This window comes from Schistocerca piceifrons, chromosome 2, assembly GCF_021461385.2.
Source record: "Schistocerca piceifrons isolate TAMUIC-IGC-003096 chromosome 2, iqSchPice1.1, whole genome shotgun sequence".
In the NCBI taxonomy this organism is placed as follows: Eukaryota; Metazoa; Arthropoda; class Insecta; order Orthoptera; family Acrididae; genus Schistocerca; species Schistocerca piceifrons.
Genome location: NC_060139.1, coordinates 259,862,852 through 260,124,298, shown reverse-complemented (window position 1 = coordinate 260,124,298; position 261,447 = coordinate 259,862,852). Strand labels below are relative to the sequence as shown.

Genomic DNA, 261,447 nt, shown 5'->3' with positions numbered 1-261,447 from the left:
CAAGTAAAGGAAAAAATCCAAAATTGGCAATTTGAAATTTTATATATACATAGGTTGATTTTTCCACACACACACACACACATATATATATATATATATATATATATATATGGGTTGAAATTCGGGGAGTTTGGTTACCAGAGGACCACAGTAAACTCATCCTGGTGTTCTTCGAACCGTTCTGCGAGCTGTGTGGTACATTGCACTGTTCTGCTGGTAGGTATCAACGTGCCGAGGAAAAAGCAGACTGCATGTAGGGGTGGACATGGTCCCCCAAGGACAGATGCGTAATTGTGTTGTGTCTTCCAGAACGACGAGATCACCCAGGAAACGCCACAAAAACATTCCCCAGTCCGCAAAGCTCGCCCCTGCGGCGTTGACCCTTTCGACGATTGTTTCAGGGCCGTACACGCCAGTGGAACATAAACCATGATTCATCTTAAAACGCCACCTGTCGCCACTCAGTGGACGTCCAGCTGCGACATTGTCGTGCAAATTCCAGCCTTGGTCGCTGATGGTCAGCAGTCAGCAAGGGTGCATGAACCAGGTGCCTACTGCGAAGGCCCATACACATCAACGTTCGCTGAACGGTCGTCGGGGAGACACTGGCAAGAAACAATCAATACCTTCCCGGCGCTATAACAATGGAGATACTATCGAACCAGCTCTGCCAAAGCAGAGTTACTAAATACAGCCTTCCGAAATGCCTTCACAAAAGAAGACGAAGTAAATATTCTAGAATTCGAATCGTGAACAGCTGTCAACATGAGTAACGTAGAAGTAAATATCCTCGGAATAGTGAAACAACTTAAATCACTCAATAAAAGCAAGTCTTCTGATCCAGACGGTGTACCAGTTAGGTTCCTTTCGGAGTATGCTGGTGCAATAACTCCATACTTAACAATCATATACAATCGTTAGCTCGACGAAAGATCCGTGCCCAAATACTAGAAAGTTTCACAGGTCACATCAATATTCAAGAAGGGTATTAAGAATAATCCACTAAATTACAGGCCCATATCTTTAACGTAGATATGCAGCAGGATTTTAGAACACATATTGCGGTCGAACATTATGAATTACCTCGAAGGAAACGGTCTATTGACACACAGTCAACATTGGTTTAGAAAACATCGTTCCTGTGAAACACAACTAGCTCTTTATTCACATGAAGTGTTGAGTGCTATTGACAAGGGATTTCCGATCGATTTCGTATTTATAGATTTCCGGAAGGCTTTTGACACTGTACCACACAAGTGGCTTGTAGTGAAATTGCGTGCTTATGGAATATCGTCTCAGTTATGAGACTGGATTTGTGATTTCCTGTCAAAGACGTCACAGTTCGTAGTAACTGACGGAAAGTCATCGAGTAGAACAGAAGTGATTTCTGGCGTTCCTCAAGGTAGTGTTATAGGCCCTTTGCTGTTCCTTATCTATTTAAATGCTTTTGGAGACAATCTGAGCAGCCATCTTTGGTTGTTTGCAGATGACACTGTCGTTTATCGACTAATAAACGCCGGCCGAAGTGGCCGTGCGGTTAAAGGCGCTGCAGTCTGGAACCGCAGGACCGCTACGGTCGCAGGTTCGAATCCTCCCTCGGATGTTTGTGATGTCCTTAGGTTAGTTAGGTTTAACTAGTTCTAAGTTCTAGGGGACTAATGACCTCAGCAGTTGAGTCCCATAGTGCTCAGAGCCATTTGAACCATTTGACTAATAAAGTCATCAGAAGATCAAAACAAACTGCAAAACAATTTAGAAAAGATATATGAATGGTGCGAAAAGTGACAGTTGACCCTAAATAACGAAAAGTGTGAGGTCATCCACATCAGTGCTAAAAGGCACTCGTTAAACTTCGGTTACAGTCTAATCTAAAAGCCGTAAATTCGACTAAATAGCTAGGTATTACAATTACGAACAACTTAAATTGGAAGGAACACACAGAAAATGTTGTGGGGAAGGCTAACCAAGGACTGCGTTTTATTGGCAGGACACTTAGAAAATGTAACAGATCCACTAAGGAGACTACCTACACTACTCTTGTCCGTCCTCTTTTAGAATACTGCTGGGATCCTTACCAGATAGGACAGAGGGAGTACATCGAAAAAGTTCAAAGAAAGGCAGCACGTTTTGTATTATCGCGAAATATGGGAGAGAGTGCCACAGAAATGGTACAGGAGTTGGGCTGGAAATCATTAAAAGAAAGGCGTTTTTCGTTGCAACGGAATCTTCTCACGAAATTCCAATAATCAAGTTTCTCCTCCGAATGCGATAATATGTTGTTGACACCGACCTTCATAGGGAGGAACGATCACCACGATAAAATAAGGGAAATCAGAGCTCGTACGGAAAGATATAGGTGTTCGTTCTTTCCGCGTGCTATACGAGATTGGAACAATAGGAAATTGTGAAGGTGGTTCCATGAACCCTCTGCCAGGCACTTGAATGTGATTTGCAGAGTATCCACGTAGATGTAGATGTAGATGTAGATCTGGATGGTAAGTTGCTCAACAGCTGCACGCCTGTTCGCCATACACACATCCTCAGTCGTGCTTCACCTCTGTCACTATGGGCTGTGGCGCACCACAGTTGCTTCGGATACAGTTGTGGATAGTGCCATTTTGCCACGAGCGGTATACACTGAAGAGGCTAAGAAGTAGGTGTAGACATAAATACAGAGATATGTAAACAGACAGAATACGGCGCTGCGGTCGACGACGCCTGTATAAGACAACAAGTTCAAAAAATGGTTCAAATGGCTCAGAGCACTATGGTACTTAACTTCTGAGGTCATCAGTCCCCTAGAACTTAGAACTACTTAAACCTAACTAACCTAAGGACAACATACACATCCATGCCCGAGGCAGGATTCGAACTGCTGTTACAGTGGCAGGTTACCAAGATTTAAGTGAGTCTGAACGTGGTGTTATAGTTGGCGCACGAGCGATGGGACACGGCAGTCAGAGGCAGCAATGAAATGGGGATTTTCTTGTGCGACAATTTCACGGGCGTAACGTGGATGTAAGGAATTCTGTAAAACATCAAATCTCTGACATCGCTGCGGCCGGTAAAAGATGCTGCAAGAACGGTACCAACGACGACTGAAGAGAATAATTCGACAAACTGCTGCAGATTTCAGCGCTGGGCCATCAACAAGTGTCAACGTGCGAGCCATTCAATGAAGCTTCATCGATATGGCCTTTCGGAACCGAAGGCCCACTCCTGTACCATGGAAGACTGCACGACACAAAGCTTTACGCCTCGCCTAGGCCGGTCAATACCGACATCGGACTGTTGATGAATGGAAACGTACTGCCTCGTCGGACGAGTCTCGTTCCAAATTGCATCGGAGGCTGTTATGGTGTGGGGCTTATGCAGCTGGAGTGATATGGGACCCCTGATACGTCTAGATACGACTCTGAGAGGTGACACGTACGTAAGCATCCTGTTTGATCACCTGCATCCATTCATGTCCATTATGCGTTCCGACGGACTTCGGGAATTCCAGCAGAACGATGCGACACCACACACGTCCAGAAGTGGCTCCAGGAACACTCTTCTCAGTTAAATACTTCCTCTGACCACCAAACCCTCCAGACACGAACATTATTGAGTATATCTGAGATGCCTTGCAACGTGCTTTTCAGAAGAGATCTCCATACCCTCGTACTCTTACGGATTTATAGACAGCCCTGCATGATTTATGGAGTCAGTTTCCTCCATGCCACGCCGTGCTGCGGCACTTCTCCGTGCTCGTCGGGGCCCTACACGATATTAGGCAGGTGTACCAGTTTCTTTGGCTCTTCAGTGTACGTTAGCCACATTGGCACGCAAACAGTTTACAAACTTAGCCTTTTGGGAAATGCTTCCACCCATGGCTGGAAAGGCATGGATCATGCCCTTTTGGACGCCAGATAAATCGCTCCGTTTCCGCATTACGACAACTGCTGCACTGTTTTCGGCATTTCTAAGGCATGCTTTATGTATCCTCCACTGCTAGTGCTCCTAGCTGCCGTCTGTGAGTGGTTATTGCACTTTGACAGTGAACATAGCCAGTGGTCGCATTAATACGACTGGACCGTGTAATATCCACTTTGTTCTATAGTCTTGAGTTACGTCTTTCCTTCAGTCCTCGTAATTTGGTAGCTTCGTTGTTCTACAAATGTTTATTCAAAATATCTAAGTGAGTAGGCAGTGAAATGCCGGACCATCCCAGTGCTACGTCCTTGGAAACGAAATTCCCCGCGCACCCTTATGAGCCGGCCGCATGCCTACACTGACAAAATGCCGGGCCCAGCAGGGATGCCCAGTGGCTAAACTAGGGCCAGATTTGGCTCTGCCAACTCCATCCTCTGTGTTAGCCTGCAGCGAGGCTCCCCGCTGTTTAATTTATTCCTTCCGTAAATAAACAGCGGCGGGGGCCTGTGTGAACAGAAACGTCACACCGTCTCTGCACTGCCGTGCGGGGAGCAGACAACAAAGAGCTACTGTGTTAAGCCTCTGGTATAAGATTTGTAGGGAAAGTTTAACTCTTTAAGTAGCTGTGGTCTCTGCCAGCAGCTCTCTTGCAAACATCGTCTCATCTACTTCTAGATCTACAATGAGCGAACCACTGTGAAGTGCGTGCCATTGAGTACTTCTCATTTTACCACTTACTAGACCTTTCTCCCGTATGACTTTTGAAAAGCACCTACGATGGCTGTAATTAATATTGCCCTCGCAATTGTTACGGGAGAGGCACGTAGCGGATATATTCCTATATTCTGCACTGAAGGCTGATCCTTGCAACTTTATATGTAAGCTTCCACGGGGTAGTTGCGTTTTCAGCATCCCCGTAACATTGTCCCCTGGGTTAGGCAAACCTATGACTGTTCTTGCTGCCCCTCTTCGTATCCCCTGATAGTCGTATCTGGTACGGTCCGCATACACTTGAGAAATATTCCATAACACAGGATGGGCCGCACGAGTATTTTGTAAGCAGTCTTCTCTGCCACCTGCAACTGAGCCTATTACTACATTATCGAGTTTTGTGCAGAAGCCAGCTGTATGTATTTTTGAAGATATCAAGGAAGTTGCCAATTATGTTGCCCAGGAGATTGGTTCTGTTCACAGCATTGTTTCAGGTGCATGGGGAGCGTTCCGAACCATAGACACAGCTTCCCGAAGGAGAATAGTTGTGCGACAGGCAAGAAGCGATCTTTCTTTGAAATCTTATCGAGGTCTAACTACATATTTTTGTTACTTTTGCAGACAGTATTTCATTACCGGTAAGTCCATCATCTACGTAAACTCTGGTTCATTTGAGGTAAAATGCCACGTCCTTCCTACTAAGACATCCTCAGTCCAGTCACAAATGTCACTTGAGACCCTATACGATCGCACTTTCGATTACAAGCGTAAGTGTGGTATTGAGTGTAACGCTTTCCAGAAGCCAAGACATACTACGTCTACACTGATCTGCAAAACTTGTGAACGAGGTAGACCAAGTAACATAACATATCAATGAATGAATGGGCGGGAGCATGTTGCCAGAGATCTCCTAGCCGCGCGTAGAAACTTGGACCTCACATGGGGTGAGGTCAGCGTGACTGTAGATCCAAGTGGGTCTGAGGCGGTTGAAGGAACTGTTACATTAAACTGTGGTAGTGCTCTTCATTACAACATGTCTGGATGACTTCACACTGGAAAGAATCATTAGGAAACTGAACGAAGGACGAATTGTGACAAGTCTATCCCAGGAGTTTGGTTCTGTTCACAGCATTGTTTCAGGTGCATGTGGAGCGTTCCGAACCATATGCGCAGCTTCCCGAAGAAGAGGAGTTGGTCGATCACGATCAACTATAGCAGCAAATGGCCGTTGTATTGCGCGACAGGCAAGAAGCGATCCGCGTCAAACAGTGGGAGCAATTGCAACCACATTTAACAGGACTGCAACGCACGCAATCTCACTTTTCACAATGGCACGGCGACGGCATCAGTATGGCCTCTTTGCCCGGCGACCAGTACGTTGTGTTCCATTGACATGCATGCATCGGCAGTACCATCTACGACAGTGCCGAGAGTATAGAAATTGGACAATTCAAAAGTGGGGTCGCGTGCTCTTTTCGGACGAGAGCTAACTCAGTCTGAGTAGCGATTCTGGACGTACCCTCATTTGGGGAGAGGTGGTAACAAGTAAAGCATCGAGGAATCCTGTCAAACATGATCGTTTTAGTACTCCAGGTGTTTTGTTGTGGGGAGCCATAATGGTGCGTGGGTATACTGAGCGCCAAATGTCTGGAACGGTACACTCACCGGTCAGAGTGCGGCGGCGCGGTTCTTTCCGTCCCTTTACGATGAACCTGCACCTACCTGTGAACATTGTCTCAGTAGATCATCAGTAGGAAAGCCGAGTGAAACCTACTGTACTTGACGTGAACCAGGCTGCAATTTAAGTCACTAATCTACGTTTCGGGAGAAAGTTTTCACACAAATGAAAGGTTGGAAATTTTGTCCGCAATTAATATATTCTGAAACATAGGTGAACAAGTATCACTGCCAAGCGCATGCTAGTCTTAACAAGTCACTCATAATCCCTTTCACTCACGTTAGCAAGTTTATGGTGTTGCATTTCCCGAAAACGTAATAGCTACAAAAATACTGATTGTTTTTGATTGAGAATGCTCGCCAAATATTAAGTCTGTTGGTACCTAATGCAGTCACAGTTTTTAGCAACCGACCTGCTCAATACGCCACGCGGAATATACGTCTTTGTTCATCACAAAATTCACTTAAAAATTCCGAAATTTATACCCGCCCATCGGAATAATTGTGCCGTCACTTTACCACACTTTTGATGTATGAAACACTACTAGATCCGACAACTTACCGTTTCCATCGGAACTACTACTACACACATCCGAACTGTTTCATGGCTAGGCTCCCACTCTTTTTTAGAATACTCTAAGTCTTCTCTGCCAGCAGAGAAAGGCGCGCGGAGAATATTGCTTTACCATTGGTCAGTTTACTCAACAGCCAATAGCAAAACAACATTCTCCCGCGTTAGTCCGCGCTTTTCATTAATAACCAATCGCAAAATAAGAAACCTAACGACTGCACTTTTTACCGACGTGATTATCTAATATGCTGAAGTTGTTTATGCATAAAGTTATTTACTATTGTTATGTATACCTGAATTAACTTTCCCTTTACCATAAACTTACTTTACAAATCTATTCTACAAAAATCCCCCTTGTCCATATCCATACTTCTTCGAAATGTTTCCACGCTAAATCCTACTACATAACTCGTTAAACAATTATCTTCATATTAACCTTAAACCACACTCACCCATCATTCATACTGCTACAACACATTTTTAACTTTTTACATACACAAAAAGAAATAATAACACTTTATGAAAATACTAGAACAGTTTATGGAAAACATTCTATTACTTTGGTGCACTCTAGTGGACACAATCGAAACTAAAATCACAGTCCCCCTATCCAATATTGTCTTCTATCGGCTGAGACATAAACTAAGTGCGCGTCCAGTCTCGCGTCACCATCTGTAACTATCCAGCTCTGAGACACATCTCCCACTTAACCGCCTCCAAGGCAGGATCGGTATACGGCGCTACGCCTCAAGAGTCATTGTGACACTGTTCTCCTTCCCCATCCTTCCCCATGTGCGTCTTTCCAGGATACATTCGACCCTGACTTCATTTTAATGGATGACAATGAGAGACCGCATCAAGCAACGCAGGTGGAGGACCTAAAGCAGGAGCGGATATTCCGCGAATTCACTGTCCTACTCGTTCCCCCAACTTGAATCCCACCAGCATGTTTGAGATGTGTTGGGAAGAAATACTGCAGCACGTCCACGTGCACCAAACACCATCCAGTAGTTGTTAATCGCACTGGTGGAGGAATCGAACGCTCCACCACAAGAACTCCTTATCAACTATGTCAGTTACCTTCCGTGCTATACTGTAGCAGTTCTTTCCATGTATGGTACAAGTTTCATCGAGCTGCGTTACTTGGCAGTGACACATCAATCGAAACTTACTTTCGTCCTTAGGTCAAGTGTACTTGACTACCATCATCTAGGATGTCATGTGAGAAAACCATAACTCAGATTTCGCATGACCGAGATACCTAAATAGGTTTGAGCTCAGAATATGTCCTTGACGCTGCTCTGGCCTGTGCTACCCTCCAACTACTGGGAACTTTTTTTTGTTTGAGGTATCTACTGTATATTATGGTTGCAAGAGGGATTAGCTCAGATGAAAATTTTGTATTAGATCTGATAGGAATTACATCTGGCCCTGGAGCTATCTACAATTTCAGAGATCTCATCTGTTTCTCACCGCCGCTGTCACTAATGTGTTTGTTGTTCTGGTCTTCACTTCGCAGACTGGTTTGATGCATCTTTCCACTCTTCTGTATCCTGTTCAAGCTTCTTCATCTCCGAAGAACTACTGCAACTCAGATCCCTCTGGATCTGCATATTGTATTCATCTTTTGGTCTCCCTCTACGATTTTTACCCCCCAAACCTCCCTCCAATACTAAGTTGGTGATCCCTTGATGTCTCTGAATGTGTCCTATCAACCGTTCCCTTCCTCTTGTTTGTGCCAAAGATTACTTTTCTCCCCAATTCTATTCAATATTAATTACGTGATCTACCCTTCCAGCCTTCAGCATTCTTCTGCAGCACCACATTTCAAACTTTCTATTTTACTCTTGCATAAACTGTTTATCGTCCATGTTTCACTTCCATTATAGTTACACCCCACACAAATACTTTCAAAAAAAGACTTCGTAACACTTAAATGTATATTCGATATTAACAAATTTCTCTTCTTCACAAACGCTTTTCTTGACATTGTCAGTCTACATTTTATATCCTCTCTACTTCGGCCATCATCTGTTATTTTACTCCCCAAATGCCAAAACTCATCTACTGCTTTCAGTGTCTCATTTTCTAATTTAATTCTGTCAGCTTCACCTGATGTAATTCGACTAAATTCCATTTTTTTGATGTTCAGTGGGATACAATGGATTTTATTTATGAAGGATTTGATGGTGAAAGACTATTAGTGAAGGTGCATTTGATAGTAATTTAATCTATTTAATTTAACTGATATTGGCCTATATCCGCCTTTCAAGACACTATCCATTCCGTTCAGCTGCTCTTCCAAGTACTTTGCTGTCTCTGAAAGAATTGCGATGTTATCAGCAAACCACAAAGTTTTTGTTTCTTCTCCCTGAAGTTTAATTCCAACTCCAAATTTTTCTTTTGTTTCCTTCATTGCTTGCTCAATGTACAGATGAATAACATTGGGGATAGACTACGACGCTATCTCACTCCCTTCTCAATCATTGCTTCCTTTTCATGCCCCTCGACTGTTATAACTGCCGGCTGATTTCTGTACAAGTTGTAAATAGCGCTTTGCTCCTTGTATTTTACTCCGGCTACTTTCATAATTTCAAGGAGAATATTCCGTTCATCACTGTCAAAAAGCTTTCGCTAAGTCTACAAATGATCTAAACGTAAGTTTGCCTTTCCTTAATCTATGTTCTAATATAAGTGCTAGTGTCAGTACTGTCCCGTGTGTGCCCACATTTCTCCGGAATCCAAACTGTTGTTCTCCAAGATCAGCTTCTACCATTTTTTCCATTCTTCTGTAAAGAATTCATTTGGTATTTTTCAACCATGACTTATTAAACTGATAGTTTGGTAATTTCCACAACCGTCAACACCTGCTTTCTTTGTAATTGCAATTATTACATTCTCCTTCTTGTCTGAGGGTATGTCGGCTGACTCATATACAAGCACACCAGATGGAAGAGTTTTGTCATGGCTGCTCCCCCAAGGCTATCATTACCTCTGACGGAATGTCTTCTTCTCCTGCAGCCTTGTTTCGACTTAGGTCTTTCAGCGCTCTGTCAAATCCTTCTCGCAATGTCTCCCATCTCATATTCATCTATGTCTTCTTCCATTTCTATACTATTGCCTTCGAGTACATCTCCTTTGTATAGACCATCTTCTACCTTTCAGCTTTCCCTTCTTTGCTTGGAGTTGGTTTTCCATCTGAACTAATACCGTTACTTTTATTTTCTCCAAAGGCCTCTTTAATTTTCCTGTAGGTAGTATCTGTCTCTCCCCTAGTGAAATATGCTTCTAAATTCTTATATTTGTCCTCTAACCATTCGTGCTTAGATATTTTGCACTTCCTGTCAGTCTCATTTTTTAGACGTTTTCGCCTGCTTCATTTGCTGCATTTATATATTTCCTCCTTTTGTCAATTAATTTCATTATCTGCTGCGTCATCCAAAAAAAACAAAAATTCTATTAGGCCTACTCTTTTTACTTATCTGATCCTGTGCTGCCTTCACTATTTCATCTCTCAAAGCTACCCATTCGTCTTCTACTGTATTTCTTTTTCCTGTTCGAGTCAATCGTTCCGTAATGCTAAACTCTCTACACCCTCTGGTTCTTTCAGTGTATCCTGGTTCCATCTCCTTAAATTCCTACCTTTTTGCAGTTTTTTCAGTTTTAATCTGCAGTTCACAACCAATAATTTATTATCAGAGTCGCCATCTGTCCCTGGAAATGTCTTACAATTTAAAATCACTCTCCGGAATCCTTGTTTTACCATTACATAACCAACCTGAAACCTCCTCATGTCTCTAGGTCTCTTCCACATATACAGCCCTCTTTCATGATTCGTGAACCACGTATCAGCGATGATTAAATTACGTTCCGTGCAAAACTCTACCAGGCGACTTCCCCTTACATTCCTTTCTCCCAGTCCATATTCACCAACTATTTTTCCCCCTCTTCCTACTATCGAATTCCAGTCCCCTATCAGAATTAAATTTCGTCTCCCTTACGATCTGAATAATTTCTTTTATGTCGTCATACATTTCTTCACTCTCTTCATCATCTACAGAACTAATTGGCATATGAACTTGTACTACTGTGGTAGGCGTGGGCTTCGTGTCTATCTTTGCTACAATAATGCGTTCACTACGCTGTTCGTAGTAGCTTACCCGCATTCCTATTTTTTTATTCATTATTAAATCTACTCCTGCATCACCCCTATTTGATTTTGTATTTGTAACCCTGTGTTCAGCTGACCAGAAGTCTTGTTCCTCCTGTCACCTAACTTCACTAATTCTCACTATATCTGGTTTTAACCTATCCATTTGCCTTTTTAAATTTTCTAACCTACCCACCCGATTAAGGGATCTAACATTCCATGCTCCGATCCGTAGAATGCCAGTTTTGTTTCTCCTGATGAACAAATCCTCCTGAGTTGTTCCTGCCCGAAGAACTGAAAGAAGGGACTATTTTACCTTCGAAATATTTTACCCAAGAGGATGCCATCATTATTGAACCATACAGTAGAGCTGCATGCCCTCTGGAAAAATTACGGCTGTATCTTTACCCTGCTTTCAGTTTAATTCCTTTGTCATCCATGAGTGTCTGGACATTCACTCCGATGCCACTAAAGGCCGTTACACATTACGATAATTTATTTGAGTTTTGAGTGAGATATTTTGATAATATTCTGATGCGGCAGTCGTTGGAGGCTTTGCGCGGTGCCCTTTTGGCGGTCAAACGTATTTTCTTTAGCACATCTTTATGTATACCGTTACGACTTTTTAAAACAATTTTTACACCAATTGTGCAGTAGTGGCGGTTTCTTTATAAATTTCTTTAGAGGGATTTTGTACCAAGTACGGTCCCTCCCACCATGAACTGTTCTCACTAGGTTCACAATTGATTATTGTCACAATTGATTATTGTGATCGTTTCTCAGTTTTGGTTACTGATAATAACTTGATACCAGTGCCTATGAGTTTAATTTGAACACCACAGCACTAAAGATGATCACTATGTGATTGAAAATCGATTTTGCTATCAATAAACCATCAATATTACGGCCAACGCTGACATTCCTTTTAATTCAACATATATGGTCATTGTGCACTCAACACTCCATGGAGTCGCCAATCAATCGACCAGTAGATTGGTAGCATGCAGCCGAACAGGACCTCCCAGTAAAGTGGCGCATGGCTGTCGCATTGAACGGAGATTACGTTGAAAAATGGGGTTTTGTAGTCAAAGTTTGGGGAATAATAAGGTGTATTGTAATCCAGAATAAAACCAGCCTAGTTTCAGAAAAAAATTATATTACTTACTGAACGCCCCTCGTAGTTTACATCTTATGCACGATATTTGGACGACAGTCTGGTCGGAATGCGGGCAGCGAATATGCCTTAACAGCAAAACTCGCAGCACCTGAAGGAGACGACTGGATCGGTCGTCGAAATATTGTGCAGAAAACGGAAAAGACAACTCGGCAGAACACCCGGAAGCACACTGTTAATCAGTCGCGCCGAGAAAACCTGAGAGAATACGTAGCTTCAATATTGTCTGGCGGACGTACGGCACGCACGCGGCTTGGAGGTTTCCTTTTCATAGCTGAACCCGTTTTCTCGAAGTTAAGTATCCACGTGTTAATTGCAGGTGTTGACGAGAAGTGATCTTGGGGCCTTACATAAAAGCGATGGAGAATTTCTCTACGCACAGCCTGCAGATTGTCATTATATTCTCGAAAGCTTTGATAATAAAAGTACGTTGACCACCACACCAAGTATCCATGTTAACTAAACGCCATGATAGCGTGAGCTGCTTTCTATATGTTACTCAGCGTTGACAATCGCCCGGGGCTACCGCATAAATTTCAAAGTGTCCCGTTTCTCTGAATCATCATGTACATTCCTGGCTGTCCTCCTGTGTTAACCTCCCTCCTTTTTTTTCTTTTTTTGGAAACTGGCAGAAGATGCGATTACTCAGACTTGCAGGACTCATATGAGCAATGAGGCTGTAGACATCTCACTGGGGTCTGCAGCTGTGACGCAGATGACAGCCCAGCCGTGGCGTCCCTCCTTACCAAAGGAAGAGATGGTGCACCATCTGGGGAAAAGAAGCTATCCCAAAGGGAGCAAGGTGTGGATCGCAGAATGGCTGCCGGCAGTGACACAGCCCGGACCTTGGAAACTGTGGTAAGGGCTAGTTGGTAAGTGACCACAAAGAGAGAGAGAGACCGGCCCGGCCAAGACTAGTCTGGAGTGAACCTAGAAAACAGGAGCCCTCTCAGGACATCCTCAAGAAAGGCCGACTATGCTGCTGAAGGTGGTATGACCTCCAAGACTGAAGAACAGGAATGTCGGGGAAGTCCAAGTGAAGTCCCACGAAGGATGCCACTAAGAGAAGAGGCAGGTGTTCTGCGGGGAGTAGGAGGCCCTGGAGATCGCGAGAAACAACTAGAACTGGAGATGTCCAGTGGCGGCAATCAAGGGGGAGCGTCACAGAACAGGGTCTGTGAGACGGCGCAAAGCGCACTTCGACGTTTCCTGTTAGAAGACAGCAAGTGTAAGAGATGAGCGTGACCCACACTCAGAATGGAAGAAGAACGGGAGAGGAAGCTGAGCTCTGAGAAGGTGGGCTGAGCGTTGGAAACAGGCAGTGAGCGAGATGAAACCAAGGGCAACTTGTCTAGAGATGATAAGCTGTGGCCAGTGGAGTCGATAGTACAAGGTTCCTGTAGTGGATCAGGATTCTGATATGACTCATATTCTCAACTGAAATGAGACATGTGTTGTTTTTATTTTTTGTTTGACATGAGTTTATTGAACTATCCTGCCAACAGCTTGATACATACTATGGAAAAACTACAATATAAATAGTTTGAACGTTGATTTAAGATTATTTTCCAGTGTCCACAAAGGCACAACATTTATAGCTAACGAATCTTGACATGATATTGACTGTAGAGAGAATAGAACATGAATAGAATATAATAAAGGTTCAGCAGAGTTTGAGGAGCCTACAACGACATAAACACAAATCATCTCCTTTGGTGAGATTTAGAATTACTGTCAAAATAAAGCAGTGCATCTGCAGCTAAGAGCATTTCGAACGTGAAGATACGAAAAATCGGAGAATGATGCTAAAAATCTGTAATAGAATTAGTTTTATTTAGTCGTTCCTCTTTAAATCGCTCCGTATATTTAATGGATGGTGACTGTTTCCACTGATTTTTCAGCAATCGTGCAATGATACAAAGACGGAAATTTCAGCCTATTCACATCGAAGACGACACATTTGTTTAAGTTATGGGTCAACCGCCAATCCCTTCTTCAAGCGCTGAATCTCTGGCAGTCTTCATGCATTTCGGTACAATTTTCTAGCGCTGTGACTTCTCTGTCTGTAATAGCATCATCTCCAAACAGCAAACAGCTTCACAGAACTCCTGGCGTTATCCTTTAAGTTATTTATATACATACTGAACCGCAATGCCCATGTGCTGTTGCCCTGGAGAACGACCGAAGTTGGTTTTACGTCACAAGATTTCTCTCCCTTAATAAAGAAGCGCTGTGATTTATTTGGTAAGACTCCTTCAGCACAATCACAAAGCTGGTCTGATATTCTTTGCCCTCTTATTTTGGCACCTGCACACACGTCCATCATGTGGCCAATACCATGTAGTCAGATCTACTGGCACGATAATCAACGCCCGCAGAATGGAATATTATTCGAACACGAAGCGGTAGCCGATGGTAGTAATTCAATCGACGGAGATCAAATGACATCGACCGGTTTTGACTGTTTACAGAGCGTTGCCACCGGCAGACAAAACATTACTTAGGGCGTATACAACTAGGAAAGCAAAAGCGACACGCATTGTCAACGATCACTGTTATGTGGAGTGAACTTGATTTTGAAAACTTTTATTTATTGACACGTTAAATACCTAGAACACTGTGTGGTCTACTACTTAAAAGAAATGACAGCAAGTCAATGTATTTAGATTTCTATCGATTCAACAGCTCCCTCAGCCAATATGCAACCAAGCGAGTAGCCAAATCACGTATTAAGCAAAATGGAAAGATATACGCAGTCACTAGACACATTAGGAAATCTAACAAGCATTCCACTGCAGGCTTCTTCAATGTTTCAACATGGAATCATTAAATGATTCCCCTCTATTTTCGGAAGTGCTTACATACGTTTCGCGTTGCGTTTACATGCTACAGACGTCACACAGACATCCTCACCAGTGTCAACATGCACTATGTGATCTTCGTGTGAAAGTTTATGCACATATATTGTGAACCAAATAACTGCCTGCCAAACATCAATTGCTTTCTTGGAAGAAATTTCTTTTCTAAATGTGTGAGGAAATATTTATTTACAGCTGCTACTAATATCAGCGGATTAAAGTTTCTGTGAGTCAACTTCAAACAAGCAAACCGACAAATCATTTTACTCAGCATATAACAGACACAAGCATTTTACAATAGCAGCTTCATTTCACTGACTGTTTGTGTGATGTGGTCGACATCCCTAAAGGTGTTCTTTCATTGTGGGCTATTGCCTGACGTGTGTGTGTATGTGTGTGTGTTGGCGTGCGACGCGCCACGAATAATTGGCACACACACCAGACTGTAGCTCGGAACAGAGCCGCCAAACTTCATTGTCTTTAAATAACACGAGAGGTCAAACTCGTGTCGACCGCCAAGTTCGCGTCTTTGTGCCTGTTTCCGAAGAGGAAAGCCAGTTACCGTTCGAATTTTACGGATAGGATATACTGCGTTACCAAAGTCATCCTCCCTCTCCCCCCACCCTCCTTTTACTTTGTAAATAAAGATCTGTGTGATGAAGATATCAGCGGTAATGGAATTTCAGAAGCGTTTTACAAAATGAAAATCGGCAACATGAGCAACGAATACTTTGTGATGTGTTCGACACTGCCGCAGACACACATTTGAAAATTTAGTTGTTACATTTGTAATCCAACTGCACCCACCCACCCTACACACACAGGTGTCAAATATAAACCTAACCGAATAAAAACATCAATAGTATCCCAGTAATTTCGCCTCCTGTCTTAGCTCTATCGTCCTCAGTCGTAGATAAACAGGAATTAACACGCGCAAACGAAAGGAAGAACCCATTAGTGTCGTACTAAACCGACAATGTTAGATTTATGGAGCTGAAGTAGCACTACGAAGCAGACTGGGATACAAGCAGCAGCCGAATGACGTTGTAGGAAATACGAAATGAATACACTAGCGTACCAAAGTTAAACATGATCGGAATAAGAGGGAAATAGAAAAGTGAAGACGAGCGTTGACCATCAAGTTTTCCTAACAACCTGGATTTGTGGTGCTTAGGAGCTGCCAGTTCTTTCAGAAATATTTGAGAGAGTAGTGTACTACAGACTGTATGAACACCTAACACAAAATGGCAGCGGAAACTTTGTGATGTGCTCGACAGTAGCGTACATATACATTTCAAAGAAATCTGCACAGAGTGGGCAATATTCAGTCTCATAAAAGAAATTCTAAGTGAACTGAGCTGTAGAAGATATCCTGTAGGTATTTTCCGTGCTCTCACTAAAGCTTTCGACTGCGTAGAGCATAATACATATGTGATCAAAAGTATCCGGACACCTGGCTGAAAAGTTCGTGGCGCCCTCCACCGGTAATGCTGGAATTCAGTATGGTGTTGGCCCACCATTAGCCTTGATGACAGCTTCCACTCTGGCAGCCATACAGGTGCTGGGAGGTTTCTTGGGGAATGGCGGACCATTCTTCACGGAGTGCTGCACTGAGGAGAGGTATCGATGTCGGTCAGTGAAGCCTGGCACGAAGTTCGCGTTCCAAAACATCTCAAAAGTGTTCTATACGATTCAGGTAGGGCTTTGCGCAGAACAGTCCACTACAGGGATGTTATTGTCGTGTAACCACTCCGCCACAGGCCGTGCATTATGAACAGATGCTCGATCGTATTGAAAGACGCCACCACCATCTCCGAATTGCTCTTCAACAGTGGGAAGCAAGAAGGTGCTTAAAACATCAATGTAAGTCTGTGCTGTGATAGTGCCACGCAAAACAACAAGGGGTGCAAACCCCCTCCATGAAAAACACGACCACAGCATAACACCACCGCCTCCGAATTTTACTGTTGGCACTACACACGCTAGCAGACGCCGTTCACCGGACATTCGCCATACCCACACCCTGCCATCGGATCGCCACATTGTGTACAGTGATTTGTCACTCCACTCAACGTTTTTCCATTGTCCAATCGTCCAATGTTTACACTCCTTACACCAAGCGAGGCGTCGTTCGGCATCTACCGGTGTGATGTGTGGCTTATGAGCAGCCACTCGACCATGAAATCCAAGTTTTCTCACTTCCCGCCTAACTGTCCTAGTACTTGCAGTGGATCCTGATGCATATTGGAATTCCTGTGTGATGGTCTGGATAGATGTCTGCCCATTACACATTACGACCCTCTTCAACTGTTGGCGGTCTCTGTCAGTCAACAGACGAGGTCAGCCTGTTCGCTTTTATGCTGTACGTGTCCCTTCACGTTTTCACTTCACTACAACATCGCATACAGTGGATCTGGGGATGTTTAGGAGTGGAAATCTCGCGTACAGACGTATGACACAAGTGACACGCCATCACCTGACCACGTTCGAAGTCTGTGAGTTCCGCGGAGCTCCCCAGTCTACTCTCTCACGATGTCTGACTACTGAGGTCGCTGATATGGAGTACCTGGCAGTAGGTGGCAGCGCAATGCACCTAATATGAAAAATGTATGTTTTTTTTGGTATCCGGATACTTTCGATCACTTAGTGTATGTATCACCAGTCATAGTCGTATCTAGACATATCAGGGGTCCCATATCACTCCAACTGCACACGCCCCACACCATTACAGAGCCTCCACCAGTTTGAACAGTCTCCTGCTGACATGCAGGATTCTTGGAGTCATGAGGTTGTCCATCCGCTCGATATAATTTGAAACAAGACTCGTCCGACCAGGCAAAATGTTTCCAGTAATCAGCAGTCCAGTGGCGGTGTTGACCTGCCAAGGCAGGGCGTAAAGCTTTGTATCATGCAGTTATCAAGCGTGCACGAATGGGCCTTCGGCTCTGCAAGCCCATATCGACGAAGTTTCGTTAAATGGTTCGAATGCTTACACTTGTTGACGGCCCAGCACTGAAATCTGCAGCAATTTGCGGAAGGGTCGCACTTCTGTTACGTTGAACGATTCTCTTCATTCTTCGTTGGTCCCGTTCTTCCAGGGTCTTTTTCCGACCGCAGCGATCTCGGAGATTTGATGTTTTACCGGATTCCTGATATTCACGGTGCACTCGTGAAATGGTCGCACGGGAAAATTTCCACTTCATCGCTAACTCGGAGTTGCTGTGTCCCATCGCTCGTGCGCCGACTATAACACCGCGTTGAAACTCACTTCAATCTTGATAACCTGCAATTTTAGCAGCAGTAACCGATCTAACAACTGCGTCAGACACTTGTCTTATACAGGCGTTGCCGACCGCAGCGCCGTATTCTGCCTGACAACTTATCTCTGTATTTGAATAAGCATGCCTTTACCAGTTTCTTTGGCGCTACAGTGAAGGCCGGTGGCCGAGCGGTTCTAGGCACTTCAGTCCTGAACCGCGCGACCTCTAGGGTCGCAGGTTCGAATCCTGCCTCGGGCATGGATGTGTGTGTAATGTCCTTAGGTTAGTTAGGTTTAAGTAGTTCTAAGTCTAGGGGACTGATGACCTCAGAAGTCCCATAGTGCTCAGAGCCATTTGAACCATTTGAGCTACAGTGTAGAACATCTACAGCAAGTGCTTACAGGCAACAGGTACTCAAGCATGGACATCCGCAAAGCGCTACATCCCACCAGTCGATCTGATATAATGGGAGAAGAACAAGAAGAAGAGCCCAGGAGGGTAGCCCTTCTACCGTATGTAGGGCCTATCTGCTAAGATCAGCAGGATCCTGAAAAAACACAAAATCAGATGTGTCTTCTGAGCGCGAACATGATCAGTACGCCGGTCGCAGTGGCCGAGCGGTTCAAGGCGCTTTAGTCCGGAACCGCGCTGCTGGTGCGGTCACAGGTTCGAATCCTACCTCAGGCATGGATGTTTGTGATGTCCTTAGGTTAGTTAGGTTTAAGTAGTTCTACCAAAAGACATACTTGCAAGGACATAACATCTATGGCCCAAGCATACGCAAACATAACGGCACAGGCGAACCCCTGTTAATCAGACGCGTTTACTGGATATCCAGCTGAAATACACTGCCGAATAACTGGCACCACACAGGGAAGCCGTACCGTACACTGCATGCAAACAAGCTCCACACATCCCCCACACAGTGAGATGATCTATGGCCGATCTCCCACTACTGTATAACGATCTTGATTGTTCCAGGAATACAGCAGCTGCAGCAACTGGGACAAATCGCCATCGCTTGTCACGGTAATGATGCATGATACCTATACTAACAAATCCAACCTTGCATGAGCTATCGCAGCTAGTAAGCCACTACTGCTCTTACTACCCATCCCACTGTCGCAGAGGTTTTTTCCCCACGGCACGAGCCATGGCACTTTTTTCCCTCTGCTCTTCAAATCGCTACCCTCACTCGCGTTTCGTCCACTATCTATCACCTGATGGACCGTGTTAATGCGTAGCCTTACCCAGACGCACGGACAACATCACAGCCCAGCATCCTGTGATCCACCTAATAGATAACTAACATGTTTACGGAGGTGACAGTAGAACTTTTGGTTTGGTCACCACGTTGGTGCGGGCGTGGAGGGGCCCAATCTCTATTACAAAGTAGTTCTAAGTCTAGGGGACTGAAGACTTCAGGTGTTAAGTTCCATAGTTCTTGGAGCCATTTGAACCATTTTGAACATGATCAGTACGCTGCTTGGAACGGTTAAGGGGTTAAGGAAGTCTGGTATCTGTCATATACCATATGAACGTGGTATGTCTTAGATCGGTCAAACCACCAGAACAGTTGACATAAAATGCAAAGAACACGAATAACATACCAGGCTACGACAAGTCACTAAATCAGCAGTAGCAGAAGATTACGTCGAATTTGCACTCCATGCATTATGATAAAACTAGGATCCTTGCTGAGACCCCCACATTTTGGGACAGTGATTACTGAATGTATCGAAAGCAAGATGCCAGAAGCTGATCAACCGGGATGCAGTATATTAGCCCAATACGGCGTTGATGTTAAAGGTTTCGCTAACGACACGCTCGTGAAGGTGCAAATGCAGAATGTGGATAAGGTAGCCAAGTCGTATCTTGAAGCCTAAAATGTGTCGTCCCAGCACCAGAAAGGCAGAGGCTGACACAGCAGCAGACCAAGAGGAAGAAGACGTTATCCACAGCACTCCTTCGTCGGTATCCCTGGCTGTGCTCGGAGGATGCAGTCCGGAGGGAACTACTCTGGCATGTCCTCCGTAGAGGAGAGGGATACTGTAGCCTAGGCTCGCACCTACAATCAAGCTGCCGACCACACAGCAGTGTGCCGCAGGTTGCCGCCCCTCCAAGGCGCCTGCAATTCAAATGAAGCACGTCGTACCTGAAGCAACCGCTGTGATACCTGATGGCGCTACACTCGCTGGCTATAGTGCCGTCATCAGCGGCACTAGTTCCCCTCCATGCGTCCCATGCTACCACCCTGATTTTCGGGTGTTCTTCCGCCAGACGACCCTACAGGACGCCGCCTGGCCCCTGTTGATGGAGCTTAGAACGTGCAGCATGCATCAGTCGGAGCTTCTTACAAAAGGTGTCTGTGATTTTTGACACATATGTATAGAGTTCTGAAGTATTTTAGTTTTTCGGGTCCAAATGCTGTACTACGTGCCCCGTGTGTGCAGTTAACACATGCAACTGAAGGCAATTTGCTTTTCCAACTAGATAATGTTACATGTCTGTCGGTATACAAATATATTAGTTTTCCTAACAGCATTTAACTATATTCGCTAAACAGATTAGCTTGCTAACATGGTGGTTAACAAATTGATTTGATTAATTGTCTGATTCCTTTTATTTTGATCCTGTAAAATTACATTTTGTACAAAAATTGGACTCTGATACAGGACAAGTCAATGTATACAATATTATATGGACAAAAATACTGTAAACAATACAAATACAAGATGTTCAGTGTAACGTACATTGGTATCAAATAACAGCATTTATAATATAATAAATCTTTTAAAAATCTTATAGCTCTAAAAATTCATTTACATTGCATACAGTATGGTTTATGAGGAACTGTTTCAGTTCCTTCCTGAATACATGACGGCTGCCAGTGTCATGTTTTATATTCAGTGGGAGCTTATTGTAAGTTCTTATTCCATCCTGGATAACTCCTTTTTGAGCTGTACTGGGTGTAGCTGAGCCTTTGTGAAGGCTTTGCTTCTGCCTTGTGTTAAGTCTGTGAATATCACAGTTATTTTGGAAAAGTTGTTAGTTGTTGATTACTAGTATCATCAAGGAGTACATGTACTGACTTGTTAGTGTCAGTATCTAAAATGTCGTGGATAAGTGCCTAAAGGCTGTCCGATTTGAAACACCACAGATCAACATCACAGCTCGTTTTGGTGTTTTAACAACTTTTTCCACTTTTGCAGCATTTCCCCAGAATATCATACGATACGAGATCAGAGAATTGAAATACGCGAATTATGACAAAAGTATTGTTTCCCCTGTCAAGACAGGACAAAATACCTCTTAGTGCAAAATATACTGAGCTTAATTTCTAGAGCGGGTAATCAATATGTTCATTCCATCCTAACTGATGATCCTTTTTTTGCCTAAAAATCTTATATGTAAGGTTTCATTTATTTTCTGACTATTAACATCTATTTCAAGAGCTTGAAGCTTTTCATCTGCTGTCTAAAACAGCATTACAATTGTTTGTGAGACGTTTAATTAGAGACTAATTGTATTGGACTATTTGTGTATTTGTTGCTTTATTGTTTCTGCAGTAATCTGCAGTGAGGATTTCACGTCCTTGATGAAAATATTACTGTCATCAGCAAACATTATTATGTTTGCATTGTTATACATGATACTGGTGGGTCATTAATCAACACTAAGAAGATCAGGGGTCCAAGGAGCAAACCTTGGGGAACACCGTACTTAATAGTTCCCCACTCTTGATTTTATTGCATCACCTGAAGCTGTTAGGACAAATCTTTGCTTCTAGTTATGTAAGTAGGATTCTAGCCATGCTAATGGTTGGTTTCTGATGCCACAGCGTGGAACTTTTTGTACTAATACCTATGTGATTAAAAGTATCGAGACACCCCCAAAAACATACGCTTTTCACATTAGGTACATTTTGCTGCCATCTGCTGCCAGGTACTCCATATCAGCGACCACGGTCATCATTAGACATTGTGAGAAAGCAGAATGGGGTGCTCCGCGGGACTCACAGACTTCGAACGTGGTTAGGTGATTGGGTGTCACTTGCGTCATGCGTCTGCACCCGAGAATTCCACACACGTAAACATCCATATGTTCACTGTATGCGATGTGATAGTGAAGTGGAAACGTGAAGGGACACGTACAGCATAAAAGCGTACAGGCCGATCTCGTCTGTTGACTGATTGAGACAGCCGACAATTGAAAAGGCTCGTAATGTGTAATAGGCAGACATCTCTCCAGACTATCACACAGGAATTCCAAACTGCATCAGGTTCCACTGCAAGTACTAGGACAGTTAGGCGTGAGCTGAGAAAACTTGGATCTCATGGTCGAGCAGCTGCTCATAAGCCACACATCACACCGGTAAATGCCAAACGACGCCTCGCTTGGTGTAAGGAGCTTAAACATTGGACGATTGAACAGTGGAAAAATGTTGTGTTTAGTGACAAATCACGGTACACAATGTGGCGATCCGATGTCAGGGTGTGCATATGGCGAATGTCCGGTGAACGTCATCTGTGTAGTGCCAACAGTAAAATTCGGAGGTGGTGGTGTGATCGTGTGGTCGTGTTCTTCGTGGAGGGGGCTTGCGCCCTTGTTGTTTCGGGTGGCACTATCACAGCATAGGCATACGCTGATGTTTTAAGCACATTGTTGCTTCCCACTGTTGAAGAGCAATTCGGGGATGGTGGTTGCATCTTCCAACACCATCGAGCTCCTGTTCATAATGCATTGCCTGTGGCGGAGTGGTTACAGGATGGTAACATCCCTGTAATGGACTGGCCTGCACAGAGTGCTGACCTGAATCCTATAGAACACCTTTGGGATGTTTTGGAACGCGGACTTCGTGCCAGGCTTCACTGACCGACATCGATACCTCTCCTCAGTGCAGCACTCCGTGAAGAATGGTCTGCCATTCCCCAAGAAACCTCCCAGCACCTGTATGCCTGCCAGATTGGAAGCTGTCATCGACGTTAAGGGTGGGCCAAACCATATTGAATTCCAGCATTACCGAAGGATTGCGCCACGAACTTGTGAGTCATTTTCAGCCAGGTGTCCGGATACTTTTGATCACGTATTGTACGTAAGCATCCTGTTTGATCACCTGCATCCATTCATGTGCATTCCGACTGACTTGGGAAATTCCAGCAGGACTATATGACGCTCCGCACGTCCAGAATTGCTACAGAGTGGCTCCAGGAGCAATCGTCTGAGTTTAAACACTTTCGCTGGCCGCCAAACTCCCCAGACACGAACATTATTGTGCATATCTGGGACGCCTTGCATCGTGCTGTTCAGAAGAGATCTCCACCCGCTTGTTCTCTTACGGATATATGGACAGACCTGCAGGATTCATGGTGCCAATTCCCTCCAGCACTACTTCAGACATTAGTCGAGAGCAAACCACGTCGTGTTCCGGCACTTCTGCGTGCTCGCAGGGGCCCTATACGATATTAGGCAGGTGTACAAGTTTCTTTTGGCTCTTCAATGTAATTCTGCTGCCGGACTGTCTGAGTCCGACAGTGTCTTGGCTCGGGGTACAAGTGTTCTCAGTCTTCTGCACCGGATGATGGCAGCTGACAGCCAATAGATATAAGTCGCTGTGTGTAGGTTTCCTATACACACTGTCTTTGTTTTCACCAGGAAGTCCAGGAATGGAAGTTGACCATCGTTCTCTAGTTCCACTGTCAACTTGAAGTTGGGGTGTGTCGAGTTCAGATGGCCAAGGAACTCGTCCAGTCTTTCCCGGCCATGTGGCCAAATGACGAATGTGTTGTCAACATACCTGAAGGAACAGGTCGGCTGATAAGCAGGCAGATCCTCGGATTTCTCCATAAACAGATCTGCCACAACCGGAGATATGGGGTTACCACCGCCAGCCTTTCAGTCTATTCATAAAATTGGTCTTCACATAGAAAGGAAGTCGATGTTATAATATGCTTGAAAACGTCCAGCAGAGCTCCATCAAATCCCTCACTGATTAAACTGATCGTGTCCTGAAGTGGTACCTTTGTGAACAGAGGCACAACTTAAAAGCTGACGATGATATCTGTGTTCGAGATTCGAAGGTTTTTGATACGTTCCGCTAAGTCCGAGACGTTGTGGATGTGGTGGGCGCACTTTCGCACATACGGTGCTAACATCTTCTTAAGTGGGATGGCTGCAGGTTAGGTGTCTGCACGAATATTGCTTACGATTGGGCGATGCGGTATATATCCCCTTTAAGGGGTGCTCCCTGCCGCCGTTGGATAAGCAGCTGAGCAGCAAGTCGTATACTCCTAGCTCACTCATTTGTTACATAGTTTAATTCTTAATTTCTTTGCGTGTTTTTGGTACTTGCATTGTTTAATTCATAAATTTCGGGCGTATTATAGTATTTGAGAGTTGTAACATCGCGTTTTAGTACCTGAATAGTGTAAATTCGCGTAGTCGTTTGTCTTCTGTTTTTGTTTTGAACGGCCAGTGTCGGTTGGTCACAGTCAGTGTGCTCCCTGCCGCCGTTGGATAAGCAGCTGAGCAGCAAGTCGTATACTCCTAGCTCACTCATTTGTTACATAGTTTAATTCTTAATTTCTTTGCGTGTTTTTGGTACTTGCATTGTTTAATTCATAAATTTCGGGCGTATTATAGTATTTGAGAGTGTAGCATCGCGTTTTAGTACCTGAATAGTGTAAATTCGCGTAGTCTCCTTCCGCCGCCGAGCAGTGTCAGCAGTGCGCAAGTAGCAGCATTACTGCATTTACTAGGCAATCTTGTATTTTAATAACCGTTTAAATTTTGTTGATTTGTTTGCGCTCTCTGTAGATTAGTTCAGACGTTCTTTGCAAAACAGTTTTTAGCATGGACAGGGACTGCAACTGCTGTGTTCGGATGCAGACTGAGTTGGCATCCCTTCGCTCCCAGCTTCAGGCAGTGTTGGCTTCGGTCACACAGCTTGAGGCTGTTGCCAATGGACATCACTGTGGGGGTCCGGATGGGGGTTTGTCGGGGACGGCCAGCTCGTCCCACGCATCCCCTGATCGGACTACGACTGTGGTTGCCCGGGATACTGCCCGCATTGAGGCTGATCCCTCACCTGTGGTAGAGTGGGAGGTCGTCTCAAGGTGTGGCAGGGGGCGAAAGACATTCCGGAGGGCTGAACGGAAAGCCTCTCCAGTTTGTCTGATGAACCGGTTTCAGGCTCTGTCTCAGGCTGATACTGATCGTCGGCGCGTAATGGGGCCCCTTAGGGAAATGGCAGCAAGAGAGGGGAAGAAAACCAATGTGCACTCCGTGTGCATACCGGGGGGAGTCATTCCAGATGTGGAAAGGGTCCTTCCGGATGCAATGAAGGGTACAGGGTGCACCCATCTGCAGGTGGTCGCTCATGTCGGCACCAATGATGTGTGTCGCTATGGATCGGAGGAAATCCTCTCTGGCTTCCGGCGGCTATCTGATTTGGTGAAGACTGCCAGTCTCGCTAGCGGGATGAAAGCAGAGCTCACCATCTGCAGCATCGTCGACAGGACTGACTGCGGACCTTTGGTACAGAGCCGAGTGGAGGGTCTGAATCAGAGGCTGAGACGGTTCTGCGACCGTGTGGGCTGCAGATTCCTCGACTTGTGCTATAGGGTGGTGGGGTTTCGGGTTCCGCTGGATAGGTCAGGAGTCCACCACACGCAACAAGCGGCTACACGGGTAGCAGGGGTTGTGTGGCGTGGGCTGGGCGGTTTTTTTAGGTTAGATGGCCTTGGGCAAGTACAGAAAGGGCAACAGCCTCAACGGGTGCGGGGCAAAGTCAGGACATGCGGGGACCAAGCAGCAATCGGTATTGTAATTGTCAACTGTCGAAGCTGCGTTGGTAAAGTACCAGAACTTCAAGCGCTGATAGAAAGCACCGAAGCTGAAATCGTTATAGGCACAGAAAGCTGGCTTAAGCCAGAGATAAATTCTGCCGAAATTTTTACAAAGGTACAGACGGTGTTTAGAAAGGATAGATTGCATGCAACCGGTGGTGGAGTGTTCGTCGCTGTTAGTAGTAGTTTATCCTGTAGTGAAGTAGAAGTGGATAGTTCCTGTGAATTATTGTGGGTGGAGGTTACACTCAACAACCGAACTAGGTTAATAATTGGCTCCTCCCGACTCAGCAGCATTAGTGGCAGAACAACTGAGAGAAAATTTGGAATACATTTCACATAAATTTTCTCAGCATGTTATAGTCTTAGGTGGAAATTTCAATTTACCAGATATAGACTGGGACACTCAGATGTTTAGGACGGGTGGTAGGGACAGAGCATCGAGTGACATTATACTGGGTGCACTATCCGAAAATTACCTCGAGCAATTAAACAGAGAACCGACTCGTGGAAATAACATCTTGGACCTACTGATAACAAACAGACCCGAACTTTTCGACTCTGTATGTACAGAACAGGGAATCAGTGATCATAAGGCCGTTGCAGCATCCCTGAATATGGAAGTTAATAGGAATATAAAAAAAGGGAGGAAGGTTTATCTGTTTAGCAAGAGTAATAGAAGGCAGATTTCAGACTACCTAACAGATCAAAACGAAAATTTCTGTTCCGACACTGACAATGTTGAGTGTTTATGGAAAAAGTTCAAGGCAATCGTAAAATGCGTTTTAGACAGGTACGTGCCGAGTAAAACTGTGAGGGACGGGAAAAACCCACCGTGGTACAACAACAAAGTTAGGAAACTACTGCGAAAGCAAAGAGAGCTCCACTCCAAGTTTAAACGCAGCCAAACCCCTCAGACAAACAGAAGCTAAACGATGTCAAAGTTAGCGTAAGGAGGGCTATGCGTGAAGCGTTCAGTGAATTCGAAAGTAAAATTCTATGTACCGACTTGACAGAAAATCCTAGGAAGTTCTGGTCTTACGTTAAATCAGTAAGTGGCTCGAAACAGCATATCCAGACACTACGGGATGATGATGGCATTGAAACAGAGGATGACACGCGTAAAGCTGAAATACTAAACACCTTTTTCCAAAGCTGTTTCACAGAGGAAGACCGCACTGCAGTTCCTTCTCTAAATCCTCGCACAAACGAAAAAATGGCTGACATCGAAATAAGTGTCCAAGGAATAGAAAAGCAACTGGAATCACTCAATAGAGGAAAGTCCACTGGACCTGACGGGATACCAATTCGATTCTACACAGAGTACGCGAAAGAACTTGCCCCCCTTCTAACAGCCGTGTACCGCAAGTCTCTAGAGGAACGGAGGATTCCAAATGATTGGAAAAGAGCACAGATAGTCCCAGTCTTCAAGAAGGGTCGTCGAGCAGATGCGCAAAACTATAGACCTATATCTCTGACGTCGATCTGTTGTAGAATTTTAGAACATGTTTTTTGCTCGAGCATCATGTCGATTTTGGAAACCCAGAATCTACTATGTAGGAATCAACATGGATTCCGGAAACAGCGATCGTGTGAGACCCAACTCGCTTTATTTGTTCATCAGACCCAGAAAATATTAGATACAGGCTCCCAGGTAGATGCTATTTTTCTTGACTTCCGGAAGGCGTTCGATACAGTTCCGCACTGTCGCCTGATAAACAAAGTAAGAGCCTACGGAATATCAGACCAGCTGTGTGGCTGGATTGAAGAGTTTTTAGCAAACAGAACACAGCATGTTGTTATCAATGGAGAGACGTCTACAGACGTTAAAGTAACCTCTGGCGTGCCACAGGGGAGTGTTATGGGACCATTGCTTTTCACAATATATATAAATGACCTAGTAGATAGTGTCGGAAGTTCCATGCGGCTTTTCGCGGATGATGCTGTAGTATACAGAGAAGTTGCAGCATTAGAAAATTGTAGCGAAATGCAGGAAGATCTGCAGCGGATAGGCACTTGGTACAGGGAGTGGCAACTGACCCTTAACATAGACAAATGTAATGTATTGCGAATACATAGAAAGAAGGATCCTTTATTGTATGATTATATGATAGCGGAACAAACACTGGTAGCAGTTACTTCTGTAAAATATCTGGGAGTATGCGTGCGGAACGATTTGAAGTGGAATGATCATATAAAATTAATTGTTGGTAAGGCGGGTACCAGGTTGAGATTCATTGGGAGAGTGCTTAGAAAATGTAGTCCATCAACAAAGGAGGTGGCTTACAAAACACTCGTTCGACCTATACTTGAGTATTGCTCATCAGTGTGGGATCCGTACCAGATTGGGTTGACGGAGGAGATAGAGAAGATCCAAAGAAGAGCGGCGTGTTTCGTCACAGGGTTATTTGGTAACCGTGATAGTGTTACGGAGATGTTTAATAAACTCAAGTGGCAGACTCTGCAAGAGAGGCGCTCTGCATCGCGGTGTAGCTTGCTCGCCAGGTTTCGAGAGGATGCGTTTCTGGATGAGGTATCGAATATATTGCTTCCCCCTACTTATACCTCCCGAGGAGATCACGAATGTAAAATTAGAGAGATTAGAGCGCGCACGGAGGCTTTCAGACAGTCGTTCTTCCCGCGAACCATACGCGACTGGAACAGGAAAGGGAGGTAATGACAGTGGCACGTAAAGTGCCCTCCGCCACACACCGTTGGGTGGCTTGCGGAGTATAAATGTAGATGTAGATGTAGAAAGACCTTTGGTAATCCATACAGTCTGGGTGGTACTGGTGCCTTAGCTATCAGTTGCTTGACCATCTTCTCAGGCCACCCAGCTTCCTTAAGAAGAGCACTGGTTTTCCTGTCCATTCTATCGGTCGGGTCGTTCTCTAGTTGATTGTAAGCAGGGCTCTCTAAAAGATGACGGATCTTCTGGCCATAGACGGACTTCAGGAGTACAACAATTGAGTTCCCCTTGTCCGTCGGTAACACCACTAAGTTTTCTTCTTCCCGTATTCTCTTGAGAGCCATCCTCTTGTCTCTTGAGATGTTTGCTTTGGATGACCTGGTTCTGGGGAGTGCCCTGCACGTCTCTCTCCGAATCTGTTCTGCAACATTTGATGGTAGAGTGTGACCACTTGCTCCACAGAGCTGACGAAACTGGAAACGGGTAGGTCTCTATTAGTGACTGCAAAGCTGAGGGTCCTTGCGAGTATTTTTAAAGTGGCATCACTCAGATTTACCACCTTGCGGGTATCAAGTGTCTGTTGCACTCTTTTACCCAAAATTTCGCCAGTTGTCGAGCTGTAGCGTTGTGTTTGATGCATACCGTCCATTCTGCCCCCGTCCTCTGATGGTAAGTTGTTTGCCAAGTCCACATGCAGGCGTAGTAGCTCCCTGGAGGTGACGTCCACTCTATGCCCACAATACGCAATTCCCACAGCAGCCTGAATCGGCAGGAAGCGCACCTTGTAGGGGCGTGCCGAACCCACAAGGCGAGGAGAATGACAGGGGCACGACAGGGAATCGGAGCGGTCGCCAACAGCATGGGAAACCAGAATGATATTCAGATATGAAACGTACTGCCAGGACGTTTCAACATGGGAAACGCCTGCAGCGTGCCGATAGTCTTGGGAAACCGTTTGGCGGGCGCGGGCATCTCAGGGGAAAACGGCGGAAACGGGCGCGGACTGAAGACGGAACGTCTGGAGGGGAATAGCACCGCCAGAAACGGCCGTAGCGTGCACGGACGCCGTAGGGAACACCAGACTTCGACCAGGCATAAGTATGGAACACCGTCAGCTTGTCAACCAGCCACAGGAAGGCGCCGAGTTACGACGTCCGAAATATTGTGTAGGGATGACGCAGACAACGAGCAGTACACTCCGATCCCACGAGATGACAATAATTCAATTATTTAAAGAGATGGTTACTTGATACTTGTGAATTTTATACATTTGTTCTTCTGATTAATTGCTTGTAAAGAGTTAATTTGTGACTGTTGCAGTGTAAGGACGCGGGATTACGCAGTTTGTTACTGACATTGCGTTGGCTAAGATCTGTATCAGCGAATCAGAGGACAGCAGGACAGTACGTTCGTACATATTTTGTGGGCTAAAGAAATGCCTTGTAAAGCCTAGAGAAGTTCAGAACTCAGCCTTCATCACGTTTAGAGGTAAATATAAGAAGCTCTGAATTTTATGTGATAATTTTGCGGGATTATGAGTTACATTTGACCGTGGAGTTCCGCAAAATGAACCCACGCGAGTGTGAAAGGAGAACGTTCGAAATGTCGATTTTTCTCTATAAACTTTGAGTAAATTAAAATCCACGTGGCATATTGTGCAAGTCAGGACTAAGAACTGAAATTTCAGAAGGGTCGAGTTGTGGAGTATTTGAGCGAGCATTGTGTCACAGAGAATCCGTTTTGTGATCTTTTACGTAACAGGGTCAGTTAAATACCGTAAGCTGGCTGTTACGAGTGGCTGTGATTGCATATGTGCGTGTACCTGAAACTAGCACGAGATTGTCGGTGTTTTTGTATCAAACAAGTAACAATACATTGAAATTGAAGTCTTCACTCAGAAACTAAGTATCATTAAAAGCTCTGTTAACCTGAAACCAAAAATTTTTCATGCAGCCTGCAGATACAAATAGTGGGGCTGGTTCTAATATAGCTTGTAGAGTCGAGCAACAATGCTTCGTTTCCAACAGAGAAGGCCTATGATGGAGCTGCAGAAGACGAGAAGTTCACCGCAAGGGGAGAGGACGTTTCTGTAAGAAGAACAACAGAACCGCGCCATTACAAAGAGATAAAAATATGACCTACAGTGTTGGCTAGAGTGTACACATGAAAGTGTAATATGAATCTATATCACGGATGTGGCCTACAACTGCGAAAATTGTTAGAGAATTGGAGAAAGATCCCCAGAACAGCAACAATAAACACCAAAGTACATATGTGTGTAACTAGCTGGCTGTGGATGTTAAATCTTCACGTTTCCCTCACGTCCGTCGCTGCATTAACAACACATACCACTCTTAAATGATGCGAGTGCGGAAGGTGGCTTCAGTAGTCACTAGACCTCCGTTGTTTGTCGGAGTCATCTCTCTCTGCGGATACCTTCTCTGGCGGCCTAAAATGAAGAGCATTCTCGACGGCATCCCTGAAGTATGAGTGCTGTTCGTTGTTTCTGCAGCAATTGCTTTCTTCGGCGTCCCTGCTGCAAGTCTACTCTTTGAGGTTGCTGCAGTAAGTGTTGCCCCTGCAGTAGGTGTTTTCTGGCCGAGCGGTTCTAGGCGCTTCAGTCCGGAACCGCGCGACTGCTACTGTCGCAGGTTCGAATCCTGCCTCGGGCATGGATGTGTGTGATGTCCTTAGATTAGTTAGGTTTAAGTAGTTCTAAGTTCTAGGGGACTGATGGCCTCAGATGTTAAGTCCCGTAGTGTTCACAGTCATTCTTCGACGTCTCCGATGGAAGTCTACTAAAAATGTACTCTCCAAAACTTAGCGTCGGAATTTCGCTGGCCAGCTGTAGCAGGCCTTGCGAGTTCTGACGAACAATATTTTTATAAACAATTTTTTGTTAACAATCTCCCACTCACGAATTTATCATGCTTAACCAGTGATGGTATGGTCGGGAAAGAAAGGAGGTACTATATCCTACTACAGGACAGATTTCCAGCCACGGTCAGCCAAAAACCTTGCACGTAGGCACATGTGGGGAATCGCGCCTTCTACTCAAATAATTACTGTGATCTAACGACAAAACGTCTGACTCATACTTGAATGAACATTTCTGCACGTCGCGGCGGCATCCAACGGCTGGTCCCACAGTACGAAGCTCTGTGTTTTCTTCTGGTCTTCAGATCTTGTCTAGCCAAGAAGGATTCCGTTTAGCATCTCACACAATGCTATTTTCATGGAACGCAATCCCCCCTCTCGTACGCTCCTGCTGTGTGGACACAGGACACTGCCGTTTCCCTGTTCCATATCTGGGTGGAGACAGCTCTCAGTGCGAAACAAGTTTACAATTCTACGGTCCTCCTAAGTTAACTTTCCTGTCACGAGCCAACTAAATAAACTTCCCAAAGTTGCAGAAATAACACATTTAAAAGGAAAGGTGGAAAATAAGTAATCATCAGTGCAATCATTGGCATTATTCAATATTGTCTGCAGTTTTGATGCAATGTTAAAGAAATGACTATGCAGATCACTGGGATCCTCATATTACATTTAAAAAATAGGTTATGTCATACTTTGAGCATAAACTCTGCACATGATTATAGGAAAATGGTAATGCCAGGTAAATGTAGCGAAATGTAGGAAAACGTGCAAGGTATAGAGGCCCATGGTGTAGTGACTGGCAGCTGACATTAAGAAAAGTATAGAGTTGTGAGAAAAAGGCTAATTGGCCGACTATTGTACTATTAAACTGTTGGCAATCAATCAATTAGTAATAAGCGTAAAATATCGAAGAATATGCACATGGAACAATCCTGAAGTGGAACGACAGGTTGGACCTATCGGTACCAGAGGCCAGGTTTGTCCTGTTGCGTAAAGATGTTACAGAATGTAAGATGGTAAGTGCGCAAACAGAGATAAAATAGAGCAATGATAATATTTATTTCGCTTCTATATTATTTTCTGGGGTGCAGGTTTCGGCGACAGACTGAGCTGTAGCGTAGCCTGACGTCTAGATTATGTTGAAATATGAAAGTCTGGATGTTAGCGAAACTAAGGATTGTGATAACTTGAGAATAATATAGTTCCTGTTATGTAGCGTATTTTAGTTACATTAGATTTCGACGAGTAATTTATGTACTCCAATTTGACGTCGCGTGAAAGCAGATATGCTGTCAGGTTCAATGTTTTCGGAACGACAACATAAATCTAGTTGTAGGTAAACGAGATGCATTGGAAGAACACTAAGGAAATATAATTCACCCACGAAAAAGGTAGCTCACACAACCTTTCTTTGGTTGTTACTTGAATGTAGCTTGACAGTCTATATCTCTTGCCAGATAAAGTTAACAGAAGAGATAGAGAAGACTGAAAGAAGAGCAGTACGTTACGCCACGTTTAGTAACCGTAAGTGTCAAAAGTGTCTCGGAGATAATCATCAAATTCCAGTGCAAGACGTTACAAGGATGTGTTGTGTATCACAGAGTCGTATAGAATAAAGTTCCGAAAGTGTACGTTCGCAGAAGAGCCAGACAACGTATTACTTGCTCCCACAAACATCTCACTAAGTGGTAATAGTCTGAATGTACAGCGAATTTTCTTCCCATGCACCATTCTCGAATGGATACAGGAAGAAGAGAATTGAGTCCAGTGGCTCAAAACAGCGAATTTTCGGATGTTGCAGTGGCTTTTAGTGGGCGAGGTTCAGGCACAAGAAAGGTGCAGTGATCTTACGCGGGTCTCACAAGCAAGGCATGAAACAAGAACAATTTTATTTTAACAAAAACAATGGTATTTATTTACATACGATCCATTCATGGAGCTGACTGACAATGGAAGAAAATGGCCTCTTAATCGAATCAAAATCTGATAATTATCTCTCGAGTTTAAGACAGAAAGACAAGTCGGGAAGTAATACATGTCCAGTATCACTCACAATCAGTGTTAATAGAACAATTCAAATTCCACACGGTCCACAAGAGGATAGCTGTCTGCAATCACAACTACCAAAGTCAATAAACCGGCGGCTAAGAAGTTCTGGTGCCAGAATCCTCAGAAACCAACGTCGTTGAAGCTGAAGCTTCTTGCTGACACCTGGCTGCTTGTTGTAGATGCGAAGGAGTGATGTACAGGTTAGCACGGCGGCTGGAACTTCTTATCTGCTTGCAGACTGCGATATGTAGATCCTTGACAGTCTCAGCAAACTGAAATGGCTGCAGGGCAGCCGGCCGGCATCCTAAATACCCGCCCACCCACATGGTGAAACGATATTCACTCGGTGCTGGTGGGAATATGAATCGCAGATGCAAAGTAGTGCCAGAGTTGCAGCGCAGTTGACGGCGATAATCGCGCCGCTGGTAGCGAGACTAGCGGCTATCATGCCAAATCTAGAACCTCACGTTTTCGTGGCGGTTGCTCCTTGACAACAGACCGTTTTATTGACGTTGCCCGGAGAGTTTAGTTTCGATCTTCCTGAAGCGGGGTCGCCAGTGGGCCGGAGCTTCGGCAACCCGCCGGACACACCTGTATTGCTAATAGCTGTCGACGCAAGGCATAGCCTGGGTGTATAGCAACAGGCGGCGCAAGACAACGGCGGCCTTTGAAAATGTAAATTTGTGTAACCTGTCACAGTTATTGCTCTTCAAACTACGCATTTTGAAGGACTATGCTCCATCATCAAGCGCATTTATGTCAGTTAATACTGCACACACTTTCCTAGACAAAATTTCTGTATGTAGTGAGAAGTTTGATTTTGGAGCCGGATTTACATGACATATCCTTCCTATTATACGCTGTGGCGGCAAGAAGGGCATCCGGCCACCCCTTAAACTTACCATGCCACATCCGATTAACCATGGCCGACCCGGCGTAACTGCGGGACAAGGCTCAGGCAAAGAAGAAGAAGAAGAAGATCCTTCCTATTATACGCTATAAGGCAGAAAAGACGCACTGCGAAGGAATTATCCGAATGGGAGAGAAGTCGGACCGAACGAGGTGGCGCAGTGGTTAGACACTGGACTCGCATTCGGGAGGACGACGGTTCAATCCCGCGTCCGGCCATCCTGATTTAGGTTTTGCGTGATTTCCCTAAATCGTTCCAGGCAAATGCCGGGATGGTTCCTTTGAAAGGGCACGGCCGACTTCCTTCCCCGTCCTTCCCTAACCCAATGAGACCGATGACCTCGCTGTCTGGTCTCCTTCCCCAAAGAACCCAACCCCTTGTATGACATAAATCGGTAGATGTGAAATACGTGTACAGACAACCAATAATTAAAGTTTTAAAAACTTGGATGATTTATTCAAGAGAATGAACATCATAAGATGAGCGAATTAGTAACGCGTTGATCCACCTCTTGGCCTTATGCTACACAGTTATTCGGCTTGGCATTCATTGATGGTGAAGTTGGATTTTTTCCTGAGGTATGACGTGTCAGATTCTGTGCAATCGGCGCGTTAGATCGTCTTAAATCCGAGCTCGTTGGAGGGTCCTGCCCTCAATACTTAAAACGTTCTCAGTTGGGAAGAAATCCAGTGACCTTGTTGGCCAAGGTAGGATTTGTCAATCACGAAGACAAGCAGTAGAAACTCTCTCCGTGTGTGGACGGACATTATCTTGCTGAAATGTAAGCCCAGGATGGCTTGCCATGAAGGGCAACAAAACGGGGCGTAGAATATCGTCGACGTACCGCTGTGTTGTTAGCGTGCCGCGAATGACAACCAAGGCGGTTCTGCTATGAAATGAAACGGCACAGCAGGCGATCATTCCCCGTTGTCGGGCCACATGCAGGATGAGAGTCGCTATTCCACCGCTGTCCGGGGCGTCTCCAGATACGTCATCGATAGTCATCGAGGCTCAGTTTCAAGCGAGACAGTTCACGGAAGACAATTTTATTACATTAGTGGAAAAATATCCGCTACCAGTCACAATAAAAGGTTGTTTATTCGTCACACGATCGGTTTCGGGCTGGCGCCCATCTTCAGGTGTTTATACAATCATGTACATGTTTGTACTGTTGGAGATCAAAAAAGATGAAGCACCATTATTACAGTTATGCTGTGGTGATAGTTTTGCCACTTAGTTACATACACACTTATACCAAATATAGCTCCAAATTACACTATTATGATGTGCACTCGTGAAATACACTATGTTTACATACAAACATGCCGGCACATGTTTGTATGTAAACATAGTGTATTTCACGAGTGCACATCATAGTAGTGTAATATGGAGCCATAATTGGTAAAACTGATATATGGACGTGAAAATGACCATAAGTGTGTATGTAACTAAGTGGCAAAACTATCACCACAGCATAATTGTAATAATGGTGCTTCATCTTTTTTGATCTCCAACGGTACAAACATGTACATGAATGTATAAACACCTAAAGATGGGCCCAAGCCCGAAACCGGTCGTGTGACAAATAAACAACCTTTTATTGTGACTGGTAGCGGATATTTTTCTACAACCCCATAAAGGAACAGTCACGGAGTTTGACAGCATCCACTATGGGTAAAATTCATTTCATTTTATTCCAGTCAGTGAGATTCCAGGCCCCGATGTTCAGCGGGGGGATACTAACCTATCGCCCGCCGTACGCCTCGACGACCAGAATTGATAGTCTGTAGCACCATTTCACTTCATAGCAGGCCCTTTAGTTGTTACCCGTGACACATTTACAGCACAGCGGTACGTCGACGATACTCTACCCCCCATTTTGTTGCCCTTCATGAAAAGCCATCCGGGGCTTACGTTTCAGCAAGATAATGTCAGTCTTCACACGGAGAGGGTTTCTACTTCTTGTCTTCGTGCATGTCAAACCCATCCTTGACTAGCAAGGTCGCCGGATCTCTCCCAAGTTGAGAACGTTTGGAGCAGGGCCCTCCAACCAGTCCGATGTTTTGAGTATCTAACGCACAAGTTGCACAGAATCTGGCACGGTATCCAACAGGAGGGCATCCAACAACTCTGTCAACAAATGCCAGCCCGAATAACTGCTTGCATAAAGATCAAAGATGGACTAACGCGTTATTGACTTGCTCAATTTGAGAAGCTTTTTCTCTTAAATAAATCATGCCGTTTTTCTGAAACTGTAGTCATTTGTTTGTCTGTGCATTTACGTCGCATCTACGAACTTCTGGCCCACTCGGATAATTTCTTCGAGGTGCGTCTTTTTTTTCTATTAGAGTGATTTTAAAACCTCCTGAACTTCCAGTTTGTAGAAATTTTATGTAATGTAAGTAAATACAACTTGAAAAGCAACCTCTAACTCCAGAAAAACAGGGCCGCAGGTTGCCTAGAAAGCCGTTCTGCGCCTTATTGATTGAACTGAATCCACCTCACTGTGGGTGTGTCGTAAATACACTCATGCTCATAGATTAAGGATAATCGCAGAATCTGGTGCCACACAACGTGGCCCTACACAAAACTGGAGCTAATAGCATAGACACATAGGGAACACACACGACACAGATCTGTAAGTCCACGGTATTGGTGATAAGTTGAGAAAACCGTCCCGAAACACATGTGCTACAAAACGCCACTGTTTCCTGAACATGCACCCCGACATCAGTATGGGATATGATCACCATGCAGACGTACACAGGCCGCAGAACTGGTTGACACACCCTGGATCAGGTGGTCGAGCAGCTGCTGGGGTATAGCCTCCCATTCTTGCACCAGTGCCTGTCGGAGAGCCTGAAGTGTGCTAGGGGTGTGAAGACGTGCAGAGATATGTCGACTGAGAGCATCCCAGACGTGCTCGATGGGGTTTAGGTCTGGAGAACAGGCAGGCCACTCCATTCGCTTGATATCTTCTGTTTCAAGGTATTCCTCCACGATGGCATCTTGGTGGGGCCGTGCGTTATCATCCATCAGAAGGAAGGTAGGATCCACTGCACCCCTGAAAAGGCGGACATACTGCTGAAAAATGACGTCCCGATACACCTGACCTCTCACAGTTCCTCTGTCAAAGACATGCACAGATGTACGTGCACATAATCATAATCCCACCCCACACCATCAAACCTTTCAAGGAAATTTTAAGGGATTGGTATCTGGTTCCTGATTCACGCCAGACGAAAACCCGGCGAGAATCACTGTTCAGACTATATTTGGACTCGTTCATTAACATAACCTGGGACCACTGTTCCAATGACCATGTACTGTGTTCTGGACATCAGGTTTTACGGGCTCTCCTGTGACCAGGGGTCAGTGGAATGCACCTTGCAGGTCTCTGGGCGATTAAACCCTGTCTGTTCAGTCTGTGTGTCTGGAGACAACTGTTCCAGTGGCTGCAGTAAGGTCCCGAGCAAGGCTACCTGCAGTATTCCGTGGCCGCCTGCGGGCACTGATGGTGAGATGTCGGACTTCTTGTGGTGTTGTACACTGTGGACGTCCCGTACTGTAGCGCCTGGACACGTTTCCTGTCTGCTGGAATCGTTTCCATAATCTTGAGATCACACTTTGTGGCACACAGAGGGCCCGTACCAGCCTCCAGTCGCCCTAGTATTCTACCCCTCAACATAAATATCTGTTCTTTGAGTCATTTTCAACACACATTGACCATTAGCACGTCTGAAAACGTCTGCACACTTACTCGCTGCACCGTACTCTGACATGCACCAACACACCTCTGCGTATGTCGACTGCTGCCAGATCCACCGTGCGACGACCGCAGGTCAAATGCACCGCACGGTCATACCCCGAAATGATTTAAACCCGTAAACCGCCCACCAGAGCGTTGTTTCACCATGTATCAGCATTATCCTTAATTTATGAGCATGAGTGTATATTGATGAGGATCACGGTTACGACTGACCTAACTGACCCAAACCTTTCTTAGTCAAGATAATAACCAGGTCATCTCAACTGCACCCAGTTGTCCTAAGCAGACAGACAACTAGAATAACAGCCACGCAGGGTGCACTGAGAGAATGGTTTGAAATGCGTAGTAGTGGTGGCAAAGTTCCCTCCACCATGCACTACATTGTGACTTACGGAGCATCTATGTAGAAGCAGAAGAATGCTGGAGATTAGATGGTTACATCGAGTAACAAATGACGCGGTAGTGGGCGAAAAAGACATTTATGGCACAACTTGATTACAAAAAATGCAACGGCCTTGACCCAGTGGATACACCGGTTCCCGTCAGATCACCGAAATTAAGCGCTGTTGGGCGTGGCCGGCACTTGTATGGGTGACCGTCCGGGCTGCCATGCGCTGTTGCCATTTTCCGGGGTGCACTCAGCCTCGTGATGCTAATTGAGGAGCTACTCGACCGAATAGTAGTGGCTCCGGCCACAGGAAACCATCATATCGACCGGGAGAACGGTGTGCTGACCACACGCCCCTGCTATCTGCATCCTCAACTGAGGATGACACGGCAGTCGGATGGCCCCGGCGGGCCACTTGTGGCCTGAAGACGGAGTGCTTTTATTACAAGGAGGGGTTGAGTGACAGGACACACCCTGAGACGGGAAGGAATCGGCAATTTGGTAGTAGGACGAAGTGCGTGTGTGGGCGGGGTTGCTGTAGTTATTCACTTATGAAGATCGCTACGCAGGATAGAGCAGTGTGGAGAGAAGCATCAAAGCAGTTTTTGGGTTGAAGGCCACAGCAACAACAACCGTAAAACTTGGCAGATGTAGGGCAAATGCTGTTAGCAGATGATACTAGCATTTTTATTTGCACATTCACAGCCACGAGGGCACCGGTGGCCGCAGCAGAGCTTCGTCCGTAATGGCGCGTGCTTTGCCTGGCCAGGCGGTGCACCATCCTGCATGCGGCAGTCAACCCGTTAAAGAACAAAATGAAGCTGATTTATAGTGAGGTGACAATCATCGGATAGCGATAAGCACATATACAGATGGCGGAGGTATCTCGTACACAAGATATAAAAGGGCAGTGCATTGGCCAAGCTCTCATTTTTACTCGCGTGATTCAAGTGAAAAGGTTTCCGACGTCATTATGGTCTCAAGAAGGGAATTAACGGACTTTAAAAGCGGAATAGCAGCTGGAGCTAGACGCTTAGGACATTCTATTTTGGAAATCGTTAGGGAATTCAATATTCCGAGATACACAGCTTCACGAGTATGCCGAGGATATCAAATTTAGGCATTGCCTCTCACCACGGACGACGGAGAAATCAATGTTGGACGTACCACGCACATATCCATTAGGACAGTGCTGCGAAAATTGGCGTTAATGGGCTATGGTAGCAGAGTGCCTTTGCAAACAGCGCTACATCGCCTCCAGCGCCTCTACTGGACTCGTGACCATATCAGTTGGACACTAGACGACTACAAGACCGTGACCTGGTGAGTTAGGTCCCGATTTCAGTTGGTAAGAGGTGATGGCAGGGTTCGAGTGTGGTGCAGTCCCCACAAAGCCATGGTCCCAAGTTCTCTACAAGGCACTGTGGGTCCATAACGGTGTGAGCCGTGTTTACATGGAATGGACTGGGTCTTCTGGTCCAACTGAACCGATCATTGATCGGAAATAGTTATGTTCGGTTACTTCTTGGAGACCACTTGTAGCTATTCATGGATTTTATGTTCCCAAACGACGATGGAATTTTTATGAATGACAATGAAGCATGTCAACGGGCCACATTTGTTCGCTATTCGTTTGAAAAACGTTCTGCACAGTTAGAGCGATTATTTCGCCAACTAGATCGTCCTGCGACACGAATCCCATCGAACATTCACAAGACATAATCGGGAGGTCACTTCGTGCACAAAATCCTGCACGGGCAATACTTTCGTAATTATGGGCGCCTCTGGAGGCAGCATGACTCAATATTTCTGCAGGGGGCTTTCAGTGACCTTTTTGAGTGCATACCACGTCAAGCCGCTAAACTACGCTGGGCAAAAGCAGGTCTGACACGATATTAGGAGGCGTCTTATGACTTTTATCACCTCGGTGCATAGTAGTAGGTATTTTTCACAACAGAAGAACCAGAAACATGATTTAGAGACGGTCTGAGGATGGTAGAAAGATACGGTGTGGGTGAGCTTTAGAGGTATTAGCACAAACGCAAGGAGCATTTAATCTTAGAATTAAGGGGCTTCAGCATTGCACAAACATCTTTCACAATGTTTCTAGGAGTTTACGACGATAAAAATGTGCTGAGCTACTGAACGAAAGACTAAGTAACCACTTATGTCTTAAGAATGCTTAAGGATCGCTGTAACTGTGAAGACATACTATGTACTTACGTAAATGTGTTCCAGGAAACTACAAAATTTTCAAAAATAATTATTCAAAATTCAGAGACAAGCTAAATGAAAGGGAATTTTCACAGTTATGAAACTACAAGTAGGAATAATTTTGATAAAGAAGTAGACTTCAAGATCTTATAACGAAAAAAAGGCTATATAAACCTAAAATAATCTTCACTGTTAGGTTTGCAGTGTCTTTCAAATCCCTTAAGACGATTGCTGGGATGGTTCCCTTGAAAGGTCATGTCCGTTTTCCTTCCCCATCTTCGAAATCCGCCTGCAATAACGTCGTCCTCGCCGCTGGGACGCTAAACAATAATCTTTCTCCGTTGCATGCACGAAGAAATAACCATAAAAATATCAGCTATATTTAAAAATGAGTTGTAAGAGATTCTATTGTCTAATAGCTTTTACAGCGTTGAGGGATGGATAAATTTGCAGGATGCGTCTTCCCCACTGCAGCAGAGTGTGTGCTGGTGGCAGTGAAGCTGTGAGGGCGGGTGGTGAGGCGTTCTTCGATAGCTCACGAGGTAAGAGCAGCGAGAAGCGGGGCTCATGGTTCGAATCGCGATATGGCATAAAGGTCCCATCTGCCTGAAAGTTTCGGTGCATAACTTATCGACATAGGCCTGCCACTTTGTTCAAGAAATCATATGACGTTGTTTATTACGTGTTTCACGTAAAGAATATTTTTGCCGCTGCCGTTCATTCAGGAACCCAGCAAGCTCTTGAAGTGAGCTTGTTGATGAGCAATAGTAATTGTGTCATTGAAACTATATGCGAAATGCTGCCTGTGAAACGGCGCCAGTTCTGTGTGTCAATGTCGCGTGTGCGTTGCGTGGCCAGAAACAGTCTGCAAAACTTGTAAGTGTGATACAGGGTAGGTTGTGCAGTTAAGAAAAAAGTTCGATACGTTTTCGAGTTAATTAGCATTGAAGTTAGCCAGCGAGGCCGTTGCGGGCGCAAGTTCAAGCGGCCCGCCACATACAATTATTGTTAATTGTTCTTATCTCGTAGATGACAGCACTCGAGACTGCTCAGCCTTGGGCTCGGGTTCGATCCTTACTACCGTCCCTCTTCCAATTTTTGTATCGCTCTCTTGTTCGTTTTTAGGAAACCAAACGAAGAGCACGTTTGGTGACACCGTCCCTGGCGGGGCGCTGGAACTTGCGCTCGCAACGTCCTGACTGTCTAACTTCAGTGCTAATTAACACGGCGCAACGAATCGAATTTTTTCTTAATAATCATTTCACAGCCCAAGCTACTCTGCAACACCATTACAAGCCATTCAGAGTGTATCCGAACATCCTGCACATGAATTTAGAATGGATGAAATGTGAACTGTAAGATTTTAATTATTTTTGCACGTAATTAAGACAGTGATTTGTTTCCACGTTTAGCATCTGCGTTGTGTTCGTTGTATAGACGTTTCTCACTTGTCCATAGCGTTGTACAAAATTAAAAAAGGGTGAATGAATATAGCTACAGGAAGGAAATCAGCTGCAGAGAGATACTGTCGTAACAGAATGCCACACTAAGCCGCTTTTACATTGGTGATGCCTTATACTGTCCGATTGTGGAGTGGCCTTGAATACGCGCCTTATCGAACGTGAAAGTTATTCTTAGCAAATCGATTGGCTGGAATTAAAGCACAATGTGGCCGGTCGAACAGTAATGCCCGTCCGTTACAGGAATAGACTTCCAGAGACCTGTCGGGTAGTCAAGCGGCTCTTGAATAGTTTGGTCGTGCTTAATATCCGTTAAACGGAGAAAGGCAGATGGCTGCAGAGAGTGTTCGGTACAGTGGACTCGCAGGCGTGAGAACTGCGCTTCAGATCCCCGTCGGGTCATCCAACTTGTTAGCTTTGCACTGCCTTCCTTTAAATTTAAGGAAAATGTCGGGGTGGTTCCATTGAACGGCCACTGCTGATTTCTACCCCCATCCTTTACACATCCAAGCTGGCGCTGCTTCTATAATGACGTCGCCGTCCACAGGACATTAAATTTTAATTTGCTTCCTTTGTTTTTCAGATGTTCGTTGACACTGATGGCGCCGGCGGGTGTGGCCGAGCGGTTCTAGGTGCTTCAGTCTGGAACCGCGTGACCGCTACTGTCGCAGGTTCGAATCCTGCCTGGGGCATGGATGCGTGTGATGTGCTTAGGTTAGTTAGGTTTAAGTAGTTCTAAGTTCTAGGGGACTGATGACCTCAGATGTTAAGTCCCACAGTGCTCCGAGCCATTTGAACCATTTGATACTGATGACATAAAAACTGGAGATAACAGAATGAATATGAGTTCGATGTTTGGAAACTACTTCACCGAAAAATGATCGCAACATAATTGCTTCTTTCTGTCGTCACACGGATGCAAAAATAATAAACAAATACGTGAGCACGGAAGTGAAAATCAGCTCACGGTAATCGATGGACGAAAGGCACCTAGTCAGGCCGCTGTAACAATGAGGTGTGTCATTGAATTGGAAAGAGAGGCACTGTGTTCAAGTCAACAAGAATCTTCACAGGACGTACGTACCGAAATATGTCATTTCTGTCACTCTTACATAATTAGTAAACGTACAGGGGGAGGTTTCGTAGCTCCTGAATTATGACACCGGCGTTATAGTTTTGATGGAAGTGTATACTTTTTTCTGTGACAAAGAAAAGAACCTTCGAGGAAGACTCCAACAACATAACGTATGTAGAAGCTGATCACATACAAATCACTGTCTCGACATAAGGAGTCGAGGTCTCACAAACGTCTCCCATCGAATAAAAGCAAGCACGTAACTGAGCAAGGGGTCGTGTGATTATTGTGACTGTCGTGTCGAGTGCTCGAAATGTTGTCCGCCACAAAGCGATGCTGGGCAGGCAGTACTCCACGTTGAACGTCGTCTGTATTTAACGCAACACAAGCCTGTGTTCTACGGTCTTTCACGTCGTCGGGTGTCGTAACTGTTTGCTTGCAGATTCCTATTTTAATTTTTCCCTTCGGTCAGTGAGGCCAGCTCTAGGCGCTTCAGTCTTAAACCGCGCGACCGCTACCGTCGCAGGTTCGAATCCTGTCTCGGGCATGGATGTGTGTGATGTTCTTACGTTAGTTAGGCTTAAGTAATTCTAAGTTCTAGGGGACTGTTGACCTCAGAAGTTCAGTTCCATAGAGATCAGAGCCATATGAACCATTTTTTGAATTTTTCCCGCAAATAAAAGCCCAGAAGTATTAAGTATGGTGAAGTTGCAAGATATTCTCTGTTTCCTGAATGATCGATTCAAGGGCCTGCAAGTGTTAAAAAGGCCAGATATTATAAGAGGCAGTCAACTGTGAGGCAAGGCGGTCCGTGCCTTCATGGAAAAAAGTTTGCGGTTGCCTACGTAACTATGGTCGTTCACAGGCGTGCACCTCTTCGTCCGAAGCAAATAGACGACCACGAATGTCTTTCTTCAGGGCTCCAAAAAAAAATGAAATCCCTTGTGGAAAGATCGGGACTGTATGGAGGGCGTGTGAGGGTTTACCAGTGAAATTTCTGCAGCGTAACTGCCACATGTGGGCCCGCCTTTTTCCGCGAAGGCAATGACCGTCTTGTGTCACAGTGGCATAAATGTATTATGAAGTATGGCGTTTACTTTTGAAATAATGAGCAGTTTACTTATTTTTTTCCATCAGTCTCGTTTTCATTCGACTGTCCCTTATACCTGAGCGGAATGGGCGAGACATCATCACGTTGTTGTGACGTGGACTGCCTATGTCCAGTGCTATTTTTCCAATAACTGCGGCAGCATGTCTGTTAGCAACTGTAGATACGTGTGGCTGTTTACAGTCCCATCAACAAAGCAGGGATCAGTATTGCAAGCTTTTGAAAAGCTCTCACAACACGTTGGCAGACCAAGGCCTTTGTCTATCCACTCCTCGCAGCAAACATGAATATTCGACTGACCAGTAGTGAATATTACTAAGTTGATTTGCCCAAAGTTTAGAATCAACTAGCTGAGTACCCAGCGTTGCCCGGGTATGTATTTACTCCAGTTTCCAGTTGGCCCATTTTCTCCTTCTCCCAATCTCCGTTCATCTCGACCACCCTCTCTCTCTGTCTCTCTGTATCTCTCTCTGTCTCTCTCTCTCTCTCTCTGTCAATCTCTTCCACCCCTCTCACTGTCCATCTCCCTCTCTCTCTCTTCCTGTCCATCTGCTCGTCCCCCATATCTCTGTCTATCTGCTTCTTCCCTCTCGGTCTATCTCCTGCCCCCTCTAATTCATCTCCTCCTCCGCCTTTCCCTGTCCATCTCCTCCTCACCCTCTCGCTACTCATCTCCTCCTCCCTTCTCTCCCTATCCATCTATTAATCTTTCCATTCTTTGTCCACCTCGTTCCCTCCCCTCTCTCTGTCCATCACCTCTTCCCCTCCTCCCTCCTACCTGTCCTCATCTTCTCCTTCCCCCTCGCTGTCTGTCCATGGCCTCCTCCGCCCTTCTCTCTCCACGTTATCACCCTCACCCCAATAGGAGGCTGGTGTTTCTTACCGCCACAGAATTTCTTTCCAGAATGTAACTAATATGTGCATAAAATCTGGTTGAATCGTTCCAGGGGTTTAGGATGAGCTTTTTAACCGTGCCTTCACCCACGTACTCCAATGCCAAATGTATTTCAGGTACATTTAACACATATCACACCTATTTGTACACATATCTCACCCTATCTCCGGCACATTTCGCCTTGAAATTTCATATTCAAGCAGCTTAGTGTTTATGACTTCCTGAACTATGTGCTGTACAATAATATAATTTTGCAGGTACATCCAATGATAAATGTGGTTACTGTGTGCATAATGTGTTGTGAATATACTTAACAGAAGTCATAAATTAAAACGTCAAGCGTGATTCGACAGTTTTTCACTCATCGCAGCCCTTATGACATCATGTCTCGAACGTTGAGTGGTATATGTGAACATTGCCTGCAAAATTTAATGCGAATACAATTAGCAATAGAGCAGTAAAATTTAAAACGTCATGCTTCATGCGGCTATTTTATCGCACGAACAGCGAAAAAGTTGTAACCGATAAACTTGCTTTCTTTCATCGCTTTGTAAGGATCGGCACCGAGAAAAGTTTCGGGTTGAAATTATGTGTAAAGCTTGTTGCAAGTCTCTGAAAGTTCTCGTTCCCAAATACTGGATGACTAACGTCGTCGGCTACACTGATTTCTCACCCCCACCACATCCGTTTGATATGTAAGGGTTGTTACCCCCACAGCGATTCTTTTCAGACAGTAAGTGACATGTGTATCAGGTTTGGTTGATATCGATCCAGTAATATAGGAGAAGATGTATAACATACATACATACATGTTTATTATATGTGTGGGTGCGTCTTTCGTAAACGAAATTTTGCGTAGAATTTTCGCATCGCTTTGCATTATCGTAGACATTCGGAGGACTGCAACCGATTATTGGGAATCATTGTTCGCAGAACTCTCCTTCGATCGACCCTATTCACACATTCAGGCTCCATCGTAATGATGTAGGAATTCTGTTTCATTGCTGCATTTTTTCCTTACTTGCAGCTCTTTTTCGTTTTAGTATTTTATTCTTGGTTCTTACTGGTTCTTGATATAGTTTTATAGTGCTTACGCAGACAGGGTACGAGGACTTGGCACGCTCAGGATACCTTTCAGCAGCTCTTCTTCAACGTTTCGGCGACGTTTGCCATAAAGGAAGTCCATATCCACAGACTGACAGACTTTAAGAGCACGGGAAAAAACACAAACTGTACCTGTTACGTGCTAGTGCACACTTGGTACTATTAGGAAAACGTTTGTGCGGTTTCTTCTGCTGACGGTGGAACAGTGGTTGTGCCGCTGCTATCATGTTCTTGGTGATCGAGTGCCACAAACGTTACCCGCTGAAGATTTCTTCGAAGGTTGCTCCTAGTCGAGTATATAGGTCTATTTAAAAACAGTCGTTGTGACTATTCCGCCGCTACAAACGTTAAAAATTACTTGGGTACGTCAGACAATTCGCCACATTGTCCGTTATATCTTGACGAAAACCACACCCTGGTACAATGCCTGACAAAAAGAGCGAAGCACCCCAGTCGAAGGAAGAAACGAAATGAAACTTCACTATTTGATTGGATATGGGATGTTATTGCAGTATTTACAGACTCGGTTCAAATTTACAAAGAACTTTGCAGTATGAGCTCACTCGTCGGTATGACTCTCTCTGGCCTGGATGCACGCATTGATTCGCTTAGGAAGGGTGGCATAAACACGTTGTATGCTCTCCTCGACAAGCTGGTGCGAACCGTTGGAACCTGCGAGCTGGCCCCACAGTTGTTCCACTGGAAATCTTAGTGGCCACGGGAGTACATCAACATCACTCAAACACTTCATAGACACATGTGCTATGTGTCGACGAGCATTAATCTGCTGAAATATTACATCATGACACTGTCGCGTGGGAGGTGAGGCATAAGAACGCAAGATGTCGGTGACATAGCGTTGTACTGTCAGATTTCCCTTTGTCACTACCACCGTACCATGATACTGGGAGTAACACCACTGTCACTGCAAAACATTGTAAGAATGGGACAATGGGACAATGAGACATGGGACCCCCCCCCCCCCCCCCCCCCCAAACAGCGATACGCCACTGAGTACATTCATCATTCGTCAGCAGTCTATGCTTCCCGGTCACAGCACCAGCAAAGACGCAGCCATTTCTGTTGTAGTCTTAACTGCGGCCTACCCATGGAACGGTAATTCCCTAGTCCGGCTAGTCTCTGAGCAATGACGATGGATGACGCAAAATTTTGAAGAACGTCTATAACTTGTTCTCGCATGGCAGGCACACATATGACGGACTTGCAATGTGTTTGGTGCACACTACTGAGATCCTCCATTGTACACTACTGGCCATTAAAATTGCTACACCACGAAGATGACGTGCTACAGACGCGAAATTTAAACGACAGGAAGAAGATGCTGTGATATGCAAATGATTAGCTTTTCAGAGCACTCACACAAGGTTGGCGCCGATGGCGACACCTACAACGTGCTAACATGAGCAAAGTTTCCAACCGACTTTTCAAACACAAACAGCAGTTGACCGGCGTTGCCTGGTGAAGCGTTGTTGTGATGCCTCGTGTAAGGAGGAGAAATGCGTACCATCACGTTTCCGACTTTGATAAAGGACGGATTGTAGCCCCTCGCGATTGCGGTTTATCCTATCGCGACATTGCTGCTCGCGTTGGTCGAGATCCAATGAATATGGAATCGGTGGCTTCAGGAGGGTAATACGGAACGCCGTGCTGGGTCCCAACGGCCTCGTATCACTAGCAGTCGAGATGACGGCATCTTATCCGCATGGCTGCAACGGATCGTGCAGCCACGTCTCGATCCCTGAGTCAACAGATGGGAACGTTTGCAAGACAACCACCATCTGCACGAACAGTTCGACGACGTTTGCAGCAGCATGGACTATCAGCTCGGAGACCATGCCTGCGTTTACCCTTGACGCTGCATCACAGACAGGAGCGCCTGCGATGGTGCACTCAACGACGAACCTGGGTGCAAGAATGGCAAAACGTCATTTTTTCGGATGAATCCAGGTTCTGTTTACAGCATCATGATGGTCGCATCCGTGTTTGGCGACATGGTGGTGAACGCACATTGGAAGCGTGTATTCGTCATCGCCATACTGGCGTATCACCCGGCGTGTTGGTATGGGGTGCCATTGGTTACACGTCTCCGTCACCTCTTGTTCGCATTGACGGTACTTTGAACAGTGGACGTTACATTTGAGATGTGTTACGACCCGTGGCTCTACCCTTCATTCGATCCCTGCGAAACACTACATTCCAGCAGGATAATGCACGACCGCATGTTGCAGGTCCTGTACGGGCCTTTCTGGATACAGAAAATGTTCGACTGCTGCCCTGGCCAGCACATTCTCCAGATCTCTCACCAACTGAAAACGTCTGGTCAATGGTGGCCGAGCAACTAGCTCGTCACAATACGCCAGTCACTACTCTTGATGAACTGTGGTATCGTGTTGAAGCTGCATGGGCAGCTGTACCTGTACATGCATTCCAAGCTCTGTGTGACTCAATGCCCAGGCGTATCAAGGCCGTTATTACGGCCGGAGGTGGTTGTTCGGGGTACTGATTTCTCAGGATCTGTGCACCCAAATCGCGTGAAAATGTAATCACATGTCAGTTCTAGTATAATATATTTGTCCAATGAATACCCGTTTATCATCTGCATTTCTTCTTGGTGTAGCAATTTTAATGGCCAGTTGTGTAGTAGTCTGGTCGACGGGAATCTTGAAGACGAGCATGCCGTCCCTCACGCTACCTTGCCCTCAAACATCGGGCCACTGTCACATCCAAATGCCCCACAAATCTGAATGTTGCACAATTTGACCAGCCGGCCGAATGGAGAACCACAAAGAGGGCCATTTCAAACTCTGTCACATCTGTATATTCACACGAATACGCGGCATCTACGTGTCCTTCACGTGATCACTTAATACTGACGCTGTTCATGCCCCTTATACGCCCTACCAGGCCTGAAAACAATACTAAATACGAACGACGTTAATGCACTCTAGTTGTCATATTACCCATAATAGAGAGTTGAAACTCAAGTCATTTACATACTGGCCGTTGGTTTGTACGTGCACGAAGTTACACTGACGTCCAACAATGTCTTCTGCGTTCTTACATTGGCTAGAACAGTTACAAAGTCGAAGAGGAAGAAGAAGGTTCTGCTGTTAGGTAGTTCTCATGGCAGAGGTGTAGGCCAGCAGTTGCAGGAAGTGCTGGGGAGTGAGTACCAGGTCACCAGCATTATGAAGCCTAATGCAGGATTGGCTCAGGTGACTGTTAACATAGGGGGGGTTATGTAGGGATTTTACTAAAGAGGATCAGGTAGTGATTGTGGGTGGGGCTGGTAATAGTATTGATAGGGATAGGGAGTATGACATAGATGGTGACCTGGAAAAGATAGCCACTCAGACTGGCAACACGAATGTGCATTTCGTGGAACTGTTTCAGCGTCACGATCGGCCTCATCTTAATACAGCCGTCAGGCGTAATAACATGAGACTTGTGGGTGCACTGATGACATAAAGCATGGGTCACGTTTCAGTGGTGTCGGTGGAGTCTATCAGCAGGACGGGTTTCACTAGACATGGCCTGCACCTCAACAGGTATGGGAAGGGGAGGTTGGCAAAGCTTATAGGTGACAGCATAGGTGGGGTTGGTGGGATCACTCATGGGAAAATTCCTGCAGTAGTGGGTGTTAGAGCTGCACCTTTTTTAGATTAAAGTCAGCTGACAGGTATTCCTGCTTAAGGGAAGTCTCTCTAACAAAGGAACCACTTTTGACAAAGCTTAGGTATCCGAGTAATGAGGGAATTAGAATATTTCGTCAAAATATACAAGGTATTAGAGATAAAGTTAGTGAACTGCTTATAGATGTTGACTCTGAAATTATTGGTATATCTGAACACTTCTTAAATAAGGAGATAATTCAGAGGCTTCCTTTACCAGGATACAGGTTGGCTGGCAGCTTTTCGAGGAGCTCTTTGCGGTGTGGGGGAGTAGCCATGTGTGTGAAAAACGGCATCCCATTTGAGTCAATTGATGTTTCAAAGTACTGCGCTGAAAAGGTGTTTGAATGTTATGCAGGTGTGGTTAAATTTAACGGAGTTAAACTTCTAACTGTTGTTATTTATAGATCCCCAGACTACGATTTCACAACATTTTTGCTAAAGCTAGAGGAGGTTCTTGGTTCACTTTATAGGAAATACAAAAAGTTAGTTATATGTGGTGACTTCAATATTAGTTGTATAAGTGATTGTGCTAGGAAGAGGATGCTGGTAGACCTCCTTAATTCATATAATCTTATGCAAACCGTATTCTTTCCAACGAGAGTGCAAGGGAACAGTAGAACAACCATAGACAACATTTTTGTTCATTCCTCATAACTAGAAGGGCATTCTGTTAGCAAAAAGGTGAATGGCCTTTCAGATCACGATGCACATAATTTAACTCTAGAAGATTTTTGTGCTGCAACACGTGTTAAATATAGTCATCAGCTGTTTAGGAAAGCTGATCCAGTTGCTGTAGAGACCTTTGTAAACCTTATCAAGGAACAGGACTGGCAAGATGTTTATAGTGCTGATACAGTAGACGATAAATATAATGCTTTTCTCAAGACTTTACTCGCGCTCTTTGAAAGTTGCTTTCCGTTAGAACGTTTAAAACAGTGTACTAGCACAAACAGGCAGCCTGGGTGGCTGACTAGAGGGATAAGAACATCTTGTAGAACAAAGTGGCAATTATATCAGAACGTTGGAAACGGTCAAAATCTAAATGCAGCAGCCCATTACAAACAGTATTGTAAGGTGCTTAAAATGTTATTAAGAAGGCAAAAAGTATGTGGTATGCAGATAGAATAGCTAAATCCCAGGATAAAATTAAAACCACATGGTCAGTCGTAAAGGAAGTGGCTGGTCTGCAGAGACAGGTCGAGGATATAGAATCAGTGCGTAGTGGGAATGTCCATGTTACTGATAAGTCGCATATATGTACAGTATTTAATAATCACTTTCTGAATATAGCAGGTGAACTAAATAGAAACCTAGTCCCAACAAGGAATCATATAAAGCTCTTAGAAAAAAGTGTTCCGAGACTGTTACCTGAAACGCTCCTCCATGATACTGACAAGAGGGAGATTGAGTTAATAATTAAAACACTAAAGACCAAGAACTCTCATGGATATGACGGGGTATCTAGCAGAATACTGAAGTATTGATCTATGTATGTTAGCCCAGTACTTAGCCATATCTGTAACTTTTCCTTTAGGAGTGGTCGGTTTCCTGACCGATTAAAGTACTCGGTAGTGAAGCCAATTTACAAAAAGGGAGACAGGGATAATGTTGACAATTTTAGACCTATTTCTATACCATCGGTTTTTGCTAAAGTTATAAGGTTGTATATACAAGGTTACTGGAGCATTTAAATTCACATAATTTGCTGTCAAATGTTCAGTTTGGTTTTAGAAATGGTTTAACAACTGAAAATGCTATATTCTCTTTTCTCTATGAGGTTTTGGACGGATTAAATAAAAGGTTGCGAACGCTAGGTGTTTTCTTTGATTTAACGAAGGCTTTTGACTGTGTTGACCACAAAATATTACTGCAGAAGTTGGACCATTATGGTGTAAGGGGTGTAGCTTACAATTGGTTCGCCTCTTACTTTAAGAACAGAAAGCAGAAGGTAATTCTCCGCAATATTGAGAGTGGTAGTGATGTTCAATCCCAATGTGGCAATGTCAAGTGGGGCGTTCCCCAAGGGTTGGTGCTGGGGCCACTGCTGTTTCTTATTTATGTAAATGATATGCCTTCTAGTATTACAGGTGATTCAAAAATATTTCTATTTGCTGATGACACCAGCTTGATAGTGAAGGATCTTGTGCGTAATATTGAAACAGTATCAAATAATGTAGTTCATGAAATAAGCTCATGGCTTGTGGAAAATAATTTGATGATAAATCACAGTAAGACTCAGTTTTTACAGTTTTTACCTCACAATTCAACAAGAACCGATATTTTGATCAGACAGAATGGGCATATTATAAGCGAGACGGAACAGTTCAAGTTCCTAGGCGTTTGGATAGATAGTAAGCTGTTGTGGAAAGCCCATGTCCAGGATCTTGTTCAGAAATTAAATGCTGCTTTATTTACCATTAGAACAGTATCTGAAATAAGTGACACTTCAACACGAAAAGCAGGCTATTCGCATATTTTCATACGCTTATGTCGTATGGTATTATTTTTTGGGGTAATTCTTCAGATTCAAAAAGGGTATTTTTGGCTCAAAAACGGGCTGTTCGAGTTATATGTGGTGTAAATTCGAGAACATCTTGTCGACCCCTATTCAATAGTCTGGGAATTCTGACATTGCCCTCACAGTATATATTTTCTTTAATGTCGTTTGTTGTTAGCAATATTAGCCTATTCCCAAGAGTTAGCAGCTTTCACTCAGTTAATACTAGGCAGAAATCCGATCTGCATGTGGAATGCACTTCCTTGACACTTGTGCAGAAATAAGTGCAGTATTCTGCTGCATCCATTTTCAATAAGCTACCACAAGAACTCAAAAATCTTAGCAGTAGCCCAATCTCTTTTAAGTCCAAACTGAACAGTTTCCTCATGGCTCACTCCTTCTATTCTGTCGAGGAGTTCCTGGAAAAGATAAAATTAAGCAAATTCCAGTGTTACATTGTTGATTTTGTTTTTTAAACTTACGACTTGTCACTTGAATATGTTTTTTTGTATTTCATTTTATCTGTTTCTAATATCGTGTTATAATTTCATGTATTGACTCATTCCATGACCATGGAGACTTCTCCTTAATTTGGTCCCACGGAACAATAAATAAATAAATAAATCACTATGTGTACAATTATACTACATCACATTACATTAATACTTGTTCTTTAGATCCTGAATACAACACGATATGGAACGTGTCAGTTTTCTTTACACAATATAGTTGATTTTATTCAGTTACTACTTCATATCTAAAAGTTCAACTATTGAGTAGATGGAGTTGTCATTCAGAAATTCTTTTAATTTGCTTTTAAATGTTGGTTAGCGATCTGTCAGACTTTCAATGCTATTTGACAAATGATCAAAGATTTTTGTGGCAACATAATTCCCCTCTTTCTGTGCCAAAGTCAGATTTAACCCAGAATAGTGAATATCATCTTTTCTTCCAGTGTTGTAGCTATGCACTTCGCTATTGTTTTTGAATTGGAGTGTGTTACCAATAACAAATTTCGTATGTGAATATATGTATTGCAAAGGTGTTGTGAATATGCCAAGTTGGTTAAATAAGTGTCTGCAAGGTGATCTTGGTTGGGCTCCAGCTATTATTCTGATTACACGATTTTGTGTAATGAATAGTTTCTCTCTTAATGAAGATTTAGTCCAGAACATGAGGCCAAATGAAAGCAGCGAATGAAAATAGGCATAGTAGGCTACTTGCCTGATATATTTATCACCAAAATTTGCAATAACCCTAATAGCATAAGTAGCTGAACCTAATTGTTTCGACAGACCATCAATGTGTTTCTTCCAATTAAATTTCTCATCAATGCACACATCCAGAAATTTTGAATATTCTGTCTTAGCAGGAGACTTCTGTTCAAAGTCTACATTTATCAATGGTGCTATGCTGTTATCTGTACAGAGGTGTATGTACTGTTTTTTCTCAAAATTTATTGAAAGTCGATTTACAGAGAACCACTTGATAATTTTCTGAAAGACATTATTTACAATTTCCTCAGCTGACTCTTGTTTGTTGAGTGTGATTACCATACTTGTATCATCAGCAAAAAAAGTATCTTTGCATCTTCATAAATATCGAGTGGCAAGCCATTGATATATATTACAAGCAATAAGGAACCCAAAACTGAACCCTGTGGGTTGATACTTCCCCAGTTAGAGGACTCTGCTGCTTCCTGCAGACTATTTATGCAGTTAATTTCACCCTTCTGCATTCTTCTAGTTAAATATGAATTAAATCATTTGTGCACTGTCCCACACATACCACAATACTTAAACTTACATAAAAGAATTTCATGATACACACAGTCAAAAACCTTTGAGAGATCACAAAATATCCCAATGGATGATGTTTGGTTAATAAAGCATTTAACATTTGATCAGTGAAAGTATATATAGCATTTTCTGTTGAAAAGCCTTTCTGAAAACCAAATTGACAATTTGTTAGTACTTCATTTAAACAATCAGGTGATGCTACCCTTGAAGACATTACTTTATCAATAATTTTGGATAGAGCTGTCAGAAGTGAGACTGAGCAGAAGTTGTTAGCATCAGACCTATCCCCTTTTTATGCTGTTGTTTAACAATAGCCTATTTCATTCTATTGGAAAAATGTCCTGTTTCAATGGGCTACTACATATGTGTCTGAGAATCCTAATTATCTGCTGGGAATGAGGTTTTAGTAGTCCACTGGAAATACCATCAATTCCATGTGAGCTTTTACTTTTAAGTGAATTTATTATTTTCCTGATTTCTATAGGAGATGTGGGTTGAATTTTAATTTTATCAAACTGCATAGATATTGCCGCTTCCATATACTGCCTTGCATTTTCTAATGGTTAGCTGGATACCATTTTCTCTACAACATTTAAAAATTGATTATTAAAAATGTGTTGTTAATAAACTTTTCATTGAATCTGATAGAAATACAGCCTTCCTGTGCTCTCGGTTGCCCTGTTTCTCTTTCAACAATATTTCAAATTGTTTTATTTTATGTTTCACTGTTTCTCGATCATTACTCCCTCTAGAAATAAGATACATTTCCCTTTTCTGTTTACAAGATAAGTTTATCACTTTAGTAAGCCATGGCTTTTTGGAAGGTTTCTTACAATTATATTTCGCATTTTCTTAGGGAAACTGTTTCCAGCTATGCTCACAAAAGTACATGAAATAGGTTAAATTAGCATCAGGTTCCCCATACACCTCATCCCAGTCTAACAGTTGCAAGCTTTCCCTAAAATTTTCAGTTGTTAAATTGTTAATTAAATGCACTATTTTGGAGGACTGTTTTGTATTGTTGTATGGAGCTTTGTCATATACTGTAGCTAGCTTTGCATCATGATCAGATAGACCATTCTTAACAGGAAAATGTTTTATTTGATTTGATTTGATTTATCTGGGTCTATAAAAACATTTTCTGTCAGTGTGCTGCTTTCCTGTACTGCCTGAGTAGGAAAATCAATAACTGATGTGAAATTGAAAAAAAAAAAAAACAAGAAAGTTCAAGGTCAAGCTTTCTGTTGAGATCTTTCAGAAACTGTACATTGAAATCCTTACAAACAATAATTTGCTTCCCTCTGTGTGATAGGTAGCACAACAAAGAATCCAAGTTTTTCAAAAATAACTGAAAATTTCCCGATGGGGACCTACACACAGCTATAATTATAAAAGTACCATCATTCATTTATTTTAAGCTCACATGTACGTGCTTCTATATGCTGCTCTACATAAAAATTTAAAGTCTAAGTTTTTCACTCTGTTATGAATTTTAACATTTATGGCAACTCCTCCTCTCTCTCTAGTGTCTCCACTTACATCTGCTGAAAGCTTATATGCACCTGCATTTATCTTTTTCATATCTGTGACTATATGTTGTCCAGACAGGCATAGTACATCTATTCCATCCTCTGTTTCTAAATCTTCTAAGCAAACGAGAAGCTCATCTAATTTGTTTTTGAATCCCCTGTTAATCTGAAGCAATATACTAACATTATTTTTCACTGTGCTCCTGTGAGATTCTTGTGACATACTAACATCGTACTTTTGTGAGACCCTTGTGATATTTTAACGTCTCTAGCACCTGCCTGTCTGAGCTTGTCATTAAGCTTAATTTCATTCAATGTTGAATCATTGGACACTGATCTCAGCCTGGAAAAGGGTTCTCCCATGAGTCAGTGCCCGTCCCCCTCAAAGATTTTGCAATCATCCGAGCCAATTTACCCTCCCCTTTCCTACTGAGATGCAAGCTATGTCTTGTGAAGTCCCACCTACCAATACTATCAACAGGAACGAAACCTGACAAAGTAGCTGCCCGAAGAAGCTCATCTAGCTCCATATTGACCCTCCTGACAGAGCTGTTGAACTGGGGTCGATCATACCACATAAAAGCAGGAACCAACCCAACATTCGTATGGTTTGTTGCAGATGCTAATTTTACGAGGTCATGTCAGTATTATCAATACTGTTTCCCACTCCACCCATTATCACAACATGATCCTGCTATGTAGAACCCTTGCTCAATGATCCTACATCCTCTATCACTTGGATAAGACATGCACTGTGCTTGTAAAAACTTGTGTTCTGGCACCTGGCACTTAATTTTTCCTGCTAGATCTGGCCCACACTTCTTCCAAGGCTACTACCTAAGAACAGAGCTTTCCTCCTACTTTCTACTTGTTTTGAAACAGTTGGTTTCCTGGTGAAAGTCTGTTGAGTATTGACTGCACTTACATCTACCAGAGCCTCTTCCTTAGTTAACTGAAGTTGCAATGCAAGTCTCATTTGTGTCAATGATGAAACTGACAGATAGTGTTCTCTTTCTGCGGCCCCTGTTCCTTTCTACCCCTTCCCACCTGTCTTCACCTTTCTCTGCCCTTAACCTCATCAGCTTCTCCCTAGCTCCTCCCAGCCTGAAGGGCTCTAATCATCTCTTGTTCAACTATTTTCCTATCCCTTGAACATACTCTGCAATACCGTAGAAGAGACCCATTTACTTCCCCAATTCCCATGCCACTACATTCCCCTCCCCCCCAATGGTTATCTGTCACAACAGCTGCATTGAGTCCAGAACTAACTTTCCTACAGCAGTTCAAACACTTCTCACTCATGGTTGTTTACAATGTTTTTACAAAATTTATGTAGGCAATAACAGTAATTTCTGTTAACTACAGATCACAAGTATCATTTAAGTTACGTGGAACACTAATGTACCAGTGTACTATTAATATAGAAACGTAATGCACTTAAACTAACGTTAAAACTCAAAAACTTGCGCACCAGAAAAATTAAGCCTAAGATCGCGTATAAGCGATATGGACTTCATGCTTTTTGAATAGAAACAAAAGATAGAACTTCAACCTTTGATTCCACGAGTAGATGGGCACTACTAAATATATGTGTAATGAAAACAACCGAAGTGTTTCACTTAATACTGATGCAAACATCTTAAATTTGTATGTATACCTACGTCTAAAGTACGCTGAAACCTTGCCCTTAGGTTATGTTTTTTTTTCGAGAAATCCTTTAAAACGAGATATATTATATGAAATAGGCTTAAATTAACTTCCTTACGGTGTAATATTAACTTAATTGACGGTTGTAGTACCCCGTGCTTTCAACCGTTCGCAGTAACAACATAGGAGGCAGATCTTGCGACGTCTGTGGTACTAGCCATAAGGGAAAATTACTGAAAGACTGACAATACAATAAATATTAGAGAATAGACAAAGCTGGTTAGTAAATGACGCTGATTCAGATCTTGTCAGATTACAATGAATGTGAAGTAAGTAACACTGTCCGCATCACAGCGAGAGATCACGATTATGATTCGAGGAACACGCAAGTACCTAATTAACTTTTAATGTAAACCGACGCCAGTAAAAATAATTGGTCAGGTGCGAGTAGGACCCGCTTACTGATTTAGTTTTTACCCGTTACCGACGTCGTTACTGGTAAGATATCGGTGCGAGGGACTGCAAGATTTTTGAGAATATTTTAATTTCGATAACATGACTGTGACAAAGTCATGCAGGAGGTTGACGACCATTGTTATACTAATCAGTAGTTCTGCATTGAGTCTGACTGGATGGCAAAAGTAACAGTTAAACACCAGGCAAGAAATGACTTTATTGCTCCTATGTCGCGCTTCGGAATGTATCCATCATCACATATCCAGGACCGATTACTGCAGGTAGATAAGGCGTTTCACACTCAACTTGAAACGCCATATCTACATGCATTAATCGCTCCTGGGTATCTGCTAATATATTAATTCAAAAACGCGTCATGGAAGCAATAAAGTCATTCCTTGCCTGGTGTTTGACTTGTAAAATTGCGATGCAGTTAGCCTGAATGCAGAACTACTGGTTGTTTTAATTTCAAGTTTGTCGTCGGATAGCAAATGACAAAAGAAGTATTTTTTCCTATGACATAATTACAGATTAACCATTTTCGGATTTTTTCTCTTACTTGGACTGTGGAACTTTGCTTTTTTGCCCAGTTCTATGATTCTAGGTCTACGAGAAGTTAGTGTGTATCAAAATATGTGCCATAAGTAGCCGTATCTTTTTATTTCATTGTCAAGGGACCATAGACCTTAGTATGTGACATAAATTGAAATTGATACGTCTACCCCCTCCTAAGGAAAACCGTTTTTAACACTCGGACATACAGACAGACAGACAAATAACAAGTGAGCCTTTAAGGGTTCCGTTTCTACCGATTGAGATACGGAGCACCGCAGTATTGGATTCTACTTTACGTTTTGGAGCGCGCAGGTTGGATCCTGAGAGCTCCGTTCGACTTTTGCGTAGTCACGATGCAAACATTGTGCAATGGCGGCGCACGTGACCGCTATACGACGGGCTGCCCTCACGTGGAGTGCCTTCTATTGTCCTCCGCTGCGCGCAACTCAGAGATTACGGCAGCCTCCGACGCCAGTACAAGTATACACAATATACTTTGCTACGAAATCCGCTGTTACTGATAAAAAAAATACAGCCAAGACACATTGTCAAAGTCGCATACTCATGATGTCGCTGCAAAACTGGTAGCTGGCTTTGATCGTAAATCGGCCACTTGCGAAAATCACTCGAACTAGTCTGCATTTTGTCTGGAAGCTGATCGTAGTTTCGGCCTTTATTCATCGCAGAAAAACTACGGTGTACGAGTGTTTAGGATAATCTTTCGACAAATGATATTAGAGGACAGAGCTTCTGTCTCCCGATATCGTTGAAATGTACTCATTGTGACAGTGAGGAAAAGAAAAGGCTGCGCGGGAGTTGCCGAGCGGTCTCAGGCGCTGCAGTCATGGACTGTGCGGCTGGTTCCGGCGGAGGTTCGAGTCCTACCTCGGGCATGGGTGTGTGTGTTTGTTATTAGGATAATTTAGGTTAAATAGTGTGTAATCTTAGGGACTGATGACCTTAGCAGTTAAGTCCCATAAGATTTGACACACATTTGAACATTTTATTTTATTTATTTATTTTTTATTTTTTGAGAAAGAAAAGAAACGTTTCATATCACGAACTTACAGTTCACATCATCAGACAGCACTTGTACAGTGCATCTCCTTCAGATAACGAGATGCATTCTGTTGATAAGCTCGCTTCTGAATTGTAGTTTATGAGTTTAGCGGCTTTAAATTACAATCTGATCGTGGCGAGTGCGACTCATTGTGGATTCTGTGTACGCGGTGGCTCGTCGCAATCCTCAAGGGGAAGAGACGTGCAATCGTGAATGCCTGTTTTACGTCCCTTTGCTAATCAATAGTGATCCGGACCAATACACTCAGGAGCTCAAACAATGAAGTAGTGTCTGTTTCAAATAAATAAATTGAAATTGTACAGTGGAACATCCAGGAAGAAATGTAACAATATAATGAAAAGGGTAGTTGCTTCTCACCATAAAGCGGAGATGCCGAGTCTCAGAAAGGCACAACAAAAGAAACTGTTGGAAAGTTAGTTTTCGGCCAACAAGGCCTTCGTCAAAAACAGACGACTTACACACACGCACACACACACGCAGACGGAACTCACACACACATGACCACAGTCTCTGGCATCTGGAACCAGATTAAATTGTTCAGCTCGTGTGTTTTATTGTCGCACTCGGTATTATTCCCACGGCTAACGATAACCTTACAAAACTCGAGTTAGTGGACGTATCGCTTTTCATATTCTGTCCTCAAGTCTACTGAATTTGGCCAAAGATTGGTGTGATTCAGCTCTCCATGCTACTCCATACCGCGCAAGTCTCTTTATCTCTGAATAACTAGTGCAACTTACAACTACCTGACGCTGCTTACTGTATCCAAGTCTTGGACTCCCCCTAATATATTTACCTCCATGTCCGCCGCTCGTGGTCTCGCGGTAGCGTTCTCGCTTCCCGAGCCCGGGGTCCCGGGTTCGATTCCCGGCGGGGTCAGGAATTTTCACCTGCCTCGAGATGACTGGGTGTTTGTGTTGTCCTCATCATTTCATCATCATCCAGGAAAGTGGCGAAATTGGACTGAGCAAAGTTTGGATAATTGTACGGGCGCTGATAACCACGCAGTTGAGCGCCCCACAAACCAACCATCATCATCATCATCATTTACCTCCACACTTCCTTCGATAATGGAACTGGTGATTCCTTGATGCATTAGGATGTGCTTCTTTTAGTCAGGTTGTGCCTTAAAATCTTTTCCCACAATTCTCTTCACCCTACCTCTTCACTAGTTACGTAATCTATGCACCTAATATTCAGCATTCTTCTGTAACACCCCATCGCGAAAGCTTATACAGGGTGTTACAAAAAGGTACGGCCAAACTTTCAGGAAACATTCCTCACACACAAATAAAGAAAAGATGTTATGTGGACATGTGTCCGGAAACGCTTAATTTCCATGTTAGAGCTCATTTTAGTTTCGTCAGTATGTACTGTTGGCCCAATTGAAGGAAGGTAATGTTGACTTCGGTGCTTGTGTTGACATGCGACTCATTACTCTACAGTACTAGCATCAAGCACATCAGTACGTAGCATCAACAGGTTAGTGTTCATCACGAACGTGGTTTTGCAGTCAGTGCAATGTTTATAAATGCGGAGTTGGCAGATGCCCATTTGATGTATGGATTAGCACGGGGCAATAGCCGTGGCGCGGTACGTTTGTATCGAGACAGATTTCCAGAACGAAGGTGTCCCGACAGGAAGACGTTCGAAGCAGTTGATCGGTGTCTTAGGGAGCACGGAACATTCCAGCCTATGACTCGCGACTGGGGAAGACCTAGAACGACGAGGACACCTGCAATGGACGAGGCAATTCTTCGTGCAGTTGACGATAACCCTAATATCAGCGTCAGAGAAGTTGCTGCTGTACAAGGTAACGTTGACCACGTCTCTGTATGGAGAGTGCTACGGGAGAACCAGTTGTTTCCGTACCATGTACAGCGTGTGCAGGCATTATCAGCAGCTGATTGGCCTCCACGGGTACAATTCTGCGAATGGTTCATCCAACAATGTGTCAATCCTCATTTCAGTGCAAATGTTCTCTTTACGGATGAGGCTTCATTCCAAAGTGATCAAATTGTAAATTTTCACAATCAACATGTGTCGGCTGACGAGAACCTGCACGCAATTGTGCAATCACGTCATCAACACAGATATTCTGTGAACGTTTGGGCAGGCATTGTTGGTGATGTCTTGATTGGGCCCCATGTTCTTCCACCTAAGCTCAATGGAGCACGTTATCATGATTTCATACGGGATACTCTACCTGTGCTGCTAGAACATGTGCCTTTACAAGTACGACACAACATGAGGTTCATGCACGATGGAGCTCCTGCACATTTCATTCGAAGTGTTCGTACGCTTCTCAACAACAGATTCGGTGACCGATGGATTGGTAGAGGCGGACCAATTCCATGGTCTCCACGCTCTCCTGGCCTCAACCCTCTTGACTTTCATTTATGGGGGCATTTGAAAGCTCTTGTCTACGTAACCCCGATACCAAATTCAGAGACTCTTCGTGCTCGTATTGTGGACGGCTGTGATACAATACGCCATTCTCCAGGGCTGCATCAGCGCATCAGGGATTCCATGCGACGGAGGGTGGATGCATGTATCCTCGTTAACGGAGGACATTTTGAACATTTCCTGTAACAAAGTGTTTGAAGTCACGCTGGTACGCTCTGTTGCTGTGTGTTTCCATTCGATGATTAATGTGATTTGAAGAGAAGTAATAAAATGAGCTCTAACATGGAAAGTAAGCGTTTCCGGACACATGTCCACATAACATATTTTTTTTCTTTGTGTGTGAGGAATGTTTACTGAAAGTTTGGCCGTACCTTTTTGTAACACCCTGTATACTCTTCTTGTCTGAACTACTCCCAGACCTCGTTTCACTTCCGTACAATACAATGCTCCAGATAAATACCTTCAGGAAATGTGTGTGTGAATTCCTAAGGGACCAAACGGCTGACGTCATCGGTCCCTAGTCGTACACACTACTTGAACAAAACACACATCCATGCCCGAGGAAGGACTCGAACCTCCGGCGGGAGGGGCCATTCAATCAGTGACATGGCGCCTCTAACCGCGCGGCCACTATGGGCGGCTACCTTCGGAAAAGCCTTCCTAATACTTAAATTTATGTTTGATATCAACATGTTTATCTTCTTCTCAAACACTTTACTTGCTGCATTATGTATCCTATGAACTCCTGCCATCATCAGCTAGTTTGCTGTCCAAATAATAAAACTCATCTACTACTCTTAGTGTCTCATTTCCTAATTTAATTGCCTTAGCATCATCCGATTTTAATTGACTACATTACATCACTGTTTTACCTTTGTTGATGCTCATCTAAAATCCTTTTTTCAAGACACTATCAGTTCCGTTCAACAGGTCTTCCAAGCCCTTTTCCGTCTCTGACAGGATTGCAATGTCATTGTCAAACTTTAAAGCTTTTATTTATTCTTCTTGAACTTTAATTCCACTGTCAAAGGTCTTTTTACGTTCGTTTATTGCTTGCTCAGTATACAGAGTGAGTAATACGGGAGACAGAGCACAGCCCTGTGTCATCTGGTCTCAGTTACTGTTTTCCTTTCATGTTCTTCAACTCTGCAATCTAGTTTTTGTACAAGTTGTAAATAACTTCTCGGTCCTGCTACCCGCAAAATTACAAACAGTAGATTCTAGTCAACATATAGGAAAGCGTTCTCTAAATCCTTTTTTTCTTGCGGGGGGAGGGAGGAGGTCATGCGTCTCCTGACTGGCTTGATGCGGTCCGCCACGAATTTCTCTCCTGCCCAGACCTCTTCGTTCCAGAGTAGCACTTACAACCAACGCCCTCAGTTATTTGCTGGGTCTATCCTAATCTCTGTTTCCCTCCACATTTTTTACCCGCTACAGCTGCCTCCAGAACGATGGACGTTGTTCCCTGATGTCTTAAGAGATGTCCTATCATTCCGCCCCTTCTTCTACACAGGGTTTTCCATATATTCCACCGAGCGAGGTGGCGCAGTGGTTAAACACTGGACTCGCATTCGGGAGGACGACGGTTCAATCCCGCGTCCGGCCATCCTGATTTAGGTTTTCCGTGATTTCCCTAAATCGCTCCAGGCAAATACCGGGGTGGTTCCTTTCAAAGGGCACGGCCGACTTCCTTCCCCGTCCTTCCCTAATCCGATGAGACCGATGACCTCGCTGTCTGGTCTCCTTCCCCAAAACAACCCAAGCCATATATTCCTTTGCTAGCCGATTCTGCGCAGAACCTCCCCATTCCCTCCTTATCAGCCCACCTAATTTTCAATATTTGTCTGTAGCACCACGCTTCAGATGCTTCGATTCTTTTCTGTTCCTGTTTTCCCACTGTCCATGCTTGACTACCATAAAATGTTGTACTCCAAGCGTATATTCTCAGAAAATTCTTCTTCAAATTAAGTCCTATGTTTGATACTAGTAGTCTCTTCTTGACCAGGAAATCTACAAATGCTATAAACGTAGGTTTGCCTTTCTTCAACTTGTCTTCTAGGATAAGTGGTATGGATGGTATGATCTCGAGTGTTCTGACGTATCTCTCGAACCCAAACCTATCTTTCCCGATATCAGCTTCTAAAGTTTTACCCATTTTTCTGCAAATAAATCATGTCATTACTTTTCAACCATGAATTATTAAACTGATAGTTCGGTAGCATTTACTCCTGTCAGCACTTGCCTTCTTTCAAATTGGAGTTGTTACGTTCTTCTTGAACTGTGAAGGTATTTCGCCTGTCTGATACATCTCGCACGCCAAGTGGAATAGTTTTCTGACGGTTGGCTCTACCAAGGGTCTCAGTAATTCTGAGGGAATGTTGTCTACTCAAGGGCTCTTGTTTCCACTTAATTCTTCCAGTGCTCTGCCAAATTACTCCCTACTTCCTTCCTGTTATAGTTATTTAGTGAAGGCGATTTTTCTAATACTTCGGCGTGCACCACGTGATAATGTTTCTGGTAAAAACTCACTCAAACTCAACATATTTTGTGCGCTGGTTACCTACATTGGCCCAAAGACGAGCGCCGTAACTCATGTCACTTAGGCAATAGTCAATTTTTCCGTCTTCCGATTGCAAGCGAGCGAAACTGTAACAACAACGACGCTGTACTATTGTACATATAAGGAATTTTTTTCTTCTGATTTTTCGATAAACTAGTGTAATTGATGTTCTGATTTCATTTCTTTTTTGTTTCATGTCATTGTGTTAGGAAAACTGTAAAAGAGTTTCAATGCGAATATTAATGTTTATGTCAAATGTCAAGCAATATTGTAACAGAATTGAAATGTAAGAAACGTTGAAACTGTAAGATGTTTAAAATTGTAACTGTGCGTCTGGTCTATACGTAGGCAATGTGTTAGGATATGTAGAATGCAAAACCTCGGGTGAATAGCCTGTCTGTAAGGGAGCGGCAAAAGGTGGATGGCAGGCGAGCGTGGGAAAATGCACGCGGGTACTGCACGGCACAACGGGCTCAGTAGTAGTTGGAGTTTGGCATTGGTCTGAGCAACACCTTCTGGAGCGAGGAGGCTCTCCTGGAAGACGAAGTTTCACTGAGCCTGGGTATGCTGTTCCAACGCCCACACAGCATGGAAAAATTCCAGAGGCACTAAATGGAAAAGTATTGCGACGCTAAGAAGAATTAAAGTGCCGATACGTCAAAAGCCATAGCTGTGGTTGTATGTGTGCTCTGTGCCTCGCCATCTCGCCGCCCCCCCAACCGACGCATCGATACAAGCAGGTTGAAACTTTTAGTACTGTATTTGTATGGACCAGAGAGTGAACTATTCAATAATAACCTAAATTTTACCAGAACTTCCCCAACATTTAATTATCCCCACAACTAACCTAGACAGGGTCCTTTCCAAATGTTGTGCAATCCGAGTGTCCCGAAATGAAAAATTAAATTTGGTGTTAATAATAATTACTTGCAGACCTAGTTATGTTAGAATGGTGTTTAAAGAACTGTTTTGTTAATGAACCAGTAAATGTATAACGAAAGTCTAACGACGTTGAAAGATAACTTTAATATTGAAATAGTAATGAAGTTTAATTATTTCGAGACAGATATAAAGGTATTTAAATGAGAAGCAAATAAGATAAAAAGAGTAGTAACTCATATACTGGAAATCTTGAACGCATGATAATTTCAGTAATCAATTTTTTAATATAGTGATCATAACAGTTTCAGGGTCCCCCCCCCCCTTTTATTCATTTGAATTTTGAAGTGTTCTAAATTGGTTTGACCAGCAAAAGTTAAAGTCAATATAAAAGTCAAAATTTATCAGTGTTTTATCTTTATTAAAATTGACATTTTGTGTGTGACTAGAAAGCGCTAATTCTAGGGTAACAGTACGAAGTTTTATAGTATACATTATAGTGTAGTGTTATGTATTCATGGTTTTTCCATATCAGTACAGAACGTGAAACTATCAGTTCAATAGATTTTCTGGTTCTAAAATTTTACTATATTGTGCAGTGTTACTACGTGTTGTTTTGCATGAATATACACCAACTTGTACAGGGAAGAAACTCAGTTAATGCCTAATTAGGCTGGCGACCGTATTATTATCAAATTGGTAGCCTCTTCAGTGTTACTTTTGTTCCATACTGACGTGTAATTGCATTTTGAACTTACTTGACGGATCATTGTTATTACAGAGTGGGTGTAAGTCTGATTTGCCACCATTCAGGTACACGCGGTCAATATCTATATGAAAATCCTGTCTCGTAAGGTGAACCCCGCTCACTTACCATAGTACAGGCTTAAATGAGTATTGTGTGCCCCACGCGCACGTTACAAGTGGTTCCCGGTGACAGGACATCCAGTTGTTGTCGGTCACAAATTAACGTGAATACCGAACAGTGGATGTTCAGTGGCACGAATTGCAATATTATTCAGTAAAGTAAATAGCAGTGAACGTCAAGTACGGTAGTGGGGTGTAATTTGCGTTCGGTATGGACAAGAACGTAAACACAGTAGATGGGCCGAGCGTAATGGAAGATGCGGCTGGCAATGACAGGAGTTTACGCGGCCAGATAACAGATGGCGTTAGTGGTAGACAATTGGCGTACATACAATACCACGAACATGTTAACGAACAGATTGAAATGTCGAGATTTCCTAGAACACAGCAAGGAATAAAACAGGAAGTAGAGGATGACTTTGTAGATGATAGTGGGTATGTGAATGAATCCACTGACATGTTTGATTCACCACAGATAAAGAAAGAACCGAAAGAAAATTGTTGAGTAGGATCGGAACACACCGATTCCATAGAACAAAATAGTGTGAAAATTTTAAGCATGAACGACTTATTTGAACTATTAACCAAACAAATTGCAGGACAGAGTGAGCAGCTCAAAACACAGAATGATCAGCTTCAAAAACAAGTTAGTAATCAGGTTAGTCAGCTTAAAACACACGTTGACGAGCAGCTTAAAACACAAAGTAATCAGATCAGAACACAGAATGACCAGCTTAAAACACAAATTGGTCAGCTTAAAGCACAGATCGAAGAACAAGGAATTAAAATTAGTAAACAACTAGAATAGGCAGAACAAAAAGTGGGTAATTTGAGTTCTGCAGTAAATACTATGAAGTCTGAAATTGACACAATTAATAAAAATATGGGTACTATGCCGGGGGAAATTGACGACATTAACATTAGGTTTGATGTTGAAATTCTCAACATCCATGAGAAAGTAGAGCCTCTAGTTGAAACAAAAATAGACATAAAAAGTTTTCGGTCTTAAAACTGAGATCGTAAACGAATGCCGACATGGAGTCTCACAGTTGAAAAAGGCAGTTTCAGATACTGAAAGAAATTTAGGCGAAAAAGTTACTGGATGTGTACAAAAGTGTGAAGAAAATACATCGAAAATTCAAGGCAAAATTTTCGATCTCGAGAGTGAAATCAAAGATAGGCCTGGTGTTGTCTGTAATGGCACACCACTTACGAAGCTGTTGCAAGGTGAGGAGCGCTTCAATCCCGCAAAACATAGGGGATGGCAGACGTTGGATTTAATCAAAAATTGCGAGAGAATGTTTCCTAAACACTTGTCTGGTCAGGAAAAGATAAACGTAGTAATTAGCGCCTTAGCAGGTGACGCTAAGAGCTGGGAAATTAACATGAATAGGGAATTAATGACGTTCGAAGAGTTTAAACAAAAGTTTACGGAAGAATATTGGTCCGAACAAAAACAGGATCATTTGTGGCGCGAGTTTATCATGGCCAAACTTCATGATAACAGGGGCAGGAATTCTTTGAAAGATTTCTGCGAATATTGGTACCGAAAGTTGACACACTTAAGAGGGAGAAGATCTGATTCTGAAATCGTATGGGAGCTATATAAAAAGCTTCCAGAAGATTCGAAGAGATACGTGGGAAGTAATCATCGCAGCTTCCAAGCGTTTCTCGAAAGGGTCGAAGACGAAGACCACTGGCGCGAAAATCGTGCCAATTATCAGAATTTTAATAACAGGAATAACCGCAATAATGACGAGAGGAATGACGTTGATGGTTTTCGAGTCAACATGATACAGGGAGGTAGAGGCAGAGTAAGAGGAAGAGGGAGTTATCCAGGTCACGGTAGAGGGTACACCGCGCAAGATAATAACGACGCGGGAAACTGATTTCCGCGAACGTTGCGGGCCAAACGGAAGCGGACAGAACATACTGGCCCCGATTTAAGAAACATTACCGGACTGACAGTGAAGTCAAGAGACAGCTTAGAGACAGGCGTGGAACGACGCAGCGTGTTGTGGCGGAGCAAGCGTCAGGAGTGTGCGCAAATGACTCATCTTCGCCGCGCACTGCGATACATGTTAACAGGCGAGTGCAGCATCAGAGGGCAACGGCCCAGCCTAGCAGAACAGCTGTTCAGAGAGAAGCCGCTAGCAAGGCGGCAGAATTAGGTACAAACACAGCCGTAAGAGCAGGTGAATGCATTACGGGTGGTAATTCCGTGGCGAAGGTAATAGTGGATGGAACAGTGGATACACAGAGAGTGTAGTGGGACGAAATTAAGCGTCACCCATCCACCACTGTCAGCCCAGTTTGCAGGTGACTATAAGTTTAATTTAGTTTTGTTTATGTATTTTTCTTAATATTTGTAATAGCTGTGAATTATCCAAAAGTTTTGTATTTTTTTATGTTTCATGTACGGAGAGGGCGGCGCCACGAACGAAGACAGCATCTTCGTTACCGCGACCAGAGAGGAAATTGCTGGCCGCTATACGTCGCGGGTCGACAGCCAAGGAGCAACAGAAGATCCTGGAACCGAGTTCTTGCGTCGTGCTTCTAAAAATTAAAAATGAATTTTTATACTTTTTTTGTACAACAATGACGTCATATAGAGCTTAATCTTATTAAAAGTCAGTCCTATTTTGCCAACGGTCAAGTTCACATCTGTATGTGTAGGAAGCTAATAAAATAGAGTATGCTACTAAAGTTGAAATACGTGTTCTGAGGAATTATTTATGAAGAATTATGTGAACGGATTAATAATATATTTGACAAGATTATTGAATTCTGACAGCGTTCATCGAAACTTTGAATCTCAAAGGTTTATTTAATGTGTGATTCTGATATCGATTAAATCAAGATAACGTGTGTCAATATAATTTCTGAGGAGAAACAAACGAAATTTAAATCGAAAAAGTTTACGAAAGACAAATTGGCCCAAGTGATGTAATTCTTTGCATACGACTCAACTGATGTTTTACAGTTTCGTTCAAGAACCATTCTATGACAATTTAAAAAGAATATGAATCAATTTGAAGTGGGTTGTAACTGAAGTAGGTGACGAAGTCTGCACATGGTCATATGTCAAACGAAAATCGGTTATAAAAACTTACGTCGTTACACTACACCGTGGCGACCTTAGAAACAGGACTTGTGTGCAACTAAGGCACACAGGAACGAAACAAAACATCAAGAGTCCTTAGGAAGTCAACGCGAGTTTTCGTGGAGCCTTCACCAGCCAGCGGCGACTTCGCGGGTGTGGGCATCTGACGGAGCGCAGCCAAGCAGTACGGTCACGCAGTTGTTCCACGAGAAGGCGCATCTGTTGGGCAGCAGCTGAACGCTGCAAACCCCGACAACCTTTTTTCTCCCTAAACTAATAGGCCCAGTACGTCAGCTGCGGGGCGTTCCTCCGGCTGGTATTAGAGGTGTTGCTGAGGACTTCGCCTGTCTACGGCGGTGCCGGGCGTGGTTGCAGCCAGTGACGTCTTCGGTGTTCGACTCAGCGTCCTGCCGGTTGCGGAAGCGGGGTCGCAGCATCTCAGCGGCTGCATCGACGGTTGTTACATCTGCAGCCCATAGCAGCACACTGATCATCGAGAACTACAAATTACAATATTAGTGTCCGGTGAGTTTGTTTCAAGTTGGAAGTGGAGTATTGTACATAGGGAGTGTGCTTTTACAGGATTGTTGATTACAAGTCTGCGTGTGTAACTAGTTAATATCTTACAATAATGTCGGGAAGTGAAATGTCAGACGAAGAGCAGTCTATGTCCGATAGGAGCATGAGATCCCTTGCGAAACGATATTACTGACTTAACCGAGAGACTAGATAGTGTCAATATCTTAGTTGTAAATGAAATACAGAAAAATAACGATATGTTACGAGATGAATTTTCTATGCAAACAGAAACTGTTCGTAGAGTATTATTGGAATCTATTAAAGAGGTCTCTACCAAACCTGTAGAGATTTCTTCAATAGATAATGTAGAATTAGAGACATTAACTCATCAAGTAGAAAAAGATCATACCGAAATCGAAAACATGAAATTTTTAATTACTGAAATACGCAGTAACCTTGAGACTGCCAAAGATAATAACATTGACGAAGGTACAAAGCGTTCACATCGTGAACACAGTGAAGAATCGATATTAGCTAATCGCGTATCCAGTACAGAAATGAGAATACAGGAAATTACTAAACGGTTATCGGAATTAGATAATAATGAAAACATTTCAAGTAGTAGAAGCAATAACGTAATCAGAGACAACAGTCGCATCGAATTTGCTAGCTCGGACGACAACAATACGAATAAAGAAATCACGGCAAGCCAATCCGATGCAACTCCGTCTCTGCAATCTAAACAAAATCCAACTATTTCTCTCGCAGAATGTTTGGATGATATAACGACAAATTCAAATGTAGCAAGTCGATTTCCTGTATTCAAACCAGGAGGCGAACTTCACCCTATAATCTTTATAAAAGCTTTTGAAACATCATTATCTCCTAAATGGAGTAATGAAAAACGCATTCAATTTGTGATAGGACATTTAGAAGCAGATGTTGCGGAATGGGCAGTACTGCATAGAACTGAATTTAGGGACTGAGATGATTTTGTTAAGCAGTTTAAACAAAATTATTGGTCAAGAGGAAAACAACAACACTTAACTTTAGAGTTGTTAGACCCTCCTCCATATTCTAAACGGTGGGGAGGTTATAGGAATTATTTTGAATGGCATTTAAACCGTGCTAAATTAATTGAAGAACCAATTATTGAAAGTCATTTAATACGAGTCCTAATTAGTAGGTTACCGTATTATGTAAAGGAAAGAATGATAGAAAGAGAATGGTCACAGCCGTGCGAATTATTAGGATATTTAGAACAGTTAGATATACTTAATAGAGAAAGGGAAGACGAGAAATTTAGATTTGGTAGAAATGACAATCCTCGAAATAATAATAATAATTCAGAACCACGAAAAGCTAACAACAACAATCATAGCCGGTTTTGTTATATAAAACGTCAATCTAAAGATAAAGAGAGCCAACAAAATCGTGGTAATAACTCTAAAATGCGGAAATTACACAATAACGATCATGAGGTAAATCATCCTCAAGTAATTAATGAAGGTCAAGTGGTAGGTGACGTTATCATAGAAAGTTCGGAAAACTAATAAAGTCCTTTAGTACAGGTCAACTAAAGGGAACTGTTAGTCAAGATTATACAAGACCCAATTGCAATTTATCATTAAGCTCCCAAAAGGACGGTGATTGGCAACAAGATTTACTTCAGGAAGACAACAAGATAAGGGAGAATATAACTTATAAACCCGTTATTAAAGGTTATATTAAAGATACCGAAGTAAATATTATAATTGATTCGGGTAACGAAGTAAGTATTTTATCTAAAGAATTATTTCAGCTTAAAAGAAAATATTGGAATTTCCCAACCTTACCTGTAACTGGGGTGAAAATTATAGGAGTTACTGGTAAAAGAAGTCAAAATATTACTGAGGAAGTTTATTTAACTGTTGAAATCGCTAAACAATTAATTGCTCACTCTGTACTCGTCGTAGCCAATTTAAATGTGGCCATAATTTTAGGTATAGATTGGCTGTGTAAATATAAAGCAATATTAGATTTTAAAGACTCTTCCTTAACCATCCTTAAGGAGGCATGTGCTTTTAAAGTGAGGTTTTCTAATATTCAAGTACCTGAAAATTGCTACGAATCCTTACAGATTAAGTACGCACCGACCATGAACCTATTAACAGATTTTAGTGATCTTGAATATGCAGTATACCAATGTCAGGCTAGTTATAGTATCGAAACCGAAGTGAAAGAAAAATGTTATTCTACGAATTGTCTATCCGAACAAGAAAAGGAAGAGTTGGAATCTTTGTTGTTAGAATTTAGAGCCGTCTTCTCAGATGAACCGGGGAGAATTAAAGATTACGTTTGTAAGCTTAAGATTAAAGATCAAAAACCATTCTTTAAGAAACCTTATCCCATTCCAGTACAATTCAAAGAACCGGCTAGTAGAGAAATAAGTAAGATGCTAGAACAAAACATTATCGAACGATCATGTAGCGCTTTTAACAGTCCGTTGTGGGTAGTTAAGAAAGCTACTGGTGGGGTACGACTGGTTCTGGATGCCCGTGAATTAAATAAAATTATAGAGATGGAAAGAGACAGACCTATTCCTATGGAGGACGTACTTCTTAAGATTGCTGGTTCTCGTTATATGAGTACAATGGATCTAACCGCCGGCTACCATCAAGTAACGTTACACCCGGATTCACGGCAATATACGGCTTTTCTTTTTGAAGGCACATCATATCAGTTCCAAGTTTTACCTTTCGGACTTAATATATCAGTGTCAACTTTCATTAGGGCATTAGATTCTGCTTTGGGTCAGCAATTGTTACAAAAGATTATTTTATATGTAGATGATATTTTGGTAGCTACTAAAACGTGGGAAGAACACGTAACGATATTACGGGAATTGTTTAACCGTTTAATTGACAGAGGAATTACTTTAAAATTATCTAAGTCTTACTTCGGAAAGGAGGAAGTGAGATTTTTGGGGCATATAGTGGACAGTAAAGGTATTAGGCCAGACCCAGCACGTATTGAAGCTATTGCTCGATGCCCAAGTCCTAGAAATCGGAAACAACTGAAATCATTCTTAGGAATGGTAGGATTTCTGAGAAGATTTCTTCCAGGGCAGGATATTGTTAATCCTAAATTACTAGATTTATTGAAAGAGAAGTCAGTATGGCTCTGGGGACAAGAGGAAGAGGAAGTTTTTAATAAGATAAAAGGAGCGTTAACCGAAGCCAAAATGTTATACCACCCAGATTTCAATCAGGACTTTTGTATGTGTACGGATGCCTCTGATTATGGTGTGTCTTGTGTAATATTCCAAGGTGATCTGACCAATGAAAAGGGATTATATCGGCCTATTGGATTCGCTAGTAGAACTTTAAATAAACATGAAAGAAATTATTTTGTATCCGAGAAGGAAGCCCTCGCAGTGGTATGGGGTTTTCAACGATTTAGAGGATTATTAATGGGAAGAAAAACAATTGTATATACGGATCATCAGGCTTTATCTTTTTGAACAATTGTTGGTTACTTCACCGTAGGCTATTACGTTGGGTATTATGCTTGCAAGAATTTCAGTACGAAATTAGGTATATAAAAGGATCTCAGAATGTAGTTTCGGATGCTTTGTCGAGGCTCCCCGTAGGAATGGAGAATATTAACATTGCAGAAGAACCAGGAACAAATTACCATGTTTATTTCCTTTTAACTCAGGAGAACGAACGTAAGGTTAAACGGATAGTAACTGCTATTAGATGCAATCAAAGAAATGACGATCAATATAGGGACCTTATACAAAACCTTAATAATGGGGACGAAACAGTTAACACCCGGGGTGTGTGGTTACATTTTAACGACTTGTTGTATTGGAAAGCACAGAGGGAACACCAGAGATGGAAAATCTGCATTCCGAAAACTGTTGTGTACGAGTTAATTACTTATATTCATGAAGGTTACGGGCATTTTGGAATTCATAAATGTATTAAACATCTAATGAAGTATTATTATTTCAAAAATATGTCCCGTATTGTGAGAAGTATTATTAGGGCTTGTGAAACCTGTCAAAAGGTTAAAGTTAATAACAAATCTAAGCGTTATAAACTATATGCTGTAATTCCTCGAGGTCTGTGGGATCTACTGTCAGTAGATTTTTTCGGCCCTCTGCCTCGTAGTACAGAAGGATTAACTTATGTGTTTGTTGTAATGGAATGTTGATCCAAACATGTGAAGCTATATACTTTGAAACGAGCGAATACAGCAAGCGTTATACGCTGCCTCACCCGAAATTACTTTGTTAACTGGGGCATTCCTAAACGACTTATGTCTGACAACGGTAGTGCCTTTATTAGTCAAAGATTTCAAGATATGATAAAACAATATGGAATCAAACATATCTTAATTTCGAAATATCACCCTCAAAGTAATTTAGTAGAAAGAGTCATGAAAGAATTAGGACGACTATGTAGAACTTATTGTGCACATAAACATACTCGGTGGGCCAAACTAATGCCTGAATTCGAAAAGATATTAAATGAATTGCCTCACCTAACGACGGGATTATCACCTATAGAAATTTTAGGCAAACGAATTATAGGTGAGCCTTTACTAGCTGCTCTACCTTGGCCACCAGTAAATGAGATCCAACAATGCATCCCAGACGAAAAAGTTTGCGAACAAATTGTAAAAAATGCCGAACGGAGAATTAAAAGTTATAATCAACACGCTATAGAACCCTCATTTCAGGTAGGAGATCTTGTGTTAGTACGATCTCATCCTAAAAGTTCTAAGATCGGTAAGGAATGTAGAAAATTCTTCTTTATCTTTGAAGGTCCATATGTTGTACATAAGATTGTACATCCCAAAGCGTTACTTCTTATGGAACCTTCATCAGGTGTAATTAAAGGATTATATAGTGTTGATCAAATGAAACCCTTCATTCCTAACTAAGTTAATATTTAGTATATGTTACACACAGAAGAGCGTTCATAGTTTATTCATGTGAAGTTTTTCGTGATAGTTACGTATTATTTTAAAGAATTAAACAGAAAGCTTAAACAAGTGTTCTACAATAATCTACTGGTACTTCAAAAAGAGAAAGATAACCAAAAGGGGGATTTATATGGAAGAAATTTTGCTATTAGGTCAAAAGGAATTTTGTATATTTTAAGTTTACTCCGATAGTAGGAACCAAAGGGGATGGTTAATAGTTTTAGGGACCATGGGCATTGTAGCGTTGCTCTTGGGGGACGAAAATAAAAAGAACTGTTACCTTTTTTTATGTCGAAAAAGTGAATATTTTGGTGGGCCACTTGGCAACAGGATCAGGGATTTATTACGCTATTATAATAGCATACGTTGACCATTAAATACCTGAATAAGAGCAGCATATTGATATATATATATATTTGAGATCGCTCGGAAGAAACATTATCATTCCTGTGCATTTTTGTAGTCGCGATGTAGTCATACCCGGATCACCACTAAGGGACCAGAAGATTTATAGACTCTAAAAGAAATGCAACACTACACAATTAAAAAAAAGTTGGTTCAGAAATAATAGGAAAACGATAATGTTCCTTCTGCCTCATGCTGCGTTCGGCCCATCAGCGTAATCGTAATTTCTGATGATGAAGTAACACAAAATAATTAACAGTTAAGTAAATAAGGAGATGGACTCATCAAGGTTAATTTACGAAAATAAGCACACTTATCTTTAACACACGTTTTTTTTAATGCTACGTACCTTTTCATATTAAATTACAATAGATGACCATTGTGGTTAAATATTTTATACATAACAGTCAAAATGTCCTCTTGACGCTGTCTGTTCGATATCAGTTACAAGAAACTACATGTTTTCTGATTGGAAAAAATAACAATTAGCATATTCACTCAATATTTTCACATAAAATACATATAAAATACAGTTGTGGAACGCGGCAAGTCCGAGTCCGCCTTTCATGGAATACAAACAGTAAAAGGTGAGGCGCCAAAAGCCTCATTTGTCTTGAAACAACAGAATTCTTTTTTATACCATTAATCGATACATGTACATCGAGATTTACTGGCACCGCGCAAGAACGGCAAAGATAAAGAATAATAGATTCTGTCGCTGCTATGCGATGATTCATTTCTTTTACTTTACAATTGTTCGATAACTTTAGGCCATCAGGCGTTTACTATTGAGCGTATATTAATGTTTGTGAGGCGAAAATTACTAATATTACACTGCCTCCCATGAGGAGGGAAGGAATACCGAAGGTATTACTTTCATCCTCATGCCCATTGGAATATTTGTAATTTTCGGATGTAACATACAGGTTATTAAAAATTTCATTTCACATTCATTCCATAATAAAAGAATTAACGCTTCAATTTGTAATTACTGACGGTCGATCATTGTGAATTTGTTCTGTGTGTCTATCAGTGTTTGTATGGATTCAGTCTATCTTGATGATTCTTAAAATTAAGGCTATAAGTACACATATTTACAAAATTTATAAGGAAATAGAGTCACACTTCATTTTTCATCGTTGCAAAAGTAATTTGACTATCACAACTGGTACACAACTTTCTGTTTTGACAGTATTCATTACATTGTCATCGTCTTGTCGATTGATTGCCTTGTCCGTCGTCGCACTTAATTATACATTTATTTTCGTCGCACATACACTATTTATGATAGACTTTGATTGTAGAGCGGCCACTGGTGATGGCTTCGACAAGGAAGTCCATATCTTTCACTTTCAGGGCTCGAGTGTGGCTCTCCGAATTATTTCCCATATGAAACAGATAAAATATCTTATATTAGAATAGCTTACAAAACTAATTTTATATACATGTGGGATGGGATATAGGAAGGATCGGATCCTTTGACGTATTTTCGTGTGCTTATTTTCATTCGTATCGTGACCTCTCGTCAAAGTTTACATTTCAACAGTGTTCAGAGGTGACCTTGTGACTTGTCTCCGTGTACAATCAGTCATTATAATAATTACGTTAACTTCTCTATTTTAGAGTCTCTCGGAAGGTTTATGATACATACAAAATGTTTTCAGTACTGGGTGTGAATGTTTTTGCTACAGAATGTAGCGCACAGCAACTGTGTTGTCGGTTGAACGTTTACATTATTTCGTCACGTGGTGGCTGTCCGCCTCCACTGTTGCGAGCAATCTTGAAATTCAGTCTGTGCGCGCGCACGTGACCGGAGCTTTCTTGCAGAGCTTTGATTTCGCGCTTGAGGTGCCGTGCGTCGCTTTTGTTCGGCGGATCGTGGCTTTGTGCTTTTTAGATTGCTGGAGGGAGCTTCTGCCACCGAAACTGCCTCACATCACTTCCTGTCTACTATCCAGTTACGGATTCACAGGTAAGTGGTAGCTACCGCTGCAACTGCATGTGTGGAATGACACTGATTATTACACACTGCACACATCAACGAAATTTTCACACATATGGTGCAGTAGAATACTGCCACTGACAATCGTCGAACTTTAAAACTTCACTTGCACTGCGGTGAGCGTCTGCGTGAACGGTGTATTAAAAGAAATTCTCGCGTCATAACATCACACGGTGTTTACAAGTTGATTTACATACTAATATTTACAAGAGTTCATTTAAATCGATAAATAATCTAATTGACCACTTTGAATCAAAACAATTGTTTCTCAATTAGTCTTTTTTTTTATTTAAGCCTACGGACACAGGTAGGCTATTATGAGTCCTTTTTCTTTGACCGAATCCATTCCAATCTCCTTTACAAATTAATTTCATTCATAGTAATCTTTATCACGCTTGCTTATTCATTTTGTAGGACCAATACATTTTTTTTAGTGCTCGTCTTATTTAGTGACTTGTGAGGGGAGCTTCATTTATGTCAAAAGTTTTTCTCGTATGTGCTTGTACTTAAAGAAAGTTCGAGGACAGATTTGAAAATAGCAATTCCGCCTCTGAATTTCGTGTAGAAATACAAACAGTCGAAAAAAAAGTGGGAAAAGTGGGCCTACTCGCGGATCGTCGACAGAATTTAAATTACTCCTCAACCAGGTCGAAAATTTAATTTACCTTGCGCATTACAAAAGCAATATGCGCGTCGCGAACCTACTCATTTTTATATGTAGCGCCTCACTTCCTAAGCACACGTGCATCTTTACAAGCTGATCCTGAGGAGTGGATAGGATCAAGGATCTTAAATGATTTGCACTTAGGAAAGGGATTCAATAATCGTATAATCACAGAGAAAACAATAAATATTGCAGTGCGCACTTAAAATAAAATCTAGCACTTCAAGCATTTATATCTAATATGTATCTTGCTGCAGCTTGCTAACTACTCGTTGCTCATTTCTTAGACTAAGCTAAGTTTATGCATTACGCATTTGGGTATTAATTATCATTTGTATATATAAGCCTCTCACTAGAGTGTTGTTGTTTGCTGCTGTCGCTACCTGTGAAGCTTGGGCGAGATCCTTATTCTATGTGCTGCTAGCTTGTGAATTTGCAGTATCGCTAATGCTCAATAGTACCGTGAAGTTGCCATAATAAACCATGTTACTCATATCTTCTTTTACTCATCTTGTTTATAGTCTGGACTCATCTTACTTTGCGTTATATAATAACTTCCTTTTTATTCCATCACGCTTTTACTTAAGGTTAACGTCAGGCCTTTTTAGAACAATTGCACTGCGTTATCAATCTGTTCCTGCTTAATCCTAGGTATCTGTTCACTTCAAAGAGATGTTATTTTATCGCTGACACAGCACTGTGGTGGAACTTACAAGTTAAATCTACCGACTGTTTTGCGCTAACAGGTGGTGCCTTATTTACGTCACATTTGAAAATAGGGAATAACCTCTTTTGTCTGGACGTTTAAGTATTTCCTTTTAAAACAGGCCATTAATTTGTCCTAGATTAAATTTCACTTACTAATACTAAGCACATATAATCATAATTTTCATATTACTATTTAGTGAGAGAAGTGCATTATTCGCTCCTTCCTGCTCATTCTCAAATTAGCATTTAGCGAGAGAAGTGCATTATTCGCTCCTTCCTCTTTCCTCATTTTAGTACCTCGGGGCTAATTAATACCTCTCGAGTACATCATTTTCCTTACATACTAACTTATAACTAAAATTGAAAATCGCCTCTAGGACATGTCCTCCTGTTTACATAAAGATTATTCATGTAAATACTTGTCTACAACTTATTCTGTATTTTATTTTCCAGACACGTTGTTTTGATACATAAGGTTTCCTTTTAGCACCGGCTAACGTCCGTAGTCAGTTCAGTTCCGTTCTTGTTACCCACTGGTTAATCCTGATCTCCAATACCTTAGAATTTTCTTACAGCTTAAATTAACTTAATTCCTGGCGTTATAAAATTTTCTTAAATCCTGATGATGGAACAATCCTTTGATTTTATTCGTGGCAGGGTCAGATAACAAATAGCTACCAATGTGTGGTTTCCTCATTATCACAAAGGGACCTTCATAAATGTGTTGCCACTTACGATTCTTCTTTAACAACAGGGATGGTTTAAAGTGAGTCCTGACTAATACCTTTTCTCCTTCTTTTTTTCCTCGCGGGCCTTTTCATCTAATCTTTCCTGTTTTTGGCTTTCGAACTTGCGTTCCATTATTGCTTCGATCATTGCAGCCAAGTCATTTTTTTCAAAAGCGGGAATAGTTTGCACACTAGGACCAGCTTCTAAAACTTCGGTCGAGGCTGCTTCTGCCTCCGCTCGTGTACCTATCGCGCGTGATCGTAATGGATAGTGAGGTCCATTCGCATCACCGCTGTCGTCTGGTTTTGCTTGTGTCCGATGTTTACCGTCAGCCATGTTCATGAATTATTTGTCAAACGTCAAAATGCTACAGATATTGTTTGTCACTGCCGTCAGTCGTTTGTCTGTGACGTAGTGCTATGGCTTAGTGGGACCTAAGATAAAATTTTAACTCTGGGTAACAACTGAAGTTCATTTACGCCAAGAAGACAAGATGGTTCCTACTAATTACAAACAAATGAAATATCACACGTTTTACCAGTTTTGAGCGTAGTTATCCGCCATATCGTAATTTTTTATGCACTGACAATGGTACACTTTCACTGAATTTAACTACATAAGAATGGACTATGGACAAATTGAAATAAAGCTGTTTCAAGGCAAGGAAAGACAGGTTTACGTTCTGATCAACTCGAAAGATGCTACGTCACTACGAAAGCTTGGCTACTGCGTATAAAAATTTGACTTACTATGGCTGTCTTGATAATGATACAGCTGGATACTCGCGTTTTTTGGTAATTTCATCAATCGTTCTTCTGAATTAATTAAAAGCTTTTCCCACTTTTCTTTCTCGGTTGAATTCCATCCACATGAAAAAATGAAACAATTACTAGAACAAGCACTGAAAAATTAATAAACACATACATGAAATGATTTTTGATCAAGTCCCTGTTCGGGCGCCAAGTGTAGCGTTGCTCTTGGGGGACGAAAATAAAAAGAACTGTTACTTTTTTTTATGTCGAAAAAGTGAATATTTTGGTGGGCCACTTGGCAACAGGATCAGGGATTTATTACGCTATTATAATAGCATACGTTGACCATTAAATACCTGAATAAGAGCAGCATATTGATATATATATATATATATATTTGAGATCGCTCGGAAGAAACATTATCATTCCTGTGCATTTTTGTAGTCGCGATGTAGTCATACCCGGATCACCACTAAGGGACCAGAAGATTTATAGACTCTAAAAGAAATGCAACACTACACAATTAAAAAAAAGTTGGTTCAGAAATAATAGGAAAACGATAATGTTCCTTCTGCCTCATGCTGCGTTCGGCCCATCAGCGTGATCGTAATTTCTGATGATGAAGTAACACAAAATAATTAACAGTTAAGTAAATAAGGAGATGGACTCATCAAGGTTAATTTACGAAAATAAGCACACCTATCTTTAACACACGTTTTTTTTAATGCTACGTACCTTTTCATATTAAATTACAATAGATGACCATTGTGGTTAAATATTTTATACATAACAGTCAAAATGTCCTCTTGACGCTGTCTGTTCGATATCAGTTACAAGAAACTACATGTTTTCTGATTGGAAAAAATAACAATTAGCATATTCACTCAATATTTTCACATAAAATACATATAAAATACAGTTGTGGAACGCGGCAAGTCCGAGTCCGCCTTTCATGGAATACAAACAGTAAAAGGTGAGGCGCCAAAAGCCTCATTTGTCTTGAAACAACAGAATTCTTTTTTATACCATTAATCGATACATGTACATCGAGATTTACTGGCACCGCGCAAGAACGGCAAAGATAAAGAATAATAGATTCTGTCGCTGCTATGCGATGATTCATTTCTTTTACTTTACAATTGTTCGATAACTTTAGGCCATCAGGCGTTTACTATTGAGCGTATATTAATGTTTGTGAGGCGAAAATTACTAATATTACAGCATCCAGAGCTATATGGCTCACGAGAACATAGCAGAGTGCCTTTAATAGAGGTTTGTAATAGTGTTAATATAGAACACACCAAACGGGGCTCTCTCGCTTGTTTCTTCTAAATAAATTGCCATTACCCAACAAGGTGTCCGAAGGTAAAGAAAGCCGTGCCGAGATTCTAAAGAAAGTTTTGCTTGATTTCCTTTTGACCTCAGGCATAAATAAGGCATTAGGGAAAAGAATGACGTAAAGTAAATAGTACTATTAGTTATTGTGTTAGTAATATACATTTTTGGAAAGAATAACTCTAGAAAATAAATGAAACTGAAACTAATCTATCACAATTTCAACGCTCTGTCCTAATGTAACAACGTTAAAGAACGTACTAAATTAGTATTTATTAGCAACTATTAAATGAAGAGGAGTAATCTCCATATATTCGGTTATGAATTACCATAATAGCACAATTAAGAGTAAATGACAAATAGTCACAACAATATCGTATTAAAAAGATTAAATCTATCTAAGAGCAAGGACTCTAGATTACGTAAAATGTGAGGAAAATGTATTAACAGTAAAATATTGTATATTGAAAAGTTTTATTTTCGGTTAAAACCTGACAAACTGAGCTTTTGGGTGGGGTATGTAGTGGGACGAAATTAAGCTTCACCCATCCACCACTGTCAGCCCAGTTTGCAGGTGACTATAAGTTTAATTTAGTTTTGTTTATGTATTTTTCTTAATATTTGTAATAGCTGTGAATTATCCAAAAGTTTTGTATTTTTTTATGTTTCATGTACGGAGAGGGCGGCGCAACGAACGGAGACAGCATCTTCGTTGCCGCGACCAGAGAGGAAATTGCTGGCCGCTATACGTCGCGGGTCGACAGCCAAAGAGCAACAGAAGATCCTGGAACCGAGTTCTTGCGTCGTGCTTCTAAAAATTAAAAATGAATTTTTATACTTTTTTGTACAACAATGACGTCATATAGAGCTTAATCTTATTAAAAGTCAGTCCTATTTTGCCAACGGACAAGTTCACATCTGTATGTGTAGGAAGCTAATAAAATAGTGTATGCTACTAAAGTTGAAATATGTGTTCTGAGGAATTATTTATGAAGAATTATGTGAACGGATTAATAATATATTTGACAAGATTATTGAATTCTGACAGCGTTCATCGAAACTTTGAATCTCAAAGGTTTATTTAATGTGTGATTCTGATATCGATTAAATCAAGATAACGTGTGTCAATATAATTTCTGAGGAGAAACAAAAGAAATTTAAATCGAAAAAGTTTACGAAAGACAAATTGGCCCAAGTGATGTAATTCTTTGCATACGACTCAACTGATGTTTTACAGTTTCGTTCAAGAACCATTCTATGACAATTTAAAAAGAATATGAATCATTTTGAAGTGGGTTGTAACTGACGTAGGTGACGAAGTCTGCACATGGTCATATGTCAAACGAAAATCGGTTATAAAAAACTTACGTCGTTACACTACAAGAGGTGCGGTTAGCAGTGTTAGCAATGAAGTAAATGGCGAGAATGAATTAGCAGAAGTAACTGATTGGCGTGTGCAGATCGACGATCTGTACAAGGGCCTCAAGCAATGCGAGTGGGAGGATTTTAAGAAGGAATATGAGGCAAGGAGGTTAATTAATGAAAAAGGAAATAGTAAGGACTTCGATAAGGTGACGTGGCCCGAATTTGAAGAGGAGAGAGTAAATAGCGCCGCGCAAAGTACACGTGCTGCCGATAGGACGATGGTTAAAGATAGGAAGGAATTGGAGTATGAAATCCTAAGCATTGACGAGGAAGTAACTTCTGTTAATGATCTGCCAACAGTACAAGCTGTTACCGAAAGGCACCGTGGGGTAGGGGCAGGTAATTACCTAAGAGTAATTGAAGTCCACGAGGATTACACTAAATATGAAGCAACAGTGGATGTGAGTAAAGCTGATAATGAGGTCGTTTTGCCAAAAGAGGATATTGAGTTAAAATCAAAGCCTGATGAAAATGCAGAGGAAGAACTTAGTGCCTGTCTCAGAAAAGCTTTTATGTTAGAACCTGAAAGCGATCCAGAATGGTCGGATTCTGACGATAGTTAAGATGACGAGTATTTCGGTACTAGTGAAAATAATGGGAATACAGCTAATTGTGATATTGTACCTACTGATGACGAAGTTTCAAAGCCAAACCCAGATGTTGAAACTGAACCCAGAAAGAAAGAGCCACCTGACGACTCAGTGTCTATTTTGCAAAGAGTTCAAGTAAGCAAAGACTTTGAACTCAAGAAACCGAGAAAGCCACCAGATATAAATGGTTCACAGGTCAGGAACGTATCTTGGGACAATGTCACAGTCAACCAAGGTGCGTTGTGGAAAAAACAGGAAGGGGCATGATTTAGAGCCTGGGGTAGATTTATATCGGACTTTGAGGATGTCATGAACACCTTACATCATGAAACTACTGGGTTCCCATCGGAAGAAATTTTGTTTGACAGCAGAAGTAAAAGTTTAATTGAGGAAAAACTAGAGTTTCCAACCTTGTACAAGCTTGGGGTTGAGTCAAAAGAAAGAATTAGTCAGAAAAAGGGCAAAGCAAAAAGCTGAATCTAGATCTAAAAGACATGATAAAAACCTGAAAGTTTCAAAATTTAAAATTGGAGATTATGCTCTTTTAAAAACCCATGAAAAATCTAGCGAACTGAACCGTGAAATTTCCGAATTTAAATATATTTATAATGGACCGTATATAATACAGAACATTCCACACGATAGTGCTTACTACCTGATCTACCCAAAATCCAAGAGACCTTTAGGTGTAAGAAACGTTGTGGACCTGAAACTGTATGTTCCTAGGAGTGAGTGACCTAAGTACAATCAGAAAGCAATTTGCAGTGAATGTGCTGTATCTTATGCTGAAACTATTTTATTCTAAATGTAACAAATCTTTGTAAATATATGTATACTAATGTCAGTGTGCTAATGTACTTATGTAAGTTTCAGATTACCAAATGTACTATAAATGTAAAGATGTATGGAAAAAAGGGCTGAAAAGAAAGGGTAAATTCTGCAAGCCAAATAAAAGATGGGACTGCCAAAAACCAAAGAGGACAGTATGTGAGGCATAATATAAAGGACTGCCAAACACTAAAGAAGGCAGATAAATAGTCAAAGGAGAATAGTAAGCGTGGTACAGGTGATGTGATAAAATGATGCGAAATGGACTGCCCAAATGTTAATAATAGGCAGCAAATATGTGTAGTGATTTTTCTAAATAGTATTGTGTTTTTATTAGTAAATAATGAAATGACTGCCATTCAATGTGAGCAGCAACAAATTCTTTTATAGTGTATATAGGTATTTGTATCTGCTTTGTGGCTGGCTCTGAGCACTATGGGACTCAACTGCTGTGGTCATAAGTCCCCTAGAACTTAGAACTACTTAAACCTAACTAACCTAAGGACAGCACACAACACCCAGCCATCACGAGGCAGAGAAAATCCCTGACCCCGCCGGGAATCGAACCCGGGAACCCGGGCGTGGGAAGCGAGAACGCTACCGCACGACCACGAGATGCGGGCTATCTGCTTTGTAGTTAAGTGTTAGTGTTCCAGATTTTGATTTTATTTCCCTGAGAAATTTAATAATGACAAGTAATTTGCTATTTAAATCATGTTGTGATAGGAGGTTGGACTGTGGCAAAGGCACTTAAGTAAATGATAGGTACATGTTCTCGATATATTAAAAAGTATAGACCTATATGATGTGAGTGAAAGGACGTTTTGTGACATAAAATTTTATGATGGCACATTCACGCAAAGATTCAGAACCCCTGTATAAATATAAAGTTTAGCGTTCCCATCACATTTGCACTTAGCGAAATTTACTGGAAACAGGGGCATGTGTAACAACAACGACGCTGTACTATTGTTCATATAAGGAATTTTTTTCTTCTGATTTTTCGATAAACTAGTGTAATTGATGTTCTGATTTCATTTCTTTTTTGTTTCATGTCATTGTGTTAGGAAAACTGTAAACGAGTTTCAATGCGAATATTAATGTTTATGTCAAATGTCAAGCAATATTGTAACAGAATTGAAATGTAAGAAACGTTGAAACTGTTGTAAGATGTTCAAAATTGTAACTGTGCGTCTGGTCCACACGTAGGCAATGTGTTAGGATATGTAGAATGCAAAACCTCGGGTGAATAGCCTGTCTGTAAGGGAGCGGTAAAAGGTGGATGGCAGGCGAGCGCGGGAAAATGCACGCGGGTACTGCACGGCACAACGGGCTCAGTAGTAGTTGGAGTTTGGCATTGGTCTGAGCAACACCTTCTGAAGCGAGGAGGCTCTCCTGGAAGACGAAGTTTCACTGAGCCTCCGGTATGCTGTTCCAACGCCCACACAGCATGGAAAATTTCCAGAGGCACTAAATGGAAATGTATTGCGACGCTAAGAAGAATTAAAGTGCCGATACGTCAAGAGCCATAGCTGTGGTTGTATGTGTGCTCTGTGCCTCGCCATCTCGCCGCCCGCCAACCGACGCATCGATACAAGCAGGTTGAAACTTTTAATACTGTATTTGTATGGACCAGAGAGTGAACTATTCAATAATAACCCAAATTTTACCAGAACTTTCCCATCATTTAATTATCCTCACAACTAACCTAGACAGGGTCCTTTCCAAATGTTGTGCAATCCGAGTGTCCCGAAATGAAAAATTAAATTTGGTGTTAATAATAATTACTTGCAGACCTAGTTATGTTAGAATGGTGTTCAAAGATCTGTTTTGTTAATGAACCAGTAAATGTATAACGAAGGTCTAACGACGTTGAAAGATAACTTTAATATTGAAATAGTAATGAAGTTTAATTATTTCGAGACAGATATAAAGGTATTTAAATGAGAAGCAAATAAGATAAAAAGAGTAGTAACTCATATACTGGAAATCTTGAACGCATGATAATTTCAGTAATCAATTTTTTAATATAGTGATCATAACAGTTTCAGGGTCCCCCCCCCCCTTTTATTCATTTGAATTTTGAAGTGTTCTAAATTGGTTTGACCAGCAAAAGTTAAAGTCAATATAAAAGCCAAAATTTATCAGTGTTTTATCTTTATTAAAATTGACATTTTGTGTGTGACTCGAAAGCGCTAATTCTAGGGTAACCTATGCCCGATTTTAATTAGATCAATAGACAGTACGAAGTTTTATAGTATACATTATAGTGTAGTGTTATGTATTCTTGGTTTTTCCATGTCAGTACAGAACGTGAAACTATCAGTTCAATAGATTTTCTGGTTCTAAAATTTTACTATATTATGCAGTGTTACTACCTGTTGTTTTGCATGAATATACACCAACTTGTACAGGGAAGAAACTCAGTTAATGCCTAATTAGGCTGGCGACCGTATTATTATCAAATTGGTAGCCTCTTCAGTGTTACTTTTGTTCCATACTGACGTGTAATTGCATTTTGAACTTACTTGACGGATCATTGTTATTACAGAGTGGGTGTAAGTCTGATTTGCCACCATTCAGGTACACGCGGTCAAAATTTATACGAAAATCCCGTCTCATAAGGTGAACCCCGTTCACTTACCATAGTACAGGCTTTAATGAATATTGTGTGCCCCACGCGCACGTTACAAAACCAGCTTTGAATTGTTTCATGAGACCTACGGAGTTGAGATGTTTATTAGGATAATTTTTTTTTGAATTGACTATTTCCGTTAATATTATCAGGAGCAATGTTTGCACACAAATTCATTTCATAATCTTTACAAATGAGCGCACTGGCTTAATTCATTTACGTTGCTACAAGCTTATCACAGGGTTATTATATGCCCGAAAAAATTTCATTATGGAATTCTTTTCTTCGCATGTGGCCTGAATATAGGTAAGATCCCCTTCAATTTGATTTGTTTCAGTGGTGTGCTTGCGAACATCTTGTTTTGTATACTCTTTTCATTTACAGTTACATCAGTAAGGGTTTGATGAAATTGAATACTGTTTTGTACATTGCTTTCATTTCAGTGGCATGAGTAAGCAATTGCTGAAATTCTTTTTTGATCTCCTGCATCTAGGCGCGTAATTCCTCAGTGTCGATCTCTGTTGGTTTAAACCATGAATTAATTTTTAATAAGTCTACATACTTTTCAGAAATTGAATCAATGTGCACTCACGACTTCCTACACCATTCGTTGTTTGACTTCTGCGAACTGACTCCTTGCTGTCCTGATGGATACGAAACTGTAACTTAACTTTCAGCTTCCCCACAATTACAAAGTTCGTTGTTACTACTGGTCTTCATTTCTTTATTGAGACAATGTCCAGAACTAGACTGCCCGCTACAGTGGTTACATTTTGATTACTGATTTCGATTTTTAAGTTTGAACTGGACACATACGATCAAAACTGACTCTTAGTTTCCAGTAATGAAAGCTCAGTGTCTTCTGTGTAACGTTCTTCTTTTTTAATTTTCGATGCATCGCTGCAGAATCTGAACAACACTCCTGCTGGTGGCGGTCTGGCCGCATCTCCGAACACGCGTGTGCGGCGGACCTCGTAGTCCTCGTCTCGGTGCAGCAATACAAAGCTACCCGACTCCGTCACCAGCTGAACAGCACCGTATTAATTTTTTTCGCTTCACAGATAACGATCGTGACTTCATTTAGCGTTCATTAGTTCAACTCTCCTTTCTTAGGATGGGACATAAGCTGGATTTGTTTTTCTGTAAATTTAAATTGGATGTTACGGATGATGCACTCTGTGGAATTTATTCACAGTAGATATGATAGCAGACTGATTTCGTAAGTTCCACTATCGAGAAATCAGCAATAACCGCCATTTCATTTCACACTGAACCCTGTCACTTCGTCGAACAGACTCGTTCTGTCCTTGTCTATACCGCGAGAAGCTGCAACTGCCTCCATAGCTGTGCGCAGCGCTGTCGACCCACTCTCAATTATTTTTAAATCTGCCAGATATGGCACAGCACTCATAGGTCCAAATAATTTAAAAGATAAAATAAAAAAAATTATAACTCCACAACTCATTATGTGATGATACTGGAATTTCACTCAATAGTTTTCCAGGAAGCATTCGATACTGTAAGACACTGCAATCTGTTAACAGAAGAAATGGATTTTAAATAGCAGTACATTTGTTACGTGATTTCCTTAATCGTACCACACTTACACATCATATCTTAAATACCATAAAAGAGGAAGCGGGATGGAATCATGGTTGGTAGTCACAATTATACACTCCTGGAAATGGAAAAAAGAACATATTGTCACCGGTGTGTCACACCCACCATACTTGCTCCGGACACTGCGAGAGGGCTGTACAAGCAATGATCACACGCACGGCACAGCGGACACACCAGGAACCGCGGTGTTGGCCGTCGAATGGCGCTAGCTGCGCAGCATTTGTGCACCGCCGCCATCAGTGTCAGCCAGTTTGACGTGGCATACGGAGCTCCATCGCAGTCTTTAACACTGGTAGCATGCCGCGACAGCGTGGACGTGAACCGTATGTGCAGTTGATGGACTTTGAGCGAGGGCGTATAGTGGGCATGCGGGAGGCCGGGTGGACGTACCGCCGAATTGCTCAACACGTGGGGCGTGAGGTCTCCACAGTACATCGATGTTGTCGCCAGTGGTCGGCGGAAGGTGCACGTGCCCGTCGACTTGGGACCGGACCGCAGCGACGCACGGATTCACGCCAAGACCGTAAGATCCTACGCAGTGCCGTAGGGGACCGCACCGCCACTTCCCAGCAAATTAGGGACACTGTTGCTCCTGGGGTATCGGAGAGGACCATTCGCAACCGTCTCCATGAAGCTGGGCTACGGTCCCGCACACCGTTAGGCCGTCTTCCGCTCACGCCCCAACATCGTGCAGCCCGCCTCCAGTGGTGTCGCGACAGGCGTGAATGGAGGGACGAATGGAGACGTGTCGTCTTCAGCGATGAGAGTCGCTTCTGCCTTGGTGCCAATGATGGTCGTATGCGTGTTTGGCGCCGTGCAGGTGAGCGCCACAATCAGGACTGCATACAACCGAGGCACACAGGGCCAACACCCGGCAACATGGTGTGGGGAGCGATCTCCTACACTGGCCGTACACCACTGGTGATCGTCGAGGGGACACTGAATAGTGCACGGTACATCCAAACCGTCATCGAACCCATCGTTCTACCATTCCTAGACCGGCAAGGGAACTTGCTGTTCCAACAGGACAATGCACGTCCGCATGTATCCCGTGCCACCCAACGTGCTCTAGAAGGTGTAAGTCAACTACCCTGGCCAGCAAGATCTCCGGATCTGTCCCCCATTGAGCATGTTTGGGACTGGATGAAGCGTCGTCTCACGCGGTCTGCACGTCCAGCACGAACGCTGGTCCAACTGAGGCGCCAGGTGGAAATGGCATGGCAAGCCGTTCCACAGGACGACATCCAGCATCTCTACGATCGTCTCCATGGGAGAATAGCAGCCTGCATTGCTGCGAAAGGTGGATATACACTGTACTAGTGCCGACATTGTGCATGCTCTGTTGCCTGTGTCTATGTGCCTGTGGTTCTGTCAGTGTGATCATGTGATGTATCTGACCCCAGGAATGTGTCAATAAAGTTTCCCCTTCCTGGGACAATGAATTCACGGTGTTCTTATTTCAATTTCCAGGAGTGTATAACTAAGACAATTTATTGACATTGCACCTTTTAAGGAATTTGACAATTACAAATTGTGGACGAGCCACTAGATAGAGGTTTTCAAATACAGTTAGAAACCCAACGTACTCGGTACTCAAACAGTCCCTTATTAAGAAAACAGAATTACTGACAAACTTCAGAAATTCAGACTCTTATATGGGATTTCGCTGAAAATACACATAATAAAAAGAATTAGCAGTAAAGGGTGACTTAATAACACTTGAACACTAGTGTTAAGCTAAGATCCAGTTACGTTACATGAACCACTTAAGGCCGGCCGGTGTGGCCGAGCGGTTCTAGGCGCTTCGGTCTGGAGCAGAGCGACCGCTACGGTCGCAGGTTCGAATCCTGCCTCGGGCATGGATGTGTGTGATGTCCTTAGGTTAGTTAGGTTTAAGTAGTTGTAAGTCTAAGGGACTGATTACCTCAGATGTTAAGTCCCATAGTGCTCAGAGCCATTTTTGAACAACGTTACATTACTGACAAAATCCCAACTTTGACCTTAAGTATGTTACACATGGACAACTGTATTAATAGAGTGCAGGCTTTGAAAACGCCAACATAAAATCATTTGATTACAAGAGACACAAAGCACTAATAAACTTCTGAGAAAACTTTCAAATAACGGCAACCATTTAACTAGGCCAACTGAACTCTTCCACACCATCTTGAAGATCGACTGTGAAAGTCTCACCACAAGAATGAAGTTTAAACGGCTTTGAGTGCGTCGGTCAACGAAACACAATTACGACCACTTACTTCGTACCACGTACACAATATGAGGGAGCGGGTTCCACAGCTTCACCACTTCACTTCAAATTTTGTTCCCAGCGAAGTCACAGAACTTGTATCTCCAAGCTGCCCATGTCGCCAAAACGCCCAACCAATTTCACACCACATCATGTAACGGTCATCACGCTCGTTCGGCAGCCGTTGACACTCGCCTCCCAGCGAATATCACGAGATCTCGAGGGTTACCCGTCGAAGGCTAACAACCAACCCGTTGCGCCCGCCAATCCGGAAGATAAGACACGCGAAAAGCAAAGATAGCTTACCTCAACCACAATCGATCTGAACGATACATGAAGAAAATAACACTGGCGCGAGCTCGCCACGGCTCACTTTTACCTCCAGTTGTTTAAAGAACCGAACTCCCATGTGTTAAACAGATTCAAACGTCTCATTAGTTTACAAATGAGACAGTGTGTTAAATATTTCACGTTAAGCATGTAAACTAGAAAAAGTCCAGAAAAGATTTGATATTATGAGTAAAATATGTGTGAAGACTATAAGCGCTCTCATTAACAAATACTGGATGAATATAGTGAGCTTAATTTGTGGCCCGTTTTCGACAAAAGCTAATGTAACACGCTTCTCAATGTTTATGACGTCATATCTCCTCAATTCTTGTGTCGTAAAATGACATAATTTTGCAGGTGCATTCCACAGTACATGTGGATATCGTTCACAAAACGTGTTGCGAATAGAGTTTGTAGTAAATAAGTAATAAACTGAAGGTCGTGCTTGATGCTGAAGTTTTAGTGCAAGAACAGCGAAATTGTAGTAACCGACGAACATTTTTCATGTCATTATTTTGTGGCAGTGGCAGCGAGAAAAAGTTTCGTTAAGTTCTGAAATTATGCTTAAAGTTTATTGCAAGTTGCTAAGAGGTTCATTCTCAAATACTGGCAGACTCTATTCGGGGTAATTTGAGCGTAGTGAACTACGCTGTCTGCAGGCATATACACAGTTTCTAACTGTAATATTGTCCTATTGTGTGAAACCTTTAACAAAAGATTATGCCTCCTAATGAATAGATTATGACAGCATTTTAAATTTTTAAATTCGGTCATTAGTATGAGACATTGAAAATCAAATCTTTGTTGCCCCTGGAAGCCATTAGATAGGCAACCTGCAACTTGCTTGCGTCAACCATGAGCCATGGAACTTGAACGTATATGAGAATGGCTGGAGCACTATTCGAGTGACAGGATCTGGAACCCAGTACCCGCAACCCAATTCCTGCACGACGAGTGTTGATAAGATACTGACGTCAGGCGTGTAATCAGAGCACTCCTGTCCTCCGTGCAGAAAGTTAGGAGAGTACTGATGTCGCAATTGTGTGTGAGGAGTGTCTTAGTTGACTGCCTGCAGGAGGATTCAGAGTGACTTCTTGTAGTCGAGGCGTAGCGCCTTTACATGGCTTAATATGAGTGAGCAGCTTCCTGCAGGGATGAGTCATGGCTGTCTCGATCCAGTAGCTACGCTTCGTCCAGCTTAAGAATAAACCTAATATAAACAGACACAAGCGCGATGATTCGTCAGCAGCCTTAACTCTAGTACACTTGTGTTGTTCCATTGTTGGAAGTAGGTCCACATTATGTATTAGATATCTTATTACTATGACACTGTAAATGCAACTTTAAGACATTCTGGTATGATAACAGCCTTCCACGTTTTTCTTAATCATACTTTAGATTTTTAATTTTTATTTAAAAAATCGTGTACAGCCACAGTCTCCGTAAACGCTACTTACGCTCTGATTGTCTCGCTGTTCACACGTTCTCTGAAAATGGATCGCACTGCCTCCTGCTTCGTAGTGAAACATGCGCGCGGAACACCGTTAATGGGGAGAAACAAGTTGTTCTTAATGTTTTCCACAATCTTACAGGGAATGGATATTAACAAATAGAACGTGAGAAGTAAATTAAATGCGTGACGTAATCGGCTGCGTTGTAGAACGACACTCGTGTATGCTTTGTGGTGGCAGTTCGAGTCTCGTTGCGGTGTATAATTTTTTTCCGCTTGAATACCTAGACCATTTAAACACGGAATTCATCAAATATGTGTTAATTAACTCACACTTAACCGTTATTTTTCAAGGAAAATGCACGTCTTCTTCTTTTTAATTACATATCGCTGGCAAAATTCTGGTTTTCATTGCAAATATATATTCTTAAGTATGGATATTGTATAAAAGATTGCTGAAGTTAACAAAACATTAAACAATCAAATTTCTTTGGAGAAAAATGAAAAATCAAATACTCTTTATTTGAATATGCCCATTGCTTTGTAGGAAAGATGCGATCTCACACGAGCCAGTCTGATAAGCGTCGTAGAAACGCGGGAAACAATAATTTTCGCGGCATCGTGCACACGGTACAAACGCTGCAGTTTTACAGTTGTCACCTTAACACTGCAATCTCAACCCAACAGAACTGATGTGGAGCCAAGTTAAGGGATTTTCCCCGAGAAATAGTAAGCCATTTAAGTTGCCAAATGTACTGGAACTAATGCACGAAGCTTTGTGAAACGCCACTGCCGAACGGTGGAGAAATGCAGAACAGCACGTCATAAAAGAGGAGAAGGACATGTGGATTTTTTGGTGGCTTGTGATTCTGTAGCTGATCGCCTCGTTATCAACGTAGTAATACTGAAACGTATTCCTCAGAGTCCGGTATGGAAGGAGTTCAGAGATTACCAGACGACTAACTGTAATACCTTCAGTAGTTTCAATATTTAACTGCATCGAAAATCCCAGCAGTGCGCTTTTACGCCACGCATAGCTATGCAGAAAAATTACCCTTGTTCAAGTCAGAAATTTTCATCAATTTTGTTATTAATTACAATACAATGTTAGCTAAAATCGAGAGCATGTTATGTTTTCCGTCAGGCCACCTCAGAAGTTTATCACCTGAATTTTGCCATGTATAATTTCCTACTGTTTAAACATTAAATGACATCCAAAGCTACAGTGTTCTCTGTCGTCTTTTGTTACGTTATTGCAACCGTTCACATTACTGCAGGTTAGTTGGATCACTTGCCTGGCTAGCGCTGTCCAAGTTAAATGCGCCGGTAAGCCGTTGCCCGTATCATCGCTCAGTCGATGTGCGCGTAACGCACAGTATAACATGTATCCTCATTATCGTACCTGACTGTACTCACGACAGCTTGGCTTCCACACCACGTGAAACGAAATCCAATAAGGTCCCATCAAACGCGGAAGAGTACATAGTGTAATGTTTACATGAGGTGTATTCTTATTATGAGCAGAGTATAGCTGCAAGTAGTTACGGCTGAGACCGAAATGTGTCAGCATCTTACAGACCGAATTTCTAAACTGTCTAAATAAGAATTTTGAAAATGAAACTTTATTTTTTGCGACTAGTACGGCTTCCATTATTTTTGATTAAATGTGTTCAGTTATTAATGTGAATGAAAGTGGGAAGTAATGTAATAAATGACCCTTGTAATGCACAGTAACAGAGAATACGATAGCGTGAGAACTGTGATTTTAGAGAGAGAGAGAGAGAGAGAGAGAGAGAGAGAGAGAGAATCGTTCTCTCAGGGGAAATTTGTAAATGTAGCTAGCCAGTTTATGGTTCTGGGAAAACAGGAAACATTTTACAGTTCTTCTATTATTTAAAGAGGGAGTTACTTCCATATTTGAGGGGTTTGTAAATTTGTTCTTTTAATAAACTGCCCATAAAAGCTATTATGCGGTGATTTGTTGATGGTAAAAGACGCGGGATTGCGCGATTTAATACTAATGTCAGATTGGTTATGATATATGTCAGCCAACCAGAGGACAGTGCGTTCGAGTGTATTTCGTAGGATAATAGGATTGCTTTAGGAAGTCTACATGGGCAGTCCGGATCTCAGCCTTCACCATGTTCGGAAGTGAACTAAACGAGCTGTACATAGATCTCATAAATTTGTGGAATTGTCAGTTGAACGTGACCATGGAGCAGCGCAAAGTGAACTCGTATGAGTGATAAAAAAGAAAGCGCGAAATTAAAATTTTTATGTGTAAACTGTGGCTGTTGAATGAAATAAAATTCGCGTGGCGTATTGTACAAGTTGGGACCGAGAACAGAACGTTCAAAGGGTTCGAGTTGTGTAATATTTTGGCGAGCATTATTTCGCAGACAATGCATCTTACAACCTGTTTTCGTAACAGGGTCGGTTAAAGATTACAAGCTGGCTACTATGAGTGACTGTGATTGTACGTATGCGCGCGCGCGCGCGCGTGCGCGTGTGTGTGTGTGTGTGTGTGTGTGTGTGTGTGTGTATGTCAAAACTGTAACTTAAAATTAGTGTGGGTTCGGTGGTGTTTTTGTTTTTGTATCAAACAAGTAACAAAATATAGAAGTCACCACTAGCAAACTATGTATCACTTCAAAGCTCAGTGATCCTGAACTTCTTCTTTTTTTTGTCTTATCAGTCTACTGACTGGTTTGATGCGGCCCGCCACGAATTCCTCTCCTGTGCTAACCTCTTCATCTCAGAGTAGCACTTAAACCTACGTCGTGAATTATTTGCTGGATGTATTCCAATGTCTGCCTTCCTCTACAGTTTTCACCCTCGACAGCTTCCTCTGGTACAATGGAAGTCATCCCCAAACGTCCTAACAGATGTCCTATCATCCTGTCCCTTCCCATTTCCTCTCCGATTCTGCGCAGAACCTCCTCGTTCCGTACCTTATCAGGCCATCTAATTTTCAGCATTCGTCTGCAGCACATCTCAAATGCTTCGATTCTCTTCTTTTCTGGTTTTCCCACAGTCTATGTTTCACTAGCACACAATGCTGTACTCCAGACGTACATTCTCAGAAATTTTTTCCTCAAATTAAGGCCTATGTTTGATACTAGTAGACTTTTCTTGGCCAGGAATGCCTTTTTTGCGAGTGCTAGTCTGCTTTTGAAGTCCACCTTGCTCCGTCCGTCATTGGTTATTTTGCTGCCTGTACTTTACCATCAATCCTGATGTTAAGTTTCTCGCTGTTCTCATTTATGCTACTTCTCATTACTTTCGTCTTTCTTCGATTTACTCTCAGTCCTTACTCTGTACTCTTTAGACTGTTCATTTCATTCTGCGGATCATGTAATTCTGCTTCACTTTCGCTCAGGATAGCAATGTCATCAGCGAATCGTATCACTGATATCCTGTCTTTTCACCCTGAATTTTAATTCCACTCCTGAACCTTTCTTTTATTTCCATCATTGCTTCTTCGATGTACAGATTGACCAGTAGGGCCGAAAGACTGCTTACCTGTCTTACACCCTTTTTAACACGAGCACTTCGTTCTTGGTCGTTCACTCTTATTATTCCCTCGTGGTTCCTGTACATGCTGTATATTACCCGTCTCCCCTTTTAGTTTACCCCTACTTTTCTCAGAATTTCGAACATCTTGCACCATTGTACATCGTCTAACGCATTTTCTAGGTCGACAAATCCTATGAATGTGTCTGGATTTTTCTTTAGTCTTGCTTCCATTATCAACCGCAACGTTAGAATCGCCCTCTGGTGACCTTACTTTTTTAAAAAAACCAAGCTGGTCGTCATCTAACATATCCTAAACTTTCTTTTCTGTCCTTCTGTATATTATTCTTGTCAGCAACTTGGATGCTTGGGCTGTTAAGCTGATTGTGCGATAGTTCTCGCACTTTTCAGCTCTTGAAGTCTTCGGAATTGTGTGGATGATATTTTTCCTTAAGTCAGATGGTAAGTCGCCAGACGTATACATTCTACACACCAACGTGAACAGTTGTTTCGTTGCCACTTCCCCCCCATGATTTTAGAAATTCTGCTGGAATGTTATCTGTCCCTTCTACCTTACTTGATCTTAAGTCTTCCAAAGGCCTCTTAAATTCTGATTCTAATACTGGATCACATATCTCGGCAAAATCGACTCCTGTTTATTCTTCTATCACATCAGACAAATCTTCCATTTCATAAAGGCCTTCAATGTCTTCCATCAATCCGCTCTCTCCTCTGCATTTACCAGTGGAATTCCCGTTGCCCTCTCAATGTTACCACCCTTGCTTTTAATTTCACAGAATGTTGTTTTGACTTCCCTGTATGCTGAGTCATTCCTTTCGAAAGTCATTTCTTTTTCTATATCTTCGCATTTATCGTGCAGCCATTTAGCTTCCCTACATTTTCAATTTATTTCATTCCTCAGCGGCTTCTATTTCTGTATTCCTGAATTTCCCTGAACATTTTTGTACTTCCTTCATTCACCAATCAAGTGAAGTATTTCTTCTGTTACCCACGGTTTCTTCGCCCTTACCTTCTTTGTACTTATGTTTTCTTTCCAGCTTCTGTGATGGTACTTTTTAGAGATGTCCATTCTTCTTGGACTGTACTGCCTACTGAGCTACTCCTTATTGCTGTATTTATAGCCTTAGAGAACTTCAAGAGTATCTTGTCATTCCTTAGCACTTCCGTACCCCACTTTTTTGCATATTGATTCTTCCTGACTAATCTCTCAAACTTCAGCCTACTCTTCATCACTACTATATAGTGATCTGAGTCTATATCTCTCCTGGGTACGCCTTAGAATCCAGTATCTGATTTCGGAATCTCTGTCTGACCAAGATGTAATCTAACTGAAATCTTCCCGTATCACCCGGCCTTCTCCAAATATACCTCTTTTTCTTGTGATTCTTGCACAGAGTATTCGCTATTACCAGACGAAATTTGTTGCAGCACTCAATTACTCTTTCTTCGCTCTCATTCCTTGTCCCAAGCCCATATTCTCTTGTAACCTTTTCTTCTGTTTCTTCCCTACAACTGCATTCCAGTCCCCTATATCAGGTTTTCGTCTCCTTTTACGTATTGTATTATCCTTTCAATATCCTCATATACTTTGTCTATCTCCTCGTCTTCAGTTGCGACGTCGGCATGTATACCTGAACTATCGTTGTCGCTTTGCTGTCGCTTCTGATAAGAACAACCCTATCACTGAACTGTTCACAGTAACACACTCTCTGCCCTACCTTCCTATTCATAACGAATCCTACTCCCATTATACCATTTTCTGCTGCTGTTGATATTACCCTATACTCATCTGAACAGAAATCCTTGTCTTCTTTCCATTATACTTTACTGACCCCATACTATATCAAGCTTGAGCCTTTGCATTTTCCTTTTCAGAATTTCAAGCTTCCCTACCGCGTTCAAGCTTCTGACATTCCTCGCCCCGACTCCTAGAACGTTAGCCTTTCGTTGGTTATTGAACCTATTTCCCATGACAGACCCTTCCTGTAGACCCGAATGGGGAACTATTTCGGAATCTTTTACTAATGGAGAGATCACAATGACAGTTTTTCAGTTGTAGGCCACATGTCTCGCGGATGCAGTGGTTTCCATTGCCTTCTGGCTCCCCGTGCCGTTGGTCATTGCTGATTCTTCTGCCATTAGGAGCGGTTTCTCACCCCAAGGAGAGGAGGGTGCCCTGAACCTCTGTCCGCTTCTCCGCCCTCTTTGACAAATCCGTTGACAGAATGAGGATGAGTTCTTATGCCGGGAGTCTTCGGTCGCCAATGCAGATTATTAATCAAAATTTAATCGGTGATTGGTTTTGAACCCGAAACAACGTTTTGATTACTAATTAAATCTGGTACCCCCTTTTTTTAATTTCATTTTATTCGATACTGTTCGTTGCATTTTTTCGAGGCGGATGTCCCATAACACCCGTTCAAGTTGGTCGATGATCTATTCACACAGTTTTTTTTTTTTTTTTTTTTTTATTGCAGATGGCAGCTAACCCTCTGACCGAACACGCTGAGCTACCGCGCTGGCTACCCTACACTGAAACTAGGAAACATTTACTGCTCTCTCTACACACGGATAATGCGGCTGGTTCCACTACAGCTTTTCCAGTCGACATATATTTTTCGTTTACTAACAGGGCAGGCGTATGGATCGGACTGCAGGAGAAGAAATCACCAGAAGGTGGGTGGACAGTTTTCTGTAGGTAGAAAGTCGTACTTGTAAAGGCACATGTTCTAGCAGCACAGGTAGAGTATCCCGTATGAAATCATGATAACGTGCTCCATTGAGCGTAGGTGGAAGAAACCAAAATGAGCTCTAACATGGAAATTAAGCGTTTCCGGACACATGTCCACATAACATCTTTTCTTTATTTGTGTGTGAGGAATGTTTCCTGAAAGTTTGGCCGTACCTTTTTGTAACACCCTGTGTATATATATATATATATATATATATATATATATATATATATATATATATAAAATTACTTGAACACTATTAAGGTAAATACATTGTTTGTTCTCTATCAAAATCTTTCATTTGCTAACTATGCCTATCAGTAGTTAGTGAGTTCAGTAGTTTGAATCTTTTCTTTAGCTGGCAGTAGTGGCGCTCGCTGTATTGCAGTAGTTCGAGTAACGAAGATTTTTGTGAGGTAAGTGATTCATGAAAGATATAGGTTATTGTTAGTCAAGGCCATTCTTTTGTAGGGATTTTTCAAAGTCAGATTGCGTTGCGCTAAAAATATTCTGTGTCAGTTTAGTGTTGATCAGAATAAGTAAAGAGAGTAATGACTGAGTACCTTCAGTTTTGGTCAGCTGTTTGAAAATCAAATAACGTAGAGGTTTACGAGCACTAATTTTTCTAAGGGGACGTTTCATAGGTGGTAGCTAGGAGCTGTGCCCCATGCCTCGCATGCCTACTCCATGATGAGGTGGGCACAAGGCCAGAAGAACGTGAGGCCACAGTCGTCCAGCTAGGTGGATTCTTCATGCAGGAATGGATAACGTGCGCCATGCTGTTGCTGCATCTTCCGTTTAACATCGCACACGTGTTTTTGACAGGTGAGCTTAGGGTCAAGAGTGACACCAAGGTGCTTCGCGTCATTTGTCCGTTGTATGGGCTCGCCGAAGAACTGCAGTTGCGGCATCACTGGACGACTTATCTTGGCGAATGGTACACCTTGGCTCTTGGTCGGACTGAAGCCTATCCTCCAATTCGCTGTCCAGTCCTCCATGTCTAATCATGCCTCCTGCAAGCGTCGGTGTACGGCCAGCAACTATCGACTTCTCCTAAGGAAGGCAGTGTGTCCACGTAAAGCACTCTAGTAATGTGAAGCGTCCTGGGTTGGTCCGAGGTGTACATTGAGTAGAGGGCCGGCTCAAGGACGGTGCCATGTGGGACACCTCCCTCAACGAGTCGGACAGTAGAAGTGGTCTCATCCGCTTGAGCTACGAACGTCCTCCCTTGCAGATAACTTTTCATCAGCTGAACGCAGTGGGTAAGAAATCCAAAGGCGGAAACTTTGTACAGTGCGCCTGGGTGCCAAACGCTGTCGCTTCATATCCAATAAAGAGGGCACCACAATATCCCTTTAAATGAAGGCGATCGTGATCTGTTAACCACTCGAAGGCGATCGAGTGTGGCTGAGTGTCCTTCCTCTGAACTCAAATTGTTCCGATGGTAGAAGTCCATCATCGGTAATTCTCTGAGAGATCCGTAGCAGTTGGATTCGTTTAAAGACCTGCTCAGAATTAATAATTCTTCTGATCGGCTCTGCTTTTGCCTGGCTTTGGAATAGCAACAGCGACAGCGTGACTGCTGCGAATGATGCAGGCGAAGATATTCTCAAGTACTGCTTCAGCCTCCTTCGGTAGCGCCCTCAGGGCCTGACTCAATAATCATGTCCCGGGGCCCTGGAGACAGGCAGAAGCCCAAGACAGAAGGGATGGGGTCCCCAGTGACAGCGTCGGCTGCTTCTGCTGCAGCAAGGTACGTGCTGAGCCTGCCCTCAACTATATGTACGTGTGAAACATACTGTGGCTCGTCCATAGGGCTGAAGTTGACTTTAAATACGTAAGCAAGAGTCTTGACCTAGTCCTGTGGTTTGTAGACAGGGCCAGTCGGCGTCTAAAGAGGTTGGAGGCGTGTGCGTGCACCCCATGTCCCAGGATGTGGCGTCAGGCTTCAAGTTGGCGACCTCGTATCACCATCGACGGTTGCTAACGTCTACCAGGGCGGGCAGTGTCTGGCGGCGCAGGATCGCGTATGACTCGCCAGTCACGGATCATGGCGGAGACTATGCTCGGCCTTAAGTATCCAGCAGATGGAAGTAGGTCCGCGACTACGTAGAGTGCAGACGATACTTGCTCCTTGATGGCAGCACCGCCGGTTTCCTGATGTGCGCACTTATCATAAAATGGCAGGTGCTCTCTAGCGGCACCTGTGACAGTGTGTACAGTACTGTTTCCATAACATGTGATGCCTGTGTTGTATCACTAAATGAATGGAAATAATGAGAAACCCCACATGACCAAAAAACTAAACGTTTCAAGAGATACAAAAAACATTCTAGATTTTAAAATTATGTTGAAATTCCGCTTTACGTCTCATCTTTCGTTAAAATAAATATAGAGGGAAGAATACCAATGCACGGTAGACAATCTTGATTAATTTTTTTGACATTACGTAAAAATTTATGTCGTGAACATAAGAGCTTTCTCAATATTTTATAACAAATCATCATCAGTCATTACTTATAATTTATTGTAAAAATGCATAAAAACCAAAATCGTTATGTCTATTTTCCGTTCTCTTTTGCACTATACTCCACACGTAATTCATCCTGTGACACATGTTAGTCAATTGCGTATGTCATATTAGAAGTTCTGGAGGATTTCTTCTTTCGGTAGGAATGGTAAAAAAATCATTTAAAGGCAAGTGATCTTGATTAGCCTGACTTACAGGATGTGGTGAAATTACAGATGGATCAGGCCAGTTGGAAGGTGTGTTCTTCTGCTCCATCAGTGAATGGTCTAATTTTAACACCACTAAGACCTTTATGTAAATAGCAGAAACTGCATGATTTGTCTTCATTTGTGCAACCCTTCTTTGAGTTTCAACGGAAACACCGTTTTTTTTTCAATTCCTTAAAACTGATCACTTCTTTTGTTTCTCTTCAAAATTCATCTTCTTGCTGGATTCCAATATTAGTTGTGTATTTTCTTTCAGCAAATATATCCTATCCACCTTTCTGATTTTCATTTTTATTATGCTGAAGTCTCTATCACACGGAACGTAAAAGTTGCCTCTTATTGGAAAGTTATGCGTGCAGAACTTAATCTTCCTCGTGCCGCAAGCATTAAACAATATGTCACCGAAGAATGATTTCTATTTTGGCCTCTACAAGAGTCGGACAACAGGAGAAAGTGTTTAACGTGTTGTCCAGCGTTATTAGTTTGGAAGTCAATAAATTTTGTATGTAATTCTATTTTGCTGCCCTGCATAACTTTAGTTGTCATTCATTTCATCTGGAAACTGGAAACAGAACTACATATTCAGTTGAATTTAATGTTCTATATTACTATGTTCACTGCGATAATTAAACATTAATTTTGAACTAATACTTACCTGCAGTCATAGATGTATCCTATTTCCAATTTATACAGGCTTCTTTTTTCACCCTTGCTCGTTTTATGGCTGCATGTTTAAGAAACTCCACAGCATTGTTTCTTTTTTATTATTTCCTGACATTTGTCGCTAGCATCACCATTGTCTGACATTTTACCACCAATAATGATAGAAATCGATTAAACGAAAGGGTAAGTGGCAATACTGATTATTCTCTCTGTTTATAACAGCGCTGGCAACTTAAAATTTTGAGAATGCCAGCATCTTTTGTACATGAGGGGCTTCTCTTCAGTTTAGGTAATACAATGGCCGCATAACAACACAGAAAATGCCAGAACTTATCAGGTTTCTATACATTATGAGAAGCCTATACGTTCAAAGTACAAAATCACAGGTAACTCAATTTTGTCAAAAAACGGATATGTGGCTTTCTCAACATTCCCAATCAAATATTCTCCGGAGTGGAGACGCCTGCGGGCGACGGGTAGGCAAACCCGCATATCGAAGACGTCGGACTGGCAGTGTGTAACGCCGGAAATGCATATCCTCCTATTTCCATCTATTGTACTATTATTTTTTTTCCTTGTTTTGTTACCTCAAGATATGACATTTCTGTCTCTTTATATATTGTAATTGTTTTACTGTTTGTATATATATATATTTATGCACTCATGTCGATGTATAATTGGTTTGTTTCGTAAATATTATTTGTATTTTTACGCTGGGTCTTGCCTAGGGAAAACTGCTATCGAACGATTACATCGATAGGTCGTGTGAAGACTCAAAGTGTGTAGGATCTTTGGTAGTGTTAACTCTGCCGCGTGGGGCGAGAACAGTGGGAGTCTGGCGGGAGTAGCGAGTGGAGCAGGTGTCGTGTGACGCTCCCGCGAGTTGCCGCGCTTTCGGGGTTTGGCAGCATGTAATTGCGCTCGACTCGCGATGATAGTTTCTGACATGGTGTCGCGGACGGGAAGCATTAGCTGGCGCACATCAAGAGCCCGTTTCGCCTGGTGACCGTGTCGAGAAGAAGGCGCGCCAACATCCAGCTTCTGCAACAGCGACGGCCGACAATGAGTGACTGTCGCCACCTCCTCGATCGACGGCTTCAAACCTTCAATCAACCAACAAGGAAGACTAAAAGCACGTAAAGTTTCAGAACTGTATGGCAGACCTCAGCTTTTCAAATTGTTCCATTTGCCTCGCAAAATTACAGCAACTTAGCATGAACCTTTGTTGCTCATTGTCCCAATTGCATTGCCAAGCAGGGTCCCTTCCTTTTCCGAAATGAACCCGAGTGTCGTTGAAATTCAAACGCCAGCATTAAAATAATATAATTAGATTTCACTGCTTTAATTTCAAAGTTCAGTAGCTGGCTACAATATTTAGGTTACACGAGCACAAATTTAGAGTGCGAGTTTTGTTAGCATATTTTAGCTTACCTATGACTGCAGCTCAGCTTGGTACGTACTAAATTTTACTATTGTTAATAGTTCAGAATCATTTAATTCAAGTTCAAAGTTAAATCTCTTGTTTCTAAATTGCGTAAAGTCAAGTTGCTTTTGAAATGATTGTTGAGGTAGTCCAAGACTAACCGTATTTTACTGGATTTCGATGTGCTTCAGAAAGAAAGCTCACTATTAACTTCAGTCACTAAATTAACTTTCGATTTTCCGGTTTTATTAATTCTTTTGCTAAATTAAGTCAGAGTGTAGCGAAATTTATTACTTCTGACAAACTTTCAGATTTCACACTACACGTGTCAACCTTCAGTTGCCACGCTTCTAGTGTTAATTATATGTGTAATAACCTTTCTTTTTCAGTTACTATAGTAATTGTCGTTAGGACTGGCGACCGTGATTTCCCCCAAATCTCAAATATCTAATTACCGCTAGTTAATTGTTAACGTAACGGCCGCACATTTACTTTCTTTATTAACTTTACCCCTTTTCAAAATTAATTCCCACCAGTTTCATTTGCATTTTTCCTTTCATTTAGATGTAACCCTTTCCTCCCTCTTTACCGATAGATTAACTTCGGTGACGATTGCTTTTCCCAAATTTCCATTAGGTACACGCGGTTTAATTTTTCACTGTCATTACGGTCGATAAGTGAGGGGGGAGGTTACACGTGGCGACCTGGTGACAGGACAATCTTCAAATTTGAGGTTGTTCTGGACACGAATTTTGCATTGTACAAATCTCGTAACAAAGTACTGGTTACGAAATGGTCGATACGTCAGCGAGAATATTAGTGTGAGGAATCCTAATTAGATTTGAGATTTGGCATTTATATTGAAAATTATTAAAATGAGTGAAGGCAACAATTACCAAAATTTGGTACGCTTGGATAAGGAACAATCGGTCGAACAGTGGGGAACGCGCACCGCGGTACCCATTGTTCAGGGACAGGCGGCTAGCATGAAAGATGCGACCGCCGAAACGCAACAAAGAGCAGAAATGGAATTCCAAACTTTAGAAAATGTTTCGGAATCAGAAATGAAAATCAAATCTGAATCCCTTGATGACGAATACGGGGGGACAATTAAAGAGGAAGCCGCTACGGAAGTAAAACCGGTAGTTTCCGGGAATTTAACTGATTTATTGAACGTTTTGATTAACGAAATCAAGAGTCAATCGGTCAAGCAAGAAGCTCAGTCTGAAAAATTTGAACGGATGCTAGACAATCAGAACAAAGCTATTAACGTTGTTAACAACAATGTTGGAGTTGTTAACACAAAAGTTGATAAAATCAAAGAAGATATTGTTGTAATTAATACCGAAATCGGTAATCTTAAACAGGAAATGATAGGCGTTCAGGCGGAAATTGCGAGCATAAATACTCGTTTTAATTCTGAAATTAGCAGAATCGAGAAAAGTGTAGGAGAATCAGTTGCTCCGATCATCGAGAATAAGGTGACGGAACAAATTCAATTAGTGAAAAAAGAGGATCAAAAGAAGGTGGAAACTTTAAAGGCTTTAGTATCCGAAGTAGATACCAAAGTGACGAAGCAGGCTAATACCTGCGAAGAGAAAAAGAGGGAAGTGGAAACGCTTGGGACAACCACTTGCCAAGTGATTACGAGGGTGTCGGAATTAGAAAGGAAACTTGACGAAAAACAGAGCTATGTGCCAATCTGTGCACATAGTTCGGAGTTGTTGACGAAAGAGGAGCGGTTCGACCCCTTGAAAAAAGGCGGTATACACCCGACGGATTTCATTAAAAATTGTGAAAGAGTTTTACCCAGATCATGGACTGATGAGAGAAAAATTAATGCGATTATTGATGTGTTGGCTGGTGATGCCAAGCGTTGGGGCTTAAACCTCAACATTACGAACCTGACTTTTGACGAATTTAAAAATTTGTTTCTGGCTGAATACTGGTCAGAGCAAAAACAGCAAAGTGTCTGGCGCGAATTTGTCGTATCGAGGCCTTTCGATGCGAATTCGCGCGGTTCGATGAAGGAGTTTTGTGAGGGCTGGATCCGCAAGTTGGAATATTTGCGTGACCGCCGCTCGGAATCCGAAATAGTCTGGGAACTCTACAAGAAGCTTCCAGATGATACAAAACGATACGTAGGAAGCAATTACAGGACAATCAATGATTTCCTGGAAAGAGTGGAGGACGAGGACAATTGGCGCAATAATCGCGACAGTGGCAGAGGCCGTGGTGACAACAACGGGTACCACAGCAACCACAACAACGATAACCATGGGAATAATGCATACCGCAACCATGGCAGCAATAACAATAATGGTTCGGACCGTAATAACAATCGGTACAATGCAAATAATAACAGGAATGACGGAAACCAGTATCATACTAACGTGATACGGGCTTCACAGAATAGTAATAACGCCAGAGGGTGTGATCAGCCGCCTCAGCAGCATCCGGGGAGCGTATCTGCTGGGACGAGACAGGGAAACCATTAGCCGCGCCGGTGAGGGGCCGACCGGGCGTGGAGAAATTTTGGCGGCCCAATAGCAGGAGAAAACCCAGGTGTCGTCGGTATGAAAATTCCGTGTGGAATAATCAACGGCGGGAGAGTGTGCCAGTGTTAAGAGAAAGGAGTGCGCCCACAAGTAGTAGATCAGCTGTATACACGGCAGTAGAAGGTACATTCACTGTCAGTGAGAACAATTTAAGTAGTGTTCCGGAAATCGATTATAAGGTGCCAGCTGTAATACCCACAGCGGAACTGGAGATTGAGTTTAAGAATGATTCGCAATTGTTGAGAGAAGATCAGATGTCGGATAAAACGTCCGTCATCGAGCGAGGGGATGCAGAGAGGGATGAGGTCTGGTTAAGGCAGTTCGGTCGCTTATACGACGAACTAAGAGATTATAGGGGTCTGTATGGGAGAAGTGTTTATGGGGAGCGCGTGCAGTATTTGCCGCGTCTCGTCCCACAGGAAGATAGTATTTGTGAAGTGATTGAAAGTTCTGGCCCTAACCGGCAGACTTTACCAGAAATAGTTGATGTTAATGGGGAGCACGAGCAAGATTCGTCGTGTTTCGTCCCGCAGGAGTTAGATGTTGAAGGAGTAACGGAAAGTTCTGGCCCTAACCGGCAGACTTTACCGAAAGTTATAGTGGTAGAAGTAGCCGACCCATCCGACGCAAACGTCCAGTTTAAACATTGCGAGAGTATTAAGGGGAAAGATTACGAAAATTTTAGTGGTAGCCGGACACATTTGGTAGAAAAGCACATAGATCACAGCGTGTATGAGGTTAGAGCTGACATTATACGGTCAGACGATAGCAGTGTGGGTTGCGCAGATCTAGAGGAAGTAATTGCAGATACTACTGGGCACATTCCTCCAGGTAGATTGGCAGATGAGATCAATCTGACCAAAGTGGAATCAACGAAGGTGACAATTAGTGAATTGATAGCAAAGCTACACTCACTAGTTGACGAGTTACAGGAAAAGGTTTCGGTATTGGAGGCGAAGCTAGAGACTAAGCCTCAGGACAAACGTGTTGAAATTAAAACTGTATGTGAACAGAGGCTGAAAAAGCCGCCAGATAAACTGGATTTAGGATCAAAGCCGGATGGTTTTTTCTGGAATGACCTGGATATAGACGAGGATTTACTGTGGGAAAATAAAGAAACAGTCGAGGACAAGTGTAGACAGATAGTAGTGTCTGTTAATATGCACGACCTACAACTAAACGTGTTGATTGACACCGGTGCAGAATTGAGTGCTGTATCTGGGAAAATATTTGAGTTACTGAAAGACAGACCTGGCATCGTAGTTATGCCAGTAACAGGAGTGAAAATTATCGGTGCTACTGGGAAGGCCAGTAAACCGGTCACAAAACAGATTTTTGTCAACTTCGAGATATGTGGGGCACGATTTGAACAAGAGTTTGTCGTCGTGCCAGACTTAACTACGGAAGTAATTATCGGGTTAGATTGGCTGTTAAAGTACCGTGCAGCGATTAACTGCGAAAGCAAAACGTTGACATGTACGTCCCAAGATAAAACAATGATAGTTAGTTTTGACGAGGCAGGAGACGGTGTGCATAGGCAATACCAGCCTATACACATTGTTAACTGGCCGGATGACATTGACGTAGGAATGAGTTTGAACTGCCGTAATGTGAGGAAGTTCGGCATTGACAAAAGTGTAGAAAGTGAATTGGAAGAGATAATCAAATTCCCTCCACGGATTGACATTAGTATTGGTGTGAAAAACGATCGTTTGCGAGAAGTAATGAAGCTAAAAGCCGATGCTCGCATACGTCGTCATGACGCTAAAGCGCGTTTTGCTAAGTTTGCGATCGGAGACTTAGTACTTGTAAAAGCTCATGAGAAATCGAGCGAGATAGACCATGAAATCTCTAAATTTAAGTTTGTTTATAATGGACCATATAAAGTCATTGGTATACCTCACACAAATGCTTACGGAATATTGTAGACTTGAAATTGTACCAACCTAGGATCGATTAATACCACACAATGGGTAATTTATACAGTATGTAAAATAGAGTGTAAGATTTAACGATTTGCTAGATTGCCATGCTTTTGACTGACCAAGGTCATTAAAGAAGTTGTAATTAATAAGTAATTAATTTTGATTAATCAATTTAATTTTAATCAATTTAATCATGATCTAATCAACTGAAAAATCCAAGCTGCTAGTTTAAGTTTTCAGCTGAGTCACAGTAGATTAAGAAATGTAAATATGATTTTGTAAATAGCTGTAAGATTCCATAAATATGTGTTTTACTAGTCATTGCCGATGTACTTAGACGCTGTTTTAAGTTTCAGGCTTGTACATGTGTGATGATGGACAGTGTTGAGTTATCCACTGTGATAGTATTAAGGGACTCCTTGAGATTACTCGGGAGTGAGTTTTTCCTAAAGAATTCAGTGAAACGGACGTTCTGGAAACGCCGTCACAAGGGCGAGTGAGATCAAGCGTGCCGCACACGCGGGCGCAACAATACTGGCGAGGCGAGCCGCTGTCGGCTCTTGTGCCGCTGTTGGCTCTTGTGCCGCTGTCGGCATTCTTTGTACTTGCGAGTACGAAAGGCGGAATAGTTTTTCTTCCCGGACAGCTGATGTGAAAGAATTCTGCTGTCAATATTTATGTTTTTTTCGATCTACTGAATATTATTTTCTTGTTTAGCGTTAAGTGGAATCTCATGACGAGATATTAATTATGAAAAGGTTATGTAAAAATGTGTATTCTATGTAATTAATTATTAATTTGCGTATTTTGATCTACCTGTTTTTATGACCATGTACTCTGATTAATTTTGCAAATAGTATTCCATTTCTCATAGTGTTACGAATTTTAATGATTTTGGAATAGCTAAACCATTTTCTATATCTTCTATGAATTTTAATATGTTGTCAACCTGTTTTATTTTGTGCAAGATGACAGAGTGGAATAAGATTAGGAGTGTCCCCACTCAATTATTATGGTCTAAAAATTGATTTATGCTTAATTAGACGAATGCTAAATTTTGTTGATGTTTTGAGCATATGCATTTCCGCTGTTTCTTTTTTGGGACATTTTCTGAGTCTGTTTACGTTACACGAACATCCTCAGACAATGTGGGGCACGTGTAACGCCGGAAATGCATATCCTCCTATTTCCATCTATTGTACTATTATTTTTTTTCCTTGTTTTGTTACCTCAAGATATGACATTTCTGTCTCTTTATATATTGTAATTGTTTTACTGTTTGTATATATATATATTTATGCACTCATGTCGATGTATAATTGGTTTGTTTCGTAAATATTATTTGTATTTTTACGCTGGGTCTTGCCTAGGGAAAACTGCTATCGAACGATTACATCGATAGGTCGTGTGAAGACTCAAAGTGTGTAGGATCTTTGGTAGTGTTAACTCTGCCGCGTGGGGCGAGAACAGTGGGAGTCTGGCGGGAGTAGCGAGTGGAGCAGGTGTCGTGTGACGCTCCCGCGAGTTGCCGCGCTTTCGGGGTTTGGCAGCATGTAATTGCGCTCGACTCGCGATGATAGTTTCTGACATGGTGTCGCGGACGGGAAGCATTAGCTGGCGCACATCAAGAGCCCGTTTCGCCTGGTGACCGTGTCGAGAAGAAGGCGCGCCAACATCCAGCTTCTGCAACAGCGACGGCCGACAATGAGTGACTGTCGCCACCTCCTCGATCGACGGCTTCAAACCTTCAATCAACCAACAAGGAAGACTAAAAGCACGTAAAGTTTCAGAACTGTATGGCAGACCTCAGCTTTTCAAATTGTTCCATTTGCCTCGCAAAATTACAGCAACTTAGCATGAACCTTTGTTGCTCATTGTCCCAATTGCATTGCCAAGCAGGGTCCCTTCCTTTTCCGAAATGAACCCGAGTGTCGTTGAAATTCAAACGCCAGCATTAAAATAATATAATTAGATTTCACTGCTTTAATTTCAAAGTTCAGTAGCTGGCTACAATATTTAGGTTACACGAGCACAAATTTAGAGTGCGAGTTTTGTTAGCATATTTTAGCTTACCTATGACTGCAGCTCAGCTTGGTACGTACTAAATTTTACTATTGTTAATAGTTCAGAATCATTTAATTCAAGTTCAAAGTTAAATCTCTTGTTTCTAAATTGCGTAAAGTCAAGTTGCTTTTGAAATGATTGTTGAGGTAGTCCAAGACTAACCGTATTTTACTGGATTTCGATGTGCTTCAGAAAGAAAGCTCACTATTAACTTCAGTCACTAAATTAACTTTCGATTTTCCGGTTTTATTAATTCTTTTGCTAAATTAAGTCAGAGTGTAGCGAAATTTATTACTTCTGACAAACTTTCAGATTTCACACTACACGTGTCAACCTTCAGTTGCCACGCTTCTAGTGTTAATTATATGTGTAATAACCTTTCTTTTTCAGTTACTATAGTAATTGTCGTTAGGACTGGCGACCGTGATTTCCCCCAAATCTCAAATATCTAATTACCGCTAGTTAATTGTTAACGTAACGGCCGCACATTTACTTTCTTTATTAACTTTACCCCTTTTCAAAATTAATTCCCACCAGTTTCATTTGCATTTTTCCTTTCATTTAGATGTAACCCTTTCCTCCCTCTTTACCGATAGATTAACTTCGGTGACGATTGCTTTTCCCAAATTTCCATTAGGTACACGCGGTTTAATTTTTCACTGTCATTACGGTCGATAAGTGAGGGGGGAGGTTACAAGTGTATGTAGACATAACATGAAAGACAGTACCTCCACTTGTTCACAAGATCCGCGTAGGGGAAAGCTATATGTTGATAGACTTTTCAGCAAACATACGCTCTTGGAATGTTAACAATAAACCACGCCGTGATGGACAATAGCCGTCTCGTAGTGTCTGCCACTGGGTGTTGGATTAAGCGTTGCTTTTCTGTGTACCTTCACTATTTCCTTTATCATTCCTTGACGGTAAGCGTCCCAGACTTAGGTGCAATTTTTCGTGTTTCGTTATGAAGGATGATTAGATTTTTAACGTCCTTTCGACAACGAACTCATTAGAGACCGAGCCATATTTCCGTCGAACGACAATTCATTAGCAACTTACTATGTCGGTCTATTACTCTGTTTGCGGTTTGTGTCTGGCATCCGCCTTTCCTACGATTACTTTCAAGTGGTCGTTCCACTTTAAATCGCTCATCACGCGTACTCCTAGACGTTTAGTGGATGTGACTGCTTCCGGTGATTGTTCTGCGATAATGTAATCAAACAATACTGACTCGGTCCGTCTATTTATGCGCAGTACGTAGCATTTGGTTATGTTGAGGATCACGTACCGATCGCTTCACAAAGCGTCGATCATCCACAGGTTTTGCTGCATTTCGCTAGAAGGATTTATTACTTCTCTCTATAAAGAGTGATTCTTATTAACATTTGAAAATCCGTCAAGCGACGTAGGTGGCGCTCAGACAAGTAATTTAGTGCAAGACACATGGGACCGCGAATATCGGGAAACACCCCAAAATGGATGACAAATGTTGAAGATGTGACGTCACCCCTCGCAGTATGTGCAGCGGTTGGGCTTGTCACCCCACTAAGTTACTCTGTTCTCGTTCTTACATCATCCGATGTGATAGGGTAGTGCTCGCAAATATCAACAAAGTAGAAAACATTTCACACGTTAGATTTTATCTGATAATCAATCTTCATTTCAGAACACGGCATTCCAACCACTGTGTTACCTTTCCTCAAAACATTTTTTGCCTTCAGTGTTTGCTTACGTGCAGGGTCCCTGTTTCATGGGGTCCCTGTTGCATGCATTCGACGATCCAAAGTAGCGAACCATGCACGAGAAGGTAAAACACAACATGGGAAATGTTCTGCGAAAGTACGTCTTGCTGCAAATGCATTGCAATTAGTAGCACTATGACTAGATGCATGTCTGAAAGCTCGTTAAATGCTAATCGATTCTTTGTAGTGTTGTATTACTACTGCCGCTAGCACTAAAGGATAACTTCGGATAATACAAGAACGAAAATCTAGTAGCCTAGCGGAACGGTGTGTAGCGCTGCCCCCTGCCGGCGAGGGGAGGATCGACACGTCATTTGGTGACGTCATGTGTTCAACATCTCTCATACACTCTTCACGTATTTCCGGGTATTTGCGGCCCCATGTATCCTGCATCAAATTACTTGTCTCTGTATCATCTACGTCATTTTAGGGGTTTTTCTTCTTCTTGTGTATCTGGCTAGGCCAGGAGGCACAGAGGCGTTCGGCCATTGCTAGGTGCTGGCGTTCAGTTTACTATTCACACCTTGAATAGTAATCCAGGGCAGGACGAGGACCAACCAGCTCACCTCCGTAACTCGTTTGAAAACCTGGAATCAACACTAAATGAAGATCGAGCTACACTGAAAAAATGTTATGACACATGGCACCTAAAAATCAATGTGACAAAAACAGTAAGCACAGTCATGCATCTAAACAAGGAAGCGAGAAGGGAACTGCGCCTGGCTATAAATGGTAAAGGTGTCAGCCATGAGAATTTCCCAAAATACCTCGGTATTAAGCCAGATCGCAGCATGACTTTCAGACAACACCTAACTGATACTGCCCAAAAGCTAAAGACGAGAAATAACCTGCTCAACAGACTGGCAGGCACCACCTGCGGTTGTGACGCTGCCACTCTACGAACTGCTGCACTGGCACTGGTGTATAGCACTGCAGAATACTGTGCCCCAGTCTGGAGCAGAAGCCCGCACGCCAAAAAAGTGGATGTACAACTAAATGCCACTCTGAGAACCGTCAGCGGCACTCTCAGGCCAACCCCCGTCGAGTGGCTTCCGGTGCTGGCAAACATCGCTCCTCCTTCCATACGTAGAGAGAAAGCAACCCAGGACATAGTAGAAAAAATTGAAGCAAACCCAAGGCTACCCATACATGCCGACATGGGAGGACCCACGAGACTCAAGTCCAGGAAACGTATTGTCTGGAGCAGAACATTGGGCACACAGGGCCTCGATTCTGAATGGAAGAATGCATGGCAGGGTCTGAGAAGAGGCGTCGTGGAAGACCATCACCTAATCCATGACCCAACCAAAAGGGTTGAAGGCTTCAATCTCAACAGGAAACACTGATCGGCTCTAAACAGGATTCCCACGGGAGTTGGACGATGCAGACAGCAAACAACCAAATGGGGCTATACAGACGATTCGTGTTGTGACCGTGGCGAGGTACAAACAATGGCCCATCTTCTGGTTTGTAACATTCATGGTTTCAGAGACAGCTCTCTGATGTCGCTCCACAAGTTAAAGGACAATGCCAGGAAATGGCTCCATAATCTTAATGTTACTGTGTAATTAATTGTGTTCAATTTATGTGATTTTTATTCCATTTAATGTAATAATGAAGTTTCCCTGACATAATTGTGATGTAATAACTGATATAATTTGTTTCCACATTGTAAGTTCCAAACGTTTATTGTGATTTATATTAATCTTGTCTGTTCTTTGTAAATTGTATCTGGCAGATCGAACGAGAAATAATAATAGGAGTTTTTAAATGTTAATACTGTATCAATCACTCTTAAAGCATCATTGGTAAGTTTATGGGATTCCCGCCAGGTCAGATTAAACAGAGGTATCAAAATAATTCAGAGACGTGCTAACGCACTCCCGGGAATAAAAATTGCAAAACCGTGAAGAAGGTGTGCGAGAAACGTCATACTAGCATGAAATATACCACATTCTCGGATATGAAAGTGATCAGCTCTTAATGCTACTGCATAGAATAGCACTTTCCGTTCATAAGGAAAGATTGTGGAACCCGTTTCATTCAGAAATCAAAATGGTTCAAATGGCTCTAAGCAGTATGGGACTTAACATCTGAGGTCATCAGTCCCCTAGACTTAGAACTACTTAAACCTAACTAACCTAAGGACATCACACACATCCATGCCCGAGGCAGGATTCGAACCTGCGACCGTAACAGCAGCGCGGTTCCGGACTGAAGCGCCTAGAACCACTCGGTCAAAACGGCCGGCCATTCAGGAATCGTATTGCTATGATGATTCTTTGTAAGAAGATCGTGTTGCCCCTCTTGCAAATAGGAAATACCGGGTACCAGCACATACAATTCGGAACTGGCAGGATAGTGGCCTGTCAACACTGCGACGTATGATTTCGCTATAGAGCTGCTCATGTTGGTTGACATCCCACGATTGCCAAGCATATATAGAATCTACGACTTGAGAAGAGCGATACTCAGCACCACGTAGGATCTCAATGGCTGCACGCGACTAGCGCCTGAGAAGGTAGTCGTATAGTTCGTTTTGCCTCGCAAGATCGTACAGGCACATAATATAGCTTGAGTCAGGGAATCGGTTTGTTTCCAGCGAGCCAGGTATCCGTAAGGACTGCGTGACCTCCTCAGCAGCACAGGCTATCAATACTACGACCAGCACTAGAGCTTCCCTTACGGGACATCAGAGAGCGGCCCACTGAAAGTGTTGCGCCCAACAACATTGGACACGGCGTCTTTACAGAATAGTCCCCGTCTGTATGCAGCATCAGAACGAACGTACACAGCCGTGGCTGGAGGCTCTGAGTTGAACAAACACTGCCCGATCGACTCATCACTGCGGTACAGGTCCAGCACCTACAGCATGGCGGCATGCAGGTGCCATTTGGTACACTGCTCAATCACCGATGATCCACATAGTTGGTAATTTGTAGACAGGAGCAGTTACATTTCTCACGTGTTAAGGCTAGTCGAGATCTCTGTGACGTTATCTTTCAACATAATAACCCAAGACCCAAAGTTGCCAGTACTGTCCTGACGTAGCACCATACAGAGGACATTGGACTGTTGTCTTTGCCAACAAGTTCTACAGATGTCTCAGTTTTAAAAAAACGTTTGGTCGCGGGTTGCTGAAAGACTGACACTCCACCAAGATTGTTGAACTGTGGCATAGAGCTGAAGCAGCGTGGAGTGACCTACCAGTATCTGTGATGCAAGTTCAAAATCACTCAATGGCCAGTCGTGTTAGGCCATTTGCTGCAGCCGTAGCTGACAGGCAGCTTTGCATTCTGTATACTTACAAAATACAAACCTGCTCAGATTTTGTACCTTTTCCAGACGACACTAGTGTTGAAATAAACGCCATTAGAGAGAAAGGAACAGAAGAAATGGTAAGTGATTTTTTCCAAACAATTATCAAGTGGTTCTCGAAATATGAACTCACCCTAAATTTTGAAAAAAAGTTCTATATTCATTTCTGTACAACAAATAGTCATAGCAATAATGATGTAGCACATCAGCAGGAGTCAGGCGTGGAACGCTCCAAGTTTTTGCTGTAGATATTGATGAAAATTTGAGCTGTAAGAAGCATATTATGAGCTTCTCAAACAATTGAGTTCAGTTTCTTTTGCTCTTCGTATGATTGCTAATATTGGAAACAAACAAATCAAACTGTTCGCATATTTTTCATATTTCCACTGAATAATGTCTTATGGAATAATTCAGGCATAACTCATCACTTACAAAGAAAGTATTGATTGCATAAAAGTGACCATTAAGGATAATATGTGGTGTTCACCCACGGACGTCATGTAGGTACATCTTGAAGTGCCTATTCATTTTAGCTGCGCCGTCACAACACATATTTTCGCTGATGAAATTCGTCATAAATAATCAATCACAATTTGAGGACGATAATGAACATACCTACAAACTAGAGAGAAAAAATGATCTTTAGTACCAATAATTAAAGGGGTCAGTGGCTCAGAAAGGAGTTTAACATGCAGCATGAGCAACAAAAATTTTTCATCATTAGCCCAAAAGCGTTATATGTCTGACAGGTAGAGAATCAAAATTTATATCCAACTTAAAATTATTTTTCTGAACAACTACTTATATCCCATTGACGAACTTCTACTTAAAAACTGGAAGCCAGTAATAAAAAAATCTTCTTTTTAAGTGTAGTTGCGTGAGTAGGACTAACATAACACAAAAGTGTTCAATAATTTTAACAATAATTTTGTATACATACTCTGTAAACTGCTTCGTTCCCCATCATTTCGATGGAAGAACCGTTCAAATGATCTATGTAACATGTAACTAACTAATTAACAATAACTAAAGTTTCACCATTTACTACCGCTCTCTGTGTTGGAATTTTAAGGGAAATGTGTATCTAGGGTAGACTGAAGACTACGAGACGGACAAGAAACAGAAATAAACTTAACTGGCTTTAGCTATATTTGCATAAAAATCGGGTGTGAATTTTTAACACGGTCTATCCGAAAAAGCGTACTTCGTTTTACTCACTGATCCACCTTGGGACAGGCTGGCACACGAATAGTTGACAATTTTAATATTGGATAACAATTGTACCTCTAGCAGTATTACATTCAAATGTCGCTCCAAAGTGTGTTGGTTCGTAGAAAAAGTCGATAAAGGTCGTGTTGCGGCAATTTCGGCAGTTCCTTGTTTCGCGGTTGGTGTTTCTCCATGGCCGAGCACGAACGTTTACCTGTACAGACGCGTGTTAAGGCAGTTCTCGTTTACGTTGAAGTGAAAAGGGCAATGCTGCACACGCGTTGGGCTTCATTAAGGAACACAATACTCCAATTAACGAGAGAATTTTAAGAAGGAAACAGTCTGTTGGAAGGGAAAGCACCTCCAGTACCGACTGCTAAAAAATGGTTCAAATGGCTCTGAGCACTATGGGACTTAACATCTGAGGTCATCAGTCCCCACACTTAGAACTACTTAAACCTAACTAACCTAAGGACATCACACACATCCATGCCCGAGGCAGGATTCGAACCTGCGACCGCAGGAGCAGTGCGCTTCCGGACTGAAGTGCCTACAACCGCTCGGCCACAGCGGCCGCTGAAAATGACAGAGAACCTGATCAATCGGGATGCAGGATATTAGCTCAGTACGGCGAGGAATCCGGCTTTAGAATTACTAAAGAAACAACGGTAAAAGTTCCCTTCTCCAATAACGGACCTCAGACGACCAAGCTGCATGGTGCTCCATAAGAGTTTCCATCCCGTTAATTACGCCCCTGCTTGTCTGAGGTCCGTTATTGCAGAAGGGAACTTTTTCCGCTGTTTCTTTAGTAATTCTAAAGCCGGATTCCACACCGTACTGAGCCACTATCCTGCATCCTGATTGATCAGGTTCTCTGTCATCTTCGCCCGCCGCTGTGGCCGAGCGGTTCTATGCGCTTGAGTGTGGAACCGCGCTGCTCCTACGGTCGCAAGTTCGAATTGTGGCTCCGCCATGGATGTGTATGATGTCCTTAGGTTAGTTAGGTTTAAGTAGTGCTAAGTGTAGGGGACTGATGACCTCAGATGTTAAGTCCCATAGTGCTCAGAGCCACCACCGACTGCTCGTTCCCCGCAAAACATCGCAGCGCATAAGGTCGCCATACAATGAAGTCCAAATAAGTCATCCCGACGGCAGCTAGATAAATGGAGATAAATGGTCGTTCTGCACAAATTATTTTGCAGGATGATCTCAAGCTCTTCTCTTACAAAATGATTGTGTACAGATACTCACTGAGCAGAACGAACAGATACCGCTTCACTATTAATTATGGACAGAAGGAAAAGATGAAACAATGTTCAAAACATGGTTCTCGGACAAGGCTTATGTCCACCTCATTGGAACAGTAAACAAATCAAATGTTCGATTTTGGGGTGGAGAAAAACAGCAAAATGTTCATGAAAAAAAAGATGAATGGGGGAAAAATGACTGTATAGATAGGTAGCTCTATCCAGTCATGGCCTAATCGGACTAGTGTTTTTCGTCGAATCGGACTAGTGTTTTTCAATGAAACTGTCAATGCTGACCGATACAAGATAACGTTGGAAAATGACTTTGCGCCAAATCTTCGAATGAACACACACTGGTTTATGAAAGATGGCGCAACACCTCATACGACTAATGCTGCACTGAATCTTCTACAGGAAATATACGGCAGTCATGTGATGATGTCCATCGTTACCCGCAGCCTCCTCATGGGGGGAGATTTTTTGGACTCCTTCAAGTCCATGTTTAAACCCGTGTGATTTATTTTGGGGAGCATTGGACAGAGGAACTGTCCTCTTTGAGACTACAGAATGTTATAGAAAAGCACGCCGGTGTAGTCCAGTTGTGCAAAGAGATAAATGAACACTCAAGCCACAAGGTTATAAAGAATTTGTGTCGTTGCCTCCGCGAAGTAGTCTGCTGCAAGGGAGCGAATATTGAACACGTGATGAAGTGAAATGCATTTCCTTGTACCATGCTACATGTGTCTAAAATTTGAAAAGTTTAATTTCGGAAATAAACGTGTTGTGATATCAAAAGTGTAACTTGAAATGTACCAGTAGTTCTTCTTGTTGTTGTCGTCTTCAGTTCTGAGACTGGTTTGATGCAGCTCTGCATACTACTCTATCCTGTGCAAGCTTCATCTCCCAGTACCTACTGCAGCCTACATCCTTCTGAATCTGCTTAGTGTATTCATCTCTTGGTCTCCCTCTAAGATTTTTACCCTCCACGCTGCCCTCCAATACTAAATTGGTGATCCCTTGATGCCTCAGAACATGTCCTACCAACCGATCCCTTCTTCTAGTCAAGTTGTGCCACAAACTCCTCTTCTCCCTATACCTATTCAATACCTCCTCATTAGTTATGTGATCTACCCACCTTATCTTCAGCATTCTTCTGTAGCACCACATTTCGAAAGCTTCTATTCTCTTCTTGTCTAAACTATTTGTCGTCCATGTTTCACTTCCATACATGGCTACACTCCATACAAATACTTTCAGAAACGACTTCCTGACACTTAAACCTATACTCTATGTTAACAAATTTCTCTTCTTCAGAAATGCTTTCCTTGCCATTGCCAGTCTACATTTTATATCCACTCTACTTCGACCATCATCAGTTATTTTGCTCCCCAAATAGCGAAACTCCTTTCCTACTTTAAATGTCTCATTTGCTAATCTAATTCCCTCAGCATCACCCGACTGAATTCGACTACATTCCATTATCCTCGTTTTGCTGTTGTTGATGTTCATCTTATACCCTCCTTTCAAGACACTGTCCATTCCGCTCAACTGCTCTCCCAAGTCCTTTGCTGTCTCAGACAGAATTACAATGTCATCGGCAAACCTCAAAGTTTTTATTTCTTCCCCATGGATTTTAGTACCTACTCCGAACTTTTCTTTTGTTTCCTTTACTGCTTGCTCAATATACAGATTGAATAGCATCGGGGAGAGGCTACAAACCTGTCTCACTCCCTTCCCAACCACTGCTTCCCTTTCATGCCCCTCGACTCTATAACTGCCATCTGGTTTCTGTACAAATTGTAAATAGCCTTTCGCTCCCTGTATTTTACCCCTGCCACCTTCCGAATTTGAATGAGAGTATTCCAGTCAACATTGTCAAAAGCTTTCTCTAAGTCTACAAATGCTAGAAATATAGGTTTGCCTTTCCTTAATCTTTCTTCTAAGGTAAGTCGTGGGTCGGTATTGCCTCACGTGTTCCAACATTTCTACGGAATCCAAACTGATCTTCTTCGAGGTCGGCTTCTACCAGTTTTTCTATTCGTCTGTAAAGAATTCGCGTCAGTGTTTTGAAACTGTGACTTATTAAACTGATAGTTCGGTAATTTTCACATCTCTCAACGCGTGCATTCTTTGGGATTGGAATTATTATATTCTTCTTACAGTCTGAGGGAATTTCGCCTGTCTCATACATTTTGCTCTCCAGATGGTAGAGTTTTGTCAGGACTGGCTCTCCCAAGGCCATCAGTAGTTCTAATGGAATGTTGTCCACTCCCGGGCCTTGTTTCGACTTAGGTCTTTCAGTGCTCTGTCAAACTCTTCACGCAGTATCATATCTCCCATTTCATCTTCATCTACATCCTCTTCCATTTCCATAATATTGTCCTCAAGAACATCGCCCCTGTGTAGACCCTCTATATACTCCTTCCACCTTTCTGCTTTCCCTTCTTTACTTAGAACTGGGTTTCCATCTGAGCTCTTGATATTCATGCTAGTGGTTCTCTTTTCTCCAAAGATCTCTTTAATTTTCCTGTAGGCAGTATCTATCTTACCCCTAGTGAGATAAGCCTCTACATCCTTACATTTGTCCTCTAGAGATCCCTGCTTAGCCATTTTACACTTCCTGTGACTCTCATATTTGAGATGTTTGTAATCCTTTTTGCTTGCTTCATTTACTGCTTTTTTATATTTTCTCCTTTCATCAATTAATTTCAGTATCTCTTCTGTTACCCAAGGATTTCTACTAGCCTTCGTCTTTTTACCTACTTGATTCTTTGCTGCGCTCACTATTTCATCCCTCAAAGCTACCCATTCTCCTTCTGCTGTATTTCTTTCCCCCATTCCTGTCAATTGTTCCCTTATGCTCTCCCTGAAACTCTGTACAACCTCTGGTTCTTTCAGTTTATCCAGGTCCCATCTCCTTAAATTCCCACCTTTTTGCAGTTTCTTCAATTTTAATCTACAGTGCATAACCAATAGATTGTGGTCAGAGTCCACATCTGCCCCTGGAAGTGTCTTACAATTTAAATTTAAAACCTGGTTCCTAAATCTCTGTCTTACCATTATATAATCTATCTGAAACCTTCTAGTATCTCCAGGGTTCTTCCATGTATACAACAATGTACCAGTATGTGAGTGTTAGGTTAAGTATGACGAGAAGTGTAGACATCAAATGTCAAGCCGACACATTTTGAGGCTCATATAAATTGTGTTACATCTTATTTCATTTATCTCGTCATTTTAAAACTGAGTTTATTATGCTGTCATTAATTTCATTTCGAAGTTAGCAAGCATAAATATATTTCTGCTCTAGTTTGACAGTTACTATAAGAAGTGAAACTAGGAACTTACGTACATGTTCGGAACATTTTCCGGCTAATAATTTTCAAGATATAGGGGTTTCTTATGTTATGGCATTTATAAGAGTCGAGGAGCACGAAAGGGGAAGCAGTCGTTAAGAAGAGAGTTAGACAGGCTGTAGCCTATCCCTGATGTTATTCAATCTGTATATTGAGCAAGCAGTAGAGGAAACAAAATAAAAACTAGGAGTAGGAATAAAACTCCATGGAGAATAAATAAAACTTCGAGGTTTGCCGACGACAGTGTAATTCTGTCCGAGGCAACAAAGGACCTGGAAGAGCAGTTGAACGGAGTGGACAGTATCTCTAAAGGAAGATATAAGATGAACATAAACAAAAACAAAACGAGGATAATGGAATGTTGTCGAATTAAATCAGGTGATGCTGAGGGAATTAGATTAGAAAATGAGACACTTACAGTAGTAGATGAGTTCTGGTATTTGGAAAGCAAAATAACTGATGATGGTAGAAGTAGAGAGGATATAAAATGTAAACCGGCTATGGCAAGGAAAACTTTCTGAAGAAGAGAAATTTGTTAACATCGAATGTCCATTTAAGTTTTACGAAGTCTTTTTTCTGAAAGTATGGCAGTGAAACATGGACGATAAATAGTTTAGACAAGGAGAGAGTAGAAGCTTTCGAAATGTGGTGCTACAGAAGAACGCTGAAGATTATATGAGTATATCACGTAACTAATGAGGAAGTAATGACTAGAATCGGCGAGAAGAGAAATTTATGGTACAAACTACTAGAAGAAGGGATCGATTGGTGGGACACCAATTTATTATTAAAGGGAAGCGCGGGGGGGGGGGGGTAAAAATTGTAGAGAGAGACCAAGAGATGAATACACTAAGCAGATTAAGAAGGATGTGGACTGCAGTAGTTACTCGGAGATGAAGAGGCTTGCACAGGATAGATTAGTGGCTTGGAGAGCTGCATCAAACAGTCTCTGTACGGAAGACCACCACAGCAACAACAACAACAACCGTTTCTGTAAAAAGCACTGCTATCGGACATATTTTACGAATTTTGGTACTCAAAACTAAGATCTAACTAAAACTTGCTGTCGCAGCATGGGAGGAGCGAGTTAATATTTAATTCTGTAATGTCAGTCTGTAAACGGACACATGTTTTTGACTTTAGTTCTTAATTTTTCTTTCTGTAATGACGGATGACGTAACATGTAATTGCTGAATTGATTTACAAGCTGTGGTGAATCGGGCATCGGGGTGGTAGATTGTGACAGATTTTGCGAGTCAATCCTGTTACAGTTTTGCGCAGTGAGCATACAATTGCGTGTGTCAAACTTCGTGTCAAACTGTTTACTTAAAATTTCTCTTGGCAACCAAATCGTTAGCTACACTATGAATAGCTTAGGAAGTTGCAACACATTTTGATGGAGCAGATACTTACAAATTCTTTTACAGCTACTGCAGCATCGGGAAACACCATAAAACAGGAGACGGGTATTTTCTACTAACTGCTACACCCAGAAAGAGCCCTGTTATATTTCAAACTATTCGTGTGCTACCCTGCAGCTGACCTGTTAAGAATCGCTGAGCTGCAGACAGACGGTATTCTGTAGGATGAGTCACATTAGAACACCTTCCACTCAACGTCAACGCATTGGTTCCTGACGTTTTCTGTGTAAGCCCGATAATGCTGCAGTTTACTAATCTAGTAACGTTGCACTGTGGCTAGGAGAGGAATAGAAGGAATTGCTTGACCGACCTGTTCAAGGATCCGACTCAGGTCCCACAAAAAGCTCTTTAGGTGAACTAGAGCAGTGGTTCCCAAACTGGGGGCAGTTGCCCCCTGAGGGGAAGATGAAATTTTCTGAGGGATAAAAACTAAATGATTCGATTCGGTTTCAGTCACGAACCAAAATTATTTTCAAAAGATCATTAGTATTATCACAATTTTGTAACACTTTCATACTGATTATACAAGTTATCAATAATTAAATAATTACTATTAAAAACAGTCTTGATCACAATTTATTTTATAAGGTGACCGGTTTCGACCACTGCTGTGGTCATCTTCAGACCATTGAGTGGAAACCCCTTTCTGTTGGAGAATCCAACAGAAAGGGGTTTCCACTCAATGGTCTGAAGATGACCACAGCAGTGGTCGAAACCGGTCATCTTATAAAATAAATTGTGATCAAGACTGTTTTTAATAGTAATTATTTACAATTTTATTGATCACTGCTGTTCCCATAATGCATTCAAAAGTAATTATCAATAATTAATTCTTCTCAATTACTGGCATTAATGTGGTGGAGGTTACAGGTTCCTCACATAGTCCACCCACTACACACATATATTGTACTTAGTCCCTTACATCGCTGTTGATAAAAGTGAGACATATAGGTAACAAATGCTAAATACTTCAAGAAAACGCCTTCTCAAAGTTGTAGATAGCGTCTGCACTAGTCCAGAAATTACTTCATTACTCGGTCCGAAGCAGATAAATAAATTGATAGCACGACACAGCAGTAACTACATAAGGCCTACTATAGTGTTGTGTACAGTATGGTTCAAATGGCTCTGAGCACTATGGGACTTAACATCTATGATCATCGGTCCCCTAGAACTTAGAACTACCTAACCTAAGGACAGCACACATCACCCAGTCATCACGAGGCAGAGAAAATCCCTGACACCGCCGGGAATCGAACTCGGGAACCTGGGCGCGGGGAGCGAGAACGCTACCGCACGACCACGAGCTGCGGACTGTGTACAGTATTATTAGTATTATTATTAGTAGTATTACTATTACTATTAGTAGTTGTGGTTAGACTGAAACCATTAACATCCTGAAATCTGCCAATTTCTGCCATTTCAGAAGCAAGGAGTACAACAATAAAATGATTTACGAACAGTAAGTATAGTGCACACTTTTTAATTTGGTTGATTTTGAAAGCGGTTGCAGTGTGCAGGTCAAACAAGTACCGCAATCGAGAGGAGTAGTGTAGGGGAAGTATGTTTTCTAACGTGTATCTACGGAGTTGTGAGTAGCGATTCCGATGCACTACGGATTCCTTGGTCATTCTAACACACATACGTGTATCTACGGAGTTGTGAGTAGCAATTCCGATGCACTACAGATTCCTTGGTCATTCTAACACACATACGTGTATCTACGGAGTTGTGAGTAGCAATTCCGATGCACTACGGATTCCTTGGTCATTCTAACACACATACGTGTATCTACGGAGTTGTGAGTAGCAATTCCGATGCACTACGGATTCCTTGGTCATTCTAACACACATACGTGTATCTACGGAGTTGTGAGTAGCAATTCCGATGCACTACAGATTTCTTGGTCATTCTAACACACATACGTGTATCTATGGAGTTGTGAGTAGCAATTCCGATGCACTACGGATTCCTTGGTCATTCTAACACACATACGTGTATCTACAGAGTTGTGAGTAGCAATTCCGATGCACTACGGATTCCTTGGTCATTCTAACACACATACGTGTATCTACGGAGTTGTGAGTAGCAATTCCGATGCACTACGGATTCCTTGGTCATTCTAACACACATACGTGTATCTATGGAGTTGTGAGTAGCAATTCCGATGCACTACGGATTCCTTGGTCATTCTAACACACATACGTGTATCTACGGAGTTGTGAGTAGCAATTCCGATGCACTACGGATTCCTTGGTCATTCTAACACACATACGTGTATCTACGGAGTTGTGAGTAGCAATTCCGATGCACTACGGATTCCTTGGTCATTCTAACACACATACGTGTATCTACGGAGTTGTGAGTAGCAATTCCGATGCACTACGGATTCCTTGGTCATTCTAACACACATACGTGTATCTACGGAGTTGTGAGTAGCAATTCCGATGCACTACAGATTCCTTGGTCATTCTAACACACATACGTGTATCTACGGAGTTGTGAGTAGCAATTCCAATGCACTACGGATTCCTTGGTCATTCTAACACACATACGTGTATCTACGGAGTTGTGAGTAGCAATTCCAATGCACTACGGATTCCTTGGTCATTCTAACACACATACGTGTATCTACGGAGTTGTGAGTAGCAATTCCGATGCACTACGGATTCCTTGGTCATTCTAACACACATACGTGTATCTACGGAGTTGTGAGTAGCAATTCCGATGCACTACGGATTTCTTGGTCATTCTAACACACATACGTGTATCTACGGAGTTGTGAGTAGCAATTCCGATGCACTACGGATTCCTTGGTCATTCTAACACACATAAGTGTATCTACGGAGTTGTGAGTAGCAATTCCGATGCACTACGGATTCCTTGGTCATTCTAACACACATACGTGTATCTATGGAGTTGTGAGTAGCAATTCCGATGCACTACGGATTCCTTGGTCATTCTAACACACATACGTGTATCTACGGAGTTGTGAGTAGCAATTCCGATGCACTACGGATTCCTTGGTCATTCTAACACACATACGTGTATCTACGGAGTTGTGAGTAGCAATTCCGATGCCCTACGGATTCCTTGGTCATTCTAACACACATACGTGTATCTACGGAGTTGTGAGTAGCAATTCCGATGCACTACGGATTCCTTGGTCATTCTAACACACATACGTGAATCTACGGAGTTGTGAGTAGCAATTCCGATGCACTACGGATTCCTTGGTCATTCTAACACACATACGTGTATCTACGGAGTTGTGAGTAGCAATTCCGATGCACTACGGATTCCTTGGTCATTCTAACACACATACGTGTATCTACGGAGTTGTGAGTAGCAATTCCGATGCACTACGGATTCCTTGGTCATTCTAACACACATACGTGTATCTACGGAGTTGTGAGTGGCAATTCCGATGCACTACGGATTCCTTGGTCATTCTAACACACATACGTGTATCTACGGAGTTGTGAGTGGCAATTCCGATGCACTACGGATTCCTTGGTCATTCTAACACACATACGTGTATCTACGGAGTTGTGAGTGGCAATTCCGATGCACTACGGATTCCTTGGTCATTCTAACACACATACGTGTATCTACGGAGTTGTGAGTGGCAATTCCGATGCACTACGGATTCCTTGGTCATTCTAACACACATACGTGTATCTACGGAGTTGTGAGTGGCAATTCCGATGCACTACGGATTCCTTGGTCATTCTAACACACATACGTGTATCTACGGAGTTGTGAGTAGCAATTCCGATGCACTACGGATTCCTTGGTCATTCTAACACACATACGTGTATCTACGGAGTTGTGAGTAGCAATTCCGATGCACTACGGATTCCTTGGTCATTCTAACACACATACGTGTATCTACGGAGTTGTGAGTAGCAATTCCGATGCACTACGGATTCCTTGGTCATTCTAACACACATACGTGTATCTACGGAGTTGTGAGTAGCAATTCCGATGCACTACGGATTCCTTGGTCATTCTAACACACATACGTGTATCTACGGAGTTGTGAGTAGCAATTCCGATGCACTACGGATTCCTTGGTCATTCTAACACACATACGTGTATCTACGGAGTTGTGAGTAGCAATTCCGATGCACTACGGATTCCTTGGTCATTCTAACACACATACGTGTATCTACGGAGTTGTGAGTAGCAATTCCGATGCACTACGGATTCCTTGGTCATTCTAACACACATACGTGTATCTATGGAGTTGTGAGTAGCAATTCCGATGCACTACGGATTCCTTGGTCATTCTAACACACATACGTGTATCTACGGAGTTGTGAGTAGCAATTCCGATGCACTACGGATTCCTTGGTCATTCTAACACACATACGTGTATCTACGGAGTTGTGAGTAGCAATTCCGATGCACTACGGATTCCTTGGTCATTCTAACACACATACGTGTATCTACGGAGTTGTGAGTAGCAATTCCGATGCACTACGGATTCCTTGGTCATTATAACACACATACGTGTATCTACGGAGTTGTGAGTAGCAATTCCGATGCACTACGGATTCCTTGGTCATTCTAACACACATACGTGTATCTACGGAGTTGTGAGTAGCAATTCCGATGCACTTCGGATTCCTTGGTCATTCTAACACACATACGTGTATCTACGGAGTTGTGAGTAGCAATTCCGATGCACTACGGATTTCTTGGTCATTCTAACACACATACGTGTATCTACGGAGTTGTGAGTAGCAATTCCGATGCACTACGGATTTCTTGGTCATTCTAACACACATACGTGTATCTACGGAGTTGTGAGCAGCAATTCCGATGCACTACGGATTTCTTGGTCATTCTAACACACATACGTGTATCTACGGAGTTGTGAGTAGCAATTCCGATGCACTACGGATTCCTTGGTCATTCTAACACACATAAGTGTATCTACGGAGTTGTGAGTAGCAATTCCGATGCACTACGGATTCCTTGGTCATTCTAACACACATACGTGTATCTACGGAGTTGTGAGTAGCAATTCCGATGCACTTCGGATTCCTTGGTCATTCTAACACACATACGTGTATCTACGGAGTTGTGAGTAGCAATTCCGATGCACTACGGATTCCTTGGTCATTCTAACACACATACGTGTATCTACGGAGTTGTGAGTAGCAATTCCGATGCACTACGGATTTCTTGGTCATTCTAACACACATACGTGTATCTACGGAGTTGTGAGCAGCAATTCCGATGCACTACGGATTTCTTGGTCATTCTAACACACATACGTGTATCTACGGAGTTGTGAGTAGCAATTCCGATGCACTACGGATTCCTTGGTCATTCTAACACACATACGTGTATCTACGGAGTTGTGAGTAGCAATTCCGATGCACTACGGATTCCTTGGTCATTCTAACACACATACGTGTATCTACGGAGTTGTGAGTAGCAATTCCGATGCACTACGGATTCCTTGGTCATTCTAACACACATACGTGTATCTACGGAGTTGTGAGTAGCAATTCCGATGCACTACGGATTCCTTGGTCATTCTAACACACATACGTGTATCTACGGAGTTGTGAGTAGCAATTCCGATGCACTACGGATTCCTTGGTCATTCTAACACACATACGTGTATCTACGGAGTTGTGAGTAGCAATTCCGATGCACTACGGATTCCTTGGTCATTCTAACACACATACGTGTATCTACGGAGTTGTGAGTAGCAATTCCGATGCACTACGGATTCCTTGGTCATTCTAACACACATACGTGTATCTACGGAGTTGTGAGTAGCAATTCCGATGCACTACGGATTCCTTGGTCATTCTAACACACATACGTGTATCTACGGAGTTGTGAGTAGCAATTCCGATGCACTACGGATTCCTTGGTCATTCTAACACACATACGTGTATCTACGGAGTTGTGAGTAGCAATTCCGATGCACTACGGATTCCTTGGTCATTCTAACACACATACGTGTATCTACGGAGTTGTGAGTAGCAATTCCGATGCACTACGGATTCCTTGGTCATTCTAACACACATACGTGTATCTACGGAGTTGTGAGTAGCAATTCCGATGCACTACGGATTCCTTGGTCATTCTAACACACATACGTGTATCTACGGAGTTGTGAGTAGCAATTCCGATGCACTACGGATTCCTTGGTCATTCTAACACACATACGTGTATCTACGGAGTTGTGAGTAGCAATTCCGATGCACTACGGATTCCTTGGTCATTCTAACACACATACGTGTATCTACGGAGTTGTGAGTAGCAATTCCGATGCACTACGGATTCCTTGGTCATTCTAACACACATACGTGTATCTACGGAGTTGTGAGTAGCAATTCCGATGCACTACGGATTCCTTGGTCATTCTAACACACATACGTGTATCTACGGAGTTGTGAGTAGCAATTCCGATGCACTACGGATTCCTTGGTCATTCTAACACACATACGTGTATCTACGGAGTTGTGAGTAGCAATTCCGATGCACTACGGATTCCTTGGTCATTCTAACACACATACGTGTATCTACGGAGTTGTGAGTAGCAATTCCGATGCACTACGGATTCCTTGGTCATTCTAACACACATACGTGTATCTACGGAGTTGTGAGTAGCAATTCCGATGCACTACGGATTCCTTGGTCATTCTAACACACATACGTGTATCTACGGAGTTGTGAGTAGCAATTCCGATGCACTACGGATTCCTTGGTCATTCTAACACACATACGTGTATCTACGGAGTTGTGAGTAGCAATTCCGATGCACTACGGATTCCTTGGTCATTCTAACACACATACGTGTATCTACGGAGTTGTGAGTAGCAATTCCGATGCACTTCGGATTCCTTGGTCATTCTAACACACATACGTGTATCTACGGAGTTGTGAGTAGCAATTCCGATGCACTACGGATTCCTTGGTCATTCTAACACACATACGTGTATCTACGGAGTTGTGAGTAGCAATTCCGATGCACTACGGATTTCTTGGTCATTCTAACACACATACGTGTATCTACGGAGTTGTGAGCAGCAATTCCGATGCACTACGGATTTCTTGGTCATTCTAACACACATACGTGTATCTACGGAGTTGTGAGTAGCAATTCCGATGCACTACGGATTCCTTGGTCATTCTAACACACATACGTGTATCTACGGAGTTGTGAGTAGCAATTCCGATGCACTACGGATTCCTTGGTCATTCTAACACACATACGTGTATCTATGGAGTTGTGAGTAGCAATTCCGATGCACTACGGATTCCTTGGTCATTCTAACACACATACGTGTATCTACGGAGTTGTGAGTAGCAATTCCGATGCACTACGGATTCCTTGGTCATTCTAACACACACACGTGTATCTACGGAGTTGTGAGTAGCAATTCCGATGCACTACGGATTCCTTGGTCATTCTAACACACATACGTGTATCTACGGAGTTGTGAGTAGCAATTCCGATGCACTACGGATTCCTTGGTCATTCTAACACACATACGTGTATCTACGGAGTTGTGAGTAGCAATTCCGATGCACTACGGATTCCTTGGTCATTCTAACACACATACGTGTATCTACGGAGTTGTGAGTAGCAATTCCGATGCACTACGGATTCCTTGGTCATTCTAACACACATACGTGTATCTACGGAGTTGTGAGTAGCAATTCCGATGCACTACGGATTCCTTGGTCATTCTAACACACATACGTGTATCTACGGAGTTGTGAGTGGCAATTCCGATGCACTACGGATTCCTTGGTCATTCTAACACACATACGTGTATCTACGGAGTTGTGAGTGGCAATTCCGATGCACTACGGATTCCTTGGTCATTCTAACACACATACGTGTATCTACGGAGTTGTGAGTAGCAATTCCGATGCACTACGGATTCCTTGGTCATTCTAACACACATACGTGTATCTACGGAGTTGTGAGTAGCAATTCCGATGCACTACGGATTCCTTGGTCATTCTAACACACATACGTGTATCTACGGAGTTGTGAGTAGCAATTCCGATGCACTACGGATTCCTTGGTCATTCTAACACACATACGTGTATCTACGGAGTTGTGAGTAGCAATTCCGATGCACTACGGATTCCTTGGTCATTCTAACACACATACGTGTATCTACGGAGTTGTGAGTAGCAATTCCGATGCACTACGGATTCCTTGGTCATTCTAACACACATACGTGTATCTACGGAGTTGTGAGTAGCAATTCCGATGCACTACGGATTCCTTGGTCATTCTAACACACATACGTGTATCTACGGAGTTGTGAGTAGCAATTCCGATGCACTACGGATTCCTTGGTCATTCTAACACACATACGTGTATCTACGGAGTTGTGAGTAGCAATTCCGATGCACTACGGATTCCTTGGTCATTCTAACACACATACGTGTATCTACGGAGTTGTGAGTAGCAATTCCGATGCACTACGGATTCCTTGGTCATTCTAACACACATACGTGTATCTACGGAGTTGTGAGTAGCAATTCCGATGCACTACGGATTCCTTGGTCATTATAACACACATACGTGTATCTACGGAGTTGTGAGTAGCAATTCCGATGCACTACGGATTCCTTGGTCATTCTAACACACATACGTGTATCTACGGAGTTGTGAGTAGCAATTCCGATGCACTACGGATTCCTTGGTCATTCTAACACACATACGTGTATCTACGGAGTTGTGAGTAGCAATTCCGATGCACTTCGGATTCCTTGGTCATTCTAACACACATACGTGTATCTACGGAGTTGTGAGTAGCAATTCCGATGCACTACGGATTCCTTGGTCATTCTAACACACATACGTGTATCTACGGAGTTGTGAGTAGCAATTCCGATGCACTACGGATTTCTTGGTCATTCTAACACACATACGTGTATCTACGGAGTTGTGAGCAGCAATTCCGATGCACTACGGATTTCTTGGTCATTCTAACACACATACGTGTATCTACGGAGTTGTGAGTAGCAATTCCGATGCACTACGGATTCCTTGGTCATTCTAACACACATAAGTGTATCTACGGAGTTGTGAGCAGCAATTCCGATGCACTACGGATTCCTTGGTCATTCTAACACACATACGTGTATCTATGGAGTTGTGAGTAGCAATTCCGATGCACTACGGATTCCTTGGTCATTCTAACACACATACGTGTATCTACGGAGTTGTGAGTAGCAATTCCGATGCACTACGGATTCCTTGGTCATTCTAACACACACACGTGTATCTACGGAGTTGTGAGTAGCAATTCCGATGCACTACGGATTCCTTGGTCATTCTAACACACATACGTGTATCTACGGAGTTATGAGTAGCAATTCCGATGCACTACGGATTCCTTGGTCATTCTAACACACATACGTGTATCTACGGAGTTGTGAGTAGCAATTCCGATGCACTACGGATTCCTTGGTCATTCTAACACACATACGTGTATCTACGGAGTTGTGAGTAGCAATTCCGATGCATTACGGATTCCTTGGTCATTCTAACACACATACGTGTATCTACGGAGTTGTGAGTAGCAATTCCGATGCACTACGGATTCCTTGGTCATTCTAACACACATACGTGTATCTACGGAGTTGTGAGTAGCAATTCCGATGAACTACGGATTCCTTGGTCATTCTAACACACATACGTGTATCTACGGAGTTGTGAGTAGCAATTCCGATACACTACGGATTCCTTGGTCATTCTAACACACATACGTGTATCTACGGAGTTGTGAGTAGCAATTCCGATGCACTACGGATTCCTTCATCATTCTAACACACATACACACACAATCTAAATACAGTTCATCTTTCATCATTTTAAAAACTCAAGTGTTCCAAGAAAAGTCTTTACTTCTACAATTTAGTTATGTGCTAAAGTTGGTGATAACGTGGGGGAGTAATATCTAATTGCACACAGGGGTAATGGGATAAGAAATGTTGGGAACCACTGAACTGTAGTGATCGTTACTCTGTAAGCCTAGTAGTGGTTTGATTACCATACTGAGGTAACAACAGAAGCAAGTACCACCTTACGTGCGTCAGCCGTTATCGAAAGCCAATCTCCAAAGCACCAGTTCGATAACAATGTGGTCATGTAACATTAGAAAGACAGAAAAGAGAAAGTTGGACAATTAGCGTGCAAGATCCACAACATTAACTGTCGAAATCTTGAATTGTGTTACCTGTACAGGAAAGGACCTTCAAACAGGTCCAAGACTCAAATACACTGAAGAGGGAAAGACACTGGTACACCTGCCTAATATTGTGTAGGACCCCCGTGAGCATGCAGAAGTGCCACAGCACGACTTGGCGTAGACTCGACTAACGTCTGAAGTAGTGCTGGAGAAAACTGACATCATGAATCCTGCAGGGCTGTCCATAAATCCGTGAGAGTACGAGGGGATGGAGATCTCTTCTAAACAGCAGGTTGCAAGGCATCCCAGATATGCAAAATAATGTTCATGTCTGGGGAGTTTGGTGGCCAGCGGAAGTCTTTAAACTCAGAAAAGTGCTTCTGGACGTGTAGGATGCCGCATTGTCCTGCTGGAATTGCCCAAGTCCGTCGGAATGCACAGTGCACATGAATGGATGCAGATGATCAGACAGGATGCTTACGAACGTGTCACCTGTCAGAGTAGTTAGATTGGTTGTCAGAGTAGTATCTAGACCTATCAGGGATCTCATATCACTCCATCTGCGCACGCCCTACGGCCTACACCGTTACAGAGCCTCCACCAGCTTGAACAGTCCTCTGCTAACATGCAGGGTCTATGGCTTCATGAGGTTGTCTCCATACCCGTACACGTCCATCGGCTCGATACAGTTTGAAACGAGACTCGTCCGACCAGGCAACATGTTTTTAGTCATCAACAGTCCAATGTCGGTGTTGACGGACCCAGGCGAGACGCAGTGGGCCTTTGGCTCCGAAAGCCAATATCGATCATGTTTCGTTGAATGGTTCGCACTCTGATACTTTTTGATGCCTCGGCATTGAAATCTGCAGCAATTTTCGGAAGGGCTGTATTTCTGTCACGTTGAAAGATTCTCTTCAGTCGCTGTTGGTCGCGTTCTTGCAGTATCTTTTTTCCGATCGCAGCGATGTCAGAGACTTGATGTTACCGGATTCCTGAAATTCACGGTACACGCTTGGTATCGTGGTACGGGAAAATCCGCACTTCATCTCTACCTCGGAGATACTGTGTCCCATAACACCACTTTCAAACTCACTTAAATCTTGATAACCTGCCATTGTAGCAGCATTAACAACTGCGCCAGACACTTGTTGTCTTATATAGACGTTGTCGACCGCAGCGCCATATCCTGCCTGTTTACATACCTCTATATTTGAATAAGCATGGCTATACCAATTTCTTCGGCGCTTCAGTGTATAACGAGAGGGACTGCAGTAGAGCAACAATGGCGTATTCACGTTTACAGATTCGTTGTGATCAGGAGTGAATTTGCAACGCAATGCCGCAGACACGGGGTGTGGACCCCGTTTCTAAAGGTAGATCAGCCGCTAAGGAACACCGAATGCAGGTTGGCGGTAGAGCAGGATGCCCCACGGGAGCGCGTTGGAAGGTCCCTTCCCGGCAGACATGACTTGCTGTTTGTCCCGCCCTCTCCCTCCGCCGCTGCCCTACTCCCCTCACGTGACGGCCCCACGCCTTGTTGCGTTGTGCCGGCGTTCAAGTGACCGCCGGCTGCGGAACAACTGTCCGTAGTTCGCTCAAGTGTTTAATGTGCAGCCCGGACCGTGCGAAGGTCGCGCGTGTCCTGCAAAGTGGCGGCAGTTATCCAATGAGGCTCCGCGCTGTGGCGGTCGCTGGACGCTCCAGTCCACTCCAGTCCAGCGCTCTGGGGGTTCGCCTGGCTACCTGCGCCGAGGCGGTGAGTTCCAGCTCAGACCACATAGGCCCACATTACTGGTCGTCAAACTTCCGCCCGCCTCAAGTGTCCATGCGGCCCGCGATTCTCAGCCATATTTTATGATAAGACTAGCTGACCAAACTCGGCATTACAGGGGTATTCATTTCGTCAATTTTCTGTTAAAAACGAAAACAAAAAATGAGCTTTGTTTGAAATGTAATATCGAAAAAATTTCTTTTACATGCCTTCGTCAAAACACCTGTGAAATTATGAAACAAAGAAATAAACTTAATGTACAAATGTATAATAAAATAAAAGACAGCAATAAAATAAAAGACGGTAACGTAGTACAATGCTGCTATAATTGTTACTTGCTAAACGTTTTACATTAGCAGTAGTCCTATTTCGGCATTGTTGCCATCTTCAGGCTATCTGCAACCAAATACGCTTTGTTGAAAGTTATAACATTATAACAAACAACAATTTTGTTTTACTGTGTGCTAGTACTTACTTTCATATAGCATCGTGGCGCTGTCGCTGTCTTATTATCTCGCTGTTGTATAGGTCGTTTTGTGGGGCGGCGGGCTACTAATAATAATATATTATCATTCATAAGTAATAGGAGAAAATATTTGAAATATTAGAATATTGTCGAATGGCTGGGTGCGAAGTGAAGACTAGTCTTGGCTCTCGGGCTGTATTTACTCGTATATATACGGCGCAGCGGACGGCCAAGGGAACACCTGCTCTTGTCCGCCCTATGCCCACGGTAGCGGCCTCTAAACGGCCTCTTTCTCGTATACAGTTGTGTATTAATTTAGTATCTTCGTAATTTTTGTATGGATTTAGTTAAATCTGTTAAAATCACAGTAAAAGCTTTAGCTCGCCAGCATTTAAACTTTCCCGTCTAGAATTTTCAGAACGGAACTGACAGTAGAGCCTGACCTCTGAACTACAAATTTAAGAGACGTTGTATTTGATATTATTTTCATCCAAGCCTTTAAACCAGTTATAGCTCTGCTATTTAATAGGTTTCATCACCTGCTTTAACCAAACTTTCTAGCATTAATATAACAGATACTTAATCTACCGCCGCGCGGGATTAGCCGAGCGGTTTTAGGCGCTGCAGTCATGGACTGTGCGGCTGGTCCCGGCGGAGATTCGAGTTCTCCCTTGGGCTTGGGTGTGTGTGTGTTTTTCCTTAGGATAATTTAGGTTAAGTAGTGTGTAAGCTTAGGTTGAAATGGTTCAAATGGCTCTGAGCACTATGGGACTTAACTTCTGAGGTCATGAGTCCCCCAGAACTTAGAACTACTTAAACCTAACTAACCTAAGGACATCACACACATCCATGCCCGAGGCAGGATTCGAACCTGCGACCGTAGCGGTCGCGCGGTTCCAGACTGTAGCGCCTAGAACCGCTCTGCCACTCTGGCCAGCGTGTAAGCTTAGGGACTGATGACCTTTGCAGCTAAGTCCCATAAGATTCGACACACATTTGAACATTTGAACTTAATCTACTACAAATATGGACGTTTTAGTTCCAAATTTAGTTTTCTGCAGATTACTCGAAAACTATTAGAGGTGGCTCAGTGAGGTTACATAATTAATGTTTTTATGTTGAACTGAAGCTGCATACAAATTTTCATATTTCTACGTCTAATATTTAACTCCTTCAATTTTTCTTAAAAACGCGGATTCTGAGCAAAATATTTGTTTTCTCACTTTGAGACTTGCACCAGTTAATTTTGACATACGTCTGCACATTATAACCAGTTTTTGGGTTTCTAGCCTTATTATTTAGCGCCACTTATTATTTTCTTAAAACGATGTATTCAGGGGAAAATATTGACCTGATCATTCTGAGATTTGACAGTTTACAAATTAATATACTAAATCACATGCTAACAAAGTTTGGAAAAGCAACTGTAACTTTTAATTCCATTACTAAATTATGGTGCAATACTTGTGTGATACGCACAGACGCGTTGTGCTGCCGTGGCGCTACTAGCGGTGAAATGGGGTAAATCCTGGCACACTCGCTCGCCTCTGTATCCCTCCAATGATACAGCGCTTGTTTCGCAACAGTTTCCAACTGCAGCCAAGTTCTTAAATATTCCTCTTAATCTCTATTAATTGCTGTTGTTCGCAGATGTAAGTTAGGTCTTTTATCTCTTGGACATACTGTTGTGGGTTTGACAGCTACGATTGACAGCTAATCCAGCGATGCTGTATGGTTACAATTTGTTTATTCATTTGTCTGTGTATCGTAATTATCAATTGAGTGTGTAAGTACATTATCCAAATTAAGGAGCAGTGTATTTCAATACGCTGGGCGCAGGTGCTTCGCATGTCTACAACGAAATTTGGAAAACGTCTCTATATAACGCCTCTTCATAGCTCTACAGATATCCATTCTCTTTGCCTACAGCAGTTTGCGCTACGCAGTTGAAAGCTATCAAAAGCGCTGCCAGGTGTTAGGGATTTCGTTTAATTGAGGCGACTATAGGAGCATGTTAATGGTAAAGATAAATACACTACTGGCCATTAAAATTCTTACATCAAGAAGAAATGCAGATGATAAATGGGTATTCATTGGACAAATATATTATACTAGAACTGACATGTGATTACATTTTCACGCAATTTGGGTGTATACATCCTGAGAAATCAGTACGTAGAACAACCACCTCTTTCCGTAATAACGGCCTTGATACGCCTGGGCATTGAGTCAAACAGAGCTTCGATTGCATGTACAGGTACAGCTGCCCATCCAGCTTCAACGCAATACCACAGTTCGTCAAGAGTAGTGACTTTCGTATTGTGACGAGTCAGTTGCTCGGCCACCATTGACCAGACGTTTTCAGTTGGTGAGAGATCTGGAGAATGTGCTGTCCAGGGCAGCAGTCGAACATTTTCTGTATCCAGAAAGCCCCGTACATGACCTGCAACATGCGGTCGTGCATTATCCTGCTGAAATGTAGGGTTTCGCAGGGATCCAATGAATGGTAGAGCCACGGGTCGTAACACATCTGAAATGTAACGTCAATGAGAACAAGAGGTGACCGAGACGTGTAACCAATGGCACCCCATACCATAATGCCGGGTGATACGCCAGTATGGCGACGACGAATACACGCTTCCAATGTGCGTTCACCACGATGTCGCCAAACACGGATGCGACCATCATGATGCTGTAAACAGAACCTGGATTCATCCGAAAAAATGACGTTTTGCCATTCGTGCACCCAGGTTCGTCGCTGAGTACACCATCGCAGGCGCTCCTGTCTGTGATGCAGCGTCAAGGGTAACCTCAGCCACGGGCTCCGAGCAGATAGTCCATGATGCTGCAAACGTCGTCGAACTGTTCGTGCAGATGGTTGTTGTTTTGCAAACGTCCCCATCTGTTGACTCAGGGATCGAGACGTGGCTGCACGATCCGTTACAGCCATGCGGATAAGATGCCTGTCATCTCGACTGCCAGCGATACGAGGCCGTTGGGATCCAGTACGGTGTTCCGTATTACTCTCCTGAACCCACCGATTCCATATCCTGCTAATAGTCATCGGATCTCGACCAACGCGAGCAGCAATGTCGCGATACGATAAACCGCAATCGCGATAGGCTACAATCCGACCTTTATCAAAGTTGGAAACGTGATGGTATGCATTACACGAGGCATCACAACAACTTTTCACCAGCAACGCCGGTCAACTGCTGTTTAGTGTATGAGAAACCGGTTGGAAACTTTCCTCATGTCAAACAACCTTGTGTGAATGCTCTGAAAAGCTAATCATTTGCATATCACAGCATCTTCTTCCTGCCGGTTAAATTTCGCGTCTGTAGCACGTCATCTTCGTATGTAGCAATTTTAATGGCCAGTAGTGTATTGGCACTTTTTCATGCGTCTCTTTATTTATGATGTCATATCTCTTAAAATGTGTCTCGTAGAATGTCATATTTGTGTAGGTACGTTCAGCGGCGTATGTGCGTATTCTTTGACAAATGTGTTGTGAATAGAGTTAGTAGCAAAGATGTAATAACTTTTAAACGTCATGAATGATGCGACATTTTTTCACACATCTCTGGTTTATGACGTCATATCCCCTAATCTATGTGTCATACAATGATATAATTTTGTAGGTACTTTCACCGGCGTATGTGAATAGTGTCTGTAAAACGTGTTGCGAATAGAGTAACTAGTACAAAAGTAATAAATTAAAACGTCGTGCACAATGAGACAGTTTTTCAGTGTTTATGACGTCGAATCTGCTGAACTACCTCTGGTACTATGATATAATTTTGCAGATGCGTTTAGCGACGTATTTGGGTACTATCTGCGAAATTTATTGCGAATAGAGTCACTAGCACAGAAGCTATAAATTTGAACGCCATTCTCGATGCAGATTTTTTTACGCATCGCATTGTTTATGACGTTATATTTCTTGAACTAAGTTAGGTTAGTGGCTTTTACCCCCACAGCGATTGTTGCCTGACAGTAAGCGTTATGTGTACCAAGTTCGGTTGCAATTGGTCCATTGGTTTTGAAGGAGATGTCGAAATTACGCACACACATACATATAGTCAGTTCCACAAGACACTGTACGCCGTTATCTGTATGAAATAAAAGACACTATTATAAATACATGTTTAAAAGAAAATACATGTTATTACTAATTGCACAATTACCTAATACTTAATCCAATCACCGCCGTTATCGATTATAGCTTGGCGCCTTTTTGGCAAGCTTTTCACGAGATTTTCTGCATATTCTCTCGTTAACGATCTCCATATCGTCCTCATGTTATAAGACAGCTGCTTTCCTTTAAACTTTATCTCAATATATGACCAAAAATTTCGATCGGATTTGCATCCGGAGACGTTGCAGTCCAATCCATCGTGGACACCCCACTCTCTTGTTTCTACTCTGTACAGAGATGGCTGCGATGCTTCGGATCATTATCCTCTTGGAGCACCCAGTTTGCCTCGCTTGAACCAAATAGATCCTTAACGGACCTCAGAAGGCATTTTTGATAAATATTACACATTTTTTGGCGTTTAAACTGGCTGTAAATCAGTGCAAACAGCCAAAACTGAAACCGACAAAACAAAACATTCAACTCTCACGCTGTTTATCTATACACTGTGCAAAAGCGCATTGAGTACAGATTCGAGACCACTACCAGAGATGTCACTGCGGACGTTACATTTGACATTATAGCGAACACTTTATTGTGGAAGTAACTGTACATACATTTTTATAATATGTATGGATACACCTATCAACTAACAGTCGATTTCTAAATTATCAATAAGAGCGCCTCTAACCGCGCGGCCACTCAGCGCGGCAATAATATTTCAAGGTGCGCTTAATTTTAGTTCCTGTTTGTGAAGTCGGCCGTGATCTAAGTAACATTGGCCGCTTACGTCAGCGGCAGAGGAGTTAAATAGCACGGACACTGTGGGGGTAAAGGATGTGAGAGACGGAATGTTTGTTTGTCGTCCAGTGATGACAACTCACGAGCGAGAGAGATTAGCATGGGTCAGCCGCTATGGTACAAATTCTGACAAGGAAGTTACATGTATTCACGGATGAGCATTGTAGAGACGGTCATCTTCAAATGACGTACATATTTCTAGCAAGGAATATGAAATTAAATTAAGGCTGTTGTAAAGCGGCGCAATAGGTACAAGGAAAATGACATTCAAAATATACAGTTTTAATATATTTCGGGATAACGAAAAGATTCTGCGGTGATCGGTAATTTTCGCAGGAACATAGTCAAAGTTCATTTTTTCCTGAGTTTACACATAGTGGATATGCCTCTGTTTATCATTTATGATCGGTGACTGTGCACTTTCTTGGACAACACAAAATAATGAGATGCAAATTGTATCCTGCAGTCGAACGTAAAAACTATACCGATTTAGCCCATACGACTAAAAGAAATTGGACAATTATTATCGTTGCAATTATATTTTCCTTTTTTTTAATACGCACTTGATTACAGATGCATTGACATCAAATGAAAGTGTTTTCCATAGCAGAACGAGAGGCCTATTGGATGCGTTGAGGCCTATCTAGTCTGTGTAAGGCCGCCGTTGCAGGTATGCTCACTAACCATTAGGAGCAGCTGTGTCACTGTACTTTAGATGAACAAGTTGCACTTTAGGTGCCCCTCCTATTATCTCCTATTGTTTAGTTGACTATACACGCTATTGTGTTAGCATAGGAGTGTCGCTTTAAGGCGGCAGCCAGACAGTGGACAGCCGAATGCTGCGGACCATCTGGAACGTTCTCCGGATGGATGGGATTATGCCGGTAAATTTCCCTTTTGTGTTGTCTAGGACCGTTGCCTCAAGGCATGCCACGTATCGCGAGTGACAGTGGAGGGCCTGGTGGGGCCTACGGCAGTAGACAGCTAGGAAGTTGAGCCTCAGAAAAACAGCAGAGGGCGGGCAGTGGGGGAACGAGACGTTCTGCGGAGCATCTGGTCGTTTGAAGATTCATGTGTCCTCCCTGTCGGTGGATAGAGGGAGGCATGGTTGAGGGGGAGGGGGAGGCGTGGGGGGAGGTGAGAGGGCCCTGGTTTTCAGCAGTTTGTGATTGTACATCGAGGAGAACGCACGTCCAACTACCGCCCCCTCTGCAGTCCTTTAGGACGACAATTTTCCCAGTACATGTGTTGCATTATGACTCGTTCATGACAAGTGCTGGTTTCCTTTTTTTCACATTTTCGAAGTGTAATTAGAACTGTGGCGCATTTTTTTCTTCAGTTGTGATAGAGTGTATTGTCTTTGATTTCCTGGGCTGCAGGATGGCTTTTGAGTAGGCGGCTGTAGCGAACTCTGACATCCAACAGCGATGGATAGTGTATGCTTACAGGTAACACACTTATTAAACTCTTCTCTGTCCAACACCAGCATCTCATCACTTGAATGTATTTCCCACCAAAAAGAATAAAGATAATACCTTACACCTCTGCCTTTATCCCGCCAGCTTGTAGGTGAAGGGTAGATTTCGAGTGTGTCTCTCTTCCTCTCCTGCAATTGGGCAGTTTCCATGTGTTGGAGGGAGCGCGGGGAGGAGTGCACTTGTGCTTTCCATCCAGTAGAATCAAGGTTAGAGTCCCAGAGAGGGCACCACCATTTTTAATTTCCCGTTAATTCTAAGCTTCTCCGAACAATTTCCATGTGTTAGGGGGTGCACTTGGGCTTTCCATCCAATAGAATCAGGCTTCGAGTCGAGGAAAGTGTACCACCAATTTTAAATTACCATCAGTGCCAAGTGCCTCTTGTAACATAATTGTTTTAAGGGAGGTGAACTTCGGCATTCCAACCAGGAGGACAAAGGTTCAAGTCCGGGAAAGGGCAAAGCCAATTTTAATTTCCCGCCAATTCCTGAGTGGAGGATGAGATGGCGCGTCAGCACAGCCCTGGGACAAAGAAATTCCCACCAAAATTCGATATTCCCAGCTATAGGGTAGGTTAGGGGAGGGGGAAGGTGAAGACGGGGAAGGGAGGAGGGGCCTGGGGCACACATGCGCGCTAAGAAAAACGCGTGTGGTCATCTGGGGTCCGGGATGCGCGTGATCGGGGGCGGGGGTTGGTGTGGTAGGGGTTGGGGGGTGCTTGATTGATCAGTTTAATTATTTTGCATATTAATTTGATATCAACATTGCACCCGTAACCCCATCTCCTTTCTACTGATGTGGACGACAGAGAATTATGTTGAATAATGTTTATTCAAGAAATGACATCGCAGATTAACAGGTAGCTGTCCTACAATATTCAGTGAAAATACAGACAGAAAATGCCCTTATCAAATGCAATGAAGCTACATTGAGAGAATGGTAGCAAAACCCCGAAACTAAATAGTGATCAAAGATATAAAAAAGCTAACCCAATTTCGTAATCACAATACACAAAATATTCACCAGCTCAAAACAGTTCAGAGTTCGATATGATGATTTGCAAATTAGGACATGCAACGTGATGAGTAGAAACTCACATAATGTCTAACCTAAGCTCCGCAGTACAAGCAGAAAAAGTCAGAGTCTTCTCCAGGAGCCGGCCGGAGTGGCCGAGCGGTTCTAGGCGCTTCAGTCCGGAACCGCGCTGCTGCTACGGTCGCAGGTTCGAATCCTGCCTCGAGCATGGATATGTGTGATGTCCTTAGGTTAGTTAGGTTTAAATAGTTCTAAGTTCTAGGAGACTGATGACCTCAGATGTAAAGTCCCATAGTGCTCAGAGCCATTTTTTCTTCTCCAGGAGCACATTCAGACCCCGCGAAATATAAAATTCCTTCAAAAGGTAGAGTGTTGTAGCTGTCGTCCACCAACCAGAATCAATCACCAACACGGTTGAATATCACTCATTGCCACAGGCAGGTCTACCTACTCCAAGCACAAACGTAAAAGTATCCAGAAACGCTCCCTTGAGCTCTTCAGTGGAAAGGTTCCAATCCAATCTTCAATTGTCTCCCTTTTTTTTCTTTTTTTTTTTTTTTGTCATCAGTCTACTGACTGGTTTGATGCGGCCCGCCACGAATTTCTTTCCTGTGCTAACCTCTTCATCTCAGAGTAGCACTTGCAACCTACGTCCTCAATTATTTGCTTGACGTATTCCAATCTCTGTCTTCCTCTACAGTTTTTGCCCTCTACAGTTCCCTTAGTGTTCTGCTACTGTCTGCTTTCCCATAGGCTGAAGGCCATCCCCACGAAAAAGCATTGTTCTTAAGTTCTATGGACATAATTTGGCTCGACAACTTCCCAGACTAAGCTAATGTATTGCAACAATATTTAAATAAAGAAATATTATAAATATTCAGTCACGCATAGCTCATTCACAATAATTAGAGATAAATGTTTCTTCAGAAATTAATAAGCTAGTAATAATAATCTGCGTATGGCATTGGTGGCCGGGAGACCCCTCGCGGGGCAGTTCGGCCGCCGCACCACTTCGGCGACTTGCGGGTGAATGAGGATGAAATGATGATGAAAGACACACAACAGCCAGTCATTTCGAGGCAGAGAAAATCCCTGAACCCGCCGGCAATCGAACCCGGGACCCCATGCGTGGGAAGCGAGAACGCTACCGTAAGACCACCCGCCGCGGACAATAAGCTAGTATTATCGCGCTAGTGCATTCATTTTAAATGACGACGAATTGTCGTTAAATATTGTTAAAACAATTATTGATATCTTCTTGACAGAAGCGTCTTTTGGGTCTCTTTTCAGTTGTGTTGTCCGGCAGCACATGCGATTGACCGCTTATAAATTATCAGTTTTTTAATAGCAATTGCAATGAACATTAAAAAAAGTTACTGGCAAAGTAGTAAACTGGTCATTAAATAACGACACAAATATATCATATGCTGTGTGATTGTGGAGAATATAATGTCCTGACAAACATTTGAGTAATAAGAAAGATATAAATAGATGATAGCCGGCCGGAGTGGCCGTGCGGTTCTAGGCGCTACAGTCTGGAACCGAGCGACCGCTACGGTCGCAGGTTCGAATCCTGCCTCGGGCATGGATGTGTGTGATGTCCTTAGGTTAGTTAGGTTTAACTAGTTCTAAGTTCTAGGCGACTGATGACGTCAGAAGTTAAGTCGCATAGTGCTCAGAGCCATTTGAACCATTTGATTTGAGCCATAAATAGATGATAAGTCAGTAAATAAAATATATACAGATGAGTGGCTCTCCGAGATGAGAGGTGTTCTTCAGTACTATCATATTTTAAAAGTTATTTATTTAGAGGTTCATCATATAAAGTTTTACTCACTGTGAAATATTAGCTTCTGTAGTTTTAAATATATTGAAAATGTGGCAGTGGATGCACCTCGTTTTTCTGAGTAGCAATTGTATTCAGATTTGCTTTAATACTTGACTGTAAATTATTATAGATTCTGTAAGAGCTGTAAGAAGCCAGCTTTCAGCTTGTTCTGACACTCCTCCTTTTTCGCCACATCTGCTGCACAAACCCCATGAGAGCAACAGCCGTCAAGGTTCCCAGCTTTGGGGCTGACCCATTTCCAGCGACGCTGCTCTTCTTTGTACCTGGACTCACCCGCAACAATCACGAAGCCGGACCTGTCTTGGCGCGCATTGCTTCATTTCAGCAGTAAATGACAGAAACGTTAACTGTCAATTTCGCTTGGCATAGAGCGTCTGTTTGTCTCCCGTTACATAACTTTGATGATGGTTTCAAACGTTAGCACAGAGGAAATTGAGTCATGCACTTTCTGTACGTATGTATGGTCTAACATTCCGAGCCGCCGTGTGTCTTTTATCTCTATCGCGGCAGCAGTAGCTTCTGGATAAAGGCCCTTCCACACGGGAAGCCACGCATTCAGATGAAGAGATATGAAGCGATTTGCTCTACATCAGTGGTTTCCAACCTTTCTTAGACCGTTACCCCTGAGTGCAGTCAGATATTAGATAGTACCCCGACCCCTCCATCCACCATCATCAGTACCTAAACAAAATCTGTAATGAAAAAGAATTATTTTTTGAACAATTTCTTTTTTAAAACGATAAAAGATAGATGATGCTTAGGTTTCATTTGGTGTTTTCTTACAACACGAGCCAATGAGTCAGAGAGACAACTGATGAGGCTTATTTCTCAAAAGGCTCCTTTTATAGAAGGATGAAGCAGTTATCAGATTATTACAAGTGTTACGTAAAAACTGCTTCTCGGAAAAGGAAGCTAACTATCCCTAGTGAGGGTGGGCACCAATCACAAAACATGTTTCCTCTGCACCCTACTGACACTTGGTTTACCCACAGCCTGCTCTATAATTTAAAATCAACCAAATTAAAATGTGTGCACTACAAAGGATGTCTCACTATGAAAATACGAGTATTAAATCTTTGTAGCGTTTATTACATGCAACTTTAAAATGTAAATAATACATCAAATAATAGCGCAACTCGAACAGTTTTGTTTGTATACTTGTGCGAAGCTCCAAAGCCTGCAGACCACGGTTTACGTGCGAGCTGTGCAAACGAAATGTTGCTGCGTGAGGATGAAGATTTTCTGGGTCGTATCGTCTTCAGTGACGGATCGACATTTCACCAAATTGAATGTTTTTTGTGTCATGCTCTGGTGGAAAGTTTATGGGCCTTTATTTTTCAGTGAAGGAACTGTAACTGGTATTTCTTACTTTAATGCGCTAGGTCTATGGCTCTTTCCTCGATTGGAAGAAGCTGAACCACAGAACTTTATTCGGGAGAAAGACGGTACGCTGCCTCACTGGCCTTACTCCGTACGTGATTGTATCTGACCGTTGGATTGGCCACAAGAAGTCGAATGACAGAGCTTGTTTTGTGTGACCTCCACCTTCACACACGATCTGACGTCATGTGATGTTTACCTTTCCGGGTTCCTGAAGGATTAAGTGTATGTGCCTCAGTTACCAGCTGATCTTCCCGAATTTAGGAACAGCTTTGTTGCAAGAATTACTCTAGATATGTTGATCAATGTTTCAGAACAACTCGACTAATGACTAGCTGGTGATGGGACGGGGGGGGGGGGGGGAGGGGGTGCTGTTATAAATAATATAAAGCCTTAAAACCCATATATTCATTTTGAAACACCCTATACTTAGACCTACTGTATGTAAATCATTTGATTGCTGGACTTCCTACTTCTGAACTGATAGCAACTGGAAGACTTCATTCTACTAACGCTTTGTGTCTGATCACTGTAACTACTACTACCACTAATTAATATTAATAATAATAATAATAATAATAATAAAGCGTTGGCCCTACAGCAGTGTAGTCGCCATCTCACAATTGCTGTTGTGCTGTGAATTAGTTCGTATATTGTACCGAATTAAATAATGAAGCAATTAAATAATGAAGCGTAGGCTACATAGAGTAGGTCACGTAAGACGTTAATACATATTTTATTTCGTGAATAGTTCAAGAGATCGGAACGAGGTTTTAGGCAAATTAGAGCAAGCAGAGGATCGCGTAGTTTTGTTTCAAGGTAAATACGCTTAACTCTAGTGTCAGTCGAGATATATATATGGATTTCTTTAATGGATCTATATAGTTCAATGGCCTAGGAAAACACTTGAAAAGATAAGTACAGTAATACAAGGTTCGTTGATATTGGCATTGAAACTTCTCCAAAATCATTTTCAAGAAATGTACTATAGTTGAAACGCAAATGGAGCTGCCATGTTAGGTTCTGTTGTAGTAAGTCGCTGGAAGATAGGCCTACGGTATGTATATATGTATTAATCTGCGGACCTAGAAACGACGGAGATGCTTCGTCCCGGAGTAGCCCTCAGTGGTTCACAAACCCACTACAGGCCACAGCAGTCCACCCACTCCACCGTCTCCCCACACCGAACCCAAGTTTATTGTGCGGTTCGGCCCCCAGTGCCCCCCCCCCCTTTCCCCCCTGGGAATGTCTCATATCAGACGAGCGTAGAGTGTAACCCCAAATGTTTGCTTGGTAAAGTAATAATGATGTACGCGTACGTGGAGACAGTATTTGCGTAGCAATTGCCGACACGGTGTAACTGAGGCGGACTGAGGGGGACTAGCACGCATTCGCCGAGGCAGTTGGAAAGCCGCCTTAAAAAGCATCCACAGGCTGGCCGGATTTTTGCCGGGAACCGGAACGCCTTCCCGGACGGGTAGGCCTATGGTACTATCAAGGGAACCTCCCAATCGCACCCCCCCTCAGGTTTAGTTATAATTTGGCACAGTGGATAGGCCTTGAAAAACTGAACACAGATCAATCGAGAAAACAGGAAGAAGTTGTGTGGAACTATGAAAAAAATAAGCAAAATATACAAACTGAGTAGTCCTTGCGCAGGATAGGCAACATCAAGGATAGTCTGAGCTCAGGAGCGCCGTGGTCCCGTGGTTAGCGTGAGCAGCTGCGGAACGAGAGGTCCGTGGTGCAAGTCTTCCCTCGAGTGAAAAGTTTACTTTCTTTACTTTCGCAAAGGTATGATCTGTCCGTTCGTTCATTGACGTCTTTGTTCACTGTAATAAGTTTAGTGTCTGTGTATACCGCACCGCAAAACCGTGCGATTAGTAGACGAAAGGACGTGCCTCTCCAATGGGAACCGAAAACATTTGATCGCAAGGTCATAGGTCAACCGATTCCTCCACACGAAAACACGTCTGATATATTCTATACAACACTGGTGACGGCATGTGCGTCACATGACAGGAATACGTTGTCGACCTACCTAACTTGCACACTTGGCGAATGGGTAAAAAGATTCCTCTACCTTGCCCGATTTAGGTTTTCTTGTGGATGTGATAATCACTCCCAAAAAAGTGATGAAAACATAAGAGTTTGTCACATAAACTGCAACAAATGAATGCAACAGTTTCACAGTCGCACAGTTTTCCCTGTGCTCTGACAAAACATATGTTTTTAACGTTTTTGCGCATATAGTCGACTGACGTCGTGTGTTTCGATGTTTGTTTAGGTGTAGCGTCCCCATACTACGGCGCAGTTACCTCGCATCGGATGGACGGACGAACAGATAATAATTGTCTGAAAGTAAAAAATTAAACTTTTCACTCGAGGGAAGACTTGCACCACGGACCTCTCGTTCCGCAGCTGCTCACGCTAACCACGGGACCACGGCGCTCCTGAGCTCAGACTATCCTTGATGTTGCCTATCCTGCGCATGGACTACTCAGTTTGTATATTTTGCTTATTTTTTTCATAGTTCCACACAACTTCTTCCTGTTTTCTCGATTGATCTGTGTTCAGTTTTTGAAGGCCTACCTACTGTGCCAACTTATAACTAAATCTGAGGGGGGTGCGATGGGAAGGTTCACTTGTAAGATAAAACTTATTTTCTCTTGACGACACAGATACATCGTCATTTATGATTGTCCGAAATGGAACTGAATGTTAATTTCAAGCGTATCAGAAGAGGCTCAAGAGAAGTGTGTCGAGTGTGTGTACGTACTCTTGTTTATTAAGTCTACGCGCTTTGTGCAAACAAATAAACAGTGGACAGGTAACGGAGGAGCCAGACACGAGAGCACCACTTCACTGTGTTTACACAGCAATAGCCGATTCCGTCCGCATAGCTTACATCAATACTGCGCAAGCCACCTGACGCTGTGTGGGGGAGAGTACTTCTGGTACCGCTAACTGATCCCTCCTTGCCTCTTCCATTCGCGAACGGCGAGTGGGAAGACTAGTAGTCGGCAAGCCTCTGTATTAGCTCTAATTTGTCAAATTTTCTCGTTGTCGTCATTTCATGAGGCTTATGTGGTAGGAAGGTATACGTTGTCCGACTCTTCTCGGAAACTACTCTCTCAGAACTTCAATAGAGAACCTCTTCGTGATTCACAACGTCTCTCTAACAGCGTTTGCCACTGGAGTTTGTCGAGCCTCCCTATAACACACTCGCGCCGGTTAAACGTTGTCGTGACGAAGCGCGTCGCTCTTCCTTGGATCTTCTCTACGTCTTCTATCACTCCTACCTGGCGAGGGTCCAGGACTGATGAAGAATACTACATAATCGGCCGTACTAATGCTTTGTAAGCAATTTCTTTAGTGGATGACTTACATTTTCTTATGATTCTGTCTATCAATATCTCTGGTATGTGTTTTTCCTGGTACTTGCTTGATGTGGGCTTTCCATTTAAGGTTGCTCCGAATAACTATTCCTCTTTATTTTACCGTAGATACTGTTTCCAGAGATTTATCATCAATGGTGTCGTTATACAGTAACGGATTTCTTTTCCTTTTTATGATCAAAATATGTTACATTTATTTACGTTCAGGATCAACTGCCAGAACCTGTACCATTCGTCAACCTGTGTAGGTCATTCTACAAGTCTATACTGTCTTCTGGCGTTGCTACGTTCTTACAGGCAACCCCGTCATCTGCGAACAGTCTTAAAAAGCATCCGACGGTTTCTACTAGATCATTTATATACACTCACGTTCAGAAAAAACAGAACACCCTGAACGACTGGAGACAGGACGTTCATATTCAAGGGCTTGTACATTAGTGTGTTCTGCAGAAATGACCAGCATTTCAGTCACCTCGGTTCAGCTTGTGTCCTGTTGCTAGTAGACACAGGGTACGCCATAGGCCCTGATAACTCGTTCCATGCGAGATAGCATCGACGCATATAAGGCACGAATAGCGTCCTGTGGCGCAGCCATCCATACTGCATTCACCTGGTTCCAAAGTTCTCCTGTGGCTTTCAGCACTGGGTCACGGCGCTGCATCCGTCGTTACACCATGTCCCATACATTGTCGATTGGCGATAAGTCTGGTGATCTGGCGGGTCAGGGCCAAAGGTTGACATCCTGTGACACCAGGAACGAACGTGTTGGTGCACCAACATGTGGTGTTGCTGAAAAATGCCATCTGGAGTATTGTGCACAAAGGGTATGGCTATGGGTCACAGCATGTCATTCACGTAGGGCACAACGGTCACCGTGCCCTGGTCTCGCTGACTGTGATATGTGGTTGTACCCAGTAGCACCCAACACTATAAGGCCTCGAGCTGACGCTGTAAGTCTGTGAACGCAGTCACTGTGGTGCCGCTCCCCCCGTCTGTAGCGAACCAAAATGTGGCCATTATTTTCATACCAAGATAACCTGAACTCGCTCGAAAACACTATCTGATGTCATTCCTGTCCCCAGTGACGTCGTTCCATACACCACTGCCGTTTAGCACGTTTCTGTACATTCGTCGAAGGTAGGCGGAGAAGTGGACGACGCGCACGTAACCCGTGCCATGATAAACGGCGACCGACTGCCACCACTGATAGCGTACGATGTGTTACACTGCTGTGCCAGAGCCGAGGAGGACGCATATTTGTCCTGCCATTCCACTGAATGAGGTGTCGATCTTCTCGGGAGGTGGTCTGGGTGGTGCGACCTGACCCATCTCGTCGTCGTGTTCTACGGCCTTTCGTGAGCCATTCTGAACGCACCCGTTGCACTGCCGAAACACTTCATCCCAAACGAGCAGCAGTTTCCCGGATGGATGTATCACATTTTCTCACGCTAGTAATGCGCCCTCTTCGAAACTCACTGATTTGACGGCACGGTATGCGCGCATGTCTGCGAGGCATCCTGCACGTCTGCTCAAGTCACACGGATCCATTATCTTCGGTTTATAGCGACAACGAGACCAGCAGACACATTTTACCGGTAGGCGCCTTTGTGCCGCGATATCGATATTGTCCTTGAACCCGTGGGCCGACACGGTTCAAATGATGATCATTTCTGCAGAACATAGTAATGTGCATATACTGTGTGAGCCGTGCGTGGCTCGTGTTCCCGCCATCATGTATTTTATATCCTGTTTTTAACGTACTTCCACCTCACTACGTTAATTTAAATTACTACTGTCACTGATTTTCTACTGTGCCTGACCGTGTGCGGCGTTAGCAGCGCGTATCGATATAGACCCTCTCGTAGTATCTTTGCTCGACTGTCATTACTTCCCGGTCGTTGTCTGCCGTAAGGAGTTTGGGTTGTGAGTTCGGGTCTGCCAGTCAGTTGGAACACGTCTGCAGCGCAGTCCGGACCTGCCAGTCAGGGAGTTGTAATGCGGCACTAGTGCGGTCGGGTAGAGCAGCAGTGAGGTCTGCGTCGACATGGCTCGCCCGACCATTGCCACCACGCATCACTTGAGCCGGGCCACGGTCTTCGTGGATCGTCGGTCGATCGTCTTAACGGACGAAGCATTTTGGCTGGCCGATCGTTCATGAGTCGGCAGTGTGTGTGTGTGTGTGTGTGTGTGTGTGTGTGTGTGTGTGCATCGACTCCCGATTTGTCTTCGTGTGTGCTTAGTTACTGTTGGGTATCGTTCAGGTCCTCGTGCAAGTGTTTGTCAGGTTGCGTGTGTAGTTAGCGTTATTTCCACTGATGACTATTTGAGATGTTGTCGGCATTCTGAGAGGAGTCGGTCGGTTAGTGCGACCAGGGAGGATATCTCCGAGCGGCGCGGCCGGCTGGGTCCGCTGGCGGTCCCTGCGCAGTGTTGGAGAGTGTGTGGAGCTGTCCGATCGCTACGAGCTTCGTGGCTCACCGACCTAGGACGTCAAGGTTGAGCAGTGCTTTCATGTACCCAAGGTTTTGATAGCTTAATACATATACACATTTGGTTGTGGATAATTACGTCCGTAACATTTTGGTGTTTGACTTCTCATGTACCGGTTGGTGACAAGCAAGTCGTTTTGTCGGTCGGTCCGTGGCTGTCCCCTGGTTGGGTTCCGACGGATCAAGTGTAGTTGGGCTCACTACCTGTCTCACCTAAATGAACGAAGGCAGACCGACCTCCCTGGGGGCTTCTGAGTGCCGTTGTCTTTATTGTCTTTCCCACCGGTGTCTAATTATCCGCTTTCAGCTATTTAAAATTTAAGGCTTATGGTTATATTTTTTTAAAATATTTGGAAAATTAACTGTGGGCTTTCAGCCTTGCACCTGTATTCTTAAAATTATCTTTCAAGCTTAAACAGTGCGGCCTTCTGCCTTTAAAAGGTTATGGTAACATATTTTAAAATTTTGAAAGTTAATTGTGGCCTTCAACAATTTGTATTGTACCTTGCAAATGTATGTTCTATCTACCTTGCCTTGAGGCTTTCCGCCTAGCTGTCATAGTTGTTGCTTTTTAATTATTTTATTGCTATTTTAACTAGATTTTATCTTGTTGATTTTTTTTAAGATTTCTTGTTTGGAAGCCTTCAGCCGTGAAGGAGTTGCATCTGGTAAAGGTCGGCTATGTGCCGCTTTGGTTGTAAATGTGTTACTAAATTACAATAAATTACAATTAAAAGGTGAAACTGACCCCAACCTTATTTGGCCCTTTCCACAATCCTAATTACCTGTCCTGTCCAACGGGTTTAACAGGCGGTTTCACTGTGAATATGAACATTCTGTCTCTAGTCGTTCAAAGCGTTCTGCTTTTTCTGAACATGAGTGTACATTGTAAACAGTAACGGTCTCGTCTTACTTCCTTGGGGTAGTCCTAAACTTACATTTACGTCTGTCGATTTCGTTCCATTAAGAGCGACGTGTTGAGTTCTGTCTCCAAGGAAGTCCTGAACCCAGTCGCAAATCTCCTCCGGTACTCGATAAACTACTATTCTTTTTCACTAAACGAAAGTTCAGGACGGTGTCAAACGACTTCCCGAAGTCAAGGAACTCGGCATGAACCTGAGCGCCGTTGTCTACAGTGCTGTGGATCTCATGGAGGAACAGAGCGAGCAGAATTTCCCAAGAATCCTATTTGCGGAATCCTCGGTGATTTTTAAGGAGGAGATTTTCATTTTCCAATAACGTCATAATACAAGAGCATAAAGCATATTCCATAATTCTACAATAAACTGACGTCAGCGATATAGCCCTATAATTATCTGCATTTGCCTTTCAATTTTAGCACATTTGTCAAAAAAATTTTTAGTAAAAGTTTCAATGACAATATTAACAAGCTTTGTATCACTGTGCTCGTCTTTTCAGCGGCTTTGGCACGCCGTCAGTGTTATATAACCTTTAATATAAAATGATGACCGGTTTCGACATTTCAAGCAGTCTTATTCATACAGTATCATTAAAATTTGGTTGCATCGAGTAACTTGTCACATGTAGTACAGACACTAGTGTGTCGTTTAAACACCAGCGAGCCGGCTGCTGTGGCCTAGCGGTTCTAGGCGCTTCAGACCAGACCCTCGCTGCTGCTATGGTCGCAGGTTCGAATCCTGCCTCGGATATGGATATGTCTGATGTCCTTAGGTTAGTTAGGTTTAAGTAACATAGTGCTCAGAGCCATTTGAACCTCCAGCAAGAGTTTTAGTGACACAGGATCACAGGATGTCTTTGGACCACACGTGACGAGTTACTGACCGTAATGAAATTTGATATAAACAAGACTGCTTCGACTGTCGAAACCAGTCATCACTTTATAAATGTGGAAGCAAGACAAACAAATTTCATTCCAAAAATTAAGGTGGCGTGCTCCACGAAGGTGACCGTGTCAAGTCTTATAAAAGTATGTCGGTCCATTAAAACCACACTTGCTTAAATGTCTATCTAAGACGGCGCAACAAAATTATATGTCCCTCTCTGTACTGTCACTTTCAGAGAACCTCGGTTAAGTATCTTGAAACGTTCACGAAACAAAAGCTGCGTCACGTCTTAGACGACTCACTCTGTACAGTAGGAGTTATGAGCACAGCGCAAGAAATTCACAGAAGAAGAAAGTCCCTCCTCGCCATCAATCCAGAGACATGGGGAATACCACACCATGTTCCTCTAAACTATCTCGAGGAACCGAAAACACTTCTGACAATACATCAATTCAGAAACAGAGGCAACCAAAGCTCCGTGTTCGACCGACCACCTTGTCATCCTCTGCCAATGGCGTCGTTTGGTTGCGATATGGTGGGGCGTGTGGTAAGCACACGGCTCTCCTGGCCTTTGTCGGCTTTCTCGATACTGGAGCCGCTAATTGTCTCTCAAATAGCTCCTCAGTTGGCGTCATGGGGTGAGTGCACCAAGTTCCAGTCCTCCCAGCAAGGAAAAATCCGTGTACCGGGAACTGAACACAGGTCCTCCACATGGTAGAATGCTGACCACTGAATTCCAGAGGCGGAGCCTTCAGTTCTGAGCTCTTGAAAGAAATGAATTTGCTACAATATTTGAAAAATTTCCCATGATTAACAGGCGCTGCTGTTGTGTGTAACTGCTGTCAGGACTCCAACTATACCGGCAGTGAAGGTACTTAACAGTACACCTGAAGAGGGGTGTGGAGCTGAAACATTAGCTCAGGCAGAAGATTCCTACTTTCCTCGAGTATTATCCTGTGTGGTTTCAGTCATTGAAACCTATACTGTCATAGGTCTTTTATCTCCACCTCCAAGTGGGTGTACCTCTCTTGAAAAGCATCTCTGGCCATGTGTCCATATGACCTTTGCTCTCTGCAAGCTGTCCCCATGTAGCAAAATCACCCTGTAATCGTACATCAATGATGTCCCACTAAACATGGTAGGTGTTGCTCTTTATCTACTTGTGGATACACAAGTGCCTTTGTGGAAGATTTACAGCTAGGGTAAGAAACATAGTTACCTCATGACTTATAGAAAAACATTTGATGCTTAACTGGAACAAAATGTAGAGAATACACTTTCTGAAATACAGACCCTAAGTCTTGTAGCACAGCAGTTGTGTTGTCACAATTTGATCAGATGATCAGTGAAATCGAACATCTTTAATTCTTAGGACTAGAGGCTGACGAAAAGCTCTCCTGTACATACCACATTCAGGATATTGTACAGAAACTAAATGCTGCTGTCTACTAAGAACAATGTAGAGCACCTTCGTACACTTTCCATAATTTTACTCTGTCACACTCTGGAATATCATATTTTGAGGCAACTAAGAACACTCTTAGTCCAGAAAACGACAGTCAGATACAGCTGCAGAGTAACTTCGTGACCTACGTGCAGGCCGTTGGTCCGATGTGGAAATCTAATTTCCCATCCCTCTACATAAATATTCCCGTGGTATTTTTGATTAATAATATGCACTCATCCAAACGGAACTGTTACATAAGCCCGCGAAGGCAAAAGAGAAGAATACGTTACACGTCCATAACACTTTTTGAACTATCGTACAGAAACGTGCGCGTATTTCTGCGGGTATCATGCTCAATAGTCTTCCCCCAGAAATGAAATCTTTAAATGATAAAAGCTTTATTTTCAAATACAAATTGAAGGTCGTCCGTTTGGCATAGTCCTTTTGTACTGTACAAAAGGCCCTCGAAGTTGTTTAGAGCGTTGCGCTTGTGACGTTACCTATCACTGGATGTCCGGACCTAGATAAAGCCTCAGTTCCCATAAGTTAAATATAAGTACATCAGCGCACATGATGACGGCAACCTGGTCGATTGCCGAAATATTGTGTCCTATGCACACTCATACAGGGCTGTTCGCGCGAGATTTATTTCGTAATAAACCATTTTCTCTGAATTAATGTTTCTACTTATTTATTAATACACGGAAACCATTAGTACAAGTGAACCCAGATACCAGTCTTTTGGATTGGTCTGCAGTCAGAATACTTCATCGTTGTAACTGATGTACTGACTGTCAGTACATCAGCGCACATGATGATGGCAACGTGGTCGATTGCCGAAATATTGTGTCCTATGCACACTCATACCAGGCTGTTCACCCGAGATTTATTTCGTCATAAAATACGCCTGGAGAAATTGAAGAATCACATCTAATGGTTTATTAGTAAACACAGATCAGAAAAATCACGATTCACAAGATGCACCATGACTAACATCAGCAATATATTTTATTGATACCAATTTAATTTTGGCAGACAGCCACAAGAAATACCCCAATGTCATCTCACCCTGAACTGCCTGCGGCATCCCTTAAAAATCTATATATAGACATGCTTCGCCCTACCACTTTAGGCGATATTATACTACAAAAACAAAGTAAAATATGTACTTCATAGAAGAAGTAAGCCGCCTGTTCGCGGGCAATATATTAAGTTATATTACTTTCAACACAAAAAACATTACCACTCGCATATTTAAAAATCAGTCGGAATATGCAGAAATGTGGTAGCAACCATTTTTTAGTCATCTAATCCTTCCACAATTCGTTCTGCCAGCTTATCGAGATAAAATAAATGTAACTTTTACGAAATTTAAACCGACTCTAAAATTTTATGGGAAGTGTCTTGTCGCAAACGATTTGCTATGCTGATTAGATTTTGGGAAACAATCATATTTCCAAAGTTATGAATAATTTAATATTGATATCAATATTCTGTTAATATTAATTCATCTGATGCGTTTGGGATCCAGTTGTAGGTGCAAAACGTTTGACCGCTAACATTAGTTGAATGAATATATACTACGAGTATATTTGAAATTATCGTTTCATTGGATTTTGATACTGAAGAGCAGATCCCTTTATCTATACATGATGCAGTTAGGTAATTAGCTAGCAGAGTAGCTTCTTCTTGAAAATGCAGACACCGCAAATACATATTACCTAATTCTCTACAAAAGTAGGGGATGAGCATCACATGGAAACACAGTAGCCATAATATTGACCCTTGTGGGACGTCATTATTGACTTTCCACAAAATCGCAAAACTATTCCCATCCACAGTTACAGAGTTACGTTGAACAACTTTCTAGAATCTTTGTGATGTGAATAATTTGTTGGTTATTTTGTTAATTGTATACAACGCCAGTTATGCGAACAAAATCTTGTGATTACACTGTGAAATTCCTTGAACAAGTATAACATCGGAGTTGGAATATTGTATTTTTTATTCCTTAATTTTGGGAAACACTTAATTAAACCAGATTATACGTATCCTGAGAGGCCGTTAACTAATGGTTTCGCATTGTGATTTCGTTCAGTAAACTTATCAATAAAGACGTTATTAACAGCTGGTTTTGAGCACTTAACTGTCTTAGTTGGCAAGTTTACAGTAATACTTAAGATGAATGATAGTGTTACTGACTGTAATGAATTCGTACTGCAAGAAATTTTAAAAAGAACTATAGTGGAATCACCAGTAACCTCTGCTTCTTTGCTTTTTTATTCTATTACTTTAAAACGATATACAAACAGATTAAAATCCCTTGCTGCCACTCCGCATACACTTACTTATTTAAAACAATTGCAGTGATATTCTGTACCTTTTTCGGATCGTTTGAGATAATGCTCTAACGAAATTTTATTAATGTCTACGTTCACAACTATATGCCAATTGCTGATGAATGTAGCAATTCCTCCTTGCTCCTTTTGTGCTCTACAGAAATGTTGATGCTTACTTGAATGCTGTACTGCTAAATCAGTGGTTATGTAATGCTTAGAAAGGCAGCTTACATCAACTAGGTTTGACGCCTCCAACTCATCGATGCAGATGGGAGGTTCATTAATTTTATACCTCAGTACTTGAATATTGCGATAGAACAAGGATAGCTGACATTTTTCACAGACAGAAATACAATAGTAAGGGAAAAATTCTAGCGATTGCCGTTTGCATCAAACAGTCCTTTGTAGAGGTGCAACATTCACAAATTACGCTTTTCTTCCTCAAATTGAATGTTTACTTCAATTATACATATCTTAAAATGTGGTTACTTTCTCTCTCTTCCCGCTCGTTTCCTATCCTACGAATGTGCTGCTGTGACATCTGTAATCACTTTACCACTCTTGATAGTCCCTCCCTCCTTCGGTTTTCTGATATTAGCCCAGCCAGTTTAGCCTCCCTTTTCCTGTTAAAGTGAACCTGTTGAGCAGAAGACCATGTATAGTATAATTCCATCTACTGACAGAATAAACAGGAACGACTCCAATGCGTGTCTCTCCACCCGACGTAAGCAGTCATTCGAACCGCAAATTCACTCTGCTGGCAAAAGAGTTCATTTGAGGTCGGTCGTGGAGTCTCAGAACACATACAGATTCAATCCTGTATTGTATCCAGGATCTCTGTAAGTACTGTTGCCTGGCCCACCCGCTACAACCACGGCGTCTTTGTTGTTTGAATCTTTACACAGCCATTCTAACTCAACTGTCACCTTTCCTAGAACAGTACTATGGCTTTTATAAAGCTGGTGGCCCAGTAATCGCAATTCACTACAGAAGATTCTTCCTGATCATTCCATGAAGCTTGAGCCTACTCTGAACCATTACGCTATTGAGATGTGAATTTATATCTGCTCCAGGGCACACCTTCCAATCCCATATCTCACTTCAGAATCTCTGTCTCACCGTGCTGTAATGTGACTGGCATCTACCAGTACCTAGTGGTCTTTACAGAGTATATCTTTTCCTTTAGTGACTTTTTGAACTATGTACTCGGTTATATGTAAATTACATGTATGAAACTGCATCTTTGGCACCATAGACGAATAATATCATTGGACAATTTCCAATTTGATGCGCTTTCTGTATCTGTCATAATCTTTGTTCATATTATTATGTGAAATGTGATGTGTCCCTGTTCCACCATCCATACAGCTCCTCTAGCTTAGAACTGACACTGTAGACAAAGCTCTTCCGTGCATTACTGATATGCGGACAAGATGCTAGTCATCGCATACTAAGTTCACCCTGAGTGAAGCACCACTTGACCGCTTGTAGCTGAGTATGATTCTCTTCTGGTTCCACGCATGCTGCGAAATACAAGGGAACTTTTGGGTGAGCCATGCCAGATGCAACGCCCGGCAGTTGACCCTCAGCGTGAATTTAATGTGATACTCGTAAACGTACGAAAGCATCCGATATCGTTTGATTGCATGGTCGACGATCAGGCACCCTAATCAGCCAAGACTCTCAAGTACCTACGTGTTTCCGTCCAGAGCGATTTAAAGTGGAATGACTACGATTATAGGGGTAGATTGGATAACGAATGAAATAGCACTGAATCGAATTGGCGAAAAAATAAACTTATGACAGAACTTGGCTAAAAGAAGGAGTGGGTTGATAGCGCACGTGCTAAGGAATCAAGAAATACTTAGCTGGGTTGTGGAGAAAATCGTATGGAGGTAAAAGATGTAAAGGAGTACCAAGGCCTGTTTAGACTAACTAACTGTAGGCTGCAGTGGATATTCAGAGATGAGCAGGTTTGCACAGAGTGAGTGGAGAACTGCACCAAACCAATCTCCGGACTATCAAATTACCCATAAATATTTCAACCATGGGAAAGGCAGAAAACATGCTCAGATTTATCAGAAGAATAGTCGAGATGTGTAATACAAGCAAGGAGATTGATTACAAAACTGTCGTTGTACCAATTTTTAGCGATCTTCGTCGGCCTCCGATCCTTACCAAATTGTAGTGTACCTGGTTAAAATTTTTCTTGTGATTGTTCTCTATTTTATAAGTAGAGATGTTTGGTAGTCTTGTGTAATTTTTGAATGCCACAGTTTTTTGCAAGAGCCTTAAAAGTATTTGAGTAAACAATCAGACAGTGATGGAGAACGTTCTGTCCAGAGTCTTCATTCCACAGGTCTACTTCTCAGCTGCCTGAAATGAAATAATATGTTCTATCTCTGTAAGAGTAATGCAAAGTAGTCGGCAGGCACAACGATAAATATGTCTGTTGTCGCTTAAGGAAACTGCGTATTATGATCGGTATTCATACCAACAAGAATAAGTATACAAATCATTAAAGCTTATCTATCATTCTCAGCACTCGAAACAGTTCAGAGATGACTTCTACTCTTTGTTCCCATTTACGAAAAGTTAAATGCTTGCCTTAAAAGTAGAGAATAATCTCATAGACTTGTAATCTGCGTCCTTATAATATAGCGGACAGCACACAAAACAGAGCACTTTGTACGAAACACAGGCTTTCCAGATAAACTCTTAATCCAACCAAGTTGGCGTTTACACAGTTTCACCAGTTACGCGTGATACATCATTCGACCGAAACACAATAATGTCAGCCATTATTAACGCCATCCGAGACTTAAGCGGACGCGAACAGATTCGTAGCGGTGAGTACCATGTTCCCGTCTGACTGACAACGATCGAATAACTTTTCAGGTGCGGACATCTCGTTTTTTGTATAAGCACGGCGAGGACGGCAAGGGCAACATCTGCACCAACACTGCTTCCAGCTCAGGCAATGGCGCCCAGCCAGCACCGTCTGTGACTACAAAATTATTTACATCGTCGTTATTTTAATACTGTAAGTAAGTCTAGTTATGTTTCTCAAAATTCGTATCCAGATAAATTTTAAATTGTTAACTAAAAAATCTTCCAAACGGAAACAACGGTTGATGGTGGCCTCTGAACTGTCTCTGTTTCCATTTCGTACATTTTTAATATTTACAATATTATCTTGAAACTTAGTACAGCTCCATTGTTACGTATAACGAATACAGCGCTGCCATCTTGGTTTTGTAGCTTAATAACAAGGATTAGTTAATTTTACTCGTTTTACAAAATTTAGATAGGAATATTGTTTTTTTTTTTTCTTAATGATTCAAAAAGTGGATGAAGCATCTTCATAGAAGCTTCTAACATATTTTTTTTATGATAAAATGAATTTAATTCGAAAAGTAGAACTTTCTAGCTTGAATATTAGATGCCTCTTCGCAATTTACAAAAATTGGGTTTGAGAAGTAACTAACTAGTGAACCATGTTGAGATTCACAACATTTAACCTTACATACTCTGACCAAGTTTTGGAACAATATTTAACTTTATAGAAGTATATGGTGCAATCTCTATGTTAGCGACTCACAGCTTATGGCACGCGCTCTGTGAGACTGCGCTTGGCGAAGCGACTGGGAAAAATACCAGTACTTTACTCGCCTCCCTAGACTCGGCTTGCTTCCCCACAAAATGAAAACAAAGATTCAAAGAAGAGCAACACGGCTCATCATGGATTTATTTACACAGCGAGAGACAGTCACCTATATGCTCGAAAAACAGTAATGGGTGAGAGATTAGGTGAAAGACGTTGTGCATCACGGAGAGTCTTACAGAATTTCTAAATAACTCCTGAAACACGCTCCTTCATCCAAAATACACCTCGCTTAAGTACCACAATGACAATAGTAAGCAACGTTACAAAAGGGCCCCAATAATCTTTTTTTTCACGAAACCCTATCAAATAGAAAAGAGGAAAACGATATTGAATGTTCACTGAAAGGCTTAAGAAACTGGTACACCTGCCTAATATCGTGTAGGATCCCCGCGAGCACGTAGAAGTGTCGCAACACGACGTGTCATGGACTCGACTAATGTCTGAAGTAGTGCTGGGAGGAACTGACACCACGAATCCTGTAGGATTGTCCATAAATCCGTAAAGGTACGAGGAGGTGGATATCTCTTCCGAACAGCACCTTGCAAGGCGTCCTAGATATGCACAATAAAGTTCATTTCGGGGGAGGTTTGTGGCCATCGGAAGCGTTAGAATAATGTTCCTGGAGCCACTCTGTAGGATTTCTGGACGTGTGGGCTGTCGCATTGTCCTGCTGGAATAGCCCAAGTCCGTCGGAATACACAATGGACATGAATGGATGCAGGTGATCAGACAGTATGCTTACGTACGTGTCACTTGTCAGAGTCGTATCTAGACGTATCAGGGGTCTCATATCTCTCCAACTGCACGCACCCAACACAATTACAGAGGCTCTACTGGTTTCATCAGTCCCCTACTGCCATGCAGGGTCCATGGATTCACGAAGTTGTCTCCATACCCGTACACGTCCATTCGCTCGATACTATCTGAAACGAGACTCGTCCGAACAGGCAAGATGTTTCCAGTCATCAACAGTCCAATGTCGGTGTTGACGGGCCCAGGAGAGGCTTAAAGCTTCGTGTCCTGCAGTCACCAAGGGTACACACGTGGGCCTTCGCCTACGAAAGCCCATATCGATGAAGTTTCGTTGAATGGTTCGCACGCTGACACTTGTTGATGGCCCAGCACTGAAATCTGCAGCAATTTGAGGTAGGATTTGAGACCTGGTGGTCAGGGGAAGGCAGGATTCGGTTACTATTGTGGACGGGGCCGTAGTCAGTTACTATTGGTTGCCTTTTATAGTTATGCACATTCATTTTAAAGCTGTAATTCCGGACTCAACAATAAATAAAAACCACACGTTACTAACGAAGGAATGAACAATAGTGTAAAATAATAGTGTTTTCATTGCGTAAAAATTCAGCAAAACACCATAAAATACAGATACAACAGATAATGTTTTAAAAACAAGCCACTGTGATCACGGCTGAAGGCCTTACACGCCAAGAATGGCAATAAATTAAGAATTTTTAAGAACTCGCTGCAATTTACAACTTACAAATATTAAAATATTACAGATAAATAGCCACAAACACAGCAAAAGGCATCAGACGCCAGACATGGCAGTAAATAAGGTTTTAAGGCTTACTGCTGAAAATACCAATACCATATCAGAATTTTAAGGCAAATAACCGCAATTACAGCTGAAGGCCTTACACGTCATGAACGGCAATTATATAAAAAAATTTAACATCCTGCCGTAAAACAGCAAATACAATAACGAAGGTTAATTTTAAAAGAACAAGCAACCGATCACCAAACGGGTGAAATAAAATGATGGTAAACCTTGTAAGACAACCCTTAAACTGCTAGATTTATTCCAAAAGTCGACCAGAACTATTAAGTAGGCATACATAATCTTTAATGTAGGCATTACAAGGTATTATAATAAATAATACAATAATAAAACACAAGGACCAGTCACAGACGTTGCTCCAGGAATCGACCTCTGAGAACAAACACTTTCGCGAGCGATGAGACAGGCAGCCAAGAGTTGTATTCACTTCACAGACTAGTGGCAGTCCAATGAATGACTTGTGATAACTTGCTGAAGCCGACAAACCAAATGCAATGATGGAACAATACGCCAAAGCCGGAACAGGTGGTCTGCACTACGTCCCCAGAATACAGTGTTCAGAGCGCCCGGAACGAGAAAGGAATCATTACCACCAGAGTAGAAAAAATCAACAACCGGCCTAGAATCAAGAAAGCTGTCAAAACTACACGCCTTACCGGACAGCAGCGGCAAGGCGAGGAAACGTACACAGCCGTTACATACACTAACCCCCAGGGCAGCTAACTGGGGCGTTAGCGGCCACCAGGCAGGAAAAATAACGCCGGTTGAACTTAACAAATTGTAACAAGCTGAAAGCAGTAAATAGTAATAAGAAGTCGAGGAAAGCTAATCAGATCCGCCTTCCGCAAGCACTCCACTCGCTGCTCTTCGCCTCGGCGATACTACGAGCAGCAACACGACCCAAGTCACTGGAAAATCGCGAGTATCACAATGGTGGAGGTTTCTCTATTTGAATTCAAGCTCACTCATCTTAAAGCTTGCAGGATTCGGTTTACGACGAGGTCGTGCACCCTCGTGACCACAGCCCTTCGATGCAGCAGTCCATAAGCGCTGCTGGTAGTCCCGGCGTGTTCTCGCACTGCGCGGATCTGGCTCCTCCTGAGTCCCCAACCGACTCCACACTCACATGACCCGGAAAAACAACGACGTCGCCCAAGATAGGGCAACAGTTACTGCATATCGATAACCACCGCTGCTGCCACTAGCGGACAGTTAACGCTTGCGAAACGGTGTGGCGCCAGTCAACACGAGAAGAAGAGAAACAACCGAAACCATGTCAGCTAAACGATACCGTCTGGCCCCCAACAGAAGCGGAAACCTACAAAGCACCAACGCGAGCCGCAGCATGGCTCAGTATTGCATTTCTGTCACGTTGAACGATTCTTTTCAGTCGTCGTTGGTTCCGTTCTTGCAGGATCTTTCTCCGGGGGCAGCGATGTCGGACATTTGATGTTTTAGGGATTCCTGATATTCACGGTACACTCGTGGTTGGTTGGTTGGTTGTTTCGGGGAAGGAGACCAGACAGCGAGGTCATCGGTCTCATCGGATTAGGGAAGGACGGGGAAGGAAGTCGGCCGTGCCCTTTGAAAGGAACCATCCCGGCATTTACCTGGAGCGATTTAGGGAAATCACGGAAAACCTAAATCAGGATGGCTGGACGCGGGATTGAACCGTCGTCCTCCCGAATGCGAGTCCAGTGCGCCACTGCGCCACCTCGCTCGGTGGTACACTCGTGAAATGGTCGTATGGGAAAATCCCCTTTTCATCGCTACCTGAAAAATGCTGTGCCCCATCGCTCGTGTGCCGACTATAATATCAAATTCAAACTCACTTAAATCGTATAACCTGCCATTGTAGCAGCAGTAACTGTAAATGTCGTGTGACTAGAGCCTCCCGTCGGGTAGACCGTTCGCTAAGCACAAGTCTTTCGATTCGACGCCACTTCGGCGACTTGTGCGTCGATGGGGATGAAATGATGATGATTAGGACAACACAACACCCAGTCCTTGAGCGGAGAAAATCTCCGACCCAGCCGGGAATCGAACCCGGGCCCTTAGGATTGACATTCTATCGCTCTGACCACTCAGCTACCGGGGGCGGATTGTGGCAGCAGTAACCGATCTAAGAACTGCACCAGACCTTTGTTGTGTTATACAGGGTTGCCGACCTCAGTGTCGTATTCTGCTTGGTTGCGTATCTCTGTATTTGAATACGTGTGCCTATACCGGTTTATCTGACGCTTCAGTGCATATTCATCACTGTCACAGCAACTAATCCTAAATAGGTCCAAGCCTCGCAATATGACAAAACCATTTGCAAAGACCGATCTTCTGCCCCATTTGAATTTTTCATACTAAATATTGTGCCCCCGGAAAATTGCTCCATGTTTTTACTTCATTTGACAGCTGGTAAACTTCTTCGAAAATTAGACTGATACTGGATGTGCTTCCTAGGTGTTACAGTTTTCTCAAAAGTGTGTTCAGCAGAAAATTCGACCTTTGTTCAACCGAGATGTGACTTGTTTGAACCCAAGAGACGTATCACGTTTTTATCGACGCTGTTTGGCCGGCAATGAGTGTTAACCATTTAGTTTACTTGCGATTTTTGAGTGTTTCTTGGATCATACTTGCGGCAGTTTGTTATGACATACAATGCGTCAGTAAGTTTATAAACATTACACGTTGTCTCTGTACAAAGCTGACACATGCTAGCCATTTACGTAACTGTATTTTTACTTCTGTCTTAATCTACAGTAATATTTAATAGAAGAAACGCAATCGTTAGGTGCTAACTCAACACGAGCGACCAGAAGAAAGCATTCGACGAGTATAATTTGGTGACTGGATTTTGCACCAAGTGGAAGATAGCGAGCATTGTAAGTCACGTCATATGTACTGACAAATCTAGCTTCATTCAAGAAGGTATTTTTAACATTCATAACAGCTGTTATTGACCAGAACACAACCCACATGTCATCCGTGAACGTGGTTTCAGGCATGCTTTGGCATAAACCTGTGGTTTGAATAGTGCGGAGACTCCAGAATGAGATTTTCACTCTGCAGCGGAGTGTGCGCTGATATGAAACTTCCTGGCAGATTAAAACAGTTTTAAACTGCCAGGAAGTTTCATATCAGCGCACACTCCGCTGCAAAGTGAAAACCTCATTCTGGAAACATCCCCCAGGCTGTGGCTAAGCCATGTCTCCGCAATATCCTTTCTTTCGGGAGTGCTAGTTCTGCAAGGTTCGCAGGAGAGCTTCTGTAGAGTTTGGAAGGTAGGAGACGAGATACTGGCAAAAGTAAAGCTGTGAGGACGGGGCGTGAGTCGTGCTTCGGTAGCTCAGATGGTAGAGCACTTGCCCGCGAAAGGCAAAGGTCCCGAGTTTGAGTCTCGGTCGGGCACACAGTTTTAATCTGCCAGGAAGTTTCAGTGGGAAGACTGATTTTGGGCCTTTAACTATGGTCGGAAAAGTTGAATGTGCCCCTGTATCGGACTTTTCTTTGCTGTACTTTACCTGACGCATTATAATACATTCTATTCGGTGTTCAGCGACAGCTACGGTTTCAGCAGGATGGCGCACCGCCACAACTTGAATGAATGTGCGTAACTGTTTAAATGGACCGTTTGAAGGGAAATTTATTCGTCTAGAGGCCCAATGTTCTGGTCCCCACGTTCCCCAGACCTTAATCCACTACATTTTTTTATTTGTGGGACACTTAAAGGAATAAGTTTATGGTTTTCCACCCACGGACTTAATAACTCGCCTGCGTGCCTCTTCTACAGTGGTGGATGCAGATGTGTTGCGTAGGCCTCTACAAAGTACGATCCAGTGAGTGGCGAAGTGTTTGCAAATGCAAGATGGTCGCTGTCAACATCTTCTCTTAAGCGAACGTTGCTCGTACGTGTACGTTCCTGCTCTGTGAAGATAAGCCTAGACGTCAAACATACGGAATGGAATTAGCGTACGAAGCATAATGCGCAATCTACTGCAGCTTACCTGTTCTGTTTTTTGTGCGTCACTAGATACAGGCGATGTTACTGTATCCACCGTTATTTTCTATTGGCCTTATTTGTGACATGGGCGAAACAAAGTGGTCGTTTACGTCTGTGAGAACTACACGTTATGCATAAATTTTTATAGAAAAGTAACAGTAACAGAAAGAAATCGCAAGATACCACATTGTGTGGGTGTGAATTTAATGTTTTGGTCACTCTAGATCATCTTAAGATCTGACACAAAGCAAAACTAAATATGTATCTTCTAACTGCGTCTATTACGTAAACTCTATTTCCACATACAATTATTTTCTTTTCTACTTATTGTAAAATGTTCTATAGTACATACACTACTGGCCATTAAAATTGCTTCATCAAGAAGAAATTCAGATGATCAACGGATATTCATTGGACAAATATACTATCCTAGAACTGACATGTGAATACATTTTCACGCAATTTTGGTGCATAAATGCTGAGAAATCAGTACCCAGAACAACCACCTCTGGCCGTTATAACGGCCTTGATACGCCTGGGCATTGAGTCAAACAGAGCTTGGATGGCGTGTACAGGTACAGATGCCCATGCAGCTTCAACACGATACCACAGTTCATCAAGAGTAGTGACTGGCGTATTGTGACGAGCCAGTTGCTCGGCCACCATTGACCAGACGTTTTCAATTGGTCAGAGATCTGGAGAATGTGCTGGCCAGGGCAGCAGTCGAACATTTTCTGTATCCAGAAAGGCCCGTACTGGACCTGCAACATGCGGTTGTGCATTATCCTGCTGAAATGTAGGGTTTCGCAGGGATCGAATGAAGGGTAGAGCCACGGGTCGTAACACATCTGAAATGTAACGACCACTGTTCAGAGTGCCGTCAATGCGAGCAAGAGGTGACCGAGACATGTAAACAATGGCAGCCCATACCATAGCGCCGGGTGAAATGCCAGTATGGCGATGACGAACACACGCTTCCAGCGTGCGTTCACCGCGATGTCGCCAAACACGGATGCGACCATCATGATGCTGTAAACAGAACCTGCGTTCATCAGAAAAAATGACGTTCTACCATTCGTGCACCCAGGTTCGTCGTTGAGTACACCATCGCAGGCGCTCCTGTCTGTGATCCAGCGTCAAGGGTAACCGCAGCCATGGTCTCCGAGCTGATGGTCCATGCTGCTGGAAACGTCGCCTAACTATTCGTGCAGATGGTTGTTGTCTTTCAAACGTCCCCATCTGTTGACTCAAGGATCGAGACGTGTCTGCTCGATCCGTTACAGCCATGCGGATAAGATGCCTGTCATCTCGACTGCTAGTGATTCGAGGCCGTTGGGATCCAGCACAGCGTTCCGTATTACCCTCCTGAACCCACCGATTCCATATTCTGCTAACAGTCATTGGATCTCGACCAACGCGAGCAGCAATGTCGCGATACGATAAACCGCAATTGCGATAGGCTACAATCTGACCTTTTTAATAGTCGGAAACGTGATGGTACGCATTTCTCCACCTTACACTAGGCTTCACAACAACATTTCACCAGGCAACGCCGATCAACTGCTGTTTGTGTATGAGAAATCGATTGGAAACTTTCCTCATGTCAGCACGTTGTAGGTGTCGCCACCGGCGCCAACCTTGTGTGAATGCCCTGGAAAGCTAATCATTTGCATATCACAGCATCTTCTTCCTGTCGGTTAAATTTCGGGTCTGTAGCACGTCATCTTCGTGGTGTAGCAATTTTAATGGCCAGTAGTATATTTAGTTTTACTTTGTATTAGATCTTAAGAAAATTCAGAGTGATCGAAACATGTAATGTAGTTAAAAATGCGCAACTGAGGCGGAACAATAAATGAGAATTATCCGAGAAAAAAGTTTGGCGCGAACGTGACTCGAACATCAGCGAGTCTGCACACTGGCTCCTGACGGCATTATCTCGGCTGTTTGAGCTAAGGGGACAGCTCTGGCACAGGACATAAGTTCATGCTGCTTGTTCTTGACCACGCTGTACGCAGTTACAGATTTTCCAGAGCCTTATGTGTTTGCACTACGTTTCTATTAAACCTTGGGGCGGGACTAGGTTTTGCTGGATACTCTGGACGAGGAATCGCATGCTGACCAAGTGCGGCCTTTTTTCTTCACCCTGTGCATACCAAGAACAGATGTAGCCACAATGTTGAACCCTGTGGGACGTCAGTATTAATTTCTTTCCTTGTCAGAGGAATTTTCGAAATGAAAACTCCATGAGCTATCGAACATGACCCTTCGATTTCTATCAGGTAAATATGAAGTCAAGAAGTTACGCATTGTTCCTTGTAAACCACAAACTTTTTCTAGAACGTAAGTTGTGATTTTAGCAGTCGAATGTCTTAGACCGATAGCAAAAATCGCAGTAGATGAACTCTCGTCTTTCAGATATTTTAATACACGGTCGATGATGCGACAGACGGCATGTTTTAATAAGACTGCTGTGAGGGAATATCTAGATACGCTGTAGAGCCTTTATTCTTTGTCTTGTCGATTGAAGATACGTGTCACCACAGGAACTTGTGCGCCGTCTCTAGACACGTCGTCGGCGCTGAGACTTTAATCCTCAACCTCCACTTCCTTTCAAGCGAAAGTGCACATGGTCGTCCGTCCGTCGTATGAGGGCATAAAACTGCGACTCTTTGTGCAATTCGAAATCATGATGTCATGAAAAAGCCACTGCGAACACTTATGCTGCTATCTAGTACTATTTCCTTTCTGGAAACTGTGATGTAACGCTATTTGGACACACAGTAACTCCAGAGGCCGAAGGCAGATTTGTGAATTGTATGACACGCGCATTATCTAGTTGCGTAAGGTGTCGAAAGAGATAAACACACCGACAGAACGGGGCTCAAAGCGTTCGCCGTGTTTGTACTCGTCACGACACAATTAGCATTCTAGCGCCGGCGAGATTTCGGGATCCGCTTATCAGTACAAGGCGGCAGAGCGATATTCACCCTTAAAACTGCGACACTGCACACTACGACCGACATTGTCAGCTGCAGCGGGCTCCGTGAGTGTCCAGGGACAGCCACGGAGAAGCAGGAGCCAGGCAGAGGTCATTCAGGTATGGTAGCGCCCGAGAGGAGGAGTCCGTGTGCGCTTGTCGGGGAAAAAGGGAGTCATTGGCGTGGACGAACTACGAATGTGTGAACGTAGCGAAACGCGGGAAGACCTGCAAAAGATCGAGGCTAGGTGCAGTTGACTGTCAACATAAACCAACTTAACGCAATACTCCTAAATAGGCAGCAAGACCCAGTACCGTAGTTTACGGACTGTAAGAAGCTAGGGTCAATAAAACGCACCTTAATTTTTAACCAGTTTTTTTTTAAATCAGACCAAAAAAAATTTTTTTTATAATACCAAACTTACCTGTAAAATTCCTGAAAATCGTCATCTGAACTTCTTCTATATCCTCTTCCTTTTCCTCATCGCTGTTGTCTTCATATATAAGATGGTCTTCACTGCCGTGTAGAGAGTTACTTACGCCGCTCTTCATGAAAAGATTTAACAATAATGTCTTCTCTCACTCTAGACCACGAGTGTTTTATCCATTGACTCACTTGTTTCATTGTAGGTCGTTTTAAAGCTCCCTTCTGCGTAACTTCATGTTGGGTTTCATTCACTATCCATTTCTTTCATTTCTGTCTGATATACACTCCAAATGGTTTATTTATCGACACATCAAGAGGTTGCAATTGTGAAGTAAGTTCTCGCGGGATAACACAAGCTCTATAATTCTCTGTCTCAGTTTCTCTCTGACAGAATTTTTCAAATAAATACTAAACTGATTTTGCACAAGAGAGAACTCTTCTTCAATAATGCGCCTTTTCTTTTCTCCTACACTCTATTAATCCATAATGTCATGCCAGCCTCGTCCTTCCAACCCGTGTCATGTGCGTGAACAACACCTGGCGGTATTTCAAAAGAATTGAGAGTCATCATTGGATTTAGTACCGTTAGCACAGCATGAAATAGTAACAAAAAAATATCTCTGAGCACTATCGGACTTAACATCTGAGGTCATCAGTCCCCTAGAACTTAGAACTACTTAAACCTAACTAACCTAAGGACATCACACACATCCATGCCCAAGGCAGGATTCGAACCTGCGACCGTAGCAGTCGCGCACAGTAATGCACATTTTGCACCTGTTATTCATGCTAGCTACCAAACTGTTGAGGATTCCTAGCGGAATATTGTGCCACTCCTCTTTCAAGGCGAATTTCAGCTCTTGCGCGGTTAAGGGAGGGGTGTTCACCGAAAAACATCCCAGGCATGCGTCTGGAGAGTATTCAGGCCTTCCATACTTTCAATATCGCCGCTTTCCAGTCTGTCTGACACATCAGTAGTCCTGTTTGAACAGACATTGTCGTCCATAAGTAGAAAAGCAGGGCCTACCTACTCTTAAAGAGTGTGACATGATCCGGAAGAATCTCCCTGTATTACCGCTGCCCTGTAATGGCACATCGCACAAAGATATGTAGCGGTGTTTGGTCATTGTGCATAAAGCCTGCCCACATCATAACGCCTAGGCCACACAGATGACGTTCGTAAGCATTTTGTGGCGTGTAACGTGTTCCTCACTCTCTCTCCACGGTAACTGGTGACCAGAATTAGTTGCCACAGTGGAGAGGGGTTCCTTCGGAAAACATCGCTCTGGACCACTATAGTTGATCCCAAGCAACATGCTCCCTACACCAACGAACTTTTTCTCGACGATAGGGTGGCTGAAGTGGGATGCATTCTGAGGCTTCTGAGAATACAAGTCAGCCTCACTTAAACGACGAGAGATGCGTGTACCGGTAGTGGTTGCAAGGTCTGCAGCGGTCTGTCTAAGGGTGAGGTGTCTTTTCCTTTTCGCCACTGGGGGCTACGTATCGATCCTCTTGCAGAACGGTGGTCCGTCTACGTTGAGCGGCATGCTTTCGAATAGCATTCCCACCTTCAGCGCCTTTCTCAGTCGAGAGATGACAGTTTTGGACACTCCCATTACTGTGGTCCCCTAGACTTAGAACTACCTAAACCTAACTAACCTAAGGACATCACACACATCCATGCCCGAGGCAGCATTCGAACCTGCCACCGTAGCGGTCACGCGGTTCCAGACTGTTGTTGTTGTTGTGGTCTTCAGCCCTGAGACTGGTTTGATGCAGCTCTCCATGCTACTCTATCCTGTGCAAGCTTTTTCATCTCCCAGTACCTACTGCAACCTACATCCTTCTGAATCTGCTTAGTGTATTCATCTCTTGGTCTCCCTCTACGATTTTTACCCTCCACGCTGCCCTCCAATACTAAATTGGTGATCCCTTGATGCCTCAGAACATGTCCTACCAACCGATCCCTTCTTCTGGTCAAGTTGTGCCACAAACTTCTCTTCTCCCCAATCCTATTCAATACTTCCTCATTAGTTATGTGATCTACCCATCTAATCTTCAGCATTCTTCTGTAGCACCACATTTCGAAAGCTTCTATTCTCTTCTTGTCCAAACTATTTATCGTCCATGTTTCACTTCCATACATGGCTACACTCCATACGAATACTTTCAGAAATGACTTCCTGACACTTAAATCAATACTGGATGTTAACAAATTTCTCTTCTTCAGAAACGCTTTCCTTGCCATTGCCAGCCTACATTTTATATCCTCTCTACTTCGACCATCATCAGTTATTTTGCTCCCCAAATAGCAAAACTCCTTTACTACTTTAAGTGCCTCATTTCCTAATCTAATTCCCTCAGCATCATCCGACTTAATTAGACTACATTCCATTATCCTTGTTTTGCTTTTGTTGATGTTCATCTTATATCCTCCTTTCAAGACACTGTCCATTCCATTCAACTGCTCTTCCAAGTCCTTTGCTGTCTCTGACAGAATTACAATGTCATCGGCGAACCTCAAAGTTTTTATTTCTTCTCCATGAATTTGAAACGTCCCCTTTGAACAATAATACACGAGACTTCCCCTTAGAACAATTATACACGACTGTGCTTAAACTGATACACAATATTTTGTTAGCGCAACGCAATCTGACTTTCAAAAATCCCTACAAAAGAATGGCCCTGACTAACATTAAACTATACCTTTCACAAATCACTTACCTCACAAAAATCTTCGCTGCTCAAGCTACTGCAATACAGGAGCGCCACTACTGCCAGCTAAATGAAAGATTCAAACTACTGAAGGCACTAACTACTGATAGGGATAGTTAGCAAATGAAAGATATTAATAGAGAACGAACAATGTATTTACCTTGATATCATCATATATAAATATAGCAGTTCATGACAAATTACAAACCTCCGCCATCTCTCTCCCCACATCCACCACTGCTGGCGGCTCACCTCCAACTGCGCAACGCTACGCGCTGTTCACAGCCAGCTGCCTAACACTACAATGGCGAGTATTACAACAATGCAAAGCAGACACAGACTGCCCACAGCACAGCCAGTGATTTTCATACAGAGAGCGCTACGTGGCGGCGGCGTTACCAATATAAGAACCTAAACAGCCTACTTACATAAAGAAAACATAAACAGCCTACTTACATAGCCCCCATGCTCCCCACAAAAAATTTTTACAAATGGTGTTGGGCACTGGCCAATACAGATTTGGCAAAAATTTTTCACAATTACAGTAACAAAGATATAAAATGCACACACTTATTGATACAATGTTGGTCAAAAGCTAAAATTTTCTCACAGTCCATAAAGACAGTCCTGATCATTCATCATAATAGTAATTACTGTTTTTTTTACAAAGTCTCATTAGTAAAAGAGAATGCACACAGAAGTAGTGGATTTCCATGCAGTCATGAAGAAGTAGTGTTGTCCTTCCAACGGAAAGACAGTGCTGACTCTTGACATGCATACAGGTAATGGGCCACAACAGAGCAAACCCACAGCAGAGTCATTCGAAGTTTGGAAGAATATTGGTAGGTAGGTCATCACAGAGCAGACCCACTGTAGTCCTGGTAGAGATTACGGTATTGGTGGGCCACCAGAGGTGCAGACCCACTGCAGTCCTTGTAGAAATAATGGTATTGATGGATCATCAAAGATGTAGACCCACTGTAGTCCTTGTAGAGATAATGGTATTGGTGGGCCACCAGAGGTGCAGACCCACTGTAGTCCTTGTAGAAATAATGGTGTCTGTTTTGGTCACGATTTGTGTTGTGAGAATAGCCTTGTCGTGTCCAGTTATTACTTCTGTCGTCACGGAATTGTGACGGATGTGACCTGTAGTGATTGTTTTCCTGTTTTCGCATCCCGCGACTGTCTGTGTCAATTTCTAATTCTTGTAACAGTCCCTTAAAAGCTTCAATGTCGTCTTTGCAACGTCCTGCTAAAATAATATGTCTCAAATGTTCGGGCAGTTTGATTAAGCAAATGCGGATGAGTTCTGAGGGGCTGTATGGGTTTGACAGGTACTGGTTCTTGTGCAACATGTCTTCAAAATATTTGACAAGACTGGAAAATTCAGATTGTTCGAAATGTTTCATCATTATGATGTTATGTTTTACGCGGTCTTGTGTGGCTTGAGACCAATATGCTGAGAGGAAGGCATGGTAAAATTCTCCTTCACTGTGGCAATCGTGAATGACCGATCGCATTCTTACAGCTGGTTCATTCTCTAAGTAGCCACACATAAATTCTAACCTGTGCTCCAATGACCAGTTGGGAGGGAAACAATGAGAGAATTGATGGAGCCACGCTTGTGGATGAATGTCGTTGGCAGAATTCTTAAACGTTTTGAATTTACGTGTAGTAATGAACAGCTTATAGTCAAAATCATCGTGTCGGCGAGTAGCATATCGGTCATTGTTACGTCGTGTTGGCGGTTCCATCTCAAAATTCGGTGTACCTTGCCAATTTCTTTCATAATTACCGAAATGCCCTGTGTTATTATTTTGTGGCTTTTGCGTATTTCTAAGTTCCTCTTCCCGTGTTGGAGCGCGAGTGTCCTCTGAAATACGTAATTCTTGTATTACCTGTGTCAGCTGTTCTTGTACTTCCCGGATTTCTCTTTGGTGTTGCGTATTAATTTGATTCAGATTTTGTTTCAGTTTCCTAATTTGTTCGCACTCTTCTGTGTCATTAAAGACTACCGGTTTTGTGTCATTCAGATTATCATCTACCTTCGTAGATAAGTTAGTGACCTGATCCGAAAGTTCGGCTACTTTCTCCGATAGTGAAATCATTTCCTCTGTATGTTTTTCTGAACCAAGTTTCAGAGTGTCCATTTGTGTTGAAATCGTGTCTACTGTGACCTTTAAGTTTTCCTGAGTTTTTGCAAGTTGCATAACCGTATCGGTAGATGCAACTGAGTCAAATTTTGCTTGCAAGGTCTCATGATTTTCATGAACAGTAGTTTGCAGTTCTTTTATGGCTGCTTCGTGATTCTGTAGTGCATTTTCATGCCGCGAAAAAATAGGCTGAAAATGCTCACAAATTTGTGTTTTTACGTCATTACACACTTTTTGACATTTCGATTCAATGTTATGTAACTCAGTAGTTAAATCTTCACGTGTTTGTTCAAGTGTGGTGTCTAACTTCCGAAGATTTTGTTCCATTGTGTCTAACTGTTGCAGCTTTTGCTGTGTTTGTCTCTGATTTTGTTCGATTGTGTCTAACTTTTTAAGATTTTGTTCCACTGTGTCTAACTTTTTAAGATTTTGTTCCACTGTGTCTAACTGTTGCTGTGTTTGTCTCTGATTTTGTTCCATTTGTTGCATTAGTTGTAATAACAATGCATTAGTGTCTGGAATCTGTTCCTCTACTCTTTTCGGCAGTGCATTTGCACCGGCAACATTCACATTTTGACAAGCTGAAAATGTGTCTTGACTTATTTGAGAAAACGGTGAGGACGCAAAGCCTGAATCTACAGTATTTGCAAAATTGTGTCTTGTCATTTCGGATTCCTGAGGCGAGCTGTTGCCGACCGATCGATCGATAATGCTTCCCTGTTCACTACCTGTTTCACTGTCTACACCATTATTTGACGCCCGCTCCATTTCCCTGTGCACAGTTACCAAATTACTACTTTGAACATTAGTAAATTCATTACTCGGCGGCGCTGATAAGCTACGCTCGTCGTCACTATTATTTCTCAATTTAGTTTGGAGCCTAGTGTTACGTTTTTCACACGCCATTATTGTCACAATATTTCACACGATAACACAGAAAATCACAATTTGAATAGCAAAAATAAGAGAACACATTAATATAGCACTGAAAATAATATCTAGTTAATTGCAGCTGCGAAATACTTGGTGCAAATCTACATGCATGCCACAACTGTTTTACAGTACAACAATGAAAGACTGCAACTACAAAGGAGATTCTCTCTACAATTACGCGCTAGCAATAAACAAAAGCTACACTAAATACACAAACTACAAGAAAAAATCAGAAGATTCCAGTGAGGTATCCTAGGCTAAGGGTCGACATATGAAACGTCCCCTTAGAACTATTTATACACGAGACTTCCCCTTAGAACAATTATACACGACTGTGCTTAAACTGATACACAATATTTTGTTAGCGCAACGCAATCTGACTTTCAAAAATCCCTACAAAAGAATGGCCCTGACTAACATTAAACTATACCTTTCACAAATCACTTACCTCACAAAAATCTTCGCTGCTCAAGCTACTGCAATACAGGAGCGCCACTACTGCCAGCTAAATGAAAGATTCAAACTACTGAAGGCACTAACTACTGATAGGGATAGTTAGCAAATGAAAGATATTAATAGAGAACGAACAATGTATTTACCTTGATATCATCATATATAAATATAGCAGTTCATGACAAATTACAAACCTCCGCCATCTCTCTCCCCACATCCACCACTGCTGGCGGCTCACCTCCAACTGCGCAACGCTACGCGCTGTTCACAGCCAGCTGCCTAACACTACAATGGCGAGTATTACAACAATGCAAAGCAGACACAGACTGCCCACAGCACAGCCAGTGATTTTCATACAGAGAGCGCTACGTGGCGGCGGCGTTACCAATATAAGAACCTAAACAGCCTACTTACATAAAGAAAACATAAACAGCCTACTTACATAGCCCCCATGCTCCCCACAAAAAATTTTTACAAATGGTGTTGGGCACTGGCCAATACAGATTTGGCAAAAATTTTTCACAATTACAGTAACAAAGATATAAAATGCACACACTTATTGATACAATGTTGGTCAAAAGCTAAAATTTTCTCACAGTCCATAAAGACAGTCCTGATCATTCATCATAATAGTAATTACTGTTTTTTTTACAAAGTCTCATTAGTAAAAGAGAATGCACACAGAAGTAGTGGATTTCCATGCAGTCATGAAGAAGTAGTGTTGTCCTTCCAACGGAAAGACAGTGCTGACTCTTGACATGCATACAGGTAATGGGCCACAACAGAGCAAACCCACAGCAGAGTCATTCGAAGTTTGGAAGAATATTGGTAGGTAGGTCATCACAGAGCAGACCCACTGTAGTCCTGGTAGAGATTACGGTATTGGTGGGCCACCAGAGGTGCAGACCCACTGCAGTCCTTGTAGAAATAATGGTATTGATGGATCATCAAAGATGTAGACCCACTGTAGTCCTTGTAGAGATAATGGTATTGGTGGGCCACCAGAGGTGCAGACCCACTGTAGTCCTTGTAGAAATAATGGTGTCTGTTTTGGTCACGATTTGTGTTGTGAGAATAGCCTTGTCGTGTCCAGTTATTACTTCTGTCGTCACGGAATTGTGACGGATGTGACCTGTAGTGATTGTTTTCCTGTTTTCGCATCCCGCGACTGTCTGTGTCAATTTCTAATTCTTGTAACAGTCCCTTAAAAGCTTCAATGTCGTCTTTGCAACGTCCTGCTAAAATAATATGTCTCAAATGTTCGGGCAGTTTGATTAAGCAAATGCGGATGAGTTCTGAGGGGCTGTATGGGTTTGACAGGTACTGGTTCTTGTGCAACATGTCTTCAAAATATTTGACAAGACTGGAAAATTCAGATTGTTCGAAATGTTTCATCATTATGATGTTATGTTTTACGCGGTCTTGTGTGGCTTGAGACCAATATGCTGAGAGGAAGGCATGGTAAAATTCTCCTTCACTGTGGCAATCGTGAATGACCGATCGCATTCTTACAGCTGGTTCATTCTCTAAGTAGCCACACATAAATTCTAACCTGTGCTCCAATGACCAGTTGGGAGGGAAACAATGAGAGAATTGATGGAGCCACGCTTGTGGATGAATGTCGTTGGCAGAATTCTTAAACGTTTTGAATTTACGTGTAGTAATGAACAGCTTATAGTCAAAATCATCGTGTCGGCGAGTAGCATATCGGTCATTGTTACGTCGTGTTGGCGGTTCCATCTCAAAATTCGGTGTACCTTGCCAATTTCTTTCATAATTACCGAAATGCCCTGTGTTATTATTTTGTGGCTTTTGCGTATTTCTAAGTTCCTCTTCCCGTGTTGGAGCGCGAGTGTCCTCTGAAATACGTAATTCTTGTATTACCTGTGTCAGCTGTTCTTGTACTTCCCGGATTTCTCTTTGGTGTTGCGTATTAATTTGATTCAGATTTTGTTTCAGTTTCCTAATTTGTTCGCACTCTTCTGTGTCATTAAAGACTACCGGTTTTGTGTCATTCAGATTATCATCTACCTTCGTAGATAAGTTAGTGACCTGATCCGAAAGTTCGGCTACTTTCTCCGATAGTGAAATCATTTCCTCTGTATGTTTTTCTGAACCAAGTTTCAGAGTGTCCATTTGTGTTGAAATCGTGTCTACTGTGACCTTTAAGTTTTCCTGAGTTTTTGCAAGTTGCATAACCGTATCGGTAGATGCAACTGAGTCAAATTTTGCTTGCAAGGTCTCATGATTTTCATGAACAGTAGTTTGCAGTTCTTTTATGGCTGCTTCGTGATTCTGTAGTGCATTTTCATGCCGCGAAAAAATAGGCTGAAAATGCTCACAAATTTGTGTTTTTACGTCATTACACACTTTTTGACATTTCGATTCAATGTTATGTAACTCAGTAGTTAAATCTTCACGTGTTTGTTCAAGTGTGGTGTCTAACTTCCGAAGATTTTGTTCCATTGTGTCTAACTGTTGCAGCTTTTGCTGTGTTTGTCTCTGATTTTGTTCGATTGTGTCTAACTTTTTAAGATTTTGTTCCACTGTGTCTAACTTTTTAAGATTTTGTTCCACTGTGTCTAACTGTTGCTGTGTTTGTCTCTGATTTTGTTCCATTTGTTGCATTAGTTGTAATAACAATGCATTAGTGTCTGGAATCTGTTCCTCTACTCTTTTCGGCAGTGCATTTGCACCGGCAACATTCACATTTTGACAAGCTGAAAATGTGTCTTGACTTATTTGAGAAAACGGTGAGGACGCAAAGCCTGAATCTACAGTATTTGCAAAATTGTGTCTTGTCATTTCGGATTCCTGAGGCGAGCTGTTGCCGACCGATCGATCGATAATGCTTCCCTGTTCACTACCTGTTTCACTGTCTACACCATTATTTGACGCCCGCTCCATTTCCCTGTGCACAGTTACCAAATTACTACTTTGAACATTAGTAAATTCATTACTCGGCGGCGCTGATAAGCTACGCTCGTCGTCACTATTATTTCTCAATTTAGTTTGGAGCCTAGTGTTACGTTTTTCACACGCCATTATTGTCACAATATTTCACACGATAACACAGAAAATCACAATTTGAATAGCAAAAATAAGAGAACACATTAATATAGCACTGAAAATAATATCTAGTTAATTGCAGCTGCGAAATACTTGGTGCAAATCTACATGCATGCCACAACTGTTTTACAGTACAACAATGAAAGACTGCAACTACAAAGGAGATTCTCTCTACAATTACGCGCTAGCAATAAACAAAAGCTACACTAAATACACAAACTACAAGAAAAAATCAGAAGATTCCAGTGAGGTATCCTAGGCTAAGGGTCGACATATGAAACGTCCCCTTAGAACTATTTATACACGAGACTTCCCCTTAGAACAATTATACACGACTGTGCTTAAACTGATACACAATATTTTGTTAGCGCAACGCAATCTGACTTTCAAAAATCCCTACAAAAGAATGGCCCTGACTAACATTAAACTATACCTTTCACAAATCACTTACCTCACAAAAATCTTCGCTGCTCAAGCTACTGCAATACAGGAGCGCCACTACTGCCAGCTAAATGAAAGATTCAAACTACTGAAGGCACTAACTACTGATAGGGATAGTTAGCAAATGAAAGATATTAATAGAGAACGAACAATGTATTTACCTTGATATCATCATATATAAATATAGCAGTTCATGACAAATTACAAACCTCCGCCATCTCTCTCCCCACATCCACCACTGCTGGCGGCTCACCTCCAACTGCGCAACGCTACGCGCTGTTCACAGCCAGCTGCCTAACACTACAATGGCGAGTATTACAACAATGCAAAGCAGACACAGACTGCCCACAGCACAGCCAGTGATTTTCATACAGAGAGCGCTACGTGGCGGCGGCGTTACCAATATAAGAACCTAAACAGCCTACTTACATAAAGAAAACATAAACAGCCTACTTACAAATTTTAATACCTACTCCGAATTTTTCTTTTGTTTCCTTTACTGCTTGCTCAATATACAGATTGAACAACATCGGGGAGAGACTACAACCCTGTCTTACTCCCTTCCCAACCACTGCTTCCCTTTCATGTCCCTCGACTCTTATAACTGCCATCTGGTTTCTGTACAAATTGTAAATAGCATTTCGCTCCCTGTATTTTACCCCTGCCACCTTTAGAATTTGAAAGAGAGTATTCCAGTCAACATTGTCAAAAGCTTTCTCTAAGTCTACAAATGCTAGAAACGTAGGTTTGCCTTTCCTTAATCTTTCTTCTAAGATAAGTCGTAAGGTCAGTATTGCCTCACGTGTTCCAGTGTTTCTACGGAATCCAAACTGATCTTCCCCGAGGTTGGCTTCTACTAGTTTTTCCATTCGTGACTTATTAAGCTGATAGTTCGGTAATTTTCACATCTGTCAACACCTGCTTTCTTTGGGATTGGAATTATTATATTCTTCTTGAAGTCTGAGGGTATTTACCCTGTTTCATACATCTTGCTCACCAGATGGTAGAGTTTTGTCATGACTGGCTCTCCCACGGCCGTCAGTAGATCCAATGGAATATTGTCTACTCCGGGGGCCTTGTTTCGACTCAGGTCTTTCAGTGCTCTGTCAAACTCTTCACGCAGTATCATATCTCCCATTTCATCTTCATCTACATCCTCTTCCATTTCCATAATATTGTCCTCAAGTACATCGCCCTTGTATAGACCCTCTATATACTCCTTCCAACTTTCTGCCTTCCCTTCTTTGCTTAGAACTGGGTTGCCATCTGAGCTCCTGATATTCATACAAGTGGTTCTCTTCTCTCCAAAGGTCTCTTTAATTTTCCTGTAGACAGTATCTATCTTACCCCTAGTGAGACAAGCCTCTACATCCTTACATTTGTCCTCCAGCCATCCCTGCTTAGCCATTTTGCACTTCCTGTCGATCTCATTTTTGAGACATTTGTATTCCTTTTTGCCTGCTTCATTTACTGCATTTTTATATTTTCTCCTTTCATAAATTAAATTCAATATTTCTTCTGTTACCCAAGGATTTCTACTAGCCCTCGTCTTTTTACCTACTTGATCCTCTGCTGCCTTCACTACTTCATCCCTCAAAGCTACCCATTCTTCTTCTACTGTATTTATTTCCCCCATTCCTGTCAATTGCTCCCTTATGCTCTCCCTGAATATCTGTACAACCTCTGGTTCTTTTAGTTTATCCAGGTCCCATCTCCTTAAATTCCCACCTTTTTGCAATTTTTCAGTTTTAATCTACAGGTCATAACCAATAGATTGTGGTCAGAGTCCACATCTGCCCCTGGAAATGTCTTACAATTTAAAACCTGGTTCCTAAATCTCTGTCTTACCATTATATAATCTATCTGATACCTTTTAGTATCTCCAGGGTTCTTCCATGTATACAACCTTCTTTCATGATTCTTAAACCAAGTGTTAGTTATGATTATATTGTGCTCTGTGCAAAATTCGACCAGGCGGCTTCCTCTTTCATTTCTGTCCCCCAATCCATATTCACCTACTATGTTTCCTTCTCTCCCATTTCCTACACTCGAATTCCAGTCACCCATGACTATTAAATTTTCGTCTCCCTTCACAATCTGAATAATTTCTTTTATTTCATCATACATTTCTTCAATTTCTTCGTCATCTGCAGAGCTAGTTGGCATATAAACTTGTATTACTGTAGTAGGCGTGGGCTTCGTATCTATCTTGGCCACAATAATGCGTTCACTATGCTGTTTGTAGTAGCTTACCCGCATTCCTATTTTCCTATTCATTATTAAACCTACTCCTGCATTACCCCTATTTGATTTTGTGTTTATAACCCTGTAGTCACCTGACCAGAAGTCTTAGCGCCTAGAATCCCACGGCCACACCGGCCGGCGGTACGTAGTATCCTCAGACACATAATCCTTAGCAGAAATAATATGACCTTGCAAAGCAACCATGCGACGCGTCGAATACCACGATACGGCTGCCAAAATCATCACAGAACCTCCAGCCATACTGCACTCCTGAGACGCACCCTCGACCAGAAGTTGGAATCGGTGTAAAAAAAGGACGCATTCGACCAAATGACTTTCTCCTGTTGTTCCACAGTGCAGTTTTTATGGTTTCGGCACCACGTTTTCCTGTTACGGGCATTTGCATAACTGGTGAGTGGTTTTCGAATTCCAGCTCGGCGTGCAATTTCGTGCTGACAGGGATCGCGAGTGCGACATTCAGCTCTGCAATGAGGTTTTCAATTCTCGTGCCCTTATTCTTCGTCACAGTCTTCTTCATCAACCGTTTTTCACAGTCAATCAACACACATTTTCGTTTACGTTGTGACTTACCGTATAATGTCATTCCGCTTTCCCTGTATGAGGTATACATCTTCGATATGTTGCCTTTTGACACACAAAACACTTCAGCTCCATTGGTTTCGGAAGCACCCACCATATAAGCGCCAACAATTTGGCTCGGTAGAATGCACTTATCTCCGACGTAATGCGCTCACAACTACACGGAACACTGTTATGACCATGAATGAAACACTTGCAACGTATTGAGGATGCTGCGTAGATGCTGTTCGCGGTCATTTACAATAGTGCAACGATAAACTTGCCTAGCATCTGCATTTATGTTCAAGCATGTATTTCTAGCGGTGCTTACGTAATTTTGTCCAATCCCTGTCTAAATAGTTCGTCAGGCAAGTTTACAAACTCAAATAAGAACAGCAACAGTGAGCCGAACTGCTGTTTGAGTTCGAAAATCAATTAACGAAATGTTTATAGCTTCTGAATATTTCTCCAGCACTAGCAAAGGAAACGTTAGCGACAGAAACATGGCTCAGTGGTCTTTTTCTTTTTTTGAGTCATCAGTCTAGTGACTGGTTTTCTTGTCGGTGTTTCCTGTGTATTGCTTTCCTCACCAATTCTGCTGAGACCTCCTCAATCCTTACCTTATCAGTCACCAAATTCTCAGCATTCTTCTGTAGCTCCGTATCTCAGATACCTCGAGTCCCTTTTTTTCTGGTTTCTCCACAGTCCATGTTTCACTAGCAAACAAAGCTGTACTCCAGACGTACATTCACAGAAATTTCTTCCTTGAACTAAGATCTACGTGCGATGCTAGTAGACTTCACTTGGCTAGGAACGCGCTTTTCGCCAGTGCTAGTCTGCTTTTGATGTCCTCTTTTCTCCATCCGTCATGGGTTATTTTGCTGTGTAGCTAGTTGAATTCCTTAACTTCATCTACTTCATGACCATTAATCCTAATGTTAAATTTCTAGCTGTTCTCGTTTTTGCTATTTCTCATTACTATCGTCTTTCTTCAATTTACTCTCAATCGATATTCTGTACTCATTAGACTGATCATTCCATTCAGCACATCATTTCATTCTTCTCCACTTTCACTCAGCATAGCAATGTCATCAGCGAGTCGTCCGCCCCGGTAGCTGAGTGGTCAGCGCGACAGAATGTCAATCCTAAGGGTTGCCGGCACGGTAGCTCAGCGTGTTCGGTCAGAGGGTTAGCTGCCCTCAGTAATAAAAAAAAAAAAAAAAGCTGAGTTCATCGATCAACAACGAAATAAAATGGGTGTCTTAAGACGTCCGCCCCGAGCAGATACAACGAACGAAAGCGAACAAAATGATATTTTTTTTAAAAAAAAGGGCCGGGGTTCGATTCTCGGCTGGGTCGGAGAATTTCTCCGCTTAAGAACCGGGTGTTGTGTTGCCCTAATCATCATCATTTCATCCCCATCGACGCGCAAGTCGCCGAAGTGGCGTCAAACCTAAAGACTTGCACCCGGCTAACGGTCTACCTGACGGGAGACTCTAGTCACACGACATTTTTTTTTATCAGCGAGTCGTGTCGTTGATATACTTTCACCATGAATTTTAATCCCACTGCTGAACCTTTCTTTCATTTGCATCATTGCTTCTTCGATATTCTGATTGAACAGTAGGGGCGAAAGACTACATCCCTGTCTTACAACCTATTTAATCCGAGCACTTCGTATTAGCTCTTCCACTCTTATTATTCTCTCTTGGTTGTTGTACATATTGTATATTTCCCCTGTTTTCTTATTGCTTACCCCTATTTTTCTCAGAATTTCGAACATCTTGCACCATTTTACATTGTCGAACGCTTTTTCCAAGGTCCACAAATCCTGCCTTGATTTTTCTTTAGTCTACGATCATTAAATACTCGAATATCAGGGAATTTAGGCTTCTGCATTCGCATATTCCTTTAATCTTATTCTACTATACTACAGTATTCATCTACATCTGCCGGCCGTGGTGGCCGAGTGGTTCTAGGCACTTCAGTCCGGAACCGCGCGACTGCTACGGTCGCAGGTTCGAATCCTGCCACGGGCTTGGATGTGTGTGATGTCCTTAGGTTAGTTAGGTTTAAGTAGTTCTAGGGGACTGATGACCTCAGCTGTTAAGTCCCATAGTGCTCAGAGCCATTTGAACCATCTACATCTACGTGATTACACTGCTATTCACAATAAAGTGCCTGGTAGAGGGTTCACTGAACCACTTTCAAGGTTCTCTCTACCGTTCCACTCTCGTAGTAGAAAAATTTTTACAGAAGTAAATAAGCAAACAATTATTTCGTCAATAGCGTGTAGTTTGCCACAGTAAAGTGTTTCACTATTCTCAACTAACGTAACTATACACACATGAGGCGTACTTTTCGTGTGATAGTTATGCTAATTTTCGTATTAATGGGACCGTTGACTGTGCGAACGCACGCGCAACTGATGTTACACCTTAGCAGCACTTTATTTATGCTCGAGTCAGAAACACACAAATACGCACTATCAGTCAAATCGGGAAACAACTTAGTCAACTCGTTAGCGACGCTCAGTGCATATCTTTCACACATTCAATTGGTTTTCTTGGCACTAGTTTCTACAGCCACTCCACTGGTCGAGCGGTATCGGAGTTGTTCGAACACGTACTAGAGAATTTTGTGCGACGTTATCATGCCTGCATGCAGGGTGGGGGCCACCACATTGAATAACTGTTGTGAATGTGTCACCTCGAACTAGTTGTTAGTACAAAAATGCGGTTCCACCAATTTTTATCATTGCCAGATGATCAAAAGTAAAACTGAATTTATTTTTCTTCGTTTTCGCTTATAACTTTGAGCTAAATTGCCTCCAGGCAACGATTCCTCACCTCAAATTGACACATTTCCCCTTCTCTATCATCCTTGAGATTCTGTAATATGAACACAGAAACACCCTGTTACGAAGCTTGACTATATTTAACATTTCTTTATTCTTCTTCGAAAACTTGCATTGTTGTCCGTCTAAAGCACATCGTATGTTAGCTACGTTCGGTATATTTAATATGCCCTACACAATTCTAGTTTTCTAGGCTCTTATTAATAATAATGTAATACTGGATATGGCAGTTTATATAACATAACTTAACAATAATTACATAAATATCCAATTTACTTAGGAAGAATTAGACATGACAATAACCAAATAAAAAACAAAAATTAACGTATTACTTTTGCAGCTATGTGCAATTCTCTTGATGTACTTCGAATTGTAGCTACCTCAGTATGTCTTCGGTTTACACCTACACCGGGCTGAAAAATCTTGTGTAATCATATTAGTATTTCCCACAAATATTATCGCCTAACAGACCATGTGTGTTCTAGTATCTCTGGTAAGTGTGTGGCTTAGTAGATGTCCAGCCAGCACAGCTCCGTACGGGTTTCATATACACTGAAGAGCCAAAGAAACTGGTAGGCCTGCCTAATATCGTGTACGGCCCCGCGGGCACGCAGCAGTGCCGTAACACGACGTGGCATGGACTCGACTAATGTCTGAAGTAGTGCTGGAGGGAACCGACACCACGAATCCTGCAAGGCTGTCCATAAATCATTAGAGTACGAGGGGGTGGAGATCTCTCCTGAACAGCACATTGCAGGGCATACTAGATATACAAAATAATGTTCATGTTTGGGGAGTTTGGTGGCCAACGGAAGTGTTTAAACTCAGAAGAGTGGTGCTGGAGACACTCTTTAGCAATTCTGGACGTATAGGGTGCCGCATTGTCCCGCTGGAATTGCCCACGTGCATCGGAGTGCACAAAGCACATGAATGGATGCAGGTGATCATACAGTATGCTCACATACGCGTCGCCCGTCAGAGTCGTATCTAGACGTATCGGGGGTCCCATATCCAACAGCATACGCCCCACACCATTACAGAGCCTCCAGCAGCTTGAACAGTCCCCTGCTGACATACAGGGTCCACGGATTCATGAGGTTGTCTCTATACCCATACACGTCCATCCTCTCAATACAATCTGAAACGAGACTCGTCCGACCGGGCAACATGTTTCCATGCATCAACAGTCCAATGTCGGTGTTGACGGGTCCAGGCGAGGCGTAAAGCTTTGTATCGTCCAGTCATCAAGGGTACACCAGTAGGCCTTCGGCTCCGAAAGCCCATTACGATGATGTTTCACTGCGTGGTTCGCACGCCGACACTTGTTTTTGGTCCAATTTTGATATCTGCAGCAATTTGTGGAAGGGTTGTTCTTCTGTCACGTTGAACGATTCTCTTCAGTCATCGTTGATCCCGTTCTTGCAAGATCTTTTTCCGGCCACAGCGATGTCGGAGATTTGATGTTTTATCGGATTTCTGATATGCAGGATCACTAGTGAAATGGTCGTACGGGAGAACCCCCTCTTCGTCACTACCGCGGAGATGCTGTGTCCCATCGCTCGTGCGTCGACAATAACATCACGTTCAAACCTGCCAATGTAGCAGCAGTAACCCAACTTCTAACAACTGCTCCGGACACTTGTCTTAGCCGGCCGGAGAGGCCGAGCGGTTCTAGACGCTGCAGTCTGGAACCGCGAGACCGCTACGGTCGCCGGTTCGAATCCTGCCTCTGGCATGGATGTGTGTGATGTCCTTAGGTTAGTTAGGTTTAAGTAGTTCTAAGTTCTAGGGGACTTATGACCTCGGCAGTTCAGTCCCATAGTGCTCAGAGCCATTTGAACCATTTTGAACACTTGTCTTATATAGGCATTGCCTACCGCAGTGCCATATTCTGCCTGTTTACATATCTCTGTATTTGAATATACATGCCTATACCAGTTTCTTTGGCGCTTAGGTGTATTAACTACTTACCTAATTGACATTTAGCGCTGTAATTATAATTCACTGTTAGTTTATGGTGCGATTCGGTATAATATCGAAACATCACACTTCGCTGCAGATAAGCGACCCATTACGTTACTAGTTAGTAATGTATTCATATTAAACTAAATGACAGTTACATCCGATAGGCCCGCCCGACTAGCCGCGCTGTCTAACGCACTGCTTCCCGAGCTGGAAGGCGTGGCAATCACCGGTCCGAATCCGCCCGGCGGATTAGTGTCGAGGTCCGGCATGCCGACCAGTCTGTGGATGGTTTTTAAGGCGGTTTTCCACCTACCTCACCGAATGCGGGCTGGTTCCCCTAATTCCGTCCCAGTTACATTATGTCGGCGATTGCTGCGAAAACACTGTCTCCACGTACGCGTACACCATAATTACTCTACCACACAAACATTTGGGGTACACTCGCACTCGTCTGGTATGAGACGTTTCCAGGGGGGGGGGGGGGGGGGGGGGGGGGTACACTGGGCGCCGAACCGCGCAGTAAACCTGGGTTCGGTGTGGGGCGGCGGTGGGGTGGGTGGACTGCTGTAGCCTGTTGTGGGCTTGTGAAGCACTGAGGGCTGCGGCGGGTCGAAGCCTCTCCGTCGTTTCTAGGTCTCCGGTTTAATACGCACGATACACAATAAACAAATCACAGTAGCATCCGACAGTATTGTGCACGTAGTACATACAGTTGACGCACTTCAGCGTTCCTACGTCACTTGTTAATTTACACTGAAGCATTTATTTGTGGTCATTCTCACTTGTACATCGCGACAGAAACTCACTCACCATCGGCACTGCTGAGATGTGGTCAAATCTCACCCCCTTCATTGACGTGTTCAATGCGATTCACCCCTTCTCTCCTGTTAAGACCTGCCAGACCCGCAATTCCGTCTCTATTATTAATGTCTATCATGAACTTATTTAGTTCATTTCTAGGTATGTTGTTTGGTACAATATTTAGTAACACAGAGATATCGGTGCTTCTAATTAAGAGCTTTCCGCCCTAAAGGAGCTTATTCCTCCCAGCTCGCCGTTGGAGAGGGCTTACGAGAACAACATCAGGCGATCCTAAACCGCCACATTCACACGACGCGGCGGCCGCTATGGCCAAGCGGTTCTAGGCGCTTCACTCCGGAACCGCGCTGCTGCTGCGGCAGCAGTTTCGAATCATGCCTTTAGCATGGCTATGTGTGATGTTCTTGGGTTAGTTAGGTTTAAGTAGTTCTAAGTGTAGGGCACTGATGACCTCAGATGTTAAGTCCCATAGTGCTTAGAGCCATTTGAACCATTTCACACGACGCTGATGGCCTCTTTCCTCCTTTGTCTCTCCATTGGAACTATGGGGCGGATTCTGTTATAAACTGAACTGTACGTCCACTGGGGAAGTCTTTCTCTGTTTCTTGGAAGAAGACGGTGTACGTGGCGTGTTGTATTCCCACTGTCCCAATCCCGGTGCCATTTGTCAAATGTCCAGTTTCGAACATCTGTCTTTATTGTGGAGTCTGTCATTTAATGTACTTTATCTGACTTATTTCGCAGTAGCCAGTACGTTACGACAATATATCTCCTATCATTCTCAGGAGATACCTCTCCTGCACACCTCTTAGTAAGACTGTGACGTAGCAGATGGAGTTGGGGATCCCAAAAGATTGCTGCTTGACTGCAGCCTTCATTGCTCAGATAAATCACGTATCAATCCTGACACGGAGATAGGAAATCATGTTGCCACAGGTTGCTCATACCTTCTCTCAATCATCAATAGGTTAAAGCTATAACACACTTACAGTATAAATGATTTACCGCAGTACTATTGTTGAAAATATACGACAGTTCATTGACGTAATGTGACAAACATTTAAGCCACTTGTTCATAACCGCAACACAGGAGGCTTTACACATCATACAGTGTAATAAACTATTCCGGTATATTGCGATGGGACTGAGATAAGACCTTTTCTTATCGCTTGGTGCCGCTTATCGTGTGTGCTATAGACAGAATGAAAATCGCGTTAGATCCTCCTGAGCCTCAGAATCCTGCGTAAACCGTTAATCGCTGCAATCACAAGAGGTTCATAGTAAACCGTACTATTGCAATGTCACTGTTGGCAAACAACCTACTAACAGCACCAGCCATTCTCATGCTCGAGAAGGAAATTAAATATCTTCGACAGAACAACACGCCTGCAGCGCTCACATCACTTCTGACATACATGTTGCTTCAAGTACGATCAGTTTCCTCGAGCGAATCTTCAGCCCATAAAGGCTTAACATTTGATATCGATTATTACGTTTGGCCGGCCGCGGTGGCCGAGCGGTTCTAGGCGCTTCAGGCCGGAACCGCGCGACTGCCACGGTCGCAGGTTCGAATCCTGCCTCGGGCATGGATGTGTGTGATGTCCTTAGGTTAGTTAGGTTTAAGTAATTCTAAGTTCTAGGGGACTGATGACCTCAGATGTTAAGTCCCATAGTGCTCAGAGCCATTTGAACCATTTTGATTATTACGTGAAACCAAGAAGATATGACAAGCAATGGAGGAGAATATTCGATTTACTAAGGAGCTGTTTGTCGCAGCGTAATCTCTCTTCGCTGCCGAGGTCGCTAAAACATGTCTGTGCAGTAGCGTCTGACTCGAGGATAAGTCGCTTCGAATTCGAATGGTGGAAGAAATTTCCACATGTGTAGACTCCACATATAATTTAATTGGTTTCTTTTAAGCAATGAATATTTTCTAAGTGAAGAATTACCATAGAATATTATCCCGTAGTACATCAGTGAATGAAAATATTGCAAAAAATATTAAATTGTTGATTTCTATGCCCCCGACGTTGTTAATATCCTTGATACAAAAGTAGCGGAACGTAAACGTTTTAGCAGATCTACCACTTTTTTTCAATGTAAGTTTTCATCGATATGCACACCCTAGAAATTAGAACTTTCTACCTGGTTTATTATAACCCTATAACATAAGGCTAAAGTATTAAGAATAACAAACAATAACTGTTGTAGACCTATTTTTTGGAGATCGTCATTTACATTTCACATTTCACATAGTGAATAAAGAAAACCGACTGACTATGGCACAAAGTTGATGAAACCTATTTGGATCGATGTGAAAAAACAGAATTTTGCATAACAGGAATCTAATATCCACTAATTAAAATACCTTAATTCATTCTGTCATTGAAGCTCTCTTTTTGCTATATGGGTCAAATACCCTCTTCTGCGACTGTAATAAATTCATATTAAAACCAATGTCTTAGTATGACTTCATTAATGTCCAAAAGACTGTATTTAACCTGTGTAACTTGTATAACTGTGACTGGGGAAGAAAGACGCCGGAAAACAAAGAAGACAACATGTCTTTTTGTCCTTGTTTGCTTCCTAATATATTTTTATGGAAATATGGTTCTGCCTTGAGCAAACACAATTTTTTTCTTGATTAACACCCAAACATGTTTCAGTGACACAATGCGTGTTAGGAAGAACAGTTTACATAACCCGTAGTGGCATGAAAAAAATCTTCAACAGAAAACCACTTCTATCACTTAGAATGGAAAATTTTACAATTTGTGAAGAAACAGCCGGCCGGTGTGGCCGAGCGGTTCTAGGCGCTACAGTCTGGAACCGCGCGACCGCTACGGTCGCAGGTTCGAATCCTGCCTCGGGCATGGATGTGTGTGATGTCCTTAGGTTAGTTAGGTTTAATTAGTTCTAAGTTCTAGGCGACTGATGACCTCAGAAGTTAAGTCGCATAGTGCTCAGAGCCATTTGAACCATTTGAACTAAATGAGAAGCAGCATATTTTTTCCCTGTGGGTTTCGCTTCTTTTATTTATGAGGCAACTTCAGTGGCGATTTCCAGTGTCGCTAGTAGATGAGTGTGTGTGGTGATCGAGAAAATACATCTCCAGGACCTATGTTTACTGAGCGTTACTGTTGCTTCTAGCGTTGTATGCTTCCAACCGTATACGTTTCCGCCAGCAATTGTTATACACCGTGAACAATTTTGCAGAACATCAAGATGTTTGCAGTTTAATATTAAGAGAAATCACATTTCCATAATTATAAACTACGAGAGACGTTCAGTAAGTAATGCAATACATTTTTTCTTGGCTAGTTTCATTGGAAAATGTGAAACATCTTTCGGGACATCGTGGAATATTTCCGCTTGGTAACGGTACTGTACGTTACCTTCAAAAAGTCATCTGTAATGGAGGTGCGTTCCAAGCAGAGAGCTGATACTGAGTTTCTTTCGGCCGAAAAACAAAGCACCGCCGACATTCGTAGGCGCTTGGAGAATGTCTACGGAGACGGAGACCTGGCAGTGAACAAAAGCACGATGACTCGTTGTGCGAGGCGTCTATCATTCTTTTTTTTTTACTTCTTTAAAGTCAGTACCGCCATTAGACTGTTGTATATTTACAGTGCTACATTCACACTTTCACAATCATGATTTCGGCTTCAAAGTGCCATTATCAAGTTTTTTAATTGTTATACATTGCCTATTAGACACATTGTATTTTAATACGACAGTATGCCATCTTACGCAATGTGCAACAATTTAAAAACTTGATAATGGCACTTTGAAGCCGAAGTCATGATTGTGAAAGTGTGAATATAACACTGTAAATAAACAACAGTCTAATGGCGGTACTGACTTTAAAGAAATATATTATGACTGTGGCCCCGCATTATGAAAAATTATTTAGCGTCCATCATTATCGCAACAAGGCCGCGCAAACCAATCGAATCTCCCACTTACCGACCGGCAGCACACGTCTGTGAATCCTGCTATGCTAGAACGTCCGGACACTCTCATTCGAGGTGACCGACGGCTCACAGTCAATAACCTCGCTGCTCAACTGGACGTCTCTGTTCGTAGTACTGATACACTCATCCACCAGTTGAAGCACTCGAAGGTGTGTGCCCTCTGAGTTCCCCGCCGTCTAACAGAGGACCATAAAGAGCAACGAAGGAACATCTGTGCTAATTACATGCTCGTTATCAGACGAAGCGACACAATTTTTTGTCGAACATCGTCACAGGCGATGCAATATGGGTTCATCACTTCGAATCAGAAACAAAACGGCCATCCATGGAGTAGCACCACACCACCTCTCCTCCTAAGGAAAAGTTCAAAATCCCGCCCACAACCGTTAAAGTCAAGGCGACGGTCTTCTGAGACTCTGAAGGGATTATTCTGCTTGATGTCCTCTCTCGCTGTGCAACGATCAACTCTGAAGACTGAGTGAGGTAGCACAGCAGTTTGCACACTGGACTCACATTGGGAGGACGACGGTTCAAACCTGTGTCTGGCCATCCTGATTTAGGTTCTCCGTGATTTCTCTAAATCACTTCAGGCAAATGCCAGGATGGTTCCTTTGAAAGGGCACGGCCGACTTCTTTCCCCACCCTTCCCTAATACGACTGGATCGAGGACCTCGCTGTTTGGTCCCCTCCCACGAATCAACCAATTCTAAAAAGGATTGTGCTGCCCTCAGAAAATGGAAGAAGCAACTCCAGCGTGTTCGCCGCCACAGAAGTGGAAACGAACTTCTCCTTCTCCATGACAACATAAGGCATCACGTAAATGGTTCAAATGGCTCTGAGCACTATGGGACGTAACTTCTGAGGTCATCAGTCCCCTAGAACTTAGAACTACTTAAACCTAACTAACCTAAGGACATCACACACATCTATGCCCGAGGCAGGATTCGAACCTACGACCGTAGCGGTCGTGCGGTTCCAGACTAAAGCGCCTAGAACCGCTCGGCCACTCCGGCCGGCCATCACATAAATCTGCACATCAGATAGGAGCTCAAGAAACTTCATTGGATTGTCCTTCCACATTCATCCTACAGCCTGGATCTCGCACCTTCCAAATTCCAATCATTTGACCGAATGAAGGATGCACTCAGCGGGAAACAATACCTGATTGATGGTAAAGTTATTGATGCAGCAAGACGTGGGCTCCGAAGTTGGCCATGTGGGCATACCGGCCTTCCCTGTGGGGAGACTATTTTGAAAAATATTATTTGGTTGCGCAAAGATTTGGGAATAATATGATGTATTGGAATCCTGAATAAAACCACTCTTTTTTCAGAATAAAATGTATTGCTTTGCTTACTGAATGCCCCTCTTACACTGAAAGTATCATGTCCAAAATTATCTTTAAAAGTGAAAGTATCTAACCCAAAATTGTTTCCTTTTTAATTAGTGGAAGTAGCAAAGATAAAATTGTTCCAAAATAATTATTCAACAAACCTGCATCTGACTGCGTCTGTGAACTTGTTTCGTGCACTCCTCCATTTTGCCAGTAATGAAACATGTATTTGACTCAGCAATCAAGATTAAGAAAATAATGCCGTTTGTGCAATGGCATTGAGATGGTACTGAAAAATTAACTTTTGGCCCTGATGTTTACGTAATGAAATTATATCTTGACTTGAATAATGCCAGTTGTGCAATGGCATAAAATTAGTTATTTCAAATAACTTTGCTCTGATAGCTTTAGTTATCGATTTCAAACTATGAACCGCACATATATATTTCATAGAGGCCTCATTTTCTTTACGTTCTTTCATTTGGTGGGTAACTTCACTTTGCTACTCATTTTCATATTCAATACAAGCAAAGGATGTTGATTATGATTCAGGTTGTTAGATTTAAACACAATGTTGATCTCTCTCTCTCTCTCAAAACGCTTACTGCGTCAAAACTTGGACATACAAATCCTAACTCTGAACATTATCTAACAAAGCCATTTTGAAATCATTTTATAGCTTCTCCCATTAACGTGCTGAAGTTTGCTCAGCGTACAACCTGAAAACTGCAAAGGGCGAATCCTACCTTAAAGCTGTCACCACACGTCTGCTTCCTCCGGGCACCTAGCTGCGACCACCCAGTTTTTCACTGCGTGCGCTCGGCACTCTTAACCATCAAAGAACCTCCTACTCAAAAATATTATACTCATTCCACCTTGCGGTTAGCAACTATCGACTATTTCTTCAAGGATTGAAGCTAGTTCATTTTTTGCAAAATTAGCTAATAACTTTAACGAAAATGTCGTTTACTATTTTCTGTCGCATATTGCTCTGTTTGCTGGACAATAAGGTATGATCTGCAAACAGGACTAATTTTGCTTCCTTATCAAATAAGAGCAGTGAGGGACCCACGATCGAACCCTGCAGATGTGTCAGTGTTCCTCCAAGTCGCTGGAGCCTCCACTCTACCGCCTGCAGGTGGGAGCGCAGCGCGCTGAGAGGGCGCCATGGGGCTGAAGGTGCCCGAGCCAGACGTGGGCGCTGGCGACGCGCGGCGTCGGTCCAGCGCGACGCAGCGCCTCCAGGAGGCGGGCGCGCTGCTGGACGGGCTGATCGCCGCCATCGGCCCCAGGGGCCGCTTCCAGACGCGTTTCAACCTCATCTTCAACCTGTGCTTCCTGGTGCTGGCCGCCATGCCGCCGCTCAACTACATGATCGCCATGAGCGTGCCCGACCACTGGTGCCACGTGCCCGGCCGCGAGCTCACCAACTACTCGCTCGACGAGTGGAAGGCGCTCACCATACCCAGGTCAGTGACGCTCTCACCTCGTCAATATAACCGATTATAGATCCAACTACTCACGTCCTACACTGATCCGTAGAATCACCAGCTACATGATCTGTCCAGACAATCTGTGGCCGTAACGGCATTGAAACAGAGGACGACACAGAAACAGTCGAAATGTTAGACGTCATTTTCCAAAACTGTTTCACACAGAAAGATCGCGCTGTAGTACGCCATTTAAAGGCCGCTTCACACATGCCAGTGACGCGACAGTGCCATAGCCGAGCCGATATACCGCTGACTTGCTTCGAAATACTGTTCTAGGAACTTAAAGAGCAGTGTTCACACTCGCCAGGGGCTGGTCCATAACAGTGCAAACCGTGCTTCCGTCGAGGCCGTATTTCTTGCGGCCAATATTTTCTCAGTTCACGGCCGCGCCACGGTCAGTTTGTTAGGTTGTCGTGCAGTTGTTTATCGCCATACTCATGGATGATGTGAAACTTATTGAATTAGTACGCAACTGCCTGCGTTGTATGATCTGTCCAATCCCAAATACGTGGACACAGAACAGAAGAATACAATCTGCAATAAAATAGGTGCAGGAATAAAAACCATTACTAACAAGGGAACCTCCCCATCGCAACCCCCTCAGATTTAGTTGTAAGTTGGCAGAGTGGATAGGCCTTGAAAAACTGAACACAGATCAATCGAGAAAACAGGAAGAAGTTGCGTGGAACTATGAAAAAAATAAGCAAAATATACAAACTGAGTAGTTCCTGAGCTCAGGAGCGCCGTGGTCCCGTGGTTAGCGTGAGCAGCTCTGGAACAAGTGGTCTTTTGTTCAAGTCTTCCCTCGAGTGAAAAGTTTACTTTCTTTATTTTCGAAAAGTTATGATCTGTCCGTTCGTTCATTGACGTCTCTGTTCACTGTGATAAGTTAAGTGCCTGTGTTTTGCGACCGCACCGCAAAACCGTGCGATTACGGAAGGACGTGCCTCTCCAATGGGAACCGAAAACATTTGATCGCAAGGTCATAGGTCAACCGATTCCTCCACAGGAAAACACGTCTGATATATTCTATACGACACTGGTGACGGCATGTACATCACATGACAGGAATATGTTGTCGACCCACCCAACTCGTACATTTGGCGAATGGGTAAAAAGACTCTTCTACGTTGCGCGATTTAGGTTTTCTTGTGGATGTGATAATCACTCCCAAAAAAAGTGATGAAAACATAAGAGTTTGTCACATAAACTTGCAACAAATGAATGCAACAGTTTCACAGTTGCACACTTTTCCCTGTGCTCTGTCAAAACATATGTTTTCAACGTTTTCAAATTTTTCCGTTTAGGTGTAGCGTCCCCATACTACGACGCAGTTACCTCGCATCGGACGGACGATCGGACAGATAATAATTGTCTGAAAATAAAAAATTAAACTTTTCACTCGAGGGAAAACTTGAACCAAGGACCTCTCGTTCCGCAGCTGCTCACGCTAACCACGGGACCACGACGCTCCTGAGTCAACCTATCCTTGATGTTGCCTATCTTGCGCATGGACTACTCAGTTTGTATATTTCGCTTATTTTTTTCATAGTTCCACACAATTTCTTCCTGTTTTCTCGATTGATCTGTGTTTAGTTTTTCAAAGCCTATCAACTTATAGGGGGGTGCGATGGGGAGGTTCCCCTGTAAGCACATACGCGCCCGCCCGGTTAGCCGTGCGATCTAACGCATGGCTTTCCGAAGTGGGAAGGAGTGCCTGGTCCCCGGCACGAATCCTCCCGGCGGACTTGTGTCGAGGTCCGGTGAGCCGGCCAGTCTGGGGATGGCTTTTAGGCGGTTTTTCCACCCGCCTCGGCGAATGCGGGCGGTTCCCCTTATTCCGCCTCAGCTACACTATGTCGGCGATTGTTGTGCAAAGAAGTTCTCCACGTTCGCGTACACCACCATTACTCTACCACGCAAACATAGGGGTTACACTCGTCTGGTGTGAGACGTTCCCGGGGGGGATCCACCGGGGGCCGAACCGCACAATAACCCTGGGTTCGGTGTGCGGCGGCGGAGGGGTGAAGTGGACTGCGGTAGTCGTCGTTGGGTTGTGGACCACTGCGGCTGCGCCGGGGACGGAGCCTCTCCGTCGTTTCTAGGCCCCTGGTTAACATACAAAACAATACAAGTCTGTCTCCCTACCACTTTCGCGCAACGACGCTCTGAGCATGTTTTTTAGGGAATTGACTAGTTTGAACCTGGGACCTGTTGCTGGTAAGGAGACGTCAGACCACACATGACATGTAGAATTCAGAAGAGTTCAGTGAGACTAGCGATGATATAACGAAATACTTAATGATTTCAGCGTCAGCTCCACTGCACTCCCTGTAAAAGAATCTTAATGCTAACTAAATTTAGTGGAAGGGGTTCAAGGCTTTCCTATTTTTAGTTAGTTGGTAGAATAACGTCGAAAAAGCAGTTAGGTTTACCACTGGAAATTTTATTCAACTCACAAAACATTGTTTATAAATTGCACTATTGATAAAAGGAAATGTTTTAATACAGGATGGTAAAAACCAGCTGCGTTCAACAAAAATGTGAACGAATATTCCCTGAGTGGGTTTCCAAGTTCTACAATGGATCAAAGGATGACCTATGCCATATCACATCTATAATCTAGGTTTAAATTAAGTTTCACAAAACAGAAAACTATCAAAATGGTCTACAGTGACCCTCAATTATCTTTAATTACTTATCTAACTTGTCGTAAATTACAGTGGCTGGTGTGGCTTCTCAATAACTATATAACAGAAAAATCATCGCGTTTCAGATTTTTACTTCAAATGGCAAATGTGAACACCATGGGCTTTAATTGACGATCGACACTAGTATTACGCAAAAAGGGGGTGTAACAGATGAGACTTCTGCAGTTCTGAGTGAAGCTTTATGCGCTGTTATGCGGCATCGCGTGCGTTCATTACCTTGTCGGTGTTCGTCAGGGGGCAGCGGGCAGCACAGCTCCGCTCACCTCGCCGTCTCCGAAGCAACTCTCGCCAAACTTCTCCTTACTACAATTTACCGAAGTTGGTTTAAAAAAAACTATCTGTCTGTGGTTTCATCTGACCAATCAGGGTCTCAATGTTAACCTTAAGCTCCGCCTACAAAAATTCTGTCTATCCAATGAGAAACGTTATACTTTTCGTGGTGGGGCAATGTTTTTTAAAGTTTGCAACGTAACAGAGACGCGAAAAAGTCTCACGCTAAAACTTGCAGCTGGTGTGGTCCGTTTAGCGTTATCATAAGATCTGTACTGTTCTTCTGGAGGGCTCTATCTTTTAACATGGGCTGGGGGGTGGTCCTAACGTAACAGAGACGCGAAAAAGTCTCACGCTAAAACTTGCAGCTGGTGTGGTCCTTTTAGCGTTATCGTAAGATCTATACTGTTCTTCTGGAGGGCTCTATCTTTTAACATGGGCTGGGGGGTGTTCCTAACGTAACAGAGACACGAAAAAGTCTCACGCTAAAACTTGCGGGTGGTGTAGCCCTTTTTGTGTTATCGTAAGATCTATACTGTTCTTCTGGAGGGCTCTAGCTTTTAACATTGGCTGGGGGGGGGGGGGGGGGGTGGTGGTCCTGACGTAACAGAGACGCAAAAAAGTCTCACGCTAAAACTTGAGGGTGGTGTGGTCCTAGCGGTTAGCAGCCGACGTGAGTGTCCGTCCGTCCCTTATCGTAGGGCCTTCCAGCTTAACACGGTTCTGCTCTCGGCTTCTGTTCTCGTTTCTCCCCTCGGAACTGCGTCTGTCTCACGGTGGGAAGGTATGACATGCATTTAGGCATTCTTGTGTTAGTCTGTGGTATTTCATTTGCTCACTCGTTACTCGTATTACTTTGGTTAATTTAATGTCACGATTTATTCGGAGCTATGTGACATACTACTGGATTTGCTTATCATGTCAGGGTTTACATGGAAGGTGTTGGATTTGCCTGACACCTTACAATATTTCTAATTTTACCTCAATGAATACAACCAGTTAGGTAAAATATTATTGTTTAAGAGTGGCGGCTAAGACCATAATATTTTCTTTCCATGTGCCCCGACATCAATACTAATAGAGCTACACTGAAACTTTACAAGAGGCAACAAAGTTATGGAGAATGTGTATCTGTAAGTAAAGAATAGTGTTCCGTTACTCGATGGAGCCTGAATAGAAACGTGTTTCCCATCCAAGGCCCCTTTAAAGTTAGGAAAAATGCTACATTGCATAAAAACCCTTAGCGATGTTCTTCCACATTCCTTCTGTTGTAGTACGCATCAATGCGTTCATCATATAACCTGCAATTGCCTTGCGGGTTTCTGGTACAGTTATCTCAACCATACTATCCCCCCTGCGATAACTAAATGAAATAGTTTTAGAGCATCTTCAGTAGCCAAATATCTGAAAAAGGTGGGTAGAGGGAAATAACAACAAATGTAGTCTTAGCTGTAAGTAATCAGTATTGCGCGAATCAGAAGAAAACACACAAGACTATACAATAGAAGGCAATAATGATGAATGTTCATTTCATATACTCAATTAACAATAAATTACCCAACTGTGTGTTAATTATATTATATACAAACAAACCTCAAGCCAACAGCGAGCTGTCCTCTTGGTGCGAAGGCTTTTCCCCTGTATGTCTACCACTTCTTCAGATGAACTTCCAATTTGTTCACTAGAAAGATGAATAATTTTCGGACATTTGTAAACATTCGTAAAACTTTGCTCTACGTCCATCAATTCACGGTATAGAGTTGCTCATTTTTCCAGGCCTGATAAACCGACTTCCGATTTTCACTCGTTTTTCCTCTTCTGCATCCAAAATCACAGCAAGTAGTATGACACCATCGAGAACTTCACCACTCCAGCCGCTCAATTGGTCTGCCCACTAGGACTGTTGATATTTGTTAAAATATCTGGAATCCGATGTATCGATAGTTAACAGCACTCTACACAACGAGGAAATTGATACATCGAAGGAAAAAGTATCGACGTACTAACCTATAAAAATATTAGCTCCAACATGCAAATGTTATGCCGGTTTTAGAGCTATATTTTTGTGTATTGATTTATTATTAGTTATTCTGTACATCAAGCCTATCCTCCTTCAGCAAGAATTGAAAGGAAAACGATGCACGCTCTCGCTTGGTGATAACCGCTTAACAATGGCAAATGTTTGTAAGTGGCACAATAAAAGGAGTCCCGCGTTCGGTTTCGTCACCTGTTGGATATGTCTGGAACACTTCATGCCGATTTCCCTATTTTTATTTCATTTCTGCTAACGCCATCGACTTGGCAGTTGTAGTGTCAAAATTGCGTGGTGGAGTTAAACGTCAGCATTGCCCCTCACACGTCTCCGCCTACCGCCAAGACCAATCTTGTCATTTAGACTTTTGTTCATCAGTTACAGTAACTGTTTTTGAAGAGCAGACAAGTCGCTTTAAAACAATTTTTAACGCAACTAGTGTGCTATTTCTTCACATCGGATGTCTTGTTATTCCGTTCACACCCCAGTGCAGTCAGACTTCTTTGTGCCAACTGTACTTGCTTTATACAGTCCATGAGAAAGACTAGACGTGATGAAAGCTCAAAAAGTAGTAAGATTCCTTGACACAGTGAAAGTAAAATGATGTTCTACTACAATTTCAAAAGGACAACTTCAAATATTTATATAAAATTGCGAAAAAATGTAACAAAATAAAAATATCGGCACTTGATATTACCCTTTCGATATCGATAGATCGGTGGGAAAAACATCGCTGATATATATCGATACTTGTTGGAAAACATAAGTATATATTGATATTTTATCAACAGCTCTGTCACGGCAGTAGCAGTCACGGCAGCAAGGCAGACTCGCAAAGTCAGTTGGAACAAATCAGCATATTTATTTGCTAAGCAAAATTGTCGTGTTCTGTATTTATATACGTTATTCAGTAGACGAGTTTTCCGGACAGCCGTAAATATGGAAGTTAGCTAGGGTATTGGCAAACCAGGTCCCCGTTCATGTCGGATCAGCCCGCGTTTGCACAGGGCAAGGCGCAGAACAGGGCAAAGAATAATCCGCGAGTAGAACCAAACAGACATAGAATTTCAGCTCATGCTAGTATGACAAAGAAAACATGCACGCAAAAACCAAAACGCAAACCCAAGTTAGTTGAAAATGAGACAACTAATGAAGAAACACCAACATAACAGCCAACTGAAAATATACAGCAAGATCTAACTGTGTTAGATACTGACCAAAATGGAGAGCAACACTCAAATGTTACAGACTCCAATCATGAGGACTATCAACACACATATAACATAGTTATTCAAGGTAGTGAAGAACAGCGCTACACTACCCAAATGAAACTGAAGAAAAAAAGCCATTTTACAGACACTGAGCCTGACAACGAAGAGACAATCTCAAAAAATTATACTGATCGTGAGCATGCAATTCGCGTTTAAAATCTAGAAAAAGATGAAACAACAAAGACATTTTACACGAAATTAAAAAAAGTAAATCTGGCACAAGAAAGTCGAAATGGTAGTGTAATTCTCATTAGTAAAAGTTTAAATACTGAGGAACTAATTGTCAAAAAACTAAAGGCAAATTGCCGCGGAGAAGTGAAAGTTGAAGCAATGAGACCCTATTACAATCCTAGACAACAACAGCAAAGAAATTTCGGGAATTTTGTTCCAAATTTGAGTGTAGTCGCAACAAAGGTTGACTTTGTTGTTATTTAATGGCGTTGAAGCAGTTCTCAAGAAACTAGACCTCAATTTTGTCAGGGTAGTTAGAATGATATCCAAAGAAACGGGAAAGAAAATTGCAAAAATGCGCGTGATAACGCGTGATCAACATATAGTAGATTATCTTATAAAAAATCATTTGAAGATGTTTTGCAAAGTACATATAGTAGAAACTTCAGAGCTTCCTCCTCCACAGCCAGTACAATGTGTAAAATGTTATAGCTTCGAACATTCTACTAACAACTGCACAAAGCCACCAAAATGCGGTAAATGTGCAGGTCAACAATTTACAAGTAGCCGCACAGCTAAAAACGTAAAACCAAAATGTCAGACATGCGGAGAAGACCACCTAGCAACCGATGTTAGATATCCCAAGAGACCAAAAGAGGCCGCATCGATTGACACAACTGCCAAAGTACACTGCATTAATACACCAGTTACAAAGGAAGCTGACATTGACGAAAAACATGTTCAAGTAGATGATCTGCTTAGAGCAGTTATTACAGCTCTGATCAATATACTACCTGATAGGAAGAATAAAATAGAAACAGCCACTGGAAATGTAGCGAAGAAATTTTTCATCAGGAAAATTGCTATTACACAGAGCTTAAACTCCATGGATTTCCACATAAACAATCTTGAGGACCGATTACGTACAATACAAGAACCACTACAGTTGGCACCAAAGCAATGGCCACCTTTAGGAAAGAATAGTCCACAGAGAAATATACAAGTAGAAGAAACACCTTCTACAAAAGCTGACAGTACTTAAAACAAATACCCTAAAGAATAGAAACCAGCCTTAATTTTGAAGATAGCATACAAAAATGGATCCTCGAGAAAATAATGTAATTGCTAGAGCAAACCATTATTGCCTTTGTCAATGCAAACTGTATACGATCGAAAATTAATTTAATAGAACATCTAATAGACTCAGAAAACGTCAGTGTGATTGGTATTTCACAGACAAAGGCATCTGAGTATCCAATAAAGATCAAGGATTTTATATGCCATAGATATGATACTAATACCAGTGGAAGGAATGTTAGTGGAGGAGTAGCAATATTACATAGCAAAACTTTCCAGCATTTAGGACTGATTTGCAAAAAATTTGCAAAATGTACAACCTGTGGTATTAAAGACACAAACAAGAACTAAGAAATTCATCTTTTTAACAATAATATACATATCCCTCCAAAGGACAGATTACCTATAGAATTTTTTGAATATATGACAAGTCTGGGTCCTTTCATTATTATGGGTGATCTAAACGCAAGATCTAATACTTTAGGAGATTCTGGAACGAATACAAATGGCAGAATACTAGAGTCTATCCTCACAAATTTTAATATTTGACGAGTCGACAATGAAGAGCCTACTTTTATAAACCACAGAGGTACACTAATACCCGACCATATTTTATACAGTAACAATATGCATCGACATTTCACTGCCCACTGGACAAGCAAAAGTATTGTTAGTGATCATCTACCACTATTAGTAAGAACTACAGTGTACCATTCTATCAAAAGCCAACAAAGGGCAAAAGTAATATACGATTTAAAATACATGGATCAAGAAAAATATCAAACACTGCTTGATGAAAATATACCAGAAGTGACTGATATAACAACAACTGAAGAATTAAACCAATATAACGATGCCATTGCAGCAGCTATAAAACAACCAAAATATGAAAATGCCCCAGTAAAAAGAATAAAAGAGAATCTAGAAAGGATACCCAAAAATATTTTGGAAACTATAAAACAAAAACGTAGGATAAATCGACAGTTAAAAAGATTTCAGTCTGAAGAATTGAGAATAGAATGGAACAGGTTGAATATGCTTGTTAAAAGACAATTAGCAGATTTTCACTCACAAAGATGGGCAGAAACGTGTGTATTGTTAGATCACAATCAATCAAACAACTTCTGGAAGACTTTTAAACGTATTACAGGAGATAAAATAAACATTGATACTCCACTGCAATATAATGGGAATATAATAACAGATAGTCAAGAAAAAGCACAAATTTTTAGAGAAGTTTTAATAGAAACTCATAAAATACCTAAGGATCCACTTTTTAATAATACACACAAACAAAAAGTCGAAGAAGAAATGCCAATCAATTAACATCCCCAGAGGTTTTAAATGAAGAATAGTTAGCATTGATTCAAGAAATTACAGAAGAGCAATAGATAAAGCAATATATAATGGCAAAAACACCTCACCTGGAATAGATGGAATTAGCAGACTACATCTCAGAGCAGCACCAAGGGAGAAAATAATTAGAACTTTATACTATCTGTACAACAATGTTTTAAAATTAAAACAAATACCGAAACAATGGAAAACAGCGTTAGTAATTATGATACCAAAACCTGGAAAACCATTACATATTCCAACATCCTATCACCCTATAACACTACTATAAACTACTGGAAAATCTTTTGAGTACATATTAAACAGACGATTACATAAATTTGCAGAAGACCAAAGGCTTATACCTGACATACAAGCAGGTTTTAGACAGTAACATTCAACTATAGATCCGATTATTAGAATATATATTAGTATTACCAAGGCCTCAAATATCACAGATTGTGCATCAGCCTTATATCTGGATATAGAAAGAGCTTTTGATAGGGTATGGCGACCAGGATTATATTACAAGCTTATAGCAAACGAAAGTGACCTCCTAGCACGTTTTTATGTAGGACTAGTAGTTTACAGGAAGTGAACGAGAGAAAATGGAAATCTCGCACGTTGTGTTTGAAGACGTTGTGGGTTGCATAAAACCAATGGGTAGCAGCAAGTGAAACAGCCTGCATATTTTGAACTTTTCATTATACACGCTCTGGATTGTATATATCCAGTCTATCCTTAAGAATTCAAATTCAAATCAAGATTCAATGTTATGAAAAGCGTGGCCTTGCGCAACAGAAAAGTATTACGTCAGTCACCCAGTTGTGCAAGAACAAAACTGACATTTGACATTTTTCACTTTCATACCTCGTTCAGCAGCAGTGGCTTCCCGGCTCCCTATGGTGGCTGGTGCACGGTCGCCTTTTTTCGCCACACACGCAGTCCACCCCCACTTCATCTCCGCCAGCGCTTCCGCATACTGCGTGGCGTCATTACAAGCTCTCTTTCTAAAAAAATATTTTTGAAACGTATCAGCACATGACAATAAGCCATACTTGCGGCTTTGTCCGGTCTCTCAGAAATGTCCTTTAACACAATCCCCTATTACTTATAAGAGGGGTAAAATAAACGTACAAATGGTCGTCCTAGATGAACCGTTACAAGTGTAGCCTCGTACAGCAGTGAAACGTGGACGATAAGCAGTTCAGACAAGAAAAAATGGAAAGTTCTTAAATGTGGTACTGCAGAAGAATGCTGAAGATTAAACGGGTAAATCGCGTAACTAGTGAGGAGGTGCTGAATAGAATTTGAGAGAACTAAATTTGTGGCATAACTTGATTAAAAAATGGGATAGGTTGACAGGATGCATACTGAGACATCAAGGGATCACCAGTTTAGTACTGGAGGGAAGTATGGGGTGCAAAACTTGTAGAGGAACACCGAAAGATGAATACCGTAAGCAGGCCTTTGGACTGGAGACCATAAAGACAACTACAACCCCAGCAAGACACTTTCCCGTTTGTTAGAAACTTGCTGACTGTGCGACCTCTTCCCAGCCTCCTGCCTTACGAAGGTCGCTGTTGCTTGGTTCAAAGGGTGAAGGGCGAGTCGGCGTTCGAGCACTGCCTGCAGTACAACGTGAGCTGGGAGTACGTGGACGGGCTCGCGACGCCGGGCACGGGCAACGAGTCGGCGGTGGTGGAGTGCCAGCACGGGGTCCAATTCGATGACACGTGGTACACTCGCACGGTGCCCTCGCAGGAGCGCTGGGTCTGCGGCGAGAGCCTCAAGGTGGCCAACGCCTTCGCCGTCCACCAGGTCGGCCACGTCGTCGGTGGCTTCATGTTCTGCCAGCTGGGCGACTAGTGAGTACATCTTCATGTTGTGTCAGCTGGGCGACTACTGACTACATCTTCATGTTCTGCCAGCTGGGCGACTAATGACTACGTCTTCATGTTCTGCCAGCTCGGCGACTAGTGAGTACATCGTCATGTTCTTCCAGTTCGGCAACTACTGAGTACATCTACAACTGCATCTAGGCAAGCCACCATGTAGTTTTGGGTACCATGTAGGGTAGAAAAGGGCCAGTTGACATAAATTTTTGTTTTTGATTTCTCTGTTTTTGTGCAGCACTTGGTGGCACTCTGGTGAATCTGGCGGATAACTAGACTTTTTGACTGCAAAATGATGTATGCCCTATTAATTAAATATATATTTAGATAATCCCAAAAACAATATTGGTAAAAGCTTGCAACTATGCCAGCTAACTGCAGGTTAGAGGTTACTTGAGACACCCTTAGGGGGAGGTGGCATAACCTGATATGGATTGGAGTACTTGCAGAACACAACAGTTTTCTAGGAAGAAACATTTTATTTTATCAAGACTTCATGCAACTTCATTTTCAAAGAGTAAAGTCTTCAGAAAATAAATTAGTCAGGAAGAAATAATACTTGAACAAAAATAATTTATGCTTAGATATATAAACAGCAGTATTATCTTAAATGAACAACCAGTAAATTCTTTAAGAAAATAAGTTATTGTTTATAATTGTAGCTACCTGTACTTATTCAAAAAGAATTAGTATAATGTTTTAAGTTGACTACGAATTTTGGAGTTGGGCAGTCATTTATTCGAACTGAAGGCTTCAATATTCGCACATTTTTACTTTGGTAGTACCAAACTGAGTCATCTTCATCTGGCAATCTCTAGTTTTCCTCCTTTTATTCCTGGTGAACACGCAAATTTCGGTTTCTAGAATATTTCCAGCATTCTGATAGGTCTAATATTTCACGAAAATAAAGTCATTTATGTGGTAGCGTGCAGAGATTGCGTTGCCATCTTACCACAGACATTAGCTAGGGCTTGCTCGAATCCGCAATGACCAATGAAAGGCGCTCCTAAATACCACGCCTTCCCTATCAGTCCTGCAGAGCATTCACACTGAGGTCAATATAGCGTCGAGACTGCCAGAGCTCGCCCATTTCCAGATATCTACAGCAGTCAATATGGTCGGGTAGGACAGTAACCGTTAAAGTTTCTGATGAAATGTACTTCGTAAATGTTGCGTTTTGTGCCTCAAAAGAATAGTTTTTTAATCAGTGCATCGAGTAATGCTTTACTAGTCCATGACAGTTGTAAATTATCAAGTACTCCTTTGGCAAAGAAGTATGTCAGAGTTAAGTAAATCTTCTATTCATTTAAAAATGAACTAATATTTAATGTTCTAGTGTGATGAGCTGTCTCCCAGAGTAACGAAAGAATCCACACTTACGGCCAGACAAAACTAGTTTCACCTGGTCGCAATAGTTTAAATATGTTCAGGGTTATCAAAAGCCCCTGCAGAATGTGGGGCATTCGTTGTTGATTTTGTTCCATGTGACCTCTTCGTATTTTTTGAGGTTTGCCAGAGTTCTTGGGGACTGTCGAATGAGATACGTCGCCATTATCTTGGCAACAGGTTATAAGTGAAAGGTCTTTGCTATAGAGAAGTTCTTCAGCCTCTGAACTATCATTAAGGAAGGCCACGCTGTCCTCACCTTCGACATTGCTTATGTCTTACACACTATCATGGGAATCCTATAAAAAAGTTGAAATTGGCCGTCTTACAGGAAGTTTTTTCTTCTTCGATTTGTCAATCTTAGCCATGCCGCCCTTTTTGATTGTACGTGGCTTTTTCTTCTTATTAGCCCCAAGAAGCAGCGATTCTATCTTTGATGGGACCATGTAGAGCGAGTTGTGATACCTATGCCAACTGATCCCGTACCGAACTATGCTTGTTGGCCCCAAAGGGATATCAAAAACACAATGGAAAACACACAATTACGTCAGACACAAAATCACACATGCATGCAACTGCAGTTAACCTCTCTGTCGAAAATTTCCATCGTGATCAACAGATTCACCAGAATAAAAAGAACTACGATTAAAAAATTTACTCACCAGTCGAAAAAAAAAACGATGAAAGAGGGGTCCTGTCTTAGTGACGTTTCCAGGCACATTGAAGTTACTAAAACAATTAACATATTAATAAGCCTATCTCAAAATAATTTGAGATAAAATAATAATAATAATAGAATGTCAACCACCAAAATTTAATATTCAAGCAATCGCAATGAAAATAACAACTTCACCAATTCGATTAGACAAAGCAGTCAAGACACCCGCACTAGAAGACTTTACATTTTGTTAATAGCTCAACAATAAGAAACAAAACCCAAACCATATCAATAAAATTTTAATCAAATTTGGACTAGTAATTAAAACACTTATTTAAAGAATAAACATGCAACATTACATACACTCCCCATTAGTGCGACGACAGCGCTCTAGCTCCACGGCGGCAGGAAATAGGTGTGTGCCAACTAGCTCCTTGTGCCAACGAACCTCGGTCTCCCCTACAAATGCTAGTCATTTCCTTTTCTATTTCAGTCCCAAATGAAGCGAGGGAAAAACCACCATCTTTTTGCCTCCCTCCGTCCGAGTCCTAATTTCTCTTATTTTGTCTTCGTTGTCCTTCCGCGAAATGTACGTTGGCGGCAGTAGGATCGTTCTGCAATCAGCTGTATACAACGATTCCCTCAACTTTTTCAATAGCGTTTCGGCCGCTCACCTTATCCGTCAGATCATGTATGTATATACTCGTAGAAAACAAGATTGGTCCTATCACACTTTCCTGGAGCACTCCTGACTACATCCATGTCTCTCATGAACATACGCTGTAGTCTACCGAGCGCCATATGCAACCCTCACAGCTTACACGCGCTTGCTCCTTATCTGGAAGTGCTAAAACATGCAGTAATTAATGCCTACCAATTCGTATTACCAAGGAGTAGAGTGGATCAGTGGAGCAGTGGTTACTACCATTCATCAGGGCCAAGAGCTACCTCTGCTACGTATGTTTCAGTGATATGCAGAGCATGGAAGTATAAGCAAAATGCCGGTCGCTGTAGCCGAGCGGTTCTAGGCGCTTCAGTCCGGAACCTCGCTGCTGCTACGGTCGCAGGTTCGAATCCTGCATCAGGCATGGATGTGTGTGACGTCCTTAGGTTAGTTAGGCTTACGTAGTTCTAAGTCTAGGGGACTGATGATCTCAAATGTTAAGTCCCACAGTGCTTAGAGCCATTTGAACCATTTTATGATCAAAATGCAGAAGCGTAAGTCAGAGCCAACATCACAATACGAACACCCAACCAACAATTTTTGCAACGGCCCACAACAACTTCTAGGCTTTCCCCATGAGTAATAGTGCAGCGGTCTTGTAATGAGTATGGAACTCACTTTTAATTCCAATATACACCGTAATCAATAAGGTTCGCAGCAAATTTATTTATTTCCCATCAGGTTGATGCTTATGTGGACAAAATTTTCCAATGCTGAAGCGCAAATTCACTTTCTTTTATTTTCAGTGCCTCTCATGTCCAACTACTTACGTCGAATTAATTTAAAGTGATCATCCAGAGCATATGACGAACCGCCAGTATTGCATCGACCAATATTAGCCATGTAGAATCGTCGTGATTGGTCGTTACATGAATACTTCAAATCTTTCTTCCTTTACTGGCAGTAGGACAGTTTGCTATACAAAGATTATACAGTTTTCAAGGGGTGGTTAACAAACTTCGTTATGGTCGATTACCATATCTGATATCCAGTGAATTTGCCGTTCAACATTTTTTTTTTTTTTTTGTCATCAGTCTACTGACTGGTTTGATGCGGCCCGCCACAAATTCCTTTCCTGTGCTAACCTCTTCATCTAGCACTTGCAACCTACGTCCTCAATTATTTGATTGACGTATTCCAATCTCTGTCTTCCTCTACAGTTTTTGCCCTCTACAGCTCCCTCTAGTACCATGAAAGACATTCCCTCATGTCTTAGCAGATGTCCTATCATCCTGTCCCTTCTCCTTATCAGTGTTTTCCACATATTCCTTTACTCTCTGATTCTGCGTAGAACCTCCTCATTCCTTACCTTATCAGTCCACCTAATTTTCAACATTCGTCTATAGCACCACATCTCAAATTCTTCGATTCTCTTCTGTTCCGGTTTTCCCACAGTCCATGTTTCACTACCATATAATGCTGTACTCCAGATGTGCATCCTCAGAAATTTCTTCCTCAAATTAAGGCCGGTATTTAATATTAGTAGACTTCTCTTGGCCAGAAATGCCTTTTTTGCCATAGCGAGTCTGCTTTTGATGTCCTCCTTGCTCCGTCCGTCATTGGTTATTTTACTGCCTAGGTAGCAGAATTCCTTAACTTCATTGACTTCGTGACCATCAATCCTGATGTTAAGTTTCTCGCTGTTCTCATTTCTACTACTTCTCATTACCTTCGTCTTTCTCCGATTTACTCTCAAACCATACTGTTCATTCCGTTCAACAGATCATTTATCATTTAATTCTTCTTCACTTTCACTCAGGATAGCAATGTCATCAGCGAATCGTATCATTGATATCCTTTCACCTTGTATTTTAATTCCACTCCTGAACCTTTCTTTTATTTCCATCATTGCTTCCTCGATGTACAGATTGAAGAGTAGGGGCGAAAGGCTACAGCCTTGTCTTACACCCTTCTTAATACGAGCACTTCGTTCTTGATCGTCCACTCTTATTATTCCCTCTTGGTTGTTGTACATATTGTATATGACACGTCTCTCCCTATAGCTTACCCCTACTTTTTTCAGAATCTCGAACAGCTTGCACCATTTTACATTGTCGAACGCTTTTTCCAGGTCGACAAATCCTATGAAAGTCTCTTGATTTTTCTTTAGCCTTGCTTCCATTACTAGCCATAACGTCAGAATTGCCTCTCTCGTCCCTTTACTTTTCCTAAAGCCACTGATCGTCACCTAGCACATTCTCAATTTTCTTTCCCATTCTTCTGTATATTATTCTTGTAAGTAGCTTCGATGCATGAGCTGTTAAGCTGATTGTGCGATAATTCTCGCACTTGTCAGCTCTTGCCGTCTTCGAAATTGTGTGGACGATGCTTTTCCGAAAGTCAGATGGTATATTGCCAGACTCATATATTCTACACACCAACGTGAATAGTCGATTTGTTGCCACTTCCCCCAATGATTTTAGAAATTCTGATGGAATGTTATCTATCCCTTCTGCCTTATTTGACCGTAAGTCCTCCAAAGCTATTTTAAATTCCGATTCTAATACTGGATCCCCTATCTCTTCTAAATCGACTCCTGTTTCTTCTTCTATCACATCAGACAAATCTTCACCCTCATAGAGGCATTCAATGTATTCTTTCCACCTATCTGCTCTCTCCTCTGCATTTAACAGTGGAATTCCCGTTGCACTCTTAATGTTACCACCGTTGCTTTTAATGTCACCAAAGGTTGTTTTGACTTTCCTGTATGCTGAGTCTGTCCTTCCGACAATCCTATCTTTTTCGATGTCTTCACATTTTTCCTGCAGCCATTTCGTCTTAGCTTCCCTGCACTTCCTATTTACACTCCTGGAAATTGAAATAAGAACACTGTGAATTCATTGTCCCAGGAAGGGGAAACTTTATTGACACATTCCTGGGGTCAGATACATCAGATGATCACACTGACAGAACCACAGGCACATAGACACAGGCAACAGAGCATGCACAATGTCGGCACTAGTACAGTGTATATCCACCTTTCGCAGCAATGCAGGCTGCTATTCTCCCATGGAGACGATCGTAGAGATGCTGGATGTAGTCCTGTGGAACGGCTTGCCATGCCATTTCCACCTGGCGCCTCAGTTGGACCAGCGTTCGTGCTGGACGTGCAGACCGCGTGAGACGACGCTTCATCCAGTCCCAAACATGCTCAATGGGGGACAGATCCGGAGATCTTGCTGGCCAGGGTAGTTGACTTACACCTTCTAGAGCACGTTGGGTGGCACGGGATACATGCGGACGTGCATTGTCCTGTTGGAACAGCAAGTTCCCTTGCCGGTCTAGGAATGGTAGAACGATGGGTCCGATGACGCTTTGGATGTACCGTGCACTATTCAGTGTCCCCTCGACGATCACCAGTGGTGTACGGCCAGTGTAGGAGATCGCTCCCCACACCATGATGCCGGGTGTTGGCCCTGTGTGCCTCGGTCGTATGCAGTCCTGATTGTGGCGCTCACCTGCACGGCGCCAAACACGCATACGACCATCATTGGCACCAAGGCAGAAGCGACTCTCATCGCTGAAGACGACACGTCTCCATTCGTCCCTCCATTCACGCCTGTCGCGACATCACTGGAGGCGGGCTGCACGATGTTGGGGCGTGAGCGGAAGACGGCCTAACGGTGTGCGGGACCGTAGCCCAGCTTCATGGAGACGGTTGCAAATGGTCCTCGCCGTTACCCCAGGAGCAACAGTGTCCCTAATTTGCTGGGAAGTGGCGGTGCGGTCCCCTACGGCACTGCGTAGGATCCTACGGTCTTGGCGTGCATCCGTGCGTCGCTGCGGTCCGGTCCCAGGTCGACGGGCACGTGCACCTTCCGCCGACCACTGGCGACAACATCGATGTACTGTGGAGACCTCACGCCCCACGTGTTGAGCAATTCGGCGGTACGTCCACCCGGCCTCCCGCATGCCCACTATACGCCCTCGCTCAAAGTCCGTCAACTGCACATACGGTTCACGTCCACGCTGTCGCGGCATGCTACCAGTGTTAAAGACTGCGATGGAGCTCCGTATGCTACGGCAAACTGGCTGACACTGACGGCGGCGGTGCACAAATGCTGCGCAGCTAGCGCCATTCGACGGCCAACACCGCGGTTCCTGGTGTGTCCGCTGTGCCGTGCGCGTGATCATTGCTTGTACAGCCCTCTCGCAGTGTCCGGAGCAAGTATGGTGGGTCTGACACACCGGTGCCAATGTGTTCTTTTTTCCATTTCCAGGAGTGTATTTCATTCCTCAGCGACTTGTATTTCTGTATTCCTGATTTTCCCGGAACATGTTTGTACTTCCTCCTTTCATCAATCAACTGAAGTATTTCTTCTGTTACCCATGGTTTCTTCGCAGCTACCTTCTTTGTACCTATGTTTTCCTTACAACTTCTGTGATGACCCTTTTTAGAGATGTCCATTCCTCTTCAACTGTACTGCCTACTGCGCTATTCCTTATTGCTGTATCTATAGTGTTAGAGAACTTCAAACGTATCTCGTCATTCCTTAGTACTTCCGTATCCCACTTCTTTGCGTATTGATTCTTCCTGACTAATGGCTTGAACTTCAGCCTACTCTTCATCACTACTATATTATGATCTGAGTCTATATCTGCTCCTGGGTACGCCTTACAATCCAGTATCTGATTTCGGAATCTCTGTCTGACCGTGATGTAATCTAATTGAAATCTTCCCGTATCTCCCGGCCTTTTCCAAGTATACCTCCTCCTCTTGTGATTCTTGAACAGGGTATTCGCTATTATTAGCTGAAACTTGTTACAGAACTCAATTAGTATTTCTCCTCTATCATTTCTTGTCCCAAGCCCATATTCTCCTGTAACCTTTTCTTCTACTCCTTCCCCTACAACTGCATTCCAGTCGCCCATGACTATTAGATTTTCGTCCCCCTTTACATACTGCATTACCCTTTCAATATCCTCATACACTTTCTGTATCTGTTCATCTTCAGCTTGCGACGTCGGCATGTATACCTGAACTATCGTTGTCGGTGTTGGTCTGCTGTCGATTCTGATTAGAACATCCCGGCCACTGAACTGTTCACAGTAACACACCCTCTGCCCTACCTTCCTATTCATAACGAATCCTACACCTGTTATACCATTTTCTGCTGCTGTTGATATTACCCGATACTCATCTGACCAGAAATCCTTGTCTCCTTCCACTTCACTTCACTTCACTTCACTGACCCCTACAACATATGAACTGTAATTCATCATCGTGATCTAGCTCGAGCAAGTGTTCACGACTAACGTCTAGTGCTGTCGGCAAATCTCATACTGATGAACTTTATTTCTGATTCGGAAGACACCGAACGTGAATAGGTGTAAATAATTGGAAATATTACTAATACTGTCACGTTTCTGCAGACTCAGAACATAAGGAACGACGCAGTTAGTTATGAAAATTACGATCAGCAGACCTTAATACCCAAATTGTACCTGCGGAAGAGCTCTAGAGATCCTTCACTACGGGAACCAGAACACCGGATTATAGTTCCTAGTCAGCCGACGTGGACATGAACGTATACCTGAGAATTCTGTAATGACAGACCTAATCCCGTAACGAAGGGCGTGGGTCTTGGGAAAAGGTGGTTGTGAAACGGAGTGTCACGCAGAACCTTCTTGACGGAGAATGTAGTGCGATGTTTGTGAGACTTCTTTCATTTCTTCCAGCTGCGGATACTGTCGTTTCTAACGTGCATTTTGCTCTAACTTGGGACCAGTAATTTTGAATTCGTTTCTTGTGAGCCTCCTTTGTTCCGTCAGTCCATGCGCAGTCTGTTTTCAATTTCGACTCTTCTTTTAAACGCTGACGTGGTTGACGTTTCATTTTGATAGCGTCACATTTCTGGATGTTTTCATTTGTTATCTCCACTTCTTGACGAGCCTATTAAAATACAATGAACTGGGCTCACCTGAGACTTTTGTCTTGAAAATAGGTCCAAACCCCGTTGGTCACTCTTCTGGGTCCCTTTGGCTCGTGGTATCTATCACCTTTCCGACAAGCGGATCCAGTTCGTTATTATACCATTCACAACACTTTCCATTTCTCTTATCGGGTCTGAGAGCTTCCTTTTGTTGTCCTCTAACTTCTAGTTGAGAGAACATTTTCTGTTCATCGTGAATCATTCTGCTGCATGCAGCGCCTCAGGTCCGATGTTTACATAGTAGTGTCTGAGCTGGCGTTAAGCTACAAGGGTCGTTTCTCGCAAATAACTCAAAAAATATGTGTACTTATCAGAAATGACACCCGCATTCGTTTATATTCCATGACTTGTACTAATTCAGTACAGATACTGAAACAATATTGAATTAATACGGAGCAAATACTGGAAAACGTTAATCGCTAAAACCAGAGATACGTGCTTCACGAGCAGAGAGCTTTTTCTTAATTTCTTGATAACAATTCTCTCCCTCAGAAAGTGAATTCATTTTGTTCTTTCGAGGCAGTTTTTTGCAGAAAGCATGAAATTCGATTCGTATTTGGAGTTAAAGTCGCTGCTGACTTTCTCTTTTTTCTTTGGGTGCTAAATGAGAAGTAAATTTAAAAATAGATTGTCAGAATGTGACCTAATTTTTACTTCGGTACAAAAGACCTCAGTCTCGCAAAATTCCGGTAAAAAATTATTACTGCAGTAACTACTACCAACACTGGAGATTCTGTAAGAAGACGTGACGAATGTCGTATCATGGATAGAAAAAGACAACATAATTAGTATTTTATAAATTTCTACATCTACTTTTATGGGTCATACATACCGTACATTGACCATCATCAAGTGAACTGCGTGGCCGAAAGTGACAGACTGGTGTGTGTGGTAATCATAGCAGCACGTCGGAAGTTAACCGACTTTCAATTCTCAGATGATAATCACTGCAAGATGCGTGGGGTCTCTAGAGAAGTAGAGTTTCCGACATCAGCGACGTCTAGAGTGAAACTTCACTACTGCAGCGATAATTTTTCCACAAAAGTAAAGCTTTGTACAGGACAACCACAAGTGTTTGATGTCTCATCGCCTCTGCAGAGCCCCACAGGGTGTCCGGAAGTCATTTTACCAGATTTTTCGGACACAAATGCAGTGCATAGCCTTCACAGTGGAGGAGTGACTGGCTATTAACCTCACATCCAGTGCCTTCCTGCGACTTTTGGCCATTCAACGTAAATACTCCTGAATAGATCACCATGTGCATATCAGTCCTCTCTTTCAATCTACAATTCAGTGACACGATTTCGAAAAATGAGACTTTTTAAAAGAATCTTATTCCATTTTTTCCACGCAGCCAAACACTGCAAAAGACTTACGACACTACAGTATACAGAAATTGATCACTCCATGAGTCGCCTGCAGACAGTATCCACTACCAGGTGATCGAGCTGTTGCTCACCATACAATGACCTCTTGTGCCGCTCAGTCCGGAACCGCGCGACTGCTACGGTCGTAGGTTCGGATCCTGCCTCGGGCATGGATGTGCGTGATGTCCTTAGGTTAGTTAGGTTTAAGTAGTTCTAAGTTCTAGGGGACTGATGACCACAGACGTTAAGTCCCATAGTGCTCAGAGCCATTTGAACCATTTTTGAACCTCTTGTGCTGTCATCTGTTCTTTATGCTTCGATACTTCCTCGTCGCTCATTGTTTCTCTCTCTCTCTCTCTCTCTTTCTGTCGCTCTGTCCTCCAACGAGACGCATACTGTGATAATTGTGCTGGTGTCTGGTGGTGGTGGTGCACTGGAGTCATGCTAGAGTGCTCAGCACTGGCTGCCCTGCGTGGAGGTTTTTGCCCTGTGGCTGTTGTGTGCCCGCAGCCTGGGCCGGCGGCCGCAGTTCTTCCTGTCCATGGTGTTGGCCAGCCTGGCGCGCAGCCTGCTCGTCGCGACGTCATCCATCTACCCGCTCTTCCTCGTCGTCTCCATCCTGGGCGGCGCGCCCATCGGCGCTGTCTTCGAGGCGCCGTTAGCCCTCAGTAAGTAGAAAACCTCGCACCACGCCTACAGAAAGCCGCACTGTGCGACACGACCACGAGGAGTACTGTGCCCCAGCGGTTGTTTGCAGGAAGTCGGGAAATAGTGCGCAGAAAACCATACAAGGAAACTTTCATACACATTGTTAACCGGCTGCCAGATCTGCGCTTAAACATTTATCCTTACATGTAGAGGGTAACACTGGTACCAGGCCGGCCGGGATGGCCGAGCGGTTCTAGGCGCTACAGTTTGGAACCGCGCGACTGCTACGGTCGCGGGTTCGAATCTTGCCTTGGGCACGGATGTGTGTGATGTCCTTAGGTTAGTTATGTTTAAGTAGTTCTAAGTTCTAGGGGACTGATGACCTCAGCTGTTAAGTCCCATAGTGCTCAGAGCCATTTGAACCATTTTTGAACTGGTACCAGTGGATACATCCGAGTGAGGTTCAATTTCCTAGTATCTCGCTCATACTTTCCAAAACTGCAGAAGATCTACTGAATACGTTTAAATTCATTCTTATGTCTATATACCACAGGCTATACATGGCAAAGCAGCAGACCCATCGACTTCCCTCCAATGAGCTCACTCTCAGTTCTATTTCAGAATAATACAGGCATAATAAAGTTGTCGGTACCTCTCTATAAAACACGTATACTTATTCGCCCCATACTAGGCATAGTCCTATTGGATGTGATAAGCCCTTCTCTTCCTGTGAACTTTTGACTCACTCAGCCACCCATAAGGGACCTATAGTTTGATGTGGACTCGAAACCACGCTCCAACTTGGCATTTTTCACTTTAACAACATAATGTCAGAGTTGAAATAAGGGACAAAATGCAGAACAAATCTTAGGATCGACTGAAGTTTGAACCTCAGGCTTCGGATTTGAGCTGCGCGGGGTATCCGTGCGGTCTAGGGCGTCTTGCCACGGTTCGCGCGACTCTCCCAGTCGAAGGTTCGAGTCCTCCCTCGGGCATGGGTGTGTGTGTTGTTCTTAGCGTAAATTAGTTTATGTTAGATTAAGTAGTGCGTAAGCCTAGGGACCGATGGCCTCAGCAGTTTAGTCCCATAGGAACTTACCACAAATTTCCTTTACTTCGGATTTGTAGGTAGCCTCTTGCTCATTCAACCACTTCACTCCTTTAGTAGTGGCGTATCTCTGCAATTAACATGTATTGGAGTGTGTGTGTGTGTGTGTGTTAAAGTTATTTAAAAGTAATTGCCATACTTATAGCTGTGAGTCGATTAACACTGGCCATAGTTTGTTAGTAGATTTTACACAAGTGCTGTGCAGTGGCTGCTTGCGCCTATTAATGTGTGTCTTGATTCGGTTCACATCCTTGAAAGCTGTCACTTCATGATGTGATTTACGGAACACGATAAATAATGAACAGAATGGAATATAATGGAGGCAGAATCCCAACAAACTGGGAGCAGATTGTGTGTCTGACATTCCAATTCAACCATTGATGCAAATTTTTCAAGAAGCGAAGAAGCTGCACGTGAGCATTCTCTGGAATACGTGAACGACATCTGAATCTTAAATGGAATATTCGAGACATTTTGATATTGTAAACATTTTCTGGCTGTGATCTTAGCAACCATGTATGCAATTATATAAAATGTAATAGTCAGCCAACTGGTTACACACAATTGTTTTTAAAAAACGCATTAACCAGGTTTCGACAGTTCTAAGACAATCTTCACCAGAATGTTAAAAGTTACATGAACTCACATAATGACTTTAAAATTTCAGTAACAATGCTCTGTGAAATGACATGTTTGTGTTCCATGAGTTGACTCATGGAATAGTGGTATCTACCAGCAGGACAATGCAATGTCTCACACAGCTCGCATTGTACCTTTCCTGGCTCAAAGAGCACCAGGATAAGTTTACCGTTCTTCCTTGGCAGCCAAACTCCACATATTTAAACCCACTTGAGAATTTGTGAGTCCAGCACGATAGGGATGTCCGTACCATGGATAGTCAACTGAGAAACGTAGCGCACGTGGCCACCACCCTGGAGTCCACATCCCTGTCCGTTCCTTCCAGGACATCACTCGCTCACCTCCTGCACGTCTCACGGCAGGCCACAGTGCAAAAGGTGGTCATTTGGATTTTTGACAGATGGTCACATTAATGTCACTGGACAGTGTATAACGTTCTTTTTTAAGGAACAACTAACTGGCACATCGGAGGCTATTTGTTTGTAATACTCGTAAAATAAATGTGTGGTGTTGTTTAATGGTTACATTATTGACACATTTCTGTTTTTACGCTAAAGCTTTCTACCAAAATTGGGTCGTGCATGGTATGACCACACTTGGAAAAACGTTCTGAATCAGCCAGTCAATTTCTAAAGGTGACCCAAATGTTGCAAATCTGCCCTGTTGACGGACTCGCAGAGGTGGCCCAAATTTTAGATTGGCGGAAGTGGCCTAATTGTTGAAATGCTAGAGTCAGCCCGAATGCTGGGTTTGTCAGAGATGACCAAATGATTGAATGCTTGGATTGTCAGAGGTTTATTTATTTTTGGAAAGGCAGTAGCGGCTTAGTTATGGGACTGGCAGACATTGCCTGGGCTTCTACATCACCTGACGTTATGCTCTTGGACTTTTCCTCCTAGGGTTTCTCAATGATTAAATTCTGTAAATGCACATAGAAGACATCAATGATTTCAATACTCAGATCACTGACAGTAGCGTCAAAACCGACGAAGACGTGCTGTGTCGAGTGTAGTTGGAGCTGGAATAACGATTAGATATAATACAGGGTGTCCGAAAAGTCTTTCCCTGATTACATAAATTGATAACTCAGGCTAGAAGTAAGATACAAATATGAAACTGGTGTCTAATTGCTTACAAACTATCAAAGTTTTTTTCATACATCAGTAAACTTCCACCCTTGGTAGCACGTAGCACATCTAGGCGATATCCAATTTCCGTCCACACATTAGCCAACATCACTGGAGGGATCGATTCAACGACTGTGGTTATCCGTTGCCGCAGGGTTTCAAGATCTGGTACACGTGTTCGGTAGACCTCGTCCTCACCTAACCCCATAAAAAGAAGTCTAATGGGGTTATGCCAGGAGAGCGTGGAGGCCAAACCGTTGGCCCATCACGGCCAATCCATCGCCCAGGAAAGGTCATATCGAGATAGGCACGGACGTCCAAACTCCAATGAGGCGGTGCACCGTCTTGCTGAAACAAGACATCGGGGTGATACTGAAGCAGCTGAGGGACAGCATACAGTTGCAACATGTCCAGATAACTGCAGATGTGATGGTAGCCTCAGCGAAGAAGACTGGGCCGATAATTCGATCGTGCAATAGCGCACACCAAACATTCACCTTTGGACTGCCTCTTGTGCACTCCATGACCTCGCCAGGAGGTTGTGAACCCCAAATGCGCACATTATGGTGATTCACTACTTCACTGACAAAAAAGGTCGCTTCGTCGTAAAAGGCAATTCGTCTGAGATAACCATGATCGTCCTCAATACGTGATAGCATTTCGACCGCAAAGTCATATCCACGTGTACTGTCATTGGGCCACAAGGCCTGAACGATTTGCACTTTGTAGGAACGAAACAATAAACGTTTGTGTAAAATGTCATGGAGAGAGCTTTTTGGCATCTGTAATTCACGTGAGGCCCTGCGCACCGATTTCTTCGGACTTCGCAGAAAAGACTGCCTAACAGCTTCCACCCTGTCTACTGAGGTTCTAGGTCTACCAGACCTCGGAAGGTCAGCAATCGATCCTGCGTTCTTGAACTTCTCATACCTGGCTTTAATGCTCTTGACATCAGGTGGATTCCTTCCAAATGTTGTCTGGAAGTGTCTCTGCACTATAATTGGTTGATCGTGTCTCATGGTGTCACAGGACACACTGTGCCTTCTCCTGATTTGTTAACATGGCTTCTTGGGCACTGCACCTCATCCACTACTTACGTACTGCGAACCTAAAACAGAAAAAACCTTTGATAGTTGTAAACAATTCGACACAAGTTTCATATTTGTATCTCACTTCTAGCCTGAGTTATCGATTTATGTAATCAGGAAAAGTCTTTTCGGACACCCTGTAAATTCCATTTAAGAATATACTGAAACTTACTGAGTTAGTGAATTGCATAAGCCAAAACATGTATGTTACTTAACTGCAAAAGCTATAATAGTCGGAAACCATCCAGTCTACGTGTCAAGCAGTTACTGAGGATAGTTGTGGGGGAGTAAAGAAGCAGTACAGCAGGAATGTGGAGCAGGCACACTCGGCTGAGTGGGACGCTGTGTGCGGCAGGCATGGAGGTGTCGGACAGCGAGCGGCGCGGCCACATCGCCATGATGCAGCTGGTGGGCTGGTCCACGGGCATGTGCATCGTGCCGCTGGTGGCGTGGGCGTGCCGCGACTGGGTGCCCTTCATGCTCATCACCTCGCTGCCCTCGCTCGGCGTCGTCTTCTTCTTCAGGTACAGTACAGTAGCTGGCGGCACTGCGCATTCCACTGCCCGGCGTTGACACCTCCCGCACGTCCCACCACGCTGGCGTTGTAGAATCCACTTGGTGGACGTCTCCTCCCCCCTATGCCTTTCTCTCGCTTCCCTTCAGAGGCCAAAGTTATTAAGATGTAGCAACACAATTTACTTAGAACTTAACTGGAGAGTTACGATAGAGAAAACTTTCATCATCGATATTGGATCGAAAAGATGCCAATATCGGCTTTCTTGAACGTAAGACGGAAACAGATTGACCTAAGTGAAACTGCAAATACCTCTACAACATTGTAACCTAACTTTTCGTCTTACCGAGACACCAATTATGCAGGCCTCACTAGACATATAAATTATCAGACTTCTAATTCGCTTGCTCCATAGAAGATTAACATCGTATTTAAAATCCTGGCCAGGTGAAGGCTAGTAGCATACAAGACAGTCTTACGCTCTCAGAGTACAGTCTAGAAGACTGTATTGGTGTAATTAAGAAAGATTATCAATTGGGCAAGATTGATCACAGCAAACCATATGTTGTTGTTGTTGTTGTTGTTGTGGTCTTCAGTCCTGAGACTGGTTTGATGCAGCTCTCCATGCTACTCTATCCTGTGCAAGCTTCTTCATCTCCCAGTACCTACTGCAACCTACATCCTTCTGAATCTGCTTAGTGTATTCATCTCTTGGTCTCCCCCTACGATTTTTACCCTCCTCGCTGCCCTCCAATACTAAATTGGTGATCCCTTGATGTCTCAGAACATGTCCTACCAACCGATCCCTTCTTCTGGTCAAGTTGTGCCACAAACTTCTCTTCTCCCCAATCCTATTCAATACTTCCTCATTAGTTATGTGCTCTACCCATCTAATCTTCAGCATTCTTCTGTAGCACCACATTTCGAAAGCTTCTATTCTCTTCTTGTCCAAACTATTTATTGTCCATGTTTCACTTCCATACATGGCTACACTCCATACAAATACTTTCAGAAATGACTTCCTGACACTTAAATCTATACTCGATGTTAACAAATTTCTCTTCTTCAGAAACGCTTTCCTTGCCATTGCCAGTCTACATTTGATATCCTCTCTACTTTGACCATCATCAGTTATTTTGCTCCCCAAATAGCAAAACTCCTTTACTACTTTAAGTGTCTCATTTCCTAATCTAATACCCTCAACATCACCCGACTTAATTCGACTACATTCCATTATCCTCGTTTTGCTTTTGTTGATGTTCATCTTATATCCTCCCTTCAAGACACCATCCATTCCGTTCAACTGATCTTCCAAGTCCTTTGCTGTCTCTGACAGAATTACAATGTCATCGGCGAATCTCAACATTTTTATTTCTTCTCCATGGATTTTAATACCTACTCCGAATTTTTCTTTTGTTTCCTTTACTGCTTGCTCAATATACAGATTGACAAACCATATGCAAAGACGCAAATCAACCACAAGGATGAATTAACAACGAGGAAGAAAACACATGAATTAAATATTTATACAATTTCATTTTAACAGATTCCTTGTCAAATTAACAACACCTGGTTAATGAGGCTTTCATCAGGCTTATGAATGTTATCCAGGACTTCAACATATGCTATAGTCATCAAAATCTTTCAATAGATTTTCTACTACAACACAATGTTTATGATACTTGTAACAGCACTTATACAACTGTGGCCGGCCGCGGTGGCCGAGCGGTTCTAGGTGCTTCAGTCTGGAACCACGCGGCTGCTACGGCCGCAGGTTCGAATCCTGCCTCGGGTATGGATGTGTGTGATGTCCTTAGGTTAGTTAGGTGTAAGTAGTTCTACGTCTAGGGAACTGATGACCTCAGATGTTAAGTCCCATAGTGCTTAGAGCCATTTGAACCATTATACAACTGTGCTGATATTTTTAATAAATGTGTAGATACCAAGCAATATACTGCATTTTAACTCATATAAATGTGTTGTTTCTTCCCTCGTAAATAGGATGTTCAAATACTTACTTGGTTCGTTTTTAATTACCTTCACTACTTCTTGCTGTAGTTACTAACCATCAATAATCAATCTTCAAAATTATAGATAACTCCAGAAGGTTTTTGCGAAAAATAAAGTAATATCTGCGACAAATTGCTCCGTTCTACTCTGGCGTGGTGCACTAACAGTGGTTCCCCGTTAGAAACAAAAGACAGTTTCTGTGGCAATATTTATTGGTCAATAACGCGTTTCGCTCTCTTAGCGCATCGTCAGATTGACTTAATAGGCAGTGGAGACAGCATTAGTCAGAATTAGAAGCCACCGCGGCAATCGGCGGATTTCTCTCCCCTTTTCTCTTCCTCCCACTTTCCTTCCAAAGCCAGAGTCACTGAGATGTTGCAACACCATTTAACTAGGATGTAGTAAAGGGTTATGATGGTGAAAACTTTCATCGTAATTGGCTCAAAAACAGCTGAACGTGGACTTCATTGAACATCAGATGGCTTTTAATAATAACCAATGCTGCCTTTTCATGTTAACCTGAATGTTGCGCTAAGAGCGCGAAAGACGTTGTTGATCAATAAATATTGGAAACAGAGACCATCTTTTATTTGGAATAACATCTATGAATGAGGAGGACTAATTTTTCTCCCGTTCAGATAAACTTTTGTAGTTTTGTGTTTATTCACGTCACATCTTCTTTAATGTACCCAAACATTTGTAAAAGATGGAGATTTTGACATTCAAAGATGACAGAAAACTTATACTGTCATTACCACTTACATCCTTAAATAGAGAATAAAGCCCTCTGGCTACTAGCGATACCAACAGTGACGTCACAAGCGCCTCAATAGTTGCCCTAGGCCAGTGGTGGGCTGAGATGCCCGCAACTGGGAGGAGCTAGTGTCGCTCGAAACTAACATTGAAGTGGCGTCAAAATGACGCATCTTCCACAAAACTCGAAGGAAACATGAAATTCAATAGCAGTCGATAAATGAAGAACTTGTGAGACGCCATATTGGATTTCCTCGTTTTCCGTTGTTTTCGTGCTATGCTTGTGTGTTATGACACTACACCGTTTCAAGGCAATGAGACACGTAACAAACACGTAACTCTTGCAACAATGTGTCATAATTAAATGTCAGTGAATGATTCATCGGCAGTTAAAGCTTTCAGAATACTAAAGATGAAAGACACTGTTGTTGAATGTTGTATGAGTTCACCTCCTTGTAATAGTTAGAGACGCGGAGTTATGGAGCCGGAAGAAGTAGGTTTGTGTGCTGTTATGACCGAAAATTTCTTACACATCTTCGTGTTTGTAAAAGATTATAGGACTTTCTTGTTAATGCAATAGATCAATAGTCAGCAGTTTCGATGTTATTTACATGTAAAGACTCTCTCCCTCAGGAGTGAGTTTTTTCGATTTTGTGACTTCAGTCTGGTTAAAAAATGTTGTCAGTGAAATGAGTAACAATGAAATTTGTATTCTCGCTTATTAAAAATATTCGTCTGCTTATTTCGTAATATATCACGATTTTCGAGGATCCACTCACATACCTCACTCGATGTGATGTTGAGAAATGTGTGTGAAATCTTACGGGACTTGGCTGCTAAGGTCACCAGTCGCTAAGTTTACACACTACTTAACCTAAATTATCCTAAGGACAAACACACACACAGCCATGCCCGAGGGAGACTCGAACTCCCGCCGGGGTCAGCCGCACAGTCCATGACTGCAGCGCCCTAAGACCGCTCGGCTAATCCCGCGTGGCTCGATGTGGTGACAACACTCCATAGCAGTCGACAAGACGCTGAACAAGTCACGTCATCTTGACGCCTGTGTCCAGTAAGCTTCGAGTTAAACTGTCTCCTCCCTCCACAGCCTCCCAACAACAATCGCTGCGCTAGCCTCTGAACGCTAACAATGACTCGATAACAGCCGAGCAGAGATTGTGCTGTGCAGCTGTGAGCTATAGTAGCAGAGCGACGTGCTGACTGTTTTGTGCAGGATGTTCCCCGAGTCTCCGCGGTGGCTGGCGGCGAAGGGGCGCACGCACCAGTGCCTGTCGGTGCTGCGCCACATCGCCAAGGTGAACGGCCGGTCGGTGCCGCACGGCGCCATGGACGTGCTGGAGCGCATCGCCGCCGCCAAGGAGCGACACTTCGGCATTGCGGGCCTCTTCAGCAGCGCCCGCATCATCCGCAACACCGTCATGATCTCACTCTGCAGGTACTGCCCCAGCTCTCTCTGCGTCGTTTAGTTTATTAACATCGACTGTAGGTGAAGATCTCGCGTCTTGTCGGCATTGATAAACCGCAACATTCTTGCAGGTATGCTGCTAGATTGTTGCATTTTCTTGGCACAATATTTCGACAGTATAGCTCGTCGTCATCATCAGGTGCTCCCTTCCATGCTGAAATGTCAGGGGGACTGTCTTCCCTCCACACACGCTCTTCACCTGTACCCACCGCCTTCCTGTGTTTGGTGTACCATTTGCCATCCACACCCAGCTCGCCCATCCAACAGTATGCGATCTGTCCTAGAATGTGCGATCAACTCTTGAACTGATCCGTTCATGGAGTGAGCGATTGGTGCCTAAGAAAAAAGGAGTAGTATCACTTTGATACTAAAGGCGTCTCCAGTGACATCAGCGTGCGGAACACAGATTCTAGGACAGGGTGCCACAATGGCATCCCATCCAGTATGCTGAATTGGTCACTATGACATAGACTACACTGCAAAAAATACATTATACAGGGTGGTCCATTGATAGTGACCGGCCCAAATATCTCACGAAATAAGCATCAAACGAAAAAACTACAAAGAACGAAACTCGTCTAGCTTGAAGGGGGAAACCAGATGGCGCTATGGTTGGCCCGCTAGATGGCGCTGCCATAGGTCAAACGGATATCAACTGTGTTTTTTTTTTTAATAGGAACTCCCATTTTTATTACATATTCGAATAGTACGTAGAGAAGTATGAATATTTTAGTTGGACCACTTTTTTCCCTTTGTGATAGATGGCGCTGTAATAGTCACAAACACATGGATCACAATTTTACACCAACAGTTGGTAACAGGTAGGTTTTTAAAATTAAAATACAGAACGCAAGTATGTTTGAACATTTTAGTTCGGTTGTTCCAATATGTTACATGTTCCTTTCTGAACTTATCATTTCTGAGAACGCATGCTGTTACAGCGTGATTACCTGTAAATACCACAAAAAAATGGCTCTGAGCACTATGGGACTTAAAATCTATGGCCATCAGTCCCCTAGAACATGGAACTACTTAAACCTAACTAACCCAAGAACATCACACACATCCATGCCCGAGGCAGGATTCGAACCTGCGACCGTAGCGGTCACGCGGTTCCAGACTGAAGCGTCTAGAACCGCACGGCCACGCCCGGCCGGCGTGTAAATACCACAATAATGCAATAAATGCTCAAAATGATGTCCGTCAACCTCAATGCATTTGGCAATACGTGTAACGACATTCCTCTCAACAGCGAGTAGTTCGCCTTCCGTAATGTTCGCACATGCATTGACAATGCGCTGACGCATGTTGTCAGGCTTTGTCGGTGGATCACGATAGCAAATATCCTTCAACTTTCCCCACAGAAAGGAATCCGGGGACGTGCAGGCCCTGGTATAGTGCTTCGACGACCAATCCACCTGTCATGAAATATGCTATTCAATTAGACTTCAACCGCACGCGAGCTATGTACCGGACATCCATCGTGTTGGAAGCACATAGCCATTCTGTCATGCAGTGAAACATCTTGTTACTACTAGGAGAAACATTACATAGGAAATCAGCATACATTGCACCATTTAGATTTCCATCTATAAAATGGGGGCCAATTATCCTTCCTCCCATAATGCCGCACCATACATTAACCCGCAAAGGTCGCTCACGTTCCACTTGTCGCAGCCATCGTGAATTTTCCGTTGTCCAATAGTGCATATTACGCCCGTTTATGTTACCGCTGTCGGTGAATGACGCTTCGTCGCTAAATAGAACGCGTGCAAAAAATCTGTCATCGTCCCGTAATTTCTCTTGTGCTCAGTGGCAGAACTGTACATGACGTTCAAATTCGTCTCCACGCAATTCCTGGTGCATAGAAATATGGTACGGGTGCAGTCGATGTTGATGTAGCATTTCCTCAACACCGACGTTTTTGAGATTCCCGATTCTCGCGCAATTCGTCTGCTACTGATGTGCGGATTAGCCACTACAACAGCTAAAACACCCACTTCCTGTTTCCTTAAATAATGTAACTATCCGGCGAACGGTCCGGACACTTGGATGATGTCGTCCAGGATACCGAGCAGCATACATAGCACACGCCCGTTGGGCATTTTGATCACAATAGCCATACATCAACACGATATCGTCCTTTTCCGCAATTGGTAAACGGTCCATTTTAACACGGGTAATGTATCACGAAGCAAATACCGTCCAGACTGACGGAGTGTTACGTGATACACGTACTTCTACGTTTGTGTCTATTACAGCGGCATCTGTCACAAAGCGAAAAAAGTGGTCCAACTAAAACATTCATATTTCTTTACATACTACACGAATATGCAATAAAAATTGGGGGTTCCTATTTTAAAAAAACGCAGTTGATATCCGTTTGACCTATGGCAGCGCCATCTAGCGGGACAACCATAGCGCCATCTGGTTTCCCCCTTCAAGCTAGACGAGTTTCGTTCTTTGTAGTTTTTTCGTTTGATGCTTATTTCGTGAGATATTTGGCACAGTCAGTATCAATGGACCACCCTGTATAATGCGTTCTACATGTGACTGTACATCTTACTGTTTTGAACAGCTTTATCAGCCACAAACATAATAGAAAGCAAAGAAACACTTCATTAATGTATAAAGCACTTTATCGCCTTTTTATTTCTGCTTTTGATTTGAAAAGATAGCTTCCAAAAAACTGCCATGGTAGCCCATTCAGTGCTTCACCACAAGATGTAATGATCTACAAAGTGGAAGCACTTGGCTCCCCTAACACTCCTGACTCAGTGTGGAGCAGGTTGCTGTTGACTCATGAGTCAGTGCACTCCTGGCTGACAGCTCCAGGCAGCCATTCACTGCCCCCGAGTTCGTGCAGAGTGGATCGCAAGGCGATTCAGGAGTCACCCTACTTTTTGCGCTCTTCACTCACTCACTGTTTCTCCTTGTGCTGTATTGGCTTGTTCGCTGATTCAGCTTGAAATTTGACTTGTATCTTTGTCTCATCACTCACCATTTAGAGTTCAGATTGATGTGGATATTGTTCATTGTAACAACAATGCTATGTTTATTAGATTATTAAAGTTTGCGTATACAGGGTGAGTTTTTCACCTTGAGAGAACAAAAATATCACAAAAATCTCAGATTAAAACACGAAAAATACAGGTTCGATATCTTTAAAAATGTTATCTGGCAACACCAATGTTGACCTGATGCCCCACCCCCAGGATTTTGGGTTTGGGGCAACTTCCAAATCTTAAATAGGAAAATACCATTTTTGTTGTAGACTCGGACTCAGTGGGAAAAAATACGTAACTTTTGCATGTAACATTCTTGTCGTTGTATGATAGGTGGCGCTGTAAGCGCCAAATAACACAGTTGAGTTCCCGAATTGTGTTATCTCGAAAAAAATGCTTTGAATAAAAAAAAGAAACGCAGATAAGTTCAGTAATAGTGAAAAAAGTTTGTTTGTCATGTTTTCTCTCGCCTCTCACCAACGGTGTGCTCTTTTTAGGTATGTCTTCATGCATCTTGCTAACAGGATGCTTGTTTCTAAGAACTGTTTCACAGTAAGAGCTCAGAAATGTGGCTGTCCACTTCGATGCAACAATTTATCTGCAGACGGAATCATTCGACATTATTGTATGCTAAAGTAGGTTGTCGCGTATTGTTGGCACTTCACTGTTCAAGTAATCTACCATACAAAATGCAGGAAAAGTAAGATGTGACGATCTTGGAGGCCAAGACATTGGAATACCTCTTATAACCCACCGACAATTCTACACCTAATCTAATACTTCTGAAGGTGCTACAGAATAATGTGATGGGCAACCATCATGTTGAAATTACATTGTTTCTCGCAAGTCCAAAGGAAGGTCTGCGGAAGATTTGCATGTAATACTGAAAGTTCGTCCTCCGAGAATTTTCAATATTTATCAACACTTAAGGTGCCACCGATAAGGAATGGACCAATGACTTTGACAAAAATTGTTCCATCCAAACATTCGTCTTTCACAGGCGCTGACAATCAACTTGGAGTAATCAATGTGAGTTTTTCACATTCCAATAATGCAGGTTGTGTCGATTAATCGTACCGTGTTTCATGGAGGTCACTCGTCAGAGAACAATACTCCAGAAAAAATTTGGATCTTTCTGTATTTACGGAAGCGACCACGGGCAAAATGTTACTCGGTTCTGAAAATCATAGCCATGAAGTCCCTGATGGAGGGAAATATTAGACGGATGATATTTTCTATGGTTCAAAATTCGGCAAACAGTAGTCCGACTAATGCCCAACTTACAACTTTGATGCCGAGTGCTAATATGGGGGTATTGATTCACTGTAGCTAATATCGCAGTTTCATTATTCTCTCCAGCAACAGTTCTACGACAATTCCTTCCAAGTGGTAACGCGGTCACTCGTGATAAGCAGATAATTCGGGTTCGAATCCCGATCCGGCATGAATTTTCATTGTCGTCGTATCCTTATACAGCTAATGGTTGTCCATATTCGCAACTGCGAATACATTTCATGTATTTCATGGTGGCTGTAGCCGCCGCACCACCTGTTCCTTCGGACTTGCATGAATTTTTCCCTTCTATCACTGCTGTATATCAGGAACAGTACTGGTCACAAAATGCTACCCTGAAGAACTTCAATAAAGAAAAGAAAATTTACTAAAACTTTAGACTTATTTGAGGTGTGTGTTATCTTTAATATTTGTACCCTATCTGCTATGTGTGATCAGAACCAATCATTAGATATATCTCGCTACGGACGCAACAGCATTCTTTCCAGTATGTTCCAAAACGTCACGCATAAGAACGTGATTTTTCCGTGGCTCGTATCTCGGGTTCTGTTGGTGATAGAAAAGTACTGTCAAGTATTTTGGATGCCCTTGAGCTAGAGACCATTTATATACCAACAGAACGATCGTCTTAGATTCACTGAGCTAGGTGCCCCAGTGGTCAGCACAATGCACTCGCTTCCGGGAGGACGACGGTTCAAACCCAAGCCATCCTGATTTAGGTTTACCGTGATTTCCCAAAATCGCTTCAAGCAAAATTCCGGGATGGTTCCTTTGAAAGGGCGCAGCCCAGTTCCTTCTGCATCCTTCCCTACTCCGAGCTTTCGCTCCGTCTCAAATGATCTCATTGTTGACGGTCATTAAACATTAATCTCCTCCTCCTCCCCCTCGTCTTAGTTTCACTATCGCACAGTACAGGCTCAAATTATGGTCGAATTACTTCCTCTAGCTTAGTCAACTTGAGCAAATCGTTTGGTTCTTTTTGCATTTGATGTGGTCGTCGCTGGGCCATAGGGTGTTTATGGAGGCACCATTAGTTCATGGATGATTCCTTAGAAAAACCGAGTCTCGGATTCCGAGGTGGCTATGCACAGAAAATGACTGAAATTGTTACGATATATTTCTAAGATCCCGATGTCGGACACCCTTGGACATTTTTTGATATCTTTATCCGTTTCCGAGATACCCTTCTTGTACACATAAAATACGATACGAAGCGAAAACGTAGTGTATAAAGTGACGTAACACAGAGAAATATGCCCTAAGTGTGTTAGTTATCATCAGAAGGGTTCTGGAAACCCCATGATGATGTAGTACTGAACCAGATGCAAAATGTTTTTTGCACATCAAATCCGGTCTGAGGTGCAAAATTATAGTTCTGCGCTATTTCAATTTCACACAAGTAAAGTATGAAAAGTTTACTGGCCCATAAAGTTCTTTTCACAAGAGTGGCATGCCCTGATGTGGTGTGGAAAAGAAGGGAATCCGCGGAAAAATGCTCCTGTCGGAACAAGAGAAAGGCGAATATGCTCCTGTTTCAAAGACTCTGACTGATAAGTTGCGTACCAGGTGTCTCATTGTTCCTTCCTCAGCATCTTTAAAAGTTTTCACAAAAATTTCGGCATGCGAAATATTCGCGCTTCTTTATGCCGAGAGAGAGAAGGAGACAGTGGCAGTCATAAAAGTAAAAAATACTGGAAGACAGCAGACAGTGGTTGTGTTACAAAAAGAGCGAAGGACACAAAGGTAGTGTGAGAGGAAGAGGGGAGACAGCGGTTGTGAAACATAACTGACAGTGACAAAACACTCCTAGGAAAAGAGTGAGGGAGAAATACAGAGAAAACAGAAGTGGGTTAGAGCCAGTGATAATGACAGACATAGTCTATGACGGTGATAACGAGAAAGAGAGGAATAGTGATAATGAGAAGAGACAGCGACAGTGGGAAGGAATACATGAGATAGTAGCAGTAAGAGAGAGCAGGGGGGAGAGAGTGACAGTGAGAGGAAACAGTAGTAGTATGAGAGAACGAAGGAGACTGTGGCTGCGATACAGGGATAGTGACAGAGAAAGAGAATGACAATAATTTGAGCCGAATGAGCAAGTGAGAATGACCAAGTGGAAGTGGGTGGGTGTGAGCGACTTACAGCGATGGATAAGTGAAACTGAGCGAGTTACAGTTAGGGAAACTTGTGCGAGTGAGAATTGAACTGCATGTTACAAAGAGCTCGAATTTGTTCGCATGCCAAAATTTTTAGGAATAGTTTTAAAGGTGCTGAGGGAGTTACAATGAGGCAGCTGGTACGCCACTTTTCAGTCAGAATCTTTTAAACAAACACGAACATATTCGCATTTTTTTAATTTCTGATAGGAGCATTTTTTTCGCTGGTTCCTAATGCTTCCACGATGTTTATTTGATAGAATCTTACGTTGAACAGTATCAACAGCCATAGTAAGATCTCTAAATATGCCTGTGACATACTCATCTTCGTCAAGAACATCGCCGGCCGCGGTGGTCTCGTGGTTAAGGCGCTCCGTCCGGAACCGCGCGACTTTTACGGTCGCAGGTTCGAATCCTGCCTCGGGCATGGATGTGTGTGATGTCCTTAGGTTAGTTAGGTTTAAGTAGTTCTAAGTTCTAGGGGACTGATGACCACAGATGTTAAGTCCCATAGTGCTCAGAGCCATCAAGAACATCAAGAACCACTTTCGTGAATTGCGCTATGACTGATTCAATACTTCTACCACTTCGAAATCCAAACTGTGATTCACTTAAAAGGTTGTATTTATCTAATTAACTCAATTACCTGTGTCTCATAACTGATTCTACTTTTTTTGAGAACGGTGACAGTGGGAAAATGAGCCAGTAATTTTCTGTGTCCTCTGCTTGATCTTTCTTTAGCACAGGTACGACTCTTCCCTGTTTTAAATACTCTGGAAATTTTGCTGATGTGCAGGATTAGTTTATTGTGTTTGTTAAAGTAGTTTGTATACTCTCTATACATTGTTTCAATATAAACGCTCGTACTTCACCCAATCAAATGAAAACCGAACTCCCGCCACAACGGGACCATGGAATGGTTCCATTCAGAAGTTCTCACCACAAGCATCAACACATTTATCCCACTGGGAGACGAGACGATCAATTCCTGTTTCGTAGAACGCGGTCGGCCACTGAAGGACCCACAACCGCACCCCGTCTTGCACTTCCTGGTCCGACTGAGACCGACGTCCACGTATGTATTTCTTCAGGTCGGAAAGGGTGTTAAAATCAAATGTTGGAGGATCCGAGCAGTATGGAGGATGTTGTGGTATTTCCCAACCATATCGCTGATGTGTAGCCTTCGTCTGATTGGCAGGGCGTTATCAGCCAGTAGGAAGATATCGTCCGACAGCTTTCCTGTGCGTTTTGACTTTATGGCACGTTGCAGTTTATGCGAAGTGTCTTGATAGCGCTACACATTGACTGTAGTTCCACGCTTGAGGATCTCGACGAGCAGAGGGCCCCTGCAGTCGAAGAAGAAGGTCATCATGACTACTGGAACTTGTATGAACAGCTTTTGATTTCTTCAGTGGGGGAGATGTGAGATGTTTCCACTGTAGACTTTGCCGTTTGCCCTCGAGCTGCCGGAATGATATCGGACGGCATTATCCTGTTGCACCATAACACCCGCCCCCACACTGCCAATCGGACGAAGGCTACGCTTCAGCAATTTTATTGGGAAACTCTGCAGAATCCTCTGTACAGCCTGGACCTTTCACCACGTGATTTTCACATCTTTGGCGACCCAAAGAAAGACATGCGTGGACGTCAGTTTCAGTCGGACGAGGAAGTGCAAGAGTGGTGGTCCGCCAGTGGCCGACCACGTTCTACGAACCATGAATTGACCGTCTCCTCTCCCAGTGGGGTAAATGTGTTAATGTTTGTGGTGATTACTTCTGAATGGAGTCATTCGATGGTTCCACTATGGTGGGTGTTCGGTTTTCATTTGGCTGCCCGTTATACATCAGTTGTTGGTATGACTATTTGAGTATAGTGTGTTTTTCCTAAATTTAGGACAGACCATTTCTAGAGGACCGCTTCAGAATCCTTTAAAAATATCATTACAATTTCTTCTGAACCTTTATCTCTAAACTTATTTATTATAATGTTAGCATGGTCTGCAAAAAGTCCCAACTTTGCTTGTTGAATATTAGTGGAAAGTTACGTATCTAAGGAAAGGAATGGACCCAAAATTGAACCTTCATGATTCCTCTCCAGTCATTAAAATTTTCTCTCCTTGATGTCATGGTACTTCAGCAGCTTCTGCCATTTCCATTGCTTAATTTTTCGTGTAGCTTCTCATTTGACTTCACAATGCCGGGCTGACATTCCAGATGTTTCCAGTACAGTACAGTCTGAGTTGGTCTGGGGAATCCAGAAATCAAGCCTGGAACCTTTCCATTAGTATGCAATAACATTAACCACTATACCAGAGAGATGGAGAAGGGAATTACTCGGAGAAATAGGAACATGAATCAAGGAACAACATGAAGCAACACTGATGGAAATGGCTGAAGACTGTAACAGTTGGAAAAGAGAGAGACTGTCATTCCACAACTCTATATACAGGATTTTTAAGAAAAAAACAGAAGGTAGTGTTGGTGAAGACAAGGAGAAAACTTCCATAGCTATATGTTAAGAAATCAATACATGTTGACATTTGGGACGTTTTACATGTGACGAGTAATGTATAGTAATCGGTCACGTGGATGGCCACAATTGAGGGCATAGCAAATTTCTACAATACGCACATGCGGACGGACGCAAATCTTTGAGAGTCATGGACCTGAGACAGCAGGATCGTTTCACTATCAATGTATTTGCAGGAATTGCCAGCGAAAAACTCGCAGGGTCACAGACTTTACCAAAGAGATTAACAGGTGCTGTGTATCACCGATTTCTGCACGATGAATTACCTGCGGTATTGGAGAACGTTACCCTTGCAGAAAGTCAACGACTGTGGTTTATACAGGATGGGCAAACACACTGTTTTACGGATCGTACAACAGTGCCTCACCACGTTTCACGGACGATGGATCGACCGAGAAAGTCTTGTGGCACGGCCTCCTCGTTTACCAGACCTACATCTGCTGTATTTCTGGCTAAGGGATGTTTAAAAGCATTGATGTACCACCAACCCATTGACGATGTACAGACGTTACAGGAGCGTGTAACCAATGTATATGACACAAAGGGAATGGAGCCAGATGTAGTTGAAAGAGCGTGTGATACACTGCGAGAAAGGGCTGAAGGGTGGATCAGCATGCGTGGTATCTACTTCTACGTAACAGACGAGGCAGAGTGCGATTGGCCCAAACCTCAGCAGGTACTGATTTCCGGCCACAGTATTGTCCTTTACTTAAAATTATCAGTAATTATCTAAAGGAGTATCTTAATGTTTTTACCATGTATTTCTCGACTGATGAAGTTACGGGAGTGCAGCCGTAACCAAGTCTTATTTTCTCCCGATATTTCGGCTGCCAAACGTCCAAAAATCTCCTGAGGTAATCCTAAGACATGATCCAGTACTCCTACCTGCTTTATAAAGCCGTCCCATGTACCACGTCAACGCATATGAGGCCACAGACAGCAGTAGCTAATAAAACAATCGTATAGTATAACTGGTTGGGATCATCTCGGATATTTTGCAGCCTGGTGCAAGTCTTTCAGTTAGACACCATTTCGGTTACTTGTGTGTCCATGACCTACCTCAGTAAGCCAACGATGCAAAAGTGACCTACAGTGTAAAGCGGAATCTGATCCACGTGTCGTTTCTCGTGAATCTTGACATGATTTACAGACGATAGCGAGGTTAAAGCCAGACTAAAATATTCTGCAGTCCGATTTTCATTCGACCCTGGGACGTTTCGGTTTCCAGACACTCGCTTTACCACCAGACTCCCAGGCCTTGCTTCTTGAAGATGAAATTGACTTCCCCTCTTTTCTTACCGGATCACTGACTTCCAGCCGTTGCCGTTTTGTTTGTAGCGTGATGTGACGGATCCATGTCTGATCCACAGTCATTAATTACGGCATGAAAACGATCCATACAATCCTGACAAATTCGATTTCTTATTTTTGAAACAGTTTTCAAAAAATTCTGCAGTTCTTTTGCGCCTATATTATTATATTTGCTATCTTCACGTAAAATGTAACACGGTGTTTTTTCTTACATACCTGTGGTGTAATCTAAACGACAAGCCCTACTTGCTTATCGTTCGATATTATGCAGTCCACTTTTTCATTGTTCTCATCTGTGTTTGCAAGTTCCACATGTCCTTCAAGTGGACCATCTTCAAGAGAAATACAGCCACATTTCAAACGAGCTCCCTATTTCTTAATACGTAGTTGAACGTTAATGAGCAGATTCTTAACTGACCATCTACATCTACACTCTTCAGGTTATCTTATGGTGTGTGGCAGAAGGTACTTTTTCTACCACTACCACTCCCTTCCCCCTTTCCTGTTCCAGTTTCGAATGGTGCGAGGGAAAAACGATTGTTGGTAACACCCTGTACGGGTGGGAATCTCCCCAATTTTACCTTCATAGTCTTTTCTCGTGATACGTTTATTTACAAACATGTGGTGACCTTCCGTTGGTGATCAACTGTCCTAAACAAAGAATCTCATCATAGGACAACTTTCGACTTCATCTGTTCGAGCGAATCCCACACAGTACAATAGCTTTAAAAGCCCCAGAAACAAACTCATTCTTGGATCAAGTAGACCAACATGAAACAAGAGATTATTGAAATTTATGGCATCTCTTTACTACAGCAAATCAAAGCAGCTACAACAGAAACTATGCCTCGGTCTGACCGTGTTTGCGTGTGCCCGCTTACAGGATCAGCGGCTTCCTGACGTTCTACGTGCTGGTGCTGAACGTGAGCAACATGTCGGGGAACCCGTACCTCAACTTCCTGTACCAGGCGCTGGTGGAGGTGCCCGGCTTCGTGATGGGACGCTACCTGGGTGACTGGCTGGGTCGGCGCTGGACGCAGGCCGGCAGCCAGTGGGTCATGGCGCTCGCCAACTTCACCATCGTCATCATCCTCACCTGTGAGTTGCGTTACCCATCCATAGTCGTTTGGCTCCGTCATGAATCAATAAGTGAGAAGTGGTTGGGCTGATACTGTACGTAGGGCGGCACGTGTTACTGGCCCTCTACAACTTCGCAAACATCATTATAGTCATCTGTCTCATTATTCATCTGCACTGCACTCAATGACTAGAAACGTTAACCACTTAGAAAGAACTTTCCGCTATAGACAACTCCACTAACATACATACCATCCATGTCTATGTAAATGATTGGTGTTGCAGTCATATGTAGTGACTACATAGGCCATTGGACTGGGTTAGTGTTGTTGACACGTCTCCATATTACCAGGTCTAATGCGAGTGCAATGCATTAATGTAGTCAGCACCTGACAGAGTTGAAAAGGATCGCCATTGTGGGTCTGCGCGTGGTCGGCTGGACAATTCTTAGAATATCTGGGCATTTTAGGCGTCCAGATGTGACCACGGCCAGGTATTGGACTGCATCCAAATTTGAGGAGAACCATACACATCATTAAATTTCTAGTCGACCAAGTCTGATCACATCACATCCATTGTGCACCAAGTAACATCATAACCCCTTCACGTCTGCACCTGGGGTCTGGTTACAAGTAACTGATTCACTACAACAGCTTTTGTCATCGCATACTGTTAGAAGACTAGCAGAAGACGTTTCTGTTATCACCACAACAAAAAACAGAGAATTATTGTTTGTCTTAGAGCACGAAACAAGCAGCACAAAGCAAGGCTCCACCATAGAAGGTTTTAAGAGCCATCAGATGATGTAGTTTAAAAATCCAAATCAAGTAATGATTAAACGTGAACAAACATTTTATGCTATGCTTGTGACTGGTTGCTAAACTTTATAATCCTCATAAATGTTGTCTTTGAGTGATGCCAGACCTGGAAAACGGGTTGTTGACGAGTAGCATAACATCATTTACAGTGATAAACTGGGTTCTACACTGCCTCAGGTAACCATCATATATAAGTATGGCGGCAACCAGGCCATAATATACATACTCCAAACGTTTTGGAGAGACATAATACTGTTACCAATAGAACCATGGTGTGTGGAACCGTCAGGTGTGAGTTTAGGTTATCCCTAGCAGTGATTCAAGGAATTCTCACACCACAGTGACAGGCCCGCAAGGCATCCTGCGCCGTCATGTACTGCCTCTCACGAGACAATCTCCTGATGTCACATTTTAACAGGACAAAACTCGTTCACAAACAGGACACAGCTTGTCCACCGGAAAACCACAGACCAGCCAACATGATCTCCTTGCTTCTCCCAGCTTAGTCCCATTTTGGGAATGTCACCTTGTAGTTGCAGTAATCATTTGAAACCTGAAAAAAGTGTCAAATTGAAAACGTAGAAGAGATTGCAAGCCTTCTTTTTAAGGGAAATTTCACAACTTACTTCTTTTCCCTTTATCTGTGTTAAACAGTAATAGTTATTATTTCAGTCTGACTTTTATTGATCATAAGTTCTTTCTCAGTATACGACGGTTGCCTGGAATGTGAAACCCCCGTATAGGCTATATTTTAAAATACTGGAATAATCAAAACCATTGTGAGCCGTGTGCGGCTCGTGTTGGTTACCGTTGGTAGGTTGGCATCGTGTAATAGGGATCGTGGCGTCTCGTTTTCTTCTTCTGTTTACTGGCGCCACTACGTTTGCTAGTGTTGTCTGTCCGCGAGTGGCAGCAGCAGCGTTTATCGATATCTAGTACCCAGGTCCGGCAGCACAAGGACATGCCGGGACCGCTGGCGGCACGCAGGCATTGCCAGATCGAGGGGCTGTAGTTGCGAGGGCCACAATCTCGTTGTCCACCGGACCCAGGACGTTGAGTTGAGTGAACATTAATCCAGTAGTGAAACTTCCACTATTTTGTGATCACGCCGTTTGTTCGTGCATTGCTGGTCGCGAGTTCGCCGTGAGACGAATAGCAACAAGTGGGGCGAGTCAAGTTGGCGGAATCTATTAGCCGTCTTCTACTGCCTGTTACTAGTTTTTGAATTCTGTGTTATTATTGGTGAAGTGCAACCAGCGGTATTTTACTGCCTAGTGGCCGCTAATGCCTTTGAGGTTAGCGTATTTTTGTGGCAGTGTACTTTTCCTCGTCTTGCCGGTGCTGTCCGGCATGATGTGTAGTTTGAGAGCCTTCTTGATTGCAGTGAGGATTGTGTTTTTTTTTGTCTACCTTGGTTGTAGTGGTTCCTTCTGCCTTTCGATATTTTAAACATTGGATTCTGAAAACACAGTGCTGTCTGTCACTTCATCCTCGGTTGAATTTTTCTGTTTTTGTACTGGTTATCACATGTTAGGTGGATTTGGTAAGAGCATTGATCAGTGTTTAAACTCTACCTAGTTTGAGTTGCCACACTGGTAGGTGAGCATAACTCTTGGCTACCTGTCTCACCGCTTACACAGCTGTAGGGACTTTTTCTCAGGGCGATCCTTGGAGCACCGTCTGTGGATCACTCCCTTCTTTATTTGGTCTGATTGTGTCAATGGCTTAAAAATAATATTTTGTTTAAATTATTCCTATTGCTTGAGGCCTTCAGCTGACAATAATTTGAATTCTTCTTAATAAGGCCTTCCGCCGTCAGTGTAGTTTGTGTTGCAGTCAATTTTTTTATGATTGTTTAAAAAATTATTTGCTGTTTTTAACATGTAATTGTCTTCCTCATTTGTAATACAGGCCTTCAGCCGTTAGTTGTTCTGAAGTATATCTCGTGGCCTTCAGCCGACAAATAATTCGAATTCTTTCTTAATAAGGCCTTCAGCCGTCAGTGTAGCTTGTGTTACAGTCGATTTTTTTAATGATTGTTTTTAAAAAATTACTTCCTTAAATAAGGTGTACGTGTTTACTGTGCAACCAACGGTGACTGATTAGGCTCCGTTCACACCTTTTCCTGAATTCCCTAAGTTCCACGTTTCACATTGTATTAGTCTGACGTTATGCTTCACCCTGCGAACATATTGCTTCATGCGTAACTTGATACACTACATCGGTAACAATGATACAAATTATCATTTCTGGACGCATGACCTGAGACGACCTCCCTGATGACTATGGCATGAGAGTCCACAGAGGTTTTGCGGTGGAAGGGGGGAGGGCATGTTTAATGAAGATGAGTTGGCCAGTTTCAAGGCGTGTCATGTCATAAGACCTAAACGTTATAGGTGACACACTATTACATACACTCTACGATAGAAAAGAAAAAAACGATGCACCACGAAATGATTATCCGAATGGGGTGGAAAGCGGTAGATGTGGTGTTCACGTACAGTCAAACAAATGATTAAAATTTCAGAAAAATTGGATGATGTAATCAAGGGAAAGAGATTCATAAAATGAGCGTATCAATAACGCGTTGGTCCACCTCTGTCCCTTATGCAAGCAGTTATTCGGATGGCATTGATTGATAGTGTTGTTGAATGTCCTCCTGAGGGATACCGTGACAAATTCTGTCCAACTTGTGCGTTAGATCGTCAAAATCCCAAGCTAGTTGGACACGTCTCTGCCCAAATGAGCAACACTACGTGAAATAACCGCAGATTTCAACGGGGGACGTACAACGAACTTATCTGATAGGACAGTGCGGTGAAATTTTGCATTAGTTAATGGGCTATGACAGCGAACGACTGGCGCGAGAGCCTCTGCTAACAGCACGATATGGCCTGCAGCGGTTCTGTTGGGCTCGTGACCATATTGGTTGGACCCTAGACGACTGAAAAACCGCGGCTTGGTCAGATGAGTCCCGATTTCAGTTGATCTTTTCTTCGTACTTGCTAAACCCCACCTTGACCGGCAGGGTCCCCGGATCCTCCCCGGATCCCTCCCAGTTGAAAAAGTTTTGAGCATTATGGAGACGGTCCTCCAACCATATCTGAATTTTTACGCTTGAACACGCCAGTCGGGCAGAATTTGGCACTATACCACTCAGGAGGACATCCAACTACACTATCAATTAATGCCAAGCCGAATAACTGCTTGCACAAGGGCCAGAGGTAGACCAACGCGTTATTTACTTGCTCAATTTGTGAAGTTCTTTCTCTTGGATCAATCATCTAATTTTTCTAAAATTGCAATTATTTGCTTGTCTGAATATGTACACCACTTCCACCGATTTCCATTCCGTTCGAATAATTCCGTCGTAGTGCGTCTTTTGTTTTCTTATATATTTAAGACTTATTATACCTGAGAGAATAGATGGTTCTCGACTCAGTGTATGAATATTAAAGGCTTACTATACCTGAGAGATGGTTGTTGACTCAGTATATGAATAAAAACTGTGTACTCCAGATCTGAGCGTTGGTGAACAAGTACCCCTTCTGGTCCCCGTTGCGGACACCTACGGTATGAGGATAGTCTGATGTTTAGCCGAAACTGACAGTGTTTCGATAAAGAGGTAAGATATCGCCCCTTTAAAAAAGTATTAGAAAAATTGTAAAACAACGCTCATGTATTATTCGTTTGAATAATCACCTTTCAGAATTTCCAGTTTGAGCATCGACAAAACCGCTGCATAAACTTGTGCCGCCTAATACTGCATCCAGACCATGAGAACACGTTGAAGTTCTTGGCTAGAGACAAAAAGACTGGGAGCCAAGCCCCTAATCCATGAGCTTGGGGAGGCGGTAATCAGTGCAGCCACGTCTGGACTGTCGGGTGGACGTTCAGAAACGCCTCATTTCAACACCCTTAGCAGGTCCTATGTTTCCCAGGTTGAGTGAGGCCGAGCACTGTCGTGCATTGATTACAGTGTTTGGCAGAATAGTTAAAAAGAGACTGCTAATATGAGCTACGATGACAACTTGGAACCAAAGCAATCTCAGCTTGTACGCGAATCGGTGTGAAACGCAACAGTACAGCTGTTGCGACCAGCGGGATTACGAGTTGCCCTCCTGCTGATAACGACGATGAACTAAACGTGTCGCTAGCGACAGTGCTGCTGCCTCCCGGCTTGACTTCCATGATGTCAGATTACGCAGAGCTCCCTGTTATCCTTACTACGGATTTCGCGGTGCACAGTTCAGCGCTTTTATTAAATAAATGTGAAACGAAACCTAAAGTATTGTTATATTTAGAAAAGATATTTTACTTTCGAACACAAATGTCTGGTTGTTAAGGCAGATATGAGGAAAATATCCGCGAGTGTTTAAACACCGGGATTTTACCAGCTTATTAGTAAGTAATTGTGATGAAGAGGCCAACTCCATCAGCATCCTCACCGAGCTACTGAAATGCACTGATTTGTGATTAGGAGCTTCAGCGTACAATTCGTTTGATCCCCGGAAACGACAAACTTCGACAGGAAAAAGAATGGAATGAAAAGCAGAAACATGAACAGAATTGGATGGTAATTTTATGAAAGCGAACTTAAAGTAAATGACATGAAATACAGTGCGTTTTAAGTGCAATTTTGTAAACAAGTTGCCAGTTTCCCGTAAATGATACATTAGGTAACTGTTTGTAAACAAGTTGCCAGTTTCCCGTAAATGATACATTAGGTAACTGAAGCACTGGGTTTTCAAAGATGACATGAAGCGTATTTTGTAAACACAGTAAGTACAACATCGTGGCAGAAACATGTGTATTTGGGATTAGTCGTGTTTTATGACTTATCCAAGCAACCTTGCGTTCGTATTGACTCACATAATCGGGAGTTTGCTTCAGGTACCGTACACTGACGAGCCAAAACATTATGACCACCTGTTAATAGCTTGTTGGGCCATGTTTGCAACCTAGTATATCACCGATTCTGCGTATCATCGATTCTGTTGTTCGCTGATAGATTTACGGAGTTCTGTGGCACCAGGTGCCTATGCACAAGTCATGTGATACCCGTAAATAACTCGCATTGATCTGTGTACCCGGTGATGGTGCTCGATAGCGACCCAGACTGGAACCATCGGATTCACATAAGGCGAATCTGGTAGCTAAGACGTTAACGTGATTTCGCTATCATGCTCTTCAGACCACTGTAGCCGTACCCTGGCTTCGAGACAAGGACAGTGACATTGCTGAAAGATCATATCGCCGTCAGGGAAGACATCAAACATGAAGGGATGCAGATGGCCCACAGCTGACATAGTGTCTTCGATTACTACCACAAGTAGTAACATAATACTGCTCCCACCAGACTGCGTCCGTGGCGCGGTGCACGTTTCGAGCCGCCTCGAGGAAGGAGACGACCATCGATCTGGCACAGTATAAACGTGATTTGTCCGACGAGGCAACACGTTTCCAGTGATAAACGGCCCAATCTCGATGATTCCGAGCCCGCTACAATCGTAATTGACCATGTCGTTGGGCCAACCTGTGAAGAAGCAGGGGTCGTCTGCTGCCGAGCCCCTCGTTCAACAGTGTGCTCTGAATGGTGTGCTCCAAAACACATGTGCGACCTCCAGGCTTTGTGCTCCTTCGCCTGAGGTGCCGCAGATGGCCAGTGTAGGATATTATTCCGAACTTGGAACGTCTACAAGTTTGTTCCCAATGGGTTTCACGTTTATTGATTGAAGGTCACATAGTTTAGTGGAGAACCATCACCAATATTAGAAATGTCTCCACACCAGAAGCCGTTGTCCATAACTTGCCCAGCTCATTGGAACTTACAGATTTCGAAAAGATGCACAAGAGTTTTCGATGAGTATTCTGATAAGCGACGGAAACTGGTTCCATCACTATGTGCCTGAGACAAAACGTTACAGCCTTGCCTCTGTCTCGAGTGAAAGGTGGCACCAAGGACTGAAAGAGATGAAGACCGAGAAAGTCGAGTTGATTCAGAACTACAGTATTGTCAATGAATGAGACGAGTTAATAATTCTTTATCATATCGATGAGAAAAATGCAGTCTCTTGCAAATACATGTTTTATTTGTATGAAGGAAATATGTGATGCCAAACTATTATTTCCGCTCCATATACTATGTTGACAAGATTCTAATTTGATATCGTTGGATGGTATACAATGATTGGCCGAAACATTATGACCACGTGCTTAATAGATTCTTTGTCCATGTTTGGAACGAAGTACATCAATGATTCTGTGTATCAGGTATCCGACAGTTCTTTGGTAAGCTTGTGAAGGTATGTGGAATTAGATGTCTACGCACAGACCACGTAATTCGCGTAAATAGCGGGCCACTGATTTGCGCAGGCCGTGATGTTGCACCATAGCGATCCAAATGGGTTCAATATGATTTACATTAGGCGAATTTGGTCGCAGAGACATCAACGTGAGTTCACTATAATGCTCCTGAAACCACTGTAGCACGGTTCTGGCTCCGAGACAGGAGCAATTACACTGCTGAAAAATGGCGTCGCCGTCAGGGAAGACATTAAGCACGAAGGGGTGCAGATGGTTCGCAGCTGTCAGCGTGTCTTCGATTATTACCATAGGCCCCATGTAAGCGCGGGAGAATGTTTCCCATAGCATAATACTGCTCCCACCGGGCTGCATACTTGGCGCGCTGCACTTTTCGAGCTGCGGTTCACCTCGACGATGGCGTTTGTGGAGACGAAAGGTGCAGCAAAAATGTGATTCACAAGAAGAGCTGGCACATTCACACTGGCCGACGGTTGAACCCCGAGGGTCCCGTGCCCATTGCAATCGTAACTGACGAAGTCGCTGGGTCAACATGTGAACACACAGGAGTGGTCTGCTGCTGAGCTCCTTATCCAGCAATGTACGATGAACGCTGTGCTCCGAAGCGGTTGTCCATTGTTCTCTTTCGGCAAATATACCACCTATCCTACTTTACAGTGTAGTAAAGCCTCTAAACCTGACGTTCTCTGAGTAGTCGTGGACGTCCAACTACTTAGCGACAAGCGGTAGTTGCACTCCCCTTCTACGTCTTTCCACGGATGCTCTCGACAATAGCACGTGAACATTCGACCAACTTCCCCGTTTTATAGATACTCGTGCACAGGCTCTGCGTAATGATGATCTGCCCTTTGTCAGTGTCGCTTATCTTGTTGGATTTCTCCATTTGCAGCGCATATCGTAGCTAGGATAATGACCCATCCATCCCTGCTCGGCTTACATACACATTCCCTTGTAACCTCCCCAGGATAAAAAATATAATGTATATTGCATTCACATTTAGCATAACCTACCAACAGATAAATATAATTATATAACCTAATTCACATTCAGTGTAACTACCTGACAGATAAATTCCGTAACCTTTGAACAATAAAATGTGACTAATCTCCCAATAAAATTGTGGCTCACTTATAACCTTTCAATAATTGACTGTGAATTTAAGCTGGTAAATTGTAGACGTCAGCAGTGCGGCGTCATAGCCCTGAAAATTCATTCTGAATAAATTGAAAATTCTTACCTCAATATGGTCGCCGGATAACGTGCATATATCTGCTCCTATAAGAATTTTTTCTGGCACAGCCCAGTGCAGTGCTGGCCGATAGATTTGTCATGTATAAAAGGAAACAACTGATTTTTCTTTACAATAGTCGGAATGACCATGGTTTGCAGAAATTAGTAAATTCTTTAAATTGAGATGAATAATTGTCAAAAAGCTAATTTTTATAAGAACCATTATTATTAAGAGATTTCTTTTTAAAAACATTTACATGGGACTTGATATAACAATACTACATATGCACGAGGCTGCTTTTACCTTATACTACAATGCTCAGGCACCGTCATCGCTCCCCCACGACCGGTCCAGCCAACTCCAAACACACGACTGTTAGCTACTACTTAATTCTACTGCCACACAGTTCCTACTGCATACAACACTGCTCTCTGGTCTGAGATTCTCTTATACCTTACATATTGCAGGCAGCGCATGAGCAATCCATCGAAATTACATCTGCTCGAGTGCGCTAGCAACAAATTCCTTAATCATGGACCTCTTACACCCTCAATCCCAGCAGGAGGTATCCAACCTTGCATTGGGCAGTGGTCATAATGGTTTGACTGATCAGTGGGTATACGAAAATGAAGGTTACTTTCCAGACAGCCCTCGTAATTTACACTGCTCAGTGAGTACGTTGTAACGAAACGCTAAACAGCACGTAGTACAGTTTTCGCCTCGTTTGCAGTCACGTCGGTGAGCTGGCCGACGACGGTGCTGGTGGTGTTCATCCGCTTCGGCACGACGATCGTCAACTACATCGCCTACCTGCAGAGCATGGAGCTGTACCCCACGTGCATCCGGCAGACGGGCACCTCGTTCGGCATGCTGGCGGCTGGAGCTCTGGCCGCCGTCGCTCCCTACGTCGTCCATCTGGTGAGTGGCGACCTCCTCGTCAGCTCTCCCAAGGAGCTACCCGCTACTGTCATGTTGCGGTGCCCTCTTACCGCCAGGTGGAGGTCCAGGGCTCGGTTGTCGAGAAGTCACAGTTTGTTACTGTCTCTTTCCAAAATAGAACTATCGTCACCCACACCTTTAACGAGTCACAGGTGTCTAAGGTCTTAATAACAATAACAATAAAATATATAGCACGTTTTAATATTGCAACAATAATATTTGTTAAGAACTTGCAATTTTATTAATACCTTCAGCTGCTGACGGGCGTTGATATACACTACTGGCCATTAAAATTGCTACACCACGAAGATCACGTGCTACAGACGCGAAATTTAGCCGACAGGAACAAGATGCTGTGATATGCAAATGATTACCTTTTCAGAGCATTCACACAAGGTTGGCGCCGGTGGCGACACCTACAACGTGCTGGCATGAGAAAAGTTTCCAATCGATTTCTCATACACAAACAGCAGTTGACCGGCGTTGTCTGGTGAAACGTTGTTGTGATGCCTTGTGTAAGGAGGAGAAATGCGTACCATCACGTTTCCGACTTTGATAAAGGTCGGATTGTAGCCTATCGCGAAAGCGGTTTACAGTATCGCGACATTACTGCTCGCGTTGATCGAGATCCAATGACTGTTAGCAGAATATGGAATCGGTGGGTTCAGGACGGTAATACGGAACGTCGTGCTGGATCCCGACGGCCTCGTATCACTAGCAGTCGAGATGACAGGCATCTTATTCGCATGGCTGTAACGGATCGTGCAGCCACGTCTTGATCCCTGGATCAACAGATGGGGACGTTTGCAAGACAACAACCATCTGCACGAACAGTTCGACGACGTTTGCAGCAGCATCGACTGTCAGCTCGGAGACTATCGCTGCGGTTACCCTTGAGGCTGCATCACAGACAGGAGCGCCTGCGATGGTGTACGCAACGACGAGCCTGGGTGCACGAATGGCAAAACGTAATTTTTTCGGATGAATCCAGGTTCTGTTTACAGCATCATGATGGTCGCATCCGTGTTTGGCGACATCGCGGTGAAAGCACATTGGAAGCGTGTATTCGTCATCCCCGTACTGGCGTATCACCCGGCGTGATGGTATGGAGTGCCATTGGTTACACGTCTCGGTCACCTCTTGTTGACATTGACGGCACTTTGAACAGTGGACGTTACATTTCAGATGTGTTACGACCCGTGGCTCTACCCTTCATTCGATCCCTGCGAAACCCTTCATTTCAGCAGGATAATGCACGACCGCATGGTGCAGGTCCTGTACGGGCCTTTCTGGATACAGAAAATGTTCGACTGCTGCCCTGGCCAGCACATTCTCCAGATCTCTCACCAACTGAAAACGCCTGGTCAATGGTGGCTGAGGAACTGGCTCGTCACAATACGCCACATGAACTGTGGTATCGTGTTGAAGCTGCATGGGCAGCTGTACCTGTACACGCCATCCAAGCTCTGTTTGTCTCAATGCCCAGGAGTATCAAGGCCGCTATTACGGCCAGAAGTGGTTGTTCTGGGTACTGAATTCTCGCGATCTATGCACCCAAATTGCGTGAAAATGTAATCGCATGTCAGTTTTAGTATAATATATTTGTCCAATGAATACCCGTTTATCATCTTCATTTCTTCTTGGTGTAGCAATTTTAATGGCCAGTAGTGTATATCAACGGGGACAGGTGAAATTTTGTGCCCGAGCGGGACTCGAAACCGGGATCTCCTGCTTACATGGCAGACACTCTATCCACCTGAGCCACCGAGGGCACAGACGATAGTGTGACTGCAGGGACTATCTCGCGCACGCCTCCCGCGAGACACACATTCTCACCTTGTATGTTCACACACTACACTCGTAGTGTCCCACCCCAACACACTCATTACTCGTGGAAGACATTCTTCCCAAGTCCCGTAAGAGTTCGGGGAATATGTGTACATCCGCACAGAAGAAGAAGGTTATGGCTGGTATTGCCAGAACTATATACTTATATGGATGTGGTGTCTGTTCTTTCGGACATGTCCGAAAGAACAGACACCATATCCATATAAGTAAATAATATTTGTTAACATCAGTTCTTAGTACAGTCTAAGCCAAAAATAGTACGGACCACGAAGGAATTATCCGGATGGAACGGAAATCGGTAGAGGTGATGTACATGGACAGACATACAAATGATTACAGTTTCGGAAAACTTGGATTAATAATTCAAGAGAAAAATCTTCACAAATTGAACAACTCAATAACGCGTTGGTCCATCTCTGGCCCTTATGCAAGCAGTTAATCAATCGCCTTATCATTGTGTGTGTGTGAAATCTTATGGGACTTAACTGCTAAGGTCATCAGTCCCTAAGCTTACACACTACTTAACTTAAATTATCCTAAGGACAAACACACACACCCATGCCAGAGGGAGGACTCGAACCTCCGCCGGGACCAGCCGCACAGTCCATGACTGCAGCGCCACAGACCGCTCGGCTAATCCCGCGCGGCGTTGATTGTTGTGAATCCGACACGACACTCGATGTTGTAATTATCATTCTGAAATAAATAACCAATTTAGAACCATCAACAGTGATAAAAGTCCGTGGCATGAATATTAATTACATCGACAACAAACCGTAAACTGAGATATGCAACCGTGGCACCGACACTGCAAGAAACAGACACACATACACACACACACACACACACACACACACACACATACTCACACACACACACACACACACACACACACACACACACACATACTCACACACACACACACACACACACACACACACACACACACACACCAACACACACCACGGAAGCCTTGGCCACCTCTCCCTGAATAGCGCTCTGCACTCACCAGAGAGGTGATTATCGATATCGTCATGAGGGACAGGCAGCGATATTACAGTATGCGTACATGTTAAACGAAGCTAGTATTTTTTTTCAATTCTTGTCATTTTTGGCACTGATTTTTCATGCATCTGTCATCTGTGAAAGCTGAAAAAATTATAAATTAATATGTGTAAAACATTAAATACCTTTAGCAGAATGTTGTTTGGGAGGCGGTCTCGACTCACATCACAACAGCCCCTCCCCAGCCCTCAGCGCCAATCTGCTAGTCGACCTTTGATAATCCTCGTGTACCACTAAGGATACAGTTGTGTCACTGAAAAGCCGAATGAGCTACGTTATCGCTTCTTTTACATTTACTTCTACATGTACGACCCGTGAACCTCAGTGAAGTACTTGGCAGAGGGTACTTCCTATTGTACCTTATAGAAAAGGGTGGTCCATGTTCCATCCATGGGCTGAGCATGGGAAGTATGTCTGCTTGTACGCCTCTGGACGAGCTGCTATTTGTCCGCTTTCACCCGTTCGATCCCTACGGGGCAGAAGCTAAAGGGGTTACACAATGCAGCTGTTTCTATCAGCTTCACAATTCTCTATTATTTCAATCTCGTACAGCGCGCGGAAAGAACGATCACATATATCTTTCCGTACAAGCTCTGATCTCCCTTACTTTATCCTAGTGATAGTTTGTCCCTATGTAGGTCGACGTCAAAAAAATATTTTCACCTTCGGAGGAGAAAGTTGGTGATTGGAATATCGTGAGAAGATTACTCCGCAACGAAAAACGCCTTTGTTTTAATTATGTCTATCCCAAATCTTGTATGATTTCAGTGATACACTCTCCTCTATTTCGCGATAATACAAAACGTGCTGCTCTTCTATGAACTTTTTCGATGTACTCCGTCAATCCTATCTGGTAAGGATCCCACGCCGCCCAGCAGTATTCGAAAAGAGGACGGACAAGCGTAGTGTAGGCAGTCTCCTTAGTAGATCTGTTACATTTTACAAGTGACCTGCCAATAAAGCGCAGTCTTTCGTTAGCCTTCCCCACAACATTTCATGTGTTCCTTCCAATTTAACTTGTTCGTAATTGTAATTCCTAGGTATTTAGTTGAATTTACGGCCTTTAGATTTGACTGATTTATCTTGTAACCGAAGTTCAACGGAATCCTTTTAGCACTCATGTGGATGACCTCACATTTTTCGTTATTTAGGATCAATCGCCAATTTTCGCACCGTACAGATATCTTTTCTAAATTTTGCAGTGAACACATGGTGCGTGGTGGGGCGATCACTCCGTTGTAGAAATAATTCAAAAGCCAAGATCGCTTAAATACTGTTTACTGGAAAGCCGGTTTCAACACACTAAAGATGCCATCATCGGATCTGAATGTAGATTAACATTTATAAACCATCTGGATATGTGATGCTGACCGCTGTTAGTCGAGCAGCGGTCATGTACCAAATAGTTTTATCTTGTGACTTGGCTTTTACATATTTTATGGAAAATAATGACCATGAGAGCAGTTATTTTTTGATTTTTTGTGACAATGATTTTATATTAGCTGGTCTGCCTCATGTGTCGTTATATCCAAATGGTTTATGAATGTTAATCTACTTCAGATCTGATTATGGCACCTTTAATGTGTTGAAACCGGTTATCCAGTAAACAGCATTTAAGAGATCTTGGCTTTTGAGTTATTTCTCTTTTCTAAATCTTTTGATGATTTTTCTAGTCGATAAACGACAGCGCCATCTGCAAACATTCTAAGACGGCTGCTCAGATTGTCTCCCAAATCGTTTATATAGATAAGGAACAGCAAATAGCCTATAACACTACGTTGGGGAATGCCAGAAATCACTTCCGTTTTGCTCTATGACTTTCCGTCAGTTACTACGAACTGGACCTCTGTGACAAGAAATCACGAATCCAGTCACATAACTGAGACGATATTCCATAAGCACGCAATTTCACTATAAGCCGCTTGTGAGGTACAGTGTCAAAAGCCTTCTGGAAATCCAGAAATACGGCATCAATTTGAAATTCCTTGTCAATAGCACACAACACATCATGCGAATAAAAAGCTAATTGTGTTTCACAAGAACAATGTTTTCTAAATCCTTGTTAACTGTACGCCAATAGACCGTTTTCTTCAACGTAATTCATGTTCGAAAACAAATATATGTTCCAAAATCCTACTGCATATGGACGTTAATGATATGGGCCTGTAATTTAGTGGATTACACCTACTATTTTTCTTGAACATTGATCTGACCTGTGCAACTTTCCAGTTTTTGGATACGGATCTTTCGTAGAGCGAAAGGTTGTGTATGACTGTTAAGTACGGAGCTATTACAGCAGCATACGCTGAAAGGAACCTAATTGGCATACAATCTGGACCAGAAGACTTGCTTTTATTAAGTGATTTAAGTTGCTTCACTACTCCGAGCATATCTGCTTCTACGTTGGCAGCTGTTCTTGATTCGAAATTTTGATATGAAGTTTTCTCGCGAGGTGTACTGTATCTCTCTTCGAGTGTCCCCCATTACTGTTACGCTCTCTCACCAGTCAGAGAAGCGGAGAATTTTCACACCGCTGTATATGTACACGCTCCATTTCCCCTGTTAGTCTGACCTCATATGGATGTCACATACCTGAGAACTATTCAGGTATGGGCCGAAAAATTGTTCTGTTTGCAATCTCATTTGTAGTCAAGCCGTAGTTTCCAAGTATGTAACCAATGAACTCCAGGCTGGCATTTCCTTTACCCACAACTGAGACTATACGCAGTGCGTCCCAGTTCCGTTAGCACTGCTTTGTTGGTTGGTTTTGGGAAAGGGGACCAAACAGCGAGGTCATCGGTACCATTGGAAAGGAAGAAGCATGTTGGAAGGAAGTCGGCCGTGCCCTTTCAAAGGTACCATCCCGGCATTAGCCTGAAGCGATTTAGGGAAATCACGGAAAACATACTACATCAGGATGACCGGATGCGGGTTTGAACCGTCGTCCTCCCGAATGCGAGACCAGTGTGCTAACCACTGCACCGCCTCGCTCGGTAGCACTCCTTGTGAGAAATTCCAAACTGCAAAGCTATCTCATGGCGAATTGCGGCGTTATGATCCTTGAAGTTTTAGCTGTGCAAGCGTCCCCTTTGAAAAATTAAGCACGACTGTGCTGGAAAATCTCTTACGTTATTTGGTTTTCAAACAGCTGAGCGAAACTGAACGTACTCAGACATTTCTCTCTTTACTTATTCTGATCATCACTAAACTGACACGCAATATTTTTAACGCAACGCAGTCTGACTTTCAATAATCCCCACAATAGAATGACCCGGACTAACAATAACCTATACCTTTCATGAATCACTTACCTCACAAAAATCTTCGTTACTCGAACTACTGCAATACAGCGAGCGCCAATACTGCCAGCTAAATAAAAGATTCTAACTACTGAAGGCACTAACTACTGATAGGCATAGTTAGCATATGAAATATTTTGATGGATAACAAACAATGTATTTACCTTAATAGTGTTCAAAAGTCATCATACATATATCTACCAATTCATGACATCCATCTTTACAAATTTCTTATTTCTGGCTGACACACGTCCAGATCGTCCATTCTCAAAAGTCTGGCATCTCTCTCTCCACATCCACCACTGCTGGCGGCTCACCTCCCAACTGCACAACGCTACGCGCTGTTCACATCCAACTGCCCAACACTACAATAGCGAATATTCCAACGATTCCAACCAGCCACAGACTGCACACAGCACAGTCAGTGATTTTCACACAGAACGCTACGTGACGTTACCAACACAAAAACCTAAACAGCCTACTTACAACCGTACACGTGTGACACTCACAGGTAAACGGCAGTGCAGCAGTGAGGCAACATCAAGGTTTCTGAGTCCTCCAACGTTTGTGGGTGAAAATCCGTCGAATTCGACCCGAATACCGAGAAGTAGGTTCCTGGATGCTACGCCATGACGACACCCCAGCCCACAAAGCGAAGATTTTGCACGAATTTTTGGGCAGCAAATTGACCACAGTCCTGAATCACCCACCGTATTCGCCGGATTTGGCCTCAGCAGACTTCTGGTTGTTCCCCAAATTGAAGCTGCCAGTGAAAGGACACCATTATGACAATAAAGGACATCCAAAAAAACTGTACTGCAGTACTAAATACAACACAAAAAAGACCGCAGCGATTGTTTCAAAACACTTTTCAAACGATTTCAGCTGTGTTTTCATTCAAGAGTAGATTATTTTGAATAAATACAGTGATTTTGTGATCATAATCCATCACTTTTAATTTTTCGTAGCTGGAGTCCTAACAGAACTGGGACACACTGTGTATACTCGTTGCATTTTATATTTCTTTATACTGTTGTTCCAAAGTACGGCACTCCACTATAGCACACCAGATATTACTACAATGTGTGCCAACGTTGCCCTTAGCTTACTCTTCTTGATTTACCGACCATCGGTACAATGGCATAATGGTGTCCATGTCTCCCAGTACTTAAATCTATCCAAAGATGTTCCAAAGTAGGGAAAGATGCCACACAAGTTAATATGTATGTAAACAGTCATTTATTTGACATAGCTAAGCTTTCGCGAAGGTTCTTACAACTCCATTTTTGACATTTTAAAAGAGGTGCCCTATTGGAGACTATCACTGTAGGCTGTGGGCCAGGTGTGGGGTCAAGGGGTGTGTCCTACAAGTCGTGATCACTCTCCCCCCACTACCCAAAGAAGAGTTTATTTAAAATCTCTTCACATACATCAAATCTGACATTTTTCAGCCAATGGCAGAGAACAAAGTAGCATGACAACTAAGGTATCAAAAGTTGTGGGGAATTCTAGAAAATTAAGATCTATTGTAACGGAATACTTGCTATAGGGTCGGTGGTGACAAAAGACAGCAATTGACTTGTACAATGTCTCAGATCGAAAACCAACTTCCGCCAGTCCAAAAATAACAAATATTCTTAGTCAAATGATAATGAAAACATGGCAACATACAACAAAATACATTTCATTCAGTTAAAACTATGTTTATAGCTCTCTAAAAATTGCTCATTGTAATACATGCAAACATAGCCAATGAGCGACACACATCATCAACTAATCAAAATCTTCCTAAGTTCCTTTATGTTTTTATTTTATCGAGTTATTAATTTCTTTAGGACAGTGATGAAAATAGTAGGAGTTTTGTTACTTACAGCAGCCAGCTGGTCATGTCATCAGTATAGGTAATTATTAATTCTACTTTATAAGTAGTACTCAGGAAAATTATTTGGTTGTAAATGCTTGTCCTCTCGCGATAATGCGACCTCCTTGTCGACTTCTCGACAGCCATAAGCCGATCTCGATCTTCGCGTGTGGAAATGTTCCACAGACCCACCGCTGAAAGGGCGACACACCACCGGCACACTGTGCCCAACATGTGCAACAATCCGTCGATACGTTCATCCAGCTTACCCTGGTCCGCAGTGCGACACCGTTTAAATGGCTGAAATTGTTCAATAGGAGTATGTACTCCTCTGTGGCGGCTCTTTGTACCGTCGGACTAATGTTGCAAACTCTGTTCACCTCTAAACACAGCACAGTTACTGCCTGCAGACTCAGAACAGAGAGTTCACGGGCTGGGCTCCTAAGCTCCATCTGATCGCCGATCATAATCGTCATCATAATCTTGAACAGTTTCCAGCCAATGGCTGGGTCTGTTTGGAACATTAGCTTCGTCATCTAGTCCTGTTTTCCCACCGTCTTTCTGTCCGCCCCCGGTAGCTGAATGCTGCCGGCGCGGTAGCTCAGCGTGCTTGGTCAGAGGATTAGCTACCCACTGCAATAAAAAACTGAGTGAACGGTTCAACAAAGAACCTGAACAGGTGTCACCGGACGTCCGCCACGAACAAATTCAACGAACTATCTAGAACAAAATGAGATAAAAAAAAAGAATAAAAAGAAAGAAAATGGCCAGCGCGACAGAATGTCAATCCTCAGGGCCCGGGTTCGATTCCCGGCTGGGTCGGAGATTTTCTCCGTTCAGCGACTGGGTGTTGTCTTGTCCTAATCATCATAATTTCATCCTCATCCACGCGCCAGTCGCCAAAATGGTGTCAAATCGAAAGACTTGCACCCGACGAACGGTCTACCCGACGGCAGGCCCTAGTCACACAACATTTATTTTTTACCGTCTTTCTATGTCCACTCTGGTACAGTTCTTGCCTCTTTTTGCAACACACTCCTCCACACTTTTCAGCCATCGCCCTTGGTCTTCCTATTGGTCGTTTCCTTCGCATCCCCATGTAAGTTTTTTTAGTCTTGTTTCCGTCCTGCTCTGTAAGGGTTCCTCTTTCGCTAATTCACTGACCTGAAATGTATTCGCAGTTGCGAATATGGACAGCACCAGCTGTATAATGAAATGAAAATGAAAATCTGTGCCCTGATTCCCCGCTCCCACTATGGAAAAAAAAACTACGAGTTGTATTCTTTTGAGTTCGGCAGGTCCTGTGAAACTGAAAGCGAATCTTAATTGTTTATATTAATTCGTACAATTGTTAATGCAAATGTGAGCGTCTGTAGCGCAATAAACTGCAGCAACAAGAAGAAGACACCACATTCGGGTTTTTTGTTCTTTTTTTCCCAAGGAACCTGAGAGGTATAAATGATACATCACAGGACATTTTATTTACGACTCTGCCGGCCGGTGTGGCCGAGCGGTTCTAAGCACTTCAGTCTGGAACCGCGCGACCGCTACGATCGCAGGTTCGAATCCTGCCTCGGGCATGGATGTGTGTGATATCCTTAGGTTAGTTAGGTTTAAGTACTTGTAAGTTCTAGGGGACTGACGACCTCAGGTGTTAAGTCCCATAGTGCTCAGACCCATTTGAGCCATTTACGACTCTCTTGCAGACAACAGACGTTTACTGAAGAATGTAGTTTTGTCTTAAGAATAGAAAATAGCTAATTAACATCAGAAGACATAATTTCTGCAGAAAGACATCGTATATTGGCTCAATAACGGGAAGTTTTCTTCACTACACTTCAGTCAAATCAGTGAATGTGGAACGTAGGAAACTTGTATGGAAAGCAGTACCTACGTTATTCGTACCAAATAAGCCCTCTCAACTGTTGCTCAAGGGAAAACTACTCACACGTGACAGTAAGACGTTGAAAGCAATAAAACTTGTTCCCAACAGAGAAGAAATCATTTCCACATTTGTTGCTACATCTGAGCCAAACCGGCAGGAACGTCCTTGTTGATGCACAAGAAATTACGTTTGCAAGAAAATTCGAGCATTGGAAATTCGAGTAAGGTGTGAAAATGTGTGAATTATTAGTTACCTCTCAAAACTGTTACGAAACAGAAATACATGCTTCTCGTGCATGATCAATGACTTCATGTTCTCTTGCTTTCAGCGTAGTTAGCTGCAATTATGCACATATTCGAAAGCAGTTCTTCGTGAATAACGTGTAGCTTATGCCACTGAAGTAGTGAGATTCGTCTGTTTTTGCATTTATTTGCCGGCCGAAGTGGCCGAGCGGTTCTAGGCGCTACAGTCTGGAACCGCGCGACCGCTACGGTCGCAGGTTCGAATCCTGCCTCGGGCATGGTTGTGTGTGATGTCCTTAGGTTACTTAGGTTTAAGTAGTTCTAAGTTCTAGGGGACTGATGACCTCAGAAGTTAAGTCCCATAGTGCTCAGAGCCATTTTTTTTTGCATTTATTTCATGACTAGCTGAGAAACTCAGCATTGCCTGGGTATTTATTTGTAGCTGTAAATATGGGATTTATTTTTGACTTATAAAGCTCCTTTGTATACACCGTTCGAAGTAGTATGATTGGGAGCATGACTGAAGAGCTTGTTTGCTTTGCTAACACGAAAGACAGCCAAGTAGAGCTGGCTATTTGAAAAGCAACTAAGGTTCACGCCTACAAGACACAGTGTCTGGCCTTGTACTTTATTTACGATCATGGCGTAACAAACTCAGTGAGAATTGTGCGTGTTTAAAGTAAAAAGATAAATTGTTAGGAATAAACAGGGTTCAGGGTATAAAAACTCGCACCCTATGCCACTTCCCATCAGAACTTCTGCTTCCGTGATGTTAGCCGCGCGGAATTAGCGGAGCGGTCGAAGTCGCTGCAGTCATGGACTGTGCGGTTGGTCTCGGCGGAGGTTCGAGTCCTCCCTCGGGTATGGGTGTGTGTGTTTGTCCTTCGGATAATTTAGGTTAAGTAGTGTGTAAGCTTAGGGACTGAAGACCTTAGCAGTTAAGTTCCATAAGATTTCACACACATTTGAACATTTTTTTTATGTTACCTTGGAGAGAAGTAAGTTTAAGCATCTGTGAGTAAAGGGTTCTGAGGGAGAGAGATAATGCAAGACGCTCTCGACCAGAGCTACATTATGCCTCGCTTTCGGACGGAGTTTCCAAGGAGTGAGTAAGAGACAGATGAGGTTGAGTCACAACTAATCTTCCCTCGTGATCTTCATTGAATTTTTGAGACTGCATTGTCCTCAGTCTTTTAGCCATTGTAGGGTACTTAGAAAGCCCCTTCCATTTTATAGGCATTTTATTCATAAATCAAAATGTAATAAGTTAGACACCCAAATTAAAAAGGAAACTCAAATTTATTTCTCCTAGCCAAGAGACCAAATACGCATAAAATCTATCGCAAGACCGAAAGAAATTTCGTTAAGTTCTTTCCACACAAAGCGCAACCAGTAAATCCATATACCCTAGCAAGTTAAATTCAATTTTAGCTTGTAGTTGTAAAGATAGCCAACGGCCTTGCCACAGTGGTAACACCGGCTCCCATCAGATCGCCGAAGTTAAGCGCTGTCGGGCTGGGCTAGCACTCAGATGGGTGACCATCCGGTCTGCCGAGCGGGGTGCACTCAGCACTTGTGAGGCAAACTGAGGAGCTACTTGATCGAGAAGTAGCGGCTCCGGTCTCGGAAACTGACATAAGTCCGGGAGAGCGGTGTGCTGACCACATGCCCCTCCATATCCGCATCCAGTGACGCCTGTGGACTCAAAGCGACACGGCGGCCGGTCGGTACCGTTGGGCCTTCGAAGGCCTGTTCGGACGGAGTTTAATATAGTTTTAGTTGTAAAGATAAGATTGTGGCACTTCAGTCACTGATGTAAACTTCCGAATGTATACACTCCTGGAAATGGAAAAAAGAACACATTGACACCGGTGTGTCAGACCCACCATACTTGCTCCGGACACTGCGAGAGGGCTGAACAAGCAATGATCACACGCACGGCACAGCGGACACACCAGGAACCGCGGTGTTGGCCGTCGAATGGCGCTAGCTGCGCAGCATTTGTGCACCGCCGCCGTCAGTGTCAGCCAGTTTGCCGTGGCATACGGAGCTCCATCGCAGTCTTTAACACTCGTAGCATGCCGCGACAGCGTGGACGTGAACCGTATGTGCAGTTGACGGACTTTGAGCGAGGGCGTATAGTGGGCATGCGGGAGGCCGGGTGGACGTACCGCCGAATTGCTCAACACGTGGGGCGTGAGGTCTCCACAGTACATCGATGTTGTCGCCAGTGGTCGGCGGAAGGTGCACGTGCCCGTCGACCTGGGACCGGACCGCAGCGACGCACGGATGCACGCCAAGACCGTAGGATCCTACGCAGTGCCGTAGGGGACCGCACCGCCACTTCCCAGCAAATTAGGGACACTGTTGCTCCTGGGGTATCGGCGAGGACCATTCGCAACCGTCTCCATGAAGCTGGGCTACGGTCCCGCACACCGTTAGGCCGTCTTCTGCTCACGCCCCAACATCGTGCAGCCCGCCTCCAGTGGTGTCGCGACAGGCGTGAATGGAGGGACGAATGGAGACGTGTCGTCTTCAGCGATGAGAGTCGCTTCTGCCTTGGTGCCAATGATGGTCGTATGCGTGTTTGGCGCCGTGCAGGTGAGCGCCACAATCAGGACTGCATACGACCGAGGCACACAGGGCCAACACCCGGCATCATGGTGTGGGGAGCGATCTCCTACACTGGCCGTACACCACTGGTGATCGTCGAGGGGACACTGAATAGTGCACGGTACATCCAAACCGTCATCGAACCCATCGTTCTACCATTCCTAGACCGGCAAGGGAACTTGCTGTTCCAACAGGACAATGCACGTCCGCATGTATCCCGTGCCACCCAACGTGCTCTAGAAGGTGTAAGTCAACTACCCTGGCCAGCAAGATCTCCGGATCTGTCCCCCATTGAGCATGTTTGGGACTGGATGAAGCGTCGTCTCACGCGGTCTGCACGTCCAGCACGAACGCTGGTCCAACTGAGGCGCCAGGTGGAAATGGCATGGCAAGCCGTTCCACAGGACTACATCCAGCATCTCTACGATCGTCTCCATGAGAGAATAGCAGCCTGCATTGCTGCGAAAGGTGGATATACACTGTACTAGTGCCGACATTGTGCATGCTCTGTTGCCTGTGTCTATGTGCCTGTGGTTCTGTCAGTGTGAATCATGTGATGTATCTGACCCCAGGAATGTGTCAATAAAGTTTCCCCTTCCTGGGACAATGAATTCACGGTGTTCTTATTTCAATTTCCAGGAGTGTATATGTAACTGAGGTCTAAACACATTGCGGAGAAACAAGTCGAACATTAAATAAACGTGTTAAAAGAAGCAAAGCAATGTCGGTAAGTTATTAATATAGAAAGTAAATTCAATAAATCCATATATCCTAGCTAAGTAAATTCGCTGAAAATTTGTAAAGATAAGATTGCGGCACTTAAATATGTCACTGACATGTGTCACTAAGTTAAAAAAGAGCTATTCATTCTTTGGTGACTATGAAAGTAACAGCGCCACCTATTCGTTTTGTGGTGTACTACGTCATTATGAGTAACCAACTGAATTACTAAGCCGAACAGACGAGTGTAGATAAAAAAAATTTGCCTGTGAACCAATTTTGATGAAATAAAGCCTATACGTTGCCTCAGACTATGCTAAAGTTACCTGTGAACACTTGGTGAAAATTCGTTTGGTAGTTCTGGAGATTAGTGTGTTCAAACAGACACACACATCGGTTTATATACTTTTATTATTGCTGTAGGTAATTCATCTCCCTTGATATTTTACTGATGCTTGGAATGCAAAAATATAGTAAGCATTATGTTAATTAAGTGAAAAAATAATTAAAAACAAACATTAATCTCACGGCTGCTTTCTAGCCGCAAGGGGTGCTAGTGTTGTTCCGACCATCGGACGTTAACAACTCACGCTGCGGGGAGTGTCTCGACTGTATGTGTTAGACTGTAGTAAAACTACGACCGAATGAGTCAATTGTGCTGCAAGATGCGACTGAGTCGATTGTTTTGAGTGAGTCGATTGTTGGCGCTTGCAGGGCTCGGCGTACGACCCGCGGCTGCCGTACGCGGTGCTGGGGGCGACGCTGGTGGTGGGGGGCCTGCTGGCGTCCTTCCTGCCGGAGACGCTGCACTGCCAGCTGCCCGAGACGCTGCGCGACGCCCAGGTGTTCGGCAGCGACGAGAAGTACTGGAGCTTCCGCCCGCACAAGCCGCCCGCCAAGGGGCCCGTCTAACTCTGTTTGCAATAAAACTGCTAAAACCACCCGCCGTCTACACTCCTCATTGCCACAACCTGTCCCGTCCTCACACTTGAGACACATCACTGAGAAAGCGCACTGCTCGCTTTAAAGTTGGAGTTTCCGGTGATACCGTTAATTTTTTTTCGTCTCCACTTCAACCTGACTTAAAAAAACTGTTCAGAATAACCGGCTTCTAAAATTACCTACTATAAGTTTTTAAATTCTTCATTTGTGTGGCCACGTTGTCCGTAGTTGCTTTATAATTCCTGAGGATATTTTTGTTCTGCCGTTGCAACTACAAAAACGCGTGATTTTTTTTCACCAGACGCGTTTCGCTTTGCTGACGTAAATCATAATCAGTGGTCTGTAATTAAGTTGTTTACACTTTCACTTGCTTTTAGATCGAAAAACAGTTCGTTAAGAATAAGTTAATTTGTACTTACGGTGATTTTCAGTTGACTTCTCGCTTACATCGGGAAATGCCGTCTGCTAGCTCATCCTTGCCTACTCTTACACAGTAAATAAACAGACAGAAACATAATTAAATATAATTACACATATACAATAATATAATTTTAAAAAAGTTGTAAGTCAAAAACATAGTTGTGGAAAGGCTAAGTTGGCAACACTACAAACTACAAACCACAACATATACTTAGATGTACAAAAACAAACAGAATACAGTGGTGTGCATACAAGTGTGCTGTGAAAAACGTAAGAAACGCATAGTGCTGCAGAAAAACTAACAATTAGACCAAAATTATCAGTGTCTAACGTAGATACAAAACGATGTGCTAGCAGACGGCATTTCCCGATGTAAGCGAGAAACCAACCGAAAATCACCGTAAGTACAAATCAACTTATTCTTAACGAACTGTTTTTCGATCTAAAATCTAATCAAAATGTAAATAACTTAAATACAGACCACTAATGATGCTTT

General features: G+C 42.8%; 1 protein-coding gene across 1 annotated transcript; it reads left to right on the top strand.

Annotated features, from left to right (window-relative positions):
- The first annotated feature begins 134,722 nt into the window (after positions 1-134,722).
- Positions 134,723-260,532, top strand: LOC124777149 (carcinine transporter-like). Its single transcript, XM_047252449.1, has 9 exons — positions 134,723-134,863; positions 194,813-195,143; positions 205,633-205,902; positions 216,508-216,665; positions 220,963-221,131; positions 225,119-225,340; positions 236,551-236,765; positions 245,848-246,035; positions 260,304-260,532. The coding sequence occupies exons 2-9, from the start codon at positions 194,842-194,844 to the stop codon at positions 260,499-260,501; spliced, it is 1,722 nt and encodes a 573-aa protein (XP_047108405.1). The 5' UTR covers positions 134,723-134,863; positions 194,813-194,841; the 3' UTR covers positions 260,502-260,532.
- The last annotated feature ends 915 nt before the right edge of the window (positions 260,533-261,447 follow it).

Excerpts from the sequence above, each read along its gene's own strand:
- LOC124777149 (XM_047252449.1), top strand. The coding sequence starts at position 194,842 with ATGGGGCTGAAGGTGCCCGAGCCAGACGTGGGCGCTGGCGACGCGCGG. Across the intron at positions 221,132-225,118 it reads GGCGTCGTCTTCTTCTTCAG|GATGTTCCCCGAGTCTCCGC; the intron begins GTACAGTACAGT and ends TGTTTTGTGCAG. Across the intron at positions 246,036-260,303 it reads CTCCCTACGTCGTCCATCTG|GGCTCGGCGTACGACCCGCG; the intron begins GTGAGTGGCGAC and ends TGGCGCTTGCAG.